This window comes from Cygnus atratus, chromosome 12 (genome assembly GCF_013377495.2).
Source record: "Cygnus atratus isolate AKBS03 ecotype Queensland, Australia chromosome 12, CAtr_DNAZoo_HiC_assembly, whole genome shotgun sequence".
Lineage (NCBI taxonomy): Eukaryota > Metazoa > Chordata > Aves > Anseriformes > Anatidae > Cygnus > Cygnus atratus.
Window position 1 is genome coordinate 1730930 of NC_066373.1, and position 275985 is coordinate 2006914.

The 275985-nt window shown below is 57.8% G+C and overlaps 11 protein-coding genes and 1 long non-coding RNA gene across 30 annotated transcripts; 7 read left to right on the forward strand and 5 right to left on the reverse strand.

The window, feature by feature from the left end:
- Window positions 1–561: 561 nt before the first annotated feature.
- PIEZO1 (piezo type mechanosensitive ion channel component 1) lies at window positions 562–23313 on the forward strand. The gene is made up of 51 exons (XM_035566271.2): window positions 562–741; window positions 6678–6773; window positions 7786–7908; window positions 8164–8206; window positions 8297–8459; window positions 9392–9530; window positions 9676–9889; window positions 10123–10288; window positions 10431–10523; window positions 10660–10744; window positions 10855–10946; window positions 11046–11306; window positions 11384–11495; window positions 11605–11783; window positions 11863–12011; window positions 12173–12352; window positions 12422–12516; window positions 12998–13155; window positions 13235–13411; window positions 13486–13611; window positions 13697–13897; window positions 14472–14676; window positions 14756–14860; window positions 15292–15445; window positions 15869–16112; window positions 16200–16296; window positions 16407–16575; window positions 16654–16743; window positions 16915–16997; window positions 17254–17325; window positions 17700–17809; window positions 17882–17975; window positions 18263–18346; window positions 18446–18618; window positions 18694–18815; window positions 18904–19086; window positions 19176–19434; window positions 19513–19701; window positions 19835–20126; window positions 20257–20368; window positions 20455–20602; window positions 20679–20893; window positions 21062–21220; window positions 21306–21453; window positions 21542–21730; window positions 21823–21915; window positions 22005–22177; window positions 22254–22376; window positions 22467–22546; window positions 22630–22828; window positions 22920–23313. The coding sequence occupies exons 1-51, from the start codon at window positions 678–680 to the stop codon at window positions 23167–23169; spliced, it is 7530 nt and encodes a 2509-aa protein (XP_035422164.1). The 5' UTR covers window positions 562–677; the 3' UTR covers window positions 23170–23313.
- Window positions 23314–23458: 145 nt separating this feature from the next.
- CTU2 (cytosolic thiouridylase subunit 2) lies at window positions 23459–27449 on the reverse strand. 2 transcript variants are annotated; one of them, XM_035566272.2, is made up of 15 exons: window positions 27335–27449; window positions 27142–27216; window positions 26284–26362; window positions 26142–26201; window positions 25999–26059; window positions 25807–25916; window positions 25426–25715; window positions 25219–25354; window positions 24995–25126; window positions 24785–24876; window positions 24618–24709; window positions 24479–24530; window positions 24278–24344; window positions 24134–24192; window positions 23459–24041 (listed from the first exon to the last, which is right to left on the reverse strand). In XM_035566272.2, exons 1-15 carry the CDS (start codon window positions 27418–27420, stop codon window positions 23972–23974), a joined length of 1461 nt encoding a protein of 486 aa, XP_035422165.1. In that variant the 5' UTR covers window positions 27421–27449; the 3' UTR covers window positions 23459–23971. The 2 variants fall into 2 exon arrangements, with proteins under 2 accessions (XP_035422165.1, XP_050569247.1); XM_050713290.1 differs by having other exon boundaries at window positions 27142–27212; window positions 27335–27411.
- Window positions 27450–27500: 51 nt separating this feature from the next.
- Window positions 27501–35186, forward strand: RNF166 (ring finger protein 166). Its single transcript, XM_035566313.1, has 6 exons — window positions 27501–27691; window positions 29362–29518; window positions 30360–30472; window positions 30704–30818; window positions 31254–31361; window positions 32081–35186. Exons 1-6 carry the CDS (start codon window positions 27501–27503, stop codon window positions 32144–32146), a joined length of 750 nt encoding a protein of 249 aa, XP_035422206.1. The 3' UTR covers window positions 32147–35186.
- A 1312-nt stretch (window positions 35187–36498) lies between these two features.
- On the forward strand, window positions 36499–37793 carry SNAI3 (snail family transcriptional repressor 3). The gene is made up of 3 exons (XM_035566229.1): window positions 36499–36571; window positions 36999–37412; window positions 37612–37793. The coding sequence occupies exons 1-3, from the start codon at window positions 36499–36501 to the stop codon at window positions 37791–37793; spliced, it is 669 nt and encodes a 222-aa protein (XP_035422122.1).
- A 2303-nt stretch (window positions 37794–40096) lies between these two features.
- Window positions 40097–43147, forward strand: MVD (mevalonate diphosphate decarboxylase). The gene is made up of 10 exons (XM_035566236.2): window positions 40097–40222; window positions 41068–41138; window positions 41246–41360; window positions 41436–41576; window positions 41669–41868; window positions 41965–42039; window positions 42150–42368; window positions 42478–42593; window positions 42698–42806; window positions 42917–43147. Exons 1-10 carry the CDS (start codon window positions 40153–40155, stop codon window positions 42995–42997), a joined length of 1197 nt encoding a protein of 398 aa, XP_035422129.1. The 5' UTR covers window positions 40097–40152; the 3' UTR covers window positions 42998–43147.
- Window positions 43148–43331: 184 nt separating this feature from the next.
- LOC118257851 (cytochrome b-245 light chain) lies at window positions 43332–45579 on the forward strand. Its single transcript, XM_035566244.2, has 6 exons — window positions 43332–43504; window positions 44198–44267; window positions 44525–44599; window positions 44725–44808; window positions 44887–44968; window positions 45088–45579. Exons 1-6 carry the CDS (start codon window positions 43447–43449, stop codon window positions 45268–45270), a joined length of 552 nt encoding a protein of 183 aa, XP_035422137.1. The 5' UTR covers window positions 43332–43446; the 3' UTR covers window positions 45271–45579.
- Window positions 45580–46729: 1150 nt separating this feature from the next.
- IL17C (interleukin 17C) lies at window positions 46730–47834 on the reverse strand. Its single transcript, XM_035566230.1, has 3 exons — window positions 47802–47834; window positions 47132–47463; window positions 46730–46979 (listed from the first exon to the last, which is right to left on the reverse strand). The coding sequence occupies exons 1-3, from the start codon at window positions 47832–47834 to the stop codon at window positions 46730–46732; spliced, it is 615 nt and encodes a 204-aa protein (XP_035422123.1).
- A 2638-nt stretch (window positions 47835–50472) lies between these two features.
- On the reverse strand, window positions 50473–94483 carry ZC3H18 (zinc finger CCCH-type containing 18). 11 transcript variants are annotated; one of them, XM_035566319.2, is made up of 19 exons: window positions 94416–94483; window positions 87634–88238; window positions 84554–84638; window positions 81584–81732; window positions 81189–81281; window positions 80436–80593; window positions 78787–78819; window positions 77088–77214; window positions 75679–75977; window positions 65104–65304; window positions 64042–64167; window positions 62803–62904; window positions 61017–61160; window positions 59140–59292; window positions 56882–57006; window positions 56094–56290; window positions 54801–54897; window positions 52746–52842; window positions 50473–51328 (listed from the first exon to the last, which is right to left on the reverse strand). In XM_035566319.2, exons 2-19 carry the CDS (start codon window positions 88222–88224, stop codon window positions 51130–51132), a joined length of 2976 nt encoding a protein of 991 aa, XP_035422212.1. In that variant the 5' UTR covers window positions 88225–88238; window positions 94416–94483; the 3' UTR covers window positions 50473–51129. The 11 variants fall into 11 exon arrangements, with proteins under 11 accessions (XP_035422212.1, XP_035422210.1, XP_035422214.1 ...); XM_035566317.2 differs by having other exon boundaries at window positions 50474–51328; window positions 56882–57042; window positions 77097–77214; XM_035566321.2 differs by having other exon boundaries at window positions 50474–51328; window positions 56888–57006.
- Window positions 94484–96422: 1939 nt separating this feature from the next.
- CIDEC (cell death inducing DFFA like effector c) lies at window positions 96423–98836 on the forward strand. The gene is made up of 6 exons (XM_050713281.1): window positions 96423–96521; window positions 96682–96823; window positions 96906–97055; window positions 97219–97403; window positions 97526–97651; window positions 98812–98836. Exons 1-6 carry the CDS (start codon window positions 96472–96474, stop codon window positions 98834–98836), a joined length of 678 nt encoding a protein of 225 aa, XP_050569238.1. The 5' UTR covers window positions 96423–96471.
- Window positions 98837–99441: 605 nt separating this feature from the next.
- On the reverse strand, window positions 99442–131062 carry ZFPM1 (zinc finger protein, FOG family member 1). Its single transcript, XM_035566233.1, is given in 13 exon segments — window positions 99442–99792; window positions 99794–101497; window positions 101499–101650; window positions 101801–101950; window positions 102093–102188; window positions 102433–102657; window positions 102789–102998; window positions 103876–103981; window positions 106283–106447; window positions 113659–113666; window positions 115260–115355; window positions 117070–117201; window positions 131023–131062. Coding segments are annotated over 13 exon segments (3435 nt in total).
- Window positions 131063–134840: 3778 nt separating this feature from the next.
- ZNF469 (zinc finger protein 469) lies at window positions 134841–203186 on the reverse strand. 8 transcript variants are annotated; one of them, XM_050713293.1, is made up of 5 exons: window positions 196938–198943; window positions 195996–196421; window positions 181314–181426; window positions 154606–154676; window positions 134841–151103 (listed from the first exon to the last, which is right to left on the reverse strand). In XM_050713293.1, exon 5 carries the CDS (start codon window positions 150937–150939, stop codon window positions 138295–138297), a length of 12645 nt encoding a protein of 4214 aa, XP_050569250.1. In that variant the 5' UTR covers window positions 150940–151103; window positions 154606–154676; window positions 181314–181426; window positions 195996–196421; window positions 196938–198943; the 3' UTR covers window positions 134841–138294. The 8 variants fall into 8 exon arrangements, 5 of the variants coding, with proteins under 5 accessions (XP_050569250.1, XP_050569251.1, XP_035422099.1 ...); XM_050713294.1 differs by lacking the exons at window positions 195996–196421; window positions 196938–198943 and adding an exon at window positions 199024–203186; XM_035566206.2 differs by lacking the exon at window positions 195996–196421.
- Window positions 180734–185706, forward strand: LOC118257824 (uncharacterized). The gene is made up of 3 exons (XR_004781714.2): window positions 180734–181179; window positions 182556–183191; window positions 183941–185706. It is a non-coding gene; the product is annotated as an uncharacterized LOC118257824 (long non-coding RNA).
- Window positions 203187–275985: the final 72799 nt, after the last annotated feature.

Here is a 275985-nt window from a genome sequence, read left to right on the forward strand (position 1 = left end):
CGAAGCCAAAGAATGCGGAGAATTTTACGGGCTGATGCTTCCTGCTCCGGAGCGCCGGCGGCTTCCAGCACTGCCTGGGTGCTGCGATGCTGCCCTCGTGGCTGGGTGTGATGGTGGGACGCGGGACGGGGCACCCGGCCCCGTGGGGACACGGCTGCTCGGGGGTCCCGGTGGCTGCACGCCGCGTTTCACCGCGCTCCTGCCGCAGCTCCAGGACCCTGCGCGGGCGTTACCAAGCCCTGCACGAGGTGCTCAGCCTCAGTGAGCCCAGATGTGTAATTTTTATGATTGTTACTGCTAGGAGCAAACGGGAACCGCGTCATTTCGCAGTTTTTACCTATTGATTTCTACTTCTCCGCTGCAAACGCCCCTGCCCGGGGGCTGCCTGCGGGGAGCCGTGGGGCTGAGCCCGGCCAACTCGTGGCAGCGGTGGCCGGGGCTGCAGTGCCCGCGGGCGGCGCTAGGCGGAGCGGGCCGAGCCGTGCCGTACCGAGCCGGGCCAGCCCGCCGAGGGGGCCGGGCGGCGCCGCTTATAAAGGCGGCGGGCGCGGGGCGGGGGAAGCGCGTCCGCTCGCTGCGCTCCGGGACCGGCCACCGGGCCCTGCCCAGCCCCGGCGGGGCGGAACGGCTCGGCACGGCTCGGCACGGCATGGGCCGGCCCGCAGCCCTCTGAAGCCATGGAGCGGCGGGCGCTGTGCGCGGGGCTCTACTGGCTGCTGCTGCCGCTCGCCCTGCTCGCCGGTGAGTGCACGTGCTCCGCCCTTAGCGCTTATTTTGGGGGGGGTCCCCAGCTGATGGGGGGGGTGCCCCGATGGGGGGGAGTCCTGGGGGGGGGGGGGTGTTCCCCGTCCAGGCTGGGTGCCGCGGGGGGGCTGCGCTGTGCCTGGAGGTGCGCCCCCCCCCCCCCCCCCCCAGCAAAACGGTGCCCCCCCGAGGGGTGTGCATGGCTGGGGGGGTCCCGGTGGCGGTGCCCCCCCCTCCTTTGCCTTTCGTTTTTCCCCCCCCCCCCCACCGGTGCGGTTCCCACGAGCAGCCCTCGGGTGAACCGGGGCCGGGACGCTCCGGGGTTGGGCTGGGAGGGGGGCAGCACATCGGGGTCTCCTCGGAGCGGGGCGAGCCCAGCGGCAGTCCCGATTCCCTTCCCCGGGGAGGGAGCCGCAACTTCCCCCCCGCCCCCCCGGGACTCCAAGAGCCGCGCTCGGTTCCGCGCAGCCCCGGGGGCGCGCCCGCTGCTGCCGGCCCGGGGCGGGGGGGGGGGGGCGGGCGGGCGGTGGAGGCTGGAGCGGCCTCCGCGGAGGGGGGAGGACGGAGCCGGGCACCGGGGGACCCCCCCCGTGCACCCCACCATGGGTTTGGCAAAAGCCGGGACCCTTTGGCAGGGCGGGGGCCGGGAGCGCCGCCGCCCCCCCCCCCCCCTCCCCGGGCCGGGCAGGGGGCGCGGACCTCGGCTGCAGCCCCCAGCAGTGCGGAGCCGGGAGCCGCCTGGCCGCTGGCCTGGAAAATGCCCGTGTGCCGGCACTCCCCGGACAAGAATCGGCCCTTTGAACCTGGGAAGCGTCTTCGGGACTCTCCGTTTACCTTTACGTAGACGCAAAGGGGAAAAAAAATAACCTCGCTGGGCTCCGTAAACAGGATTGTTCAACGGCCTCCTTGTGCCCGGGCACGGGTTCGTGCCACCCGGGGAGCTGCGGGGGACTTTTCGGGTTTGTCACCCGGTGCTGGGACCCCAGGACGTGTGTCCCACCAGGGCCACCTGCAGCCGAGCAGCTCCCGTCCCGGCTGCGTTTTGGGGCGCACGGAGGCTCGCCGTGCCTCCAGGGGAGGCAGCCCGAGCGGGGCGAGCCTCGCTGGCAGAGGAAGTCGGCGACTGTTGAAAAAAGCTTCTGTATTTGCTCTCCCTCGCGAGTGACTCAGTGCATCGTGCAGGATGTGAGGAGGTTAATTATAACCCTGCCTGCAAACCGGGCTGGGAAGGTGGCCGGGCGCTGCTTGCACAAGGCCCTTCCAGCCGGGCGCATCCCCCGGGGCGGGGGGGGGGGGTGACACGTGTCCTCCTGGGCGCCACCCAGGCGCTGAGGTCCCTCGTGCCACGCTTGTGCTGCTTCTGCCCCGTGCCTCGGTCGCCCTGCTCCGTCGTGGGACGCCGCAGCGGGGACGGCCAGCTCCTGCAGCCACCGCGGGCACGGCGTGCCCTCGGCTGCACGCTCCTCGTGGGCTCGGTTAAATTTGGGGCCTGGCTTGGGCAGCGGCTGTCCTGGGAGATGAAACCCGCCCTGCTCCGGCCGCTCGTCAAAACAGACGCGTGAGTGACTCAGCGGGCGCCGGGGAAGCGGCCGTGTCCCAACGGGTCCTGCACCGGAGGGGAAACTGAGGCACGGGGCCGGGGCTGCGGCTGCTGCCCCCGGGGTGGGAGGAGAGCCCGGAGCCCGACCTGCCCGCGGCCCCGCCGCCTTCCTTCCCCTGCAATTAGGCTCTTCCCCAGCGTCCGGAGGATGTTTGCTGGCGGCTCCCAGCCAGCGCCATGCGGGTGGAGGCGCTGGAGCTGGGCCCCGCGGCACAGCTCGGGGCACCCCCCAGCTTCCCACGGCCCCCACCACGCTCCCAAGCTGTGTCTTGGGCCGGATCCTGCCCAGCATGGGGACAAACCTTGGCTCCATCCTGCCCGGTTGGGGTGCACGGAGCTGGTGGGTGGGGGGCACAGCCTGTTGCCCCCCCCTTACCATTTATCCAGCTGGTACTGCAGTGCTGGCTGTGCTGGTGGGCCCTGAGGCACCTGGGCAGCACGTCCCTGGGGATGTGCCCCCCAAATTGGGGGTGCTGGGCTGGGGTGAGGCGAGGACACGGCCCCACCTGAGACCCCCCCATGCCCAGCACGGGGTGCTGGGGGTCCCGGCCAGCCCTGGTGCTGCAGGGAGCTGGTGCCCAGCTGGGCGCGTGGGCTGCGGCCAGCTGCCTCCTGTGGTCAGGTGCTTTTTTTAAATGAGGGGAAATAAAGGGAAGAGAGGGGAAAAAAAAAAAAAAAAACACAGAAAAAAATGCCACCGATGTCTCCAAGAGCAATAACTCCATTTCCTCCCAAGGGCAGACCAGGGGCTGGGCTGCGCAGGGCTGGCGCGGAGCCTGTGCAGTGCCCGCGCTGTCCTGCGGCTGCGGGGTGCTTCGGGGGGCTCCCAGGGCCCCCCACGCTGCCCCCCGGGGAGCAGCACTGCGGGGCCTGCCGGGGTCCCAGCTGGGCTGGATTTGCAGGGGGTTGGCGGTGCTGGGGAGCTGGGCATGGTGGGGTTAACCCTGGGGGTCCTCAGCCCCCCCCCAACTATGGGGATGCCCCAAACTGTCTGGGATCCCCATCAGGGCTGGGTGAGGATGGGGGGTGTTGTTTTGGCTCCGGCATTGCCCTATGGCACGAGCCATGCATGGAAAATGTTACGGTGGCTCCAGGACCCCCCCGTGCCACACCAGCAGGGATCCGGGGGTCCCCGCTCACAAGTGGGGTGCAACCATGAGAGCAGCGCGGGCGTCCCGGTGCTGAGCACGCAGCTCTGGGGGCCTCAGGACAGCTCCATCCCCATCCCCTGCAGCCCAGGTGCTGCAAGCCATGTGTCTGGGGGGGCTGGGGGCATGTTTTTGGGGGCACCCTGTCTGCGCAGGGCTCGGAGGGCTGGTGCTGGGGGCCAGCCCAGCACCGCAGCTGCCCGTTTAACCTCTCTGCTCTTGCTTCCTCCCGTGCGGATAAGGATTCGGGGCGGGAGGACCGCGCTGTTTGTCCTGAGCCGCCACCGTCAGCGCTGCGGGGACGTCGGGGCTGTCCCCATCCCTGGGCACGGGGCTGGCACCGAGCACCCACCCTGCTGGTGCTGTGCTCCCCGTGCCGGCTGGCAGCGCGGAGCAGGCGCCCGTCCCACTGCCTCCCGGGGCAGCTCCCGCGGCATCCCCGGGGAGCGGGGCCGGCGGCTGCGCTGGCAGGACTGGGATCTGCTTTCCACAAAAACAGGATGCGGCGGGTGAAATGGCGGGGCTGGTCCCTCTTCCCGGAAAGAGGAGCCGGGGTTAGGAGGGATGGGGCTGGGAACGGGATCGTGCCCGCGGCCGGTTCTCACCGGGATGGGGCCGTGGGGCACGGGGAGCCATGCGCCTGGGGTTGTCCCTCACTCTGCAGCTGGTTCGCTGGGTGCCAGGTGACACCCTGGGGACACCGTCCTGACCCCGGGGGTGCCCGTGCCGCGGGATCTGGCTGCGGGACACGGGGCTTGGTGGGGCCAGGCGAGTACAGCAGGGCACGCAGGGAGGTGAAGAGCTCAGCTAATTAATCCTGGGTGGCCGCAGGTCCCCACAGAGAGCTGGCGGCTGCATCCGTGCCGGTAAGAGAGGCTGCATGTGGCCGTAGTGCGTGGTGACGAGGGGGGGTCTCCATCACTGGTGGGGTCCGGGGAGCCCCCCTCACCATGCGGCTGGGGGTGTCTCCATCCCAGCTGAGCCCCGTCTCCCTCCTGCTCTCCTCAAGTGCCTCCCTGCTGCTGAAACCCGGTGCTGCTGCAGCCCCCCCCCCGGAGATCCCCTGCCTGGGGGTCCCCCGGGGCTGATCCAGCCCGGGAGGGCCCCCAGGGAGACCCCTAGGGGAGGCTGAAGGCTGGCGTTAGCGAGCTCCTGCGCATCGCGCCCAGCTCCCCGGAGCTGGGATTTCTCTCCTCCCATCACGTTAGCGCAGTTAATGCTGCGAGTGCTACCGGCTCTGCCAGTAGCCCGTGACGGATGAACAGCGTGGGAGCGGGGCTGGCTGCTCCCGTGTCCCCTGCGGGGGCCTGGGGCCGCGAAGCCAGGGTAACCCAGCTGGGAGGTGCTCGGCCAAGCCAGATCCTGCCCCGCAGAGCCAAAACCCGGTGGGCGATGGGTGCTGGGGAGCAGCGGGTGTCACGGTGCTGCACCCACCCACCCGGCGGGCTCCTCGCAGCGGAGGCGAGCGGCTGCGGGAGGAGCAGGCGCGGTGCAGGAGCGGCCGTCCCGGCGCCGCGGGGCAGCTCGCCCTTGGCTCTCCCTGCTCTGCCGAACTGGTTTTTCCCCCCTCGCCGGCACTTTCCCCCGCACCGTCAGCACCGCAGGGAACCGGTTTCCTCCTCCGAAGGAGCAGGACGGGGCTGGGAGCCACCCTGGTCCCATGGGAGCCACCCCACGGCGCCGGCTGGGTCCTGGGTGCTCCCCTGGCATTTTCTGGGCGCTTTTTTGGGACGCGGCGCCTGCGATGGCACGTGGCTGTGCCAGCCCTTCCCGGTGCTGCAGGTGACCCCAAATCCCTGCCACCGGGATGGCCAGCCCAGGAGGGATGTCCCAAGCCAGGGCTGGGATGGGAACTGGGGGTAGCTCCCCCCCCAGGGACCCTTTGCTGCAGCAGGGTGGGTGGGCAGCGGGCGCAGCCCTGCTCAGGCTCGGTCCCTGGCCCGGGGAGGGGGCTGCCTGCCCCCCACGTCAGCCTGAGCGGCGGCTCGCTCCCCGCCGGGCCAGCTCCTCTCGGCCCCGTTGCCCGCTGGCGCGGGAAGAGGAATATTTGCTCCATGAGATCATGGTTTGCGAGACGGAGCTAGCAACCCTCGGCGTGCGGGGAGGTGACGCGCGCCGGGGTCACCGCTGAGAGGCGGCTGGCGGGATGCGGTGTTCCCCCGGAGCGCGGGGACGTGACCCCACCCTGCGCCCCCCAGCCCCACCCGGGGGCTGCTGGAGCCCCCTGGGGTTGGGGGGGCCGGTGGGGACCCTGCTTCACCCCCTGACAGGGGTGCCGGAGGAGGCTCACGCACCGCTGCAGGATGCGCCGTCCCATTGAAACCTCGTAAACACAGGAAAGGCCGCGCCTGGCTCGAGGTGCGCAGCACGTCCCCTGGCGCCCAGCCCGCCCCCCTGGGGCTGGGGGCTGCTCGCTCTGCCCCCCTGCGTCCCCAAGGGACCCTATACCCACAGCAGGGTCCCCCCCGGGGCTGCTGGTGGGCAAAGCGGGGACGTGTGCCTCGGGTTTGCAGGGGAGGGGACAGAGGGATGCCTTGGGACCCCACAGCCCCCGTAACGTCGTTCCTGGCCAACGGGGACTTGGTGGGTGTCCTGCAGCCACCGTGCCCATCACCGTGGCCTCCTGGCAGCTGGTGGCAGCTCCTGTACCGGGATTGCTGCGTCCCCAGCTCGTGGTGGCAGCTGTCTTGGGGCGCCCACCGCGTGCGCTCCCCGTCCCTGGTGGTGGCAGCTCCGTGGGGCGCTGGCTCGAGTGCGGGGTTGGGGCCGGCCCCGGTCCCTCCCCAGCTCCTCCGATGGCTTCACGCCTACAAGCAGGCTGTAATTTGGGTCTAAAAATAATCGAGGGGGAAGGTGGAGAGCTGCTGGCGTGCCCGGAGCGGGGCTGGGTGCAGGTGAGCGGCTGCGGGTGGGGGTCCCAGCCCCGCTGTGCCACCCCCGCAATGCTCAGCGCCGTCCTGCAGGAGCAGCGTGGAAATGCAGCGGGTTTTCACAAAGTTTTTGTGTCCCCATCACCTTGATCTCTAGGACTGCCCTTTGTTTCAGAGTCCCTGTCCTTTTTGGGGTGTCCCAGGTCGGGGCGATACCACAGAGCATCCCGGGGATGCGGCTGGGGGTCCTCGAGGGGTGCGGAGCCCCAGGTGCCGTCCCCGTGCCTCTAACCCTGCCCGTGCCTCCGTTCCCAGCCTGCCTGTTCCGCTTCAACGTCCTGTCCCTGGTGTACCTGCTCTACCTCCTGCTCCTGCCGTGGTTCCCGGGGCCCACCAACCGCGCCGTCTCAGGTGAGGGCACCACAACCGGGGCTCGGGCAGGGGGTTTGGGGCAGCGCGGGGGCTGTTTTTAGTGGGGGGGCGCGAGCTGCCCTCCAGCAGGTACCTGCCCTCGTTCCTCTGTGGTTTCCCCCGGGCCAGGCAGCTCCGTGCGGCAGCCTCGTCCCGTTAATTATAGCCCGGTGCGGCTATTAATAGGCCTCCCGCTACGGAGCGGCCAATTTTGAGCCCTGGCCCTATTAACCAGAAACCTCAGGGCTGTGCCAGGCATGCAGGGACGCACAGCACCGAGCCCTGAGCCCTATTCCCAGGTGGAAACGAGGGGTGCAGGGGACACGTCCCCCCATGGTGGGCACCCGGAGGTGCTGCGCCCGTGGCCCCGCTGGCTCCCTGCCCTCCGCACCGAAAGGTGGCCCTGGCTAAAAGCTCTGCCCTCTGAATATTTCATGGGCTTCCACGGCCTCGGAGCCCGGGCGCTGCTGAGCAGCAGCGCAATGGTTTACAGGAAAAAAAACAAGCCAAGGGAGAGCTTGGCACGGGGCCGGCACGCGGCTGCGGGGTGGCCGTGGGCTCCGCGCTGCCCTTCCAGCGGCCAGGAAAAGCGCACGGGCTGAGGGCACGGCCACGGCTGGGGGAAGGTCTCATGGAGCTGGTGCCTACTCCCCCTGCGGGATGGGATGGGATGGGATGGGATGGGTGCAGGAGCCCAGGGCGCGCTGCATCCCGGTGCCAGGGAAGCGCCTTGTGCCACTGGGCCAGCTGGGGCAAGGAGAGGGAGCGTGGTCCTGGGGTCCCAGCTCCCTGCATTGCCCCGTGCCTCAGTTTCCCCAGTACTGCAGCAGGAAGGATGCTCCCGGGGAGGCTGTGCGGGATGCACGGTGAGAGCTGGCATCGCTGGCACGGCGGCAGTGCGCCCTTCCCAGCTCTGTGGGCGCTTCCCAGGGGTGCTGGGTCTGCACTGGGGGTGCTGGCACCACCCGGGGCCACCTGGGGTGGTGGATGATGGAGTGCCCATGTCTCACAGGTCACACCGGCCGCCTCCTCAAAGCTCTCCTGGGAACCAGCATCCTCTTCCTCCTCGCCCACTTCGTTTTCCAGATATGCCTCTACACGCTGCCCGTCCTGGACCAGCTGCTGGGGCCCAGCTGTGAGTACCTGTGGGTGCTGGGGGGTGCCCATGCCTGCCCCCCGCTCCTGCCACCTTGTGCTTGCAGGAGAGCCCCCAGGCGGGTGTCAGGGAGCAGGATCCCACCCTGCTGGGTGCTAAGGGGCTGCTGGGACCCCGTGGCACCCTCTCCGTGCCTGGGTGTCTGCGTGCTGTGGGGCAGCATGGCCCCTGATGTGGGGTGGTCTCCCCGTGGTGGGCTGGTGCCAATCTCAACGCCTTTGTGGTTCCCTGCAGGCAGCAGCTGGGAGGTCCTCGCCCGGCACGTCGGGGTCACCAGGTAAGGGTTCCCCCGTGCCGGGGGACCGGTGACGTGGTCACCATTGAGGGGGTCCCCCCTGAACCCTCCCGCGCCCCTCTCTTCCCCCAGGCTGGACTTGGACGACCTCCCCAACTCGGTGCGCCTCGTGGCGCCCGACGTCGGCATCCTGCTGGTCTCGTCCCTCTGCCTCTGCCTGTGCCGCCGCCTCGTCCCCAAGGCCGCCGCTGCCAGCCGCGGCCGGGCACCGGAGTCCCTGGAGCCCCTTGAGCGGGTGAGCGCGACGCCGGTGCCACCGGCAGCATCCCTCCTGCCGCGTCCTGCCAGCCAGTCCCTGGGGACGGCAGTCCCATGGGACACGTGGGATGCGCCTGGGGACCTGGGTTTCGGGTTGGGGTTGCAGCCCGGGAGGGGGGTTTTGGCTGTGAGTGGTCGGGGATGGACCTCAGCGATGGATGGACCGGGTCGGGTCGTCCCCTGCGCCTCCCCCTCCCCGGGGCCGGGGTGACTCAGCGGCGGAGGAGTGCCCGTGTTTGCTCCCGTGTTACCATAGGGATCCTGCAAACAGCCCGGCCCCACGGAGCCGCTTTACGTGGGGTGGCCGAGCCCCGGCTGCCCACGGGTGGGGACGGAGCCAGCGGGGTGCAGGGCTCGGGGCAGAGCTGCTGGGAGCCGTGCTGTGCCGTGCCGTGGTGGTGCCAGCAGGGTACCGGGGCGCTGTGCCCTGTGCGAGCAGCTCCAGTGTCACCCAGGCAGACAGCCCCGTGCCATTGGCACCCCCAGCCCTGCCTGGACCCCACACCAGGGCTCAGCTTCATTTTGGGGTGAATCCCACTGGTTTAGGGCTGTCCGGCCCCGCTCCGGCCGCGGCCACAGGGCCGGGCTGTAACCAGAGCCCGGGCAGCAGCGAATGCCTTTGCTGTGAGCGCGGGGCCAGCGCGGGAGGCAGCCTGGAAAAAAGCTCAGTGCTGGGAACCCGGGTGCCGGTGCCAAGAAAAACAGCCGTGTTTCGGAGGCGCTTTCCAAACAGCTAATGAGATAAACACGGCCAGGTGCAGGGCCGCGCGCCCGCGCTGCACCGGGCAGGGCGCCCCCGCGGCCGTGCTCCCCACGGAGCAGGGAAACTGAGGCACGGCGAGCAGCAGGCTGGAGTCAGAGGGGATCCGGGTCGGGCTGGGGCTCACGCCGTGCCTCCTTGCCTGGCAGGGGGAAGAGGAGGACGTGGAGCGGCACGGTGGCACGGCCGACGGGGACACGCCGCTCAGCGCCCGGCTGCGGGTGACGGCGCACTGGCTGCTGTGGGCAGCCGGGAAGGGGCTGGCCATCCTGCTGCTGGCCTTGGCCGGTGGGTACGGGGCTGGGGGGGGGGGTGCATGACGGATTTGGGGGTGTCTCGGTGGTTCTGCTCGCCGGGGGGGTGCTCGGCTGGAGGACGGAGGCGCGGGGATGCTCGGCCGCGCACTGACCGCCCGCGGGGCGCTGCTCCCCAGGGATCACCCTGCCCTCCGCCTCCTCCAGCGTCTACTACCTGCTCTTCGTGGGGCTGTGCACATGGTGGGCCTGCCACCTCCCGGCCAGCCGCAGGGCCTTCGACACCCTCTGCGTCCTCGTCGGCGTCTACGCTGCCGTCCACCTCCTCTGCCTCTACGCCTACCAAGCTCCCTTCGTCCAGGGGGTCTTCCCGCCCCCCACCATCTGGGCACGGTGAGTGGCACACGGGGCCGTGGTCTCCCCCTGCGTGTCCCTGGCTGCGTGCCCGCGTCCCCGGGGATGTTTCACAGCCAGCACGGCTCCTGCTTGGCGCCTGTCCCGCTCCCGGCTGCGGACGGTCCCTGGGGAGGGCGGCTGGAGGCTGCCCCGGTGCCAGGGCTGTGCGCAGGGACGGGGACAACGCCGTCCGCAGGCGGGAGTTAACGCCACCCACCTCATCCCCGCAGGGTGTTCGGCTTCAAGGACATCATCCTGTACCGCAACTGCTCCCGGCCCAACGCCCTGGTGCTCAACACCAGCCACCCCTGGCCCGTCTACGCCAACCCCGGCATCCTGCTGCTGCTCTACTACACCGTGGCCACGCTGCTGAAGCTGCGCAGGCTGGACGCCCGGGTGAGGGGCTGCACGTGGCCGTACGCACCCTGCTGCTCTGGGCAGGGGGCTTGGGGGGGATATGGGGCTGTGGGACGGGGCACGATCCTGCTCCGGACCCCCCCGCCCCCCGGGTGCTGTAGCTGGCTCCTTCCCCTCGCAGAGAGCGGCGGTGCCGGCACAGCCGCCGTTGAGGGAGCTGGTGGAGCTGGAGAGCTGGCCCAAGGACACCGATGGCGTGGCTGAGGACACCAAGGTGGGTCTGGGGAGGCGGCGGGGGCAGCACCCCGGTGTTCCCGGTGTGGGGTGTGCACCCCATACACCGGGGGGGTGCCCCACGTGGGCGCTTTGGGAGTGCCAGCAGGCACTCAGCCCTCCCTGCCCCCCCCCAGCCCATGCTGTCCCCCAGCACCGGGAAGCCGGGCAGCGGCACCGAGAACTGCACCGTCCACGTCATGGGTGATGTGACGCCGCCGGGTAAGCCTGGCCCCAACGCCGCCCCCTCCCCGAGCCCTGTTCTGCTCCCTCCTGCCTGCAGAGGGGCTGGGGGGGGGCTCACAGCTCCTGCTCCCCCCCCCCCCGGCCAGGCAGGAAGAGTCCGGCAGAGCGGCTGCCCCTGCAGGCGCTGTGGCACGTCATCATGAAGCAGAGCTACGTCTGCGCCCTCATTGCCATGATGGTAAGGGCAGGGGGCACGGGGGCACCCCCCAGGCTCTCACCCCCCCCCGCCTCTCCGGGCAGCCCTGACGAGTGGCTGCATCCTGCCCACCCCCCCCAGGTGTGGAGCATCACCTACCACAGCTGGCTGACCTTCGTGCTGCTGCTCTGGTCCTGCCTCATCTGGATCGTGCGGAGCCGGCACCACTTCGCCATGCTGTGCTCGCCCTTCCTGCTGCTCTACGGCGTGGCGCTCTGCAGCCTGCAGTACGTCTGGGGCATGGACCTGGCCCCCGAGCTGCCCACCCGCGTCGGCCTCATGAGCCTTGAGCAGCTGGGGCTGGTGCGCCCCAAGTACCCCTGCCTGGACCTGGGGGCCAAGGTACCCCCCTCCCCATGCCATCCCCGTCCCCCTCCCCGCGGTGCCCTCCTGTCCCCACTCACCGCCTGTCCCCGCAGCTCCTGCTCACCCTCACCTTCTGGCTGCTGGTGCGGCAGTTCGTCAAGGAGAAGCTGCTAACGAGGACGTGCCCGGCCACCCCGCTGCTGGAGGTGACCGTTTCGGACACGGGTGAGGGGTCCCTTGGGGACGCTGGGGGCAGCAGGGGTGTCCCGTTTTTTTTTCCAACCCCCAACCCCAAGGATGAGCACCCCCAGGACGCGGTGCCCGTGCCTTGCAGAGCCCAGCCGGCAGCGGGACGTGCTGAAGGCGCTGGGCGCCCTGGTGCGGGATTTCTACGCCAAGTACTGGATCTGCGTCTGCGCCGGCATGTTCATCGTGGTGAGCTTCGCCGGGCGCCTCGTGGTCTACAAGATCGTCTACATGTTCCTCTTCCTCCTCTGCCTCACCCTCTTCCAGGTAGGGGGGGGCCACGGGGAGGCTGTCCCCGGCCGGGACGCGTGCCTGGTGGCGCCATGCTCACGTCCCTGTCCCCCAGGTGTACTACAGCCTGTGGCGCAAGGTGCTGAAGGGCTTCTGGTGGCTGGTGGTGGCGTACACCATGCTGGTGCTCATCGCCATCTACACCTTCCAGTTTGAGGACTTCCCCATGTACTGGAGGAACCTGACGGGTCTCACCAACGAGCAGTGAGTGCGCCCAGCCGGGCACCGGGGCACGGCCAAGAGATGGGGAAACCGAGGCACGGGAGGGTCGGGGTTGAAACCCCAAACCCTGCTGAGGGGCTGCCCGTGCAGGGGGGTGGACGGACGTGTCCCCGTGCTGACTGGGACGTCCCCTCCCTGGCCAGGCTGGGTGACCTGGGCCTGGAGCAGTTCAGCGTCTCCGAGCTCTTCTCCAGCACCCTCATCCCGGGCTTCTTCCTGCTGGCCTGCATCCTGCAGCTCCACTACTTCCACCGCCCCTTCATGCACATCACCGACCTCGAGCACGTCCCCGCCACCGAGCCGCGGCCCCGACACATCCCCAGGTAGGGCCCCGCGCACCGGGGCGTCCCCGTGCCCCCCGTGTCCCCCGTGCTGAGCCCTCCTCCCCGCAGACCCGAGGAGCTGCACGGGAGCCGCCTGCTGCGGGGTGCGGCCGTCGCCGAGAGCGCCGGGACTGAGGCGGGCGATTCCGATACCGCCTCGCAGGGTACGGGCAGGATTAGGGTGTCCTCAGGACCAGGAAGGGGCTGGGGGAGGGTGTGGGATGGGCTGGTGCCCTCCAAGCCAAGGAGGGGCCAGGGGATGGGGATGGGGATGGGGATGGGGATGGGGATGGGGATGGGATGGGGCGTCCTCGAGCCAAGGAGGGTATAGGGATGGATTGGGGTGTCCCCCAAGCCAAGGGTGATAGAGGGATGGATTGGGGCGTCCTCGGAACCAAGAGGGAGGATATAGGGATGGATTGGGGTGTCCCCAAAGTCAAGGGGGATATAGGGATAAATTGGGGTGTCCCCTGAGCCAAGGAGGATATAGGGATGTGTTGGGGTGTCCTCAGAGCCTGGGTACAGGGGTGGATTTATGGCATCCTCCAAGGCAGGAAGGGACCAGGTGAGTGCAGGGCTGGGTTGGGGTGTCCTCCCACCCAGGGATGGGTGCGGGGGTGTCCGTGACGGTCCGTGTACCCGCAGTGCCCACCAAGTGGGGGCTGGTGCTGGAGCGCCTCATCGTGCTGGGCTGGACCTTCTCGGACACGCTGACCCGCGGGCAGGTCTTTGTGGGGCGCCTGCTGGAGCTCCACGTCCTCAAGCTGGTGGCTCTCTACACTGTCTGGGTGGCTCTGCAGGAGGTATGGGACCCGGGACCCGGGTTTTGGGGGGGAGCTCGGCTGGGCACCCCAGGGTGCTGACGGCGCCTCTCTGCCCCAGGTGTCGCTGATGAACTTCTTGCTGGTGCTGCTGTGGGCCTTCGCCATGCCCTACTGCCGCTTCCGCCACATGGCCTCCTGCCTCTCCACCGTCTGGACCTGCATCATCATCGTCTGCAAGATGCTCTACCAGCTCAAGATCGTCGATCCCAGCGAGTACTCCAGCAACTGCACCCAGGTACTGGGGGTGTGGGGGGTCCCTTCCCCAGCTCCCCGCGGTGGGTGCTGACCCCCATGCCCCCCCCTTCGCAGCCCCAGCTCAACAGCACCAACCTGAGCCCCGAGGAGCTGGGCAACTCCACGCTGTACCGCGGCCCCGTGGACCCCGCCAACTGGTTCGGCATCCGCAAAGGCTTCCCCAACCTGGGCTACATCCAGGTGGGCTGGGGCGGGGGACGGAGGGCGACGGGGTCCCCCCCTTCCCGAGCACGGCGGAGCTGAGCGCCCCTCGCCCCCTCCCCAGAACCACCTCCTGGTGCTGCTGCTGCTGGTGTTCGAGGCAGTGGTGTACCGGCGCCAGGAGTACTACCGCAAGCAGCACCAGCTGGCGGCCCCCGTCACCGAGACCGTCTTCGAGGACGTGTCCCGCGAGCACCTCGACCAGGGCTTGGGCAGCTGCGCCAAGTACTTTGTCAACTACTTCTACTACAAGTTCGGCTTGGAGGTGGGCAGCGGGCGGGGGCTATGGGATGGATGCGTGGGGTACGTGGGGGTACGGGACGGATGCGTTGGGGCATAAGATGGATGCGTTGGGGTACGGAACACACATGTGGGGGCACGGGATGGATGCGTTGGGGCATGGGACGGACACGTGGGGTGCGTGGGGGTACGGAACGGACACGTGGGGTGTGTGGCAGTATGGGACGGGCACACGGGGTGCATGTAGGGTACGGGATGGACATGTGGGGCGCATGGGGGTACAGGATGGGCATTGGATGGACGTGTCGGGGCATGGGATGGACACATGGGATATAGGATGGATGCATGGGGTGTATCAAGGTGCGGGATGGACACATGGGACATGTGGAAGTATGGGACAGACGCATGGGGTGCATCGGGGTACGGGACGAACATGTGGGGTGCTTGGGGGTACGGCATGGACGTGTGGGGGTATGGGATAGATGGATGCATGGGGTGCATCAGGGTATGGGACAGACACTTGGGGTGCTTGGGGGTACGGGACGGACACGTGGGGTACAGTATGGACACGCGGGGCTGAGCTGCCGCCCGCCCTCCAGATCTGCTTCCTGATGACGGTGAACGTGATCGGGCAGCGCATGAACCTCATGGTGATCCTGCACGGCTGCTGGCTCATCGTCATCCTGACGCGGCGGCGGCGCGCGGCCATCGCCCGCCTCTGGCCCAAGTATTGCCTCTTCCTCGTGCTCTTCCTCCTCTACCAGTACCTGCTGTGCGTGGGCATGCCGCCCGCTCTCTGCGTGGGTAAGGGGCACAGGTGGGGGTCCGGGGGGAGATTTGGGGGTCTTGGGGGGGGCCATCACCCAGTGCCTCCCCTCCGCAGACTACCCGTGGCGCTGGAGCCGGTCGCTGCCCATCAACTCGGCGCTCATCAAGTGGCTCTACCTGCCCGACTTCTTCGTGGCCCCCAAATCCACCAACCTCATCAGTGAGTGACACCCCCCCCCCCAGGAGGGGGCTGTGGGGGGGCTGCCTGGCCACGCCCCCAGGTGGGAGGGGCTAAAATGTGGGCGGGGCTTGGGAGGTGCCACACCCCTCCGATAACGCATGGGTCAAGGGACACACCCAATTGGGGAGGGGCTTGGTTGGGGCCACGCCCATTTTGTGGAACAGGAGGGGCTATGTGCGACCGCACCCATTTTGTGGGAGGGATCTGGTGAAAGCCACACCCATTTTAGGAGGAGGGGCTTTGCATTGACCACACCCCCTTTGGGGAGCAATGCGCCAAAAGCCACATGCATAAAATGGGACCACCACATTTGGGGAGGGGCTTTGCCGTGGCCACGCCCCTTTTTTATATCGAGGGGGTGTGGCCTCTGGAAGCCACGCCCCCCTGTGGCTGAGCCGTGTGCTCTGCAGACGACTTCGTGCTGCTGCTGTGCGCGGCGCAGCAGTGGCGGGTGTTCGCGGCCGAGCGCACCGAGGAGTGGCTGCGGGCGGCCGGCGAGAACGCGGACCGGCTGGACCTGGGGAGGGACCCCCACAACCCCACGCCCAACTTCATCCACTGCCGGTGGGTGCCGCGGGGACGGGACCCCCCGGATGGGGTCCCCAAGGGTGGGGATGGGACCCAGCAGCACTGGGATGGGGAATTCCTCCCTAGGGCTGGGCTGAGACGGGACCCCTGCCACCAGGATGGTGCCCCCACATCTGGGACGGGAGCACCCTGAGGCTGTGGGGGGACCCTCTGGGAAGATCAAGTTGTCCAGGGCATGCTTGATCATGCATGTGTTTTGGGACCCCCATAGGCTGGGACAAGGCACATTGTACCCCAAGACTGGTCTGAGATGGGCACCGGGGTACCCAGGGGCTTTGGGACCCCATAATGTGATAGGGACCTGCTGGTTTGGTTGGGGGTAGCACCCCAAACCCAGGCGGTGCCAATTTTGGTGCTGGGAGAGGATGGGGACCCTGCTCTGAGCGCCCTGTCCCGCAGGTCGTACCTGGACATGGCGAAGGTGGTGGTCTTCCGCTACCTCTTCTGGTTCGTCCTGGTGGTGGTCTTCATCACCGGGGCCACCCGCATCAGCCTCTTCGGCCTCGGCTACCTGCTCGCCTGCTTCTACCTCCTGCTCTTCGGCACCGCCATGCTGCGCAAGCCGGCGCGGGCGCGCCTGGTGCTCTGGGACTGCCTCATCCTCTACAACATCACCGTCATCATCTCCAAAAACATGCTGTCGGTGAGGGCACCAGCCCCGGGGGGTGCTCCTCGGGTCACCTGGGTGTCCCCAGGGGTCCAACCCCATCCTGTACCCCTTTTCCCGCAGCTCCTGTCCTGCGTCTTTGTGCAGCAGATGCAGAGCAACTTCTGCTGGGTGATCCAGCTCTTCAGCCTGGTCTGCACCGTCAAGGGCTACTACGACCGTGAGCGCCGGCACGGGGAGCGGGCTGGGGGCAGCCCTGCCCTGCATTGATGGGGCTGGGGGGGCTGTTTGGGGGTGCTGCCTTACCTGCCCCCCCCTTCTGCCTGCCAGCCAAGGAGATGGGCAAGGACCAGGACTGCTCGCTGCCCGTGGAGGAGGCTGGCATCATCTGGGACAGCATCTGCTTCTTCTTCCTCCTGCTCCAGCGCCGCGTCTTCCTCAGCTACTACTTCTTGCACGTCATGCTGGACCTCCAAGCCTCTGCCCTGCAGGCCTCCAGGTGAGGCTGGGGGACCCCAGGGGTCCCTAGGGGTGCTGGGTGCAGGTGTCCCCCCCCTCACCATCTCCGTCCCCGCAGGGGCGTCGCGCTGTTCAAGGCCAGCATCCTGAAGAGCATGCGCTCCCACCGGCAGGCCGAGAAGAAGTCACTGGCCCAGCTCAAACGGCAGTGAGTGGGTTTTGGGGGGGCACCCGGGAGCCCCCTGCGCCCCCCGAGCGCCCTGCAGCCGTCGGGGCACCCCAGTGCACAGGGTGCCGGGGGGCTGCGGGTGCCCAGCGTCGCTGTGGGGGACCTGGTGGCTCCGGGGAGCTCTGGAGCAGCCTGTGCTGCGCCCCGCAGGATGGAGCGGATCCGAGCCAAGCAGGAGAAATACCACCAGGAGCGGCTGCCCGCCGGCGAGGGCCAGGATGAGGCCAGGCCAGGTGAGAGCCGGGGGGGCATCCCAAGCCCCCAGCCCCTCCTGCCCCCTCTCCCATCGCTGTAGGGGTGGCCTCGACCCATCGCCGACGTTTTGTCCCCCACTTTCCTCGTCCCGCCTCCTCGCTGAGCGGGGACCAGCGGAGCCTGGTGGAGTGCAGCGGTGAACACCCCCCCCCCACGCCCCCTTACCCAAAAACTGGCCCCCGCGCCGGGACGGGTCGCCCCCAGCCCCGCTCAGCCCCCGCTGCCATTCCACAGCGCCCGGTGGCCCGGCGGACCCTTCCCGGCAGAGGGAGCGGTGGTGGCGGCCATGGTTAGACCACGCCACAGGTACTGCCCCGGCACGGGGCACGGGCGGGCGCGCGGTCCCCCCCTGCCAGCATCGCTGACACCAGCGGGGAGCGGCGGTGACGGTGCTTTCGGCGAGGTGACGCCCTGCATGCCCCCCCGTCCCCCACGCTCGGCATTAACCAGGCCGTTCTCTGCTTCTGAGCACTAACGGGGCATGGACCTGGGGTGCCCGGAGGGCTCGGCGCTGGAGGGACCCCTCTTTGGGGACGTTGGACTCTTGGGCGCTGATGTCCCCAGCGGGGATCCTCGGGGGTGTCCTTGGCACTGAGCTGTGCTGGGCAGAGGGGATATGGTGATGGGGACACCCCGTGGCACCCCGTGCCGTGCCGTGACACCCCGTGCCGCCCCGTTAGTGCTGCATTCGGGGGAATACTTCCTCTTCGAGTCGGACAGCGAGGAGGAGGAGGAGGCAGCAGCAGCAGTGCCGGAGGAGCCGCGGCCAGGCAGGCAGAGCGCCTTCCAGGTGAGCGTGGCAGGGGGCCGGGAGGGGGTCGGCTGTGCCCTCTGGGCGCTGATGGCCCCCTCCCCAAATCAGCTCGCCTACCAGGCCTGGATGACCAACACCAGGACAGCGCTGCGGCAGCAGGAGCGGGAGCAGATGGAGCTGCCGGGCGATGAGCTCGGTGCAGGTGGGGCTGGCAGACCCCAAAATGGGGCTGGGGGCACTGGGGGGGGTTTGGTGTTTGATCCTCGGGATCCTGTAACAGGGCATCATCTCAGCAGAGTTCCCAGTGTGTGTCTAGATTCTCTGATGTCTAAGATAGGGTTGGGTGTGAGCTGTGAGGCTCCTTTGTTTTTTAAGTTGGGTGGGAAGGATGGGGGAACGGGTGATGAGCAGGAAAGCCACAAAAAGAGGTCAGAAATAATGTCCCGTCCTGTGCCATGGAGGGGCCCTGACCTGCTGCCTGCCTTGCAGGGGACAGCAGAGGAAGGGAAGAGGCGTTGGAGTCGCCTGGAGAGGCCGAAGGCCAGGAGGAGGAGGAGGAGGAGGAAGGATCTGGTAGGTGGGCAGCAGGACCCTGCCAGCCATGGCAGGGGGGTGTCTGGGGTGTGCTGAGCGGGTGCGAAGCCACGAGCCCCTCTCTCCTCGCCCCGGCAGAGCGGGGCAACGTGCTGCAGCGGGCGCTGAACACCCTGCGCTTCCTGTGGGTGCTGTGCCAGGCCATGGTGGACGGCCTGACCCAGTGGCTGGACACCTGCACGCGGGAGCACGCCGACATGTCCACGGTGCTGCGGCTCGAGAGATACGTCCTCACGCGGCGCCTGGCCAAGGTGACCCCCGGGGAGGGAACGGCGGGCACAGGGGACAGTGGCACCGTGCTGGTGCTGACCCTGTGCCCACCGCAGGGCGAGGACGTGCACCGCGGGGTCCTGGATGAGCTCTACCTGCTGCCCCCCGAGGAGCCCCCCGAGGAGCCGAGCCCGTGGGTGTCTGGGGGTGCGGACCCCCAAAATGGCGTCGCTTCCAGGCAGGTGCATAGATCCCCCGGGGGGTGCCCGCCCGCTGACACGGGGGCTGGCGAGGAGCGCGCTCACCCGGCCCCGTGCCGTCCCCAGCGGGCGCGATGGAGCCGAGCGCGGCCGAGGGGCTGAGCCCCCCCTGGCGGGGGGCTCGCTGCGAGCTGGCAGCCAGGAGCAGGGGACGAGCTGGGGGTCGCAGGAGGATGTGGCTGGGTCTCGGGAGCTCCTGGCCCTGCCGCAGAACCGGACCCGGACGGCCAGCGAGCTGCTGATGAGCAGGTATGGGATGGGGACGGGGATGGGGACAGGGATGGGGATGGGGACACGGTGGGTTTGGGGCACAGGCTCAGCCCCCCGTGCCCCCCTAGGCGGCTGTACTTTGTGGAGCTGGAGGAGTCGGAGCAGTTCTATCAGTCCCACAACCGCTTCCTGAAGCTGCTGCTGGCCATTTACCGCTGCGTGGCTGCCCACTCCGAGCTGCTCTGCTACTTTGTCATCATCCTCAACAACATGGTGACCGCCTCCGTCATCTCCCTCTTCCTGCCCATCCTCGTCTTCCTCTGGGCCATGCTCTCCATCCCCCGGCCCACCAAGCGCTTCTGGATGACCGCCATCATCTTCACCGAGGTGGGCAGGGGGTGGCCGGGGAGGGGATGACAATGCGATGACCCCGGCTGCCACCTTTTGACGCCCACGTCCCCGCAGGTGATGGTGGTGGTAAAATACCTCTTCCAATTCGGTTTCTTCCCCTGGAACGGCTACGCCATGCTGGTGCGCAACGAGGGCAAGCCCTTCTTCCCGCCCCGCATCCTGGGGCTGGAGAAGACCGACCGCTACATCAAGTACGACCTCGTCCAGCTCCTGGTGCTCTTCTTCCACCGCTCGCTGCTGCTGGTGAGCCCCGGGGCACCCATTTCTGGATGGGTCCTCACTGCATTGGGTGCATCCCATAGCCCCGGTGGGGCGTTGGATGGCGTGCATGGGGCTGGGGGGTGGCAGCAGCCACCCTGACCCCTGCCCTCCCCAGTGCTATGGGCTGTGGGACCATGAGGAGGACCCCTTTGCCAAGAAGAAGCCAGAGGCAGAGCGGGCAGAGGAGGAGGAGGAGGAGGAGGAAGAGCGGCAGGAGGAAGCAGAGTCCACGGTGGTGGGCAAGGAGGGGACGGTGCCGCCAGCAGAGCCGGGGGCACCGGGTGCAGCCACGGGGCCGGAGGACGATGCTGGGGGGCCGGAGGAGGGGGCCGGGGATGCGGCCACCCAGCTGCGCTTCAGGAGGAAGAGGCGGCGGAGCAAGGAGACGAAGGCTGCGCTGGAGGAAGGTGAGCACCATGTCCCATCGCTGCACCCCAGGGGTGCTGAGCACCTCGGCACAGAGCAAGGCTCGTGTCCCCCAGGCAGGATGCGGCCCTGCAGGGCCCCGAGGTCACTCGTGCTGCGTCTCACCCACAGAGGATGGCGAGGAGGAGGAAGAGGAGGAGGAGGAGGAAGAGGTGAAACAGAGCCACTCTCAGAAGAAGCTGAAGGCGTTGGGGCTCCGGGTCAAGCTCTTCTTCCTCACCGTGTGAGTGCCCTGCGGTGCTGGTTGGGGTGGGGGCTGTGACTCATAGCCCCCCGGTGACCTGTCCCCAACCCCCTGTCCCCCCCCAGGGCACAGAACACCTACCAGCCCGTGCGTGGCTTCTTCCGGGACATCCTGCACACTCGGTACCGGGCGGCCACTGATGTCTACGCGTTCATGTTCCTGGCCGACGTGGTTGACTTCATCATCATCATCTTCGGCTTCTGGGCCTTTGGGGTGAGCAGGGGGCTCTGCAGGGTGCTGGATGGTGGGGTCAGGCCGGGCTGTGTCCTCACCTCACCGCTGTCACCAGAAACACTCGGCGGCCGCCGACATCACCTCCTCGCTGTCAGACGACCAAGTGCCCGAGGCCTTCCTGGTCATGCTGCTCATCCAGTTCACCACCATGGTGATCGACCGTGCGCTCTACCTCCGCAAGACGGTGCTGGGCAAGCTCATCTTCCAGGTCATCCTGGTCTTCAGCATCCATCTCTGGATGTTCTTCATCCTGCCGGCTGTCACCGAAAGGTACCGGTCCCACCGAGTGTCCCCTGAGGATGTCCCCCAGGGCGCTGTGTGGTCCTTGGGTGGCTGAGGCCGTGGGGTGGTCCCTTTGTGTCCCCAGCCCTGCATGGTGGCCCTGTGTGGCCAGGCAGGGGCTTGGGTGGCCGGAGGGGTGACATCTCCCTCCCACAGGTTGTTCAGCCTCAACACGGTGGCCCAGCTGTGGTACTTCGTCAAGTGCATCTACTTCTCGCTGTCAGCCTACCAGATCCGCTGCGGCTACCCCACACGCATCCTGGGCAACTTCCTCACCAAGAAATACAACCACCTCAACCTCTTCCTCTTCCAGGGGTAGGGGACACGGTGTGGCACGGGGACACGTGGCCCCAGCCGGGCGCACGGAGCTGTAGCAGCCCCCTCTCCCCGTCCCCTGCAGGTTTCGCCTCGTGCCCTTCCTGGTGGAGCTGCGTGCCGTCATGGACTGGGTCTGGACGGACACCACGCTGTCCCTGTCCAACTGGATGTGCGTGGAAGACATCTACGCCAACATCTTCATCATCAAGTGCAGCCGTGAGACGGAGAAGGTAGGACCCCAACGCGCCCGTCCTCATCGGGATGGCCCTGGCTGGGTCCCCCCCCAGTCCCCCGGCACCCTGCGCCGTGTCCCCGCAGAAATACCCGCAGCCCAAAGGGCAGAAGAAGAAGAAGATCGTCAAGTACGGCATGGGGGGCCTCATCATCCTCTTCCTGGTGGCCATCATCTGGTTCCCGCTGCTCTTCATGTCGCTGGTGCGCTCGGTGGTGGGCGTCGTCAACCACCCCATCGATGTCACCGTCACCCTCAAGCTGGGGGGGTACGAGGTGAGGACGGGGGCAGTCTCTGGGCTGGTGCTGGATGCCGGGGTCCCCCCCGATGCCACACGTGTCCCCGCTGATGCCACGTGTCCCCACAGCCACTATTCACCATGAGCGCCCAGCAGCAGTCCATCCAGCCCTTCACCCCCCAGGACTACGAAGCCCTGACGAACCAATTTGAGAGGCAGCCGGTAAAAAATAAATCCCCTAAGCAACCCCCCCTTGATCCCCTCTTTCCATCCCACCCGTGCTGAGCCGCGTGCCCCCGTCCCATCCCCAGGTGGCCATGCAGTTCATCACGCTGTACGGCTACGAGGACATCGTCACGGCGCGCATCGAGGGCAGCTCGGGCTCGCTGTGGAGCATCAGCCCGCCCAGCCGGGAGCAGATGCGGCGGGAGCTGCAGAACGGCTCCTCAGACATCACCCTGCGACTCACCTGGACCTTCCAGAGGTAACACTGGGGTCACTGGGGGGGGGGGGACACAGAAGGTAGCCCCCCCCCCCGGCTGAGCCCTTTCTGCCCGCAGGGACCTGGGGAAGGGCGGCACGGTGGAGCACACCTTCGAGAAGCACACCACAGACCTCCAGCCCGGCGCGCCCGAGCGCATGGAGCTGGCCCAGCTGCTGCAGGGCACCCGCGACGCCCCCGTGTGAGTGTCCCCAGGCACGGGGAGGGGGCTCAGGGATGGGGACGCCACCAGAGGCGGTCACATCCCCCGCTCACCCCCGCTTTGTTGCAGGCAAGTGCCCAAGCTCTTCCCCAAATACATCCGGGCACCCAACGGCCCCGAAGCCAACCCCGTCAAGCAGCTGCTGCCAGGTGGGTCCCCTTTCCGCATTGGGGGGGGGGGTCTCGGCCACCACGCCATGCCCTGACCCCCCCCCCCCCCGTCCACCCCGCAGACGGAGAGGACAGCTACCTGGACGTGGAGGTGCAGCTGAAACGGGAGCGCGTGGGCTCGGGGCAGGGCAGCGACAGCTTCTTGGAGTGGTGGGTGGTGCGGCTGAAGGACGCCCCCCCGCGCGACGGCAACATCCTGCCCATGGTCATCTTCAACGACAAAGTCAGCCCCCCCAGCCTGGGCTTCCTGGCCGGCTACGGGTGCGTAGAGGAGGGGGGAACACAGGAGCCGGGGAGGTGGGCGAAGGGTGGCGGTGGGGACCGCAGGCGGCCTCATCCTGTCCCCTTGCAGGATCATGGGGCTGTACGTCTCCATCGTGCTGGTGATCGGGAAGTTCGTGCGGGGCTTCTTCAGCGAGATCTCGCACTCCATCATGTTCGAGGAGCTGCCCTGCGTGGACCGCATCCTGAAGCTGTGCCAGGACATCTTCCTGGTGCGGGAGACGGGCGAGCTGGAGCTGGAGGAAGAGCTCTACGCCAAGCTCATCTTCCTCTACCGCTCCCCCGAGACCATGATCAAGTGGACGCGGGAGAAAGAGTAAGGGGAAGGGGCTCTGGCCCCCTCCCCGGGGACATCACCGCCAATGCCTTAACCAGCCCTGCGGGGGCCGCATCCTGCCGGGGGGTGCAGGACGGCGCGCTGGGCGAGCCCGGGCTCTCGCTTTTAAAAGGAGGAGCTTTCTGTTTTTTTTGTTTTTTTTTTTTTTCTCCATGATGCTTTGAAGCCGGCTGACTGGCGGAGAGCACCTCGTGCCTTCCTTGGGGGGGAGGGGGGCCTGGCCCCATGGGCACCCCAGTGCCTGGGGGGGGTGGTCCAGGAGCTGGTCCAGCACCCACAGGGCACCCCAGCTTCTGGGGGGGGGGGCAGGAGCCAGCCCCTCCCTGCTCTCCCCAGCCCCACAACCAGGTTGAACTCTAAAGCAATATCCCCCATCCCCAGACCGGGGGGGCACAGGGCCACAGCACACCCTCCCCTGTGGGCGCCCCCCCAACTGGACTGTAAACACTTGTGACTTTTTTTTTTTTTTTTTAATTCAGATGGTTTATTTATACAGATATCTAATAAAAACGAAGCTGAAGCCACCCCAGCTCATGGGGGGGGGGCCTGGGGGGGGGGGGCAGGGATGTGGTGCCCAGGGGGTACCAGCACCCCCATAATAGGCACCCAAGGTCTCCTTGGCCCCCTGCTGTTATAAAAACAGTTAATTTGGGTGTAAAAACAGCTGTTTGGGTGCCAGGTGTCACCATGGCTGGTCGAGTGGCTCCAGTACCCCCCTGACCCCACAGGACCCCCCCAACCCCAGTGGGTCATGGCTCTGCACCCCCCAGCTGCGCCCGGCCCCGTCAGCTCGCCCCGGGCTCCTCCTCATCGTCCTCCAGCAGGAATTCCTGGATCTGTTCCTTCATCCGTGCCCTGCGAGCGACAGACCCGGTGTGGGGGCCCTGCGGGTGCGCTGCCCCCCCCCCCCAGGAAGGGGGGAACCCCCCTCCCCATCCATCCCCTACCTGCAGCTCCTGTGCTGGGCTTCGGCACGCACGTAAGGCGGCAGCGTGGCGGGGGAGCCCTGCGGGACAGCGGGACGGTTGGGACAGGAGCCCCGTCCCCAGTGTGCCCCCCGGTCCCGGGGGGGGTCACCCCCAGTGCCTCACCATTTCCTTGAAGGTGAGGCGGCAGCTGTAGCACAGCAGTGGGATGAAGGCAGCTCTGCTCTCAGGCCTGTGGGGAGAGGGATGGTGAGTGGGGACAGCGTCCCCAGCGCCAGCACCGTGGCCCCAGTGCCAGCACCACGTCCCCAACACCTTCACCCTGTCCCCAGCGCTGCCACAGCATCCCACCACTCGCACGCTCACCCGTTCCCCGTCTCCTCCGTGACCAGCGTGGGCTCCAGGGCCAGCTCCTCCTCTGCAAAAGCCACAGGGGGACATGGTCATACACTCGGGGTGCATGGCCACCCCCCCGCCCCCGTGCCCCCCCACACCCCTCGCTCACCCCCGGCGATGTCCAGGGCGCAGAGGCAGAGCAGGCAGCGCTGGAGCTCGCTGCCTGCCTCGGCGGGAGCCGCGCTCAGCTTCTCACCTGTCCTGCGGCCATGGAGAATGGGTGAGCGGTGGCACCCTGCCTGTCCCAGCCCCCCCCCCCCCCCCAAGGTGCCATACCTGTAGACGGTGCTGATGGTGGATGGGAAATCCACCTGCAGCCCCAGGAGGAAGCTCTCCATCAGGCGGTGGATGCTGGTCTTCTCCCGGCGCTGGGGAAGGGAACGGAGAGCGCACAGGTGGGATGGGGGGGGGGGGGTCCCACAAATCAGCCCCCCTGCCTGCCCTATAGCGTCTGGCTGGGAGCAAGGGAAAGGGGGCCGCCCCTACCTTGGTGCTGAGGGGCGGCGTGATGACGGTGGGGACGCCGAAGAAGTGGTTGTAGAAGGCGATCTCCTTGGCCATGTACTCCCGCATGGGCCGCACCAGCGTCACGTCGCCGTGGCGGCTGTCCACAAACCCCTGCAGGCAGGTGGGTGGCTGGCTGCCGAGGGACTGCCACCGAGCTGGGGACACCCCCCGGATGGCAGAGCAGCCCCCTCGGGTGTGCTCACCGTGTCCACGGCGAGGAAGGCGCCACGGCCCAGCGCCAGGTTGGTGAGGAGCTTGACGGCCACGCGGGTGCAGCTCTCGCCCGTCATCACCTTGGTGTAGCCCCGCGTGCGGGCGGTGTGCAGGATGAGGTGGCTCCTGGGGACACGGTGACACCGGCTCAGACCCGCGGGTGCCACGTGGCCGGCCGGGCAGGAGGAGCCCCTCACCGCAGCATCTGCAGCAGCTCCTCCTTGGCCGTCAGCGTCTCCACCGCCTCGAAGAGCCGCAGCAGCTCCGCTGTGAGGGTGGCATCGGGCAGGCGGGCGCAGGGGGCTGCCAGGTCCCCCCCGGGTCCGTGCTGGGTGCTGAGCCCCGTGGGTGAGGTTTCATCATCCCCGTCAGCCGCCTCCTGCCGCCGCTGCTGGATGAAGCCCTCCACGGCCACCTTGTAGGAGGGACAGGGCTCGCCGGCCGCCCCCGGCCCCCGCCGCAGGACCGAGCCAGGCAGCTCCAAGGCCTGCGGGCAGAGATGGGGTGCTGGGTGAAGGCGGGCATGTCCCCCCCCCGTCCCCATTGTGTGTCACCCCTCGTTCCCAGCACGTCCCTACCTGCTCCAGCGAGGCCAGGTAGTAAGGGAAGCCGGTCTCCTGCAGCAGGGCCTCCATTTGGGCCAGGTTCTGCTCCCGCTGCGCCGGGCTCTGCCCGCACACCGCTCCCTCTGCGGGCACACCAGCTGTGGGTGGGCGAGGGGGGCACGGCCCCGCAGCGGGGACAGGGACGGGGACGGGACCGTGTCTTACCATCGATGTAGACGAGGCCAGGCACGAAGCGCAGCCTCTTGGCCGTCTCGCGGCTCAGCCCCTGGCACAGCAGCGGGGTCAGCGGGCTGCGCTGCGCCCCTGGCCCCCCCTGCCCCGAGCCCACCCCCCGGCCCCGTTCTCACCTCCTGTACCTGCCGCAGCATGGCGCTGGATGCTGGCCCGCCTGACAGCGCCAGCAGCACCTGCGGGGACAACAGGGACAGACAATGGGGACAGTCAGCGGCCTCGGTGCCCCCCCTGCGCCCCTCTGTGTTCCCCCCGTACCTTCTCGCCGGGGAAGATGACGCGGTTCTTGCCCAGCATGGCGCGAAACTTGTGCACGAAGTACTCGCGGAAACAGGCACTGCGGGGACACCGTGGCACGGCCCTGAGCACCCACGCTCCCAAGCCCCAATGTCGTCAGACCCCATGTCCCTGAACCTTGATGTCCCCAGACCCTGATGTCACCATGTCCCCGGACCCCATGTCCCCAAGCCTGATGTCCCCAAACCCCATGTCCGTGAGCCCCGATGTCCCCCAGACCCCATGTCCTCAAGCCTGATGTTCCCAAGCCCGATGTCCCCCAGACCCAATGTCCCCAGACCCCATGTCCCTGAGCCCTGATGTCCCCAGACCCTATGTCCCCAGACTCCACGTCCCCAGTCCCCATGTCTGAGAACCCAATGTCCCCAGACTCCATGTCCCTGAGCCCTGATGTCCCCAAGGCCGACGTCCCCCTGACCCCATGTCCCTACAACCCTATGTCTCTGAGCCCAATGTCCCCAGACCTCACGTCCCTGAGCCCTGATGTCCCCATATCCCCAGACCCCATGTCCCTGAGCTCTGATGTCCCCAGATGCCATGTCCCCCAGATCCCCGGTCCCCATGTCCCCAAACCCGATGTCCCCAGACCCCATATCCCTGAGCCCTGATGTCCCCAGACCCCATGTCCCCGGTCCCCATGTCCCCAAGCCCGGATGTCCCCAGACCCCATGTCCCTGAGCCCCGCTGTCCCCACGTGCCCCAGACTCGACGTCCCCAGACCCGACGCCCCCTGACCCCACGCCCCCGAGCCCCGATGTCCCCGAGCCCCGATGTCCCCGGTCCCCATGTCCCCAGCCCCCCGGTCCCCGGTCCCCTCACCGGCAGAACCCATCCCCGACGCGGATGACGACGGCGGCGGCGCCCTCCCCGCACTTCACGCACGGCCGCGGCTGGCTGCGGGACACGGGGCTGTCAGGAGGGGGGGAGGGGGGGCACGGGGGGCAGCGACCCGGGCCCCCGGCACCGGCACCGGGGCCGGGACCGGGACCGGGTACGGGGGGGGGTCTCCCACCTGCACACCGGGGCAGGACGGCGCCGTGGCGGTCCCGGTGCGGATCCCACCGCGCACCCCCCGCAGCCTCCCGGCGCCTCGCACATGGCGGCCCCGTTCCCGATCCCGGCCCCGTTGCCCGGCCCCGTCCCGGTGACGCGCGGCGCGGTGACGTCACGCCGCCGCCATGTTCCGCAGCCTGCTGGTGGCGGCGGCGCAGCGGCCCCCGGCCCCCCCCGGCCCCCCCCGGGCCCCGCCGCCGCCGCCGCCGCCCCCTCCGGCCCCCGGCGGCCCCGAGGCGCTGGAGGCGCAGTTCAGCTGCCCCATCTGCCTGGAGGTCTTCCACCGCGCCGTCGGCATCGCGGGATGCGGGCATACGTGAGGAGGGGGGCACCGGGGGGATGCGGGGGGATCGGGGGTAACGGGGGGACCGGGGGATCGGGGTCCCCATCTCGGGCTTCAGCCGGGCTTGGGAGCCGTGTCCTGGTTCCCGGCTGGGGATTGGGCTCGTGGCACAGCTCATGGATCGCCTGGTGCTGGGCCCTGCGTCCTAAATCACTGCTGGGACCCCGTTATGCTCCCTGCCTGGAACCGGGGTCCCCGTCCCCATCCCCATCCCCGTCCCCATCCCCATCCCATCCCCATCCCCATCCCCATCCCCATCCCCATCCCCATCCCATCCCCATCCCCTCCCCATCCCCATCCCCTCCCCATCCCCATCCCATCCCGTCCCCGTCCCCATCCCCGTCCCCATCCCCGTCCCCATCCCCGTCCCCATCCCCATCCCATCCCACGTCTCGTACCCCACCAGCGCCCTCAGCCAGTATTGGGGTCCCCCATCCCATCCTACACCCACCCCCCAGGCCTGCTGCTCCCCCCCCTGGAGCAGAGGAGGAGGCAGGGGGTGCCCCGGGGGTGTGCCCCAGGCTCCTTCCTCTCCCCTGCCCCGCTGGTTGGGGGTCTCGGGATGGAAATCCCAACACCCACAGCAGCACGCGGTGGCCAAGCTGCGCCCCAGCTGCTGTGGCCACCAGTGCTGGGGACATGCTGCTGTGGGGCAGGAGGGCTTGGGGCACTGTGGTGGGGAGCTGGGGCCACCCAGCGAGGATCTGGGTGCACCCGACAGGGAGCTGGGGGCACCCATCACCGCAGCACTCCCCTGACACCACCTCTGTGCCCTTCTCCAGCTGCTTTCCGGGCCACCCCGGTCACACATCGAGGACGTGGCTTTGCTTGGTGCCACGGCCCGGCCTCACCCGTCCTCCTCCTCAGCCTTTTTGGGGTTAGGGAGCTGGAGGAGGGGACCCCTCACTGCAATGACCCCCCCAAACACACTGCATGCAGCAGGGGCCCTAAGTGTGTCACGGGGCCACCTGGGAGCCCCGGCGGTGACGTCCATGCCGGGAAGCACTTTGCTGCCGTTCATCAGGGGCCAGGCCAGCCTGTGCCCGCTGCCAGGCTCAGCAGCACCCCGTGCCCTTGTTACGGTGACCTGGGCTGGGGAGGTGACGGGGACACCGTGACAGTTTAGTCTGTGGGGGCCGTGGGACTGCAGGAGATGGAGGGAAGGAGGTGGCACAGGGGGAAGGAGGTGGCACGGCGCTCAGCCCTCCCCTCCGCACGGCTTCGTGCGCTCCCTCCCCGCCGCTCTGATTTCTCATCCGTGCTCCTGCCAGCATCAGGACCTCGGGAGGAGGTGAGCCGGGCTCTAACGCTCCGTCTCCCTCGCCTGCTTTGTTCCTCGCCGCCTGCGTGCTCAGCGCCGTTATTGTTCGGCTCCGCTCAGATCTGTGCCGCTGTGCTCACAGCTCGGCGTCCAAGCGGCTGCTGCACGTGCGGTGCCGGAGGACGAGCAGCAGAACGGCTCCTCTGGAGCCCCCGGGACCCCCGCACCCCCTCCCAAGCTGCCAGCCTGGGCAGTTCCTCCCCACGCAGATACTACTCGCTGGGTTTTGGGGCTGCCCGAGGCGTGCAGGAGTCCCTGGGAGCCCCCCCGTCCTACCCCCCGGCGCTGGGGTCTCACTCCCCGCTCTCTCCGTGCCCCCCAGGTTCTGCGGGGAGTGCCTGCAGCCCTGCCTCCAGGTGCCGTCCCCGCTCTGCCCGCTCTGCCGCATGCCGTTCGACCCCAAGAAGGTGGAGAAGGCCTCCAGCGTGGAGAAGCAGCTCTCGTCCTACAAAGCCCCCTGCAGAGGCTGCAGCAAAAAGGTAAAAGCAGGCGGGGGGGGCTGCCTGTCCCCGTCCCGTGCTCAGCACGTCCCCAAATTGTCCTGCAAGACGCGGTGGCCCCCGGGGGAAGGGCTGCTGCCGCCTGAGGTGAGCGGGGCTGTGCAGGGATGGAGGAGCACCTTCCCGGCTGCAGGCTGGAGGTGTTATTAGTGGGGACCTTCAAACGCACGCTGAGGTTTTCCTGCAGCAAAGGAGAGGCCGAGACAAACCAGCTTTGCTGCTCCCAGCGAGGGTAAGGACTTGGGTCTTGCTCAAGGTGCTGTGATCCCAGCAGCTGGGAACAGACGTGGCCCGGGGCGGTCTGGTCTGGGGCGCTTCTGGGGCCGGCTGTAATGCTGTGATTCATGGTGTGTCTCCACGGGCTGGGTTGTTGCCCTCTCTGTCTTCCGTTAACTTTGGGGATTTTCCTGTAACTGCCTGGCTGGGGCCCAGAAACGTTCCCCTGTGGTGGTGCCGGAGCAGTTTGGGGTTAGCGCCTGTCAGCAGTTACTCTTTCGGGAAGGAAAATGGAGCTAGCGCTGCAGTAACGCAGCCCGGCTGACTTCTTGTGTATGAACCCTGGGGACTCGTGCAGGGAGCGTGCAACCCCAAATCTCCCTGTCCTGCAAGGAAGGAGGGGCTCTGCAGCATTTCCACACCGACGTGGGTCGTCCTCTGCTGACCAGAGTTTGCTCTGATGTTGGTCGGCCAAAGCGTGGCAAAAATGCTCTGGTTCGGGGGAGCAGAGGCTCCGGTGCTGTGTGAGGCTCCGGTGCTGTGCCTGGCAGGGGAAGGTGTTCCTGTAACCTCTGAGAACATTTCTTCTCTCCTTTTTCTCCAGGTGACCCTAGCCAAAATGCGGTCTCACGTCTCGTCCTGTGCGAAGGTGCAGGAGCAGATGGCCAACTGCCCCAAGTTCGTCCCCGTTGTCCCCACGTCCCAGCCTATCCCCAGGTACTGTCGTGTGGTGCGTAGGGAAGTGCAAACGGCGCGGACGTTCCCATCCATCCTCACTAGAAGCCCTAAAATCCAAGCGTGGGCTGGGGTGGGAACGGTCTGGTCTGCCTCCTCCCATGGGCAGGGGGGACAGAGCAGAAAGGGGAGCATCAGGGGTGGCTGGGTGAGGTTGGAAGGAGTCGATCCCGGCCCTTCGCAGGGGTCTGAGCTTGTCCTCGCTCCCTTCAGCAATATTCCCAATCGCTCCACGTTCGTGTGCCCGTACTGCGGGGCCCGGAACCTGGACCAGCAGGAGCTGGTGAAGCACTGCATGGAGAACCACCGCAACGACCCCAACAAAGTGGTGAGCGGGGCTGGGGCGGGTCTGTGTGGGGGGGTAACCCCTGGAAATCCAAATATACTATACTAGATCCTGCATCCTGTGCCACCAGCACGCGGAGCTGCTGCTGCTGGACGGAAAGCACAGCTGGGTTTCGAGTTGGTTTAGTTGATTTTCAATCTTTTTGATGGAACGAGCCACCTCTGTCCCGCTGTGCCTGCGACCTGCTGGCGCTGGGCTTGCTCTCCCCACCCCTGCTGAAGTGGGGGGCTCGCAGCTCTGGGGTCATCGCAGAGGTGCTCATACACGTGCATTTAACTTGTCAGCAAGCTAAAAGCAGCCTGGCCACGCACCGAAGGCTTTGTGCACGTGTTGCACCCGCACAGCAAAGCACCCCGGGGGAGCTGGAGGTGGGGCTGTGCCCACGGGTCACCGTTCCCCTGTCCCTGCCCTCCGCAGGTGTGCCCGGTGTGCTCGGCCATGCCCTGGGGGGACCCCAGCTACAAGAGCGCCAACTTCCTCCAGCACCTCCTCCACAGGCACAAGTTTTCCTACGACACCTTCGTGGTGAGTATGGCTGCGAAGCGGAGCAGTCACCTTCCCCGTGTCCCACGCACCGCACGTAGAGCTTGGGAGAGCTCCTGGGTGTTCAAGCTGCTCGCTGTCAGACACATACCCAGAAAAAATCATCCCAGGAGGAGCAGAGAAATGTTCTCTCTCTCTCCGAAGATGTTTTTTTTTTTTTTTTTTTTCCATGTGCTCCGTTAAATTCTTTCCTGAGGAACTGTAACACAAAAGCCCTTTTCTTTGAGGCTTCACGTGGGGAAACACGGGGAGAGAAGAGGAGTGCAGGGGTCGTCCTCTCGGGGCTGCAGCCCCTCTGTGTGTGGTAGGGGTGCGATCCTGCAGCCTCGCAGGGCCCAGCGGGTGATTTTGTTAGCCTCCTGGATTTGTTAGTTAAGATTTCAGAAAAAGGAACCTCCGACTATTTACGGAGAAGTACCCGCAGCTCAGGAAGTGATTAATGTCGTGTAACCTGCCTGGGGTGCTGGAGGAGCCTGCGGCCCTGCAGAGGGCTTTGCCTTTGGCCCTGGTTTCTCAGATAGCTTCGTTTCATCCCTGCCTGCTGCCAGGTCTGAGGGCAGGGGCGACGTCAGGAGGTTTGACCCAGGCAGGAGAGGGACTGGGGCACAAATACGGGGTACCCCAAAGAGCACGGTGTTCCTGGGACCTTGCAGCCCTGTCTGCCAGCAGGCAGCTCTCCTGACCAACCCTTCTTTTTTTAGGACTACAACATCGACGAGGAGGCAGCACTGCAGGCTGCTCTGGCTCTGTCTCTCTCCGAGAACTGAGGGCTGCTGCGGAGCTTCTCTTCGCTTCGGACCCCCCCTCACACCCCTTTTGCACACTCGACCTCCCTGCTGGGGCGGCACGGAGCTCGTGGCCCCCCCGAGACCCACCGCCTCTCTTCCCTCTTCTCTCCGGGCTGATCCCACCTCCGTGAAGAAGGCGGAGGCGCCTCGGCATCACGGTGGAGCGGTGAGTGAGCAGAGACGTCGCTGCCGGGAGGAGAGAGGCGTCCGTGCCGAAGGGCTGGGATCCTTCCTCGGCTCGGCATCTCGTATCCGTATCCGGAGCATATACCTGTACCCAGATCTATTTATTATTAGATGCTTTTTGGCACCATTCGTCTTCATGCTCTTTGTTGCAGTTTGATAGGCACGTAAAACTGCGATGCGTTTTATGCAGAAACGCCCTAGTTCTAAACTACACCCGTCCACGTCCTTTTCTGAAAAGGAAGAAAACAGCACGGAGCGGTTTTGTTTTTTTTTTTCAAACCCTACGAGGTTATTTCTGGAGCCGCCGGTCTGTCCCGTCCCCCACGCTGCAGGCAGGAGGGAGCTGCCTCCTTTTCCTGCAGGACAGCCCAGGAGCAGGCTGGGCTGCAGCCCGGAGCAAGACTTTTGCCCTCGTGAGCCCCGTGGGAGCAGCGGGTTCGGAGCCGTGGACTGTCTGGACGCCCAGTGAAACTCCCAAAACTCCCACCCTCCTCGTTTTGTACCGGCTCTTGTGATACTGCGTCCTCGCATTTTTCTATACGAACCGGCGCGATGCCTTTTCCACGTTTTGTAGAGCGGGAACAGAAGCTGTTACTCTTTACACTGCAATATCCGTCGCCGGGGACGAGAGTTATTTTTATGGAACATTATTAAGAAAGTATATTTTTAAAAAAAAACAAAAAACAAAAAAGACACTCTTAAAATGAAAACCAAACACGCTGTGGATTTGAAATCGGGTGGGATGGAGGAGCTGGACCCTGGGCCCGCAGGTGGGACTCTGCCTGGGCCACGGCAAGCGTGCACGTTTCCTCCTCCGTCCCCTCCGGGCTGTCTCCGTCTGCTGGCAGCTTCTCTCTGCAGTTGGTGGTCAGCACCTCGTCGCTCAGCACCGCCAGCCCCACGGCTCCTCCACGGGAAGGGGAGCGGGCAGCGGCGTGCCGAGAGCTGCCTCGTGGAGGACAAGCAGCCCCCTTTGTGTTCTCCAAGAGCCGCTTGCTCGGCTGCAGTCCCCGAGCTGCTAACTCGTGGCCAGGCTCTGCGGGTTCTCGCCGGGCTCGGCAGCTGGAGCAGCTCTTCGTAGCTGGCTCCTGGCAGGGCTCTGGGCTCTGAGTGCTGGCGTAACGCTGAGGGCTGGATTTCCTTCCTCTCTCTGCCAGCTGATCTCTCAGACGCTTGTAATTAAACAAGAAGCGCTGCTTGAGAGCCAGGAACAAGGGGCTCAGCCCGCCGGGCTTGCACAAGCTCTGCTGGGAATCACCCAAGTTTGATTTTTTCCTCCAAAACTGCAGCGCTACTGGAAGCCCTTGGCCACAGAGATCGAGCGTGGCAGGAAAGGATTTCACCGAGCGGCTTCCAGCCCCTGGCTCCTGCGGCAGCAGCACCAACCCTTGCAGGCAGGGCTGCTCTGCGATGTCCCTGGATGTGGCCGTGGGCGAGATCCGGAGGGCAGCTGCGGGCTCGGTGCTGCCGGACGGTGCTGTGCCTGTCCCACGGGTGCATGGGGACGCGGGGCTGTGTGGGATGCCTAACGCAGAGCACCTCGTCCCCCGAAATGGGATTGCAGGATTACGTGTTCCTCTCCCCGGGCATGGGGCACATCCGGGCGGATGCTGATCTGAGGGATGTGCCGTAGCCTCCCCGTACCAAACGTGGCAGAAGGCGCCTGCAAAGCACGGTGCCATGTCTGCGCGGTCCCTGCACGGTGCCCAGGCACCCTGCCGCCCTTTGGGGTGGCACCAACAAGGGGACCAGCCCAAGGCTCACGGGGACTTACCCATACGGGGGCAGTGAGGTGACATCTGCACACCTGGGCTGGGCAGTGCTCAGGAGGGCAGCAGTCCCCCACCCCGTGCACTGAAGGGGTGCTTCGGGGGACCCCAAGGTGCCTGTCCGGGGCTGCACCCCAGTGTCCTCCTAAAGGTCGGGGTGCTGCTGGGACGTGCCACTGCTGTGCCCTGGGGCTGCGGGGCGCCTGTGCCTCTGGCGTGCCCCGGGCTCGCCTGCCGTCCTCATCCCCGCTCAGAGAAGCATCCTTTTGTGGTTCATCCGAGTCCTGGCTCCCTCCAGCTCTGCTCTAGCAATACTGTCTTTTTACTATAAGTAGTACTGAGTGTTTTGGGGTCCTCGGGCTCCTGTTTTGGGGTCGTCGGGCTCCCCTGTGCCGCTGGCAGCCCTTTGGGGCAGGCACGGAGACCGTCTGCTCCCCTGGCAGAGGGCAGCACTCACTGCCCCCGGGGAAAGGGCTGGGGCTGCTCTGCTCCCTCTCTGGAGCAGGGAGGAACGGGGTCTTCCCTTACCAGCACCGCGTCCTCAGCACCTGCCCAGCTTGGGGGCTTCCCCTGCTCCCAGTGGGACGGAGCAGGGGAGTCTGGAAGGGACCCAGCTGGGTTTCCCCGTCCCCTCTTTGGCTGGGACTCTCAGGTTAGAGGTCTCTGGTCCGTGCTGCTCTCCATGGAGCTCTTGCTACCTGCCCTGGAGGATTTGGGGCAGCACCCTTAATGCCTCTGTCTCCCTCCTCCTCTTCCTTTTTGCCCCAGAAGCGTCAGAGCAGGGGCAGCAACGGCTGCTTTCGTAAAGCACCTTAAGGCTGTGCAGGCGGCTCCTGCCTCTCGCCCCCTTGGCGTGGGGCTGGGTCTGACCATGCCGGGGCTCCGGGTGCCGCCGGGCTCCTGCTGCGCCGCCGGCTGTGCTCGTTAGTTGCTCCCCCCGACTTTTTGCATAAGGACTAGAACTTTTAATGAGACATACCGGTTTTTTGAAGAAGAAGAAAAAAAGAAAAATCAACGATGTATTTGTAGCAAGCCATTTTTCTCAATAAAGGCGGTTTCATCCACGGGTGGTCTCGGTGTGCAGTCTGTGCCCCGCGGGGGACCCAGGCTCAGCGGGGAGCGCTCGGGTCCGCTGGGACGGGGCTGGGGGTGCGCGCCACCGAGGTCCCTTACCTGGGCTGCTCCGTCCGTTTTTATGGCCCCATCCCCTGCCTCATTAACTGCTGCTGTTAATGGCAGGGTTTGGCAGTGCCGTTACATCGCCCTACCCCACGGGAGCCCCGTGACTGCACACCCGGCGCTGGCAGCGGGTCCTGGCGCCCGCAGGAGCACGCGGGAGGTGCTGTCCCCATCGCTGGCACCGCGCACCGTCCCCGGAGCCCTGCTGGGCGCAGGCCAGGGCAGCGCAGCGGGTGTCCCTGCTCCGGGTGTCCCGGGGAGGGGTCCTGGCTCCGCGCCCCCGCAGCCGGCAGGGGTTCCCCAGGGACGCAGCACGGACGGGCTGCCTCTGCCCAGTCGCTTCCTCCGGCACGGGCACCGGCTGCGTGCAGCCCCGCGAGGGTTCGCCCCGTCCCCTGCTCGGGCCAGACGCGTTGCTGCAGCTTCTGGATGCAGGCGAGACCTCACCGGTGAGCCCCGAGGGTCATTGGGGTGGCCAGGGATGGAGCTGGACCCGAGGGCTGCTCCCTGCTGGGGGTGAGCTTGGGGTCTGCGCCACGCGCTGGGCTGCCTGGGGGTGGTGGGTGTTAAACTGGGGTGAACTGGTCCTCGGAGCGGTGTTTGCGGGGAGCAGAGAGCTCTGCATCGCCCATGTGCTGGGGCTGCCTCTGGCCTCACTGAGCCACAGAGCGTGGCTCCTGCCCCAGCACACGTGTTCCCCCCCCCCCCCAGCTATCACCCCCGGGGTAATAAATGACTGGGGGACACAATGGCCAGGGCTGATAACATTGAGTGTCCACCTTATCTGCTCACTGACCCTTCCCCAAACAGCCCCGGTGAGGTTTTCCATGGAGACCCGTGCAGGGCGAAGGGGCACCCGGGGCTGGGGGGGGGGGGTCCCCACAAACCGAGGCTGTGCCCTAACCCAGGGGCAATGCCCGCTGCGACCCAGGGGGATGCTGTGGGCGGTGGGATCCCATCCGTGGGATGTGTAGGGTGGCCTTGCCAGGGGGACGGGGCTGTCCCCACCACACGGTCCCTTGCACCTGCAGCGGGGCTTGCTGGCGGCCAAGGCCAGCCCTCGGGCAGCGGTTGGCCCCGGGGCTCCCCGGGGGCTGCCCATGCTAATGAGCCCGGGGCCTTATGGCACCTGCTGGCGCCCGCGGGGACACGGCGGGGGACGCAACGGGGACACGGAGCTCGCCTGCTGGCCCTGCCATGCCCCGCTCCTTCCTGGTGAAGAAGCCCTCCAGCACCCGCGCCCCCAACTACGGCCAGCTCGACGCCCGCGGTAAGGCTGCCCTGGGGACCCCGGATCCGAATTGGTGCCTGGGGGGGGGGCAAATTCCCAGGGCTGGGTGTGCAGGACCCTCCCCTCCAACATACCCCGTCCTCCCCACCCGCATGGGGGTCCCCGTGCTAATTTTGGGGGGCTGGAGCTGGTTGCTGGGTGCCCCAGGGGATGCCCAGATTTTTGGTACATCCAGCCCCAGATGTTCTGGGGGTGCCTGTGGCATCCCCATTCCTGTTTTTTTTTTTTTTTTTTGGGGGGGGGGAAGGACCATTTCTGCCCAGTTTTGCAGTGCATAGGGGTGGGCACCAGGGTGGGGGGTAGGGGGGGGACTGGGTGTGGATAAGCCCCAGCCAGGGATAACCCTGGGGGGGGTCTGGTGACCAGGACAGCCCCCATCCTTCACCCCTTGCCTTGCCCCCCCCAGAACTCGATGGCTCGTGCTCCTCCTGCAGGGGGGTGCTCAGCCCCGCACCCCCCTCCACCACCCGCCTGCCAGACCACGGCCGCCTCCTCGCCCGCCTCTCCCTCCCGCTGCCCCACGACACCAAGAGCCCCCCAGACCCTGCAGGCACCCGCAGCCCGGGCACCCCCCTGAAGGACAACCAGACCCTCAACCGGCTCGGGGGGGCGGCCGAGGCGGGGGTCCCCAGGCCCTGCCACCCCTTCCCGGGGTCGCCCCGGCGCTGGTTCAGCTGCGCGCGCTGCGCCAGGGCGTACACCAGCCTGGGCGCCCTGAAGATGCACATCCGCACCCACACCCTGCCCTGCGTCTGCAGCCTCTGTGGCAAAGCCTTCTCCCGGCCCTGGCTGCTGCAGGGCCACCTCCGCACCCACACAGGTAAGGATATTCCTCCCCCACCCCGGGTCCTCGCTGCTTCTGCCATCCCCATCCTAGTCCCCTGCCTCAGTTTCCCCTGGCGCACAAAGCTCCGCGGGTGCAGGCTCCCACCCAGCATCCCCATGGAGCATCCTGGGGCTGTGCACGGGGGTCTGGGGTGGGAGGTGGGACTGTGGGTTCCTGAGCGTGTGTCCCACAGGGGAGAAGCCCTATGCCTGTCCCCACTGCAGCCGCGCCTTCGCCGACCGCTCCAACCTCCGCGCCCACCTCCAGACCCACTCGGGCGTCAAGAAGTACCGGTGCCGCGCCTGCGCCAGGACCTTCTCCCGCATGTCGCTGCTGGCACGGCACGAGGACGGGGGGTGCTGCGGGGCGGCCTGAGCCCCCCCCCTGCACCCGGAGAGGGCAGCGAGCACTGCGCCGTGCCGTGCCACACCGTGTCATACTCCACCGTGCCATGCCATGCTGCACCGTGCCATGCTATGCCCCAAAGAAGGACTGGAGAGCATCATGCAGCGCTGCCTGGATGGCCCCTGCAGGTCACCGAAGCCCCCTGCTGCTCCCCAACTGCTCCACCACGGCCCCCAGGGCTGGAGGAATCTCTTGGTTGTGTCCCCCCCCATGTTGCGGGCACCAGGGAGGGTTGTTGGGCTTTCATCTGCGGAGTCATTAAAAGTGGAGCTGGGCACCGGGGGTGTGAGTGGCGAGGCTGTCCCTTATCGCTGCCGTGCTGCTCGGCTGGCATCGTGTCCCACCGGCACCAGAGCATCTCGTCCTGTCGTGCGTGGCCTCACAGGGCAGGATCCACCCGGGGCTGCCCACCCGAGCACCCTCCTCCCCATCTCGCCTCCCCTGCATGGGTCACGGGGACACCAGTGTCCCCATGGATGTGTCCCCGGCTGGCCTCGTGCCCCAAAACCAGGGACTCGGCGGCTTTTTGGGCTGGGGTCTGTGCTGCGGAGGGGTGTGGGGGCCAAGCCCTGTGCCAACAGCAGCCCCCAGCCACTTTTTGGTTGGAAGCCCTAAAAATAGGAGCAGGGAGATTGTATTTTTCTGATCATGGATGTAACCCAAGCACGGGGGCTCTGTGTGCTCCAGGGTGCCCCTGGGGGCTGTCACCTCCACCCCCTGTGCAGGAGGGGACTTCTGGCCTGGATGCTGCAGTATTTTGGGGAGGGGGGGGGGGGGGACAGGACACACCGCTGGCTTGTGTACCCATGCACCCCCCAGGGACCCCAAAATTGTCCCTGAGCATCCCCAGCAGGGGGATGGCTGGGGTCTGTGGGACCCCCCCCACCCCCACCCCACAGTGTTGGGGACAGCCCAATCACCCTGGTGGACTGGGGAAGGGGAGGGGAGGAGGTGGGGACGGTTTTGGGGGGGTGCCAGCAGGAGGGAGCCGCGCATCCACCCCGTGCTATTTGCAGCCCAGCCCTGCTAAATCAGGCCCCCACCTGTCCCGGTGGCAGGGGAAAGAATCCCACACCCCAAAATAACCGCGTGCCTTCCCCTTGCCCATGGAAAATGCTTATACATCCTGGGGGGGGGCGGGGGCTGTTTGGACCCCGGGATGGCCCCCGCTGTGCCTGCCAGCACCCATGGGTGCCAGCGGGGAGCCCCCGCTGTGACAGCAAAGGGGTTCCCCAAATGTCCCCAATTTTGGGAGGGGGGGATGCTGCCCCCTCAGTCCCCAGTGGTTTTTTTTTGGGGGGGGGACCCCCAGCAGCAGAGCAGTCCCCACGGTGTCACCCATGTGCCAGGCGTGTGCCTGCTGTCACCTCCGGGCACGGGGACATGCGGGATGTTTTCCACTGTGAGCGATCGGCCAGGGGACAAAAATACCCTCGGGAGGGTGGGGGGACACCGGTGGGGCCCAGCTGGGGGATACTGGGGCTCCCGCTGCTTGCCAGCCCCATGGGGTGGGGTGCTGGGGGCACTGGGAGCACTGGGAGCGCTGGAGGAGTTCTAGGATATTGAGGCACTGGTGTATTGGGAGCACTGGGGGCTGTGGAGGTGCTGTAGGAACTGGGGGCACTGGGATACTGGGAGCACTGGGGGCCCTGAAAGCTCTGGGAACATTGGCATGTTGGGTGTACTGGGAGTACTGGGGTGGTGCTGGGGTAAGTAGGAGCACTGGGGGCACTGGGAGCACTGGAATAACTGGGAGTGCTGGTGCACGTAGGTACTGGGCAACGGGGATACTGGGAGCACTGGAGTGTGGATGCACTGGGATCACCTCGAGTAACACTGAAGACGCAGGGTGTAGGAGTACAGGGGGCACAGAGCACACTGGGAGCACTGGGGACTGGTTGAACTGGGAGTACTGGGAGTACAGCAAACTGGGAACACTGGTGGTGATACTGGGATATAGGGATGGGGCACTGGCGGCACTGGGGTATGGCACACTGGGGGCGCTGGGACAGTGTCAGTGGGAGGCACTGGGAGCACTCGGAAATGGTCACTTGTCGCACTGGTGGTACAGGCCGCACGCGCAGCCCCACCCCGCATGCGCGCCGCCCTCCCGGCCCTAAGATGGCGCCGCCCTCTCCCCGTGGCTTCATGCCGTCAGGGGGCGGGGCTGGGCGGGCAGGAGGCGGGGCCTCTCCGTGGTCCGATCGCTGCCATTGGTCGGCCGGGCCCGGCCGCTGCGGCTGCAGCCAATAGCGGGCGGGGCTGCCACGCGCGAGCGGCGGTGGGCGGGGCGGCGCCGTGCCGGGCGCGGGGCTCGGAGCGCGGCGGGATGGCGGAGGAGCGGGGCCCGGCGGTGGTCACCTGCACGGCGCCCGTCAACATCGCCGTCATCAAGTACTGTGAGTGCGGGGCGGGGGGGCCGTGCCGAGCCGTGTTGTGCCGTGCCGAGCCGTGCCGTGCTATATTAGGCAGTATAGCACGCCGTGCCGAGCGGTGCCGAGCCGTGCCGAGCGGTGCCGAGCCGTGCCGTGCTATATCAGGCAGTATAGCACGCTGTGCCGAGCTGTGCCGAGCCGTGCCGTGCTATATTAGGCAGTATAGCACGCCGTGCCGAGCCGTGCCGAGCCGTGCCGTGCTCTATCAGGCAGTATAGCACGCTGTGCCGAGCCGTGCCGAGCCGTGCCATGCCGTGTTGTGCCATACCAGGCAGTATGGCGAGCTGTGCCGAGCCGTGCCGTGCCGTGCCGAGTGGTGCTGAGCCGTGCTGTGCTGTGTTGTGCCATACCAGGCAGTATGGTGTGCCATGCCGTGCCGAGCTGTGCCGTGCTACGCTGTGCAATGCCAAACCAAGCCAAACCAAGCCATACCAAGCCATTGCAAGTAGTGCCATGCCGTGCTGAGCAGTGCCACGCTGTGCAATGCCAAGCTGTACCGTACCAAGCCGTACCATGCCACGCTAAGCAGCGCCATGCTGTGCCGAGCTGTGCCATGCCATGCTGAGCAGTGCCACACTGTGCAATGCCATGCCATGCCATACCAAGCTGTGCCATGCCATGCTAAGTACAGTGCCACGCTGTGCGATGTCAAGCCGTACCATACCAAGCCATACCATACCAAGCCATAGCATACCAAGCCATACCATGCCATACCAAGCTGTACCATACCAAGCCATACCATGCCATGCCAAGCTGAGCGGTACCAAGCTGTGCCGTTCCACACCGTGCCACCTCCACGTCTCTTACAGGGGGCAAGCGCGACACCGACCTGATCCTGCCCATCAACTCCTCCCTCAGCGTCACGCTGCACCAGGACCAGGTTGGTGCGGGGCCGCGTCCCCACCCCCAGCACCGGGGGGCTGCTGCCCCCAAAACCCCCGCAGCGGGGCTGGGCCGGCCCCCCTGGCTCAGCCCCGTCCCGCACAGCTGAGGACCACCACCACGGCCGCCGCCAGCCGGGACTTCACCGAGGACCGGCTGTGGCTGAACGGGGAGGAGGTGGACGCGGCGCAGCCCCGGCTGCAGGCCTGCCTGCGGGAGGGTGAGTATTTGGCGAGGGGGGCACGGAGGGACGTCCTTGTGCCCCCCTCACAGTTCTGACCTTGTCACCTCACAGTGCGGCGCCTGGCCCGCAAACGCCGCGGTGACGAGGACGCGTCCCCGCTGAACCTCTCCTACAAAGTCCACGTCGCCTCCGAGAACAACTTCCCCACCGCCGCCGGGCTGGCGTCCTCGGCCGCCGGCTACGCCTGCCTGGGTGGGTGAGCGGGGACAACGCCACCGCCTCGTCCCCTTGCTGTGCCCGGGGACGGCACGGTGTCCCTGCTGACCCTCCCCACATCCCCGCAGTGTCGGCGCTGGCGCGGCTGTACGGCGTGGAGGGCGAGCTGTCGGAGGTGGCGCGGCGCGGCTCGGGCAGCGCCTGCCGCAGCATGCTGGGGGGCTTCGTGCAGTGGCACCGCGGCGAGCGGCCGGACGGCAGGGACAGCGTGGCGCAGCAGCTGGCCCCCGAGACGCACTGGCCGGAGCTGCGCGTCCTCATCCTGGTGGTGAGGGGGTTGGTTTTGGGGACCGGGGGTGCCGCGCGGGGCTGGCACCTGTCCCCCGTGGGGCGCCCGTGGCTCACGGTCCCCGTCCCCGCGCAGGTCAGCGGGGAGAAGAAGGCGGTGGGCAGCACGGCGGGCATGCAGAGCAGCGTGGACACCAGCCCCTTGCTGAAGGTAGGGGACGGAAGGGCTCAGCCAAGGGGCTCAGGGTTGGGGGATTCGGGTCCCAAGGGGGGCCGCGTGTCCCCGAGGTGACCGCGCTGGCCCCCCCCCCCACCCCCCAGTACCGCGCGGAGGCGGTGGTGCCGGAGCGGCTGTCCCGCATGGCGCGGCACATCCAGGAGCGGGACTTCGAGGGGTTCGGGCAGCTCACCATGCAGGACAGCAACCAGTTCCACGCCACCTGCCTCGACACCTTCCCCCCCATCTTCTACCTCAACGACGTCTCGCGGGCCATCATCGCCCTGGCGCACCGCTACAACTCCCACCACGGCCGCACCAAGGTACGGGGCGGACCCGGGGGTCCCGGCACGGCACGGTGGTGCTGAGCGCGTCCCTACCGGCCCCGAGGGTCCCATCCTGGCCACTGACCTCGTCCCTGCCCCGTGGCAGGTGGCCTACACCTTCGACGCCGGCCCCAACGCCGTCATCTTCGCGCTGGAGGACACGGTGGACGAGTTCGTGGCGGTGGTGAGGCGCAGCTTCCCGCCCGCCTCCAACGGGGACCGGTAAGGTTAACCTCCCCCCCCCCATCCATCACTGGGACCGGGACCGGGCCGGGGGCTGGCGACGAGCCCCCCTGCCGCGGTGCTGAGCGCCAGCCGTGCCGCAGGTTCCTGCGGGGGCTGCCGGTGGGCACGGCGGCGCTGCCGGAGGAGCTGGCGGCGGCCGTGGTGGCGGAGCCGGTGCCGGGAGCCGTGCGGTACATCCTGCACACCAAGGTACGGGCAGGACGGGGCGGGGTGGGGGGGGGGCAGGACCCCAGCCCCGTTGTGGGGACCCCCCCCCGGTGCCTGCCTTGTCCCCTGACGCCCCCCCGTTGTCCCCACAGCCCGGCCCCGGCCCCCAGCTCCTGCGGGACCCCAGCCAGCACCTCCTGGGCGCGGACGGGCTGCCCCGACGCACGGCCTGAGCACCGGCGGGGGGGGGGGGGACGGGACACCGGTGACAACCATGGGGGGCACCCCCGTGGGGACCCCCGCCATTGGGGGGGGGGGGTGTACAGCCCCCCCCGGGACCTGATTTTTACCCTTTTTGAGCAAATAGAGCTTTGTTGGCTGCAGCCGTGTGGGTGTGCGGTGCTGGGGGGCGCTCGGGACGTGACCCCCCCCGTGACCCCAAGGACCCCAGTGGGGTCCTGGGGGGGGGGGACACAAGGGGCGTGGCCTGTTGCAAGGGGGCGGGGCCTATCGGTAAGGGGCGTGGTTTGTAGGAAAGGAGTGTGGTTTATTTGTAAGGGGCGGGGTTTATGGCGGGGGGGCGCGGTTTAGGGCCGGGGCTCGGTCCCATCGCGGTGCCGCTGCCTTCCGCGTCCCGGGGCCGATCGGATCCGAGCCGGGCCGGGCCGTGCCGAGCCGGGCCATGGGGCAGATCGAGTGGGCGATGTGGGCCAACGAGCAGGCGCTGGCGGCCGGGCTCAGTGAGTGCGGGGGGGCTGCGGGGGTGGGCAGGGGGCTGCGGGTGGGGGGGGGGGTGGGGGGGGAGGGGCAGGAGGGGGCTGCGGGGCGCGGATCCCCCACGCAGGGACCCCGGGGACCCCCCCCGCGTTGTCCCCGTGTGTGTGTCCCCACGGTCCCTATCGGGTCGTGACCCCCCCCCGCCCCGTTTTGTCCCAGCCTTGCCTGGGGATGGAGGAAGTGAGAAGCAGCGGGGACGCGGAAGCGCGGGCGGGGAGCGTGGCACCCGTGGGGGCGTCACACGGGGAGGGTGGCACCCAGGGAGCGTGTCACCCGTGGGGGGTGTCACCGTGGGAGTGGGTCACCCGTGGAGCAGCGTGTCACCCCGGGGGGGGGCTCACCCCGCGGTGCCCCCAAGGCTGGGGTCTCGGAGCTGGAGGCGGCAGCGCAGCCCCCAGGGTCCCCAAGCGCTGTCCCCCAGCCCCAGTTCTGCCAGGGTGGGGGCTCCAAAATGTCCCCCCAACCCCAATCCCCTCGTCCCACAGCCCCCCCAGTTCCCTGCCCTGAATCCAGGGGGTCCCACGCACAGCATCACCCCGGCGTCCCACTCCATGGGTCCCCAGGCTGGGGGGGGGGGGGACGGGGACGGGGACACGTATCACCTTGTGGGCTGGGGGGGCCACCAGTGTCCCCACCGTCCCACGGTGTCCCCGCAGTCATGCTGACCGGCGGCATCGTGGCGGTGGCGGGGCAGTTCAAGGGCTGGTACTTCGCCGTGTACGCCATGTATCCTTGCGGGGGGGGGGGGGGGGGGGGGGGGGCGGGGAGAGGGGGGGGTAGCAGCGGGGAGACCCCTGCCCCGATTCGGGACCGGGAGGTAGATGGGGAGGGGGACGTACACACCTTCCCTGCCCCCAGCTTTGGGCCCAAATCTCTCTGTTCCTGCCCCTTTTCCCACGGGGGCTGCGCCCGGGGACTGATCCTGACCCACCAAGCGCCGCTTTTCCTTGACCCCCCCACCCCACCCCCCCCCACCCCACCAGCGCTGCAGGCGTCTTCGTCTGCCTGCTCGAGTACCCCCGCAGCAAGCGCAAGAAGGGCTCCACCATGGAGCGCTGGTAAGTGACGGCCCCCCCCCCCCCACACACAGCCACCCGGGGGATTTGGAGACGGGGGTCCCTTGGGGCTGGGGGGGGGGGGGGGGGTTCCGTCCCTTCTGACCCCCCCAGCATCCCCCCCGCAGCGGCCAGAAGTACATGACGGCGGTGGTGAAGGTGTTCGGGCCCCTCACGAGGAATTATTACGTCCGAGCCGTCCTGCACGCTGCGTAAGTGGGGGGCGCGGGGTCGGGGATGGGGCGTACCCCCCCCTGAGCCCCCCCCGTGAGCCCCCCCTGTGCTTCCAGGCTCGCCGTCCCCGCCGGCTTCCTTCTCTCCACCATCCTGGGCACCGTCTGCCTGGGCATCGCGAGCGGCATCTACCTGCTGGTGAGCGCGGGGCTGCTTCAAGGGGGGGTGGGGGGGGAAATTGGGGGGGCTGAGGGGGCCCGGCTGGAGGAGGGGGCTCCCCCCTGACCCCCCCCCCCACCCCAACCTGGGCTTCGCAGGCGGCGGTGCGCGGCGAGGAGTGGAGACCCATCGAGCAGAAGCCCCGGGAGCGGCCGCACGTGGGGGACACCATCAAGCAGCCCCCCAGCAACCCCCCGCCCCGGCCCCCCGCCGACGCACGCAGGAAGCAGCCGGTGGAAGAGGGGGGCCAGGTGAACCCCATCCCTGTGGAGGCCGAGTAACGCCGGGGGGGGGCTTCTGCTGCTTGTGGCCCCCTTTCCACCTATACCCGCTTCCCTGCTGCGCCCCGGGGGCAACGGGGTGCCAGGGGGTCCCCAAATCCCCGGGGGATGCTCAGGTCCCCGTGGCCCCCCCGGTGCTCCCCGTATCCCCATGGAAGACCCAGCTCCCCCACCCCCCCCCCGGCCATGCAGCCCCCACGGGGGCCGCCCACGGCTCACGCAGCTCCGCTCGCTGCACCGACTCCTGCCTTGGTTTCGTTTTTAACGTTTTTCCGATCGCTTTTTGCAATAAAAGGACCAAAAGGCCCCGGATCCTGCCTGCGTCCGGCTCCCCGGTGCCCTGGGTGTGAGCTTGGGGAGGGGGCTCGGTGCCCAAATCTTCCATGGCTCCAGCTGGGGGGGGGGGGGGGGGGGGGGGGGGGAGTGGCAGGCGTGGGGACACCTTTTCCCCGGGGGGGGCTGTGCATTGCAGCTGCACGTCGTGCCCCAGAGAAGTCCCCAGAGCCCTGTGGGACTGCCCCCGGCAGGGAAATGGGGGCCATGAAGGAGGTCTGGGTGTATCTTGGGGGGGTGGGGTGGGGGGGACACAAGGGCCACCCGTGTCCATCCTCTGCTTGGTGGGGACAAATCCTTCCTGGCTTTGGGCACCAGCGGCTGCTCCGGGGGATCCCCAGCCCTGGCAGCCAGCCCACGGCACCCATGGGTGCTGGCAGGGTGCGTGGGGCGGCCCCAGCAGGTGGCGCTGAGCCCATGGGTGCCCGGGGGGGGGGGCTGAGCCATGGGAAAGGGGTGGGTGGTGGGGTGCTGCGGGTGCCGGGGGGGGGGGGGGTGGGGGGGGTGGTCCCTGCGGTGCTGGGTGCTATGGGGCTGAGAGATGCCCCAAAACTGAGCACCTGCGGGGCAGCTGGCGGTGGGGGGGGGCACCCATGCACGTCCTCCAACCCTGCACCAATAATTTTGTACCCCCCCCCACATCACCCCAGATGGAGACAAAGCAAGCGGCGTGCCACGGAGGGTCAGGATTTATTTTCAGGCTGCACGGTGCCGACGTTAAATAGCACACGGAGGACACAATAAATAGCTCTACGGGGGAATAAATAACCAGCGAGTGCCCGGGGAGCGCTCGCAGGGTCTGCAGCGACAACTCGGGCATCGGGGGGGGGGGGGGGGGTGATGCTGGACCCCGGGGCCACTGCCTTTTTTTGCGGGGGGGGGGGGGGGTCAGCAATAAATACGTTTTTTTTTTTTTTTTAAAAAAAAAAAAAAGCCCCCAGCAGGCATCGGCGGCCCCTGGTCTTGGGGCAGGGCTCATAAATAACTCATAAATAAAAAAGGTGGTGGTTTGGGGTGGGGGGGGCCGGGGGGGGGTGGGAGTGCTCTAGAACAAGCACGGCGGGGGGAGCGGTGACACGGTCACGCTACGGGGCTCCACGGGAGCGGAGTGGGGGGGGGGGGGGGGTCAGCGCCCGGTGCGGGGCAGGACGCACGTGCAGCCCACGGGCACCTTGATGTAGTCCACCTCGAAGGTGACGAGGCCGGGGCCGGAGGGGCGCGGGCAGGGCTTGCGCCGCAGCACCATCATGGTCTGGTGGATGGCCACCGAGTTGAGCGACGTGGTCTCCCGGCCCGTCTTCACGTCCACGCAGCCGTCGCAGAGGCACTCGGCGAAGGCCAGCTTGCGGGGGTAGCGGTTCTCATCCTCGTCGATGCTGCAAGCGCGGGCGCCGTGAGCGTCCCACCACGTCCCCCCCGCCCCAGCACCACACCGCTGACCACCTCGTGGTGGGATTTCCCCCCCCCCCCCCGCCCTTTCCCACCCCATTTTTTTTCTTCCCACCCCCCCCCCCGCCCCAGCACCCACCGGTAGCGCCACGGGGAGATGGAGCGCTCGTTGGGCTCGCTGCGGAGGCCCGCGCGGAGCTGCAGCGCGGGGCAGGCGCGCTCGCGGTGGTGCCGTCGGCGTCGTCGGCGTCGGGCTTCATCCTGCAGGCGCTCCAGCTGCGGCACCAGCTGCACCGGCACGTAGTGGTCCCAGCGCAGGCTGCGGCTGACGAAGTGCGCGGGGGCCTCGCCGTCCTGCAGCTCGCCCGCGCTGTAGCAGTGCACGTGGGGATGGTGCGGGTGGGCGCCGGGGCGCCGCAGGCAGCGGCACAGCGCCAGGGCGCTCAGCAGAGCCAGGGCTCCGAGCCAGCCCTGCCGGAGAGACGGGGTCAGGAGGCAGCCCCGCGCCCACCCGTCAGCACCCCAAAGACACCCTCCCCACCCCCCCCCCCCCCCCGCGTCCTCCCCAAGGGAGGCTTTGGGGTGCTCGCAGCCACACAGCTGCTCTGGGGGGGGGGGGGGGGGGGGGCTCCCATGGGCATGAGTGTGCACAAATACCAGCACAAATACCAGCACACCCCAGTTCCCTCAAAGCGCTGGCACACCGCGTGTGCGCACACCAGCTCACCAAGATGTGGTTATGCTCACACAAAGAACAGCAGCCCATGCGTGTGTGTGTGTGTATGTGCAACCCCAGCTCACATCCGTACCCCAAAATTGCCCTTCCATGTGCACAGACACATGCGGAAGTACCAAGATGTGCACGTGTGTCTGTGTAAGCACATGAACACACACACACACACACACACACACACACACACACAAAAACCAGCTTAAGTGTGTAGAGGCATGCACACCTAATCCTACAGCATAGCCAGCTACATACACAGAGATCCTGCCCCTCTCAGCACCCCCACCAGCACAAAAACCACGTTTTCTATATGTATAAATATGTAAATAAATAAATATATATAATTAAATATGTACATAATTTAAATATTTATATGTGCAGTGTGTGTGTGTGTATATATACACATATGCACATACAGTGGCACCAGCACATGGGGCTCTCAGACACATTTTTTTTTAGTATATTTTATATATACGTGTGTGTATATATATAAAATGTATATGTATTATATGTATATGTGTGGCTCTCATACCCGCACACATCATTTGATATATGTATATACACACAATTATATACAATTTGATATATTATATGTATATTTATATGTACACATACAGAGATATTTTTATACACACACACACAGTGGCACCAGCATGTGTAGCTCACACTGAGGCACTAGTGTGCACTTGCACACACACACACTCTCACACACAAATGCACGCACACACACACTCTCAGCTGGTGCCAGCACATCTATGCAGCGGCGCACACACGTGCACCCAGTGCACGTCCCCTCCACGCATCCAGCACCAGCTGCGCCCTGACCAGCGCACAGTGACACGTGCTAGCCTACATGCACATGTGTGCGCAACACATACACACACACTTATCCCCGGCTACCCCTCCACACACCCCCCTCCCCCCCCCAGTCAATACAGATGAGCAGCAGCACGTCCCCACGCAGCAGCCGCCAGCCCCACGTGTGCACGGGGGCACCCACACCTGCACCCACGCACGCCCACGCACACCCACGCACCTCCCGCTCCCCCCGGGGCGTCCAAGCCCTGCCTCGCACACCTCCGTTACCCCCCCCCCCCCCACGCCGTCCTCAAAGCGCTCCCACGCACACGCACACGCCCGCCCGTGCCCCCTCGCGCGCCCCTGGGGTTACCATGGGTGGGAGCGGGACGGGAGGCGCGGCGGGCACCCTGCGAGCTGCAGCCGAGTGGCGACGCCGCCGCCGCCGCCGCCTTTATATAGGGCTCGGGCAGGTGATGTGCACACACCTGGAAACTCCAGCTCTGGCTGCCTTCCTCCTCCCCGTGGGCCGCCGCACTTCCTTCTCGGCCCGGCGTGTCCCAGCCCTGCTCCTGGGGGCCCGGAAATCGCTTGCCGACAGCCCCCCCCCCCCCCCCAAGGATGGGGTTGGCGTTTGGGGGGATATAGGGGTGCGCGGAGGTGTAGGGATGGGGAGGTAAAAGGGGCGGGGGGGGGGGGGTGGGGAGGCGAAGCCCGGTTTGGGTGGCTTGATGTCATGGTGCTGATGGGCACGACAGCAGCGTGGAGCATCGCAGGGCTGTGACATCCAGGTCCCAGGAGGGTTGGGGCGGCGGTGGCCTGGCCGGGCACCTGGGGGCATCCGCACGGATGGTCCCCAGCCACTGCCACCCCCCCCCCCCCCACTCCCCACGCCCCCCTACGACCCTCCTGGGACCCACGGGGAAGCAGAAGGCACCCTAATGACGGGACAGTCCCCGTGCCCCATGCTGTCACAGCCCTGGCCCCATTGCGTAAGCCCGGCAGTGATATCACTGTCACGTTCCCGGGGCTGCCACAAACCCCGAGCAGAAATCCCGAATTGGGCAACCCTGGAAAGGGCTCAAGGGCTGCGGCTCCCCGGGGCGCCCGGCGGAGAGGGCTCAGGCACAGCGGGGTCAGAAGAGGTGGCTCAGGGATGAGCGGAGGGGGTTTTCCCTGCTCCGTGCGGCTCCCTAGGGGGAGGCAGCAAGGGGAAGCCCCCCGGGGCGCTGCAAGGAGCCCCTCGCACCCCATTTTGCTGCGGAAGCACGGGGAGCAGGGTTGGGGGGGGGGTCCCCGCTCGCCACCGAGGGGCTTCCACAGACCGCGTGTCCTGTTAGAGCAGCATTGCACCAGCCTGAAGCCCTTTGGTGTGCTAAGGACGAGGGTTGGTGCCCAGCCCCTGTCCCCGCAGCACCCCAGGAAGCAGCGTTGTGCCGCTGCAAACCAGACCGAGCGACCTGGCACCAGGCACCGCGGTTTTTTCTCCCAGAGGTGGAATCTGCAGGCGTTCAGCAGCGACGTGCTGGAGGGCCACCAGCCCCGAGGCACACAGGGCCTCAGGGGCAGCGCGACAGCAGGGACCCCCAAAAGCCACCCCCAGAGGGCCTGGATGAGGGGTACCCCCCTTGGCTGGGTGAAACCAGCACCAGCAGGGGACGCAGGGCTTCTCAGCAGGGACTTGGCCTCACTGATGCTGAACACTGGTGGCGGCACGGAGGCTGTGCTGGGGGCCAGGAGGCTCCGTGGCACCGGGAAGGTGCATGGGGGGGTAAAAAGGGCACTGGGGGGTTTACATGGGGAATAAAAACCGCAGAGCCTGGAAGCAGGGATGGGGACAGGTCCCTTAAGGCAAGGGAGAGGGAGGAGAGGGACACGCAGAGGACAGCGGAGAAAGGAAGAACTGGTTATCAAAATACTTTATTTCAGGGAATATCCCTCAAAAAAAAAAAAAGGAAAAAAAAAAAATGAAAAAGGACCCTCCTTGTTAGACAGACATCCCACAACAGCTTCAGGGCTCCTTTTAAATCAACTAAAACAATCCGCTGCTTAAAATAAAAGACAGGTCATTTTCCCAATCAGACTTCAGTCAAGAATATATATATATTTTTGTTCCTGGTGGAGGAGGGCAGGGGAGAAGGTGATGTCGCCAGTAGTTCACAGCAGTTTTCGGCTCTCTCGTTACACAGTATATAGAACTGCATTGCTGAAGACACTCAACACACAGCAGGGCTAACTAGGAGAATACAACTCAAGGCTAGCAAAGAGGAGAAAGTGAAGAGAGAGAAAGAGAGAGAGAGGAAGTAGTGAGAGCATCCGACAGGGCTGGAGTCCTCTGTGCATAATTTACACGGAAAAGAGGGGCGATGGCCCCCGTCCTGGTGCTGGCACGGGCTGCCCGGCCCCACGGGGGAGCCGGAGCGCACGGTCTCAGCTGACAAACTTCGTGGGTTTTTTTTGTTTTTTTTTTTTTTGGGAGGGGGTGTTTTTTTTGTTTTTTTTTTTTAAAAAGAATCGCAGCCAAAATAAGACAGAACTGCAAAATCCCAAAGTGGCCGCTTTTACACTATTTATAAAAACATGAACAGTCACTAAAGGGGCACGGCCCACTATACTTTCCCAGGGATTTTGGCCCGCTTGCGAGCAATGGCATCTTCCACTGCCTTGAGCTGCTTCAGGAGCTCCTCCCGTCGCGACAGGGTGCTGGACTTGCCCGCCTTGGCGCCCGTGGGGCCGGGCTCGGACGCTTTGCCCGGTACGCTCGTGACTTTGCTGGAGCTCTTGGACTGAGGCGAGAGCTGGCGCTTCCTGGCAGGGAGGAAAAAAAGGCACAGGGCGGTGAGGAAGGCTGCAGGCGCGACGGGGACAAACCCAGCCGGGGGCTGCTCCAGTGGAGAGAATCACCCCGAGCACGGGTGGAAGGAACAGGTTTGAGATGAGAGGAGTCACTTTGGTAAACCGTCTGAAGCAGTGGAAGCTCAGCTGCCCCCGGGGGGAACCCTGAAATCTAAGCTCAGCGCCTCGGCCGCTGCGACGGGGTGTGCCAAACCCAGCAGGCGACACTGCCAACCCCGGCAGCAGCAGGCAGGAGAGGGTCAAAAGCAAGGAGGCGGTCAGCACCGTGAGCCTGGGAAGGCTGAGGTTCCTCTTCAGCACTAGAAAACAGGACTTGGGGCCAGCAGAACGGGGCTGTGGTGGCTGGGGCTAGGCTTTGGTTTGGGAAGACACTGACACACAGGAACTGAGGCTCGCTCACGCCCCAGGCTGGGGAGAGGGGGTGAGATGAGTCCTGCCGGCCAGGGAAGGCAGGGGTGCGGGACAGGGCTGCGCCCGTTTGCTCACGTTGATCCTCGGAGCTGACACCAGAGAAATGCAAAGCAGCGCCGGCTGGCTACGGGCAACGAGGCCCGAGGAAGCTTTAGGTGTGCCGCAGAAGGCGCTCCACAACCCTCTAGCCGAAGGGCTCGGAGCGGAGCGCAGCCCAACGCCCCTGGAGCCACACATCCAGTTCTGCAATGGGACATTCCCAGCACCAGCAGCAGGTGCAGGCTGCCAAGAAATGGGCCGTGAGCTGGTCAGCTGTCACCAGAGGGGACGGGAGGCACGAAGCCAGCGCTAGGCACCGCCTAGAGGCACGCAGGGGCCACGTTTCAACGTCAGCAGCACGCCGAGCAGCTCAGGGTACGAAGAAAGGGAACCGGGCACCCGAGGCACGGGGAGCTGGGCAGCAGGGGCCGCAGTTTCCCCCTCCCTAGCACCACACGCTCGCACCTAACCCACTTGGCTCCGCTTGCCGGAACCGACCTCAAGAAACCCCCCCCGGGTGCCGGCTCCTTCCTGAGCAGGAACAGCTCAGCGGTGGCTCCTGCGTGAACCCCTGAGCGCCTCTGGCTCCCGGCCAAGGAGCTTCGCGTCCTTCCTCTCCCTGCGCCTCCATGGCAACTGGAAACTCTCCGGTCAGAGTCTCAAAGCTGCCCCAAGAGGAGGAACCGAACAAAACTGGGGAAACGGGAAGCAGCACGAGCGCTTCTCCGGCAAGTGTAGGTCATCAGAAGCGCTCACCTTCCCCGTGAGAGCCTCAGCCCACCCAGGAAAGGCTGAAGGAGGGCACAGGGCTCTGCTCTTCTCCGCAGGGCTGTTACTTTAAGGAGATGAGGGCCTCCTCTTTGGCTCTGCTGCCCCGGCCTCGTCCCTGAGACCCCCACGAGCACAAGCGCGCACTGACCTGTCTGCCTGCGCAGGAGATGGTTTCGTGTTCTGGCCCCTCTGCCGCTCTTGCTTGGGTGAAGAGGCTCTGCCGGCTGCCTTCCTGTCACGAGAGCCTACCAGGGAAATAAAAGGTGAGATGTTCTTGCTCGTCACCGAGGTCGTTACCTGCCCACCGTGCCACCTCGGCGCGGACCACGTGGGTGCTCCATTATCTGTGGGCAGCTGATCCAGTTTGCGGGCACGAAGGCGCCCAAGGCAGCTACCAGGGTGCACTTTAGCTTAACAAGCGCTGCGTGAGCACAGCTCTGCTGCTTCCGGAGCCGGCATCGCCCCGAGTTTGTTCAGCAGAGGCTGGAGGGAGCTGCCGCATCGGAGCCGTGCAGACTCGTGGGCGGTGAGAAGGCAGCGGGGGTCCTGCTTAGCTGCAACGGGTTTCCAGCCACTGATATCCCGGAGCACGGAGCGGAGCTACACCCGGAAGGCAGCCCGCGTGCCCCCGGGGCTGTCCTGAGCCCCGAGCACTAGCCAAGCCGCACGCCCTGCTACCAGGACAGTAGTTCCCGGGGCTGCTGATCTCGCTTTCATCACCGCTCCGGAGAGCAAAGGTGCTCTACGGCCCAGCGCACCCGCTGCCCGCGTTCGTTAGGTCAGTGCTCTGCTCCCGACACCACGAGACGGGCAGCGCTGCAGATTTGATCACAGCAAGGTTACAGAAGAGGGACGTGAGACTCAGCACAGACACCGACAGCTCTGTGCTGAGGTTCTTGAGCACAGGCTGGTGCCTCTTGCTCAGTCCCAATCCCATCGAGCGTGCTCTCGCCCCTGTGAGGTGAGGCCGAATTGCTGCTGGGGCTCGTGTCCCATTTGCCACTGTTTAGAAGTGTTTTATAGTATACAGACAACAAATCGAGTGCGTAATTACAGCTACATCTATAAAATCAGCACGGTTTGCTAGATCAACCCGTTCAATTGTCTGCAGCCCAGCAGTAGTTGCGAACTAGGTCCCAGTGAACTTCAACCTCACCCAGTTCCTCGCCAATGCTGCAGTGGTTGAACGCAAGCAGAATTTTTTCTGGCGAGCACCCAGAGTCAACAAGATACACCTACAGCCGAGACAACAGGGAAAACAACATCACGTGGCGATGCTGGCACGGGATGCCAAAAACAGAGGCACCTCTGGCCATCGGCTTCCCCCCCTTGTTTTTCAGCAGTGACAGCAGAGGCTGGAGCATCACGTTTAGGGCCCTCTCAGCGCAGCGTGCTGGCTTGGTTTTCCAAGTGCTAATAACTACTGCTGAGGACTCGGACACGGGAGAACACTTGGAAAGCCTGCGTCTTTCTAATCACACAGGGCAGATCAGATTGTGTCACACGCAAGTGGGGAAATCGGCTCATTTCACAGGCTGGATGACCTAGCCAAGTACTGCACCCATCCTGGAGCCTTGGCAGCCCGTGCTCCCTTTCTAAGCACTGCCAGAAGCCTTATCGGGAGCCTGAGATCCCACTGCGATACAGAGAAACACGAGGCGAAGCCCCTGTGAATTCAACAGCCGCATCCAGTGCCACGACAAGAGACGGGGCGGCCTTCCTGGGAAGGACGGATGCGTACCTGAGGTGGAGGTGAGCGCGCCGTGCCTTCAAAGCAAGGCCTTCTCTGTTTCTTTTTCTGTTGTTGTTTTTTTTTTTTTGTTTTGTTTTTTGTTTTTTTTTTGCAGTGGAGGTGCACAGACACGGCGGAGCCGCGGCGCTGGCAAGGCGCACCACAAGACAGCTAGGCACAGCCAGGCTCGGCCTGCCCAGGGCTGACCTCACCTCGCTTACTTCACAGCCAGCCCGCAGCGTCTCGTCGCCACCACGGTTTCGCAGCACGATGGCTGAGACGCCCGTGGATCTGGTGGCAATCGCTCGCTCCAAGGCTTTGCTTGCAGGAAAGCCCTCCAGCAAGGGGGCTCCCGCAGCAGAGACTTTTAGGGGACGTTTGCCACCCGACCCGGGGTGCTCGAGGGCTGCCCCTGGTGGCAGGGCAGGAACCCCGCCGGGGCCAAAACCGCCCCGCCGGCCGATGTCTCACCTCTGTCGGGTGACAGGTTCGCCCGTTTGGCTGCTGGAGAGGTCGGCCTGTCTTTGTCTGCTGGCTCGTATCTCTTCCTGCTTCCTTTGTCAGCTGCCTGAATGGAATTAAGCAGACAACGGAGCTGAGTGGCCATTTCCCTCCGGGGAGGGAAGCGAACAGATTAGTTCCTGCGACGGGTGCCCGCGGGGCGCTGGCTCGCTGATGCAAACGCATCTCCTGTTAAACTCCTGGTGCATTCCAGTCCCCACCGTCCCCGGCACCGCGTAATTCCCCTGCCACCACATAAGTCCCCTGCCACTGCAAGGGAGCAGCAACAGCCTCTGGCAGCCGGGCCGTGCAGCGGGGCCAACGCCGTGGCTGCGTGTCGTGGCTATTTTCGTTCCTGCCAGAAACAGGAGAAGAGCAGCACTTCGGGGAGTCTTTTTCAGCAGCACCAAGGATAGCAAATGTCAACGAGGCTTGGGGAGCTGCGCCTCGGTCCAGCACCGACTGTGCCAGCCCGCAGTTAGGTGTAATTGCACGCTCCTCCCCGCAGAGCACGCTTCACAGACCCGATAAAGGCGCCTGGCGTCACAGCACAGGGAAGTAGGGAAAACCGCGGCCTCAGATAGCAACGGGAAATTCAGTCCATCAGAAAAACAAAAAAAAAACAAAAAAAACCAAAAAAACATTAACACAATAAAACCAGGAACCCAGCCACGTGACGGGAGCCAACGCCCTGCTCCGGCACAGAACCCCATGAGGTCAAACTCTCGCCTGATCTGGATTGAGTCTGCGCTGAAGTTGAGCATCGGGCTCCGTTGTAAGCGCTGGGGAGAGCAGCAGGCTCGCCGCGGGGGGCAGGCTCCTTTACGCCACTTTTACCCCCTGCCTCAGCTAATGACCTGTCAGCAGCTGGCTCTGGATCAGGCCAGGGGGAGGAGAGCTCACTCGGAAGCGTGCGCGGAGCATGCTCTCGGCGGGCAAGGCCCCGCACATGCCTCCGTCTGGCTGCCTGGGATGCGGCCTTCGAGAAAGAAAGCCGGGAACAGCCCTTGAAGCTGCAGCAGGAATGTGCCCCAGGGGAGCCGCCAACACAGTCCCAAGCTGAAGCCACCGCAGGGTGTGTGCTGCCAGACAGGTTCCGTGCGCCGCCTCTCCAGCCCCAGCTGCAGCTACCCGCCCGAGCTCATCCCGACAGCACGGAGCCTGCAGCTCCCCTTCTGCCAGAGCCTGCAGCCCCAGCGCGGCCCCGTCCGCTCCTCGGACCCCCGGGGCAGAGGGAATGGCACCCCCCCCCCCTCCTCTCACCTTATTCAAGAGCGTCAGTTTGATCTCCTTGTGAGCACTGAAGCCCCCCTGCTGAGCCTGGGGGGCTGCGGGCTGCTGGGGCTGCAGGAGCTGCTGGGATTTGCTCCCCTGCGCGGGCTTGGCCGATTTCAGGAGCTGAGCAGACGCGTCCCGTTTCCGCTTCTCCTCTTTAGCGCTGTCTTCTTTTTTTGACTTTCCTGTTGGAAGCAGAGTGCAGACATATGGCTTGCAACCAATTCCTTTCGCCTGCCTGCAGGGCGAGCGGGTGCTCCTCCGAGCGCTGAAAAAGCCCACACCAGCTGGCGTGGCGTGTGGCCCCAAGGTCAGAAGATCCAGGAAACCATAATTTCCGCAAAGAACACTTAACATGAAAGACAAAGAACAAACGGCTCTTGCCGCCACCTCTGGTGCAGTCTAAAAGGGACAGAGGAATTACAACCTGATACCGGAGTCATCCAGGTTTTATATATATTTATTTCTACATATATAAAGCGCCTATATCACCATCACCTTGCAGTGGTGAAAGAGAACAAAAATGAGGGAGCACCAGGCAGAACTCCTGGGCAGGAAAAGGCATCTTTACACCACAGACACGCAGACAAAGGGATGTGAACGTGCGTTTGCTCCACAGCCTCCCTCTTCCGTGGTCTCACCTGACTCTGCCAGACACTTGTGCCCTGCTGACTGATTCTCCTGGCGCCTACAGCATCATCAAGCAAGCTGCATGCAGATCTCTGCTCCCCTCTTTCCCCAGTACCTCTTAGAGACGAAAATACCAAACCAGGTACCTCTACCTTTCTTCTGCTGCGCCGGGGTTGGGGATCGGGAGCTGGCTGAGGACACGGGGCTGGCCAGGTCCGCGTACATGTCTTCGGAGTCAGCGCTGCGCACGGAGCTGCTGCTGGAGGAGGCACTAGAGACAGAAGAAACGCTGCTCACGCTCAGGGACCTGGAAAGAGCCAACAACCCGTTACAGTCGCAAACGCAACAAGAACCAGGCAGCGATGCGACAGACAGCTTGGTTTTAATTCCCCCGGTGTACCGAAAGAGAGTGGCTGGGATGACAGAAAGCTCCTAAGGCAGGCAGGCAACATCCAGGGAAAAGACAAAAGGATGCGCCTCCTGGGGCGCAGACAATATGAAAATCCTGAACGTGTTAAAGTCTAGAAAGTGCTGTTTATTCATAAACAGGATTAAGGCAACACTCAAGCAGGTCACTGTTACCCCAGGTAAACAAAAAGTGAAAGCAGGGTGTGCGCTATCACGTACATGTCAGCGTTACGGCTCAGGTCAAGGGTTTCCTGGCAGTGCTTTTGCTGTACGAGTTTATTCACAGACCTCGAGTCCTACAGCCCAAATCTCCTGCCCGGCTCCTCAGGGTACAGGAGAGCCCAGCTGCCTATTGGGAAGAGGCACACGCTGCCAGGAGTGGTAATGACAGGGAAGGAAGCCTCTAAGATGGCTATCTTCTAATGGATTCACAACATTAAAACTATCAGACAGTCATATTAATCTAAGAAAGGCTTTCTACTTAGGAGCACGCCAGACAGAAAAGCAGGGCTAGGCCAAAAACAGGTGGATTTCCCTTCGGGGGCCCTGTCTCCCCCACAGTCTTGCCCCAAATCCCAGCCAGCTGGGACCCGGCTTGCACGGCTCCCAGCGCCGCGCAGGACCAGCTGTATCCTAACCGTGTGAATATTTACGCAGCCTCTCGAGCAGGTTCTGCAGGCCACACCGACTTCTGCACCCCAGCAGCTGCTGGCGAGATCCAGGCTCGCTCAGTGAAAGCCGGGCTGTGCACGGCTGCAGGGGCTGCAGCAGCTGCAACGCGGACCTGGAGCAAGCTGCCAAGTTGCTACCCACGGGTACCCAAGACAGGGCTAAATCCTGGGAGAAAGTCTCACTGAAGGCCACAGCAGTGACTGGATGAGTCAGAAAATCCTTTGGGAAAGCTCCTGGCTACACAACTGTGACAGCAAACCTGGTTTGGGTACGGGCTAATTCCTAAATTCCCTCCTCGTCCACACGCCCACAACAGCAGCCGGCACGGCCCGGTGCCGCACGAGCAACACCTGCAGTGAAGGTTTTCACATCCTCTCCCCTCAAGCCCTCGCACAGCCGAGCGCTCTCCGAACCTCTTGCATCACCTGCCTGATCTGACGAACGTGCCAAGCACGCGGTAAACAAGCTGGCATTTCTGTAAAATAATGCGGATATTGAATCTGGGAGTTTCACGGGGTTCACACGTGGGAATTAACAATGGTCGGAGCTAAACCCTGTTTCATCCACCGGCTTTAGGTGATAGGTCTGCTTCTAAATCCGTACTTTACCACTGGGAAGCTTTGCGTTTCAAGGCTGCTTGGGAAGTTTTGGGGATTCCAGTCTACGAACAGATGCAAAAAATCTGCAGGAAGGACTTGAAAGGGGTTCACTTCACAACTCCTTACTGGAGGGAATTAGCTGTTTACAAATCTCACAGATTAACAGCCTTATAACTACCCACTTGGGGCTAAATACAAAGGGAACTGGTCGTGCAACTTCACCAGCAAAGTAAAAATATCATTAGCTGGGCCTTTTAGGTCTCTTCTGACCTACCTCTCCGGGCAGGCCAAGCACCTTCCCTAAGGACATTCGGTAACTGGAGGCAGCAGAGGCTTAGAACAGCAAAACTCCTCAGCCCTAAACTGTTACTTGTAAATAAATTAATTTATGGGGTGTTGGCTCCCCCCCAGCAAGACAAAATGTTAAGACTTGGCCATCAGGAGAAGGGGTTTGGCCATAATTTAGGTAAACATGGACAGTTCAGCACCCAGGACCAATTACTTCCTTGGATAAGCCACGGGGCCTCTATCAACGCAGTAGTACCGTGATTTGGTATGTGGGATTCATAACCCCACACGAAGGGACAATCCTGCTCCATGCCCTAGTTACCTACAGCCGCTGATACTTGAAGCTGAGAGCGCTTTCCTTGTGAGAAACCAAACGATTACAATTAGTTATCAGCCCCTGCTGCTTCAGCAAAGGTTACGGAGGGGCAAGGCTGTACCTGGACTTCCTGGACCCAGACGCGGAGTGGGAGACTGAGGCAGACGACGATCTGGAATGAGATCTGGAGAGAGACCGAGACAAGGACCTAGATCGGGAACTGGAACCGCTGTAGCTGCTGGCGCTGCCGCTGATGCTGCCGCTGATAGTCCGCCTGCAACACAGCAAACGACATCCTCACCCCGCTGCGCTCGGCGGCGAAATGGGGTTAGAAGGAACCGTTTAGGGACAGTTCCGGCTGGTGTCCTGACCCGTCTGAAAGAATGGTGCTCTGCAAATGTAATCGGTTCAGATGTTGTTCTCAGCATTGTCTTCCCGATCTCTTTTCTGGAGAGCAGATATTTTATGCAAGACTGAATAATGCTCATCAGAGCCAGACAAAGAGGGAGCTGAAGGCTCCTTAGTCCCCTGGTGACGCCAGGAGCAAATGCTTCCTACAAAGGAAAATTGCTATTTTGGGACTACCTTGTATTTCAGGCTCTGTAAATAACCATACATGTTTTTTGAGTAACACACCAGTACTAGCACAGATAGAGCTGTCTTGTCGTTTGCGCAGCAAGGAGAGCACCGGGCAGTGGAGGTGGTGTGGGTACATGCAAGAAAAAAACAAACCAAGGCTGAAATAAAAATATAAGGGAAAGTCACTTAAGGCATCCACGATGATTAACTGGTTTAAGTGAAACAAAGTAGAACTGAAGGAGTTTCTATGGAAAAGAAATTATAACTGCTCAGCCCCAGGCCTTTCTTTAGCTACCGGGAAGAAAAAGGAGAGGTAATCCCATGCAAAATTAAGAATCTACTCCGGACGCTTCCAAAAACTTGAACAGAAAACAGATTTACAGCTACCTGCAGAATACACTGATAAAAAGTACCATCCAGTGGTCCACGAAAACCAATGTATGCCTTACTGCAGGCACAAAACATCCTCAGACTCCTCACGTGCCCATAATAAGGACATATGTATTAAATTTGGGCTGCATTTTACTTCGTGTCCCCCAAACTGCTCCTTCCACAGACTAGGCAATCAGGCAGCACACTGCTATTTCACACCTTGCGATGTAAGAAGGACGCACGAAGAGTTTCAGCTGTGTTTAGCCGACTCAGAGTCCCTCCAAGAACAGGCAACGCTACCTGCATCTGCTCTGTAACGCTTCTAAATACAGAATAATGGCTGAAGCCCAATAAACACATTTACATCCAGACAAGTGCTCCTTGTCTGCAAACTATCAGCAGACGCTCTCATTTCAAATGCAAAGGAACGAGAAAGAGACAACGAAAACAATCAGAGGACAGACAGAACAAGTCTCTTGAAACGCTCAGACTAGTCGCACAGGATGAAGCCAGGAAGAGAAAACAGGGCAGGGGAGCCAGCAAGCTGCACGCTGGGCTCCGAGCACATCGCGGAGCTCCTCGTCTCCTCCAGCTGCACTGCTGGAGGCTGATGAGCCAGGTCCTGGACCACACAGAAGAAATAAACACCTCCTGCATACTAGCACGTGTAAACAGGGCCCAAATCCTGACCCTCCAGCACGTCCGATCTGTTCTCCGGACCAAACGCGCCTTTGCCTCCTCCCTGCTCAGCCTCCCCAAGCAGCTGCTCCAAAACTGGCCATTTTTTTGCACTGCAGACGCTGCTTTTTGGTACATTTAATGCATTCCACCTACTCCATCACCCAGCCAGCCCTTTAGGGACAGGAGCCATTTGCTGTGGCAAGTCACTGGTGTTCACCCTCCAAACCTCCCCTTCTCTTCCCCCTTCCTTCCTGCCCCAGGAAAAAGACATCTTGAATATCAAGAGTCCTTGGAACTGGTACTCTAGAGAGAAACCCAGGGTTTGCTCCATCTTCCAGACCTCACTCCACCCCACTGCTTTCTTACCTCCTGGGTGGAGTCCTTGTCTGACGTTCCTTCCTTCTTGCCTCTCTATTATCCCCTGGTTTGGCTGGCTCTGGTGCAGCTGTTGTAATTTTAGCGAGCGGCTGAGGGACTGGAAGGGCAGCTAGTTTCTTCACAGATTTTTCACTACAAAGATCAAAATTTTCATGGGCACGATCAAATTCAGCAGATTACAGAAAACAGGCATTTCCAAAAGCGATAAAACACACTCGTACCTGGTGCTGACCAAACAGATACGATTATCGTAGCTACAGACACTCGGAAAAGAAAGCTTATTTCACCAAACCACTCTTAAACAACACAGGTTCACTGAAAGGCATTTGTTTCCACTATTCTAAACCAAGTCACCTTTCCAGAGGCAAGTTCCTATAAAAACAGCCAATTTTTGATGTGTTTTCTACTTGCAAATCAGCTCATGAGGTAGACTGTGCAGAATCACTGTTGTTTCTAAGCCATTTGAGTCTACACTTCTTTATCCAAAACGCATATACCTGCTTAAAATCTGTCAATCGGGCCTCAAAATCAAACTGCACGCCGCTTATGCAAAAAACGACCTCTCCCCTCACTCGGATTTGCAAGGTGCAAAGGAGTACACGTGTGCAGATGTCCCTTTGACCTGTCCCTTGCTTGCCTTACCCTGCAGAATAGTGGATGGGTGACCACTACACAATGTTCTGGTGACTTTATACGGCACCTACCACGTGAGATGGGAATTACTGTGGAGCTGCTCACTTCTGGGCTCAGAGCACTCCAAGCTCTAGTCTCCTGGCCGGTTACTGCTCAGCATTCCCTGCAGTGATGTCACACCTGCTATTAACCGGGGAGGAGGCGGCTGTCTGCATACTAAAATAGAGACTGTTAATTCCGCCTCTCGTATTTAAGAATATCTGGATTCATCCCCTGCAGAGCATGCGATTAAGCACACGCGATGTTACGTGGCTAAACCAATCCCCGTGCTGGTGCAGGCTGCTGGCTGGAGCTGTGTGTTACCAAACCAGCACCGCAATGCACACTGGAAGGGTGTAAAAACATTGCTGCAGGCAGGGAGCGTGTCCTTAAGGGTTGACCCCTTTGAGTTAAGAGGAAAAAAAAAAAAAAGCAGGTCAACAAGGTACAAGAAAGCCTGGCAAGGGCTATTGTCCCATATTCTGGAGAATTCAGGGGGATTCCCGTAGGGTAATTCATTTGCAGGTCACCTTAAAAACGGTGACATCACTACGGTGTTGTGACACCCTCCAACGGATCCATAACTTGCTGTGTATTACACGGGTTTGTGAAACAGCAACTTCAAGTATTTAAAAGAGCAGAGGCATAATCTGCTGAACAAACAGTCTCACAGCTCCAATGCTGTTTTGATTTGTATCCAACATGAAGAGTAGACGAGTCTGAACCACTTTGCTATTCTAAGGCTGTGTATTAACTAAAGCTACGGTAGATGAATGAATTAAACTTTCGCATAGATCCTACACAAGCATATCCACACACACACAATGTTCAAACAGCAAATTGTGCGTGTATTTAAACACGCATGTCTACATACAATTCTTAAGGATACCTGTACAGCTTAACTTGGTTTTAGTAAGTGAGAGTGCCATCATTTAATCAGCCATGCAAAGCTAAACACCATTCTACGGAGGTCACGTTTTGCATCTTCCATTTCTTCCTTAAACTGTCAAGCAGGTCAGAAGGGTCTGACTCAGGTCAGGAATTAGGCTGCCGTTTGGAGGCTTTTCTGGGCTGTGTTATCGAAACAGACACAAAACCTTACCCTTTACCAGCAGGTGGTAATAACTCCCCTTTAGCCTTCAGAAGCGGCTTGTGTGGAGATGGTGTTGGGGAAGGAGATGGTGAAGATGAGAAGGACCGTGACCTAGAAAGGAACGAGAGATCATTCGGCTCAGTCTTTGGGGCTGCAGAAGGCTTTCGGTCTCCTTAGCAGTGTGTTAAGCCCACAACTCCCTCCTTCGGCTGGTGACTGCATTTGAGGAACTAGTCCCAGTGAGTCTGAGCTTATCCTAGTTTCATATCTGGACTCTGCTAAGAACAACAAATTGTGTCACCAGACTGGTGGTAGAAGTAGAAAACAAAAGGAAAAAAATACGGCTGGCTGCAAGGAAGAGCCACCCTCAGATATTCCACACCAATACCTGGAGACTTTCTTCATATTCTTTCCTTGGGGGAAATACGTCTAAAGAATAGTTAGTAGGATTTTGACTTGCAAGTCCAGCATGATTTGTTTCAGCTGAGGCTGGAACGGGGTGGCTGGGGAATGTCAGCCTGCTCCGCTAGAAAAGCTTAGGTGCTTGCGTCTAGAACAATTCCCACCCGAGTCTCTCCTAGAGAAACCACCCCTCCAAACAAAGCCATGCACTCTCATCAGCTGTGTGATCCACTCTGGCTCTCTGCATTTGAGCCCTTAAGAAGTGTCTCCTACCTAGGGAGCCAGTTCTCCTACTATGCATATTCCAGACTTGGGAAACTGTCTGCGGGGGCAAGGAAGTGGCAGAGTTATAAACATGCCTGCGTTTAATCAGCATGGGACACAGGATTGTTACTTTGAAGTGTCGAGTCTATCACAAGACAAAACTGCATGGACTGCTTTATTAAAGAAATGTGATTTGCCTCTTTAAATAGAAATCCCAGTGCAATAGAAAAGAGATGCCAGTAGCTTCTTCCAATCATAAAATGCAAATGACGGAAACGTTAATCTCAGCCAGGCTCCTACAACTGCTCGTTTACCACAAGTATGGGAAACAGCCCAGCCACAGCAGCAGCGTACACGTGGGTGGGAGTGCTGGGGAGAGGAGCGGGTGGCTGACACCTACTTCATTCAGCGACTGAAACAACACGCTGCCTGGCAGTCTATCGTATTCAGCTCACACAGGAAAGTATTTCAAATATTTTCTCTCAAGAGCTGGCTATTTGCTTTTAAATAGCACCAAAAGTAGCTGCTAGCAAGTGCTTGGGACATAGCACACCGTTACTTGCAAATGCAAAGAGCCATTACCTGGACCTGCTGCCTGAGAAAGAGCTGTGTCGCGAAGAGCGGCTGGAGTAAGAGCTGTAGGACGACGATCTGGAACGAGATCGGGAGGAACCTGACCCAGAATAGGTGGACGACCGAGAAGAGGACCTGCAAGAGAAGTATTTAAATTCAGTGCCTCTCGAGAAGTCCTGGGAGACCAAGGTACACTCTTCCCACATTCTCAAATACTGCTCCAAAAATTGCCCACCCTCTCCACAAAGGACTGTCAGGACTAGAGTCTCCCCTCACTCCCCACCCCACCTTTTCTTTTAGACACGATTCTGCTGCTGCTAGAGCCCTTTGTGTCCTTGAACAGACATCCTTCCCTTTAGCTAATGACTTTCCATCCCTTTTTGAGAGCTCCTTCCACACAATTTTACTTCTTTTCACTAGGCAATCCTCCTGCTAGGCTGGGTCACATATGTAGGAGAAAAACAGGAAAATCAAAGGTGCAGCGATTCCAGTGAGAAAAGCTATCTGCTTCAGGAGGGCTTTGCTTTGTAAGATCCGTATCTTCAATTCGCCGTGTTCCTCATTCCTCTCTGATACGTTTTTTCCTCTTTGCAGGAGCTTCAAGCTCAAACATTTAAAGGAAATGGATCCAGCTTATCACGGAATCATAGAACGATTTGGGTTGGAAGTGACCTTAAAGATCCAACCCCCGTCAAGGACAGGGAAAACCTTCCACTAGACTAGGTTCCAACTCGATTCTCCTCCTTCTCCTATAAAGGTCAGTTCTCATCTAGATGAGCTACGTGGACCTACATCTGAGTCGAATTTCCCTTAAGAGCTATTTTTCTAAGGACCTCCCCCTCTTCTTAGTCTTCAGCAGATCACATCTCCTCACAGCACCCACGGTTCCGTGCCCCCTTTGGCTTCCACCTCGCCGCCTCCCGCGTGCCAGTGCCCATACAGTCACTGAGCAGCAAGTCTTCAATCGCTTCCCCAAACACGCTGACACCTCCTGCTAGCAAGAAAGAGGCACGCCACGTTCCCTGATGCACTACAAGGCCTGGATGTGACGTGCTCTTCGCCTTCACTTACCTTGAAGAGCCAGAAGCAGACGCCGACGAAGCGGAGGTTTTTCGGCGCCTGCGCGCGCGGCTGGGAGAGACGGAGAGACCGAGCTTCTTTTTGGGGGACTTGGATCGGCGCCACGGGTCCTTCCACTCATCTGCCCTCTTCGACTGAGCGGCGGTAATCGTGGTCGCCTCCTTCTCCTTCTTTGGTGGCTCAGGCTGGCGGCTGGAAAACAAAAGAGGAGTTGAGATCCTGGGGTCATTTTATACCGTAAGGCCAACAGGAACACAGGGCCAGGAAAAGATCTCAAAAATTTGTCCTGCATACTAGTACCAGCTCTTAAGCTCCACTGCAGGATATACAGCATCATTTTGTGGCAGGTAAGTATTAGAACAGCTATTGTTTTGTAAAACAGTGACCACAAGCCCTTCGAAAAGCAGCACCTGCAGTTTTGTGAACCACTTTGTCAGGCTGACCTGGGACCTGCCAGCTGATTTCAGCTTCGGCTCCGTGCCTCCAAGGAGCGAAGCACTGACAAGAGGGCAGGGAACCCAGAAGCTGCTCCTTCCTTCCTGCTATGCCAGGCGGTGAGAACTGGAGCAACCTAAACCTGCCCCCGGCGCACCGAAAATCCTGAACAGACCCAGGCCGAGGACAGCCTTGGGGTGTGCACCTGAAGCTCCATCTCAACAGAGCAAGGTGCCGGAAACAAGCAGCAGGCCCTAAGAGAAGGGCTGCAGCCTGAATCACTTTGAATCGCTTTCCTACAGCTCCCTTATCAGAGCACCACGTGGGGCTGTGTCACGAGCCTCACCGCGGCCAAGGCACGCTGATCCATTTTTACCCGTACGAAGGGGACGCCTACCTCACCGGCCGAGCTCACGGTGGCTGTTTTATCGCCGCATTATTCTCTAGGTGCTTACAAACACAGCTGAACACGCGCTCTCCTGCTCTTGATAACCATGCAGATTTGACGGGGCAGCCTAGACACCCAGACGTTTCTTCCCTCCCCTTCTTATGGCTCGGGCCGTGTTTAACCTGTTTCTTTAACCTGTTTCTTTAACCTGTTTCTTTCATTCCCAGGGCTTCCACTCTGCCCCACAACCCTCTGAAAAGAACCCAGCGCTAACTTTTCAGCATCCGCACAGGATAGTTCCTTAATGAGTTTCTTCAGGCCAGGCTTTATCGCATCTCTTATCTATGGATGATTTAACGTGGGTTTTTTCCTCACCCTTACTCTAACCTGCATATGACTGGTCAATTACCTGCTCATAACCTTCTTCGTCAGGTTTTAGGCAAAGTTTATGCTTGCTTAAAGGTTTATGAAGTCTATTGCGCTCATCAAATTACCCGTATAATTACGCCTTTATTCCTTTTCTCCAGCTAATGAACCCTCTCACTCTGAGGGTTTGGGGGAGGGACAGCACCTTCCAGCCCCAGGTTCAGCCAGTACCACCCTATTAGTCACAGCACCGTGAAGCAACCACTCCCCACACGACTTCCTCTACCTTTCGAGATAAAAAAGCAACCTCCAAAGTTTTCTAATAATTCCACGGATTACATTTCTTGCCACAATTCTTTCTCAGCAGACAATGGGGTAATTAAAGCCCTTCATCAGCAGCCTCTTCTTCCCTTTGAAGGCTTCACCAGTCCCTAGGGAGCCTCATCACCTCCTGGTTTGGCGCTACCAAAAACCGCCTTAACTCAGTTAAGCTCCTACCACCTCTCACCTCCTGCCAAACCTGCACACGCACAGCACGGCCTCCTACACTTTCCCTATCTTCCCTGATACAACTCCATCAATTTTACGATTTGTCCCACATCTATCCCTGCGCATAGAGAACGTTGGAGGGGGAGAAGCTCTTCTTTCATGCTCGCCGGTCCCACAAATCTCACTCCGGCCCCAGAAGATGCTTCTGAGGGTGACGTAGCAGCACACGAAATTGCTGACTGCCTACTAAGAGAGCCCCAAGCGGGCTTATGGCTCAGCATTATTCACCAGAATCTGCGTTTAGCATCATCACCCTTTCCAGAACTGCTCCAACACACGCTGTTTAACGCATCACTTGCAGTGGGCTGGTCTACTTTGCCGTATTACATCTGCAGCTACATCTGGGTATCTAATCACGGAGGAAGACCATGATTCCAAACACGGGGCTGAGATAGACCTGACCTACTAATTAGACTCTGATAAGGCTAAAGAGCCCTCGCCAGGACTGAGAAAAGAAGCTAAGGTACAGCCCAGTCAGCTGGCATCAAGCGGCAGGATAAACAGCAGCAGCGAGGAGGAGGAGAGCACGACGTGAGGATGCCAGCAAACATCATTAGACTGTGTCCCTCTCCGGTGTCCTCTCCTTGGGGACTCGAGTCCGCAGGTTTTGGGAGATGCAGGGGGAATATTCTGCTGGGACAGAGGCAGTTCCCACCTCGAGATGCAGATAAGAATCCCACAGCAGTTCTCAGAAGGAACAGTCTCCTACAGAATCTCTCTCTCTCTCAAAAAGAGCACAAACCTGCCCACGTTCACAGCCTGGGTGCTGAGCCTCTGCCCAGACCCCGCGTGGGAACAGCTCGCACTTAACTCTAAGGCTTGGAGCAAAGGCGACTACGAGAGCAAGTCTCATTACTCGCACCTATTAGCTGGTTTGATGCAATTCTCTCCCGGTGAAGTCACTTTCTGGAGGAGAGCTTTTTTTCCCCAGGAAAACCACAACAGAAAGCCTCGTTTCTGGATACGCTTTGCCTTTTGACTCAGCAGTAAACACGTCACCTTACTACAGCCGAGAAAGAAAGGCGATGCGCGTGTCAGGACATTTTCAAAGTCTTTCCCCAAGAGTTGCCTGCGTGCCCGGCATGCGGCATCACCCAATAAACTTGTTCAACTTAACACAAGGGACCTGTATCTGATGCCATTTGGCTCGCCTCCTCCGGTGGAATTCGGGAGGCAGAATTGAAAGCAAACCTGAGCAGCTGCCAAGCTCCTCGCCATCTGCCTCGGAGTAACGTCCCAGTGACAGCCTGCACGGGTGTCTCTGAAGAGGCTGTCGCAGGCTAGCAGCCCAAACAGTCAGCGTTTCGATCACGTTCACTGCTGCAGACCGACGGGGTGCAGTTGCTGGGATGAAAGCAGAGGCTGGGAACGGGGCTCCCCAAGGCGAGGAGAGGAGGCAGGCAGCTGGCCCGAGCCCGGGGGGCTGCCCGGCATCACAGCGAGCAGGATCGCTGCTCCCGGTGCTGTGCGGCTGGGTGCCTTTATCCATGGCTCGATCCTGGGGTAGGCTGTCCCACCTTTCACTCTTGCAACTGGGCCATTTCCGCTTCCCGTCCTGTGCTGGATGTGGCACTGGTCAGAGCTCTCCGTGAGCCAATTCACCTCCTTGGTTGAAGAGGGAGGAAAAAAATAAAAAATAAAGACCCAGCTTCTTGCTGGGTCAGCGAGTCCAGCTGGCCCATGGTGGGGACTGAACAGCAGCTGGAGCTGGCACAAGGCTAACGGGGGGGGGGAAGAAGAGAAGCCGTGCTGTTTTGGGGTGCTGAACCACGAGGCCAGGTCCTGTGCTTTACGATCTCAGCCTCGGATGAGCACGCTGCCGAGGTGCAGCAAAGCTGCCGGCAAAGGAGTCGCACGAGACCAAGGCGTGTGTGCGAACCCAGGTCTCCTTTTTCACCAAATTCCAACTTTCGGGACACGGAGGAAGGTCTTTGAGAACGAACGCCCTAATTAGTTGGATGACAACAGGTGAAAACATTACAGAAGGAGTTAAAGGGGCTGACAAAGGCCGAGCGAAAGCAGTGAAAGCAGCTCCGTTTCCTTCCAGCGCCCGGAGCAGCAGCACTGTGCGTCACCGGGGCACGAGCGCGGCTATTTCCGAAGCCCACTTTGACCTTAAAATGACTAAAAGCTTTATTTTCCAGAACGAACACGTTCACCCGGAGTTGGCTGGCGCTCAGTTACAGCAATCGAGCGGAGCGCTGGAGCCGAACGCCGCTTTGGCAGCGAGGAGGAGCAGCTCCCGACCGCCCCGTGCGCGGCACGGCACCGAGGAGCCCGCCAGGAATTCGGAGGGGGAAGTCGAGCCGCGTGGCCGAGCCTTCCTCCTCCTGCATTATGCAAATGACGCCGAAGCCCTTCTAATCTCAGCCGGAAAATAGGCTTCCCAGGGAAAAGTGCTTCCTTCCTTCCCCCGCCCGGGGTGACGCCGCCACCCCGGGTAACGCAAACCTTATCGCTGACGTCGGCCTGGCTCCGGGGCTGCTGTTTTGGCCGGCAGCTACGGCTCGATTTGCTCAGAGAGGAAAGTCCGGCCGTGCTCGCAAGCCCTTTCGTCTCCCGCGGGGAAGCGAGGGCTGTGTCACCGGCGCAAGCCTTCCTTCGGTGCCGGTGGAATTTTCCAGAGGAAGTGAACTCGAGGAACGTTTGGAGGCACGTGCCGAGGCAGCCGGTAAAGGCTCTGTGATTTCTGCAGAATAAACTCCAGCGGAGCACGTGCACGCGGGCAGATTTTCCATCTCAGCACAATAAAGTCACTCATCCCCAGCGCCCTGTGTCCGGAGAAATACAACAACCCCCAGAGCCACCTACAGCAGGAAATCCTGACCCCCGAATCCGGTGCTAATGCTTACAGCACGGCCACTCATCCTGGGGAGGTGTTAGCAAAGGTTTTGCTTCTCGAGATGTTTCCATCTCGAGCAGGGTTATCAGTTGCTTAAAAAAAAAATCAGAAAGAAAAAAAAAGATTTCTTCAAAGCCTGCTGGGGAGAGGCTTTGAAATTAAATAGTGGAGATACAATCTGGAGTATGAAATCATCACAGCGGGCAGATAAACCTATCCGGGATGCGATCTGCCCCGAGGGCTGAGCATTTGACGCCTCGAGAGCCTTCTCCCAGCGGAGGTGCCCGCATGCAGCGATTCTCCCGTCTGCTTTAATAAAATCCAGCGTGTGGGATCTCTCCGGCAGCTCCAACCCCAAAATGCCAACGAAAAACACATTCCTTGAGATCCACATCTGAGTCACTCGATGCCCTTCTTCATCTCGATCTAGGGTTACGAAACCCTTCTCCTTCTACTGTGGCACAACCTCAAGAACCGCGAAGACGAACGAAAACTCCAGGCGACAGCAACGCTCCACGGAGAACTTCGACGAGCTTTGCTGCTTTGGTTTGCAGGGCCATTTTTCTTATCGCCGGCTTCCCAAACGAGCCGGGAGAACAAATCAAAGCCGAGCTGTCTAACCAGGCTCCATCGCTCGGGCTGGAGGCTGCGCCGCAGAAAATGGGGATGTAAACAAGTTATTGCAATCCCTACCTCCGCAGCATTACCTCGCAGGGGCTGCAGATCCCAAGGAGCACACGCAGAAGCACGGACACGTCCTGTAAGCGAGGAGGAGGAGGAGGGAAAGCCTTCCGAGCATCGCAGCGCCGAGGAAGGCACCGCAGGGCTGCAGCGTGCAGAGCAGCAGGAGCCCAGGTCCCGCTGGAGAGGACAAACCTCCCTCCAGCCTGGGAAACCCAACGGCCTGGGGCCGCTCGCTTTGTTCTCTTACTTTGCTGCATCCCAAGAAGCCGCCCAGAGGCCTGGACAGCACATCTGTGCCTGCTGACAAACGCCACCTTTTCCCTTCGGTAACTTCTCGGGGATTTTAGGACTTATTCGGAGAGATCCAGGGATCCAGAGAGAGAGGATGCCTGACCTGAAACCGGGCAGAGCACACATCTGTGCAGTCTGCTCCTCCTCCTGTGGCAGGGCAACAACCACGAGCGAATGAAGGAGTTAACAAGCAACGAGCCAACATTTCTACCGGAAAAACTAAGGACCAAATCCACCAGCCGACCCCCACCATATACACTCAGAGAAGATACTGTGATTAAGCCCTCTAGAGACCTGCACCTACTTGAACAACAGCGGATTAGTCCAAAGTCTCTGCCAACAGAGCCCAAAGAGCAGATCCAGTGGCTCTGGTGCCATGGGGAGACCCCCAGAAGCTATCGGGATAGATGACGACGACCCCGGAACGCCCAGAACTACAAATTCGTCCCTAAAACGAGTTCAGTCGGTTCGCAATCTCTCTCCTCTCTCTCACACACGCTCATGAATCACTCCATTTGCATTCCCTTACTTTTGCCACTCCTTTATCTAATCAGCCTCATTCTAACACTTTCTAACTTGCAAGCCCTGGGTAACCTGCACTCATTGATTTTAGATTCCGGGTTATCCTGTTCATTAACGCGCTCACCCCGGGGACTAATAACGGCCTATTACAAAGGCAACGTGAACTAGCTTGAACAAGAAACCTAAGAGCTCTCTGAAAAGGGACCGCAGCCCTTTTGTGGCAGGGGCTGCAGCATTTTATGGCATCTCAGGGGCTACTTCCACCTCGGGAGAAGCTGGGCAGAAGCACAACGCTCCTTGCTGGAAGGGTTTTCTGAAGGACTCGTGATTTGCTCCCAAAGAGCTGCCCTTTCTGACATTGCTTTTAATTTGACAGCGTCCCTGCTCGCAAGTGTTATTTTTATTTTTTTAATAGCTGCCTAAGTGCACTCCATCGACAGCCTCTAACCCAGCTGAGGACGACTTCCTCCCGAAGGACTCCCGGTGAGTACAGGAGGGCTCAGCAGGACGTGCTCCCAGCGGGACGCTGCTCCCGCCCGGCAGCTTTGCAGCTCCCCTCACCTCCTGTCCGCCCCCCGGGATGTCTCTGAGCGCAACCGCCTCCCCCTCACCCTACCTGGCACTGGCACACGGCAGATTTTGGACCCCATATCACGCGCCCAGCCCGAGCTAGCCCACCTGGAGATGGCTTTCAGGCCAGGCTGTAGGACAAACCTCCTCAAGAGCTGGACATCGCCAAGTTCTCACCTTAACTCAAACGAGGGTGCACTTGGCCAGGCCGCTTTTAAGCCCAGCCCACAGCACCCCAAGCACAGAAAACCCAGTGCTTCTCAGAGGGGAGGAAGAAACCGAGACCTGCCTCACTGCCCCAGAGCACCGGCTGGTCTCCTCTCCCTTCGCTTGGTCGACAACGACCTCGTGCCACCCGCAGCAGGGCACGATCCTGCTGCCCCGGCCGGCGGGTCCGAATCCTCAGTGCCCCTCGGTGCTTTGGCAACAAACCCAAGTCAGACGACACCGAGCGCGTTGCTTCATGCCCTGCTGGAACGCTCAGATCCACTCGGATGATGACGGGATAAAGACCTGTGCGGCAACAGGAGGATTAAAGCAAGCTGCTATTTCTGCGTGCAGGGTCACAGCCCCAAGCCAGAAGCTCCCCGGCCGCATCCAGCGCTCAGGTCAGGACATCCCGTACCGCTCCGAGTCCCCTCCACCAACGCGCTCCGTGCCAGCTCTCTACCCCCCGCCCCGCCGAAACGCTTTGCACAACAGCGAACGACAGCGGCAAGATAAAGATGCAGAGCAGAAGTTTTGCACTCAGCAAAATCAGTCACAGCCCGGGGCATCAGAACTCGTTCTGGGGATGGGGAGCGCGGGGCCAGACAGCCGCCTTATCCCTCGCGCCGATCACAAGGTGTCCCGGCTTGTCTAAGTGTTCGATGCCTCGGGAGGGAGGAGGAGGAGGAGGAGGAGGAGGAGGGGGAGGAACGATTTTATTAGCGCTGCAATCTCAGGTTATAAACTTCATGGAGCGCTCGTCTTAAGCTTGGGAAAAAAACAAAACAACACACACAAACAACGAAGCGTAAAGCAGCGATTGCGTGCTCCTTGCGCCAAAGCCCGATCCTTGAGCGGCAATCCCACTCAAAGCCCCAGATCTGCAGCCTCTTCTCTTAAAGGACCGAATGAAAAACCATTTGCCATTTGTTGGGGTTTACAGTGGGTGTGTGCCGTTAAATTCTAATCCTCCCCACCTGAAGCAAACGGCCATGCAAGACGTCCTGTCCTCTCTGCTGTTCTTAGCCTCAACTCTGCTGCTGTTTAGAGACCAGAGGAAAGTTTCCGGCCTCCAATGCAGCTGAAAGGGAATTTGCTTTCACGTCCCCGGCTATTTGCTCTTCGAGTTTTCTTTCATCCCCTTCGACTCCACGCTGTGCATGTCGCTGTTTGCTCCTTCCTGCAGCCTCTACGAGGGCGAGCTCCTACGCGGACAGACCGGTGATTAGGGCCGTGATTAGGGCCACGCTCAGCCTGGCATCGCTCCGTGATGCCTCCCGGTTGCACAACCCCGTGGGGCAGTGCTCCAGGCTCCTCAGCAGGACACGAGCAGGACAGGAAGCAGTCGGAGGAACGCGAAGGGCGCTGGTGTGTGCCAGCCCCTGGCACCCTGACGGGGGCACCTCGGGGGCTGAACCTGCCAAAAATCGGGATGCGGCAACTGGGGAAAGCACGGAGGCTATGAATAGAGCTGCAGGTGAGCGTTGTGCCACCGCGGTGCATCCTGCTACCTGGGAAACGCGAAAACAATTGCAAACGTTTTACGCACTAAGCAAACTCGGGAGCTGCTGGGTGCCCAGGTGCCAAAAGCGAAGCTCTGCAGCCAGCCCGGCAGGAAGGCGGCTGGAGGAAAGGTGAGGGCGCTCCAGCACCCCGAGCACGGGGAGGTCTGCGGCCCGTCAGAAAGGTCGTGTGGGACAAAAGCACGCTGCCCAGGGAGCACTTACCCTGTAGCTGTGGTAAAAGGCTTTGGGGGAATAGGGAAACACGAAGTGCAGGATGAGGGGATGTCTTCGCCAAGGGAAAAAATCAGCTGAATTATCAGCTCCTTATTCAGCATCCAGAAACACCAGGGCTTCTCGCTGCCAGCTTCTTCAGTGGCACCAAGGAAGCCAAAAGAGAGTCCTGCGTGCTCTGCCTCCCTCCTGGCTCTCTGCCTGGCCCTACAGGCACCTGCTCCAGCCTTACAGCACAGGGCTGAGGACACTTCCAGCAGCAGGTTCTCGACGCTCCGCTTCTGGGAAGACCAGCAGAGTTAACGACTCAAAAAGCAAAGAGGCGTACCGAGGACTTGTTGATTTACCAAGACTTGTCTCGAGAAGGCTGTTCTGGAGACACAAGAGGCACGAGTTCTTCCCCGCAGCCCTCCCCGTGACCCAGGTGTCAGGGGAAGGAGCAGCCCCAGCCTCGCGTGCAGCGATCCCGGGCACGGTGACTGCTCGTGACTAACGCCCCGCGCTGCCAGCCAGCTGACGTCGCCTTCCCCATCATCACCATGTGGGCCTGGGCAGCGAAATCTCTTCCATCGCTGACCCGATGAGAGGATAAACCCACAGTAAATGTGTAATTAAAGCGCACAAATTATGGCTGTAAGTGAAGAGGGTAATTAAATGTAGTTCCCCGTATTACTGTAACCATTCTGCCACTGTTACTGCATCGAAGCGCTCACAAGACACAGTCAAAGCGTTCTGAAACCGCGACTTCCTCTTGGAAAAAAGGGTCACCATCAACCATCGCTTTTCCCATGTAGGGATGGGAACAAAAACCCTGTGTCAGATCCGAGACCAATCCCTTTTCCCACGCGAAACCACGCAGTGCCACGTGGCATCTCGTTCCAGGCCTTCCGAGCCCTGCTCTTCGTTAAAGCAGGCTCTTCGCCACGCTCCCATTTCCCACTCTCCTCCAAGTCCCAGGAAACAAACCACATCACCCAGAAGGAAAACAAAAAGGCATCATCCAGAAGGAAAAGCTCCAGAGTCCCGGGAAACACGCCTTCCCTACACCTCCTCACCCCAACACACACACTTGCGCACACCATCGGAAGGCTCTGTCTGCTTTTGATTTCCAAGGTACTGATGCTGCCGGTCAGCTTTCCCGAAGATGTGTTTTAGCAGGAAATGCGATACTTTTCCCTGATTCTGAATCAAAAGGTGCCCAACATCAGGGCTTCCCATAAGACAAGTTCCATATTCAGCTCTGGTATTTACACGATGCTTTACAAATACGCCTCACGCACAGTACATTAAGTCACTGTACTGAAAGAACCGACAAAGAAAGAAAACATGATTTGTTTTTGAAATTTCTAGGCTTTTAGTCCATCTGGTTCAATTTTCTCTTTCACACAGGCCAGAACAAGAATTTTCAGACAGACTGAACAAATTGAGGCAGTCAGAAGCAAGAAACCTAACTCCATACTCCAATTCCATCCTAACACCCAGCAGGAACTGGTTTCAAGACAAAATCCGTTTACCTCTTCTAGTCCCATTTAGGAGTTTTATTCAATGAACTCCAGATACTTTTGTTATCCACAAACTCCCAAACCAGCCCTGATTCTTGTCAAAGGGCATTTGTCAAGGCTGCAAAGAGTCACCACCATCGGCAGGACTCCCAGCCGGGGCCTCGGCCAGCCTTCCACGATGCCCTAGCCCCAGGGGACCAGGGTCACGCTGAACATCTCCGTACCTCGGGGCCACAGGACCAACACGGCCCTTTCAGCGCCAGGTTACGCTCCCTGCTTCTTATCTGAGGTTTTAGCTCCACTTAGTGGCCAGCAGGGCTCACGTAAAGCATCGCCTTGCTCTCGAAACTACAGCTTGACCGAAGAGCCGCAAATAACTGGGGACTTCCCCAGTGGCGTGCACGAACCTGGGTCACGATCCGCAGCTCGATCAACATCAACTAAAACCAAGTCTGAACTCAAGCCAGCACTTACCTCGGTAGCAGCGGAGACCGGGGCTTTGGTTTGTCTTTCTCCTTTTCACGCTCCCTGTCTCTGTCCCGGTCTCGGTCTCTGTCCCGGTCCCTGTGCTGCCTGTCTTTTTCATCTCTCTTCACTCGTTCCCTCTCGCGTTCCCACTCTTCTTTCCTCCGCTGGCGCTCCTTGTCGCGCTCCCGCTCCCGTTCCCGTTCTCTCTCCCTCTGGCGCCGCTCCCGCTCCCGTTCCCTCTCCCTTTCTCGTTCCCTCTCGCGTTGTCTGTTTTCTCTTTCCCTTTCCCGTTCTCGCTCTCGTTCCTTTAAAAAGAGAAAAGGAGAAATCGTTGCAACGTTGTGGTAACATCTAAAAGGGCAAGGTTTCAAAGTCTCAGACTAAAAGCAATCCCATATGCCCTCCTGCGTTAGGGCAAAGCATCGAGATAAACCTGGAGTCCGTTCCATCGCTGCTTCCTGAGCAGAGAGAAGCTGGGGAGGATCAAAGCACCACATCCCATTCACCATGGTTATAATTTTTGAAGGCAACAAGACTAGTTCTGCTTATTATGCCCATTAAAGGAACGTACTGATGTTGACAAGTATTTACTCGCAGTGTTCATCATGTTTATGACCAGCTAATTAACTTTACAAACACACACTGAAAATAATTGACAGTGCATCACATACAGCAACAGTCAGGACAGGCTTCGGATTCTGCACTGCTTCTGAAAACAGCGAAGCCTTACAGCACAAGGAAAGTCACCTTTTTAGGGACACGATGAGCGCTACCGAAGAGCTTGCCAACGGGCAGGATTTGTTCTTTCTGACACTGCTCTCAAGGCACAACAGTTTGCACGAGGATAAAAGGAAGCGGAGGGGAAGGGTTCCCAGCCCTGTTTCCACGGAGCCCCGCACCTTACAGCAGTGCCACACCAACAGGCTGCACCTGGGATTTCAGAAGGAGGCCGGGTGCTTTCCTCGTCTGACTCAGAGCAACTAACGAGCAACTCCACCGGCAGCGGGCAGATGCGCAGGAGCCTCCGCCTGTCCACGTCTAATCCTTTCCTAGGAACTAGCAAGCAACCCGTTCTCCGGTCCGATCATTTCCTGGAGGCTCCCGCCCTCCCCAAAATTTCCAAGGAAGGCTGCACAACCGCCTCGCGTTCAGAGCAGCAGCCGGGGCACGTGAAGAGGCACCTCCTCGGTGAGGAGAGCACGAAGAGCTACGGGCAGCAGTGCCAGCGACCTGCCAGCCCACGCACCCAGAGCGTGCTCTGCACAGTCATCCAGTAACTCGAGGTTTAGCTACCTGTAGGATTTAGGATCGTGAACGTACGAGAAAAATCCTAGTGAGCTGCACTGGAAACGGGACGAGCACCGTGAGTACCTGGAAGAAAGTTGAAAAGGAAAGCGCGGAAGGGGTGTTATTACCTTACTTACTCTGTAGTTACGGTACGGGTCTGGGTCTGTGTACTGAACCCTGAAATTCTCATACTGCCCACCACGCCAGAACCGTTCTATTTCATAGTCATAATAGGGATCTGCATAGGGGTCAAGCCTACAAGGAAAAAGAGGGAAGGTTAGAAAGGGAAATATCGCCTCGTCAGCACACAAATGCTACATGTTCTAGGTCACTGCACTGACAGGAAAGCCCATGTTCAGTGGAATAGGACCACGGAAAGCGGTGCGTTTCCTACACAGCCCAAACGGACAGAAATGGTCTTTTTTAAACGAAACTTATCAGAGAAAAATCACAAAGCTTTCTTGATAAACACAAAAAGGACACCGCTAGCCAAACCCAGCCTTCAAATCAATGTGGTAAAAACGCAGGAACATCGATTGCTTTTTTACAGCTGCTTCCAACGTAACGGAACACGTTTTGCCCCATTGATTTAGAGCTGCATTTTGTGTCCTCGCGCACAAAGCGACCTCAGGAACCCTCACACGGGAACACCAGGAGCAGAACACCGTCAGCTCCTGCTCCTCTGCCACCGGAGGTGAGGGGCACGTCCCAGCGCTGACCGGAAAGGAAACAAGGTGCTGCTGAGCCTTCTGGTGCAAGAAGCTGGGCTTTGGGGGCAGGCCAGCAATGCTCGGCCCCAAACCCGAGGTTGCTCCATGCACCGAAGGTACCTGCAGCCGATATTCTCCAGTGGAAAACAGGCTCCGGCCCCCAGCATGCACACGAACCGGCAAGCACGCGACACGCCCTAACTGCAAAAACCCTAATCCCTTTTGGGGAGGAACACGATCTAAGACCCACCCCCTAAATGTGCAACGTGTCCTCCATTTAACCATTTCTGTTAAGGTCATTTGAGGTTCTTAATTCACGTACCCGACAATACGCAATCCCTGCCAGCCACCTGGAGTGAAAATATCAGATCTGCTGTAAAGACGGGGAGGTGGGTACAGGGAACAAGAAACTTCCAGGGCCACAGAGGAGGCAGGGGCAGAGCTGAGATTATAAAGTGAGCGCTCCTAACTTGCAGATTATCTGTAATGAGACTCTGACTCGTGAGCATGGGAAATAAACGGCCCACTCTTGCATCCTAGGTGCCAAATAGTCCAAACGAGGCCGAGATGGGAGAGCTGCCCAGCAAGTCAAGCGGCTACCGATATTCCTTTCAACGCTTTTACATGGCTTAAGATTTCTACTTTTCTGTCTGAAATGATAAGCCAAGGGGAGGCACGTCAGGAACTGCGAATACAAACGCCTAATTCAGCAACAAACCCCTGATGCCACCCACGCAGCAATACAGATTCAGCGACATCAGGTGTCCGAAAAGAAAAGTCTCTAGCTACACCAAAAAGGAAGCTTTTCCTTTTCAACCCAGCTCAAATCCAAATCGCCCTATTATTCCCTTCCTCTGACATTTGGGGACTTTTTGTTCATTTAAACGAGCGCCCCTGCTGTGCTTTGCGACAGTTACTGAAAATTCAGTGCTTAAATCCTCAGCTGAATAATTGGTATCAGCCCCAAATCAAATACATCCGTCCGGGCAATACACTGCCAGCCACACCTGATGGGGCAGCTGTCTGTGGCCTAGGAAGTTTTAAGAGGTGCAATGGAGAAAGGAAAGGGAACGCTTTCTTACAGTTGCAGCAGTACCGGAATCAAAGACCTGCTTACCCATAGTTAATGTTTTCTTTGATGTCCACCTCCCTATAGTTTTTCAAAAAAGAAAAAGGGATTTATGAACTATTCAGACATCTGCACAGGTCACAAGACAGTCCTGAAAGCATTTAGTAACATTCCAGCTGAAGCGCCAGCGCTTAGTTTGCTGCAAGGTGTCAACCCACGCACAATGTGCGTGTGAGAAAAATCACTTTTTTTCTACAGTATGCAGCGGAAACAACTTAAAAACTTTTGCCTCTACACACAATTAATATATTTTAACGCCACAGCCTGCTTACGCATAAAGATTCCTTAATTTTCAGAAATTCCATTTGTTTGCTTACTTCTATTTAACGCTGGCTACATGCGGTATAACACTTTTTTCTCGACTGTACGAAAAAACAAAGCCCTGACCCAACACAGCAAATCGTTACATCAGTGAGGCAGTGGCATAAAACAACCAGAACACTGACTGAAGATGCTGGTTTCCACACACAGTTATAAAACAGATAAAACAGTTAATCCACAAGAGCACTGGTGATAATAAAGCCCCAGGTACAACTGAAAGCCTTCTCAGAGGAACAGAAGAACAAGGCAGAGTGATTTCCACGCAGGTAAAGAACATCAGTATGGGGCAACTGCTTTGTTACAGCCTGCAGAAGTGAGGAGGCTGCTTCTTTTTTAAAGCTGGGAGCGGAATTGCACTTGAGAGCAAATCAAAGCCCACTGAACAAAAGCTTAACCTGCTCTTTTGCAGATTTTCCCCCCCCCCCCCCTCAATTCTTTCACTCAAAAAGACGGAGCCAAGCCTTGCAGACACTTTGCTGTGAGTGGAAATATTGCCCAAATCTGTACGTGCAGGAAGAACGGAGGATGTGTGAGCAAGAGAGAAATGTGCATTCACCTAAATTCCTGCAGAACGCAAGCCTCTCTTTTCCATCCCACTTCTTGGCTTGAGAACTACCACGTCAATCTCCCAGAGCTGCCTGATGCCTCCTTGCTCCCGTTTCAGGCCACCTGCCCGCTCTCAATCATGACGGGAGGGTGGCTGAGGTCTCCACCATTTCATCTCCTTCCCCCTACAACTTAAGTTTAGGACGCTTGGTTTTGCCCAGGCGATGCGCTGGCAGCTAACAGCTTTGCTTTCTGACCGGTGTCTTACCGAACAGTTTATCTGGGCCTGGTCGGGGTGTTTGTTAAGACCACCTGCTGTGCCAACACCCTTGCAAATAAACACTCAGCTAGCTGCGACAGCGCCCCTACTGCCCTGAGGCTCTTGGGCACTGAGCAACTTTGCAACCCCAGCTTCAGCATTTAAAAATTCTCAGGGATTGGAATAAAAGCACGAAGAGGAAAAAAAAGCCGGGAGAAGGCGCTGGTGTGAGGTAGGCACTATACAAATAGCGTCCTCGAGCGACCACTATGCCAATGATATTAAAGGTAGAAAGGTGTAAAGAAGACTGCAAAGGGAAGAGAGTGTTTAACTGGTGTGAGTGGAGGCAGCCCCAGTTTGTCACCGTGTGCAGACTGCTTAACAGGTGTTGTTTCCACTTTCTGAGATGGGTGTTCCTCTGATTTAAAGGATCAAGTAACCTGAGGACTGCCACACTGCACTGCACATCCCACCCGTTATCCCATGTAGCAAGAACAAAACTGCCTCTTACGCTGGATCTCTGACATCCCTGGTGATGCGGTAATTCCAGTCACGGAAAAACTCGTTTTCTTTGTCAAATTCACGCTCATCCTCTCCAATAGTCACAGTGAATCTCTTCTCCTCAAAGTCAGGCTCCTGTTCTTTTCTCATGGTTGCCTTTTTTAGTACCTGCCATAACATAAAAATGAAAGAATTAGTAAGAGAGGAGTTTTCTGAGGCACAGAAATGGACGCATTAAAAACCCTTCACTTGGGAGAAGCCTGCTCCAAATTCTTCTGCCCAAGTCCTAGGAACGCGCACGATATTGGAACGTTCTTGATGCAGAAAGCGTAATTCGCTATTCCATCAGCTCAGAGCAGCAGCAGACAGGCACTGAGCTTCAAACATGCAAACCCCACCTTCTGTAACGATCAGACACACGGATCCTATAGGTGCTAGAAAAAAAGGCACTGAGGAAAGGGAAACTGGACCAGCCTAAGCGTTTCGCTTTGCGGAGGGCTCGACTTCAACAACCCTGAACCACCCCGGGCCACGAGCTCTCCCTAGCTCATGCTAACAAAAAAACCAAACCTGGCTGCCAGCTCTGTACAATAACTGCTCCTTGCTGTTTATCACAGTTAATAAGTTAAAAGGCAAAAGGAAGGCTCCTTAAGAAGAGGAAGACACCACGTGCTCCGAAAGAGAGCTCTACTAGCAGTCCGCTCCCAGCGCAACAGGTCAGTGGATTTTGGAGCAAGTCAGCGCACCCGAGGCTGCCGTTTACCTCTTTCGCATGCCGGAGTCCTCTCTCCCAGGCACTTTCTGTTGGAGGATCCGGAGGGGGTGGAGGTAAGATTTCATCAACGACTGGCCCTCCCTGTTAGAAGAGGAAGACGACAGACATTCAACAGTAGCCCTAAGCAAACACACATTTTTCTAAACACTTACCCCCGAGTACCTCTAGATACTTTGGAGATGCATCAGTAGGACAACAGCTAGGAGCTTCTTGGAAAATTATTCCCCTCTACTAGGGACTTCAGGATTACCTTTTAAAAATCACACACCCAACAGATGTATTGAACTTAGCTCAAGTACTAGCTCTAATAAAGCCTTCACCTCCTCCTCAGGAGCCAAAAGCTACGTGCAGAAGCCCGGAATTCACACAAGAGGGGTCCATACCCAAGGGTTGGCCGGCATCAGCGGGTGAGGGCCGATAGGTGGTGCGCCGTTTGGGGAGAAGGGCTCGGGCTTGGAGATCAGGGAGTAGTTTCCTTTGTCATTCACCCCAGGGTGTATAAATCGACAGTTCATGCCCCACGTGCAATGACCTGTGGAAATACACAGTTCTGTTAGACCCCCGTATGCCTGACCACTACAGCAAGCGTTTCTGCAGCCCCACAACCACTTAGAACCCAAGGCATAATGCCGCTTCAGATCCCTGACCCCTCTTCTCTCCAAATTTGTCGAGCGTTACCCACTTGCATGTTCTTGCCACCCCCGCCCTCCCAGAGAGGGCAGATTCAAGAGATCCAGTCGCAAATAGATGAATGCACAAGAACCTTTTTACGGCAGGGAGCAGGGAGCGATGGATGCACACGCACGCCGTTAAGCAGACGCAGTAATAAGCCCGTGAGCTCTTCAGGTCATATTAAAGACAAACACTTCAAGTCAGAACTTCCTCTTTTCCAGAAAACAGTGACTCCAACCTGACAGCAAGGAAAACCTCGCAGCGCGTTCGAAACAAACAGCTCTCTGGTGAGGCACAAAGCACAGCAAAGATTTTCTCTCCAGCTGGTGCTTGCCAGCACAACGCAGGAAAGGAGACGCTGCTAAGGAGGGCAGCAGACAGAAACCTGAAGCTGCTCTGCTCGTTAGCTTCAGTCACCATCATGGTAACACTCGGGGGGCCCCGGCAGGATACAAAGCTAATTCCTGATTTTAATTCAGCTCGCCTTAGAAACAAACCCCGTTTTTTCTTCTGGCAATTCACTCAACGTCAAGCAAGAGACGTTCTGCAGATTTCACAGCGCACAACTGCATCACAAAGTCATCGCTAACTCCCTGCTCTCTCGGGCATTAACACATTGATTTCAGATGGAACAGAGCAGTTAACGCTGCCATGGCCCAAGGAGGAACCTCCCAGATCCCAGCTGGCAGGGCAGCAAGTCAGAAATTCACGCTGCACCTGGGTAAAGAGCGCGCGGCCCCTGGAAACTGCTCCTCAGCAGTCCCAGACGGACCACGAGCTGGGGCTCTCAATCAGAGGCGGAACACCGGCTGCTTTTGTGCTGCCAAATGCAATAAGAGCACAAATCCCTTTGCACGGGAGCTCAGTGACTGCCGCGTCTTTCCTCAGTGACTAGCAAGCGCCTGCCACGGACAGGTCTGAGCGCAGGGGCTGTTAAGACACCTCCACCAACGCCTCTCACTGAAGCGTCAAGGGGAATGACTGCCCTGACAAGCAAGGGGCTCTGCTACGTGTGTCAGGGTGGCTGCACGTCAAGCTGCCTCGCTGGAAGGCTTCCCAGCCGGTCACTCATGCCACGGGACAGACGCGGCCACGCGAGGGCTCCTCAGACACAGCAAGGATGAAAATCTTCCTTCGAGGTCACACGTGAACAGCGTCCGAGCTCCCTGGTGGCACTGAGGCCTTTAGGGTGCAAGCAGAAGCGAGTGTCAACGTTATCTGAACTGATGCCAGCTCAATGAAATCCCATGGCAGGAGATTCCACAGCCTGAACTTTGACTCAGGCGAATACCTCGGTGCAGCGTGTCACGCCGGGGATTGAGGAACAAACAGCTCTCCTCGCAGAGGGACTTCCCTGTTCCCTCATCGTGCTATCACGCTCGTGTCTCGGCACAGGCAGAAAATTCAGTGCCGGAAGACATTCAGGAAGGCAGGTGAGTGCTATCTGACGGTCACATCGCTGGAAACCCCCTGAGCAGCTCCCTACGTTGCACACGCTACTGACGCAAGGAATGAAGGCTCCACCCTGCTCTCCACCCTTCTTTTAATTTCAGATTTCAATAAACCGTTCGAGGATGATTGTAAAGAAAACAAAGTAAATGAGTAAACATCAAGTGAGGTGAAGCTGAAGGAAGAACTGAGCTATAATCAGCTCAAATGAGACAACTTTTATAAAACCTGCTCTCTGCGCTAGAGAACTGCAAGGCATCCAGTCACAGTCGCACAAACTTCAGGGATTGCCTCATTAGGAAGAATCAAAAAAAGTACGAAATAGAATTGGTTAGGTTTAAAAGTCTCAAGTCCTTAGTTAAGTCTCACGTGCAGTAAGAAATAGGTTATGTGACTTCCTGCCCCCATTTCTTCTGAGGCTGACAATCCAAATCCTATTTCAGAAGCTGTAGTACCTGACACAGCACAGTGTGATCTTCTGGCTTGAAAAAAAAAAGATCTTGTTTTCATGAAGAAGTTCTCCCCAGCTGGCCATTTCCTCAGCCCATGGGAAGTTCTGGCCACCAGCACGCATCCCCATCAGGTCCAACAGCATCCCTCAAACACGCCGTCCCGTTGGGGTTTCTGGATTGCTTGTGCAAGGAGCTACGCTTGGGTTGCCAACACCTGACACCGCTACCCAGGCCACGCAGGAACCTGGTCAACAGACGCTTTTCAAAGCACACCTGCAGGGGCTCACCAGGAGCCAGCATGATGCCACATTGTTTCTCGCAGGGAAACTATTTTCTATTTCCAATTAAAAAAAAGAAAAATCAGCAAATGCCTTTTAGTAACTGGGAAGTAAGCTGGACTGCTAGAATTGCAGAAAACAGTTACATTTTGGCAAGGCGTCCGCTTGCTAAGAAATAACGAGGCTTGCCCTTTTGGTTTTCCAGGGAATAACACCACAGAACCTCTTTAAGCAATAGCAGGTTATTAAATCAGCCCGAGCAGTTTTATTCCACGCTGTTTCCTTTATTTACCTCTACCGGGCTCACCATACCTGGGCCTGAGGATTTTTTGCATATTGGCTCTATGTAAATTCGGCATCTGGCCACCAAGGAACGGAACGGTGATACTGAGGATGCCTGGGGCAGAGATTATCGTGGAGACAGCAGCTTAGCAGCCGCAAAACCAAATGAAAAAACCTACGGCACCTCTGGCCTGCTTCCACCGCTACAGCGCGTCGTTACCTTTCATGAAGAACCGGCAGGTGGGACGCGGCCTCACTTTTCTGTCGCTGGGATCTTTAACTTCGCCTTCTTCCAGGTCGTCATCCTGGAACAGACAGACAGGCAGGCTGACATTTCACGCGCTGCACCTTCCGCGGTGACTTGACATTTCACAATATGGTCAAACACCCGTCGCTGAAAACGCACCCCGAGGCGCAGCACAGTGGGAATTCAATAAAAGGTTGGGACAAACACCCCGAACGCGCTGCTACGACCAGGAAAACGGATCAAGCTCAGTGTTTCCAAGCTGACTGCACGACCAGCAGGCGTTACGAACATCTCGGTGCCACATACGGGACCAAGGAGCACCATCTTCCCCAGTACGTGCTTCGAGGCTCAAAAACGGCGTGGTGGATTAAGATATTAGCAGCCTTCAGCTGAGTACGGCTGGCTGGCTGGGGCGCTTCCAGCCGACGGCACGTGGAAGGCAGTTAGGGGCAGCTTCACACAAACGAGCTAAATTGCGTTACCTTTCCTTCCCGCAGGCTTGGAGCGTGCACGCCGACAGCCAGAGCAGCTCAGCTGGGCGACGCTGCTGCCCTTCTGAGCCTTTTAACTGCTCCGTGCCCTGCTCAGCGCCGGGGCGTAGCTGTTTAGCCCAAACCGATTCCTTAATTGATTCAAAATACAGAGCAGAATTCCTGCATACAGGCACTTAATGCAACGGGATAATACAGGCACGATGCGCTTATACGCTAAGTTCTGCTGTCACGGCAGTGAAACACAAAATGCTTCAATGTTGAGCATCAATCCCCACCCCAAGCTCGTCAGGAACGAAGTGGGATCTATTTCTTCCAGCCCTCTGTGGCAGCAGCTCGACTCCCTCCCTCCTGCTCAGCTCCACGCAGCTACGAAATCGGCCCTAGCGAAACTCGGCGTCATCCCCACGCGCAACACGGGACCGAATTCTGGAAGCCGGAGGTTTCTTCAGAGACGAAGAACCACCGGGGATGAGCGTGGAATAACAGCCACGGAGCTCCTCAAGGGGCAAGAAGCTGAAGCTGGAAAGCACCAGCCTTCGCCTTTGTTCTCCGGGAAAAAAAAAAAAAAAAACAAAAAGGGGGAAAAAAAAAAAAGCCTTTGCTGCCTTCATGAGGCCACACCTGAAAAATCCAAAGGGATAAAAAGAGGCAACAATGCCAAAAGGCCCAAGTGACCAGAGAGCTGTCAGGGGTGGCTGGCGTACCCCCAAGGAAATTGGTGATTTCTCCTAAAAGGCAGCATGAAATAAGGGCCGGGGGTCTCCTTTTTCACCCCCCCCCCCCCCCGAGGTTTCCAGCTATCAAACACCTGACCAGCCACCGGGGGAGGCCTTCCCACCGCACGGCCATCGGAAGGACGCCGCGGCAAGGAGAAGATTAAGAAAGTTGTGCGCTTGGGTCACTTTCACAGCTGGAAACGGGGAAAAAAACATCGTTTGTCTCTAAAGGGCGTACAGAGAGCGGGGTTAACAGCCTCTCGTGGGGCAGCCCTTTTGGGGCAAGGCAAGGAGCGCTCTCCTGAGCAGGAACCGACCTTAAAGACACGTGGATTCACATTAAAACTTGTATTAATATCCCCCCCCCTCCGAAGGGGGAAAGTCTGGAAGCAGAAGGAAGTGCAGAGAGCGAGGAGTTTCCCCCAAAGCCGGGCTGGCATTCAAGGGCGCGTGAGTGGCATCACCGGCTCGGCTCCCTTCACACGGGCCGGGCGAAGGCTGCGCGGGAACAAAAGGGCCAGTATTTATTTCTGGGGGGTCTCCCTGGAATCAGGCAGCTGGGAACCCCGTTATGAGTTAACGTATGAAAACCAGACCACGGCTTCATCTCGGGCTTTGTAAGGAGAGCGCTCCTAAGAATGCCTCGCATTCTAAAGGAACGCATTCATATTTTAATCAAGAAGCAGGCACAGAATCAGAACGCCGGGATTTTCTTTTTCCTGCTTGGACTCTCCCACAGCACGCAGAAATTCCTTCTAACTGAATGAGAAATACAGCGACTTCCAGAAACTTTCCGAAAATACCCCAGGTGTCTAACAAAACCGCCTGCAGAGCGGGTACGGTGCAGAAAACCGACATCGCCTTTAAAAAAAGGCAAAACAAACGACACAGAACTTGCCAAAGGACCATTGAAGTTAGAAAAAAAAATAAATAAAACGACAGAAAAATTTTTTGGGGGGTCAAAGAACAGCTGATTATGGAGCAAATGGTTACCTTCTGGTCCTAAGGTAACCAGGTAAGCAGCCATGTGTACGTGTCCACAGAACAGCACGCGGCCCCAAGCTGGTCTACCTGCACGGGGGCATTTTTGGCAGGGACAGGGAGGAGCAGAGCCAGCTGATGCTCTGGGCTATCTCAGTGAGGGACCCACCACCACCAGCCACTTCTCTGCGTGGTGCCCTACAGTCCTGCCGTTCCGATATAGGCACGGTGTTTGCCACCAGGAAGCTACAGGAGGGTTTCAACTCTCCTGCTAGAGCCGTTTTGTCCTGTTTGCAAGAGGGACCTGGTATTAGGCTACGTTAAATCCAACTGCTGTCCTGCAGCGCTTCTTACCCAAAGACAAACGGGGGAAAAGCACTTCATTTTTTTATTTTATTTTTTTTTAAATAGCCTCACACCTCGAGTACGGAGCCACCCTACAGCTCCAGCCTCTCAAACGAAGCTGCTGAGGCAGCTTGTGATCCTCTAATCCACTGCTAAGCAATTTGCTGTCAGCATCATCCTGAAGTCCTCCGAGAGCCAGAGCAGAATAGTTTCTTAAAGCACTGGAGGAGCTGTTCCATACTGGGCAGGAAAAAGCTCGTTTGCAGCTGCTCCAACACCACGTGGCACAAAATTTTGCTACAGTACGTGGCAATGGGCGCCCTAACCTCCGAGTTCAGGACTTGGCACCCAGCGCGGTTTTACCTCCAACGAAAAAAGCGCGTTACTTTGGGACACAGCTAGCACGCTCGGGTCACAGAAGAGAAAAAGGCACGGCACTCCAAGAGGCAAACATTCAAGCACAAGGACAGGCCTCTCCCAGCAGGGCTCTGCCCCCCTCGGACCAGCTCCTACTTACATCAATTTCACCGTCATCAATCTCTCCGTCGTCTTCTTCTTTCTTCTTCTCCTTGACGGGATCCTGGCCATCCTTCTCATCGTCGCTTTTACCGCCGGATTTCTTCTCGTCTTCGTGGGCATCGTCTCCTTTCTCCTCTTCCTCGTCATCCTCGCCAGCAGCTTTCTCACCATCCTCCTCTGCAGCAGCAGCACTTGGCTCCTCGGGAACTTCCTCGTCATAGTCCAACTCGTGCTCATCCAGCTCGCGGGTGACGGAGGACGCCTCATCTCCGAGGTCGTTCGTGCGGTCTTCCTCCTCTCCCTTGCGAGGCGGAGGGCTCTTCGGCTCCCCGCTCTGCTCGTTGTTCTCAGAGTCCTGAGACTTGGCTTCGCTCAAGCGGTCCTCCTCATCCGAGTGGTTCTCCTCTTCACCCTGACTCAGTCCCCGCGCCGCGTCCTCCTCCTCCTCTCCCAGGACGCTGCCTCGCCCGCCCTCTCCATCGAGCTCCCGCTCCGAACCGCTCTCCTTCAGGACTTCGTCATCGGAAAGCTGCTGGTCCTCCTCGCCAGGAGAGCAGGGGTTTCGCTCAGGGCTGTCGGAAACTTCCATCAGTACCCAATTGTCTGCGGAGGGTAAAGAAAAAAAAAAAAAACAACAAAAAAACACAAACTTGTTATGGGGAACAAGCTGGGAAATCAAGAACGGTTCACCTTGTCTTGCGTCTCCTAAAGAAAAAAACAAACAACAGCTGAATTAACGAACACGGTTTACCTTACTGTCTTCAAGAAGAAAACAGAGTTTAAATTGCATCAAGAATTTATTCCAGACTAGGTAAGAGACCCTTAACATACAAGGGTAGAGCACGAGGCTGGGATTTCACCTACAGGCTCTAATGGGTGAGCTGCACCAGCTCTCCCATCAAATAATCGTTAGGAATCCCACGCTGGCCTTCTCACCCCAGGCACATTCAGCAGTGGCAGTTCTTTGGGGAGCGAAGCGAGCGAGCTCCAGAACACAGGGTCAGGTTTTCAGGCGTTTTTACAACCATAAGCACACGGCGCTGCAGACAGCGCAGACTCCCCGGGAGGCAGTGACACCATTTGCAATGATTCTGGCAAAAAGAGCCCATATTCCGTGATATACTTGCACCGTTTTTTACACTGCTTCCAGAATAGATACGAAAACGAGGACAGGACGCATTCATGAAAAATCCTGGACTCCTCATTAGGCTTAATTTAGACAGCGCATGTATTGCCATCCAACCTCCACCTGCTTTATACACTAAAGAACCAAAACTCCTTCAGAGCAGCAGAAAACTTCGTAACCTTCTCCAGCACGCGCTTTTTCTGGAAGTTCAATAGGAACACGTGCGCGGTACGAATACGGGTTAAAAATCCGAACCTCTGCTTAGTGCAAGCATAATAAAGGCAATGGAAATGCACGAGACGTAAAGCAGGGAAAGCGAAAACCAAACCCCACACATTTATTTCTTTTACTCCAGAACACAAACCCGGGATTTTTAGCAGGACTGTGCGACCCAAGAAGTGCTTGAGCCCCGTCTCTTAGCAGTAAGACTGCTGGTCCACAGCTAGACAAAAGCTCACGGTGACAAAACCCCCTCGCCCTCTGGCTGTGGGCTGTTGCTGTAGCACGTCCTTAGCCCTACAAACAAGACACGACCACAGTTCCTTCCTCCCCCCGCTCAGCAACAACCAACAGCACTCGGCTGCCTCAAAAACCAAACCGGAGCGGCCAGAAGCGAAAAGCTGGAGACCAACCGAGGATAACGGAAGCGGAGTTAGGGCTAAAGAAAAGACCTGGGATTACGAACCGACAGGGTTTCTTCACCTTATTGTGTGTCACCTTTTATTTCAGCCACTCCCAGCTACAGCCTCCCCATAAGCACATTTAGTGCTGGAGCAACAGACCCACTGGCATCAGTCGCCAGGTTTTTACCTCCTATTTTTACAAGTTTTGGAGCAGAAACGCTACAAACACATGACTCTGGTGGCTCCTTTAAACAATTCTTTGTGAAATGCTACCACCAGCCAGCCCTGCGCTCTATAGCGCTTATCCTGCCCCCCTTCCACCGCCGTTCTCTGCTGTGCTCCTCTGGTTCAGCACAGGAAGCTCGCTCGTGCTGTCATTCACGGCAAACGACAGGCAGGCAGAAGGCACGCCACGCCGCAGCATCCAAACAGGCTGCCACGCAACATGAACACGACCACAGCAAACCCAAAAGCCTTCCCAGAGCCTGAAACCCAAAACATTTTGGTGATTACAGCCGGAGAGCTCAGGGCTGGAACGAGGCAGGAGGAGAGGTGTAGGAACACGCGGCACCGCTTCCGTGTGTTAGCAGGAAGGCATCACACCTTTATTACCCACACTCACCTCTTCTCTCCTAAGCCTTCGCAGGACTGAGGACTGCTGTATTTATGCCCTGGGCACTGCCAGATGCACTGTCATCGCTGCGATAACATCGCTCGCCTTCACCACAGCGAGGGCATCATTAGCTGGTATTTGCAGCAAACTCCCGAGATGAAAGCCACTCTCGAGAAAATCCTGCTCCTTACGCCCTGGGAGCTTTGCAGAGGGACTAAGAATGCTCCTCAAAAAATAAAAGCTCACAAACTCTCCCAGGAGCAGGACAAGTACGCACAAATATTAGCCCCCAGTATCTGCGCTCTCCTTCAAGTTGTCTCAAAGCCCTGCACAAACATCAGCCAGTTAATAAACGCGCCGACGACCTACACGACCGACGGAGCCCTGGGGAGCAGCAGGGGCACGTTCGGAGCTGCCTGCGAGCTACTCCTGTTTCTCTGCACTCCGGAGCGAGCTGGGTCTTCCTCGCAGCCGAAGTTGTGCTTTCACTGAAAAGTTACGAGCCAAAATTAAAAGACAGCAATCGCCTCTCGCTGATAGCGGCGCTGGGCGGTTAAACAGGACGGAATCTGAAACAAATTACATTCTTACCGAGCGCAGCAAGGTTGCTGCTGAGCTCACAACCGCCTGCCTAAATTGGTACTGGCTTCGAGAGCAATTCTGTGACAGCAATTTTAATTGCCTAAGTGCCTGTAGAAGTTACACTTCGCGTGCGCGCAGAACGACTTCGCGCACTACGCGTGAAAGGTCAGCCTGGAGAGGCCAGCAGGACGGTAAAAGCTGTCCAGCAGGGACGTGCTCAGGAAATTTGCTTTCTGATTTCTTACAAACAAGCAGCGCCAAAGCAAAAGCTTTTAGGCAAACCCGATGCCTCTCTGCACTCGACACCGAGCCCCTCAGAGGGCTGGGAAAAAAAAAACGAATATGAATGTTCACCCCCAGCTGAGCTGATGAGCATCAAGCATTCACCTCCTCCGGCAGCTATTAAGGGTATTATTGTAACCAACTGGTGCACTGAGGTGTTGGGTTTTTTTTTTTCATAATTTCCTATTAATTTCCATCAGCAGAAACGATAAGAAACACAATGAACGACAGCCAGTTGAGAAGGGCTCACAAAATCCAGGCAGCCTGCAAGGCGCTCGACGCAGCAGCCCCGCAGAAGTTAGAGCAGCCCCCGGCAGGTCACCGCCGCTGCAAGGAGCGAGACGGGGACGATAACGTGTCCTCCAGCCATTCCCCATCCTCTGCAGACCCCCAGGACGCCAGCCAGGGCTGCAAGTGAAGGTTCAGTACCACAGTAACATGCTTACCTGCATTAATTAAGTGATTAATTAAGAACGCCTCATCCCTGACCCGATCGGGATTACTTGCAGCCACCCATTCGTCGAGGAAAAACAAATAAATTAAGAGTTAGGAAAGGCAGGGCACCAAAGTAAGAATTTTGTGAAATGCTACAGTACTCGCCAGTCACTCAAGCCTTCTTTCAAGCTCCAGCGGATTTTATTCTTTTCAGGGCAGCAAATCTCACCGCGATATAAAGTGCACGTCCCAAATCTTGTCTGAGAATAATCTGTCAATACCGGTTATCCCCAGTCTCTGGAATCCTGCAGGTTACCTTTTTTTTTTTTTTTTTTTTAAGTTTTTCTTTTCATCCTCCTTTAATGATGAACCCTTTACAGATGAATACCAGGAAAATTTGGCTCCACGGAAGTCTCTTAAACTGAATACTACTGACAAAAGCGGTAGAGCAGCAACCCACAACCTTCATAATTCACAAGTTTGGAATTTTTGTGTCTTAGAACTAAAGCAGTTTCCTACTGTCTTCAAAACCGGCTACAGAAGCAAAAGAAATTAATTGCTAAGCTACAGATAAGATTGTTTGACTTGTAACTGAAGAGCGACCGGGTAACAAACCAGGTATATGACAACACTTCTCACTTAGCAGTGTTTTATCTCAGAGGCACCTTTAAAATCACAGGTAGTTCAGGCAAAGACGACTTTGGTCCAAGCTGCTTTTATTGCGATACTGACTTCATCTGCTCAAACTTTAATGCTCCTCGCGTCTGAGCCAGACTAGTTCAGAACAGTGCCACTGAAGCGTTTTTTGAACAAAGTTTCCAGAACCCCCACTTTGCCAGGCTGCAGAAGTTGGAACAGCCTTTCCACTGGGAGGTTTTGGAGCAAATCTAACGGGGGGGGGAGGGGCACTTTGGGCCAAAATTGTGTCTTTTACCATCTCTAGAAGCACTCGCGGATGCCTTATTGAGTTGAAAGCCCCTTAAAAGCAGCTCACGTGCCCTCTCAATAGAAAAATCGCGGACTTTGCAGCTGTCCCACGTGCAGTAAGCACACGCCAGCCTCCCAGCTCCCAGGTACGAGCTAGGCAACGCTCGCTGTCCCCACAAAAGCCCCTCAGGGCGAGCAAGACTTTCCCTCCAGTTGCTCCCCCGGGATCTTCGTGCCCCCATCCAGCTCCCGTCAGCCCGCAGCGGCCTGACCGCAGGGCCTATTTGTGGCAGAAAGCTGAAATTCTGTTTCTTATTGCTCTGTTTCCAACTAGAACGCGCAGAAGGTTCGAGCCATACCTTTAATTAAGCTGGCAAAGCTACGCTCTGCTCGCAGCTGACTGCCCAGCTGCTGCAGGCAGCATCCTGCGGGCAGGCTGAGCAGAGCCAGCACCGAAAGGACCGACCTGCTGCCCTGCAGCTCCCTCTAACTCAGCACAGCACCTGTAAGATCCAGCTGTCAGTTAAGGCGGGACCTGAAACCAACGAAAAAACCTCCCGGGAAGCGTTATTTTCATTCAGCACATTTCCCCCGGCAAGGCTCAGCCACGAACAGCTTTTTCCCAATGAACAAGGAACGCACCACGAACACGGCGCAGGAACCCGCAGCTCAGGCATTTCCGAGGGCACTAGGTACGCTACAGAAACCCGGATCTTGGCAGATCCATCAGCTTCAGTCTTTAAATATTATAAATTGCCAGCCAGGTGGCAAGAACCACGCTCAAACCAAACTTCCACAGCCCCGAGGAGCTACCTCACAGCTCCCGGGGGGGCCACAGGACCTCTCAAAGCTGCTGGTGAGACAGAGCGAAGGCCTCTTCGTTTCAGGAAGAGCTCTTTGGAACAGTAGGAAGATTTTTTTTTCTCCCCTCTTTTGTAGCCAAGCAGCCTGACGCAAAATTAAAATATTTCCATTAATCAGATGCATGAAAGCCCGTGGTTAACGCAGGCCAGAGAAGTTGTGGAGCCCGGGCTAAGTCTAGCCACAAGGATGGGTGAAAAACGATGAGCGAGCTGAGGAGAGTGAACGGGAAACAGCGCCGACAGGCCAGAAGGGAAACACAGCAAAAAAAGGCTTTGGGGACAAAGACTTAAAAAACAGAAGCAAAACAGAAATGAAGGGCCGAAACCGCAACGGGTGGAAATATGGAAAAGCACCGCAAATAGGAAGAGAAGGAGATAAAACGCCTTGAGAGCTGGGAAAGGAGCGTCACATAAAATCAAGAAGACACACAGAAAAAAAAGCAAAGCACCCAGGGCTCTGCTTTGAATGAACCCCTGGTTGCTAACAGAGTAAGCCAGCTGAAACACGCACTTCTCTGACGTCCTCGGGGAAGCTCTGACTTTGAAGATTCATAGCAGCGCACCTCAATTACCTGGCAGCTGTCAGGAAAGCTTTTAATGCAGAAAACTGAGCCGCCTTTTGCCGTTAATTTAAGAGGACTACTTGGCGACAGCCATTTTCAGCGAGCTGAGTTTTAAAGGCGAGCGCAGAGAGCTCTGATCGAGAACGTTAACTGGCGCCACTCGCTGCTTTGTCAGGCGGGCTCGGGGCTGAAACCCGAAGAGAAGCGGAGCTGGAAGCAGCTGGAGTTTGTTTTGGAGCGCAACTGATTTTCCTACAGCTGGAGCACACGGAGCTCTTCCTGCAGCTCTGTGTTAGCAACCGCTAATTGTGGATGAGTGGAGCTTTGGTCCCTTGACAAAAACCAAGTACAACCGCTCCTACTTTCTGCGGGATTTGTGAATAATCACAAAATCTAGCTCTGCTTGGAAAAGCGGATCAGATGTCTTGCAGGCAGCGAGCGGGATTAAATCTCCACCCTTTTCCTTCATCTGGACAAACCTTAGGAGGCAGAATTCACACCTTGGAGGTGTTCCTACAGCCAAAGCGGCAGTCGTTCCAGGAGAGCCGAGTTATTGACAGCAGCAAAGGGAGAAAACATCAGTGGGGGTGGCGAGAAGAGGGCTCTGAGAAGGAGATTTCCCTGCTGGGACGCCTCACAGGAGGGGTTTAGAGCCCCTGCAGCGGCTCCGTGTCGCAGCCGCCGTGCGCCCACCACGAAGCCGTCCCCGGGGGCTGCTCCCACCTTGGGAGGGGGGGGGGGGGGGGGTTGGACCCCAACGCCTTACCTGGGGGGGGGGCTCCTGCCAGGCCGGGCTGCGAGCGCTGCGCCCCGGGGCCGAGGCTCCTGCGGCAGTGCCTGCGCCCGGGGGACAGACAGACGGACAGACACAGACAGACAGAGACAGACACACAGACACGGTCAGCGCCTCCTGCGGCCCCCCCCGCCCCGCAGAGCCCCCCTAGGGCCGCCCCTCCCCCCCATCCCCTCACCCCAGGCCCCCCCCCGACCCCCCCCGGGGCCGACCCCCCCCGGGGCCTCCCCCCCCGAGCCGGGGCCTCCCCCCCCCGACCCGGGGCCTCCCCCCTCAGCCCCCCCTCAGCCCCCTCCCCTCCCCCTCTCCTCACAGGCCGCCCACCCCCGGCACTAGGCCGCAGCCGGCGCCCGGGCGGGAGGCGCTGACCTGGGCGGGCCGGGCCGGGCCGGAGGGGCCGGGCGGAGCCGGGTGGAGCCGGGCGGAGCGGGACCGGAGCCGGGAAGCTGGGGGAGGGGGGGGGGGGGGAAGGCGGCGGCAGCGGGGGGGCGGCGGCGGCGGCGGCGGCTGCGGCGCGGTCGGGCCGGGGCCTCTACTCGCGGCGGCGCAGGGCGGCCATGGCGTGACGTCATCAAGACGCGCCGGGCCGCGCGCAAGGGGGGAGGGGAGGGGGGAGCGGGAGAGCGGCGCCCCGCCTGGCCGCGCCCCCGCCCCGCCTGGCCACGCCCCCGCCTCGCCTGACCACGCCCCCGCCTCGCCTGACCACGCCCCCGCCCCGACTGGCCACGCCCCCGCCCCGACCGGCCACGCCCCTCCAGCACGACCACGCCCCACTCCGATCTGGCCTCGCCCCCGTTCAGTCTGGCCACGCCCCCTCTCCGTCTGGCCCCGCCCCCGCCCCGGCCTGGCCCCGCCCCGCCTTAAAGGGGCCGCGCACAGCCAGGGGCGTGCAAGCACGTGGAGGAGTGAGCACGGGGGTGGGGGGGGGTTTGGGGGGGGGGCACACTGGCACACGCACATGGAGGTGTCCGTGCGTGCACACGCACGCATAGACCTTGAAGGGCTCACGCGTGGAGGTGGCCCAATGGGCACGTGGCGGTGCACGAGTGTGCGCGCAGGGGGCACACGCGTGTGCGCGTGGCGGCGGGTGCCTGCAGCTGGAGCTGTGCGTGCACACGGCTGTGCTCGGGGAGCTGCTGCTGGCACGCTGCTTATCACACCCAAGTGCGCTGGGGGTGTGCACACTTACGTGTGCTGGAGGGGGGGCACTGGGGGCATGGGGACGGGGCTTACTGGGAGCACTGGGGCGGTGCTTGGGGGCACTGGGATGGTGCCTGGGGGCATGGGGAGGGGGCAGCCTGGGGGGGGGGGGGGGAGGAGCTGCAGGCTGGCCCCGCCCCCCCAAAAACTGGTCCCGCCCCCCTCCCCAACTGGTCCCGCCCCCACTATTTCCATCAGCTATATAGGGTGAGTGGGGCGGGGGGGGGGGCACGGCTGGGGGCCTGGGGTGGAGGTTTGGGGACGGGGACGGGGACGGGACGGGACGGGATGGGGATGGGGATGGGGATGGGGATGGGGATGGGGATGGGGATGGGGATGGGGATGGGGGATGGGAACGGGGATGGGATGGGATGGGGATGGGGACGGGGACGGGGACGGGGACGGAATGGGGATGGGGACAGGGATGGAATGGGGATGGGGACAGGGATGGGGACGGCTGTAGCCCTGTCCCTGGAGCATTGGGGTTACGTTTGCCTGGTGGGTGCCCCTAAATCCGCGCCCCAAGCCCTGGTGGCCCCAGCCCGGGTCGGGGTGAGGCCGTTGCTGCGTGTCTCCGTCTCACCTTCGCCCCGGCGCTGACTCAGCCCCAGGCGCCGCTTTGCGTAAGAGCCGCGCTGGCGGGGACACGGGGACGCTCTGCCCGCCGCCTCCAGCCTGGCCCCGGCCAAAGGGCGGGCGCAGCCCCCGCGGGAACGCTGCTGGGACGGGGGCCGGTGGGACGGGGGCTGCTCGGGGCACGAGGAGCCGGAGACCGCCGCTGCCCGGGGCTGAAGCCCTTGCTCCCCGCCAGGTCCGGCTCGGTGCCGCGATGGATTACGCCAAGGCCCTGAGCTCGCGCCTGGCCGCCCCCGTCTCCAAGTAAGTGATGGGACGGCGCCGTCCCGCGGGTAGGGGACACCGGCGTCGTCCCCGCCGTGGCGTCTCCCGAGGGGGCGCGCTGGTCCCCAGGGGGAATTTGGGGGTGCTGGGGGGTGTCGGGGACCCCCCCCGTGATGGCTCCGTCCCCCCTCCCCCCGAGGTGCGTCTCCGCCAGCGCCTCCATGACCCAGCAGCTGCTGCTGAGCCCGGCCCCACGGCCCCGACCCTTTCGGGTGTGCAACTGGGACCGCAGCCTGCGCAAGGGCATCATGGCCCAGAGCCTCGCCGAGCTGCTGCGCCAGGTGAGCTGTCCGTCCGTCCGTCCGTCCGTCCCGGGGGGGGGGGGGGGGGGGGGCTGTCCCCTCACCGAAGCCCCCTCGCCAGGCTCAGAGCGCCCTGCTGGCCCCCGGCGCCGTCTCCCTGGTCCTGGACGAGGACGGCACGGCGGTGGAGACGGAGGCTTTCTTCCGCACGCTGGAGGAGGGCGCGGTGCTGATGGCGCTGAGCAAGGGGCAGGCCTGGTCTGCCCCCAAGGTGAGCCCCCGGGGGAGGGCGGCGGGGGCCCCAATTATCCCCCCCCCCCCCCCACACCCCACACGGGGATCCGGTGCGATGCTGCGCCAGGAGGTGCCCGGGGATGCTGGGGCGGGGGGGGGGGGGGGACCCGCTGGGAACTTGGGGTCCTGCTGTGCCCTAGACCCCCGGCTACCAGCTGAGCCTGTCCCGCAAGCCCCCCCGGAGGATCGACGTGGCCTGCATCACTTTCGACCTCTACAAAACCAGCCCGCGGGACCTGGGCTGCCTCAACGTCAAAGCCACGCTCTACGGCACCTACAGCATGTCCTACGACCTGCGCTGCCACGGGGCCAAGCGCCTCGTCAAGTGAGTGCCGGGGGGGACGCATCCTGCTGGTGGGGGGGGGGGGGGGGGGGGGGGCAGCGAGGGGACCCCAAGGGGACCCCAAGCCACCAGCGGGTGCTCACCCACCTCCCCCCTTCGCCCAGGGAAGCCCTGCGCTGGGTGCTCTTCGCCATGCAGGCCACGGGCCACGTGCTGCTGGGCACCTCCTGCTACATGGAGCAGCTCCTGGACGCCACCGAGGAGCACAAGGAGGAGGAGGAGAGGAGCCCGGCGCTGCCCCGCGCCCTCCCCCGCAGCCTCCCCCCGCCGCCCCCCAAGAAGACCCCGCAGTGAGGGCCGGGGCGGGGGGGGGGGGGGGGGGGGGGGGGGGGGGTTCCCTGTGCCGCGCCGGCTGGATGCGGCCACGTCTCCGCGGTAGCCGTTACTCTGTAAATATATTTATTTAAGTAAAAGCTGCGCTTCTCCCAGCGCCGCTCCGCGTCCTTTCCCCTCCCTGGATGGAGGAATGGGGCGGGGGGGGGGGGGGGGCTGTTGGCCGTCCCCCCCGCTTGGCACGGAGCTGGGCCAGGCGGTGGTGCAAGAGGGCACGGGGTGGGGGGATGCTGGTGCAAGAAGCCCCCCAGGGAGCTGCTGCTGTAGGATTGCCCCAGGCTGGGCTCCCACGAGGGATCCTTGCATCACCCCTTTTTTGGGGGGGGGGGAGGTGGCATTTTGCCCTTCCCCCCCCCCCCCCCCCCGCAGGGCTTGGGGGGCAGCTGAAGCCTTGGGATGCCCTGTGAGGGCTCCTGGCCCCACGGGGACCCCACGTGCCCGGTGGCTCCGGGGCCGCCCCATTCAACTACAAAACTGGGTATGGGGTTACATCAACCTGGGGGGCAGGATCAGGCCCCCTCCCTGCAGGGGTGTAAGCCATCCTGTGCTGGGGAGGGGAAAGAAGCTGCGCATGGCGGGGTGGGGGTACGGGCATCCCCCCCCCCCCCCCAGGTCCTCCCAAACCTCACCGTGGATGGAGGAGAACCCCATTAACCCCTCCAGGCTCCTCTTGCGATGGTTCGATGTAATTAGGATTTAATCGTGGACGGTGGCTCAGCTGCTTGAGTGTCCCCAGCCCCTTGGCCAGGGGTGGCCCCGAGCGGGCTGCCCGGTGCCCCCCCAGCCCCAAGGGAGCGGGGACGCGGCCACCTCCTCCTCGTGCCACCACGGACACCGACCCCAAGCACACCAGACCCCAAAAACGCTCACCTGGGGAGCCCAGCCCAGCTCTGGGGCTCCGGCACAGGAACCCACGGCAGAGCCCTCCTTCCACGGCAGCTCCTCCCCTTCATTAACCAGCTAATTAACGAGCCGCCAGCCTCCATCCCCGCACCTGCTGCCCCACCAGGGGTGGGGGCTGCACCCCATGCCCCCAGCCCTTACTCCCCCCCCGCAGGGAGGCGGCAGCGTGGTGGTGTTAGAGGGATTTATTTCTGTACACACGTATACACACAGCTCGCAGGGCGGCTTCGCTCTCGCCTTCAGTGCTCTCCTGGCCCGGGGGCCGGTTGTGCCCCCCCCCCCCCCCCCAATCCCTGTAGTGTCTGCCCAGGGCAGAGCCACCCCCCGCCTCAGTTTCCCTGCAGCACGGGGTGGAGGAGGGCGATGGGGCTGAGGTAGGGGGCTTTGTAGGGCCGGGGGGTCCGGCCCCCCCTGCCCGCACCCCGATGTCTTCAGGTCCTCACGCCTTGGATGTGCGTGAACCCCTCTGGCTGCTTGTCCCCACTTCAGAGGGATTCGGGGAAGAGGTCTGGGGGCACCCAAGGGTCCGTGGGCCCCCCCCCTTAATCCTCCACCCGCCCCCCCCCCCCAAGGGTCCGCACGCCCCCATCACCCCAAATGGACCCCTGCAATGGGCACGGCGCCAGGCACCGCGGTGCTGGGCGCACCTCTACAACCATCCCTCGGTCCGCGGGGTCACCCGGCACGGTGGGCGCACCCCCCACCCCGGCCGCTCCTTCTCCCACAACCCCCCCCCCCCCCGAAACGAGGCTGGGGGGGGGGTGGGGGGGGAGGGCACCCGACTTTACTTGACGTGCTCGGCCGCGTGGGACGAGCAGTAGTACTTCTTGTGCGCGATGAAGGTGGAGAGGCTGCTGAACTTGATGTTGCAGAGGCGACAGTACCTGTGGTTGCCGTTGGGCACGGGGCTGGCCACCGCCTTGGCCGGGGGGGTCTGCACCCCCCTGTCCGTGTAGGCGGGGGGCGTGGGGGGCTCGCGGGGGCCCTCCCGCAGCGCCTCGGGGGCGGCGGGCGAGGCGGGGGGCCGGGGCGAGGCGGGGGGCCGGGGGCTGCCGTTGGCGGGGGGGTCCCGGTCCCGAGCCTCCTTGCCGTTGAAGCTGTCCCGGCGGAGGCGGGGGGCGGGCGGGCGGGGGGGGCGAAGCGGCGGGGGGCTCGGGCGTCCTGCCGCCGCCGCCCCCCCCGCCGGGCGTTGGGGTATCGGGGAGCCCGTGCCCGGCCGCCGCCACCGGTTTGGCCACGAAGAGCCCGTGGGCGTTTCGGAAGTGCTCGATGAGGTCTCCCTTGACGGCCCCGTTGAGCGGGCAGTAGGGGCAGACGGAGAGGGGCACCTTGGCACCCTTGGGGTACCGCTGCAGCGAGTCCCCCCCCGATGCCCCGGGGTAGGCGGGCGGCAGAGCCAGCGCCTTGGGGGGACCCCCGGGGCTCCCCGTCGGCGCCGTCTTCTCCCCTTCGCCGGCGCCGTCGGGGCTGCGGCCACCCTTGAGCACGGCGGGCACGGCCCCCTTGATCTTCTGCAGGTGCTCCAGGGCGCCGGGCTGCAGCGGGGTGGCGGGGCACGAGTACTTCTTGTGGGCCAGGTAGCTGTCGAGGCTGTTGAAGCTGATGCGGCAGGCGGTGCACTCGTGGTAGTCGGCCAGCGGCAGCAGCGGGGCCGGCGCGGGCTCGCCTCGCCGCCGCGGCTTCTTGCTCAGGTCGATGGGGCCGTCGGGGCTGGAGCTGGGCGACGGGGCGGCCCCCGGTGCCTTGGGCTCGGGCGCTGCGGGAGGCGCCGGCTCGGCCCCGTGGATCTCGTAGAGCTTGCGGCGTTTGCGGGTGCGGGGGGGCTGGGGCAGGAAGGGGACCTTGGTGAGGCCGGGGCGGCGCAGCGGCGGGTCGTGGCGCGAGGCGCAGTAGAAGCGCTTGTGCACCACGTAGGTCTCGTGGCGGCTGAAGCGGATGTTGCACGCCTCGCACAGCGTCTTGCTGGGGTCCTCGTCCCCCTCGTCCCCCGCCGAGCTGCCGGGGCTCTGGCTGTCCTCGCTGCACCGCCCCGACGCCGCCTCCGCCTCGGGGGACCCCGCTTTGCCCTCCTCCGGGGGGGCTGCCGGCGGCGGCGTGGCGGCATGGCCGCTGTCCCCGTCCCCCGCGGGCGGCCCCTGCCCCTCGCCGGGCGGAGGGGCCAGCAGCGTCCCCGGGGCTGCGGGACCCTTGGGTGCCCCGGGGGGAGCTTTGAGCTTGCGCACGCCGGGGGGGCTGTCCTCGGCCAGGTGCCGGCTGGAGCAGTAGAGGCGCTTGTGCACGTAGTAGTTGTTGATGTTGTTGAAGGTGATCTCGCACTCGAAGCACGTGGCGCCTTTGGGCACCGGCGTGCCGGTGAAGAGGGCGGGCGGCACCGCGCCGTGGCCCTGCTTCAGCCGGCTGTGCACCAGCTCCGACATCTTCGCCAGGATCTCCGACGCCTGCGGCACCACCGCGGCGGCCTCGTGGCCGAAGAGATACTGGGGCAGGAAGACGGTGCCGCCCGCCGTGCCCGTCCCCGGCTCGCTGGGCACGGGGCTGGAGCCCGGCGTGGGGCTGGCGAGCTCCGACTTCACCTTCCCCGCGGGGAGGCTGCGGGGGGACGAGGCTCGGGAGCCGGCTTCTGGCTCCGAGCCGGGGCTGCCGGCCCCCTCCCCGCTTTTCGGCGCCTCCGCCTCGCTCAGCGGGCTGTCGGCGGGCTCCTCCTTGATGCGGACGGGCTCGCCGGAGGAGGAAGAGGAGGAAGAGGAGGAGGAGGAGGAGGACGGTCCTTCACCAGCAGGGGCTCTGACCTCGCCGTTCTGCACCTCGGAGGCCGGGGGCCCCGTTGCGGCGTCGGGGGGGCGATGCGGGCTGCGGGGGGGCGTCGGGGCCGGGCAGGACGGCGGGCAGGGGGCCGTGCAGCACCACGTGCTGCGGGAGGGCCGGCAGCCCCTCGGGCAGGAAGGCTGGCAGGCTGCACTTCAGCACGGGCGGGTTGTTCGGCTGGCTCAGCCCTGCCGGGGGGAGAGAGGTGTTAGAGGAGCTGGGGGGGGGAGTCCGAGCATCCCACCCCATGGCCGGAGCCGTGCGGGGACGCAGCCCTCACTGGGGCGATGCCAGGCTTCGGCGGGGGTGCTGGCACACGTCCCCCGTCCCGTACTCACCGGGGGCGAGGGGTTTGGCGTTGGGTAGCGCCGGTGCTGGCGAGTACACCTCTCCCTTGGAGCCTGGCTGGCAAATCATGTGGTTGGTGACCAGGTGGCTGTAGAGGATGTCCCGCGTGGTGGAGATGAAGCCGCAGCTGTGGCAGACGCCTGCAAGGGATTGCAGGGGCATGGAGGGGATGGGGGGGGGGGGGGGGGGCCGTCCCCATCAGTGCCATCCCCTGGTGCTGCCGTCCCCAGGACCCACAGGGGATGGATGGCCCCACGAGGACGCCAGGCGGCCCTAACTCACCGTTGAGGGTGTCGGTGTGCACCTTCAGGTGCCGCTCGCAGTTGGCTTTGGTGGTGAACGCGGACAGGCAGATCAGGCAGACGAACGGCCTCTCCCCTGCAAGACAGACGGGCGGACACCTCAGCGGCGAGGGACGGGGACCGCGGGGACACCCCCTGTGCCACAGCCAGCATGCAGCATGCCCGCCCCGTGTTTATGCTTTGCAAGCGAGCACCAGCTGCAGGGCGCTGCCCCAAACCAGTGCCCTAACTGGGGGGGGGGGGGGACCCTCATCTAACCGGTGACCGTGCAACCTCCCCGTCCCCTTCATCCTGGGACCCTCGGCGTCCCCGTGCCGTACCGCTGTGGCTCCGCATGTGGATTTCCAGGGAGCTGGCGCTGGGGCAGCTCTTCTTGCACTGCGGGAAGGGGCAGACGCGCTCGTTGGGGTACGTCTCCTTGGGCTTCTCGTCCACGGCGGGCGAGCCCGAGCTCTGCCGGCTGGCGCAGTAGTACATCAGGTGGGCTTGCAGGTTGCGCTCGCTCCGGTACCAGATCCCGCAGTCCTTGCACGGGAAGACGTCTTCTGCGGAGGGAAGGGACGGGCGGGAGGGGATGGGGCGAGCGCGGGGATGCTGCACCCTGCCGGGTGGCCGGGGACCCCTCGGCCAGCGTCGCCCCGAGCCCCCGCCGTGCCCCCCAGCCCCGGGGACTCACTGTTGACCACGGCGGTGGCCAGGATGGCGGCCATGCCGGCCTGCTGGGGCAGCAGCTGGATGTCGGAGTGCAGCGCGGCCGGGTAGGGCGAGTCGCCGGGCTCCGCTTTCAGCGCCTGGCTGGGGATGGCCGGCGGCTCGGCCACCACGAAGGCGCACACGGGCTCGTCCTCCCGCACGGCGCGCGTGGTCCTGCACCACACGGCTTCATCTGGGGGAGCAAGGGCGAGCAGTTAGCGTGACCCACCCCGCACCCTGGTCCCCATCAGCAGCTCGGCGCGCTCCCCCAGCCGCGGCTAAGCCCCGGCTTGCCTGGAGGTGGCGGTGTCAGCCTGCGCCTGAGCCGCGCTGCCTGGCACAGCCCTGCTGCTGCCAAGGGTGCTTGCGCTCAGTCCTGCACCAGCACGTGCAGTACGGCCTGCACCGAGTGAGTATTGCACGGAATCTTGCACCAGTGCTTGCACTGAGCCTTGCAGCCGCGCTTGCACACCTGCTCGCACGGAGTGGTGCACCAGTACTTGCACTGATTGCTGGCAGTAATGCGTGCACTGAGTCCTGCACCAACGCTTGCAGTACTGCTTGCACCGAGTGAGTGTTGCACGGAATCTTGCACCAATGCTTGCACTAAGTCTTGCAGCAACGCTTGCAGAACTGCTCGCACTGGGTAGTGCACCAATACTTGCGCTGACTTGCGCCAATGCTGGCAGTAATGCGTGCATTCAGCCCTGCCCCACTGCTTGCAGTACTGCTTGCACTGAGCATTGCACTGAATCTTGCACCAACGCTTGCAGTACGCTTGCACTGGGTCTTGCACCAACGCTTGCGTTAATCCTTGCACTAAGTCTTGCACCAGTGCCTGCAGTATTACTTGCACTGACTCGCAGCACTGCTGGCAGCGATGCTCGCACTGAGCGTTGCACCAACACCTGCACATCTTTGCACCACCGCTGGCAGTAATGCTTGCGCCGAGGCTTGCAAGGTGCATGCACCAGGGCTGGCAGTACTCCCTGCGCTGCGTATCGCGCTGCATCTTGCACCACCACCCCTTGCAGCAGCCGTGGCTGTGCCCCCCCCCGGCAGGTACCAACCTTTCCTGTAGATGACGGCGTTGGCGTCGGGCTCTCCGGGCACGAGGGGCAGGCGGGACAGCCAGCAGCTCTCGTCCCCCAGCACCAGTGTCACGGGTGGGCTCTGCTGCGGGCAGGGAGAGACGTGGGTGAGCGTGGGGACAGCGTGGGGACAGCGGGGCTGGGGGGCACGGCAGCGTGCCCCGCTCTGCCCGTGCCAGCGTTGCGCCCGGCTCTGCCTTCCTGCATCTCTAATGAATATTAATGCGCGAGGAAGGGGGGGGACGGGGGGGGGGTTGGAAATTAATCTGCCTGATCCTCCGATGGCTGCCGCGGTAACGATATGAAATCTAATTATTCGTCCCAATATTTCTAAACCCTCAAACTCAGACTGACAGTCTCAGCCGGTTTGGGCCTTATCGCTGCGAGGAGCCGAGTGCTCGCAGCGTGATAAAGCGCACGCGCGCACACACACACACACACACGGGCTCGCACGCACGCGTGCACGCCGCGCCGGTGCACACGCAGCGCCCGCCTGCAGCTGCTGATGCTGCAGAAAGCAGCTCTGGAGAGCTGGGGGGGGGGCACAGCATAGGGCCCCCCCCTGCAAGGCTTCAGCTGTTGCTTTGCAGATTTGCTGCGCGCACGGAGGAGCTGCGGTGCCCCCGTGCAGGTGCTGCTCCCCACGGAGCCCCGCAGCACCCCAGGGTGCTCCCAGCACCCCGGTGCACCCTCCCCGTCTCCCCTTCGTGGCCGCGGAGTGAGCTGCCCATCCCGGCCACGGCCCCCCAGCCAGCGCTGAGAAACCTCCCTTGTTTTCCCTCGAACAAAGGGGTCAGTGTCTCCGCGCTGAACCGGCACCGATAACCATCGGAAACCCTATCTGCGCCGCATCCGCCCGGGCTGGTGTTATCGGGGCAGCCCCGCGCTGCCCACCATCGCCCCCCCAGCCCCGAGCCATTCCCCCCACTCCATAGGGCCAGGTGGGCTGGGGGGACGTGGGACAGGCACCGAGCGCTGCCCCTTTACAGCTGGCACTGCCAGAGGGGTTGTGCACCCTCCTGAATGAGGGCATTTTGGGGAGCCCCGTGGGACCTGCAGGCATCCTGCTCCTCCATCACCTCCACCCCGATCCCTACCACGATGGGCGCAAGCCACGTTCCTGGCCAAAGATGCACAGAAGCCACCCGATGTCCCCAAGTCCCCACTAAATCTCCAGCCGCGAGCTGGCACTTGGGGACACCCCCTTTGCCTCCCCCCCCCTCCTGCCGCCAGCAACAAAGGCGAAGGGACCCAAGGGCGACAGCCCCTATCAGGGATGGGGCTGCGATCCCTTCCTCGCTTCCCCCAAGCAGAGATAGGGAGGGAGGCGAGCGGTGGAGGAAAGCAGGGCTGGGAATCATCAGCCCGGCTCGATAAGGGAGCTGCTGAAATGGGAGCAAAAATATTTAGACAATAAATGAAGTATCAGAGAAAAGCCGCGCATATCTTTAAGAAATCAATCATCCTGTACCGGGTGTCTGGACACACGGCGCCAACCGGGAGATAGGGAGCCAAACTGGGCAGATAAGGGTTAATCAAGGATTTAATTCGGCAAAGATAAACGGGCCTGAGCGAAAAAAAAAAAAAATATATAGAGAAAAAAAGGAGTGAGGGAGCGAGGAGGAGGAGGAGGAGGTGGGGATGGAGCCAAGATGAGAGCCCCGGCTGCGAGGACCCTGCGCTGGAGCTGCCCTTGCACGGCTCCGGGGAGGGGGCAGAGGGGAAGGATGCGGCCGTGAGGGGCCCCAGGGCCTACAGCACACCCCCACACCCCCACACCGATGTTCACCCTCGGAGCAGGCACGAGGCACCGGCAGCGTGGCTCCAGCACAACACCAAACCGCGAGGCTCAGGCACTAGACCGGCTGAAATCCCAAAGGGTGCCACCCCGCTCCTTGCCACCTCTCTCCGCTTGTCCCCGTGGCCACCGGGCTCCCCTCTGAGCCCCAAATCACCCCGAGCCCCATCTCCCCCGCAAGCACGCACGTGCCGGTGAGCAGCCTGCTCGTGCACGGGTGACACCAGGGGGGACGGGATGGGACCGCCAGCGCCCCGCTGGGTGCTGCCGGCCCCAGTCCTCGGGGATGCTCCGAGCTCAGACGGGCAGCACCAGGAGCTGTGCCTGGAGGGGAAGGGACCCCGGCAGCCTGGGGGTGTCGACGTGGGCACACGTCAGGCCGGTGTTTTAACAGCCGCGTGTTGCAGCCATGGTGCAAAGTGGACGTGTGAGGGCGAGGGGAGCGCCCCGGGTACCCAAAAGCAGCCGGGTGATTCCCATGGGGTCAGGGAGCTCAGTGCAGGTGCAGGGAAAATCCCCCCCCAGTGATTCCTCTCCCCAAACCGCTCATTGCTGTGGGTTTCCCCCTTCCCCGTCAGCGCCCCTTACCGTCTCGCCGTGCCCTGGCGATGCCGGCTCGCTGTGGATGCTGCCCTGGAAAGGGCCCCAGGAGAAGCCCTCGGGGAGGCTCCGGCAGGCTCGCACCCGCTGCTCCCCATCCTGCACCACCAGCTCCAGCTCATCTGCGGAGGGAAACACGACATCAGCCGGGCCCTGGCACCGAGGGCAGCCCCGTCCCCATTCCGATCCCGATCCCTTTCCCAAAGGGTGCCTGGGAGGCGTTAAGCACAGGAAGGTTTCTTTCAGGCTGGTTTTGGGGGGAAAACCGAAGCAGGGCTGGAGTGCCCAACCGGCCGAAACCACAGCCCCAAAGCCGGGAGAGCCCCGAGGGCACCACTCGGTCCCTGCATGCCCGCGCCGGGGGTCCGGGCTCGGTGCCGTGGCGGAGCGGAAGGAGCGCTTCCCATCCCCGCACCCAAAGTCGCAGCAGCTTCAGGGCTTAATGGCTTTGATTATCTGATAAGGCTCTGGTTTAATGGGTTAGATAACACGTTAATACACTATGAAGGCTGCTCTAAAATGTTTTAACTGTGCCTTTGTCTTTCGGGGCGCAGATAAGATGGCAGGTAACCAATACTCGGATGGAGGGGCTGGCTGCCCCTCGCCACGCAGCGCCGCGGGAAGGGGCCGGTCGCTGCACCCCAGGACAAAGGATGCTCCCCGAGGACAGGGAGCCACTCATGGGTGCCACCAGCAGTGTGAGGCTCCCGGGGCCGCTCTGGGGTCCCCCAAAAGCCACCCATGTGTCCGTGGGGACACTGGCGCCCAGCTCCTGCGCTCACTGCATCCTCCGAGGGCACTGCTGCAACGCGCGGGTCCCGTGGGCGGGGAGGAGGCTGCGCTCGTTTGGAGGCAAATTGCTTTCAGGGCTAGGAACGCGGGGAGGATAAAACGATCCCGTGGCTGCAGAGATTGGAATCTGATGCGTTTATTAGCCGGGCTGACATCTGGATCCTCTCTGCGCCGGGGTTATTTCAGGTAAGCCACCGGGAGCGCTGGGTGCTGAGCGCGGGGCGGAGGTGCCTGCGAGCGCCCAGCCCCACGGTGTCACCTCGAGTCCCCTCCATCCGGGGGGTGGGTGAGGAAGCCCTGTGCTGCCCTGGCTCCGAGCACATCCCAAGGGCGCAGCTGATGCCCCTTGGGGAAAAAAAACCACCATCTGGCAGGGATGGATGGGAGAAAAGCTCTGCAAAGTTGCTGAAGGTCCCAAAGGTCTGAGGCATGCCAACGGGTACGTCCCTCTCCACGACCCCACGGGGGCTGCTCCTCCCCGGCACCTTGCTGCCCACCAATTTGCACTTCCAGCACCCAGTTATTGCCAGCAGCCGGCTCTTGCTGGCTCCCAAAGGCGCTGCTGTGGGCTTGGGGGTCCCTTGAGCCGCCTCCATCACCAGCCCGGCCCCGGGACAGCACCCCTGGCCTGCATCGGCCCCCCTCCGGCGCTCCCCCTGGGCTCTGTGTGGATTTAGCTCACCTCTGGCTTTTGCCTGGGTGCCCCTGGGGAACGGGTCCCTGTCCCAGCCCAACTGCCACCCCCCACCCCCATTGCCCCCCCCCCCCCCCTTTTTGCCCCCCTCCCCCCGTCTCAGTGCTAATCAGCGGCGTTTGGGTCAGGAGACCACGTCTCCGCGATAAGCGTGTTCGCCTGACACTTCCCATGTCAGAGCACTTCATCTTCTGTGTATCAATCCCCAGCAGAGAAAACACACAGGCGCTGATAAAGAGAAAACCGTTCCAGACGGGGGGACAAAAATAGAGCCGACCCCGCCACCGGGCACGCCGCAGCGGGGCGCATCCGCCCGCGGCCCCCAAAAATTCAGCATGGGGCTGGGCCAAAGCGGGGCTCCTGGCGGTGCTGAGCCCGGTGCTGGTGGATGGATTTGTGCCCGCACCCTGTGCACGATTTGGGATGCTGCTGGAACCGGCTGTGCCCCCATTTGCGGGGTAACCCACTGCTGTAGGGACACGGGGTGACAGGGGGGCGCCCAGCTGGGTGCCTGTCCCCATGCTCCTCACCGAGGCGGCCAACAACACCCGGAGAGAGGAGGAAAAAAAAAAAAAAAGTTCTTCCCAAAACAAACACGCAGCATCGTTGCGCTTTGCATCGCCTGGCACAGGGGAAATAACGGGAAAAAAATGGAAAGCAGGTGGCCTTGGGGATGCCACCCAAGCCGAGCACACACGCGGCGTCCCCAGACGGGGACAGCCACCCACAGGTGGCCCTGTCCACGCAGGAAGCCAGCCCCGACAGCCCCAAATTCAGCCAAATCACCCTGTCCTCAAAGCGCCGCGGCAGGGACCGGGGACGTGCCGGGACCCCGGCGGTGCCACCCCACGGGGCCGCTGGAGGTGACCGGTGCGCAGAGCCCGGCAGCCCCAGGGAGCAAAGTGCGGGTGCCCTGTGCTGCCCTCGCCACCGGCGCTCGGTGTCACCACCCCGCGGGGTAACACAACCGACCCCGTTATCTAATCTCGCCATCGGTTCCCGGCGAGGCGGTACCCCGCGGGCGGCCCCGCCGTTATCGCAGGAATTCTCATCTCCGAGATGATTAACCACCTCGGGCAGGGATGGGGCTGCTGGCTTCGGGTCAGGAAAAGCAGCAAAAAGGAAGGAAGGAGGGGAAAAAAATAACACCGGGGGGGTTTGGTCCCAATGGGGGCACCTGCTGGGCACAGCATGGGGTCCCCACGGCAAGCGGACAGCGGTGCCGCTCAGGGAGAATCCATCCCCTGAGGCTGGCACAAAAGCGGGGCTGGTCCCCTCGCCCCGGTGCTTGCCCAGGGGCCAGCAGCTCCTGCTCACCCGGGCCCTTCGCCTTGCCTTATCTCCTCATCGAGAGATTTCAGAGAAACAGCCTGAGCTCTGCTGGGGAGCAAAGATTAATCCCGTCATCGCGCCGCTGCCGTCTATCGGCCGGTAAATGAAAGAGAAAGCTCCTGGGGCACCCGGGGCAGGCTGGGGCTGGGGTCCCAGGGGGGGGCAGGACGCGAGGCGACACACAGCGGTGTCCCCATGGCCATGGCACGGTCTGCAACGGCCCGCCTGCAAGAGGAAAACCACGGGCATCCTTGTGGCAAGGGACATCCATGGCGCAAGGGCAGCAGGCGGGTGAGGAGGCAGCGCCGTGACCCACGCTGGCTCCTGGGTGCTCAGGAGGTGCAAACGCACACCCACACCCACACGTGTGCGCGCACACACACACACGTCCGATTTTCCTCCAGGAGCGAGCAGGAGAGAAGGGCTGGTCCCACCCCAAAAGGCTCCCACGTCCTGGGGCCTCCGTCCCCTCGCCCCGAACATATCCGCGATGCTTTAACCAAACCCTAAAGGATCAGATCTGCCCCGGGACGGGATCTCCGATGCGAGGACTCCGCAGTGTTTGCAGCTGCCTGGATACTATCTGGATAAATACAGCTATCAGGGAGTCATGAGACCGCTTCCCAGCACCAGCAGCACCACGCAGCAGTCCTATTAATACTGCGTCCCGGCCCCCGGGGGGCTGCCAGGCCTGGGGGCCCCAATGCCAGCCCCCACCCCAAATGAGACACCCCTAGTTCCAGAAAAACAGAGCAGGGGGACAAAGGGGTCCCACGCCTGCCCGTTTGCTGTCCTCGGGGCTCGGGGACCCCCGGGGAGGAGGGTGAGTCTGTCCGTCTGTCCACCCACCGCTTGGTACCCGGCCTCCCAGGAGCATCCCAGCCGGGAAAATCGAGGCGGGGGGGGAAAAGAGGAGCCCCCCGAGCCCCCAGCCCCGGCGCCGCACGCCCCCGGCTGCTGTTTTTCGAAGGCTGGAAGGCGCCGGAAGGAATAAATCCTGACAACTCAACTAGCGCAATGATGTGATGGCACCGCGCCGATAAGATGGAGGGAGCCGATTGGGAAGAGTCTTAAGCCGCGAACACGCAGCATCTCCACTCTTCACCTCCGCTCACAAAGGGAAATCTCTCCAAAGGGGCTAAGGAGATTATCCCGGCTTTGCCATCCCGGGTGCTCGAGTAATCAGGGCAGCCTTGGGAACAACAAAGGAGCGAGCGGGGCTTAAATTAGAGCGGGCGAGGACGGGCGGCTCGGGATGCTCTCGCCCCTCTCCCGCTGATCCCGGGGCCACCGTGGGACAGCCCCGAGCCGCGGGGGGATGCTGAGCAGCCCCCCAGCTTTGGGGTCTGGGCCTCACGCGCCTCCCCTTCCCCCTGCTGCTGGGGTGGCGGGGGGGGGGGTGGGTGAGGATTTCTGCCCTTATCGCCCCGCACCATCGCTCGCCGTGTATTGATTTTTCGCCGCGGAACACCGGCGAGCCCTTATCGCGCCGAACCCTGACCCCGCTTAATGGAGGAGCTGTTACCTGCCCCGAGCAGCGCAGCGGGTGCTTTACGGGGTGTGTGTGTGGGGGGGGGGGGGGGGGGTGGTGAAGGAAGGGTGCTGAGCCCCGCTCGCCAGCTGGCCCGCAGCTGGCAGGCGCCGCGGCGGTGCCACGCGGTGCCCGGGTACCCCCCGCAGCCGGGGCGCCCTGCCCCAGCAGGATGCGGCCCGATAAGGCTCCCCGAGACGTTTGCTTTCGGGGTGTTGCTGCGTCCCGCAAACGCACGGGGACGCGGGGACAAGGGGTCCCCGTCCCTCGGGAGGGGGTGGCACGAGGGAGAGCTGGAGGAGAGGGCCGGCGACACAAAGGCAGAGAGCGGGCCCCCAGCCCCCCCCTTTTTTTCCCCCCCCGCAGACAATAGCGGCTGCCCTGGCGTGAGATGCTATCGCGGCTCATTTCAGAGCTGAATGGGTGCCCTCCCAGCCAGGATATGATCGGCCCCGCAGCCCCCCCTGGCTCTTTGTTGCACCGAGCTGGGCTCTGGGGGGCGGGGGGGGGGCAGAAATAATCATAGGGACACAGAAAGCGCTCACAGAGGGCCGGGAGGAGGGAAACTTTCAGGGTCCCCCCAGCGAGGGGCGGCCAGAGCCCTGTGCCAGGGTTTGGCACCTCTGGGGGCCCCTTGTCCCTGCTCCGTCCCCCACTCGGGGCTAACTGGGACCCCCCCAGTGCTGCCCAGACAGGGCAGAGGGGAACAAGGGGGTGCCGTGGGGAGCTGGGGGGAGGAAGGAAGCCAATGTGGGATGGAAATGGGGAGCAGAGGGACGTGGGCCAGTGTACGGGGCAGACCTACGTCCCTCCACCCAGAGGTGTCCCCAAACCGTCCTCAGCATCCCTCCGCCCTGCAGCGTCCCCAACCCTGGCAGGGTGCTGCACCCTGCAGGTCCCCCTCCGTGTCCCCAAACCAGGACAAGTGTCCCCAGCATCGCTGGGACCATCCCCAGCCCTGCCACCAATCGTCCCGCTGCCTTCGGTGCCGGCACGGGGCTTGGCTTTGCTTCCAGCAGGCACAGGCTGGGAGGGGGGGGGGGGGGGGGTCCCCAGGACCCCAACTTCTCCCCTGCGCCCCTTCTCTCCCCGGCAATCTACCACAAACACGCCTATCTGCCGCTCGGCCCGGCTCGGGATGATAAAGAGAAATAGCTGGAATAATTTTTCCCACCCACACATACCAGCGCGGAGGGGAAGGGGGAGCGCGGCGGGGCGCGGGGCTGTCCGTCAGGACGAGCCGTCCCTCCTCGCCGTGCCCTGCTCGCCCCGATAATAAACCTTGAGGTTTGCACACAAGCTCCAGGCTGCGAGAGATTATTCAGACAGGAGTCAGGGTGCAGATAAACACAACCGAACAAGGGAGGGAGGCGAACGGGAAAGGGGAGGGGAGGGGGGGGGGGGGGAGGAAAGGGGGAAAGAAAAAAAAAAAAAAAAAAGTTTGCAGTTTTAATTAGATGGGGCGCAAAATAATAATAATAAAAATTCCCCCACCCTGTGCTGGAGCTGGTACTGCACGGGGTGGGTGTGCGAGGTGGGATTTGGGGCGCGTGGGGGAGGCAGTCCTGAGCGTTGCTCTGTAAGGAACCCGAAATCATCGTCACAGCTCGGGGACAGCGAAATAAACCCCAAAGAGCCGAGGCAGCAGCGGGATGCTGGGGCCCGGCGAAACATCGATGGGGTCCCGCGTGCCCCGACACCGGGACGGGGCAAAGCGTCCCCCGGGGCTCCCCGAGCGCTGGCACCGCGGAGGGGGCAGCGGGCACCGTACCTGGGCGCCGTGGCAGCGCCGGGGGGATGTGGGCAGGCGATAAGGCCCCTTTGGTGTGGTGGCTGATCGCTATCGGCGGCGTGCCAGGGAGGAGGCGGGGGCGGCTGCCCCGGGGTCGTGGTTTTTTTGGCGGGGGGGGGGGGGGACAAGACACCGGTGCCGTGAGGTTGAGGCTGTGCCACTGTGGGGTTCCCCCCGGCTCCTCCAGCAAAAAGCTTCGTTCTACCTGGCGTCCCAGTGGGGATTCTCCAGCGGCTAATATTGAGGTTGAGCTGCCTGGCCCCCACTCGCGGCTCTGCTCTCCCCTGCTCCCCGCCCCGCGCCGATACCAAGTTCGCGGCGTTTCTCAGAGCATCTCGCCGTACCCCTCCGGGATGCGCAGCTGGGCATGGCCAGGCTGGCTCGGGACAGGAGGGGACAGTCCCACGCCCCCAGCTCTCCCTGCTGGAGAGGAGCCGAGGCCGCAGGTGCTCCCAAAGTCCTCATCACGGGCCCAGCTCCAAGGCAAACAATGACGAGTGGGCGAGATGGAAAGCCGGGGCAGGGGAGAGCGCCGATAACGGGACGGTTTTGGGGGATGTGAGTGGGCGCCAAGTCCCCCCCTCTGACCCCGCTCGCTGCCGGTGGGCACGGGCACCAGCGTTCCCCTCCCAGCACCTCTTCAGAAAGCATCCAAAAGTGAGATGAAGCCACCAAAACCGTGGCCGGGGAGCAGCCCCCCTCCGGCACGGCCACCGAAACAGCCCCGCACATCTGTAAACGCTCCCAAGTTGAGGATTATAGATTATGGTATCAGCTATTTGCATATCAGAGCTGCGAGCAGCCAGCCCACCCTGGCGAACAAGGTCATTTCAAAGATTAAAAAAAAAAAAAAAATACTCAAAAAAAAATACTCCTCCTGCCCCACGGGGCCAAGGAGACCCAGGGAGAGTCCCCACACGGGTGCTGCAGCACGGAGGGACAGCAGCGAGGGGACGGGGGTGACATCTCCACGCTGCTGTGCCACCCTGGGGACTCATGAGCCCCTCGGAAAAATATCCCAAGCTGGGAGCACCCGCAGGGCAGCGTGCCCACCGAGCACCCATTACACGCGCCCGGAGGGCAGGGGGTTTGCAGACCCTAAGGACAAAGCCCCCCGGCCCCCCGAGACCCCACGGGGCGCGAACAAAGGCACCCGGGAGCGGCCTTGCGCCTGCCCCCCCCTTCCCCCGGCCGCATCTTCGCGGCTGCCATTGCTGACATACGGCGGATCCTGCCAGATAAAAAGAAAATTCAGGCTGCTCAGAGTTTCCCTTTTTGCCAGCTCCATCCCTGATAAGTGCAGAGCCTGCAGAGCGCCTGATAGACGGGCTATCGCGGCGGTTGGTGCGAAAGGAACACCCTATCGCTGCAGCATCGCCGGACCGCCATCAACTCCCAGCCACACAGAAATTAATACCACTCCAATTACCAGAATAGAGATGGGCTGGGAGAAGGCGATAATAAAATCTCTTTTACATAAAGAATGCAAATAACCCGCGCTGGTTGAGGGGGAAGGGGAGGCAGGGCCGGAGCGGAGGCTTCGCACCGCGCGCCGCTCGTTTTGGGGAGCCCGCGGCGAGGGGTCCGGCCGGGCAGCATCCTCCTGAGCACCCCGGTACGACCCCGCACGGTCCCACTTATAGGAAACCCTGCGGTGGGCCAAGGGGATGGAGCTGGAGCTCGCTTTGGCCACACAGATGGGATGGGAAGGTTTGCTTTTAGGAGAGGAAGAAGGTCCCCAGCAAGGCATCGCGACCACGGGGATGGCAGCGCAGGAGCGGGGAGCCCTGCGGTCACGGGGACAAAGGGCCGGGGAGCAGATAAAGAGGAGCTGGAGCCTCGCAGCTCCTTCCTGCTGGCCGTGCAGGAAGGGACGGGGATATCAGCGGGGCCGGCGCGCGCTTCCCCTCGGCTGGCACGGGATGGGGAGCAGGGCCGGGCGCTCCATCGCTCTCCCCCGTGCCGTGGGGATTTCGGCAGCTGCCGGCACACGTGTGCTGGCTGCCGGCCCTTCCCAGGGCTCTCCGTCGCCCAGCCCGCCTGGGTGCCGACGGGGACGCAGTGTGTGCCCTGCCCCAGCCGTCCCCATCACCAGGCTGGGATCAGCGGCGAAGGGCGATCGCTATCCAGCACCGAGGTCACCCCTTCCCGTCATGTGCGGCGGGGAGGAAACGCGCTGCTGCCAAAACGGCCCCCGGGGCTGCCGAGGGGACACGGGGGCTGCTCAGCACCCGCAGCGTGCCCGGAGCACATCCACCCGGCAGGCTCACCGTGCCGCTGCCAGCCCCGGCGGGCACGTGCCCGCAGACCCAATCTGTGGAGAAGCCCCGACCCTAAACCCATCGGCGTGGAGGTTTGGAGATAGCGGCGCGATAGGGCGCGGGGCACCCACACGGCTAGCCGGCCCCTGTGGCTCCGCGCAGCCCGGCACGGAGATGCCAGCAGGGAGATAGTTGGCTCTATTCGCTGCTTGGGGTTTTGATAAGCATCGCGAAACCACTCGAGCTTCGCTCTTGTGGTTGCCAGGATGTTTGCGAAGTGGCCTCGCCAGCGCGTGGCAGTGCAGGACAGAGCCCTCCCTGCGCCAGGGTGCGCGATGCCCGCGCTGCCTCCAGCCCGGCCGCTCCTGGCATGGCTTTTACAGACCCGAGGGATGTGGGAGAAGGTGACCATCACCTCCTGCATCTCCTGTCCCAGCAGAAGTCTCGGTGCTCGCAGCGTGCCCAAGTCTCAGCCCCACCACCCTCCCTGGAGGAGAGCACCCCGATGCCTCCAGCCGCAGCCCGCTCCCAGGACGCAGCACGGTGACCGGCCGGGCACTCACCTGGCCCATTCCAAGAGTTCGGCTCCTGTGGATTTTCTCCAGGATCCGGTTTCTCGGGCTCCTTCGGACTCTCCGGGACGTCTTTCGACTCTGCCTCTGCAGCAGGAGAGGGGAAGCACAAGGTCACACGCAGGGAACTTCAGAGGCAGTCGCCCGCAGAGGGCAGGAGCGCCGCAGCCACGATGCACCGGGGCGAGGACGCACACGGGGCTCGCGCCCCAAAACGCCCCATCGCCAAGCTATGGCCACAGCCAGGCCCACATGGGGTCCCCCTGGGCAGCCTGGGGCACCCAAAGCCCCCGGTGCCCCCCATCCCACACCAAAGGGGCCACCAAAACACCCTGCCGGCCCCGGGGGACACCCGGCTCTGCCGCCACCCCCTCGGCACCGAGGGCCCCGCGTCACCCGGTTCGGTCCCGCTCCCGTCACGGCTCTATTTGTGGCGTACTCATAGCAACTTGATAACAGTTATTTTCTCCATTAACTGCTGTTGGAGATGCAGCAGATAAGGCCTATCTGCATATGACAGTGTGGAAGATTAGCGCCCAAAGTACATGTTTGCCTTCGCGTCCCGGGCGGATAACCAGCGCGGAGCCCAATCGATAGGCGCCAGAGCGAACACCCAGGGGTGACGTCACCGGCATTGGAGATTATTAATACAGGTGATAAGCGGGATGATTAACATCAAATAAATCAATCACCGGGTATAAAAGTCCTATTATTTTTGGCTATAAATCAAAGTGCCTGGCATATTGATTTTTATCCATCTCGCTGAAAGCTTTAGTGGCCGTTATTGCTGCTCGGCGTTATCTCTGCTATCACCTCTTTATCAAGCCAGGCTAGTGCCAGGTGCAGCTCCGCGCCCGGGCTCCCAGCTCCCTCGCCCCCAGCCCCGCTCCCCATCAGATAACGCCGCTCGCTCCCCGTGCTGCCGAGCAAAGTTTGCCTCTGGCCACTCCTGCCCTCCTGCCCCGACCCTGGTCCCGTTGGGGCCCCGTTGGCCGGGCCGACCCCGCGCTTTTGGGGTTCGGGCGCTTCCCGGGAGCCCCGGCTCCTTCCCGGCCGGCTCCATTAGCCTTGCCCCGCCGCCGTTATCTCGCAGGGCGCTGCAAACATTAACTGATTAGGATTTGCCCCCACCTCCACAGGAAGGAACTTAAAGGATATCTGGGGACCGCGGCAGCCCGGCCCTGAAACGCGGCCGCCCCGGGGTGGGGCACGGAGCGGCGGCAGGCAGGCGGCGGCGGCGCGGGCAGGAAGCAGGCAGCAACGGCACAGCGGGGGCTCCGGCCCCGGCCCCACCGATGTCACGTCGGATGGCAGCCTCGAGGGTCCCTCCGTGTCCCCCCGTCCCTCCCACGCAGCCATCGGGGGGAGGTGAAAGGCGCTGGAATGGATTTGGGGGTGATGGTGCTCGCCGGCAGCCAGCAACCCAGCCCACCTCTGGTTTCCAGCAGCCTGGTGTGCGACCCCCCCCAGCACCTTCCTGCCCCAGGGAGAGCCGAAATTGCTCCTGCCTGTCCCCAGCTCTGGCTGCTGGGGTCCCCTCCGTGCCAGGGAAGGGCCACAGGAACCCACCAAAGAGCATCCTTGCTCCTGGCCATCATCCCGGGGACACGCCGGGCAGGGGGATGGAGCACCCAAGGCCCACCTGGGTCTTACTTAACACTCCCCCCCCCCCCCCCCCCCCCCCCCCCCCCCCCCCGCTAATGATGGGGCGGGGAATGCTTCATTAGCTAATTAACACCAAGCACCAGCAGCTGAGCCCACGCTACGGGGAGCAAACGGAAGGCCCTGACGTGCTTCTCACCTTCGCTGCTGGGGGGACTGGAGGCGTCGCGCTCGGCAGAGCCCTCCCGATCCGAGGTGGCCCCTTCCCTCTCCGAGGGGCTCTTCTGCCCCGCCGGGGCGTCCTCGCCTTCCTCCATTGCTCCCAGGGAACCTGCGAAACACAGGGGGGGGGGGGGGGGGGTCAGTGGGGGGCAGAGCCCCGGAGCCCTCCCCAGCTTGCTTTGAGGGATGCTCGGGGGCGCAGAAGATGCAGGGTGGGATAGGGGTGCTGTCCCGGTGGCACGGACAGGGACACCCTACGGCTCCGCATGGCACAGGATGGGTAACCCCCCACATTGGCCAGCATGTCACTGGTGTCCCTTGTCCCCTCACAAATGGGGTTTACAGAGCCACTGCCTTGGTCCAGGGTGTCCCCTGGGGGATGCCTGGTTTCCCCCCCAGACATGGGGCTGGGGCAACGAGCCCCAGAAGCGAGCGGGGTCCCCACTGTGCATCCCCCAGGGCTCCCCGCACCGGGAAACGGGGAGCACGGGGCGGGTGGGTGCGGGATGCGCCACGGGTACCCCGCAGCCCTCGGCACGCTGCCATTGCCATGGCAACTCAGCATCCCACGGGGCCAAAAGGAGGAAGGGAGGGAGGGAGGGAGGCGGCCGGCAGGCGGCTCGTGCCGGCACGCTCCCCGGCACGCGGCGGGCACCGGGCGGCCAAGCCCCCGGCATCGCCCCGGCACCCGGGGCAGGGGGAAGCGCGGCGGGCGGCTGCGCGCAGACCTCAGCCGCTCTCCGTGACTCCAGGCAGGGATATTTACACCGGGAGAACAAAGGGCCCATAATCTATACAAAGCAGACAACAATGAGCGTGAATAAAGAGGCTGCCGGAGAAGGGAAGGCAATTTATTCTAATTCTGCTAATTTCAGTTCCAGCACAATTAAAAAGACTCTGATAATATTCAGAAACAATCGCCGGCTAACAAAATCGTTTCTCTCGCTGTAAATGAAACATTGTTAGGCTAATTTTTTCCTTCACGCCTTCGCAGCTCTCGGGCTCCTGATAAAGTTAACCCGACTCGTGCCTGCACTGCCGGGGTGGGACGGGACGGGGCCGCGCGTGCCACTCGCCCCAGGGTGCCCAACGGGGTGCCCCGTGGCACCCACCACCCACCCCGAGAGGTGTTGTAGAGGGAACCGATCCTATAAAACCTCGTTGTTGGGTAACGCACTGGCACAGGGTGCCTATGGGGATGGGGACACAGGGGGACAAGTGGCACCCGTGCCGGCCACGTGCACCCAAGTCACCAAGGACGCCTTCCCGCATCCAGCGTGCCCCTGTGAGCAGCCCTGCCCCAGCCCACCCATCCCCAGGGGAATAAAGCACCACAGCCAGGTGGGTTAAAGGAAATACTGGCTAGTTTTTTTTTTTTTTTTTTTAAAAAAAAAGGAAAAAAAAAAAGACGAGAGAGGGAGAGCGAGCGACGGAGCAGGGAGCAGAGCGTCATTTCTCCGGGATTGCTGGAAGCCCTGCACAGTTATCACCGCACACAGCCTCCCTCGGCTTGCCTGATCTGTCTATTCTTCATTAAGCAAATACGCTGAAATGGAAATGAAAACATAATAGCTATTTGATTTTCGGCGAGATATTTTGCATATTGGTTCAGTGCTGATAGTGGAATTTCATCAACTCCCTTTTTTCATGCTTTAAAACTGAATTACTGAGGCTGGCTTTACAGAGAGGGGAAGAGCCAAAAAATGCTCCGGTCCAAGATACTCCGCTTGGCGATTAACTCTTCTTCCTCCTCCCTCCTTCTCTCTCTCTCTCTCTTTTTTTTTCCTGATAACAAGGAGGGATTATTTTTTTTTAAAATTACAGCAATTGTAAGAACTCGCATTAACCCAAGTCACTCGGGTGCCAGCGCCTGGCCTGTCCCTGCTCCACCACCACTCCCCTCCCGGGATGGGGGCCAGGACCCCCCCCATCCCACCACCAAACCTGCACCCACAGGGCCACATCCGGGCGCTGAGCCCCAAAACTGGTCCCCAGCAAAGAGGGGAGCAAGCGGCCGTGCGCCCCGGCAAGCGGGATGGCTCCGAGGGGCTTCTCCAGCATCGGGAAAATCACCATTACTCAGGTAATGATTTGATCATTCCACTCCAATTAAGGTTCTCCCAGCACAGGAACAATAAACCTTTTCTCAATGCCTTGCACTTATCTGGTAAATTAAATAAAAGGGAAAAAAAAAAAGAAAAAAAAGAAAAAAAAAGGAGGGGGACTTTTCCAGGCTGCCAAGACAGAGACCCTGGACGCTCCAAAAGCAGGCACGCAGACAAGAGCAAAGCGATAAGAGGCCTCGATAACAGATAGAAAATAGCAACAGATCCAGACTTTCCCACCAGCTCTGTAAGCGGGGAGGAGGAGGAGGAGGAAGAGGAGGAGGAGGAGTCCCGTGGAAGTGGGCCCTGGCCACCGCCTGCGAGCTGCCAGCGCCGCTGTGACCGCGCGCACGTGCGAGCTGGGGGCGACCCGCGCTTGCTTCTGGTTTTCTTTTTTTTTTTTTTTAATTTTATCAGCACACATCAAAGTCCAGAAGCTTATTTTATTTATTTTCTTAAAATAAAACGTATCTGCCACTGTCGGGCTGAACGACGGCGCTCGGTGAGCTGGGGACTGAGGGTTGGCCACGTCCCCATGCCTCGCTGATAATCGCCCAACAGCTCGCGGTGACGGCAGAGCCCTGGGGTGGGGGAGCACCGCGGTGTCCCCAAGCTGTCCCCCCCGTGCCCACGCAGCCCGGGGACCCCCCCCGGTGTCCCCAGCTCCCTGGTGCCAACGCTTGGCATGGCAGGGCCACGGGTGCAGCCGTGGGGTGAGCCGCTGGAGAGCAGAGTGCAGCCCTGTTCTCCGTTTCCACCGCGTCCTTCAAGCTCCTCCTCATCCCTACGCTGACCCCAAAAGTCATCCCCAAATTAAAACCGAAACAAAAAAAAAATCCCAAATCGGCCAGCTGAGGCTTGCCACCAGGACTACGCGGGCCCAAAGCAGCGCTCCTGGTGTGCGAAACCTCACCGGGACGCTCGCTGATCACATCGCAAGCAGGGAGATGAACTTTGGGTATTGCTTCTTTGGGGGTGGCGCAGCTGCCTTGAAATCCCAAAGCTCCCTCTTTGCCCCCAAACCAGCCCAAAATTCACAGACGAGAGGCAAAGGGCTGCACGGTGAGCAGGTGTGCCCTGGGAAACCCACCCCCAAGGAGCGCCGCATCCACTCCCGACTATGGCATCGCCAACTGGGGGTGCCCAAACCATATGTTGGAGGTGCCCAAACCATACATCGTGGTTGTGCCCCCCCCCCCCCCAGCAAAGCCGCCCCCCAGTTCTGCAGCAATTCAGCCAGGTCCGGCACAGCCCGGGGATTCCCCAGGGTCTCGTAGCAAGGTTGGGCTGCGTCCGCCCCGCAGCGAGCAACGCCTGGGGAGCAACCTGGGCTGCAGGGCGATCCAAAAACCGCCGCTATCTGATGGGCCAGCGGCCCGTGCTTCTCACCCAATTTTTCCTGGTACTTGTTAAGGTTTCTCTTCCAGCAGCCCCGATGCTCTGCATGGCCTCGGGTGCCCCAGGCAGCGCCGGAGCGGGGATGCCAAGAGCCACGGCCGAGGGCAAACGAGGTTTTGGTGGCTGGGAAATGACACGGGTCCCCATAGGTCGCGTTATCCAGCGGGTTATTTTTGGCTCCCTTTGGCTGATCTTTCCCATCTTAACCTTACCAAAATTACAACGTATTCCGTGGGGAAGCCAGGGATGGAAGCAGCGGGAGGGACCTTCCCGCCCCAGGGACCCTGTTTTGGAGGAAAAACGAGCCTTTCTGAGCACACAGCAAAACTCTCCCCCCTATCAGCCCCGGCGCAGGTTTGGAGCAGCATCCCCCCTCCGAGATATCAGCATTTTTAATATCAACCCCATGCACGGAGCTGATAATGTTGGGGCCAGCCCCAGCCATACCTATCTCGAATTAGGAGCCCTTTTCTATCGCACCCAGATAAACTCGCCCCGCGGCTCTTCTGTGTTAAAAGGGTAAGGAGAAGAAAAAATATTCGGGGAGCTGTTAGGCGGGGGATTTTTATAGTTTGCGATAATTTTTTAATTATAAATTATTATTTTGGCTTAATTTACCTGCAGGGACGGACGCTGTAACGGCTCCTGCCTGCACCCCGGGGACCACGGGTGCCTGGCAGTGGCACCCCCATCCCAAGCATCCCTCCCCAAAAACGAGCAGCCCCCCGTCGGTGGGGGGGGGGGGGTAAAAGCCAAGCGGAGAGGCAGAGCCTGAGAAAAACCAGCCCTGCTGATAGGGGAGAGATTGGTTTCAGCCGGAGCTGCTCCCCCTGCCAAGTCCACATCCTATCTGCGCGGGGTGCAGTTACTTAACATTCATCACCGGCTGAACTCTGTAACTTTATCAGCGCCCGAGCATGGCGCCATCGCCGGGCCCAGCCATTCCCGGCGCTCAGATAGGTCCGATAAACTGCTGATAGATTACAGGAGATTGTTTCACTTCAGGGGACGCGATTACTAATACTAATAGCGAGAGAGCCCGCATCATATCAAACAGCCGCCGAGGGGAGGGGGAGCGGGCCGCGGGGGGCACGGGAAAATAATGAGAAAGAAAATACAGGAACAATGACAATGAAGTGACTTTACGTTTCAGATGGGGCCGATAGCGCCCTGATAGATTTTGAGAGAGGAGAGCTTCTAATAGAGCCGGCCCCGGCGCATCAGATGGATAGGAGCAGATTGCTGCGCGGAACAGGGACATGGCTCAGCACAGCCCCGCCTGGCTGGTGGAGGGGCTGGGGGGGGTAAAAAGGGGGGGGTCCCTGCGTGGGGACGGTGCCCCGGTGGCTTGTGTACAGCGGGGAAACTGAGGCAGCACCCAGCAGGGAGCAGGAGGGGATGTGCGACAGGGGGGTGCCCGGCACGAGCGGATCGGAGGGCGCAGCATTGGCAGCCCCCCCGCTCCGGGGGCTAACAGGGAAGGATCCAACAGGATCCTTGGGAAGGACCCAAAAAATCAGGATCCAGGTGGGTGTGCACGAAGCAAACTGCTCCTGCTGCTCCCGTACCACGTGCCTCGGCTGCTGGTGGCCAAAGGGACTTTTTCTGGGTGAAAAGCCTCAATTCCCGTATTTTCCCTCCAACATGGAATAATGCTGTTCCATGGGGAATAGGGACTTCTTCCAGGTGAAAAGCCTCACTTCCCATATTTTCCCTCCAACATGGAATAACGCCGTTCCACGGGCAGCCTGCGCAGGGCCCCGGCAGGACGGGATGCTCGCCCGCCGGCACGGCCCCGCGGACACAAGGTGAGGGCGAGGCCAGAGGTCAGGCTCTGTGCTAATCCAGCGACAAATTACCCCGGAATTACCCCGGAGATCCTCACCGGAGCTGGCCCCCACCTCTCGCTGCTGCGCTTTGGGTCACCGACTGGCGGAGCCACTACAGCCCCGTGAGCCCATCCCGAAGCAAAAACCACCAGCAATGGACAGGATTTCGGACGAATTTTGCCCAGTCCTGAAGTTTCCATCCTCAGCAGCACCCAGCGAGGACACGGATGGAGGGACAGGGACAAGGGCAGTGCTGGATCCATCAGGCCACCAGCGGTGATGCTCGAGCTGGGGCTCCCTGCTGGCTCCCAGTTCCCCCAGTGCCAGCTTCCAGCACCACCCAGGACCGGTGCTGGGTCTCCGGCCACTGACACAGGGACGAGCAGGGGTGGGGGGGCTCCAGGAGCAGAAAACACCCCTAGCAGGGTACAAGGCAGTCTATCTGCAAGCAGCAGGGCAGGCTGCCAGCACCGAGCCCCGGGACGAAGGTCACAGGAGCTGCTGGCCCCAAAAACCCATCACTGGGGCTCCTGCATCCCGCTGGCAGCCCGAGCACCTGCGGGTGCACAGCCCCCCCAGCACCCTTCACAACCCTCCTGCTCCCTAGGGGCAGAGCTTTGTGCCCAGCTCCACCGATGCTGGGTTTGTGCCTGTGCAAACGCGCGCGCCTGGGCTGCCTTTTTTTTTTTTTTTTTTTCCTGTTCTTGGCATTTTGGTGGAGCGAGATAAGAGTAAAAAACAACAGAGCTGCTCGGAGAGTGAAAAAGGGAGATAGATAACGCAGATACCGACTCCTACACAAAACAGTCCTGGCTTTATCGCTGCTTTTTATCACAGTTCCTCTAAAAAAAATAAAGAGAACAGCCCAACTGGAATGGGGCAGCACATTAAAAAATGAACTTTATACTGTTGGCTCTTTAGTTTTATATTTAGATGAAACAAACTTAGATTCTTGCGGTCGATACCTTCCCGAGCGCGAGGAACCCAGAGGTCTGGGAGCCCCATTTGCTCTGCCAGGGCTGACTGAAGAACCTCAAGGAAAATTTAGGAAAGCGCCCGATAACGGGTGATTTTCAGGGTCCTTGCCTGCCCTGCCTGCTCCCATCACCCAGCCCTGTTTGAGGCCACCGGGCACAACGGCTGGAGCCTCTGTAAGCTGGAATGGGACGGTTGGGATGGTCTAATGCAGCACAGCTCGTGCCAGCAGGATGAGGCCGGTCCCAAAGCATCCCTGCTGGGCTGGGTGTCATCACCCTCGGGGCTGAACCTGTCCGCTGCGCTCAGAGCCACAGCGTGACCAGCAGTCGCAGAAAAGAGCTTGGAGAAGCACCCTGGGGAGCAGAGCCAGCAGGCCTGAGGCTACAAAAGCAGGTTGAGAAATACAAACACCTCCCCGAGCATCCCCGTGCCCTGCAAACCAGCTGTGAGTCCACGGGGGACAAGTGGGGGACAGGAGGAGGGTGCCTGGGTGGTGCTGCCAGCATCGCGGTGGCACCGCCACCATCGGTTGGGGCACCACCACGTGCCACAGCCCCACGGCATCACCACGGCCGGTGACACCGAACACCCCCAGGAGGTGCAGCGAAGCATGGCACGAGCAGGTCCCAGGTGGCCGAGGGTCCCCGTCCCACCGCGGGGACGTGACCGCCTGTGGCTGGGGACCTGGCGCAGGTGGCCCGGCTGCACCGAGCGGCTGCGGTATTTCGGGAGCAGGAGGCATGGAGTGGCAGCAGGACTGGTGGCAGCACCGGGAGGTGCATGGCCCCGCATGCTTCCAGCAAACCCAGCTCGCATGAGCCCAGGCAGCCTGGCCCTGCAGCCCCCAAAAGCCACGACACCCCTCCGAGCCCCTCTTTCTGGTCCGGCCCTGAGAAAGAGGGAAGGGGAAAAAATAATAATAAAAATGGACTGGAGGTTTTTCCCTCCCCTTGCACTCCCTTCCCTACCTTCTTTTTGAAAAACATAATTTATCTGTGTATTATCAAGAAATCCAGACACTTTAATCAGTGAGCTATGAAGTCAGTATTTCCATTCTTATCTAGCGGAGGAGTGGAAATGGAGAGCAGATAGGCAGCTCCGAGCCGGGCCGTGGTGGGGAATGTTAATGGGAGGAGCGGCAGAGCCATTGGCTACCGAGCTGCTGCTATCGCTGCCATTATCGGGGTGTTATCGAGGCAACCATCGCAGCGCAGTAATGGGGCCAGTTCAACTTTCCGCATTATCATAGGAGCTGGAAGTAGCACGAGAGGCCTCGCCTGGGAGACGGAGCAGCGTGCGAGCGGCCCAACTTCCCGGTGGAGAAGGCGAGGGGAAGGCACCGAAAGAAAAAAAAAAATTAAAAAAAAAAAAAAATAGCTCCGGGTCTGGGTGATGCCGGCGGCACCGAATGTGCCACGGGGATGCCGCCACCGCCGTCCCCATCCCACGCGTCCCCGAAATCGCCGCCCGACCCCGCTGCCGCTCGGAAGGCAAAGACAATGCGTCTATATTTCATCAGATGAACAAATTGGAGAGGCGCGTTTCCTCCGCGCGCCGTTGAATGGGAGATGTCAAGAAATATGTTGATGTGAGAAAGAGGAGATAAAGAATTATTTTGGAGGAAAAAAAGCCGTGGAAGGCTCTTATCGCGAGTGACTCATAGGCGCACACTCCTTAACCCTACTGCGGCCCAAGGTCAGCAGTTACATTCCTTTCGGCATTTCATCCTTTCCAAAAAAACATGTTGCGACAGGAACAATGAGGAGCCATCACTGCCGCGGCAATCGGAAGAGGGAACTTTATTACCCCCGAAACACTTGAACTTTTCTGATAAAACGTGAAGCAGGACACCGGCCTCGCCAAGCCGAAGCGTCCAAAACTCCTGAGTCAGGCAGCAAAAACGGTCACGGGACGTGTCACAGAAAAAAAAAAAGAGAGCTGGGCCTTCTGCTTCCATCCGTGCTCCTCTCCACGGGGAGGGAGGAAACCTCCTCTTCCCCCTCCTAGGGATCAAACCCAAGGTCCTGGGTGTCCGCAGGATGCACAGAGCCGGCCAGCAAGAGCCGCTCCTGGGTGCCAGAGGCATTTTTCACTTTTTCTTCCCAAATACAGAAAGCCAGAAGGTTTCTCTGCTCCTGCCATCCCCTTGCAGTGCCCTGACCCGTGCTTAGGGCTTTCCCTTCTCACCACATGGGCACAGGGGAAAAATCCGGGCTGGTTTTGTTCCACGGCACCGCCACAGCCTGCGTTTTCTGAGGCTGCAGCGGGAACAGCAGCAGGCAGGGCAAACATCCTCCTCCCTTGCTCAGAAAGGGTGTATTTGACCCCAAATCCACCAACACCAAGAAAAACACAGCAGTTCTGTCCCCAGGCTTCGCCAGCCCCGCTGCTCCCAGCTTGGGCACCTCAGGAGCATCACTGTTGCCACGGATGGGGGTGGCATCGACCCCATGGATGGCACAGGGTTGGGAGCGCTGCGGGATGCCCCGGGGATGCCCCCACCACCATCAGGCACCAGAGGCGGACAAGGCCACGGTGATTCCGGCTCCCGGATGCCTTCGGGATGCCACCATCACACGGTGTCCCCGGGGCTGCCCCGGCGCGGGGAGCCCACCTGCAGCACGGCGCTATCTCCTGGCGCAATCTGCTGCAGCGCTCCCGGGGGAAAGCGCTGCTCCCTTCCCTGCCCCGAGCTGGCCGCCTCGCAACTCGGCGAAAGGGGAAGCTGCAGCTTGCTAGGTGGCCTTGTGATTCACGAAGGGAAAACAGAGACCTTGCCCAACTGCGTGAGTCCGGAGCCAGAGCCTTCAGCCCCAGCCGGAGGCTCCCTGTGCCTCCCTGCAGCCCTTTGCCCGCTCCGGCCGCTGGTGCTGGGGACGTCCCCGTGGGGGTGGAAGAGCAGCGGGCACAAAGGGCAGCGCCCGTCTCCCCACGGGCCCTGCAAGCGGGCGCTTGCCAAGCCCATCGCCGCCGGGATGCTCTTGGCAAACAGATTTTGCTGCGCTGCCAACCGGACAGCATCCTGCGTGCAGCCAGACCCGCTGGTGGGGGCTTTTGGGGGAAAGCCAGCCCAGGGATAAACCCCTCAACAGGGTCAGAAAATGGGCGCGCTGCGAGGGGAGCACCCACGGGGCATCCATCCCCTGGCTGGCAGGGCACGGCACAGCCCAGAGCCTTCGCAGCAGATTGGTAACGTTGCCCTGGAGGGACGCAGGGACGAGCCGTCCCCTCTGCCACCAGCCGTGGGGACAGCTCCTCTCCCAGACCTGGGGGTCCACTGGGACACACGCACCCGGACCCCTGGCAGAGCGGTGACCCCACGGCGGCTCCGTGGGACACCACAGCCCTCTCCCACCCGGAATATCTTCCAGCATCACCCACGGCTCATTGAACCCCTCCGCCCAGCACCGAACAGGGGCTGGGGCCCTGCTGGATGTGTCCCACCCCTACAGTGACGGCCACGTCCCACCCCCATCGGAGCATCGCCACCCCAGCCCGGACCCCCCCCGCACGCCACGGGGACACCCCAAGGGACCACGACGGGTCCTCACCCCCCAAAAGCTGCTCCCAGCGCATCCCAAGGAGCCGGCAGCAGCGGCTGCGGGGGCAGAGGTGCCACGGGGCTTGGCGCCCGTGCCAGCACGGCTGGCACTGAGTCACGGCTGGCAAGCGCCTCCGAGGGGCTTGCACAAGAGGGGAGGGGCTGGCACGCAGGGTGGCAGCGCCCGTGGGAGCAGGACAGACACGGGGGCCGGCCCCGGCAGCGGTCCCCCGGCATCACAGAAAATACCGGTTTTGGGAGGCCGCCCCTGTCCTCGGGTCCTCCCTGCAGACGAGGCGGGGAACCCTCCCCAGCCAGCAGAGCAGCCCGGCGGGGGGGGAAAAAATACGCCACCCCAGCCATCCCAACGCCCACCCGTCCCGGAGCATCCTTCCCCGGCGGGTGCCCATGGGGGAAACCGAGGCACGGAGCAGCGGAGGCTGACGGCGGACGGAAAAGTGCAGCAGCAAGGGGAAAAATAAAATAAATCAGAAAGCGGAGGTAGTTAGTCACCTGCGCGCTACCGAAAGGAAAGGACCGCTCAGAGAGCAAACTGCAGGAGAAGAGGGCAGGAGGCGTGCCGGGAGGATCAAAAGGCACGGGGTTACCACGCCGGCACTAAAAATAGGCTCTGGGCCGGCTACTGTAATCTTTACAAGAAATTCACTCCGGCTTTCCACAAGCGCCCCGCTCCCGGGAAGGATGGCTCCCACGGCCCCGGCACGCAGCGCCCCAGGCAGAGCTGAGCGAGGGAGGGAGGGAAATAAAATAAAAATAAAAAAAAAAAAACACCCCATCGAGAAGGAGGCATGGCTTTACCAGCACAGATGATGCTCGCTATCTAACACCATCTAATAGCAATTAAAAAAATATCCCCACGCAAAAATGTGACTGCGCTCCCCCCCCCCCCCCCCAAAAAAAAAAAACAAAACCACCGCCGTGTGTTTGCTGCGCGGAACAGAACGGGGCGATAGCGATCGGAAAAGAAAGTCAGCCCTCGTCGAACTAATGCAACATCTGTAGGTGATAAAAGGCGCTGAGGAGAGCTCGCCTTCTACACGAGGCTTGTTTCAGAGTGCGAGCATGTGGGGGGAGAAAAAAAAAACAAAAAACAAAAAACAACACACCCTGCGAAATGAAAACACACATGCAGCTGCCCCCCATCAGATAATTAGAGCGCCTGCATTAATCACATTTGCAGTGGAACAAATTGTTGGAGCCCTTTTGCCCCTCTTTTCAATGTTTGTTATTGTAGCGAATCCTGCTCCAGTCTGGTCGGGAGAGATAAGTGGCCCTTATCTCCCCTGGCAATCTTTATCAGGATGGAGATCGGGCCTCCGCGCTTATCGGGAGCTCAGATCTACTCTAGCTGAAAGCAGAATAGAAAGGGAAAAGAAAAAAAAAGAAAAAAAAAAGAAAAAAAAAAACCACAGGCAGGCTCCTGCAAACTACTACAAAAAATGTTCGCTTCCAGTTAATTTAGGAAGGGGGAAGAAAAAAAAAAACCCAAAAGAACACATATATATTAAAACAACAGCACCCGGAGAGAGGCACATCGGCAGCACGAGATCAATCTGCGGCTTATCAGTTCCCCCATCTGAGGACCCGGCGCTGTGAGCGCACGCACACGCAGCTGCCAGGAGCCTCGCTCCTCAGCTGTGTGCCCGCGCTCCCCTGTTTGAAGTTAATAAATATAACAGGCTATCTGGGCGAGAGATCAGCTCCTGCTCTCTATCAGCCCCTCGCATCTATCTACCAGCAGAACAAAAGGCAGAAGGAAAAAAAAAATAAAATAAAATTAAAATAAAGCAGCAGCAGCTGCAGGGAGGCTGCTGCATTTTCAGCGCTGCTGAGGGAGCGGGGGGCTGAGCCACAACCGCCCCCCCCCAGGCACGGGCAGGTATCAGGCAGGAGGGCCCCTGCAAAATGAAAAAGCTTTTGCCACAAGCTGAAAAGCCTCCACGGAGCTGCCATCGGCTGGCAGAGCCTTCCTGCTGCCGGGGGGCTCCGGGCAGCACCCTGCCTCCAGGAGGGGGCTCAGGACCCCCCCCCCACCCAGCACCCATCCCCGGGGAAAGTCGCTGCGTCAGAAAGGCTTCGGCACAGAAAGCTGAAGGAGAAGGTTAAAGCAGCTGGTTAAATATAGTCCAGTGTCTGATCTTTGTCTTATCGCTCTTGGCGATCGCCCGCTCTCCCTGCGATCTCCCCTCCGAGCCTTATCTGCGCTGCTCATCGGGCTTCAGAAAAAAATGCAAAAAAAAAAAATGAAAAAAAATATAATAAAAAAAAAAAAAGAGATGAAGACAGAGAGAGAACATAGCGTCACTGAGGAAAATAAAATAAGCAGATATGAATCTGGAGGAGGTTTTAATGCTCCAGCCGAGATGATAAAAAGGATAGACTTTGTGGAAACAGGTCCGGTCTGTACATTAGAGGAGTCTGGTTACCAGAGCCCTGATTCATGCATACTTTCCCTCCTCAGGAGAGAGCAGTCGGAGGCAGCCGAAACGCGCTCTCGCGGCGCTCCACGTCTCTAATGACTGTTTTCATGTTGACACATACAGGAAGGGTTCCAAGCTTTCAGCTTTTAATCAGTTTTGGCCATCGCTGGCGGCCTGAGATCAGCCTCCCACTTTATCATTTCTTCACATCTCGGCAGAAAGCAGCCGGGGAAGGGAGAGCCGAGCCGCCCGCGCCCCGCCAGCGCGCCCGCGGAGGCTGAGCGCCCCGGCGGCCCCCTCTGCCCCCCTACCCCCCCCCACTCCGTGGGCTCCCCGTGGCCGTGGCGCGGAGCCCACGGGCCGGCAGGATGCTATCGCCCCGATCGGTGTTGTTACTGGGGCTACCGGAGAGGCTTCTCCCGTTTTCCCCCAGCTGGAGCTCGCGTGCTCCATCGCCACCGGGGATGGAGCCGCCCGCAAGAGGGGCTTCGCTGCCCAGGCCCGGGGAAGGAAACCCGCGGAAGTCGGATAAAACAGAATTACCCGAAAGGAAAAAATAAAATTGAAAAAAATAATAAAATCAAGGAGGCAGCCGGGACTATTTTTAACTCTACCCGGGTAAAAGTCTAGCTGCGCTTTATCACCAGAACAATCACCCCAGGCAGGGAAACAGGTAGGTGCAACTCAGCCTTGCAATTATTTCAAGAGAAAGATAAAGCTGTATTATCACATGGTGGCCAGCCTTCCCTATCCTCGCATCTCGGCCTTATCACCGGCTTCGATCGACTCAAGGGGAAGAAAAAAAAAAAAAAAAAAAAAGGAGAAAAGAAAACCAACAGAGAGGAAGGAGGAAAAGAAAAAAAAAAAAAAGCAGCCAACCAAGCCCGGCACCGAAAAAACTTCCAGCACTTCGCCCAATTTCTTGGGAGACGCGGCGGCACATCGCGGCATCGCGCCGGTGGGCACCGATAACGGGGCTCGGGGGGGGGGGGGGGGGATCCTGGAGCGACACCCCCAGGATCCCAACCTCCTCCCTGCCCTAAGGGGCCTTTGGGTGCCGGGGGAGCCCCCCCGGAGCCGGGGGTGTCCCATGGGGGACGGAACCCCCGTGGGCGGCCCGGGGAGCCCCTGCCCCGCTGCGGCTGAGCGGCGGGCAGGGGAGATAAGATCCCAATTTGAGGCCGTCCCGACAGAGCGATCTTTATCGGGCCGGGACTCGCAGAGCGGAATATTTTCGAGCCTTATCGGGGGCCCCCATCGGGAGCCGGTACCGGAGGAGCCACCGAGCTGGCAGCGCCGCCGGGGAGGGGAAAGGAGGGGGGGGGGCGCGGCGGGGACGAGCTGGGGAACGGGGAATGGGGAAGGGGGCCGGGATGAGCTGGGGAATGGGGACGGGGAATGGGGCTGGGGAACGGGGACGGGGAACGGAGCCGGGGAAAGGGGCTGGGGAAACGGGGCGGGGGGGGGGGCAGCGGGCACCGGGCGCAGCCAGGCACGGGGCTCCCGTGGGGAGACTGGGGCAGAAGGGAAGGAACCGGGGGGGGGGGGGGGGGGTGTGTGTGCAAAAAATTAAAAATAAATTAAAGAAAAAAAAAAAAGCGAGGTGAGATAGCACCGGGGGGAGGAACCGGGACTCACGTTTGATCTGCCGGGGGTTGCTCTGTTTCCTCCTGGACATCGCTCGGCGGGGGGCGAGCCCGGCGCCCCGGCTGGCTGCTGGGCGGGCGGCGGCGGCGGCGGCGGGTGGGTGGCGGGGGCGGCGGCGGCGGCGGCGGCGGCGGCGGCGGCGGCGGCGGCGGCGGCGGCGGCGGCGGGCGGGCCCCCCCCCCCCGGGGCTGCTCGCATCGCCCGCCCGCCCCTCGCTGCCGGGGCCGGGGCCGGGGCCGTGCGCGGCGGAGCGGAGCCGCCGCCGCCGCGGGATTTTTCTCAATGGGGCGCGAGGCCGCCTCGAGCCCGCCCCAGCCCTCCGAGGGGGCGGGGCCGGCCGCCGCCGCGGCCGCTCATAGGCTGTTGCCCGCTCTCCCCGCCCCCTCCCCTCCTCCCCTCCTCCCCCCCCCTCCCCTCCCCGCCGGCCACGCCCACCGGATGGCGTAGCCGGCGCGCGCGGCGCGGGGCGGGGCGCGCGGCGCGGAGGGGGCGGGGGCGGCGGCGGGGGGCGGGGGGAGCGGGCAGGGGGGGGTTCGGCCCCTCCCCTCGGGGGTTCGCCCCCCCCCCCCCGGCATGGCCTGCACCCCCCCTGTAGGGGTCCCCTTTTTGGTGTCCTCACCCCCCCCCCCCCCCCGCAGGGTCCCCACGGCCCTGCTGTGGGATCCCAGCCCCCCCCCCCAATTTGGGGTCCCCCCCCCCCAATTTGGGGTCCCGACCTTCTTTTGGGGTCCTCAGAGCATCCTCTGGGATCCCAGTCCCCCCAGTTTGGGGTCCTGACCTCCTTTTTAGGCCCTCAGAGCATCTTGTGGGACCCCAGCCCCCCAATTTGGGGTACCGACCTCATTTTTGGCTCCTCAGAGCATCCTCTGTGACCCCCAGCCCCCTCAATTTGGGGTCCTGACCTCATTTTGGGGTCCTCAGAGCATCCTCTGGGACCCCGGTGCCCCCATGGGATCCCAGCCCCTCCCCGGTTACCCCTTTTGGGGTGCACCAGGGGTCCTGACCCCCCCACCCCCACACACACTTTGGGGTCTCCAGCTCCCCTTTGGAGCCACTGAGCTCCGCAAGGGACCCCAAGCCCACCCAGGACCCCCCACCTAGGGGTGCACAGAGGGGACCTAGTACACAGGGGGCCCCATCCTGCTCTGCCCCATCCCCTTTTGCGTTGGGACCCTTGGGGTGCCTGCGGGGTGCTGCTCTGCAGGGTGCTGCCCCCCGAAATTCGGCGCCCCCACAGTTCCCCATCTGCCTCTCCCACCTTCAGATCCAGCTTTGCGAGGGTGGAGGAGCCAAAACCCACGGCCAACGGGAGCTGCTCGGGGTTGGGGCCGCGACCCGAACGTTTTTGCTCTCAGGGGTAACCAAAAAATGGGGCCAAACCCAACCCTCGGCATGGGGGGGGCTTTGCTGGGACCGCTGCTCCCGGGTTAGTGCCTCTTGGGACTCTGCGGGAGCCCTTGATGGCACGGCACGGCATGGCACGGCACGGCATGGCACAGCAGCTTGGCCATGTTCCCTCTCTGTACACCACTGAACGCTGGGTGTGCTTTTTTTTTTTTCCTTCTCATTTTTTTCCTCTATCATTTTTTTCCCCTCTTTTTTTAAAGGGTTTTTAATTAGCTTCCTGTTTCAATGGTGGGATAATGAGTTTTAAGCGGCACATGATTCCAGTAAAGAGGTCAAGCCGGCAATGAGGATGTCAAAAGAAATTAAGTTAGGAATTAAGAAGAGTTCCAGGGGTAAGAGAGAAACCGGCGAGGGCGGGCGGTGCGGCGGAAGAGAAGGGCTCGCTCTGCGCCCGTTGTCTGCCCACCCCCAAAAGTCCCAGCGAGGCGTGCGGGGTGGTTTCACCTCGTTTGGGCCCGAGCTGCAGACCTGGAGACCGCCAGAGCTCGGGGCCGGTGGCTCTGCTTCCAGTGCCTTGCTATTCCTTGCCATGTGCGTAATGCCGCCGAGCGCCTGCGCACGTCCTTGCGGGGCCGTGACACCGGGCGCTGCCCGTCCTCTGCTTCGGCTCTGCTTGGAGGTGAAACCCCTGCGGTATTGGGGGTTCTGCTCCCCAAAGCCATCTTGAGGGGGTTTCATTTGTTGTTTTGGGGTCAGGGCGCTGGGGCTGGCACCCTTGGGTGCGCCCCTGAGGCTCAGCACTGATGCCGGGTAGCCGAGGGCTCTGGCTCGCGCCGCATCCTCCTGGGGAGACCTTTGGGCAAACCCTTCAGTTCATGGGTTTGTCATAGGATCATAGAATATCCGAGTTGGAAGGGACCCACAAGGATCATTGAGTCCAACTCCTGGGTCCCCAAAGGACTACCAAAAATAATAAAAAAATCAGACCAGGTGTTAAACGCACGCCAACAAACACACGGATCCGAGGGGCTGTGGTGGGGGACGAGCGTGCGCAAATGGGGTTGGGCACCAAGTGGCTGCCTCTCGCTCTACAACGAGTGGCTAAAACCCCCTGAAACCAGCCAAAAACCCCTCAAACCAGCCAAAAACCCCTCCAACTGGCCAAAAAAAAAACGTGCCAGAGGCTGCCTGCAGCACCAGCCCTGCCCCAGGGACAAACAGGTTGCAGTCAGTCCTCACCCTTGCGCATTCCTCGCCAGTGTCCTTTTAATTAGCTCCTTGGCACCCTCCCAAGCCCTCCGAGATCCCCCCGAGGCCCGAGACTTTGCAATCGCTTCAGAAAATGTAGGACTGAGGGCTGGATCCACGCTGCTGGACCATCCCCGAGCATCTCCCTGCCCCATCGCCCCGCGTGGGGACCCACGGCTGCCCCTGCGTGGGTGCCACCCGCCGTGGCGCGGGGCTGGGTGCCGGTGACAGCACCACATCTCCTCGTGGGTGGCTCGTTTTGTTTTTTTTTTTTTTTTTTCCTCCCCCCCATCCCGTTGTGTTTGCAGAGAGATTGTTATAGGGTAACAGAATAAATAGCGTGTTTTCCCGAGGAGTGAATTACATGCCTGCAGAGCAGAGATAATGCGCCGGCAGCCGTTTCCCCCATTGTGCGCGAGGTGACATCTTTTTATGGAGCTGTGTACATTTGTATTAGTGCCAATTAATCTGGGGCGATATTATTAGAGACGCGGGGAGAGGATGTGTCGGCGGAGGAATGTAAATGGAAAAAGCCGAGGCGCTGCCTCGGCCATATTTTAGGGCCGAGGGGCGGGCGGCTGCGGCGCTGGGTGCTGCGCTGGGCACCCTGAGAGGTGCAGGGCACCCATGGGAGCTGCGCCGGCCGGTGGCACAGCAGGGCTGTGCTTGGGGCTGCAGGAACAGCTGCAAAAAGTCATATTTTAGGCTTTTTTGTTTTGTCCTAAAAGGGAGGAATTGCATCCGGGGTGCCCCCGCAGGGCTGGGTGCCGGGCGGGCCCTGCCACCTACCGGTGCGCGCAGCTGGCCCTGCTGCCACTCGTCACCTGCTGCCGGGTGGTGGCAGGGCGCAAAGAAATAGTGCCCGTTGCTCCTGGGGGGTGTCGAAGCCCAGGGGAAGTGTGCAGACAAACTCTCCCACCCCTGATGCTGCAAGGCCCAGATTCAAGGCTGGGGTTTGGGTTGGGCTCGATGATCCTTGTGCATCCCTTCCAACTCAGATATGTTAGGGCTCCATGATTTCTTGATGCTGTTTTTTTTTGTGTGTGTGTTTTTTTTTTTTTAATTTTTTATTTTTCCTATTGGTTTCATCCCCAGGAAAATTCCCTTTGAAACCCTCCCCAGTTTCCCTGGCCCTTAAAGCCACATCTCCAGAGCTGGCACATGGGGAGCATCGCGCCCCCATCCCGCTCGCTTCCACATTTTCAATTTGCACCCTTCAGCCGGTGCAGGAGGCAGCGGGTGCACGTGTCCCCTGCAAGAGGAGTGTGGGGGCCGGGATTTAAATTACTGCTGTGCAAGGAACGGCCAGATTTGACTCAAGAGCAACGCAAAAAATCTCCAGCCCCTGCTAGCAGCGTGACAACCATGGTGGATCCCATTATCTGCCCGGCATGGCGGAGAGGCTTAAAGCACTTACAGCTCGGAAACTTGGGCGTGGGGCTTAGAAGAAAGGGCAGCTGGGTTTGGGGGGGCTTTAAGAACAAACAGCAGCTGGAAAAAAGCCACAGCAGCGAGGACCAGCAGGGCTCGTCCTTCCTTGCTGGCATTACGCTGGTGGGGGCCTTGCAGTCCTCCAAGTGTCAACGGCGACGTGCGCGGATAAATGCAAGACTCAGCAAACTCTGGGGCTTTAGGAGCTGATGGAAGCGGGGGGGATTTTTTTCCACCTCCCAGCTTGGAAGGCAAAAAGAAGAATTAAATATTCCGGCTGTGGCTTTAGCAGCATGGGGAGCTGCAGGGAGGATGCTGGGCTGGCGCTGGGGCTTGCGGCAGCGTTCGGGGGGAGCGGTGCCTGGGGTGGGCATTGCTCAGGGCATGCAGGGGGAAGGTTGGGGCTGCTTCCAAATGGCATCCCCGCACCCTGCCCACCGCAAACCTGTTACTCCCGGTGGGATTTTGTCCTCCAGGTGCCCACGTTATGGAGCTGGGGGTGTGGGAGAGCTGCAGCAGCAAACCGGAGTGAAATACTCCTCTCCCCGGTAGGGCTGCAGCCCTGGTGAAATATAGGAGAGAGAAAACATAAAAGTCCCATTTCCAACTCCATAATATTTCCTGCCAAAACAAAGTAAAATGTGCTGCTTTAAATTTTCTGCAAAATTCTTTTGAGGTTATTTTTTTCCCTAAATTAAGCCATACTAATTATTTTCAGCCGCTTTATCTCCACTCTGCAACACACCAGGAGGGTGCAGGCGGCAAGCATTTTAAGCCTCCATAAACAAAAGAGTAGTTTGGAAAATAATTCTATCAATTAATCAAATTAATCCTGCAGTTTTAGTTACAAGCCCCAAGTGGCAAGGATTCTAGCCCGCGGTTATGAGCTATCTCTCATTGACAGCGTTTAAATGTTATGATTGCAACAGTAATTAAAGAATATAATATGCCCGGCTTTGTGTCAGCCTCCTACCTCCAGACCTCAGCGTGGCGCGGCAGAGGTCAGCTCGAGGACAAATTGGGGCTGACCAAGCTGGGCCCCCCCCGGATAAGGCACCCACGGGGCTGTATCACAGCCGAGGTGTGAAATGCAATGGGGTGCTTGTATAGGAGGAAGGGAAATGTCAGCGGGGTCTGCTGGCCACGGTGCAGATGTCCCCGTGGTGGCGACCAGGGTGTGAGGGCGCTGGGGACGGGCACCGTGAGGTCATGTCCATGGGCGATGGAAAATGGGAACGAGTTTCTGCTGGGGCTAAATAAATGACAGACGGAGCGCGCACCTGCAGCGTGTGCTGTTGGGAAGAGCTTTAAAATCCAAGCTGCAGCTGAGGGCCCTGCTGCAGAGCTGCTTGGAGATTCACGCTTCCAGTTGCATCTCTGCAGATTATTGCAATCTGATGGCGGGGGCACCAAGCCCTCCTCTTCCCACGGGACACCACAAAAATGTGCAAAGCGTCCGCCTGCTGCACTGGCAGCATCATGGTCGGGTCAGGAAAGGGGCCAAGAACAGGGCTGCGGGGCCGGGGTCAGGCTCTGCCAGCACAGCCGGGGAGAAGGAGCCCACAAACGCCACACAAGACAGGGAATTTCTGTGAAAATATTGGAATATATTTGAAAAGATTAATCATGTATGATTTTACAGTACCACCCCATATTTTCATCTCATACTTTATTTAACAATATTAAAGAGGCACTTTAAAAGCACACATACAACATCATAAAATGGCGTTTCCTGCTCTCTCTCTGCTTCTCTGACAAAATATCAAAATAAAAACTTTTGACATAACACATTGCACCCAAGGTAAATTACCTACAATATTTTTATACAATACAAAGAATCGTAAAGGTACATATTAACAGAATAAAGCCTCTTTTTTTTTTTTTCCTTTTAAATCTGAAACAAAACAAAACAAAAAAAAATTGCAGGACAGACGCAAAGTACTCTGACTGTTCATATCACATCAGTGCATTACTTCACCTCCTTGACTTGGGAGTATTTCAATAGTATTTAGTTATCTTCCATGTCCTCGTTTGCACCTGAGATTACTTTCCGGTTCAGAAGTTCGGTTGTATAACGTGCTTGTCCGGCGTGACGTAACCTTCGCGACACTACGGAGTACCAGCATACAGGATTTTCCCTAACCTTTGATTTTCCTGCTTTGTTTTCTCTTACAGGTAACGGCTACTTCCTAACGGTTCCCTTTTATTTATTTATTTATTTATTTATTTTCGATCAAGGAAGTCTGTATTCACATTACAAAATAAGAATAGCACCAGTAACTGCATAGTAAAAAGCGGATACCTATATAGCCACTAACTCAATACAGTAAGATAGTTTTAGAAGTTATACCGTTGAGGGCACTCGGACAGTACCGTTGCGGTGCGGTAAGTTGGCACAGTTTTGTCGTTGCGCAAAAAAAAAATAAAATAAACAACCCCACACGAACAAAAACAACAACAAAAAAAACACCCCCCCCCCAAAAAAAAAAAAACACAACTAAAAAACAAGAGTTTGTCACAAGTGTCAAGGTGCAGTTTGCTAGCGGTGGCAGCTCTCCTCCGTGCACATCACCTACAGTGGTCAAAGGATGGCAGCGACGGCGGCAGCGCTCGGACAGCCCGCCGGCTGCTTCGGTATTCTCCTGACGACGTAGAAACAAATTCTTAGGGATGGCTGTCAAAATATGGGACACTTGATGCTTAATTTAATTTTTATTATTATTTTTTAATTGTATCATCTCTTAGGCCAGCTCCCAATTAAATGAATTGTACGGGATTATTTGTGCAAAATCTTCAAAAAAAAAAATTTGCTTTCTACAGTGTACTGCACCTTATGAATAAGACGTCTACGGAATGAAGTTCATCTCTTCAAGTACTTTGTACAAAGATAACACAGACACAGTCTCAAAAGGGTCTGAGATTTGCAAGTATCCTTATAACCTCAGCACTTCTGCAATAAAGCATTTGCTCTTGACGATTCAGTCTGCCCAAAGCGATTACAATTTCAGTTCATGAAAATCATCAGCAACATCAAAGTTCTAGCATTTGCATGATAAATCAGGTGAATTAAAGTAGATTAGTAGACACAAAGCAAACTATTTCACAGAGGCTGCAGTGCAAGTTCATTTAAGCTAGACAGAAAAATCATGCTACACAAACGAATTTAATGCTTTGATAATTTTCCCCTTGCAAACCCCGTGAAAGCAGCTGCGGATCACTGTAAGTCACTTCCATAAATTACTCTGAAGTATCTCTTCTTAAAGGAATCTTAAAGCTGGTTAATTTCTGCCCGAAGAGTTGGCTGAGCAGGTTGTTCTGGGACTCGGCGGTGCGGTAGCTGGCCGAGCCGGTGGGCTTGGTGCCGCGCGCGGGGCGCGGGCCGTGCAAGGAGCCGCGCGGGGCCGGCGCCGTGCCCTTGGCCAGCACCTGGTGCAGGCTCTTCCCCAGAATGGCCTTCCTGCGCCGCACGTCGCCGTTGGCGTGCCGCAGCTCCCCTTTCTTCTGGTTGCAAGTGTCCAGGACCACCTTCTTCAGTTGGGTGCCCATCTTGGGCCTGGGCAGCAGCCTGTTGCCGTGAGCATCCCTCCTCCCCGGGGACAGGGCAGGAGTTTCGGCGATGCTCCAGTCGGCGCGCTTCAGCTCGCCGCTGCTCTCGCTCCTGCCCGGGCCCGGCGCCCGGCCTTTCTTCTTCTTCCCGTCTCCCTCCATGTTCTCCCGGGAGCCGGCGCTGCCCCGGTGGCTCAGGGACTTGTGCTCTTTCCTCCTCTTGGGGTGAAGCTTGCCCGCGTGGCCGGCAGAATCTCCTCGGAGCTGGTGGCCGGAGGATCTGCTTGGGTTGCCACCGTGGTCCCTGGTGCCAGCGCTGCTCTCCTTGGTGCTGGCATCAGGCACTGATTTGTCCTTCACCGCACCACCTTGCTGGCCCTCCTCGGGAGCAGCCTCACCACCAGACTGGTTCCCTGTGGTTTTCTTCTGCGGGGCTGAATCTTTGGCAGCCCTATTCAGTGCAGGTGATGCTGTCTTGTCCTTCAGGGGCAGGGGCTGTTGGGCAGCCTCCGGAGAAGTGGCTTTGGATGCGCCTTCCCAAGAAGAGGCCTCGCTGGCACTGGGGGTGCCCCACTGCGTCCTGTGGGTCTCCTTGGCCGGTGGAGCCTCTGCCCCTTGGGAAGGAAGCTCCGAGACCTTCTTGGCAAGCTGGAGAAATGGGATCCCATCCACGGCATCGGTGGCTGCATCAGGGTTTCCCAACCCCCCCGCTGTATATTCGTCTTTGTTGCTTACACTTGTTCTTTTATGGGCATCGGCGTAGCCGCATTTCTCGGTGAGGTGTGGAGGAGACAGCTTTTGGTCTGTGGCTTGGTTGCACGCTAATCCAGCAAGGTCCATGCTAAACCCGGGCGAGTCCAGGAAAGGAAGTGGTTTCCCATCAAACGCTCCTTTCTCCAGCTCCTCAATGGAGAGGGCAGCGATGTGGCCGAGCTCGGCACCGCTGGCCGCAGCCTGCGGCAAAGACGGGGAGAGGCAGGGTGGAGGCGGCAGGGTGTCAAACTGGGATTTCTCCATCTCCGCCAGGAGGTCGGAGAAGTCACCCACCAGGTCTTCGGTTTTCACGGGGGGTTGGGGCAGAGGTGCCGCCTGGTCCCGGGGTGCTACAGGGAAGGGGTCAGAAGGAGGCTGGAGGCTGGGGCTCGCAGCCTCCACCAGCTGCAGGTCACCAGCGTGGGCCAGGCGGACTGGCGAGGTGCCGTGGGGAGCAACCTTCCTCTTCTTGCTCGGTGGCACGCCGTCCTCCCTCACCTTCTCCCTGCCCTCCCTGGAGGCAGCGCCGGGCCTCATGACCCCTCTGAATTTGAAAGTCCTGTTGCTGCCCGCAAGGTGCTTCTCCATGTGCCGGTCGTACTGCTCTTTCTTGGAGAAGGTGTAGTTGCACATGCTGCAGATGAAGGACTTCTTGATAACGTGCATGACGTCCGCGCAGAGCTCGCAGGCGTACAGCGTGGTGTGCTTGATCTCCTGCTCCTCCACTATCCCGTGCTCCTGGCTGAGGTGGTTTCGAAGCTCTTTGGTCTCCTGGTAGAACATCGGGCACTTGTGGCACAGGTAAATCTTCTGCAGACTGTGCACCACTAAGTGCCGCTGCAGCTTGAAGGGCTTGGGAAACTGCTTGCCGCAGTGATGACAGTCCCTGGAAGGATCCTTGCAGTCTGGGTGCATGGGGACAGATTTCGGGGTGCCTTCGCTTTTTGCTGGGTGCTCCGGAGACGGACTGGCAGATGCTTTGGAGGAGCTGGGTGCAGGAGGCTTCACCTTGACGCTGCTCTCTGAAGGCTCTTTCACTGCCTTGGCCTCCTGCTCCGGAGGCAGCTCCCTGGGGCTCCTGCTCTCCCTGCTAGGTGTGTGCTTGCTGCTGGGCTCGGCGTGCCGGGAGGACCTGCTGGGCTTCCGACACATGATGGTGTTGAGGAATTGGGTGACGGCATCGTTGTCCTCACTGAAGCAGGCCGGCAGGCCCATCACGGACTTCTGCGCTTGCCCCTTGCGAGCGAACTGGGTGGCGTGCTCGCGGAGGTGCTCGTTGTACATCCAGACATCGGAAATCTCCTTCAGGCACATCCCGCAGGCCCACAGGCCGGCCTTGTTCTTGGCGTGCTTCTCCTTCAGGTGGTCCCTCAGCTGCTCCCGGGAGCTGAACTTGCGCTGGACGCACATGTAGCAGGTGGGCGGCGGGGAGGGGTTGTGGGTGAGCTTGTGGAAGTCCAGCTCCCCCAACGTCAGGAACCACTGGAAGCAGACTTTGCACTTGTACTGCTTGTCCTTGGCCTTGACGGTGATGTCGCCGCGGTTTTTACCCAGCTTCCCATCTTCTAGCTTACTTCTGCCGTGCTTGCTGTGCTGCCCCGGCTTTGGCTTGAAGCTTGAAGCATCATCGTCCCTGCTGCCAGGAAGCTCTTCGCAAGAACCGAAGAAGCACATGTCCCTCATTTTCAGCTTGGCATTCAGCATCTCGATGTCGATCGTGTGGAATTCGGGGGAGTCTGAATCCTCGCTGCTCTTGCCGTCGTAGGGCTCCTCTGCCAGGTCGGGGGGTTCGGAGCTCGTTTCTCCGAGCGAGTGCTCATTCTCCAGGCCCACCGAAGCCTCAAACATCTCCTCAGTGGACAGGCTCTCTCTCTCCTTCTCCAGACCCGCCCAGATGCTCAAGCTGGGGCCGTTGTCCATGTGGCTGTTCTGGCACAAGAAAGTTAGCACGTTGTCCTCCAGGTCAGTGACATCTCTCCCAGGGCTGGCCTTCTCGCCGTCTGACCGCAGTGCTGTGCTTGTGGATCCACCGGGACCTGCTTCCCCACTCTTCGCCTTGCTGCCGTGACACATGTTCAGCATCAAGGCGTCGTCGACGGAGATGGTTTCATACTCGCAGGGGTCCTCCCTGGTGACACAGAAGGAGCCGGTGTCGCTGAGGTCGGACGCCAGTCGGATGGAGAAGAGGTCGATGGCACCCGCCGGCCGGAGGCTCACCTCAGTGACAGGCTTGGGCTTCTTGCTGCGCTTCCCATACACCCGCGTGCACTTCCTCCGGATGAGCTGGTCGTCCCGGGGGAACAGCTGGGAGAACGTGGGATCGTCGTCAAACAAGCCCTGGAGGTCGGAGGTGGCCGCATTGTCCCCGTGGTGCTCCCTGCTCGGCGGCAGCTCTGCCTTCGCCCAGCGCTTCGGCTCCGTGGGAGCAGGGCTGGCCACCGGTGGGGGCTGCAGAGCCCCATGCGTGGGAGCCTTTTGGGGGGTTTCCAAATCATTTGTGTCCACCGGTGGTACCCCTGGCGAAGGTGATGTGAGACCCCCTGGGACACCGCTCCATTTCCCAGCGCCGCTGCCTCCCGAACTACCTCCTGTCTCAGCCTCCATCTCCTCCGTGCCATCGGCACCGCAGTGCTGCTCCTCGCCTACGTCACCCAGTCCCTCCTCCACTTGCTTCACAAACCCGCTAACCCACGCTCTGCAAGCCTGTGTGCTTTCTGCTTCACTTGGATCTTTCTTCCCCTCGGGACAGGGAGCTGTGCCCGGTACTGGCTCCTTCATGACCTCCTCTGAAGGCACCATCCCGTCGCCTGGGTCCTCTGCGAGCTCGGCTGCGCACGGGGACTGCTTCACTTTTGGAGGGGATGAGTTGGGTTCCTCTGTTGAAATGCACCTGCCTGGCTCATGCAGGCCCTCCGTGACAGTGGGCAGGCTGGGGCTGAGGGCAGCAGGGGCAGGACCTGAATTCTTCCCCAGCTCACGCGGACCATCGGGCTCATGTCTGTTGGGAAATGCCTTTGCTTTCCTTCGCCTCACTTTCCTGTTCAGCTTCTTCTCAGAATTGCCGTTTACCCCTCCGGGATCTTTGCTTTGGCTCCTCCTGCCCTTCTCTCCCTTCCTGCCTTGCCTGCCTGGGTCCGGCGTCCCCGCTGCCATCTCGCCTGCCCCTGTCTCTGCGTGCTGCCCTTTGGCCTTCACCTCCCTGTGCGCAACACGTGTGCGGTGCAGCTCCTGGGACACCTCGAGGGATATCACGCTGAGGTCGCTGAGCACTCTGCTCACCACCTCCTGCATCTGCGTGCTGGGCTCCTTCTCCAGGCCTGTGCATATTTTCTTGGACGCTTGTTCAGCAGCGGGTGGCACCTGGGAGCTGCAGGTTTTCTCTTTGACAGCCTTCAGGCTCCTTCTGGAGACCTTCTGGGCTGCCCTCGATGTCTCATCCGCAGGAATTAAGGTGGACCTGGAAGTCTTGCCGGGCTTCACCTGGTGCTTGACAGCTTTGTGCCGGGTCAGGCCGGGCTTGGAGCGGAAGGAGGCTGAACAAATGTCGCAGGTGACCTGGACCCCGTTGGGCTTCTTTTCTTTCTGCATTTCATTTTGGGAAGGGCTTGGAGTGCTGTGACGTGTGTTGCCCTCTCCTTGGCCCATGTTATTTAACACGCAACTCACAGCTTCTCCACTGTGCTCAGCCCTGTGGTTCCTGGGTTTCTCCCCTTCTAAACTCTTTTCTCCGATCTCTGTGGTTTTGGAAAGATCACCAGTTCTCACCTCTGCTGCCTCTGAAGGCTGGTGGCCATTTGATTCATCAGGACCAAGATCTCCCGTCCTTTTAAGCCCTCTACAGACAGCAGCTGGCACCTGCTGAACAACAAAACCATTGGACAAAGCCTCTGGTTCATTCTGATACTTATTTCCATCATCACAGCAGTTCTCAAGCTTTTTCTCCTGATTTAGGTTCACCTCTCTTTCTGTGAACAGCAGAAGATCTGTCGTGGGTTGGGTTGGGTAATTTTGGGTTTCTGGAGGAATGGAGTTAATGACCATGTCGGTGACAGCGCACGCTTGGTTTTCTCTAAAATGAGATCCTGGCAGCACGGCACCGGCGGTTTCGGGTCCCTCCTTCCCACCCCCTTTGTGGCTGAAAGGCGAGCAGGGAGGCGAACCATCCTTCCTGCATGGCTCCTGGGCACCATCCACAGCAGAGCCCACTAGGGCATCAGCGCGCAGAGGAGCGCAGGCTCTTGCCATCCCTTCTCTTTCAGGCGGTCCGTAGCTCCCCAAAACACCTTCAGGGGAGCGGTGGTGACCGTCCCCACCTGCCTCTGTCGGCGTGGCCCCACAGTGATGCAGGGGGGAAGGAAAAGCAGGGGTCCTGTTCCATGTCCCTTGCTCTGTTAGGCTTGGGGTGGGGTGGTGGGTGTGATTGCCATCGGCCTCAGGAGGAAATCTCGCCGCGAGGAATGAGCTTGAGGCATTCAGTGGGGACGTGCTGAATTTATTTTCTTCCGAGAGCTGACTGCTGAAGCTGGGGGATTCTCCTCCCTCGGTCCCACCACTCTGCAAGTATTTGGGGTGAGAAAAACCCATCGGCGAGGGCAGGCTGGCCAGAGATTCACTTGCATAATGACAGCCGTTGAGGGACTTTTTCTTACCATTTCCTTCTCTGGGAACCTTTGCATTTACTTTTGTGTCCTGCAACAAACGGGGACGCATGTGGGGCTCGTTGGAGGGACTGAGTATGCTGGTGGGGCTGGTGGGGGCACTGCCTGTGCCCACAGATCCTGGTGCCTGCACGTCTCGGTCAGCTCCCCGGCACCACGCTCTGCGTTCAGCCTCATTTGTTCCCAGCCCCGCTGATGTTGCACTGCCCAGCGTTTCTTTCTCCATCAAACCACAGCTTAAATGGGATTGCTCATGTGTTTTAAATGCCAAGGCCGCTTTGTTTTTATCTTTATGCTCCTGCTCTTCCACGAGCTGATCAGCTTTCTTTCCTTGCCCTGGCGGTGGGGTCACCGCTGTGTTTTTGAGTGGCGAGAGGTCATTTTGCTCTTGGGAAGCACCATCTGCACGGATATTAATGTCATTTGGCTCCTCATCTTCATTTGCTAAGTGCTGCAGCTCCGCCACATTATTTTGCAGCTCCGGGCCAGCAAACGTGGATAGTCTTGCACCGTAGGAGCCCATTGCACTGAACGGCTCCAGTTGCCTGCAGGCACTGGGGAATGGCACAGCCTCTTTAGCTGGGGCAGCGATGCTTTCTGCATTGCCCATGACGGGGACATCCCCTTCCCCTGGGGCAGGGCGATACGCCTGACTTTCACCATCACCACTCTCCTCTTTCTGCTCTGGCTGGCCCTTGCTGGTGGCAGGGGGGTGGCCGGGGGCCAGCAGCACGGGGAAGCAGGGCATCAACAGCTCCTCTTCGTTGCTCTTCACCGTCCGTGCCACGAAGAGCTGGAGCTGCTGCAGGGGGTTGGCATCCTGGGTGGCTGATGTCCTCTGGGAGCTGCAGCTGCTCTCCTTGGGCAGGCTCAGCATGTGGAAGAGCAGAGCTTTGTGCTTGCTGGCTTTGTCGCCGTGCCCGGGGGCCGGCAAGGCTGTGGGGCTCTTCCTCTCCTCTGCTTCTTCCAGTAACGCAGATCCACCGCCATCCCCCTTGAAGTCCACGACATTTTTCACCATTTGGGGTTCCTTGGACTTGCCGAAGGGTCTTTCTTCTGCATCCGGGACCTCTTTGACGTGAGGTGAAAAGGCAAGGTCCATGGCTGTGGCCGGACCAGGCCGGAAGCCGAGCTCAGGTTTATGGTTTGGAAGATGGGCGTTGAACTTCTCCAGCTCTGCAGCATCACCAAAGCGCTCACCTGGTTTCCCTGGCACAGGGAAGCTCTCTGCACCGTGTTTGCATGGCAGGGATGGCAGGGTGTCCTTGTTGGCTTCGGTTGCCTCCACCATCCTGGCATTGGTGACAGCAGGAGGGCTTTTTGCAGGGGGGTCTCTGTAGATGGGCACCTCAGCTGGGTCTGGCGCACAGGAGTTGGGTGGGCTATTGGAGGAAGACTCATTTTCCATCTTTCTGGGGCTACTTCCCTCGGTGACTGCAACTCCCTGCAGCTGCTCCCTGCTGTCTTTGGGGCAAAACCCATCCGAGGGGGCTGGCGTGCACATCCCAGCATCCAGCGAGCCAAACGCTGCTGCGGGTCCATGCCAGGGCTCCCTGCCTCCCTCGTAGCCACCACGGGCACCTGCGACCACCGGCTTCTCACCCCCCAGGCTCTCCCCGGCACAGACTTTGGTGGCCAGGAGGCTCGAGCTGCCCAGGTCATCTGCCATGAACAGCCCCTTCTGGTGGCCCGTCCCCTGGTCAGCAGGCAGGAGTGGGAAAGGTTCGGCTGCTGGTCCCCGCAGGGGTGCAGCAGCGTGATGCTCTCCCTTTGGCGGGGCGGCGGGAGCCTCGCCGCTCAGCTTGCTGGTCTGCAGCTGGCTCTCCAGTTCCGTCACTAGCCACTTGATCTCCAGCTCGTCGTCGGACATGTTGTTCATAAAAGCCACGTTGTAATCCGTTATCCTGTCCGGCAGTGGCAGAGACAGCTGGGCAGGGGGCACGGGTGCCTCCTCGGGGAATTTCTTGGCGAGTGGCTTGTCCACCGCCAGGCCGTGGAAGTGAGCCATGTCTTCTGGCAGCATTGGAGCCACCTCCTCCATCAGGGACCAGTCCTTCTCCGGCATGAATGGTGGGTACGGCTGCTCAAAGGGCAGCGGCTTGCTGGGGGCACTGCTGGGGCAGGCAAACGCTGCCACATAGCCATCCTTGCCAGCAGACACGCTCTCGTACAGTGGTGAATCGAACTCAGTCACAGGAAGCTCTCCAAAAATCGAGGAGGAATCAAAGCTGAGAGGGGAGGAGACCTTGGTCTGTGGGGTTTCTGCAGTGTAGGGGGAGATGCTGGCGTGCTTCTGCTCAAAGGAGCCGGTGCTGATGTCCTCCCGGCACAAGTACATGTCATCCATGTGTGAGGACCCCAAGGCTGGGGGCTTTGAGAAGAGGTTGGCATCATAGTGAGCAGGAAGACCTTTGGGATCGAAAAAGGCGTTGTCACTGCTGACGTACGGATCGGGCGCCTTGGCAGCCAGCATCATCCCCACCGCATCGCCCCCAAACGGGGCAGCCGGTGTGGCAAAGCCCTTCCCACCATCAGTGAGCCCCTGTGCCTTCCCGTACTTGCTGCTCGCTCCCGAGAAGGCAGCGGTGGCACTGCTGGGGCTGGGCTCGCTCCGGGATGGAGCCATCAGCTCTTCCACGTGGTACTTCACTGTGTCACCCGTGTAGGGGGCAAACTGCTGCCTCTGGCCAACCATCACCAGCCCCACCGAGTCCTGAGCCTCTGGGCTGCCTTCTCCTGCCTGGTTTGCTGCTCCTTTTGGCTCTTCTGCCTCCTTCTTATGGGGAAGCCTGATGGGGCTCCTGCCCGAGGTGGCCGTGCTGGGGAGCTGCCCCTCCTGGCTTGGCGGTAGTGGCTCCTCCTTTACATCGTCCCCTGCAGAAGCATCAGGTTCAGTACTTGAATGGGACCTGGGGCCTGCTAGCAAAGGTTTGGCTGAGCCAACCTGTCTGGTTCCCCGGGAGAAGTTCTCCTTGCTTTTCTGGCTCTTCTTCGGGCTCCTGTCCTTGGGATGGCCGAGTGCAGCCCGTGGTGTCCGTGCTGGGCTGCCCGAGCGCCTCCTCCCCAGTACGGCTGCATTCTCCCCCACCAGATCGGTGGGACCGGCCTCGGTGGCCACACTCGCACTGGGATTGCTGCCCATAGACGACTGGCTGCTCCTCCTGCGGGCTCTGCTGGCACAATCCCCCTTCTTGGCAGCCTCCGGACTGGCGACCCTCCTGTGCCCCGGTGCCTCCCTTTTCTGACGGTCTCTTCTCCGGCTGTAGCTCCAGGCTGGATCTTTCTCTTTGGCTCTCTCGCCTCTTCCCGGGCGTTTCTTGCTGAAGCTGTATTTGGCTCTCCCGATAAACGCTGCCCCCCGCTTCCTCCTCCCGCGGAGCTTGCTGCACGCTGCCCCTTCGTCCTCTGAGTCGGAGACGTAGTCGTACTCCTGGAGCCGGCCCTCCTGGGTGGGGGTCTCCAGCCTCTCGTTGTGCAGGGGGAGCTGCGCCTGCTTGCTGCTCTTCGCGTGCAGCTGGTGGAGCTTGTTCTTCTGCTGCACGATCTTGTGGATGAGCTCCTTGCTCCACGTCCCGCTCCGGGGTTTCCGCTTCTTCCCCTCCTTCATGGAGAACCGAGGTGGCTTGGAGCTCTTGGTGGCAGCGCCCGGCCCGGCCTCGCTTTTTGTCTGAGGCTCCTGGTTGAGTTTCTTTGGCTGCTTTTGGCCAGAGGCTGACCTGGAGGACACCGGTGGGACACTGTTCTTCCTGCCCACCCGCAGCCTGGCCGTCCTCTCCTCCGCTGCCGGCTCTGTCCGCTCGGCCTCGCGGGCCACCAGCCTCCGTGCCACCCTCCCCTTGTGTCCGTGCTGCTTTCCTGCTCGTCTCTTCGCCCTCTCCCCCCCTGGGTGGCTGTCCTCATAACAGTAACCTTCCTTCTCCTCCGCTGCTGCGTGCCTGGGTTTGCTCTCCGAGGCCAGGCCTTCCTTCGCCTTGTGGGACGCCCCGCTGCCGGCGGCCTTCATGCCCGTCAGCTCCTCGTCGGCAAACACGTCTATGAAGCTGCTGTCGATCTCTGGGTTGTCCGACTGGTAGCCCAGGCCGTTGAGGGCTTCGGTGATCAGGCTGTCCAGCTTGGCGTCGTCAATGTCCAGGTCAGAGGCCGTGAGAGGCAAGGAGCTGGCGGCGAGGCCGTTGAAGAGGCCACCCTTCAGAGCATCCTCCTTGCCGTCGCTCTTGCTTTCCCCATCCAGCAGAAACTCCTCGCCCTTGTTCAGCGCCAGCAAATGTGCCTGGGGGTCTGGAGACAGCGGCAGGCTGGCCCCGCTGGTGGCGGGGGGCTTGGGGGGCTCGGGAGGCAGCCCTCGCCGCCCCTCGGCTGCCCGGGGGGCTTCCTTGGCCTCGGCGTGGGGCGCAGGGTGGGATGCGCAGAACTGGCGGTGCTCCAGGAAGGAGGCCAGGTTGCTGTAGTTCTGGTCGCACTGCTTGCAGGTCAGCAGCACGTCCAGCTGGTCCAGGCTGGCGCTGCTGAGTGAGCCGGCCAGCAGGTGATGGGACGCGTACGGCGGCGGCGGCGGCTCCCCGTCCAAGCCATCCAGGCAGCTTTTGGCCACCTCCGCGCCAGGTTTGTGGAACGGGCTCTCTGGGGAGCATTTCAGGAGGTGGTCGTCCTTCAGGGTGTCAGGAGGGAAGTGGAAGGGCTTGATGGAGTCCTGGGGGTGGTAGTGGAGCGAGCCCGAGGTCAGCACCTCGGAGGGGTGGAAGGTTTTGCCGCCCTCCTTGGGATGGCAGGGGTGGTGGAAGAAGGGCGAGGGGGTGAGCGCCCCGGACAGCTGGCCGTCTTCGAAGCTGGGGTTGAGCGGGCTGCTGGACATGGGGGAGAGCGAGGAGCAGGTGCTGCCGCAGGTGGGGTTGGGGACAGGGGATGGCAGCGGGGACTCGCAGGGCGAGGCAGCCACCAAGGCTGACGGCGGCAGGACCAACGCTGAGCCCGACGAGCTCCTGGAGGGAGGAGGAGGTGGCCCTGCCTGGCCCATGCTGTAGAAGAGGGCTTTGCTTCTCGAGTCGCAGGCGGGAGAGGCCGGGTCCTTGCCATTTTCAAAAGAAAAAGCGCCTGTCAAGCCAGGGTCCCCATGCTGCACCCCGAGGCTCTCTCCCGACAGGAGCTTTTTGCTGTGATACCCTGGGGAGCTGCTTAGGGGGGGGCCTTTGTGGGCTTTGCCGCTGCCCGGCCACTCCGGCGTGCCGAGGGGGAAAGGGAGCTTCTGGCTGCTCATCTGCCTCGACAACTCGATCCTGTTCTGGCCGGGCACCGCAGAAGTGAGGTGTATTTGCTGCCAAGGCATCCTGGCATTTTTCTGCCTGTGCTGCCTCTGCTCGGGGCCAGGCTGGCACTCGAATGAGAACTGGCTTCCAACAGGGTTTGAATAAGGTGCTGAGTTCTGGTCCATGGGAGAAAACGCCTTCGCGGCGCCCTCCCAGGCTTGCACGAGCCGGGGGTGGGTGGGCGCCGTAGTGGGAACGCTTGTCTCGAAAGGCACAGGTCCTGCGCTCGCGCTGCCCGCGGGGGAGCTGCAATAGGCTTTGCTCTGAAAGTGCACTTGGGAGAGGGAGTTTGGTGGCATATTCCTTCTGAGAGGGCTGCTCGGGAGCAGCAGCCGCGGGCTGGGCACACTGTCTTTGGCTGAGGCTTGCCCCTTACCAACTGGCTTTGGCACACTAGGCGAGTGTAAACTAGACGGAAAAACAGCTTGGTTTTCTTGGAAAGTGCTTGGGTTTTGGTCGATAGCACCAGAGGACGAGAGAGCACCGCTGGGGTCGGCGGGATGCTCGCTCCTGCCCTTGTAGCACGGCAGAGGGCCGCGGTGCGGGGCGGGCGGCGGGGCCAGGAGCGGGGTGGGCACGCCGTACAGCCGGCCTGGGGGGCACGCGCCCTCGAAAGAGCCGATGCCTGGCACCTCCTCCTGCCACTCTCGGGGGGACGTGTGGAAGCCGAAGGCGCCGTGAGCCGCCTGGCCGGCGGCGAGGGCCACATCCAGGTACTCGGCATCGCCGCGGTACGGCTCCTTCCCCGAGTCGTGCAGCAGCTGGAAGGGGAACTGGAAGGGCAAAGCGCCCAGAGCGTGGCCGCCCGCCTTGCTGCCCTCGGGGAAAGAGCTGGGCTTGACCCCGTAGCTAGCACCTGCAAAGCTCTTCTCCGGAGAGGGCCACGAGGTCGCCCCGTTCGCCTGAAACTCTAAGTAATGTAGCTGCCCATTGCTGCCGGGGCTCTTGAGGGGGATGCCGGCGGGGGGCTGCCCTTTGGGGCCGTGGGGCGGGCGCGGGGGGCCGGCGGGTGGTGAGGTATAGTTGGTGGAGGTACGGCCGGCGGCGGCCTCGGGAAAGCAGCGGCCGAAGCTCAGCTCTTCCTCCTCGGGGACGCCGGGCACGTGGAAGCGGTAGCTGCCGGCCGCGGGAGCCCGGCTGGCTTCGGGCGCCTTTGGGGGGGTCACTTTTTGCTGGGGGTAGGCGATGCCGATGGTGGGGCTGGGGCGGGCGCTGGCGATGCTGAGCCGGTAGAGCTGGTGCTGGCCCCGCTCGCCCTTCCCTGCCCGCCGGCTGCGCTCGCGGGCTCTGCCCTTCCCCGGGGGGGACTGGGGGCTGCCCTTGATGCCACCCCAGCCGCTCTCGCCCGCGAACTTGGGCTTGTTGTGGAGGGACTTGAAGTCGATCTTGCCCGCCTGCTGCGGCCGGATCACGGCTTCCCGCTGGCTGTGGGGCTCCTTGTCCTTGGTGGCGGGGAAGGGGGACGTCCCCTCGCCCCCGCTGGGCGTGCAGGGCTGCGAGCCGCCGCCGAGCGCCCTGCCATCCTTCTCGCCGCAGCCTTCGAAGCCAAAGTCCTTGTCCTGCTCTTTGGGGCCGGCCTCAGCGTCGCTGATGGTGTAAACATGCTGGGTCTCTCCGGTCATGGTAGCCGGGGAGGGGGGCTACGCAGCCCCGCTTGCCCGTCCTGCTGCTGGCTCCTGCCCGCCCGTCATGGCACGGTCCTGCAGGGCCGGGCACGGGGATGGGGACAGGGTGGTGTGGGGTCCCGGGTGGCAGCGGGGCTCTGATACATCCTTTCAGCCCAGACCTGGAGAAAGGAAGAGAGAAACGGCAGGGAGTGAGCAGTGCTGCCTTGTGCTGGGGGGCAGAGGGGGTGTGTGGTGGGGGGAGACTCTGGGACCCCTTCCCTTCGTGCTGCAATGGGCAGGGAGCAGCGAAACCCAGCCGGCAGCCCCGGGGCGAAGCTTTTGGTGCTTCAGAGGGTGCTGGGAACATCACACCTTCACCACAAGCTGCTGAGCCAGGCACTTTTTCCTCCCCGGGAGGCTATTTCTGGGGACTTCCCAGCAACATAAGCAGAAAAAGATGACAGAAGAGCTCCACCTACGGATTACCGGGAAGGGCTGTCGGCCGAGTTGGGAGCCGTGTCCCCAGGGGGGCCCCCACGTCCCGGCTCCGGCAGCCAAGGCCGGAGGGATGGCGAGGTGGTGGGTGCGGCCCCTCTCGGCACCCCAAAAACCAACCCCGGACCCTCGGGGCTGGGCTCCAGCAGCAGTTCTGCTCTCTGCCCGTCACCGTCTCCTGCTGGAGGATGGGGTTGTTTCCCAGCAGTGCTCCCCACGGCCACAAATTATCCCTGCTCCGGATTTTAGGTGCTGCTAAGTAGCTGAGAGTGTTAAAAAATAAGTCCAGAATTTACCAGCTGATTTTATAAGAGAGGATCTGCGGGCATTAGGCATGAAGCAAATGTCAAGAGCAGCTTTTAAAAGCCTTTAAATTTTAGCCCCAGACATAGGTTATATTAAAGAAAAAAAAAAGGGAAAAAAAAAAGCAAAAAAAAAGCAATTCCCCTTTTTGAAGATTCTCTTTTTAAGAAAGTGAAGGTTTTTTTTTCTCCTTCCCCACTAAAAATGCCTCTTCAGTGTCCACAAACCTCATGCTGCAGGGGTCGAAGCCATGTTACTGCCCTGAGCTTGGGAGGGGGCAGCAGACTGCAAATAGGGGCCAGCCACAGCTCATTAGCGTTCTGCTGATTGCAGTTGTGTTAATTACCCAGCCCCATTTCCATGCATGCCGGGCTCTACGTGGTGCTGCACAGCCTTGTCGTTCCTGCCCAGGGAAGATCGGGGCAGAAAATGAGATTTTTGAGAAATTGAGAAAAATGAGAAATTTTCTTTCCGCAAGAAAAAGTGAGTGATGTTCTCCTGCAGCTCGTGGTGTGCCAACCCCTTCCGTGAGGATGCTGCAGGAGCTCGCAGGAAGGTGACAGCAAGCAGGAGGACGTTTTTGTCACTCGGCGAAGTGAAACGAATCCCGGCGTGATGCGGGATATCACACTGGCCAAAGCCAACAGAGCCCTTCGGCACGCGGGGCTTCGGCTGGCAAAACAACGTGCCACTTATGCGCTGCAAGCTGCAACTGTAAAGCTTGTTTGCTGCTGCTTAAATTTGCAAAGGCTCCTGGCCAAGATAAAATAACCAAGGCCAGGGCTAGCTACCTTATCACAGTCGCGCTCTTTCAGCCGCATAAAGGAGCCATTTTTCGAAGGAAAAGCTCATTTGTGTATCCTAAAAGCTGCAGCGTGGGCATGGTGAGGGCTGGGGTTCGCAGTTGTGATGGTGCTGAGCGCCAGGAGAAACAAACCCCGCGCTGGCAGAGGCGTTTGGAGGTGGTTTTGGAGCTGGGGAAAGCGGAGCAGGCGGCACGCAGGAGCTGCTGGAGAGCTGTGGGTGCTGACTGCTGTGCCGTGCTGCACTGTGGTGGTGGCAAAGCCTTGGCAGGGCATGGGGCGAGCTCACCCCATACACGGTGTCTGGGATAAGGGCAAGGTGTAAATTAAGGTTTTGTGCCTCAAAACTGTGGCTGAAGCATCCCTGCAGCAGGGCTCGGGGAACCCATCCCCACTGGCGGTGGCCCTGGTGTCCCACTGTGCCCGCAGGACCAGCACTGGCTGCATTCCTCTGTTTCCTCTTATATTTATATTTATATTTATATTATTTGTATATGCTCAGCCTGCTCCTCTGCCTGTCTCTCAGCTGGGCCCAGGCTCCTCTTTAGGTTTTAATGCTTCAGCTCCTGGAAGAGGAGGTGGGAAGCGACAAGACGGGGGCAAAGGAAGTTTGTGTTTCCAAAATAAATAAATAAAAAGTGATATTTCTTAAAAGACACCTGGCTACTGGGGAGCAGGCTCCTCACCTGCTGTTGTGTGGGCTGCCAGTGTGGGCTTTTGCTAAGCGTGGTAGAGATGTGGCCATGACGGCACAGAGCAGCTCTTCATCACGAGAGCATCCATCCTACCGCCCCTGCATCGTCCTGGTGGCCCATGTCACTGCCAACTCTGGTAGCCCCTTTCCTGGAGAAAAGACCTGTGAGTCCCAGCGGCAGGCTATGGGCTCTGATCTCAGCCAGGCCACCACGAGGGGACCACAGCGTGAGGACCGAGGTGGCCACCACGTCCCCAGCAGCTCCTTGGGGCTCACCTGCCCCGCTCCAGGAAACGGCGGCGAGGGAGCAAACGGTTGTGTGAACACCCCCCCGCCCCAAAAAAAAAACAAAAAACAAAAAGGAAAAAACAACCTCCCACAAAAGCTGCTGAAACAAAGCAGGAAGAGAGGGCTGAAACCGCAACGCTGCCTCTGCAGAACCCCGCTGCGGCTCCAGCCTTGGGCCAGCAGGGCAGGGAAGGAAAATCTCGTGCCCTGCAGCGGGAGAGGAGGACGGAGCCGCTCAGGGCTCTTGGGCAGCCCCGGGTTCAGCTCTTGGCTCGGCGTCTCCCCTGTGTGACCTTGGGGAAGTCATTTAATCGCGGTGACTCAGCTCTCCATCTGCACATCAGCCCGATAACGCTCCCCCTCGCCTATCTGCCGCTTGTATCGTCTGGTCAGATTATCGAGGCAGGAACTGTTCTTGCCATTTCTATGGACACTGCCCGGCACCGCGAAGCCCTGATAGGGCTGGGAGGTGTGTGGGGCTCGGCGCAGGGGGTCCTGGTTAGGGTGGGGGGTCCTGGTTGGGGTTCGCCCCCCGGTGGGCAAGCAGCAAGCCCAGAATAGGGGGGCTGCTACCTGGGGGGTATCGGGGTCAGAGGTGCTGTGCTTCCTGCAGCCACAGCTCCAAGCAGATGGAGGTGGGTGTAGGAGCAGGTGGAAAGAAAAACTGCAAACCCAAATGGGTTGCATCCTCAGGGAAAAGCCATGAGGCAGGGCAGGGGGACACAAAGAGCCCATGTGTGCCATGCATGTGCACTTCACCGCCGCATAAAGGGCGTCCATCCCATCCGCACGGCTCAGGCAGCTGCCTCTGACAGCGAGGCTTTGGCTGGGGCTGTGAAAAATCCCTTCCTCTTGTGAACTGGCCCCTTCTCAAAGCCGGGGCTGTTTAAACTTTCTGTCTCTTGTGGCCGGGCTGCAGTGGGGCCGCGTGGCCAGAAAAGCAGCTGGGGAGGTCACAGCCTCGGGGGCTGAGCCCCGGCATCACCGCAAGCAGGGGTTGGGGGGGGCCGTGGCATCCCCCGAGCCCATCGGGGATGAGGAGCCGAGCGCCTGACTCCCAAAAATAGCATCGGATCCTGCGCCGTCAGCTGGCCGTACCTTGGCACCCCTCCGCCGCTCCGCTACTGCCGGGACTCACTTCCACCTCCCATGAAATATGAATTTCTTGGCTGCAAAGGAAAGGGAGAACTATGTCAGGAATCTGTGTTTGGCTTGGCTGCCGGCACCGTGGCTCCGAGCGCCTGGGCTGGGCTCTGGCAGGCGGCTGTGAAAAGGAGGGGTTCCCTCCCCAAAAACGCCCTGCCACGGCCACACCGAGCTGGGTGCCCGCAGAGCCAGAAAACCAAAGTGGGGATGGAAAACCAAAGGGGTCTGCTTCCCCCTCTCCTGTATCCCACCCCATCCCCTGCATCCCACCCCATCCCCTGCATCCCAGCCTGTAGGGTCCTCGCCCACATTCCTGCTTGGGAATGGGGGCAAAGAGCACTTTCAGGAAGCTCAGGGGGGTTTCAGGGGTTGTTGTCTCCCTGCCAGCTCCTGGTCCAGCCCAGAGTTCAGGAGCTCTGCAGCAAAGCGCTGGGTGATGCTCACAGCACCCCGGGAGTGTGCCTGCTGCTTGGCCAAAGCCAGCAGCAGCTCATCCCTCAGATATTAACCCGTCAATTAAAGAGGAAATCACAAGCCAGCTCCTGCATGGCACAGCAGGTGGGAGCATCTCCTCGGGAGGGACACGATGGGTCCCTCATCCCTGCTTGTCCCCAGGGAGGGAGACTGGGGCTGGGGACCGGGGTCGGCACCATGCTGGGGAGCGAAGGAGAAGGTTTGGTGATGGACACGTGCTTTTTCTGAGAAAGGCTGGGGTGTCCCTTGAGGAGAAGCCACGGGATGCTCACAGCGTGGGGGTGCTGAGCACTGGTGCAGAGGCTTGAAAAGGACATGGAGGGGCTGGAAGCGATGCTGGTGAGCACACACACATGGATGGTTTGGTCTGGCTCTGTCAGGGCGAGGAGCACCGCAAGAGGCTGTTTCCAGCAGATTTTTTTTTTCTGGCCAGATGAGGAGTTGGAAGGTTATTTATAAAGTTAGCTTCTTGCTCACGATGGTCAAAAATTGATTTTCTGGATCCGAACAGCTTTGAATTTCCAAGCTGGTGAGAGTCCAGCTTTCAATCTGGATCCAGATTTTGCGGAGTCCTACTCCTTCCTCGGCCTGCTGTAACACAGGCTAGTTTCAAACGAGCGGCGGGCATGTCCCTGCGCCGAGCCGAGCCGCTGCCCGGGCACCCTGCGGGATGTAGGGGTGCTGCATGCCAGGGTCTCGGCGCTGTGCCCAGGCTCCCTCCCAAATATCCACGCCGCCTGAGCTGGAGGTGCTGGCAGGTCTGGAAAATGCCCCCCAGGGCACCTTTGAGGCGTCCCACGCATGGAGAGGGTGGTGGAACGAGAGGAGGCAGGGGAAAGGGCTCAGCCCTGGCTGGAGGTCACCCCAGCATGCTGCCAGCATAAGAAGGGACGGGTGGATCGAGGCAACCCAGCAAAGCAAATCCCGTAAGGCCCAACCCAGCACCCACAGGAGCCCGGAGCGGGGTGTAAACCAGCTGCAGTCACTCACGCTGGTCCCATCACAAGGCTCAGCCAGCAGCTGCTGAGTCCTTCCCAAAGGCAATAGGAAGGCTGATGGTAAATAAATGGTTCGGGTTTGTTTTGGTATGGGCAAGCAGAGCCCTCCAAAGGGCCTGATCTCCTCAAGAATCCCATGGAGGAGGCACCTGAGCACCTCCTCTCGCCTTGCTCGCCAGCCCCCAGGACTGCGTGGGTTTAATCTCCTCTGGGGATCAGCAGAGGGGCTGGGACTGACAGCAACATCTTTGTGGGGCTGTAATAAAGAATGACTATTTTGACATTTGTTTAAGAAATATTAATCTTTCATTTTCCTTCTAAATGCTCCTGTTTGCTAAGGAACTATCTGTTACCTAAGTGCTCCGATAAATCTTCTAAGGTAAAATTACATGTTAGATGCTGCCAGAAGGGTACATTTAAGAATGCTTCCCAAATTATCAGCTGCATTAATCTTAATTACTTCGGTAAAAGTAGAGTCTGGCATTAGGGTGAACTAAATTGAACGGGTGTTTGTTTGTCTTTATCATATCACATATTTGAGATCATTTAACAGGACGCAGATAAGAGGCGCGGGGCAGCGCGGGGCAGGGCAGCTGCCTGCTGAAACCGATGGCTCCGGGTGACAAAGAGCAGCCAGGAGGGGACCGCAGGAGCCCTGGGTCCCTGCCGCAGCAGGACCTGTCTGGGGCAGGGCAGAGGAGCAGGAAAAAAGAGATTTAATACAAATTAACTCTGCTTGGAGTGATTCAGGAAGATCAGGAGGGTCAAAGCAGGCTGGTGCCCTGCAGAGCACGGTGTGGGGGCTGCCAGAGAGCACCGGGGCACGGGGTTGTTTCTGCCTAAATCCATCTCGTTTGGATGGGACCAGGCTCTTGCTTAGCACATTGCTAAGTACTCTGAGGCACAGACATGGAACTAAGCACGGGATTAAGCGCTCTCGTTAGCCAGGGCCTTGGAGAGGTATCGAGTGCTGTGGCTGCGCAATCGCTGCATCTCCCCAGGTCTGCGTGACCCGGGCAGATTCGCTATCAGTGCAGAGTGAGCTTGCATAAGCCAAAAGGGGCTGGGGAGGATTTTCCTCTCCCTTTTTTTTAATATTTTACAAGACCTTCTCCATCCACACCCCTGTGTAAATCATGACGAGCGCGCAGCTGCTTAAGGGGAGCTGGGGGAAGATGGTGAGCGGTGACGGTGCGCGCTTGCGGAGGTGCTGGTGGGGGACCAGGTTTTGGGGAGCCCCTCTGCAGCACCCGGGTGCCCCCAGCCCTCGTGGGACAAGGAATGAGGCCGATGTCATCAGGCATGAGCTGGGCTATTGGCGCGGCACGCCGGCTGCATCCCCCGTCCTGCTTTCCCGAGCTAGGGCCCTGCTCTGCACTTCCCGCCCAGCCTGTTGTGACCCAAAAAAAGGGAAAAAAAAAAAAAAGAAAAAAAAAAGAAAAAAAAAAAAAAAGAAAAGGCAATGACACCATTCCCAGGCCAATATCACGTTTCCTTCCTCCCGGCAGAGCCTGGGTCTGCTCCAAGCTGCCTTCCCCTCTGCTCCTGCTCACAGCCCTGGTCAAACAGGGACAGGAAACCCGAGAGCAGATGAGAACATCACCCTTATTTTCACCCAAGCCTCATTTATCTTTCTGTCCTTTTGGCATCCTTTTTGTCCCCTTCGCTCTGCGGCACGTCTGCCGCAGAGGCTGTGCTGGGACGGGGGGGCCACGGCCACGGTGCCAGCGTCACCCTGTGTCCCCTCCTGCTGTGCCCCAGCCTCTCTGCAGTGCCAACAGTGTCCCTCTTTGTGCCGGTCCCTTTCTCACCACTGCCCACATGCGACGAATGTGGTGCTGGCACGCACCTGGGTGCACCCGATGAGCTAAAATCAAGCCCCCAGAACTCTCCAAAACCCAGCCAAGATGCCCTAAACCCATCGGCATGTTCCTGCAGCACCAGCAGCGCCAGCTCTTCCAGCCCCTCGCCATCGGCATCGTCGCGCCTGAGCCGTGCTGGAGCCAGGTTCGCCGCGGGAGCGGGCGAGCTCCGATGGAGCAGAGATCGGAATCTGCCCCGCGCTCATCCGGCCTGCTCTGCCTTTGCATAGACACACACACATCCATTGCTCCGAGGGAAATGAATTGGCTCGTGGCGATTAGCGCAGCCACAGACTTCAAATGAGGTGGGTGCCGTCACCGAGCTCCTGGTTCAGCCCTCGCTGGCTGCTGCGGCTCCTCAGGTACTGGAAGTCCCCCTTCCTTAGGCAAGCGGCTGGGGACAGCACTGGTCCCATCCTTCCCACATCTATTCTGCTGTCCTGTGCAGGACCGGTGACATCGGGTGGCGGTGGCCACCCTGGCTGCGTCCCCCCCAGCAGGGTCGCTCCCGTCCAGCCCGAACTCGTTACCGCAGGATCTGATAGGAGGAGACTTCGGCAAGATTTGGGGAGCTTTTAAGCTGTCAACTTTCCTGTAATTGTTAGCAATGTTTTAAATAAGCTCTCCTCTGAAATTCTGCTTCTGAAAGACAAGATTAATGAGCGTTTCCTTTGGGGATTTATTGCGCTGTTAATTATTCTCTTCCAGAAATTCGGTTCGGAATATTATCAGCTTTTTTTTTTTTTTTCAATTAAAAGTGATAATAATTTGCCCCGTATAAAAGAAAAGTGGATTTTAAATATATACATATATATATAACCCCTTCCTGATTAAGTCTAATAGCCGAGAGAGCGAGCTGAAGGCGGCGGGGGCGCGCTGCAGTGCGCACCCGAGCCCTGCAGAGGGAAGCAGAAGCCGGCCGCAAACTGCAGCGGGGCCCCGGGCTGCTCCGAGGGGCCGGGAGTGGTGCTGAGACCCGGCCCGGGCCTCCGGTGCGAATTCGGTGCGAATTCGGTGTGATTTCGGTGCGACTTCCAGGCACCGAGCTCGCCAGGAGGTGGCCGGTGGGAGGTGGATGCCGGTGGGGAGCGTGCAGCGGGAGATGTCTGCGGAGCTGGTGCTTTGCAAACAGTGCTTGATCACCAAAAAGCCAGGATTTCACCCCAAAAAAGCCTTTCTGCACCGGGAAAGTTGTGGGGCTCGCACCGGGACAGCCCTGGAGAAGGGGCTGAGGTCTCCGAAGCGCAGCCTGGGCCGGGTTCGCACGCTGCTTGCGCTCCCCAGCAGACATTCCTCGTGTGTCTCCCAAATGCAAAACATTCAGAAAATGCTCCGAATACAAATGCTTGCTTGGTGGGGGACGGATCCGATTACACCCAGGGCACAGGGGGGGAGCAGGCCCACGCATGGCTTTGCTGGAAAACACCCTGCAGACCGAACGAGAGCCCCAGACCACGTCCACTGCAAGGTTTGCTTTAACCCCAGGCTGTCCCCGCTGAAGTCGGGCAGAAAAATAGAAAGCAAACGAGATGTTGAGCTAAACGCAAAGCTGGCTGAAATGCAAAGCTGGCCGGAGATGCCGCATCCTGGCACGTATCTCACAGGGATGGGCACTTTGGGCAGACCCCCGGTGGAGCACCCATGGGTGCGCTCCCATGCGCTCCCCTGGGGATGATGGAGCCGTGCTTTGGAAGCCACCAGAGTGAAAAGCCCTTCAGCTGGGCCCTGGGTGGCTCTGAGCAGCAGCCTGCATCGTGTGCCCAGACACCCAGGTGAGAGGCACATCGCGGGTCAGGTGTGCTCTGAGTCTCGGGAGGGCAGGGGCTGTGCTCCTGGAAAGGAGCAGGGCTGCACCGCCCTCTCCCCGTGCTCCATCCCTCTGCCCACCCACGCTCGCCCGGCACACGGGGACCTCAAACAGCCACAAACGCGCACACACTCCCCCTCCCCACGCCCCACGTCGGCTCACGCCCACGCCCGCCCGTGCCACACCGCGGTGTCACACTGTCGCTGGCGCAGCAGCGGGGACAACCCCCAGCACGCGCCTCGCCTTACCCACGTGCCGGCGCCGTCCCCGCGCTCCTGCCAAACCCCGAGCGGTTTTTGCTGACCCGATAAGCCCGGAACAGAAAGCCCCACTGCGCGCACTGCATACCGAAAGCCTCCTGCTCGGGAAGCTGCTATCAGCGCTGCCGGGAAAGGCGAAGCAGGGCTGTGGGGCAGGGCAGAGCACTACCGGAGAGGCCGGTGCCTGTCCCCACGCCCCGATGCTGCCCCGCCGGATGCTCGCAGCCCCCCTCGGCTGCCCGGACCTGCAGCTGCGGCGCAGACCCCGAGACGAAACCCACGCACGCAGCCGTCCCCATCCCCGTCCCCGCCAGCCTCCAGCGCTCGCGGCGAGCGAGGGTTTTAACGCGGCTGCTGCCTGCCTGCTTAATTTACTGCCTATTTACTCCTTTTCTTAACCGATGTCCTCTGGAAAAACCGAATGCGACCAGGTCCGCGCTGCCCAGCCCCTTGATTTATGTCTGCTCCAGAACATTTCCCCATTGTTCGGCCAACGGTGTGCGTCAGCGCCTTGCAATCCTCCGCGCGGCGAAGGAGAAGCAGATGGCTCCTGGCCTGGGGGAAGGGGAGCGCCTGCGCAAGGCAGCAGTGGCCGGGCAGTGCGTGTGTGCAGGGGGGCTTTTTGGGGTGTCCCCTCCCCAAATCCGGGTGGATGGAGGTACTGAGGGGGCCTCCAAGCTCCCACCTGCCCTTGGGGCTGGAGCAACCGCATCGGCGCAGGGAGTTGCACCTGATGGAGGGCACGAAGCAGGATGGGTGCCGTGGCAATTCGTTGTCTTTTGGTGGAGAAAATCCATTTTGGCTTCCTCCACAGCTGTTGCTGAAAGACCGGCTTGCCATCACCTCCAGCATGTCGCACGATATTTCTGCAGGACGGGAGCAAATCCGCCTTCAGGCAGGAGGATTCCCTTCCCTCTCGCATTTGGGGCTTTGCAGCAAACAGCAAGCACCAGAGGACGGAGCCTGGACTGAGACACCGGGGGGACAAAATACGCTGCTATCAATTTTTGCAGCTCAGCGCGGTGACAGCGCTGACGGCGCAAACACTGCGTGCCACGAGCTGCCGAGGTCTCTGCCGGGCTCCCAGCGCACCACGGCACGATGCTGCCTTCACATCTGAGCTGCAAAACGCATCGGTGGAGCAGTGCCGAGCTTTCAGCCTGCACCGGGGCATCGGTGAGATGCGAGCGTCGCATTTTGGGCAGCACGGCCCCCCCCCCCCCGAAACACGAGCTGCCTGGCATCCACCGAGCCCCCTCCTGCCTGCCTGCCCCGTCTCGCGGCGGACGCCGAGGCTGAGAAATGCCCTCTGTTCTCCCCGGGAGCAGAAAAGGCTCGGGGGCCAAAAAAAACGTGCGGAGCTATAAAAAGGCTGATGAACAGAGGCGCATTCATGGCGCACTTCAATCGGCTGCTTCGTAAAGATGCTGCGAACGCTCGGGAGCTTTACAGGAGCCGGCAGCCCCAGCTGGGGAGCAGCAGGACGGCAGCACCCGGCCGCCTCTGCCTGCACCAGGGGCTGGGACGGGCTTGGGGAGGGTTTGGGGGCTGACATTAAAGCCCTGATGCCTGCACGGAAGGACCCAAGGCAGGCGCGCTCTGCCACGGTGCTTCGTGAGGTTTCCTCTCCCTTTTTTCCAGGTGAGACCAAGGTATTGATGCGGTCATCTCATGCCCACCTATCTCCAAATCGGTGCCTGGCAGCGCAATGAAACCAGAGAGGATTTGCACATCCTGCGCCATAAAATGCCCGAGTTGGGCTGCTCGGACCAGGCTTATTGATGACATGAGCCCTGCACAAGCCCCCACTTCAGGGGGTGACCTGCAAAAAGCGTTCTGCCAAAGCGGGGCACCCGCAGCCCCCCCCCGGGTGGCACATGGGGAGGGGGCACAGCACCAGAGGTCCTTGTGGCTCTCATACCCTCGCCCAAACCTCAGGAAACAGGTCCTGCCCTCTGACAAAGCCAAGGCATCACGGGATGCTGCAGTGAGCCCACCATCATCGAGGCGATGGGAGGCACACATTTTGGTCCCAAAAGCTTTTCTAAAGTCCCTGTGCCCCCAGCGCAGCAGGAGAGGACACAAAGCACGAAATAGCAAGGTGGGAAAACTTGCTGAGTCCCCACGCATTTCTTCTGCTTTTTTTCTTTTCTTTCCCTTAATTTCCTTTTCTTTTTAAGCAGGCACCATCCGTGTGCAAGCGTGGCTGAATAATGCCAATATTCATCGGCGGGACAAGCCCAGGCTCTGTTTCCTTGGGAGGGAGGTTTTCTCCAGAGAACCGCCGAGCGACAAAATCCCCTTCCTCACACTTGTGTATTTTTCTTTCATCAGCTGAGAAATTAGCACGGGGGATCGCGGAGGGCTGGAGAAAGGCATCGTGCAAATATTTTCCTTTTGCTGGAGGTGAAAAAGCTGCGGGTACAGCGCCGTGCTGCAAGGGGGGACAGCGTCCCTCCTCGACATGTGCTCGCAAGATGCGAAGCGAGGACGGGGAATTTCCCTTCTGCTTCGGGGCATCACTTTCAGGCCGAGCAGGAAGATGTGTAAAGCACATCGGCTAAGGAAGAGCCGGTCTGAGGGAAGGATGCTGTTGCCCTTCCTGCAGAGAAAACACAGATGCAGCTGCTCCGGGGGCTGAATCACAACGTGGAGGTGATGCTGCAAACAAAAGGGAGCTGAAAAGCACAGAAATAGCCCCAAAATAGGGCCTCAACCCAAGCATGGTGGCTCACTGTCCCCCACTAAAGCTCACGCACCCAGAGGGCACCTGCATCGCCTGCAGGGAGCTGAAGGGCGCTGGGAAGGAGACGGGGATGGCTCCGAGCATCCTTCAGGTTGGCCAGTCCTGCTGCAGAACTGGGGGGAACTGGGGAAACTGGGGCCAGCACCCTCAGCCCGGGGCACGTTGCGGTATCAGGGAGCGGGCTCCAAGCTTTCCAGCGTGTCTCAGCTCTTTCCTCATCTTCAGCCTCTGGAGGATTAATGAAAAAGAACAAAACGAACCCAACCCTCTGGGAGTCTGGATAAAGGAAAAAATGTGTATTTTTACCTCCTGGCTGGAAAACTGAATTCTTCCAAAGAGTGACAATTTTTCACACACACACACACAAAAAAAAACCCCACAAATAAATCTCACTTCTGAAAAAAGGGAGAATTCCCCTCATTAGGGGTTTTCTCCAGCTTTCCAGCAGCGGGAAGGGGCAGGAGCAGGGTCAGTGCCCCCGCTCCCAGAGCAGGCTCATCCCACGATCGTTTTCCTTCCCGGCACAAACCACCCCAGACAATACCTAATGCCATGGCCACCGGAAACTATTCATTTCCCTCTGCTATTTAGCAACGACCGACGCGGTGCTGCTGCAGCCTTAGCACAGCCCGCATAGCTGCGCAGTGAATTCACAGGCCGGCTGGATTTTTCCTTCACCTGGAGATTCAATCCGGGTGGGAGCACGCGGGAGCCGGTTGCAGGAGGATGTGCAAGGGTTTTGTGCATGCAACGGGACGAGGATGGGGCATGCGAGCTCTTATTCTCTTGCCTGTTCCTTGGGGTCATGTGCACCCTCCAAAAAGCAGCACGAATTCGGAGGTGAAGGGGGAATCTTGTGAAAGCCACCACGGGGCTGCGGAGCAAATAAACGCATGCACCTCTCGCCGCCGTGCTCTTTTTTCCTCCCTTTTCCAACAAAACGGTGCGAGTAATAATTTTCGCACATGGTGCCGGGCGCGAGAGCTGCCGTAAAGTGGCTGTTTATTTCATTACCAGCCACCGGCTGCTATCGGGTTCGGGGAGAGGGGGTGTTGGAGCAGGGCCCCCGTGCCCCGTGGGGTATCGCTTTACTCCGCCGCTTCCTGCCCAGGTGAACCCACACAAACCCGCCTGTGTGATGGAAAAACGTTCGGCACCCCAGACACGTTTCCCCCGAAAACACAGCCTGCGATTCAGCTTCCCTCCCCCGGCCTTCCAAGGCGCCCTCCTTTTAACACAGAAAGTGGCATTTATCTCAGGGATTCCTCAAACCCGCAGTCCAAAAAGAAAAAAAAAAAAAAAAAAAAAAAAAAAAGAATTAAATATCCGTCTGCGCTTCCGTCTGCGCGCCCGTCTGTGTGTCTGTCTCCACCCGCACCCAAACGGGGCTTTTCCAGGGGTTTGGGTGGCCCAGGCTGGGAGCAGCCTCAGCGGAGACGTGTTTTTAGCCTGGATTCCCCCAAAAGGGAGCGTGGGTGCAGGGGCTGGCTCGCGGGGTGGTGGCGGAGGAATGCTGGAAGTGGCAGAGAGGCGTCACCAAAGGGAAACCAGCAGCGGCCAGCCCCAGCCTGCCCCATATGTAGTAGGGTAAAAAAACCCTCCTGCACGAGTGACCCTACAATAACAAGTGGGGATTGACAAGAAGAAAGGGGTTTGTGGTGCTGAGTCCCCCAAAACTGAGCCGAGGCGGGGAGATGGAGGCACAGCGGGAGGACAACTCCCTCGCACCCGCGTCTGTCCCAGCGTCCTGACACCCAGCCTCCTTCCGCTGGCCACCCTTTAATCTTCCTTGCCGCGGGTTTCTAAACTGGGAATTACAGTAGTCAACTAGAGCAGGACTTGTGCGTGTTTTTTTTAAAGCTGTTTCTCAAAAACGCGTTACGAGGACAGCAAAACCCGCTGCCTGCCTCCGTGCCATCCGCAAGCACGGCGGGGTCTGCAGGGGGCGCGGAGGACTTTGCCCGTGGTGCCAAACCCAGGAGAGCCGGGGGGGGTTGCTCGTCCCTTTTATCCGCTGCCAGGCTTTAGACGGTCAAATCCAAAAATCCCTGGAAGGCAGGGCTTGGCACGGTGGGAGCCCAGATGCTGCCTCTGCCCTGCTGCTGTAATTATGCCACCAAACTTAGAAAGCAGCGGAAGAGCCGCGTGTAGTGCTGCAATTAGGAGGCTGTTTAATTGCGGTGCGCTTGTGTATTGTTTTCCTCTCCGTGGCTACAGCTGCCAACAACCAGCCGAGCATCAGCACTGCAAACCCAGGCACCGGGGCTCCTCAGCTCATGTCCCTGAGCACTGGCACTGCGGTGCTGCACGGGGACAAGGGGGACATGGGGCTTGGCACCCCAAATCTGAGCCGTCACACGTCTATGGCAGCAACAGAGCTGGCCGGTTCATCCATCCAGAGAAGGAGCCTCGAGAATGCGTATCTGCTGATGGAAGGTGCTTTCTTGGAGCAGCAAACATCGCTCTCTCTCTGGGACTCCCCTTCTCCTGCCCACGGCATGCTGCCTGTCCCCAGAAGCGGCGAGGAATGATTTCTCCCTGTCAGCCTTGAGATTAAAATGGATATATGCGTGGGAACCGGCGGCGGCAATGGAGATGACACAGGAGAGCAGCTGATTTATATCACGCTGCCCCTGCGCGCGCGGCGCATAAATCTGCTGCTTTTCATGGAAAAGCGTGAGTCGGAGCAGCTCCTCGCGCCGCCGCTTATCTGCTCGCCGGGTGACTCAGCCCCAAGCTGGGCTCCGTGCGAGGCGAGCGCGGTGGGCAGCCCCGGGCTTGGCTGCAGGGGCTCAAAGAACCCGGCCAGAGCACTGTCACCTCCTTCTCCCACATTGTATATGTGGAAAATAAGGGTATAAGGGACAAAAAAAAAAAGGTTTTTAGGCTTGGCTCTTTAAAGCGAGCAGTCACAATGACTTAACTCTCACATTTCATTATTTTCATCTCAGAAGCAGCTACGCGATGTGAGTCTGAATGATGAGAAGCACCTGAGGATGCCTGCTGGCAGGGGGAAATCCCTTCTTTTTCTCCATCCTGCTCCCAACACCTTCCCCATGAACCACCTTCTCCCATTTGGGTCTTTTAGAGGGGTTTGTGCGCAATTGCGGACCACAGCTCGATGCCCATTTAAACTTTATTCTCCGCTCTGCCAGAGAAACCCTGGAAGCTGCTGCTGGCACCGGGCGTGCCGGGCTGCACCGACCTATTCCAGCTTTCACGGGGCCGGGCGCCCTCCTGCTGCTCAGCCCCAGCTGCCCACGCAGCACCGCTCGCCCTTCGCCGTCGCCTTGCTTTGCCTCCCCGTGGGCGCAGGGGCTTTGCCGGAGGAGCCGGCCGCATCTCCCTGCCCCGTGCTCCTGCTCCTCTTGTTTTCACAGCTGACGGCGGGGCTGGGAGGCTGCGCGTGGGGACGGCGAGAGGAAGCGCGCCCGAGGGGCGGGAGGCAGCTGCGGCCACCGCTGCCTGCACCTGGGCTGCTCGGGGACCCACCGCGATGGTGGCGCGTGGCCAGCCCGGCTGGATGGGCAGCGCGGGGCGCTTCGAAGCCCAGCATCGGCAGGTGATGGGCAACCAAACCCATCTGGGTCTTGCAGAGCATTGAAGAAGCTGCTGCTGCTTGACCCGAGGTGTCCCAGGGTGTCCCAACCACCCCGGGCACTTGGTGGGAACAAGGATGCTGCTGGGGGAAAAGTCCTGGCTGAGCCACGCTGCGGGGAAAAGGCGAGAGAGCCCTTCCTTTAGTGAGCTGCCCTCTGCTCAATAATGTCCTGGGCAAAAGGGAGCATACATGTATGAGCAGACCTTCTGGGAGTTCCCTCGTTGCACCCTGCTGTCGGATGCTTCCCACCAGGCTGCGGAGAGCTTGGCTGCATCCAATGCGTCCAGAGCATCCAGCCAGCGTCACCGCGCAACGACTGCCACCAGCGTGTCCCCCTCTGCGAAAACAACAGGCGAAGAAAGAGCACTTTTGTTTCTTCCTCCTCTATTGACACAGCTGGGAGGGCTGGGGCCAGGACAGGGTTCCTCCTCCGCCAAAACGCTCGGGTGGTGCGGGGAGAGGCCGAGCTCCTTCCCCCGGCTCACTGCGGCTCGCGGGGCACAACCAGAGCATCCCTCGGCCGCCCTCGTCCCGTGCTGGGGCTGGGGCCTTGCAGTGGAAGAAAAACGTTCAGCTGCTCCCCACGGGCACCCCCTGGGCTCTCGGCCCCAGGAAGGACTTGTCCTGGGAAGACGGCTGTGTGCAGAACACGAGCTGTGGATGTCGGTGCAAAAACCAACCCGGAGGAGTCGCTGAACCCACCCTGGGGCTTTGCACCTTGCCGTGCCGCACTGGTGAGCCCGCAGCCAGCCGGCCCCTCGTGGCCCCGTGCCATGCTGCTTTTACCATTAAGGCACAGCCCCTCTGCCTCCGCTTTCTGCAGAAGAATTCACTGTGCTGGCTTTCGATGATGTCTAACCCAGCTATTTCAGTGTCATTTCTTCGAAGCACCCCGACCAGCGCTGTGACGGCATGTGGAGGAGATTCACCAATAAACCACGGAGAGGAGCTGCATATCCCCCAGGGAATGAAGCCCCCGGCGCTGCTGTGCGGGCTGGAGGCAGCGCAGCTCCTGCATCCGCTCAGGGGAACGGAGCAGCCTCGAGCATCACCTCCGGGCCGTGGGGATCGGGGATCCGGGCACTGGTACGGGGCCGGATCCGGCTGCCCAGCGGTTGCGTGATCGGTGGGTTTGCTCCTCTTCGCCTCCAGCCTCCGAGACGAGAGACAAATGCAAAGCATTCCTTTATCTCCCTGCCTCTCCGGAATGACAGGCAAAGCAATAAAATGCTTTTTTTTTTTTATAGAGCTGTAAATTTAATTTCCTTTTAAACCATTTGCTTCCACTTAGAACTCAATGGAAATCCTGCGCTGCTGGCAAAGCTGCAGCTTCCCTGTCCTGCGATCAATGTATGGAAGCAGAAGACTGCAGCTTTTGGATGAGCTTGAAAGTTTATGGAAGGGAAGATGGGGTGGGGGAAAGAGAAGAAAATTCTTGGGGCATTAAGGGCCTAGTTTCCATCTTCCTCATGAACCTTTCTCAAGGGAAGAGCTTGAACTGCTTTGTGGTGGCCTCAGCAGCACAGTCAAAACAGTTTCTGCCTGCGGCACACAAGTTCAGGGCACGGCTTGCAAGGGGGAGAAAAATCACCATTTTCTGCCCTAAAAACACCCGTGGGGTAGTAGGCTCGGTGCAAACCTAGGGGGAGCTCATCAGGTCAAGGCGTCCAGCTGCCAGAAGCAGCATGGGCTGATGCATGTGTCCAGCATCCTTATGCCATCGGGAAACCAGAGTGGATTTTCCCTGCTTAAAACCAGCCGGCGAGGGAGGGAACGGCGCTGGGACAAGCACCCAGGGCACGGGGAGAGGAACATCTTGCTGCACGGAGCGGCGGTGTTATCCTGCAGAGCAGAGCAGGACGTTGTCATGAGACAACCCACTGCTCTGGCCATCCCTCCCGGCAGCTAGCGCATCCTCGACGGAGCTGACGGGCGCTGCGGCGGGGGCTGACAGCCCCCAACAAGAGCAGGCATTGGGCAGACCGGACTGGATTTGGAGCATTTGCACAGGAGTTTGCATCACACACCCACAGCAGCTGCTGTCCCATGAGGAGCAGGATGGATGGACAGACAGACGGACGGTGCTCCGGCACCGTACAGGGGGTGCCCGACGCATTTGGAGCCCACACCTCGCCCCCCAGGGCTGGGCACCTCGAGCCACGGGACGTATTCTGAGCACCCGCTCTGCATCTCCTGCCCAAGGACGGCGGCCGTGTCCCCGCCACCCACCTGGCACCCCAGGACGGCTCTGTCCTACTTGGGTTCCCCGCAAGCCCCGGCTGCGCGGAGCTCCCCGTAGCAGCGGCTCCCGGAGGATGGAGAGGCCATTCCCCTCGGTCCCGGGGGAATCCTCCTCAGCTCGTGGTAGCAGCGCTTGCCCCGTGGTGCTGGGAGGGAGCGGTGCTCAGCGGGCGGCACAGGCACCGGGGCTGTGGGAGAAGGGAGCAGGCAGGGTCAGGGGGAAAGGTCTGCATGGGGGGTGCTGGAGATGGGAGCCATCCCCGTCCACTCCGACCCTCTCCAGGTGTGCTGAGCCCCCAGACGGGGCTGCCGGGACCGTTCCCATTCCCGGGGCACTTTCTGTGGAATTTGGGAAGCCTCGTGCTGTGCTCCCAGCTGGATCCGTGGCACCTATTCGGAGACAAGGTGTGAGGAGCAGGGGGCGTTTTGGGGGTGAAGTTTTGGACAGGGGCTGGCCACCCGGCCTGGAATCCAGGCAAATTGCAGAAGCCAAGCAGAAAGTTAGCTTCATTTTCCAACGACCCAGACAAGCACAATCCTGCAAGCACCACGGCGCTGCGCAGCAATTCAGGACTCAGGACTTGACCCATTTCCACCGCCCCGGGTCCCAGCAGCACGGCTGGACGCTGAAAACCACAACCACGACTGGCAGCCGAGTGCCCGAACCCCACGGGCTCCTTGAAGCAGCAAATCTCCCGGAGCAGCCTGCTGCTGTTAGGGAGCGGGGACGGGGCAGATTTGTGCCACGGGATGCTGCTTCTGCGAGCTCCTAACCCTGATGCTGAGCCGGCGCGCATCCTTTGCAGCCCCAGCCCTGGGACGCGCGGCCGGGGCGATCTGTACAAAAGATGTCCCTGGTGCTGGAGGCTTCAAAACCCCAGAAGTTTAAAGCGCAACATGAAGCCCACTTCAAAGAGCTGCAGCTTCCTACTTGATAACATCAGGAGTCTGGATCAAAGGCTGCGTCCTAGGAAATCCAGCACGGGACGGGAAAATAAAATTGCTTCCTCCAGAGCATTCCTTGCTGCTGAAAATAAGCTGCTGGCTTAGGAAAGTTAGATCGTCACGTTAAAATTACAGATGATGTCAGAGCGTGCTTCTCTAATGGCCTTATGGGGCATGGGGGTGGCTTGCCTGCGGGGTCAAGGGTCTCAGGACGCAGGTCCCAGTTCGGGAGCCCTGGGGAGCAGGAGGGGAGCATCTCGTGGGCTGCACGACGGAGAGGACGGTGGTGATGAACGCAGGGCAGTGGCTGAGACCCAAACGCCAGCCCTGCCCCGGGGGTGCACGGGGACGATCCTGCTCACCAGCAGCCCAGAATCACCCGCCGCACGTGGCGACCCCATCTGACATTGCGCTGGGATTTGGGCAGCCTTGTCACAGCCCACAGAAGCAGCTCTTCGCTGCTGCCTCAAAGCAAATCACACAAATCACTCCACAGGCAGGGGACGGGCTCGTCCCTGAGAAGCCACCAGCAGGGCTGGTGTCCCGGCACTGGCTCCATCTCAGGTTTCCTCCCGGCTTTGTGGATGCCAGCACCAAGACACAGGGGAAAAGCAAAGCATCTGATCCACAACGCTGACCCTGATCACACCGCGTTGAAACAATCCCAATTCATCCCCTGGAAAAATCACCAAGACCCTACAAGAGCACGCAAACACCACGCTGGCACTGCCCGAGCCTCGTGGGAGCAGACCCCCTTGCACCGGCAACCGCGTGTGATAGCATTCGGGATGCTCAGCTGCACCCCGTGCCAAACGATGCTGCCGAGAGCACGGGGAAATGATGCTGGGGACAAACCAGAGGGGAGGTGTCCTACATGCACGTGCCACCAGTTATTTGTGGAGCCCTCCTGCAAGCCTGTCCCCGTCTCCATCCCAACGCGCCGGGATGCGTTTGGGAGGTCCCCATCCTGCAGGTGGGTGATGGTTCCTCTCCTCCTCCTCCTCCTTCTCCTCCTCCTCCTTCACCTCCTTCTCCGCCTGCTCCCGGCTCCGCATCCTGCCCTGCTCCAGCGTGGGGACAGCGGCCCCTTTCTCTGCCAGCCGCCTCCGCGATGATTAGTGCCTTTCAGGAGCGGGCTGTTTTTTTTTTTTTTTCGCTAGCCGGCCCCAGATGAATAGCTCTGGGCAGAAGCGAGCAGACAGCATCCCCTGTATTCCACGCTTCATATGAAAACCAGATGCCGCGAGTATGGTTACAAATCAAAGCTGACAGGGGGACGAGAGGTTTACTTAGGAATTGAGAGAGGGCACGAAACCTTGCAAACGGGGCTACCGTTTGCCCCCCCCCCCCCCCCCCCCCCCCGGCACACAAACCCATAACTGCACCCCCCCGCGCCGCGAGGGGCTCGACACAGCCTGAAAAACGCCACCAAGCAGCCCCTCCGCCTTACCCTTGCTTTCCGCTGGACTTTATAAAAATGATAACTGGGATAAGAAGCCGTTACCTGGGGAGCCCTTTATTTTTGTTAGTTTTAACTTATCGCTGCCTGCATTTGGACAGCTGGTTCCGATTGCGCGAGGCGCGACCGAGCCGCGTGCGGGGCTGCTCCGGCAAAGCCACGAGGAAAAGCCTCTCCCAGCCGAGGTGGTGGCAGGATCCCGACGGGCACAGCGCCCTAATGAACCGTCAGCTCTCAGGGGGAGCGCTGAGGAAACAGCCGGGCTAACGGTTAGTGACAGCCGCAATTTCCTAATCCGCCCGAGAAATAAATAGGAGCCGCGTGGAATAAAAGCGTGGAGTTCAAGCCCGGCCCTCGCCGGGGCACGAGCAATGAAACGAAACGTCAGGGTTTATAAATGAGCCCTGGAGGTAAGTCCCCATCGGGGTGTGGGAAGACGCAGGGGGAGGCTTCCCGGGAAATGGTTTTGGAAGCTGTAGGGTCGGGGTGCTGGGGATGGCGCAGGGGTGCTCTGCAGCCTGCCCGGCACAGCACGCACCGGGGCGCACGGCCCGCTTAGCCAAGGAAAGCTGCAGACCTTGATTTTTGACACCAAGCAATACTGAAACAAGTTGCTGCTGGCCTTCAGGATTGATCCAGTGAAGGTCTCCTGGCCTGGACACATGGCTGAGTGGAAATCTCTGCGCGCTGAAGCCTTCGTGGTGCTGGTGCCGCCGTCCCAGGACGCTCGTGCAGTCGGTGCCGCGAGATTTCCCGGCCGCAGGCGAGGACACCCAGCAGACACGGGCGGCACGTCGGATTGCAAAACCCACCAGGACGCAGACCAGATCCGCACCGCGCAAGCCCCGGATCCATCCCCGGGACCTTGCTGCGAACCCAGGGTTGTGAAACCCTCCCTGGCCAACTTTCCCGTCGGGGAGCTCCGTTTGGAGGAAGGATTCCTCTCTCCTGGGAGCAGAGGCTCTGCGGAGCAACCTGGCCCTGCCTCCCGGCAGCCCCCGCTGCCGTCCCAGCCCAGGAAACGTTTCAGCCCGGGTGGTTGAAGCGAGCGCTGCGAGCAGTTGGCAGCGGAGATGGCTCGGCCTGGGGAAGTGCTCTGGGATGAGAAGTATGTGATAAATTAAGATTACTACTATTCCCCGCGATCAGCCAGTCGCTGGCTTCCAGCGCGCCGCTGGCCAGAAACGTCTCACCGAGGGATTCTGGCCTCGCCCCGAGAGCCTGCGGTTGAATGAAAGCAGATATTTTGCACCAGCGTCCAGAGGCTGATGCAGGCTCTCTCAGTGACAGAGAATTCACCACGGCTTTCGTAATCTCTTCCAAAGTTAATTATCCCCACTTCTAAAAGCCTTCCCGTTTGAATTGCCCAGCCTGCAGCCTCGGCAACCCAGACAGCTCAACCGGGAGCCTCTGCCACCAGGTGCCTTCCATCCCTGCTGCTCTTTCCAGCCTGAAATCAAACCTCCCTGCTCTTCAACAGGCTTAGGAGATTCAATTCCTGGATTCTCCCATATTTTTTTATGCACTGAAGCTGTATTAAAGCTTGTCCCTAGGCCCTCTGCAGCATCACACACTGCTCACACCTGGGATCACAGCCCCGACCCGGTCACTTTGCAGTTGGAGATTTGCTTCTCCAACCTCCACAGCACCTACAGGCTCCTGCAATCTCCCCTTGTGCTCCCTCCAAATTAACAAACAAACACAAAAACATCTAAAGAGCGCTCACAGCCCACCCACCAGCACACCCTGCGCGCGCGCGGTGCTCGGCTGTGCACACCCACAGCTCGCCCAGCCTGCAGCGCCGCAGCCAGATTACAAACTCCTCAGAAATGATATCACAGTCAACTTGGCACGAAAACCTGCTGATTTCGTGCAAAACGCAGAGCAGCTGATAGTTGCAGGCGGTGGGGCTGGCAGGAAGGGGGGCGCAGATGGAATTAAAATGGGGAGCGGAGGCAGGGGGCACCCATCCTGGCACAGCTCAGCCACGCTCCGGAGCACGGCTTCACCTGCTCCCACCTGCAGCGGCCTTCAAGGGAACAAGCCCACGTTTAACCCCGCCACTCAGGGTGATAGCCAGGGTGGGTTTTCATTAAAATCATCACCAGTCATCTGCACCAGTCATCTGCACAATCATTACCACCACTGCACCATCACCACGCTGCAATGTCACCGCGCTGCGATGTCACCAGCCAGGAGGAGCCGGTCCGCTCTGCTGGGGTCGGATAAATGGCAATGAAATGCTTCTCGCCCTGGAGAGAGAAGAGGCCACCAAAACGCACTCGGAAGGACTTTGCATGAAATAAACCCCCAGCCTGGGTGGAAATGCTACCGGGAAGCACGGCACTTGCAGCACTGCTGGAGCTGGGTGAAGCATTGTGGAGGAAAAATTACCCAAAAACACAGGTTGGAGCCACTGGAGATTAATGTCCAATGAAAAAAAAAAAAAGAGATGCACAAAAAAAAGCCCAAACTTCCCATTTCAGGAACAATACTGGACCAGGAAATACCTTTTTTTTTAAATTTCTAAGTGGCCGCCGATCACCGTGGCGCCGCAGCAGGTCCTGCACACGCGGCCACCCCCTGCGCAGCCGTGCAGCACCGCGGTGCTGGGCAGCTTCTCCGGCAGCACGGGGGAACCCTGCTGGCCGTGACACCCCGCCACCAGCTCCCTCGCGTGCCTCTGCACGCCGGCCAAGGCAAACACCATTGTGTCAGGAGCAGACAAGGGGCCGGTGCCAGCGAGGGCCGAACAGGCGGCTCTTTGTGCGCCCCGGCTGCCGGTTTAGCTCGGGGTTAGGGCAGCCGAAGCGTGCAGCTTTTCGCTCCGAGCCCTCGTTAATGGGTAGAGGAAATGAGCAGCGTTAGGCGGCAGGGCTGGGTTGCACGGGGAGGGAACGGGGAGGAAAGCGACCCTGCGACACGGGGATCCGGCAGCGGCTCGGCGGGTCCTTGCACCCAGCCAGCACATCCCCTGCATCCCGTCCCCTGCGTCCCGTCCCCTGACACCCAGGGACACGAGAACCGTGATGGGTAAGGACAGGGACGGTTTCCGATGGGCCCCCCAGGCTGCACAAGGTGCACGAGTCCTTCTGGGCTCGTTTCACGAATGGACTGAAATGATTTCAGTTCAGCTCAGCCGCTGAAACCTCCTCCAGCAGCTCCTTAAGCTCTCCAAGCCCAGGCTGCCTCCTGGGTATTTCCTGCCCATTTTAAAAGGACTTTTGGAGAGAGAAGAGCGAGATGCGTCCTTGGCATCCTCACGCCTCTCTGCTTTCAGGTTAGACACAGGGATTTTAGTGAAACCCTTGGCCCAGAGTGCCATCTCTCCCTGCCTGTGCTCGTGGAGCTGTGGGGACTCTCCGGTGGCTGCCACGAGGTGCCCGAGTCCCCAGCCCGGCTGGGAGCAGCTCGTCCTTGCAGCCCGGCCACGCACCCCATGCTCAGCACCCCAAATCTGGCACAGGGAATCCGGCGGTTTCACAGGCACATGAAGCATCCCGCGTGCCACTGCCACGCTGCGAATAACAGCCATCGCTCCCCGTGGCCCAGGAGCTTCACGGGCCCTTGTTTTGTTTTCAGCAGAGATAAAATGTCAACATTTTTAGGCACAGAGGGACGGCCAGAGAGCCTGACCTGTCAACATCTAGAATGGAAAACACGCTCGTCAAGTGCTTGGGATGAGGTTCTAATTACTCCCCACATACCAGCCTGCATAAATACAGCAGAGCAGTCCAAGAAAAGCACGCTTCAAGTACGAAGAGCTTTTCCCGGAGTTAAATGCGGTCTCCTTTTCCTTGGGAACCAGGTTTCCTCTCCTGCAGATAACAATCTGCTTCTGCTGGGGTTGCAGTGCTTTATCCCGGCCCTACAAGGCGCTGGCTCCCTGGACATTTCTCCCTGGAGGAAAAGAGCAGCACCCTTGGAGGCGATGGGAGTGGCGATGCCGCAGGACACAAGCTGGGCAGGCATGACGGAATGGTGCTGGGGTGGCCCCGTGGGTTTTGGGGACATCAGCTGCACCGACCCCAAAGGATGCTGCAGGCGAAGCGGGATGCTGCTGGCATCTCAGCCAGCTCTTGTCGTGCCCTGCGCCTTCACAATGCGGGGTTCTGCACTGTTGGCGCAATCCTGGAAAGGGGGATGTCTTTTTAAGGTGCTTGAAGAGGATGAGGAGGTTCTATAAAGTAATACTCTGCCCCCAAAGCTCGCGTTGCTCCTCGTCTGAAGCGCCGGATTTCCTCCTCCACGACTTCACCTCCTGGGAGGCCTCGGAAAGAGGGAAGGGGAAGAGACCTGAGCCTTGTTTCGTGGCACAGGTCAAAGCTCTTCATCTTCATCAGCAGCTTCCCGGCTCCCAGGTGCCCGCCAGGCATCGCACACAAACGGACACGTCCCCTGAGAAATGCAAACCCGGCCACCAGCCCTGGGGTGGCGACCACAAGCAGCAGCAAGGCCGGGCTGTCGGGATGGGAGAGCCCTCAGAAGCTGGGGAGAACACCGGCTCTGGGCCAGCGCTGCCTCAGTTTCCCCTCCAGCCTTTTCCCTGCCATGGGCATTTCGGTTTTGACTTGCCAGGCGGCCAGTTGCTGCCTCCAAGCAACGGGGTCTGAGCCGGGGTGGGTGCTGCTCCCTAACGCTCTCCAAGCGCCACCCCGCCACCTCCCCAGCGCTTTGCAAGGAAGTTTCTCGAAAATCCCCAGGGAAGGAGAGCAGAGGTGTGGCTCCGTGCATCCCTCGGGGCCGCCCCGTGGTGCTCGCTGGGCTCTTTGCAGCCCCACGTGGGGGCCCTGCCCTCTGCAATCCATTCACTGCTTGGCACCGCGCGCGGAGGGCTATTCTTAAAAGGTATGCAACTGTCCCAGAAACCCCACTTTGAAGTGTGCTTCAAGGCTTTGTTGTCGTGAAAAGAAAGGGCTTTTTTACATTTGTAATTAAATGCAAACACGAGCGAGTTACTGGACCGGGGCCGGCCAAGCAGGTCAGCTCTGCTCCAGCAGCTGGCTCTGGAAGCCGTCCACAGCTTGATGGACCTTCTCTCGGCACTGCAAAATGCTGCGTTTGGCTGTCAGCTGCAAAAATTTGCTTCCTGGACACTGATAAGTACCAGGAGAGCACGGGGGGTTCATTCTCATTCTCTGCAGCCCGGCGCTGGTGTACGAAAACCGTTCCCGAAGCTGCCCGGGGTCTAGGCAGCTTTCACCACCGTGCCCCCCCTTGCTCCCAGTCTGCCTCCCCCTCCTCTTCCTCCACGAACCCCGACTTTGCAGCATCCCCACGCTGGGCTGATGAGGGCTGCGAAGGCAGGGTCAGGCTACGAGGAAAAATGAATGAATTTGGCAGTGCTGGGAGAAGAGGGGGTCCCTCTGTGCTGCCTTCGCCCGGCGGTGATCCCAAGGTGTTCCTGTGCCCCGGGCTCGCTGTTATTGCAGCCTGGGTTTAACCCGGGCTGGGGCAGGAGGGTGCTAATTAAACACGACAGCTTGACAGGAAGGGGCGTTCGATAATTCCTGAGGTCTGGGCAGCGCTGCCCAGCGCTGGGGAGGGGGCCGGCGCTTACCCGTAATTAAAAAGCAGCAGATCCCAAACGAAAATGGATGAGGCTCTTCTTTTAAAGGGACACCGATGCCTGCCTGCGGCTGCATTTTTCACATGCCTTCCTAAGGAGATCTCTATCGAGGCAGGGTGAGGATGGGAGGTTTGAGGCCTGTGGTTTGCAAGCTGCTGTGCATCGCCCTGGGTGCCGGGAGCTGTCCCCGTGCGAGGGACACGGGGCAACCCGCAGGCAAAGCCACGGGCTGGGGAGAAACGCGGTGCCCGGCAGGCTTCAGAGCGCTGCCTGGAAAGCAGGTGGGCAGGCAGCAAGGGCTGCTGGCACGGGGGAGGACGGCCTTGCAAGGAGGCCAAAACGCAGAGCAAATACCTGCTGGCCTCCCTGCCAGAGCCCGGCACACGTGTGCTGCGCTCCCGGCCCCGCTCTGCGCCTGCCAGCCCAGCAACGTCGGGAGCAGGTGCCCATTAAACGTGTCCATAAATCAGATGGTGAGAATGCAAACCAAAAAAAAACCAACAAAACCACAGGAACAGCATGAGCGCTGCTCCATCTTTCCTGCTGCATTTCGTTCCTGCATTTGCAGGATGCCGGGGGAAGGAAGGGGTGAGCATCCTCGCGGAGCACAGCGTCCCGCCACGCGCAGTGGAGGGGACGGATGTCAGAGACCCCACGAGCATGGGAACGGGGAGGAAGCATCAGACCTCAGCCCATTTTGTCTGTCACTGCCTCTGAGAGCCTCATCCGCAGGCTCTTTGTGGGGCAGCCCCCGGGGGGAGCGCAGGGTAGCAGGGGGGAGGCAGCTCAGGACCCTTTCGGTTGTCAGAGCTGTCAGCACTGCCCACGAGTGACGCCGACGAGCATCACACTCTCACTGCTAGCAGATCTTGCTGGTGTGGAGCTTGGGGAAGCTTGGAGGACCGTGAAGGCCAAGAGATGCTGCATCGCAGCACCCCATGGGGACATCCCAGCTCTCGCACGCCTGCTGGGTTTTACCCCAGGAAACCCACGCTGTGCGGGCAGAGAGCTCCAATTCACCAAACCTGGGCTTGGAAATTACTTCTTCCAGCTCCTTTGGGATGCGGAGAGCCCAGGACAGCAGTGGCTTTGGGATTCCTGGTGTCGGGACGCTGCTAAGTGGCTTTTGGACCTGGTGTCACACATCACCTGGCTGGGCCACGACGTGGTGCTGAGGCCTTAAAGGAAGCAGCTCCCCAGCTGCGGTCGCTGTGGGGGCTCCAGCCAGCGAGCAGCAGGGATCTGGAGGGACACAGACAAACCCCAAACAGCCTCCCGGAGCCTCCCGGGGTGCACAGCCACCATCCCATGTCCTCGCCTGGCTGGAAGCTGCAGGAGCAGCCTTTGCTTGTGATAACAAGGCAAGAGCGGGGTGAGACTGCCCGGGAAGCTGCATCCATGCGAGTGGGTGTTCGGCCACCAGGAGCACGGCCAGCCGTCCCCTCCAGGAGTCCTCTGCCTTGCTCCCTCCCATTTCACAGAAGAGGCACGAGAGCATTGAGGTGCTGGTCCAGCAGCCAGCAGCAACAGGGGCGTGCTCGCGGGGGGAGGATTCATTAATCACGGGTCCCTGGACGAACAGCCACGGTGACAAACGAGCCGGCGGAGCGCGGCGCACAGAGGAAACCCAACCGTGGCAAACCCGCAGGGCTCCCTGCCCAAAATGTGCAGGAGAGGCCGATAACGAGGAGAAGTCCAGCTTCCAAGTCCGAGCAGACAGCAGTGCTGAAGGAGATAATGGTTTTTGACTCTGCAGGCAGGCAGGCAGACAGTCGATCCTTTTTAATAAAACTTTTACGGTGAGGTATCGCAATTTCTTGGCAAGCCACGACCACGCTCCCTGCAAACCATTCGTTGGAAGCCCAGCCCTGATTTCACTTTCCCCACGTGTAAACGAGGCCTAACCCCACTTGGTCCGCTGCTGTTCCTCCTCGGACGTCGTTATATCTGGGTTCAGGGATTAAAAGCTGGCCTGCAGCCGGAGGTGAGCCTGTGCAACGTGAATGCCCAGCAGCCAGCCGGCAGATACGTGCAGGGGCTGATTCCCAGCTGCATTAAGGCCCCTTTATGCTCCTCGAGCCACGTAAAGAGGCCTCTAAGTGAGTGTAAATTAAATTTAAGTTACTTTTGCTTCCTTTTTAAGGCCCCTTTACAGTTCCAGCGCGGGGGAAAGGAGCCGTGGCGTGCTGGTGGAGGCGGGCGGGCTGCCCTCCAGGCGCAGCGCGGGGCGCAATGGGGACCACGGGGCAAAGGCACGGCGGGTCTGCAAGAACCACGTCACGACATCCCACGTCCACGCACGGCCAAAGCCTCCTTTGCAAGGGTTCTGCATGTCCAGGAGGATTTTTTTCCCCGACAGGTGAAGGCGCTCCCCCACGTGCCCTCACCGACCTGTACACAGGTGACTGCGCCCTGCCGGGGAGCACCTCCCTGCAGCGGCCCCGTTGGGGGGTCCTACAGAGCTCCCCATCCGAAGGTGTTTGCTGGCGGTGCTGTGCAGCCAATTCTCGCTTTTTTTTTTTTCCAAAACCGTGACCATGTTTTCGCGGCGCCCAAACCAATTCCTGCCGTTGCTGGTTGCATGGCTGCTGGCTGCGGGAGCGGTGCCGTAGGGCCCCAAATGGCACAGCCCAGGTGGGCTGCGATGCTGGTGCCTCACCGCAGCAAAACGCATCCTCAGCCTCTCCTCCGGGGCACGAGGACCCCGCTCCGACCCACCACCACCTCCCACGCAGCTGCACCAGGGGCTCTTTGCCTTCCCCAGAGCCCCGTGAGCCACTCGTTGAGGATGAGGACGAGCATCCCGGCTCCGCCACAGGGTGTCTCGGCACTCTCGGGGTGCCGGCATCTCTCCTCCAGCACACCTTGCAGGGGGTCCCGACGGGCAGCCCCCTCCCCAAAGCTCCCGGGTGCCCAACGCTTCCTCCTCGGCTGCCGGCGCTTCGGGCACGCGCCTCCAACAGCGCTCAGCCCCGAAGGAGTTAACGGAGCAGAGCGCGCCTCGGATTCCTCCAGCGAACCCTCCCAAGTCCCCGTATAACCAGACTTGGCACTTGGAGAAAGCTCCACAAATCCAGAGGCTAAAACGCGCTGCCTTCCGTTCGTCAAGAGAAGGCAAGTCCCAGCTAATTGAGGAAACAGAGCCTCCCCCCAGCCCCCTTCCAGCCTGCTTATTTATTTAGGGTCTTTTCTCTCTCTCTCTCTCCCTTTTTTTTTTTTTTTTTGTTCGTACTTCTTCGGCGCAAACATTAGGAAAAGAAAGTGCGAATTAATTTGGTGGGGCACGGCTGCAAATTTATGATGCTCCCCAGCTGGCGAGCGCCGTTAACCCCATCGGTGCCCGGTGCAGCCTGTGCCGGGGGGGGGGGCAACTTGGGGCCGGGGGGGTCAGGGGGTTCCCTCTCTACCACTGCCCAATTCCACCGCTCCCCACGCAGGGAAGAGGCAATGGGACTGGAAAAGCAAAGGAAAATTGTAGCAGGCGACTTTTTTTAAAAAAAAAAAAACTCATTTTTTCCCTTTCTCCCTGCATCTTGCTGCTGCTGCAGAAGGTTTCCCGAGCGTACAGTAGTTGTGTTTTTTTTTTCTTTTTTTTTTTTTTTTTTTATTTAAACTCCCTCTAACTACTGCACACAATTCAAAGGAAATCTGGGAAACCAAATTCTCAGCTCTCCAAAGCAGCAAATGGAAAGTCGCTTAAAGGGACTGCTGCCTTAAAGCGGCCGCGGCGATTTTCCTTCAGCCACGAAGAAAAGGGGTTAACTCCCCCCCAATACCCCCCCCCCAAAAAAAAAAGAAAGAAAGCAAAAGGCACCGGGAACTGGCTCAGGGCCAGCCCTGGGGACAGGCGAGGTGGGGGGGATTTGGGATTTTTGGGTGGGGGGCAGTTTGCCCGGGGGGGGCGCCTGGGGGGGCCGCTGCTCCTTGGGGGACGCCCCCCCCCCAAGCCCAAGACCGTGGCTCTGCAGGGAGAGGTTTTGGCCCTCCGAGCCCCGCCAGGGAGGTGGCCGGCACGGCAAGAAGGGTTAAAAAGGGGAAAAAATGGGAAAAAAAAAAAAAAAAGAGAAAAAAATAGAAAAAGGGAGAAAAAAAAAAAAGGGAGAAAAAAAAGGAGGAGAAGGAGGAAAGGAAGGGCGGACATCAAAGGCAACTTCTCTGCTCAGCAGATGAGCAGATCCTTCCTCACTTCATATTTTTTGCAGATGAACTCGGGGCGGGGGGAGCGGGATTAACCCTTCGCCTGCCGGGCAGCCGCGGTGCCCCCGCCGGTGACAGGGACGGGCTGAGGCCGGCGGCAGAGCGGGGCAGTTTGCAGCCGGGGGGTGGCAAGGGGAACGGCCAGGCTTTTTTTCCTTTTTAAAGGTCCGGGATGACACGAATAGCCCGAATACTTTGCAGCGGAGCGGCATCATTTTTTAGCGCTGACAAGCCTCGTTGAGTCATTGAATGAGCGAGAAACGGGGAGAAAAGTTGCAGAAAGGGGACTTTGCAGGGCGAAACGCGGGACCCGTCGGCGAGGCAGACCACGCAGGAGAGCAAACCCTAGGAAATCGCCGGGGCTGAGGTACTAAAACCCGAACACTGACATGTGGCAAGCAGCACATTCGCCTTTCCTCCCCGTCCTTCGCCCCGAACAAAAAATAATATTTACGTTCCATCAGGGAGCGAGCCCCCAGATGACAAAGGGTGTTTACTCACCTCATTATAAGCCGGCCGGAGGGGAGGGCTGCATTCTCCTCGGCGACGGCTGGAGATTCAAAAAGTCGGGGAATTAAGAGCTGCCGTCTCAGCCCGTGCAGTTCCTCCGTAATCTGTGTATAAAAAGAGAAGTCTTCATTACTGACCACAGGCACGGAGCCGCGCTGCTCACGCCCCCTCCGAGCCGCACCAGCCAGTAGCGCACAGAAGTTGGGCTACGGGAGAAGGAGACGAGCTGAGCGGAGGCTCTAATGATTTATCTGCACCTCTGGCAGGGGAAAAAAAAAATAAATAAATAATAAAAAAAAAAGGAAAAAAAAAATAAAAAGGCTTTGCTCCGAATACGACACGGGAGGAAAAGTGACTCTGTAGTTTCGGGAGGGTGACAGACGCGAGGATGTGCCAAGTCCCTAAGGACAAGAAAAACACACCTCTCGAATCAGCCCTTTAGCCAGAGCCTTAATTAAAAAAGCTGCTTCAAAATATCAGATAATGGATTGCATTTTCAGGCCCCTCTGGAAAACCAGCTCATATGGCAATGTTTCTAAACTCCTGCCAGAGCAGGGAAAGCTGCCAGTTTTAGGTTACAATATCAAAGGCACACATCCTCCGCACCAGCAGCCCGCTCCCAGTTACACCGGAGTAAATCCAGAGCCACCCCGCTGCCCTCCCGGCAGCCGGGGCCGATTTGCGGCCGTCCCGGGGCGAGCAGGATCAGGCCCTGCCCGCCTGCGGCGCCGCGAGCCCCGGGGGGATTTTGGCCCCTGCGATCGGGGCCGCTCGTGTGAAGAGTAACAATCAAAAAGCGCTCTGCCAATTTGTAAGGATAAGAGGCCGAGGGGGTTGTCTGCCTTGCTTTCCTCCGACAGGAGCGGGTGTAAAGCCTGAAAGCTGGGCTGAGGTCGGCACAACTTGGCGGGGACCGGTCGACGCGTCCACGTTGCGACGATTATTTCCGTAGCGCCGCGAAGCGTAGAGAATCTGTTGTCATCTTCATCTCGGCCATCAAGCGGAGTTTCAGCACAAACCCTCGCCTGGCCCGTGTCCAGGCAGCCCCCGGACGAGCCCGAGCTTATTTACAGCAACCTCCGCGAGCGGCCTTTGAAAAGTCGGGCTGGCTCCTGCGGACGGGAATAGCGGGGCTCCAGCAACTTTTGGACATCGTTTGCGATAAAGCGCGCACGGTTTTGAATTACTCGTATTTAACAGCTTTCTCTCACTCTATTTTTTTCTCTTCCCTAGAAGCAAACAGGCATTTTTCATCGCTGTAGTGAAATCTCGGCCGTGCCCTCGGACATCTTCCCGTCCACGCTGCCCGCACGAGGCTTTCGCTCCCGTTACGCCCCACGTCCTACGGAAACCTGCTCTAGGATAATACACACCGGTCTGGATCAAAAGCTCTCCAAAGGCCTGCACAATTTCAGCAAAGGCCTGTTTTGATGAAAACCAGAAGGAAGGGGCTGAAAAAGGCTGCCTTCGCCCGGCTCGCCTCCAGCCCGTAAGCAGCTCCGAATATGATGGGGGCGATGGGGATGGGCTCGTGCCACCACCGTGCCACCATCCCGGCTCCCCCAGCACCCCCCAGGCTTCGGCACCACCTTGGCTATTGCCTTCTGAAAGTAAGCCTGTGCACAGCTTTTTGCAGGTTTGGCTGACGTAGTGCACCACTTTTTGGGGAAAACCCCCTAAAACAGCCCTTCTGTAGCCTCCATGCATCCATAGGATGCCATGTTCCGGGAGGAAGAGTAGCACGACGCCAGCCTCTAACATCTATTCGGCGAGTGTCACCACGAAACACTGCACGGATGCGGTCCCCAGCACAACACCACATCCAGCAGGAGGGATGAAGGCAGAAAAAAGCTCATTTTAGCACATGAGGTAAGTCCCGAGGAACTTCCCCAAAGCCAGCGGAGCTACTTGGGGCTGAAACCAGTCTAGCAGCGAGCTGGCTCCGGATCCATGGCGGGGACTTTTTTAGGAGACTCATTCAGAGGCAAAACAATGAATTTGAAAATACATGCTGTATTCATAGATTTGTTTTGAATCCGCTAACATGAAACCACTTATATAATTGTCACAGAGCAAACGTCTCATTATGCACCATAAAAGAAAAAGTTCGTGTCCCCCTCCTCTCTAAGCTCTGTGCTTTTTGCTTTGGCCAAGACGTTTCTCGTGTAACATAAATCAAAGCCAGGTGCATCTTTCTACACGAAATAAATCACTAATAAACGTTGCTTAAAATACATATAGGGCTGTATCAAAATAAAACCCAGCCCATCATTTGCAGGACCTGGGCTTCACTTCTTACCCAGGAGCTGTGATTTCCCCCCAGGGGGTGACGACCCCAACTTATCTTATACAAAAGAAAATGATGTTTGCACAAATGATGGGATGAAAAAAGGCTTTGGTCTGACCATAGCATGTATCATGGGTGCCTGATGCTGGTCTGAATCCACAGCCCACGCTCGCACAGCATCGGAGAGCACGGGCTGGCCAAGCAGTCCTGAGATTGCCCCGGGGCAGGTGCTGAGGACCAAAGCTCAGAGCGGAGCCAGAGGCTGATTCATGGCTGGGAACTGCGCAGGCAGCACCACTCATCTTTGCCATTTGCTTGTTCTTTATTTCAGGCTTCTCGAAACCACAAGCCGAGTGACTACGGGCTCGAAGTCAGAGAGCAGGGTAAGGCAGATTGTGCCTGCGCCAAGGACATGGGGAGTGGCACCCCAGGTCCTGCTGCGAGGATCTGGGGGACGTTTCTGGACGATGGCTCCAGACCAGGAGATGCAGCCAGGTAGCAGCGAAGCGTGCGGGCAGTCTGATCAGTGGGACGAGCAGGTTTAATAGCCAGCAACTCTATTTATTTCAAGTCCAACAGTGTCTGCAAGGGAGATTTTGAAGCCTTGGCACACAGCAGTTGCCGCCCTTGTGGGCACTTGTGGGGACACATCCCTGGGGGACAGAAGGAGCCCACGCCGTTCCCACCACAGCGGAGGCTGCAGGAGCCCAGCCAAGCCGCGGGGAGCACCCGTGGGGTCCTGGCACCAGGCGTCACCGCTGCTGAGGAAGGGACGGAGCCTTCCCAAAGCCCCTTTCCCACCTGGGTGCTCATCACCGGGGGTCCCCACCACCGCCCATCCACGCCTCGTTTTTGCACCCTTCCATGGGGAGAGGACAACCACCTCCGTCAGACGAAGGGACAGAGCAATGGAAAAGCAGCAGCCCCACAAAGCTGGCTGCTGAGCAGGAGAGCAGGGCCAGGAAGGCTGCTTTCACCTGTGGGGGGGCAGAGGGGGCGGCAAAAGCTGCGGCTCCTCTGCATGTCACTGCTCGGCGCTGATCACCGCCCTTTGCAACCCGCCGTGCCCGAGCATGGATCCCTCAGAAACTCATTTCCTTGCTCTCATCTCATCTTGCTCCAGTAAAGGCTTTGCTGACTAGCTTGAAGGGAAGCCGACATAACCCAAACCGCGGGCTGCTGGGGCATGGCCATGCCCCGATCCCACTCCTGCAGGGGGCTTCTTCCAGCCACCCTACAAGGGACTTGGGGTGGCACCAGGCTGTGGGCCAGCATCCGCTGCTCGTCCCACATCTGCACACACACACGGGGCAAAGGCTAGTGCAAAAAACATCCCAGCACATCTGGGTTATCAGTGATGCTCCTGGCTGCGCCCGTGTCCCACGCCAAGGGCCCCAAAACCATCGCTGCCGTGGGTGAAAGCAGGGGGGTGCGGGAACGGGGCACCCGCAGGCTGCGCGTGGGGAAACTGAGGCACGGAGCAGCGCTGTGAGTCGCTTTTTTAGGTAAATTTTTGAGGGAAAAAAAAAACAAAAAACAAACCTATGACTACAGCGAGCATTTCTGATGGCAAACGGCAGGAGCGCAGGGCAGCTCTGCGCAGAGCCCCGATGCCAAGCCGGTCGCAGCATCCCTCCCCAGCCCTTCGCAGACATTCAAGCTGGGAATCCTGCTAATGAAAGGAAAACAGAGAGACGCTGCGGAGCGGAGGCCCAGGGTGTGGTAACTCTAGAAGGCAGCGAGGAGGCATGAATGAACCCTTTCACTGGGGTCCAGGGAAGCCGGTGGCACATGGGCCGGAGGAATGCGAGCGCCCGGCGCACCGAGGCGCGCGCCGCGGGCCGGGGAGAGGCGGCCGTCGTTAATCAGCGGGATTAATTCGGGGCCGGGGCCGCGGCGAGGAGCGGGACGCTGCGGATCAGCAGCTCGGGGAGGGGAGCAGGAGGCCTGCTTCCCAAAGGCTGACAAGCTGTCCTTATTTTTTCCTGTAATTATGTCTCTGAGGGATCCCTAACATTTACATTTTTGTGCGAGCTGTATAGTTTATTCACGGGCCCGCTTCGCGAAGGGCTCCGCTAATAAATGGGCGTATTGAGGCTTGCGCTTCTATACATTACGCTCCGTCCCCGCTCAGACAACCAGCCCATTTTACCCGGCCTATATCGTGAACAAATGATCCTCCTCCCGGCCCGAGCGTGCCCGCTGTGAATGGCCGCAGTGTGCGGGGCCGCTGCCTCCTGCCTCGCCCAGCTCTTGCAGGGGGAAAAGTCCCCCCGAAAGTAAAGGCAAGAGGGTATGAGGATCCCTCCATGCTCTGCCCTGGATTATTTCACCCCCCTCCAGCCCCTCTTCCCACTTCAAAAATAAATACATCTGTAGAAAGTGGAGGAAATTATTCCTTAATGCTCCTGCCCAGAAAGCCTCCAGCCTCGCTCCCCTCCGTCCTCCCCCTGCGGCCAGAACAAACCCTTTTCTCCTGCCTCTCGCTGGGGGATGTTACCACAGGGAAATGTTTACCCTCCCACACGCTCAGCTGGCTCGAGATTCTTTATCTGGAACCTCTCGGGAAGCCTCTTCCCAGCCTGAGCAGGGGGAAAGCCCGAGCGAGCTTGGGAATGGCCGTAAATTGCCCTTACAGGATCCACGGCACACAGGAGAGGAGTTTGAGTCTCCGTGCTCTCTGCTGTGCCATGCACCCATCTCCAAAAAACACCTCGTGCACAGGGGGGTTTCAGGGAGCAGGGCTCATCCCTGCGATGTGCCATCCCCTGGCTCTGAATACAGGAGCTAGCCCCATCTGCTCGTCCACTTTTTTTTGCTTTTTCTTAGAGCCACGATCTTCTCCTGATCTCCTTTTCCTCTTTGCCCCGTGTGTCCCCGCCCCGGGCACGGGGACGCACCCAGCACGAGCAGCACCCGGTGCAAAGTCCCAGACCAGAGCCAAGAGCTGCCCATGCCCCTCATCCCTCAGGGGGATAAACCCTCGGGGGGGGTGAAAGCATTTCTTGCAGACAGGAGCATCCCGGCAGCGCTGCTCACAGCGCAGCCCCGCGCTCCGACCACAAATAGTACCCCTCTGTGCCTCCGGCTCGCCGCGCCACGGACACATAGATGGCATTATATTTAGCTGGCCCCAGATCTCGGGCATAATATTTTTTTTAGCAGCGGACTAAATATTTTTAACATATGCAAACACGCATGGCTGAGGCAGCTACAGAGCCGGGACGCTGAGGGCAGAACAATGTCACCTTTCTACTGCCCGTCCCCGAGCCGACGGCTGGGCAGCCTAAAGGATGGGGGGCAAAGAAAAACGTGGGAGCGTTTGGGGGTGAATTTTGCAATGGCACTGCAGCAGAAGGGGCCGAATTCCTCGGAGGCGGAGGAGCGGGGATGCACAGAGCAGCAGTCTGTCTCTCGGGCACGGGCGCCCGTGCAAACATACCTGCGTGCGCGCCAGGCTTGGCCGAGAGGAAACGTTCCCGGCTCTAAGCAAACAGAAAGGTGCCGGGTCAAACAAGTGGAGCAGAAAGTTCTGCTGTAGGTAAATAGGTCACTGTCAGCTCTCAGCACGGCCGGGGACGTGCCAGATATCCCGGGCATGTACCCGAGCACTCCTACCCTCCTTGCAATGGGGAAACCGAGGCACGAGTCCCCCCAAGAGCCATGTGTGTTTGGCTGCAAGGATGCTGTGCTGGTGCCTACCCCAGCACGATGCCCCAGAAGCACCCCTGGAAGCACTGCGCCCCCCACGGCCACCCCTGGGAGCTCAGGGAGACCCCAGGGAGGCGGCTGGTGGTGAAGGGGTTGCAGGAGCAGAGCGAGAACTCCCCACCGAGCTGTTACGTTGCACCACAAGCAGCAGCTTCAGGCTGTACCAAGCACCACACACATCCCTGCTTCACCAGCTCAGCCCAGGAGAAATCCCCCATCTCTGTTCCTTAACTCTTCTTTTTCATTTTTTTCACCATCGCTATTGCAGGATACCCCTGTGCTAAAGCGGGGCAGGAGCAGGGAAACTGAGGCAGGGAGTGGAATCGGTGGCCGGTGGCTGCTGTCCTGCCACTGCCACCCTTCCCATGCCATCATTCTGGCTCCTTATCTCAGAGCGTCCCAGACATTTCTCCTCGCTGAGAAACGTGGGTGCGAGGCGCTCAGCTCGGCTGCACAGCATCGTTTTCAGGGGCCCAGATGTGAGCAGGATGCACGCCTGCCCCTGGCACCCCGCATCCTCCTCTTCCCTTGCCAACAGGCACGTTTGCAGTGCCAAAAAGTACCAGATTGTCAAAAGTAGGGCCAGAATGTTCCCCACCGAAATGCCCCCTGTGCCTGGGATGGGGCAGACATGAACCTGGGGCACCCGAAGCCCCGAGGACCCCTGTCTCCAGCTGCAGCAGGCGCAGACCTAGCTGAGCACACAGAAGTGCACGACAAGGGAGCTCTAAGGGGCTGCCACATCCAAAAGCAAGAGCCAGATTAAACAGGAGCGTGTGCGTATTCCTGTCGCTCCTTCCATGTCCCCGGACATTTGGCACAGCCTGCAGTGACCGAAATCAGCTACCCAGGGCAGTCCTGGGACCAGAATAATAGTTTTTCAGCCCAGAATGGTGCTGGGAGCAAAGGGGGAACCCCAAGGCCAGACCAGCTGGAAGTGCTAAGCTAGGGGGGATGCCCCGCGACCAGCACAAGCCCCCAGCAAGGGGACAGGGTTTGGCTGCTGGGTGACACCAGCTTTCTGCAGCTGGGAGCCGAACAGCCGACGTGAGGATTTTGCTACTTGGCTGTGCTGGCACGGCTGCGACGTGCGGACTGGGCTCAGAACTCGTAGGAACGTCTGCTTTAAAGCTTCCTTTTTAAGTCTAATAAAAACAACCAAAGCTCGCCTTGCCTTTTTCCCCCGCTGAGCCAGAAAACTACATCCTTGTGCCCAGCGGGAAAAAAACCCAGCAAAACCTGGCAGTGGACAGGAGCGAAATGTCCCCGCGCAGCAGCGGTGGCACCGGCTGCGCCGAAGGGGACCGCTGCGGGGTGGCACCAGGCTGGCATGTGTCCCGCCGCCCTGCCTCGCCCGCTGCCAGCTCTGCTGCTCTGCACGGCGGTCAGACTTTTATTTGGCTTGGAAATACGTGCCATGCCTGCTAGAAGCACGATGTTCCCTCGCAATTGCAATCCGGGAGGCAAGTGCCAGCGCGGTGCCGGGGGAGCGGCGGTGGCGGCAGGGCGCACAACGCATCCTCCCGGGCTGCCTCCCCTCCCCTGCGCAAACACACACTTGATCCAGGCCTCAGCACCTCGCAGGTGTGAAACTCAAAGGCTCGATTTTCTGGCTGTTTAGATGCTGAAAGATTGCGGTCGTGCCGAGATAGGCATCTCGGAGGTGGCTGCGCTTTGCTCAAGGCTTTCCTGTACCCGCGGAGGAGAGCGGGGCATGCGGAGCACCCGGCCAGCCCCACGCTCCCTGCTCCTGGGCCATGGCTTCATGCATCACGAGGGGCTGCCGGGGTGCAGCATCCCATGCCGGAGGTAGGATGTGGGATTTTTCTCCTCCAGCATCGCTGCTGCGGGCAGGAACCCGGCAAAGAGCAGGCGAGCGGTGCAGAAAGCAGTTGGGTCGAAGGGCCGTGGGAGGGGGTGGAAAGCTGCTTGGTTTGCATCCACAGGAGGAGGATTCACACTTCCTATGGCTTTAGCATTGCCTCGTGGCCATGGGGCTCCCGGTGCAGACCTCGGCTTTAGGGTGTCCTCAGAGAATAAGAGCTGGAAGGGGACCACGGGTACCACTGCGTCCCAGCTGCGGCCACCTTCCCCCTGCCACCCCCGGCTCCTGCCACCACGGGGCCACCTGCCGAGAGGTGTCACCACATCGGCTTCTCCCACTTCTTGCTCTTTCACGGACCAGGCTCAATGCTGAGACAGGACTGAGTAATTCTCATTTTCCATTTGCAACCAAGTTGCCGTTGGGTTTTCCAGTTTCACAGCCTCGAAGTGAAACTGGTGGGTGCCACCTCTGAGGGCGAGGGGAATCGCTGAGCCTGCCTCCAGCAGGTCACCAACCCAGATGGAATTTAATCCTTTTTTTTTTCTTTTCTTTTTTTCATTTTGAACTCAATTCCTCCTAACCTCACTTGGGCTTTCCCCCCTGCCCTTCTCCATCCCGGCTCCCTTCCGCACCAAGCAGCGCACAGACCCTCTTCAACGTGTTGTTGCAGACGGAGCAGTTCTGCCCGGATTTTTGCACAAGTGTGTGAATAAAAAGAAGCTTTTCCCAGAGTTTCAAGCGCCACGTGCATCAAGGACATCACACCCACAGGAGGAGGACACGCCGCGGGTGCTCCCCCTTGCCAGGCAGCTCCCCTGCACGGGAGATGAGAGGACACCTCGCAACCGTTGCCAAATGGCAGGTAATTGTTTAATTGTTTTTTTCCCTCTAAATTACGAGAGAGGAAATCCGATATTTTTTTAGGACTTGCCTTTGCATAATAAGGCATGGCACGGGGAGAACAATTCCGTATTCATGCGCAGCACAAACAGGCTCACTCCAAAAGCCTCGCACCCCCGACCCGAGCCCAGACACAGGTCAGGCATTGACCTGTCCCCAGCTGTCACCCTTGGGGCTGGTACATGCTCCTGAGGCTGCCCATTCCCCTTGGGGACAGAAGGGTGGCAGCTTTGTGCTGCGTCCCACCTACAGCTGCAGACCCAAGGCTCGGAGGTGCAGGATGCAGAAATATTTATACGTATTTAATGCTGCATCGGGTGGGGAAAGAAAGAGGATGTCCTCAGGGAAGAGGAGAACGGTCCCTCACCTTCGTGGTGGGAAACTGGAGAGGAAGGGGCATGGCAGGAGAGTGTCAGGTTTGCCCAGAAATGTCAGATTTCTGCCGGCACAGAGACCAAACCCTAGCAGGAATGTCAGGAGAGACGTCCAGAACATGATGTTGGCTCCTGAACCATCGGTTCAGGGCTCCTGAGAGGTTTCAAAACCAAGGAGAGCAAACCTAAGTCACACCAAGTGAAGGTGGCTTCAGCCCCACGAAAGCCACGTGGGCAGCTGAAGGTGGGGACCGGAGCCACGTTCCCCCACACCACACCAGACCCTATTTTTGGACCTTTCTCCCCAAACACGTCTCACCTCCGCAGTGCCCATGCCCGTGCACGAACCCAGCCTGCTCAAATCCTCCACCACTGCATCACCCAGCCTGGGCCAGCCCCAAAACCTGCCCGCGGAGGTGAGACCCTCCCGCCACGTGTTTCTGAGCATCAGCAGCAAAGCCCAGCGCCTCTCCACCTCGCGGTGCTGCGGGACCTCCGCCGCTCCGCAGCTGGACCCGCTGCGACGTTCTCCCTCCTCCGGGGAAGCCAGGGCATGGAGTAGTATTTACGTTCGGATAAACACTGACACATCTTCTGGAGCGGAAGGCAGCTTTCAAAATACACAGCAAAAAGGGGGAAAATGAGAACCGAGCTCACCAACCTAAACTTTTAGGGGAAAAACGTGCTCAATGGAGTGGGCTGGAGGCCGTGCCCCTGATCTCATTCCTTCCTCCCTCAAATCCTGCCTCTTCTTGTCTCCATCTTCTGCTGTTTATTCCCTCCTGCTCCCCTGCAGCCTTTTCTGAGCAGCTGCCCTTTGCTAGTAAACAGCACGCTGCCCTGGGGCCAGCTTTCCCAGCACTAAAAGCCCACTTATTTCTGTTTGTCTTGACAAAACAGTAGCAGATTTGTGCTATAAATCCCCATTAATGGAACAATCTATGTTGGCTTGTTCCCATTAGCACTTTCCAAAAGAGAAAACCCCTGTGTGCGTGCACATGCGTGTGAGTGTGCACACATCTCCCTCTCGCAGCCAGCAGCCAGGGCTTTAAACTCAAGATCTCCCCATTAAATGCCAAAATCCATAAGCGGAATCTAAATATTTCAAATCCCCGCAAATTTAAACATGCAAATGCTTCGTTGCATCATTTTCTAGAAGGTTTCTTTCAAACAAAAGCCTGATGCTTAATCCGTGCACACGCTGATCATGGAAACGGGGAGCATAGGAGCATTTGTCCAAAATACTCGGATACCCAATAGGTGTTGCACAGGCACAAATCAGCTTTTAGCATCGAGGTGAAGGAAGATAAACCCACCATGTGTGTAGGTTCTCAGTCCATTGCCAGATATCCAAAATATCCACTGAAAACCAGCGAAATGAATGAAGTGAGTTGGGTGAGCCCAGTGCCCTGATGCCCAGTCCCAGCCTTGCTCCACGCAGCACAACCCCACAGCCTGGTCTTCTCCAGGGCATCTTCCCTGAGCAGAGACTTTTCCAGCAGGAGCAGTGGGTTTTGGGGTGCAGATCCTGCATTTCACATCAGAATGACTCCAGTATGATGAGAGCCGTGGATCCCCAATACGACGCAGCGTGCACCGAGTGCACCTCAGCTCGATTCAACCAGTCCCTAGAAGATCCGTGAGCATTTGGGAAAAGTGAAGCCCATGAAGGGGTTTTGCTTGAGGAAGAGAGATGAGCAGGGGGGATCCGATTGCTACGGCCCCCTGCGTTTTCTAGCTGCCACTGCAGAGCAGATCTTCCAGCAGCCTCCCAGGGGATGCTGCAGCAGCATCCATCACATGGGTACCACGCAGCTCACCCGCAGCCTGCCATGTCCCACTCTCACTGACTTGGTCTCGCCCGTGTCGAGCTCCAGAGACCTGCTTAAACCTCTTGATGAAAAAAACGCATTAAGAACCTGGTGGTGAAGGGCTCCAGGCGAGCACGGAAGGGTGTGGAAGCAGGAGAAGCGGTACCAGCACCGCAGCGTCCGTGCCAGCACGGGACCAGCAGAGCCTCCTGTCTCCATCCCCTCCTCCTCCCTCCTGCCCTGCCTTCGGCTGTGCAGGGGCTGACTGATGGGACTCATTCTGGTGGGATTATCCTGATGGGATTACCCTTCGGGTGTTCATCCTGATGGGACTCATCCTGATGGGACTGGCCTTACGGGGTGCATCCTGGCGGGATTTATCCTGCTGTATGTTCGCATGTGGCAAACAGGTGGCGATGTTGTACTCCAGGATTTCAGCTTCCAGCCCCAAAAGCCGGGCTGCCGGCAGAAAGCCGCTCTCGGAGGCTCCCTGGCCGTGTCCCCCCAGGGGGATGCCCTGGGGAAGGTGTCCCCTGCCTGGGCTGCTGCCACAGGAGCTGCGCCTGGGAAGCACGGACCTAAATCATTACAAAGTTTGGAGCAGAGAGAAAAACCTCTGCAGCAGAGCAGGGGTGTGCCCTGTGCAATGACTTCTGTGCACGGCAGCCAGCACTGTGCCGGAGCATGGGGCTGTGGGGACTTTTGTGCACTGAAGACAAGGGCACAGGAGAGCAGAAAATCGAGTTCTGGGTTTTCTTGCACCCAGAGCCACTTGCAGGTGCAGCACAGCCAGCGGCAGTCATGTCCCTGCCAGCAACAGAGCCGGTGTCCTGGTGTCCTGGTGTCCCCTGTGCTGGAGCTCGTCCCTGACACTCCTCACCCTCCGGAAGAAAAGGAGGTGGAAGCTCGTGGAGAAATTCTGAACCTTGCCTTCATCGTGCCTCCAGGAGACGTCCCTGGTGTAGGACATGCTGAGCAGGTCACAGGGCAGTGCCAAGTTCCTGCAGATTGGTGGCATTTCTTGAGCAAAGCCCTTTTGGCCGCAGAGTCCTCATCCTGATGCCAGATGATGGAGAGCAATGGGAGAAGGGGCTCCAGGTGGTACCAGGCTGAAGGGCTCCATCCTGTCCCCAAGCACCATCTGTGCAGAAAAAGGCGAGTGTGCCGTGGAGGTGACAGCCCAAAATTCGGGGTGAACCTCAGCAGGGGAGGCTGAGGCTGCAGCAGGAGGGCTGGGAAACGCGAGGCAGCATCCAGAGGCACAGCAAGGACCAGCAGGATGAAAACTGATGGTGACGTGCAGGGTAAGGAAATGATTCCCAGGGTGAGGTGAGATGGGCTCTGGGCTGTGGGCTGTGTTTAAACACAGATTGAAAAAAAAAAATCTTTTCCTGGAGGAATTCTCTTCTTCTGCTTTTCCGTGTGTTTTTAGTGCCTCTTGTGCAAGGACCTCTGCATTTTGCTGGCCGACCCACAGCACACATGCCCAAAGGGCCATCTTGCAGAGAGGACACGAGTCATCTGAGGTCACAGCCAAACCTCTGCAGAGCTCAGGACAGAGGCAGACACCTTGCAGGTCCCCTCCACCACCCCCAAATCCCATCCTCGTCTTACCACAGCGACCAGTATCACGGGAAAATCAAAGACACGGCCTACAGGATGGCAAACACCGACACTTTTCCTTGCAGAAACCAAGGCAAGCAGGTGGAAACGCTGCAGGTGGCAGCCTGGCCACCCTCACTGGGCTGTCACACAGGGCAGAGCTATAAGCTCTGGCTGCTGCAGAAGGAAAAGTCTCCCAAACCCTCTAAATTATGGGAGCACACCTTGCCAGAAGAGCAGGGAATGTCCCAGCAGTTGAGCTGGGACAGACGGACCTCTGCCACGGACACAGGCTGCTGATGTGGCTACTTACACAGAGCTCAGAGCAGCAACAAGTCCACCCGCACGTGGAAGCGCCTCTGCTCGCGCGATGCCTTCCAGCCTCTCCACCAACAGCATGGCAATCCTGGGAAAGCCTCCTTGGACACCATGCATGCAATAAAACCACTTTTTTTTTTTTTTTTCCCAGAGGTTTGCAGAACACAGGCCAGCTTTGCTCTTGCTTGATACTCCCTCGAGCCCTGGCAGTGGGACGGGCATGCCCGAAAGCCAGACGGGGCTCCTGGGACCGCTCATCCAGCGCCTGCAGCGGGAAAGCCGCAGCTGAAATCCCCCCTGAGCCACCCAGACCTCGAGTTTCTGCACAAAACCCAGCACCGAGCACCGCCGGGCTAAGGCCCTCCTTGCTCCTAGCTCAGCAGCTGAATTCTTTTCAAGCTGGCACGTGGTCAAGGGTCGAGGACCTGACCTGCAGTGGGGTGGCACAAGCTGGCCGGGGGTGGCAGCTGCGGTCCAAAAAGCACACAGGAACAGCTCAAGGCACTTGAACCACTCAGTAACTAAGCTATTAAAAAAAAAAAAAAAAGCCCTAAGAACAGAAACACGTAAATCCCAGTTCTTGCCCGTGTTATCTAGCAGCCAGAGCAACGCGCGTTATTCGAAACCGTCATAAATATTAAGGGATGTCTAATCTCCAAGGGCCAGCAGATTTGATGTGTGGATGCTGTCATCTAGGAACGAGCAGGGAGCAGCAGCCATGCACTACTGACTCACACGGCAGAGATGCTGGGAATCAGCTGCAGTTCCCCTGTTTTCATAAGCTCACACATTTTATTTGCTTAAGGTTGTTGGTAACTGTTGCTTAGTAGTGGGCCACTGGCCCTTTAACACCTTTCTCCTCCAAAGACAGGCAGCCAAAGTGGCCGGCGGACAATCCGAGGGTGTTTAAGGGCCGTGGGATCGGGGGCAGCTCCTGCTAAGGGACTTTCGGGTCCCTGGGTGCCTCGGTCCCGAGTGCGGTGCAGAGAAACCGCAGCGAAAATCACAGCAGCGGAACCGTTCCTGGCACGTCTGCTGGCTGCAGCACAACGCAAGACCCTGCTTTAAACAACACATGCTTTGGGGTGTATTCAGCAAATATCCCCCCTAGAGCGCAGGGCAGCCCGGGGGGGCCATGCACGAGCGGGTCCCAGCACCCAGGAGACCCCCCCAGGGGTCACCGGGGACTGTCCGCACCCAGGGTCCTTCCGTGGGATGCCGGCTCGCACCCACCAGGGCAGGACGAGGGAGAGAAGAAGGGAGGAAATCCTCCCTCACTTTTCTTGTATTTAATTTAAGCCGCGATTGCAGCAGAAAATCTCAGCCTGTGCAACGTCCCCAGGTGCCGAGCTGGGCGCGAAGATGCTGTCCTGCAGCATGCGGGGACGGAGCTGCACTTCCCACGTGCAAGGGCAAATCCTGCCGGGACGCCGGTGCCACCGCACGGTGCACAGCCAGGGTCGGGGCCGGGCTGCAGCGAACGGAGAGGTGTCAATTTTAGCGTAACCCTCATTAAGATTTCTTTCCAGACAGAACTGGATACAAGGAAGCACGACGCTTCGGACAGAAGATTAAAAAGTAATTGTGTCGCCGATCTCGCCGGAGGTCCCCGGGCCCCAAAGATTGGGTTCTGACATTATAATGCTGCGATAGCGTGGATAAACTCGAGGGATGTTATTTAAAGCAGCATTATTAGAAATGCAGCGCATCGCAGGAATTCACAGAAGCCCAGAAGCTGGGCGTCCGTCTTCCTTGACAGCTCTCAGTGTCACAAGCTGGGATGTCTCTGCAAAAACAAAAATTAAAACTACTTTGGGGCAGAAAACACCAAATTTGGGGACCGACCTGGAGACCGGCGGAGAATCCGTCCGTGCGCTAAGCTCGCGGCTGGGTCGTCGGCTCGCTCCGACCGCGGCACGGCGATACGTTCGTCGCCGGCGTTACCCGAGCACGTCGCACGAGCTCGTCGTCACCTCGAAGGGGTTAATCACATCTGGCGAGGAGCGAAAGCTCTTCTGCATATTTTTCTTTCGTTTACCATAAACACAAATGCATGTTTTCACGGTGCGCCTTTTTGTAAATTAAACAACATTGCCGAGTCATCAGCTCCAGCGTGGAGTTGTCTGCGTAAGAACTGCTGGATTTACCCTTAAGGCAACTGGGTAACTAAAACTCCTCTCTGCCCTAGGTTTCGGATTTATTCCACGAAAGCCGTTTTTACAGAAAAGGTAGGACCTGAGCCTGCGAGCCGCCGATGCTAACGTGCACACGCTTTAGGAAAAAAGGATGAGAAAAGTTTCGCACAATTTCTCCACCAAGCCCCAAAACAGGAGGACAACATTATTTAACGTTATTAAAATCGCCGACGTATTTTCAAAGAGGGGCTGCAGATCCCCAGAGGGACTGAGTGAAGGCAGCTGGGTTTCGGTGTTCCTCGTGGGATTTGGTGTTCCCTGTGGGATTTGGTGTTCCCAGGGGGCAGGATCTGCCCCTGCTCTGCCAGCTCTGGTGCCCGGCGCAGGGCTCGGGGCATCGCTGGTGCCACGGGGACATCTCCGGCCCCATGGGGACTTCTCCAGCCCCACAGAGACATCTCCAGCCCCGAGATCCTGGTACCGGAGGAAACTTTCTGGATGCAGAGGCAGAGCGAGCGCGCAACGCCGCCGATTCCAACCACCGCTGCCACCGAAAAAGCCCAAATCGTCCCCCTCACCCCACCCCCAGCATTTCCCCAATCCAGCGGCGACACAGAGAAACCAAAGGGATTTTCCAAGAGCGTTCCCTCACCTTTCCCTCGGAGACGGGAGCTGCCCTTTGCTGTCTTTCTAGTCTCCCTCTGCACTATCTCCAGTCTTCCCGCAGCTCCCGTGGAGCTGGAAATATCATCAGGCTCCGGCGAGGCGCAAAGCCGGAGCGAAGGAGCGCGACATCCAGGGGAGCGCCGCACGCCGGGCAGCCCAGCTCCGACCGCTGCCGTCGCCTCGCTGCGAGCCCCCGTCCACCTGCACGGCCGTTCGTGCAGCCCAGCGGTATGACACGGCGTGGAGCAGGCATGAATCCTTCGCTGGTGTCTGCTGATGACTTCACTTCATTAGCATGCTCCTGATAGTTCTCTCTGACCGTCTTTTACTGACTTTAAGGCTCTGCTAATCAAAATACTGTAGCGCTTAACTATTTCCTGGCTCCGGGGTTTTGAAAGGCGAAGCCCCGCGGGGTAAGGAAAAGCCAACGGGGGCAGAAACTCGAACCGCCTCGTGCCCCAACCTCAGCCCCGGTCTGAGACTGATGTGTGCCGGGGAGGTTTGCAGCTAAAGGGCTGCGCCGTGCGCCCTGCACGCACCCGCAGCGCTCCTCTGCCGCGCGGGACCTTTTAGCACGGGCGGACGCGGCGAGGAAAGAGCCCTTCCACTTTCGGGGACGAGATTTCCCCCCGCGGAGCCGGGATGGTTTTATTTAAAGGCAGCTCGGGCAGAGGGTGCCCGGGGCACGCTCGCGAAGCCGTCACGGTGTGTGTCCCCGCGGGACGGGGTGGTGGCACCCAGGCAGGTCCCAGGCGGTGCCACCCTCCGGCAGTGCCACCGCTGCGTGCTGGCGTGCAGGGGGAGCAGAGCAAAGCTCACTCTCTGAGAAAAGCTGGGCGAGAGGAGGGGCGAGCAAGGCACAGACACACGAAGCAGCTCTGGCACGTGGGGCAGTGCCGAGGACGGTGCCCGGGGCTCCCAGGTGCCAGCCCACGCTTTCACACCATGGTTTCTTGCTGCTTTGGAGTCCATGTCAGGTTTTACTTGAACTAAGAAAAACGGGAGTGGATTTTGCAATGGCAGGATAGAAAAAAAGAAAAGAGAGACTGGATAAGGCTGTGTGCAGCTTTCCCTGGGTGCCTGGTGGGCACCTGGCCGCACGTACTGGTTGTGCACCCCACGATGACGGACAACGGAGTTTCCATGCGTGCACACACCCGTGCCCAGCAGTGTTTGCGCACACACATCTGTGTCCATGCTCACTCTGTGCATGCAAGCACCCATGTCCCTGCACACATGGATGCCCCAGCCGTGCACACGCGCAAACCCGTGCTGGTGCGTGGCTGTGCACACGTGTGTGCGCGCACGCGGGGCGGGAACGCCGGGTTTAACCTTTTCGGTGTCTGCCCCGAGCACCCTGCCTATCCCCAGCTCCGCTCCCCAGAAAACGGGAATAAAACCCCCACGCCTGCGCTCTCACCCCATTAACGCCCTTTGGTTATAACGAGAAAACCGGCCCCCAAAAGCTTTTAATAAAGGGCTGACGTGCGGCCGGGTAACCCAGCGCGGAACCGCCGGCGCAGGAGCAGCTGTGGGGTCCGTCGGGCTGGGGCCTGATTCATACCCAGCGAAATGAGGTCAGGAGCGGATGAGTCTCTGAACGTTCATTTCTTCACACAGGAGGTGACCCACATTTTTTACCACTGATTCACGGCTCAGCTGCAGACACGGCTATCTTTAGCCCCGGAGAGAGACACGGAGAGGCCGCACACCACTGCCAGCCCCAGGCCCCTCCGCAGAAGCCTTCTGGGGGCGATTATTTTTATGATTATATACCTTCCCCTGCTTCCTACGGCTTCTCCTGGAGGAGAGCGAGACCAGCTCCAAGCGCACGCTTTCTGCTCCAGCTAAAAGGAGAAATCCCGCCCCGGCTCCCGGGAGAAGGGCGCATCCCCGTGTGCCGCGAGCCAGGGAGCACCCAGCGGGTGCCCACCCCATGCAGCCTTTTTTTGGGACCCGCTGGACCCGGGTCCAGCCACAAAGGGTCAGGAAATGGGGAGAGGGGGGTTCCAGCACCCCCTTGCTGGTGGTGCCACGTGGGTCGATGGGACCAAGGAGCTGCCAGCACCCACCTTGCAATTGTCCCCGAGATGAGGACCAGCAGCTGTCTGGTCAACGCCCCGGTCACCCCCCCAGAAGACGGGGGCTCTGTTTATGCTGATAAGGGCAGAGGATGCTAAACAAATCTCCTTGCTGCTCCAGCTGGTCCCAGCAAAGCTCCCAGGCACTTTCCCGTGCAAGAGAAGAAGCTCTTGGGGTTGTGGCCACATCCAGCACCCAGAGCGCAGTTGCACAAACGATAACATTTTAGCAATGTTTATCCTTCTCCTTCAGGGCGGGATATTTTTTATCTGTTTTCAGAGCCCTAGAGCACATGTTTACTTTTTTGCGATGAGCAAAGTCTCCAGCGCTGGCGTGGGGGAGCCTCCAGCACGGGTGTGAGGGTAAGCCTATGCTTAAAGGGCTGCGACTAAAAATGGCTCGGCTTTTTTAATTTTTTTTATTTTTTTTTATTTTTTTAAAGCCAGGCCGCAACACAGCAAACAACCAGTCCCTGGCCCGGTTACACGACAGCAATGCACACAGAGCCTTGCTGCCTGCAACCACCAACCTCCCCGGGCAGAGGCTGGCAGAGAGGAGCGGGCTTTAAGGCTGCCCCTGGATGGCCCAATCCTGACCACTGCAGACACGTCCTCGGCATAAACTTGGCTTCTCTCGCTGCTTTTGGTGGCCTCCCTTTGAAGGCAAGTGGTTCCCAACAATTCTTTTATGGATGTCAGGAGGCAGCGGCTTCAAAGCCATAAACCCTAAGCGAAGGTGCTCCAACAGGAGGAAGCCCAGGCACGCATCCTGCTTGCACCTGTGGCGTAACCACAAGAAATTCAGCTTTTGCTCTGCTCGAGAGCTAGCGTGGATTAGCAGGGGGGGATTTTAGGCTCTTCCTGACTTTTTCTGTGCGTGGACAACAGCCCCACAGCCCCATGCCCTGCCAGGTGGGGATGGTTGGTGCTCCCTGTCCGTCCCACGCTCCATCTGCCCCTTCCCTCCTGTCTATATGGAGCATGACTCAACTGTTTCACAACGAGCATGAGTTGGGGAAAACCGAAAAAAAAACATCCCCAAACCAGCAGCATGTGCTCTCTTAAATAATAAACATATAAAAATGTTAATTAAATCATGCTTTTCAACGGAGAGCGGTGGGAAAATGCTTTCACACGCTGCCGAAACCAATGCAGCCTGCTTTTCTGTGCCTCCTCACAGCCAAAAGGATGCAAAGACCAAGCTGGATGCGGGGTGCACACTGCACGGGGCTGCGAATCGAAGAGGGACACACTTTTCTTCCGCAGGAAAGCATCTTCTGCTCCGAGGGGGGATGAGGACGCCAAACGACTTAACGTGCCATGAACATCGCTCTGAACGAGGCTGCGGTAAACTGAGATATGAGGCCCAGATGTTTGATACTGGCCTCTGATTCCGTGCGTCCACAGCCTCACGGTTGTGCTCACGAAGCTCAGGGAAGTTGCAGGCTCTGGGGACTCTCTCTTGGGAGCATCACCCCTCCAAAGGGGTCACGAGTGCAAACCCAGCCTTGCAATTTGCAAGAGTAACTGCGCTGCTTGAAGCACTAAGTGGCTTTCTGGTTGCCTCAGCTCCTCTCCTTGCTTGGTCCCCTCTCTGCTTCCCCAGAGCACGCCCCATCTCCCCCAGAGCTCTGTAACGATGCCACCAGCAGCAATTAAAAAGCGGTTTCTGTTACATGAACATTTCCGGAACAAATCCCAGCGGCAGCACGGCCCCCTAGGAGGGCTCTCCAGCACAGCTGCGGGAGATTGCCACTCGGAGTGACTTTACTGCCTGGTCATTCCCAGGGCTCTCCCCTTCTTGTGGCGTTGCTCATACTGCTGCAAGCTTCTCGGGAGGGTGTCGGCGTGAAGCGTCCCCGGCTGTCCTGCTCGGTGCCATGCAGGCACAGGACCAAAACCCTGCACCTCCTCCAGAACCCGTGAACATCAGCCGTGCTTCTCCTGGACACCACAAGGGGTGAAGGCCAAGCGTGGATGCTCGGTGCCCACCAAGCTTTCCCACCCTACGTAATCTTGACCAGGGAGGGGACAGGGAGGTGGGTGACAAGTGGCTCGAGGCCACAGGGTGCCACCCGTCTCCTTGCTGGCTCCCCTGGCAGCTCCGCCGACGCTGCAGTGCTGCGGGTGGCCGGGTGCCAGGGACACCCAGGGAGCGCACGGCCGTGGCTTGACTATCGGTAGGGAGCTCCTCGCCAGCTGCTGCCTGGCACGGCGTCTGCTCCACCGCTGCTATTTAAAGCTCTGAGCACTCAGGGAAAAAAAAACAAAAAACAAAAAAACAAAAAAACAGAGAGAGGGAAATCACAAGGGAGACGGAGGTAAGCGGCAGCGAGAGCGGCACGCCTGCCGGGGCGATGCACGCTGGCACTTTTCCTGGGATGCTTCCAGCTGTTTTCCTGGGACTCTCTGAACGCTTCCTGGCCTCTCTGCTGTCCTGAAACTGGGTGCACGAGCTCCCAGGGGGCTTCTGCAAGTGTGACTGTGTTCACCTTCCTGTGCTCTGCAGCCTTTGGAACCTGCTCGTGAAGCTGCCGGTAGGAGAATAGCTGAGCACGAGCCCCTGGACGGGCTCCAGCCTGCGCCAACGGTGATGAGAAGCCGGAGGAGAAAGGACGTGGTAGCTTCCTAGAAACCCAACAGCCACTGTGCACATGGTTTCTGAAGAAGGGAGGAGGCGTTCAGTGGCCTCTGTGTTGTGGGGAGACGCTCCGGGACAGCATTGAAGTGGGATGAGCCAGACAAAAGCATCCCAACAATACTGCTCTGAGACCAGACGTGAAATCCGAACAAACAGTTGGAAGTCACCCAGCAGGAATAATAAGGCATGTGCGAGAGCTCACGGACTCCCAGCTGCTTGGAGAAACCCATCCGGGGCGCCATCCCCAGCGCTTTTTCCTGCACCCTGCTGCAGACAGCTCATCCCACCCTCACCCCCTCAGCCCCAGCACCCAATGCTGGCCTTGCAGAGCCGGTGGAGCCCGGCCCTGCTGCCTCCAGCCCTCTGCTGGTCCTCCTGGCCTTTGGCAGAGGGCGAGATCCTCCTGTGCAATGCCATGGAGAACCCCTGCAATAAAATCCCACCTTCCAGAGCATGGCTATGGTGGTTACAGTGATCTAAAGCTTCTCAAGGAGCATTTCTGGCAGTGAGTCCCTCCCCACCGTGCACAACAGCCCCAGTACGGGGGTGCAGCCCGAGCCGCCGGCCCCAGGTTCCCACTAGCATGATGGTTTTTTGGAAAAAACCCCAACCAAACACCACAAAGGGACGGATCCAGCCCCTCATCATCGTGCTGCCGCTGCCCCCAGCTTCTCCAAATGCCTCAAGGTGGCTGAGAAAGGGAAGCGATTTAACAGCACCCAGCCAGCTGTCCCCATCCTGGGATGCGCACGTGTTTCAGCAGCCCCAGAACAATTCCCTGCACGTTGTCCTCACCCTTCGGGAGCTGCACAAACCTTTCTCCCTGACCCTTTTGCCAGGGTTTGTTGTCTCCCATCGCTTCAGACAGTGGCCGCTGATGAGGGTTGGCAGGAAGAAGTTTTTTGATGGAGGAAAGCTTGGAAAAGCTGCAAACTTTGTTTTGCATGGGACTGGACTGATATTGCTGATGATTTGCAGAGGGGGACTGAAGAAACTTTTTTTTTGGTCATCTAAGACAGAAGCAAAGGGAGCTTGCAAACACCTGCTGCCCAGTTGCTTCCTACCCAGCAAAATGGACATGATCCCCTCTCCTCTCCTCCTTACATGACCCCACACCGCTGCTGGGGATGTGTTTGTGGAGACAGAGCCGAGGTTTTCACAGCTGGCCTCCAAGATGCATTTTCTTTGAAGAAAAGGGCCCCTGATGCCGCAGGGTCCGAGCTTTGTGATCTCCTGGAGCCCAGCCCAGCACCGACCCCATGCGAGCTCCGTCCCGGTGTCACCAGAGCCAGCGTTGGAAGTGAGCACGAGCCAAGGCTCCAGCACCAGGGCGCTGGGAAAAGCCACCTCTTCTGCTCCTGCTCCCCGGCACACACCCGGCTCTCCTCGGTGTCATTCCCACATCTCAGAGCATCACCATCTGACAGAGCCTGTATAGGGCCAGGCCTTGGAGAAGAGCCACCTCTAAGCATTTTCAAAAATCAAGAGCTGTGCTAGTCCTTGCCTTCCTCTTTTTTTCTTTTTTTTTTTTCTTTCTTTTTTTTTCTTTCTTTTTTTTTTTCTTTCTTTTTTTTTTCTTTCCTTTTTTTGGGCAGCTTTTTAGTGACACCTACCACTAAAAACAAAGGAAATTGCATTAAAAGGCACCGTGTTAAAATAGCTTTAAAGGCTTGACTCTCACTGACACCTAGAGCTCTAGCACGTTTTGCCAGAGCGTGAATCATGCACAGATTATCGGCCAACATTGGTGATTTCCATTATGCAGCCCAAAGAAGCTCAAACCTTCTGCTCTGTTTGCACAGGGCTTGGCACAACCTGCTCGGCTCCTGTCCCGCTGCTGGTATAATTTCGTTTAAAAGCCTTTGTCTGTTGTGGCCCTCCAAAGCAACTGAGTCAAAGGTGGAGGGGGGGTGGGCACAAAAGGGGGAAAAAAAGGCGTTTTGTGTGGCTGGCCCAAGACGTGAAACAGAAATCTTCCAGCACGGAGCAGAGAAATCATGTCTTTCACAAACATACGTGGTCGTGGACAGGGAGAGGGGTTTGTTTCTTGCCTTATTAACCTCAGAGGCAAAGAAAATTTGGTGAATTTTATAGAAGTGGCATCTTGGTCCGTTTTTAGGAGATTTCGGAGCAATTCAGTTCATCCATCCCTCCGTGCCTGGCCCCAAAAAGCTGCTTCCCCCCGAGCACACCGGACTTTTCAGCGCTCACCCACATCCACGCTTCCCAAGCAGACCCTCCCCGCCATCCCGCCAGATGGGACAGAGAAAGTCAGCCAAAAATACAGCCATTTCTGGGATATTTTATAAAGGGTTGGTTTGTAATTTTCGCTCCTCGACACATACAAGAGCAACAACAGGGGAAAAGTCGGTGCTTGAAACCAGTGCTACGTCAGAACGGTTGATTTCTAATAAAAACGCAGTTATTGCCTGATTTTGGAAGGGAAATGAAAATGTTAAGCCTGGTCAGATGAGGTGTTTTCCCTTCCAGATCCCACCTAGGGTGGCAGGCAGAAGCATGCAGGCAAGGTCCCTGCCCCAAGCACCAGCCGCAGGAGGGCTCCGTGTCCTGGGGCAAGCTGGGGCCAATTCCGCACCCCCTGCTGCCGGGTTGTTTTCCTCTAGTGAAACCTTCCCAACCCCTTCTGAAGCAAGAAGCACCGCTCAACAGGGACCTGCAGACCTCAGCGTTACAAGGCAGCAGTCAAATCCCAGGGTGCTGCCCTGATCTGCGTTATTTTTTCCAGGTGTAAAGATCCCAGCCACGCAGAGAGAAGATATTTGTGCCGCCCGAGCACCTGCCTGCTGCCAGGTCACCGTCTCATTTGGGGCACTGCTGCTGCTGACCCTCTGGAAAACCTCTCCCCGGGAGCAGAGCAGCCCCCAGCACCCCCAGAAATCTCACCTGGGGAATAATTAATTGGAAAATCTTTGTCTGCTCGGACCCCCGCCTGCCCCACGCGTGGAGCAGCCCGGCGAAGAGGCAGCGCGAGCTCCGGGCACGCCGCCCGGAAAAGCAGCGCTGGCTTTTCGTCGAAAAACTTTTTTTTTTTTTTTTTTTTCGGGGGAAAACCTGCGAAAGCCGGGCTCGAAGGGCAGGTTACCTGCAGCAAGCACGCGGCGGTGGCCGGCTGCCAAACCGCTCCTTCGCAGCCTGCTCCTGCTGAACTTTCCAACAGCCCGCGGCCCCGCACGAGCATCTCCTGCCCCGGCCGCTCTTCCCCGTCCCACCTGCGCCAGCTCCCCCTGCCCCGAGGGGCCCGGCGGCGAGTTGCGGCACGTGGGGCTTTGGAGCGGTTCCGAGACGCTTGCCAAGCCCGAGAGAGAGCAACCCCAGCAAGGTCAGGGAGGAATTTTTAACTCGGCTAATTGCCGGGAGGCAATTCGGAGCCGGAGCGCACCGACGCAGGCAACGCGCAGGGATGAGACGGAGCACGCGGGAGCAGAGCAGTAAAAGCTACAGAAAATGTAAGGAGATTAGCTCAGGTTATTATTATTATTATTTCTGGGAAATCACACGCTCTGCCAGGCTTTCTTGGAGTCCAACATTTTTGTACCGCGTCCAGCCCTGCCAGCCTCAAGCATGCAGAAGTCATGAGCCAGGGTTTGAACGGCGAAGTGATACTGACTCAAAAATAATTAGAGCGAAAAAAAAAATTAAATATAGTTGCATCACTTGACTTTTTACCCTACTCTCCATCCCTTTGGCACGGTCTTGGTTCACCTTTTGACGTTTCCACTCACACCATTTTTATTCGAAATGAATGGGTGCTCGTCCCCAGCCTTGCCTCCTTGATAAATCCCTTCCCTTGGCTTCCTCGGTCCCCGCCTCGCGCTGCCCTCCCTTCCAAGAATAATGGAAAGAGGAGACGGAGGAACTTTCCAGCGCCGCATCCAGCTTTGCCCGCTGCCAGATTATCATAATGATATTATATTAACGTGCAAATCATGATTGCTCGCAATAAAAAAACATGAAAGGAACAGAACACACGCGTGAGCGGGGAGCCGAGCAGAAAGCGCGCGAGCTCCAGCTCTGCCTTTGGCAGGATCCGTGGCAGGGGAGGCAGCAGGGCTGGCCGGGCACAGCTCAGCCCCGGGCAGGATTTGGCCCTGTAGCCGCAGCCCCGATCCCTGGGGTCGCTGCCCAGTGCCGCTGTTTGCTTGCAGGGCTCTGAAAGCTGCCAGGGTTGGTTGGATTTGGGGGGATCGGGACTGAGTCAAATCAAATTCTTGCTGGTTTGCTTTCAAAGGCACGGTAGTCTCCAAAATGATCCCCTTTAGCAAAGCAAGCAGAGCCTCAGGAGGCAGGATTTCCACCCCTAAGCTGTTCATTTAAAGTGCTTATAGGTTCAGCCCTCTGACTTCTAGGTTTCCGCCTGAAAAAACCCTGAAAACAGCAAATGTTAAATAACCGCTTGCATTTATACAGGGCTTTCTATCCTCTGACAATCCCAAAGCTCCAGAGATTGATGCTACTTTATAAACTATCAACTGCACACACACACACACGAACGCGCCGCTAACGTTATTAAAGGAACATTAAAGCTGCAAAAGCAAACACGCCGAAGTTAGGAAATTCCAGAATTGCCGTTTCCTGGGCAACCTCAGAAAGCCGCCTTTGTGCGTTCGCATTTCGATACCTGCTCTCCCGGCCGGCCCCCGCCTGCCCCTGCAACAAGCCCGCTCCTGCCTGTGCTCGCCCCTCGTCTGCCCCGTGCCCAGCGCTCCCAGCAGGAAGCCGGCGCCGCGACGGATGGGTCCCCGCTGAGGGACAAAGAAGATGCTGGGTGGATTGTGCTGGGTTTGGGAGCTCTGCGCCCTGGCCGAGCGTGGGCAGGCGTGGATGGGTTGTGCCATGTCCCCCACCCCCAGCACCATCAAGATTTGAGCACAAGAGGATGGAGACCAGGTCCCAGGCTGAGGTTGCAGAGTTTAGCTCAGTAGGGCTGTTTCCAACCCATCTTCCATCCATCTTTTCCCAAATCCCTGCACCCCCAGCTTGTCGAAAATGCCAGCTTTCATCCTACATGCATCTGCACGGTGCCATCACATGTAGGCTGGGTGAAGAACAGAGGGGATGAGACCGGCTGAAGATTGGATAAAACTGGACACAGCCCCACCAGGGCTGTTCGGGACAAACGCTGCTGAATCTGTCCCTGCGTTGCCCTTCTATTCTTGCACCCACATCACCACTGGACCTGCAGAGCTGCTACTGGGAAAGACCAGAGAAGACGAAGAGAGAGGCAAAGGAATTGCTTTAAGGAGCCATCGCAGGGCCTGGGAGAAGAACGGAGGCAAAGCAGAGCTTGGGTGCACCCTGTGCCCCAGTGGGCTGCACACACGTGTGTGCACAGAGCGCCCGTGCGCCCTCGGAGGTGTGCAAGGGGCAGCGACGCACAGAGTGCCTGCTGCCTTCGGCTCTGCAAGTCGCAGCCTAAATTAGCTCCAGGAAAATCAAAACAAGGTAATGAAGAGCAGATTTGGCCCTTTGTGTATACAAAAAAAAAAAAAAAAAACGTTTTGGAAACTAATTAAAGGCCCATCCAACGCAATGCCGTTCCGCATCCAGACTGCCACGAATGTGCTGGCGAGAGCCGCTGCTTGGGGACGGGGAGGCAGCCCCAGCATCTCCCACCAGCCTCCGGAGGCAGACGCCGGATTTACGAGGTGTCAGGGAGAGGAGAGAAGGGAGCTCGTGAAGGATCGTCCCCTTCCCACGCGGGAAGCCCGCCGCGTTTTCAACCGGGCTGGAGCCGATGGGAGACCTGGATTTGTGCTCGCGGGGAGCTGGCCTGGTGGGAAGTGGTGCATGATGCTGCTGATGAAAAAGCAAGGCTGTATCAAGGCTTTGGAGCATGGTTTCATGCCTCTGCTGCACAAATAACACCAAATATTCGGGTATATTACCAAACTAACCAGCACCTGCATCGCTTCTGCAGGAGGGGTTGGAGTGGGCTGGAGCTGGGGACCACCCCGGGGCACCTCCGGCTTTTCGGCCACCCTCACCCTCATTCGTGTTTCTCTTTTAAACAGAAAAACGCTCATTTCCTGAAAAGCTCAGCAAAGCTAGCCTCGAATGTGCCATGCGTTAAAAGCAGCAGAAACTGAGGGAACAGGGAGTCAGGAAAAGCACCGTGAAAGGGTCAAAGCGAGGAGTCACGGCCCTGAGGGCTGAGGAGAGTGGGTGCAGCCCCATGCAGGTGTTTCGTGGGTGCTCCCTGGGTTGGGTTTTGCCAAAACCAACATGTCTGGATGGAAGGAAACACATTTTTATGCCGCAATGTGGATTTTGTTACTGATTTCCCCATGTCTTGAGATCGGCCCAAATCACGGCGGAATTACAGGAAAGGAACTTGGCCGTAGCCACTTGCCGGCATCCCCATGTCACAGCTGAACAAAACCCGTGCTTCAGCTTCTATCTCCAGACAATAACAGATAAAAATAATAAAATTGCAGGAAATTAAAAATGCATAATGTTTGTCACCACTTCTACACTACAGCTCTGATATATTTTTTTTCCCTTGCAAAACCAGACAAAAGCCATTTTCTCTGCCTGTTTATTCTTGGTCAACCTTTTGAATTTCAGACCTTCTTAGGAGGAAACCCAGTAAGAAATGACCTTTCCTGAAACAACGATAAACCTTGTCTAACTTCTTTTTCCCATTTGTCTTAATGTTCTGTGTACTCGTTGGGATGTAGAGTTATTCTCCCTTTTTTATTTTCTTCCCCTTTTTTTACTGCCTCTGACAGAGCAGCCTTCACGGAGGAGGCTGAGTTTTCCATCATTTCTGGTAGCAAATTCTTTATGTTTCAGTTCGGTCTTTTGTGGCTTTGAAGCAGCAGCTCAAACTCCAGAAAGGGTACAGTTGGGCCAAGGAAATATGAAACATCGTAATATTTCTAATGTTAGAAGAATTTTTAAAAGGTTACATAGTGGAAAAACAAAATATGAAAAGCTTGTGGAAGGAAGAAGGTTCCTCGAATACTCCTGCCAGCCCCCCTGCTACTGCAAAGAAGGGCAAAAGAGGGGGAAAATGTCAAAAATGCCCCCTAAAAGAAAGTTTCACCAAACAGAAGGAAAAGGATTTTAAAGCCTGCAAAACAGAAAAGGATCCAAAGTGCCAAGGAGGTTTTTCCCAACGTTTTTCCCATAGCTGACCTACTCTAATAATCATTTTCACTCTCTTCTTCTGGCACAGCAGCCCAAAGCCGATGTGTTTATGTCACAAAGCCGCCTATGTACTTTTAAAAACTATTTTAATGGAAATGAAGCAGTAATGGAAACATTTCTATTTCCTATTAGCTTTCCTAAAGCCCTTTTACTACAAAAACCTAAACTTTGGGCTTTGGCCGTGCTGACAGATGTCTCGCTTTAGCTCTGTGTGCCGTTAGTTTGCAGGGCTGGCCTCCCGGTGTCCCCCTTCCCATGTCCCCAAGGGCCACAGGGGGGCACGCTGGCAGGTCCCTGAATGCTGCCGAGAAGGGGACAGCCCTTGGTGGCACTGGTGGAGCAGCTTGACAGATGTCCTCTGCTCTACTCACGGGGATTTGCAAGCTTTACAAAGCACTCTTACTCAGCACCAGCACGATGCTCAGCAAACGACAGCTCCCTGTGGCTCCTGCAAGCCTCGGCACCAAAGGTGTTCCCTTTGGGTTTAGGGCACGGCATTTCAGGAAATATTTCATTTCTGCAGGCTGAAACAAAGCCAACGAGGAGCTGAGGCATCCGTGCTGCCCATCAGCCCCGCCTGCCCCGAGGAAGAGGAGCCGGCAGCATTGGGCGACCCGCGCCAGCGCTTTTGGGCATGTGGTCCCTAAGGAGCTCTAATCAAAACCAGGCCCTGGCTCGTTCCCTTCTCCTCCTGGCTTATCAAATGAGCAGGATGTTGCCACTCCGTTCACAAGCCAAGAAAAGCTCCCTTTCTCTCTCTTTTTTTTTCAGCTGTTCTTTCGCTTGAAGAATGAGGTGGTTTATGAGGATTTTCTTCACAAGGGAAAAAATGCTTCAAAATATCAGACCGTGAAGGCAGAGAATAAGCTGATTTTTCAACACTTCAAAATTATGTCATGAAGGCCCAGAAAGAGGCTTTGGCTAATACATAAACACAGAATCCAATACAAGTTACAGAGTGATTAACTAAAACCAGCATTTCCAGAGAAATAATATCTACACAAACAGCCACATGCTCTGCTAACTAAATGAGTAACAGCACTCCGGGCTCTGCCAAGTGTCCTTTTTGTTTTAATAAAGAAAAAAAAAAGATTTGAGCGATTGTCTCTTTCATATAAAACGCAGCAACGACTGTCGCACCCTTCGTGCCCATCCTGGAGAGGTTTTGCATTTTCGGGGTTGAACCTTGCCCCCCTCTTTGCTTTTGCTTTGGGGTCTCTGCGCCTGCGAGCACGGGAGCAGAAGCAAGGATTCGGGCCCGGAGGCCGGCAGATGTGGTCCGACCGTAAGTGCTGCTAGGAGGAAGGGGAAGCTCCTCTTTATAAGCCCATTAATCATAAGTGTGGTCTCACTGGGAGAGCGCCAGGACGCGATGTTTGCTACCTGCTTCTGCAGCTGCAGGCAGCGCTGCAATAGCAGCTCCTGCTGCACCGCACGCGGAGTCGGCCAAACCTGCACCCTGCACAAGCCAACCCCTCCAAAAATGATGCTCCCCCCTCCTCTGAAAGTGATTTTCCCCCCCTGACAGTGATGCAGCCACCCAAGGATGCTCGTGCTGGCTTCCAGCAGCATCTCCCGTGCACCGCCGGTGATGGCGGCACCGCCGAATCCGCGTAGTTAAAAGTGGGGGGGGGGGGAGGGGGGGAGAGAAATCCTCCCTTATCCTAAGCTGAGGAGCAACCCCTGGGTTGTGCAATCGCTTCAAATTCAGAGCAAAAGCTGGGCCCCGGAGGGAAGTTTCCTATGGAAAGATGTAAAGTGCAGCCCCTCCGCCCCCCCAGCCCGGCAAGGTGCCGTAAGCAGAGCCCGCCAGCCGCGGGAATGGCTTTAGCAGGGCACGTTCCTCCGTACAGCCTGTGCCTCCAGCCCCGAGTTGCCATGGAAAAGGGTGAATCTTTGAAATAAATAGTCTGCGCAGTGACATCCCAGGTCGGGTTATAGGCTTGCATCATCTGATTTGCATGTTGCTCTCATTCCCCCTGCTTTTTTTTTTTTTTTTCTCCTTTAAGTAGAGACGAGCACAACCCCCGGCCGTGGCAAGGACCCGTCTATGGCTCGGCTGCACCAGCTGAGCCTTCAGTTAGAAAGTTTTCCTGGAACAAAAAGCAAGGCAGAAACGGGAAAGGAAGGCAGGCGCACCAGATTAAAGGTTAGAAAATGCGCTTTTAGCTTCAGCAGCCTCCGAATTCATAACCTAAATCCTCGCCCAGGAGAATAGTTAAGCAAGCAGCTGAAGTGAAGCAGACGTTTAGGCTCTCTCTCATCCCGACGCACGTAAACGCATCCCACGGGGTCACTGCCCCGACTGCTCAGGCGTGGGGGGGCTGCAGAGGGACAGGGGCAGATTTTGGATGGGGCCGGGCAGGCGAGCAGTGGCCGCCAGCAGATTTTGGGGCAGGGGCTGCCCAGGTCCAAAGCTCAGCAACTGGAAGCCGTATCCCACCCCCCGGCGAGGGCAGCAAACCAACCATAAATGATACTCCAAAACTCACCCAGAACGAAACGCATCCATTTTGCACACCCATCACCCTCTGTAACTCAGTTGCATGTCTCTTGCTCCCCTGCTTGCTTTCCTGCCTGGAGCTGGGGGTGCAAAACGGGGACAGGAGTAAGGAAGTGGTCGTGGACCAGGTGGGGGACTCACAGGCTGGAAACCATCCCTGTAAAAGCGTGCCCAGAGGCAGCAAGGACCGCGTGAGAGAAGAGGCAGAAGCTTCCCTCGGAAGATGTTGAGAGGCAGGAAAGCTCCAGAGGAAACGTGCTCACTGCCAGCAGCGCAGAGGTGTGGAAATACAAAGCAATTAAGACAAATGGCAACTGCGAAACAAGAGCCTGCTGGACAGCGAGACGCTGCTTACAACAAATAAATAAAACCAGAGCCTGATTGCAAAGACAGATATTCACAGGAGCCGCTGCTGCACCGAGAACTGGAGCGTTTCGTTTCCGCAGACAGCGAGCGCTCAGCGCTGCGCGCGGTGCCAGGCAGGCACGGACAGGGGCTGGAAGCTGTATGGGGACAGCACAGGGACATCAGCGGTCACACAGGGACATTGCGAGGACACCAGTGGCCCCAGCCTTTCTGCTGTCCCCTTGCAAAGCTCTGTCCGTGCCGCGCACGGATGCCAGCACCTAGAGGGGCATCGTGGTGGAATATCCCATAAGCAATTAGCTGCTGCTCTGGTTTAATTGACTGCCACCTTTAATCGCAGTACAGCGGGCTATTGCCTCCACTTCCCCTTCTGGCACAGATTTCGTCCCTCCTAAATTAGCTGTGTGGGAACGGCTCATTAACACACCCATAAGCGGAGGTGGCTTAGGCCAGAAATAATTGGGTGCTATCTGTTCTGCTCATGTCCTTCTGGCCGTCTCAAAGACTCAGCCCTGAGCTCCAGGAGAAGTCCTGGACAGCCGGGGTTGGAGGAAGCCCTCAGCCGTGCTGGTCCCCAAAACCTGGCCCTTGCACGAGGCAGCAGCTGGTCCCGCACCATCTCCCATCACAGCCCGAGCACCGAGATAAGTGCCCTTTTTTTCATGGAAAGAGGATCGGAGATAAAGCTCACAATGAGAAGCGGTGCCAAAAACCGATTAAGCAGCAAGGACGGAGAGGTTTAGCATAAGAAGCATTATTTAGATTAGAACAGGTACCGTAGCTGGATTAGGTTCGAAACAGACAGATTTGTTCAAGCAGCAAAATCTTTAAAGGCAAGATCTGCATAGGATAATAGAGTGTAAAAATGTAACACACGCGAGCAAATTCCTAATAACTTCCTAGATTCCTAGAATTTTGGGATTACTTCTCGTCTTGGCAGAAGAATAATCCCTAGGATAATGGCAGAAAGGCTTTGACGGTAAAAGCCAAGCAAATGGGCTGGCTAAAGAGCCCCGTGCGAGATAGATGTGCTGATAAGCCGGGGTAGATATTATCTTTTCAGCACTAGCTCTGAGAAATCACTGTCTGTGCTCTTCACTTTCTAACAAACTTAATCGCTTCATGATGAACCGATGGCATTTCCCCTTCCATATGCTTTTGATATTACTTAATAAACTTAATTAGAAAGCAGCCATCCTACTGGAAAAATAACATTTCAGAGGGTTCCCTTTCTCTGGTTAGGAGCAGGCCATGTTACATAACCGGATTGCTTTGCTGTTCCGTATTACCACAATTAGGTTAAATTCCACTATTCATTTTTACAGTGCACAGTGAAGCTAATAACAGGAATCACTTTGCAGGTAGGTAATAAAATGCCTGGCTGCCCGAGCTTGCAGGTAATGCCTTAAAAGATATTGGGAATTACTAAAAAAGGATGTCCTGAGCCTGGATCTCTTCCTGCACGACCGAGGCATTAAAGCCACGTCCGTCCTGTGCGCAGGAAGGAGAAAAAGAGAAAAAAACCTCAGGATAATTTGCAAAGTGGAGAGCAACGTTATTCTGCGGGATGCTGACACAAAACCTGCCCCGATAAACTCTTCTGGTGTAATACAGAGGGGGTGGCAGCCAGGAGAGCCCTCCTGATGGTGACCCCAAACGGACCCAATGTTGGGGTGCATTTTGGCTCCTACCTGCTGGTCTCCCCCAGCCGCATACCCCGGCGGCAGGCACGCGCGCGCCCTTTCCAGACGATTGCAGGGGAAAGCAAAACCATCTGTACGGGTTTGCGGGAGGATGACAACAACTAATACACATTTCAGCCTTAATGCGAGGCACATTGCCGGCGTTGGGACGGGGGCTGCCTGCAGATACCTCCTGCCACGTGGTCGGGGCGAGCCCGGTGCACGGAGCCGCAGAGCTTGCTGCTTCGGCTTCCTTCGCCTGCTGCCTGGGGCCAAGGAAAGCTGACGGACCTGGGCCAGCACCATCATCCTGGTACAGCCCCCTGGTGTCACTGGAGTGACAGGATCCAACCTGGCAAACCCCAGGGCTTGAATAGCTGATGTCCCTTGCTCCTGGTGGGCTGCGTCCCCAAGGGCTGTGCTTGTACGCATCCTTCGCACCATTGTGTTCTGGTCTTTCCTCTTCCTCTTCCCTGCAGTGGCCTGGAAGCATCTCAGAGTTTTTTTATTTTTATTTTTTTAAATTTATGGCACATTATCCAATGGGATGCACTTATTAGTCACAACCGACCTCCTCGTGCAGATTACAGTCGACGATAAAGATGCTGGCGTGCTCAGCCATCCATTAAGGGTTTTGTTCTCTTTCAGAGCAATTTGTTTCAACAGACAAAAAGCTGGACCGGCTTTAGCAGCTCCTCCCTGATTTGGAAGAGATTGGGTTTCACAGCCAATATCAATTTTGAGGCCTTTTTTTACAATGTGTAGGAACAGTCCCCAAGCCTGCAGGGTTTGAAGTGCCCCACATCAGCCAGGCCTTCCCAGCTGCAGGGGAAGTCACCCCACACGAGCAGTGGGATGCCTGGAAGGGGCTCGGGGCTACAAATGGGAGAAAACCTCAAAGGGAGCAAAGATGAGCTTGGTTTTCAGCCCTCAGCTGATTTTTAAGGCTGAAGATTTTCTTCCACCTTTGCTTTTGTACAACAAATTTCCAAGCTTATCACCACATTCCTTGAAAAACGAGATGAGCTTATGAGAAATGTGATCACCTCGTGATGATTTCGGGAGCACGCAGCCGGTGAATTCTGTTTTGTCGCTGAGGATATTTTATGTCTATGTTTCACGACTGAAAACTTCATCCTGAACGTGGAGCTTATCTGTTTTTCCCATTGCCTTTTTCCACTGATGATCCTCAGTTCCTCTAGAAGCTCGGCAGCCAGAAATGCAGGCACCTTTTTAGGCAAACCAGCTTTAAAATCTGAATTCCAGTGCTGAAATAACTAAGTAACAGACCTGGTGGGATGCCTGGATCGTATGCGGGGCTGAGCAAGAATCGTCTGGAAAAGGATGGGATGATTACGAAAGAGAAGGTCTCTCACTGGTCATTTTTAGCAACCAGATATAAAAGCAAGAAGGGCTGGAGGAGAGCTCAGGTGCATCAAAACAGGATGAGGGAGGATTTGGGACTATTTAGAGGGCTTGGACTTGTGTTCAAAGACCTTTCGAGAGCCATTAAGAAAAAGAGGCAGGAAAAGAGACTTGGACATTTATTATTTTGTCTAGTTCCTGGGTTAGCTGAAATGAAACGCCTGGGTTTATCTGGAATCCTCGCAACGTTTGGATCTCTGTGTACTTTATCTGTCACGTTTCCTTGAAGAGGTGAATTGCAAAATCACCACGATTTCCCCTGTTCGCGTAGGATGAGCTTCAGCTGCTCACTTCTCCCAGGGAGTCGGCCCTGGCCACGTGGGCCTGCAGAAGCTGGGCCATGTGATGGCGAGAAGACCTTTGGTTTGTGCCCAAGGAATGGTGCTGTGACCGAATCGGAATAAAAGCAGCTTTAAACACCGAGCTCAGCCTAGCGGGACCCAGCCCGACAGGGGAGTTTCGCCGCAGCTCTGTGACATCCATTAAGTGACATAACCTTTCAAGAAATGCATACCAAGGACATTACCAGCAAAAAACCCTCTGCTTGAGCAGAACTGCAAACGAGCAGTGAAGATGATTTACGCCCGCCTGCAGTTCCCGTGCGGCTCAGCGCATTCCTTCGGTCGCATCTGCGCGGGACGGCGTGCGGCACCAGTTCTAGTAAGGGATCGCGATCACATTCCTCAGCACGGAGCAGGTTGGAAGGAGGATAAGTAACAAGGCATTGCCCACAAAACTCGCCATGGCCACCTGGGGATGCAAAATGAGAGCCGTCCTCGAGGTGGCAGGTCCTCCCTGCGACCGCAGACATCTTCTACACGCCGTGCTCTGCCAAGGTGCTGGGGTGGTATGTGCCTGTCCCCTTCTCTGCTGTCCTTCATGAGCTCGAGAGCTTGGGCCAGCAGAAAGGAGAAGGGAGCAGACATCACACTGCCAGCATCCGATGGAGACTTCACACGTGGTGAGGGGGTAACTCTCATTCCCAGCCCGCAAATCCCTTTTTGGCCTCTGGTCTGTCTTGGAAAGTGGGAGGTGGCAAACGATGTTTTAGGCACGACGTGGGGTCAAGGGGTACAAGGCAGGGTCAGGTTGACACCAGACTCTCCTGCATTACCAGGCTGGCTGCAGTGGATCAGCCAGGGCTGGTGTTGTACTGAAATATGGTACGCCAGCAGCTCAGCGTGCTCATCAGGCATGAAATTAAACCCAAGCAGTGCTTCGGCCACAGGCAAAGACTTTCTGTTCTCACTGCAGAGCACCTGGGTGACCGTGGGGGGATCCCTCAGTCCATTCCCATCCTTGGAATTGCCTCTGCCATGGACTAAGAGCTCATAGCCACGGCTCTGCTCTCTTGGGGTGACTCTTGGTCCTCCCACGGCACCACGACAGCCAGCAGAGCTGGGAGGAGGAAGAGGGGGCTGAGGGATAAATGCTACACACAGATGGGGGGCACCGTAATACCTGGTGACATCACCAGCAATCAAAAGCAGCCTTTCGCTCTGAATTTTCTGGCTACAGCAATAACTGTGGTGTTGTTTTAATGTAACATCGAGTGTCTCACTGGGGATTGCTGGCGGGCTCGCACAAGGCTATGACGGGGAGACAGGATGCACTAATATTTGCCAGTGAGACAGAACAGAGGACAAGAGATAAAGAGCAGGATTACACATGGCGCACTACATGTTCACACAATAAAGAGCATTATTTCATTGCTCTTGGGACCGTCGTGCAAACTAATTAAAATGGTATTTCAGCATATTGAATTAATGACTCCACTGAGGGCAAGAAAGATCTTATCAGCAGGCGTTTTGAAACCTCATTTGCTTTCAAAAATGTACCGGATCGGTAATAATCTCCACGGCGAAGTGGCAGAGTCAAGTAGGAACACACGTTTTGTCAAGGTCGGCGCAGAGCAAGGCACAGCAGGATGAGCGGCTCGTGCCGCCCTCTGCGTCGGGCACGGGTACTGCTCTCCTCATGGGTATTTCTACTGTCTCTTTAGGCTATGAAAAGGACTGCTGGCTGCAGATCGGGGTATTTTTCCCAATTTGCCTCTCCTGAAGGCAATGCTGTGCTGCTCTCCTCCAGCCACATACATGTCCCACACAACACCCGGCTCAGGACCAGGGCTCTGCTTCAGGATCCTATTTACCCGCTCCAGTTCCTAGGCTGGAGATACATCCCATACAACTGACATCACCTGCTAACACCAAAGCCCACGGCAGGTAATTCTCACAGACACATCCAGCTCCAGCCCAGGACCAGCGGGGTTTTTACCCCCACACCTCCCACAAGAAGGATGTGCGGGACTCACTGCCATGTACGACATCAAAATGAGGTCTTGTGTGTCTGAGGAATAAAAAAAATGATGTAAAACTCCTTGCCTCCTGCCGGCAGCCTGGGTTGGACCCTGGCAAGTTGCAGCCCACCGTAGGTGATGCCATGGGCTTCCTCGCCTGGGTGAGCGGTGCCTCTGCGCAGACATCTCGCTGCCCCATCGCAGCCGTAAAGCCTTTCCCATGGTCCCAAAGTCAGTCTCAGAGCGAGAATCAGTGCAAAACCAACAAAGATACACAGAGCGCGAACCAATGCCAAAAGATAGATGGGAAAAACTCGCATTTCCAAGTGCCAGAGAAGACAATGAGACATAACAAACCTCTTTGTTTGGGAGAGGGTTTTCTTTAGGGAAGAGGGGAGAAGACTGGGAAAGGAATGGGGGGAATAGTAGTCCCTCTCACACCCACTCCAACAGTTGAAGAATTACATCGAAGCCAACAGTTTTTCATATCCAGCCATCACATTTTGGTGCCAGAGAACTCCCCGTCCAGATAACCTCCCCCAGAAGGACACATCCTGCTCTAGCCAGCTTTCCATTTGTGATATGAAGCCCATCACCCATCGTTCTGCACACACAGAGCTGAGCTGGCAGCAGGGATGTGCCGAGGCCTTTGTGCCCACGCAGACCACCTGCAGTGCCTGCACACAACGTGCGGACACTTTCCCAAACTGCCCCAATTGCACGGATGCTTGTTGGATCCCCAAACCCCAACTGGGGATGCACAGCCCCGTGACAAATAAGTCTGCATTTCTAGGCACACCGCGGTGGGGTCAGAGGTGCTGCACACACCTGACAAGGTCTGGCTTGCTAGGGCTGGTGGACTTTGAAAATTTTTGGACGAACATATAAGACCTCATAGGTGGAAGAAGAAACACGCAGGTGTATCCTAACATTGCTTTAGCGCAGCCTTGCCCATGTACAATTTATTGCTCGCCACCTTGTCCAGGCACTGCTATTAAATTGCTGTTGTCCCACCTGGTCGTGGCCATGGTGTTGTCACCTTGTCACCTGTCCTCTCCCAGTGAGGAGCAGCTACACACAGTGCTCGGCCACCAGCATTGGCACCGCTGGCACCAGTACCTCATTGGAGAGAGGATGGGGACCCCAAGAGAGCTCAGGGACCCCACAAAGCAGCAGAGACCCCACAAAGCAGCAGGGACCCCACCAAGCACCGACTCCCAGTGCTGGTTTTTGAGGTAGCTGCAGCAGCAGCTCACTTTGGGACGTGCAATGCCACAGAAGGGGCCGAGCCGGTCCCTCAGCCCCCAAAATGCCACCGGGCTCTGCGCAGGGCAGGGCAGCTCCCTTGGGATGCAGAGAGCATCCTTCCCCTTCCCGACCATAAAAGCTGCGGTCGTTGCTCTCCAGTGCTCCCTATTGACTTGCTCTTGTTTTGGCACCTTCTCCTGCTAGAACAAGCTCTCAGGGCTCTAAAATTACCCGGCTGGAGCTGCACCGTCCCCCTCCCTGGATGGATGGACCAGGACCTGAAGGTGCATTTATGTGCTCAGTCTCCTGATGTCTGCTCCTTGCCCAAGCCCAATTAAGGCAGCACCACTGTTTGTCCGACTGAACTCTGCGCTCCCCACATAGTGGTAGGAATTTCCTGCTTCCTGAGACAGCAGCGAATGCTTCGCTGTGCTGAATGCTGACCTCGGCGAGAGGTGCTGGGTTTTGTTCACATTTTGGGGAACGGATCCTTGGCTTCTGCAAGAGGGACCCGGCGGTGCTCAGCCCAGTCCTCACCCCAGTTCGGTGCAGGTTTGGCTGGGGCCGAAGGAGAGCCAGGTCCCTTCTCCCTCCTGCCTGGCTGAACACAAGGTTATGGGGCCAAAAATAAAAGATGTTTGTGATGCACCAGTGCTGGGATTGCTGGGGATAGGAAAGAAATGCTTGCAGAGAGAGCACCCCGGGAGGGAAAACATGAAGGCTTTCTGAAAAGCAGAAAATACTGCAGCGTTTGAGAGAATTCCCAATTCAGCAGGATTTCATGGAGCTTGAGAACAAAGTCACTTTTTTTTTTTTTAATAGAAATCTTTCTCCCTGTTGCTGCTCTACTTCTAATTCTTAATTGAACGAGGCAGGTTCTTTCCTATTTCCAATAGGGCCGTGCAAAATTATGAGATCCATTAGCTTTGCAAAAAAAAAAAAAAAAAAAAAAACAAAAAACCTTCTCGAATGATTTTCAAGTTCTTCCTCAGACCACATGTGCTCTATGGCAGGGTAATTTTGTTTAGTGTAATTCACTTGTGCTAATTTCCTGTAATTCTTGCAAGATATATGACTATAGTTTTTGGTTATTTTCCACATATATTCAACGTTAATTTCCCTTGGAGCAATATTTACGTGCAGAACGTCCCCAGAGACACGGGAAGGTTTTTGTTTGCAGGAACAGTGGAAATGCCCGGTGGATCAGATCACCAGCTCGCTCACTGCAGCATTCAGCTGAGCTAGCAAAGGGCTCTTATTCCAAAACCCAGAGATGCTGCCTCTAACGCAGCCCCAGCTTTCCCCAGGGTCCTGAGGCTCTCCGAATTAGCCTCCTAATTAGCCTGGGTGACTTCATTTCAGTAAATTGCTCATAGCTGAAAAATGCTGTTTCTGTAAACCACAAGCTGCTGGTGAGCAGGTTGAATGGGGAATGCTTGTAGTTCAGTGGGATGTTCGGGGTCTGTGTTTGAAGTGGGTACGGCGGGGTTTCAACGAGCATCCAGGAAAGCAGAGGCATGCCCGGATGCATGGACAGAGAACTCAAAACCTCACTTTTGGCCTCAAAATCTGAGCGAGCTCATGGCGGTAGATCTTTCTTCCCCATCACAGCTCCTTTCCCTTAACAGAGCTCCATTTTCAGGTCGACACAACGTGCATATCTGCCCTTCGTGGTTTTTTGTATGGTCCAGCTTCTGATCTAAAAATACCAGCTGGCCACATAGCCCCCGTTATAATTTGCTTTCACCTCCAGGTGGAGCGTTTCGGTTGCTGTTGCAGGGACGAGCCCCGCTCTCCCTCGCCGGCTGCTGCGGGGCCCCAACTGGACACGGCACTGCAAAAAAAAACCCCATGCACAAACCCAAAGCACAAGAAATCACAGCCCTCTGAGTCACAGGTTTGCTGAGACACACGGATGGCAGCCAAGAGGTCTGCGCTCCCCCCGGGGTAAATGAATGAGCAAGGAGACCCACCACCACCATCCTGGACGGTGGCAGCGAAAAAAATGGGCAAAAGATGGGATTTTTGGGGATGGCACAGCGCAGGGCACGCAGGCGGGGGGCGCAGCACCGTCCCCACAGCAGTGGCATCAGCTCCCGGCTCGACGGCAGCAGAAAGTTTCCTTTTTTTTGCTGGAGCAAGCATGCTGTTCCAGGGTGGATTTTCACGCTCCGAGAGGCAGAACTGGAAAGCCGGTCGCAAGCCAGAAAGGAAAAATTGCAAAACAGGAGTTTGGAGGAGGGGAGACCTGGATCAAAATCCACCCTCCTCACTTACAGGAAGGCAACTGGGAGAAAGCACGGTGTGGAAATGAACTTCCCAAAATAAAGGGAATTTAATGCTAACCAAAACACCCAGACACAGATGAACTTAATCATCCCAAAGTGAGTGAAGGTCATTAAATAAACAGCGCAAGTCAACGTGTTGAGGTGGGGAATACAGTCAGCCATCGGCTCTTAGGGAGGAAAAACAAACAGCGAGAATGGTGAGGCAAAAAGTTATCTGAAGCACCGAGACAAAGAGAAAAAAAAACAAATTTGAGGCTGTGTTGACACACACAAACAGGATATAAGGCTTTATGCTGCTGCACCTCCGGCTCTCCTTTATATCAGGCTGGCAGGAGCCTGCATTTCTTATATAGATGACCCAGGGTTCAGCTCTCACTAATGATTTTCACCTTCCTTTTGCCGTCGCAGGAAAATCCGCGCAAAAAGTGCAAATAACTCTGCAGCCTTTGCGTAAATCCATCCTGGAAAGCATTTGTGAGCATTTTCCCAACAAGGTCCTCGTGCTTGTGATGGGACAAGGCCGTGCCTGGCAGCCCCTGTGAGCAGAGGTGTCCCTGCCACCCGCAGGATGCGCGGTTCCGCCCGGCCCCGTGCTCACCGGAGCTCCTGACCTAGAGCCACCAAGGAGGAGAAGGCTCCTGAGCTGCTCCAGGAAGGAAATCAGATTTTGGGAGTCTGCTCTGCGCTCGGCATATCCATTTTCCACCTCCTAGATGCAGAGTTTACTGGTTTGAATGGGACACATTAAATGAGACATCTGAGCCAATCTTTTCTGTTACACCTGCACTACAGAAACCTCTTTGTAATTACCAAGTGGGCGACCAGACGAGTGGTTTTCCTGATAGGAACAAGGAAGGGCCCCTCTGCACAGCCAAAGACAGCGCTCAGTAGGGATGACGGGCTGCGTGACTGCTGCAGGGCCCCTCTCTGAAGGATTAGTTGTGGAGCTATCATTTTGAAACACGAGGGAATAAATCATCCTTCCCGAACTAGCAAAGAGGTATCTGGACTGCAAATGCACGCGAACGGCAAAAATGAATAAATAGAGATCAGGGCTAAAATCGCCCCCGAGGGTCAATGGGGATGTGCACCTGACTCCTTCAGCTGCTTGTGGGAGCACCAGCTCCAGCCCTTGGTGCCAGCACAGCCGCTGCTGGGCCCTAACAGCTTATACTGAGTCAAGAAATCAGCAGGCCACTGGATGCCTCACAAATCCCGTAGAAGAAACCGATAAAGGCAGCTATGCTATACAGGAATCAAAACCAGCGCCTACAAATTTCTGCTCCCAAAAACATTTCGATGATTAGCTTTGATTAATGGGGCTGCCAGAGGATCATTCATCAGTATTAACAAACAACATCTTTTTCCACATAATTTCCAACTCCCGAGAAGCTGGAAAGTGAAACGTGTTTCTGTTTTACGATATTCTTTTTACTCTGTTTGCCATTTACGCACTAGTTTGGTGTTTTTTGTAGTTTTATTTTTCCCTTCAGGAGGGAATTGCCGTGAAGTTCTGGGTCTGGAAACAAGGCACAACCTCGATGCTGGAAACAAAAAGGCTAGGTCGCACACGCACAGCCTCGATGGCCGAGATCTCCGTGCTGCTCGAGGGATGCCCCAGCTCTGACAGCAGGTCTGGGTGCTGCCTTTCACAGCCTGAGCACTTGGGTTTCTCCCAGATTCTCAGGAATTTCTCTGAAGGTGCAGCGTAACTGCAGCTCGCCCTGCAAGCAGCATCGCAGCACGGATACACGCAGCGAGGTTCTCATCTCTCAGCACTACTGTGCTTTTATTCATACAAGCCTTGCCCTGAAAACCACTTTGAATAACTCCAGGTTTAGGCCATTATAGAGCCTTTGGATGGTAAATCTTTCAGCCTAAGATACTCTAACCCAAGTTGACCAATAAAAGAAAAAATCAGACAGCTACCTGCATAGAAGAGGCCTGCCGCCTTGTGACCTGCAAAAGTTGCCATAGCTTTCTGCCACAAAGACACCCCATTTCCTAGCTCCTGGCTGATAAAGCTGATTAAAGTCTTATAAACCACCATCATTTCATTTTACAGCTCAGTCCTTAACAAAAAGGCGGGGGCTCAACTGTTCAGTCTCAACAAGTCATAAGACGTCCAAGCAACACGCTACAGAACCTATTTTAGAAGATGAGTTCCCCAGTAAAGTAAAGAAAGTGTGTATTTCACCTTTCCCTTTTAAAAACGGTATTTTGTTTGTGTGATTCATATCGGAATTTTAAATAAGAAAATACTATGGGGATACAATCTACATTTCATTTTCATTTAAGTATGCATATTTAGAGAATACAAAACCACGCATGTGCGCACACACATACAGATATAGGCGTGTGTAAAACCTCAGAGCATCTACTCAGCCATTTTCCCAACCTTACTCTGATCCTAACTCATAGGCTCAGTAGAACTGAGATTTTCAAACAAGCGTGCCCCACATGAATACGAGGGCATTTCCCATCCCCAGGGAGTGCTTGGCACAGGACCATGTCCGCCCAGGAGACGCTGGGAGCAGATGCCAAGCAGACAGACGCACTGGGAAGGGATGGGGTGACCTTTGCAAAATCCTGCCTCTGGTCCCGGGCACAAGAGAATCGCAGGGAAAATGTTCAACGCTTTGTGGGGTGATTTACCCATGTGGCAGAAATCAGAGGTGGTTTTCTTACCTCTGTCTGATGAGGTCCCCGCTCTGGCGTAGCTTAGAACAGATCTGGTGTTACGCCGCGCCGCCCGCCCCGATGCAGCTCTGGCCCGTCATCTGCTGCCAGACACCTTTAGGAGAGAAAGAAACCATTAAGAGATTTTTCCTTTAGCAAACTAAAAACAAAGAAACAAAAAAAAAATGGGGACAGCGCCTACAAAATTTTAGAGCAAAAAGCTGAAAGGCCCAGCAAACATCCCTTGTGGCAGCAGTGCTTGTGTCTGCCCTGCAGGTACGAGGCTGGAAAGGGCTCTCCATCAAACCACATGGCTTCCTCCAGTTGGGGCAATGCTGGGAATTGAGTTAGGGTCCCATGTAGTACCCCAGAAGTTTGTTTTTTTCCCCAGACAGCTGCCAGCTGTCCCAGTTGCCATCACCCCCAGGAGAAGCAGTCCCTCTAGGGCTGGGGACATGAAGCGGTGGGGACCCGAGCTGCAGGAGCAGGGGAGGCCGCTCCTCTCCGGCTCCTCTCCAGCACCACCTTCCCTGTGCTGAAATTCTGTGCCCAGAAGGAGAGAGGAGACGACAATAAAGCTTAGGGAAAGGCAAAGCCCCTGCCCCTGCTTTCTGCTCTTCCCCCCTTCCTCCCCAAAGCTAAAGCCGTGCGGTGCAGTCACCCATTGAAGCACCTCCTGGGTACAGACGTGCCCTGTCCCCAGCCTCCCCCTGCCACCAGCATGCTGGCCGGTGGGCAAACAGCACTCCATGCCCTTGCCACAGCGGGGTCAGCTCCCCCCGAGCTGCAGAAAGCAAAGCTGCCTTCCCCTGCCAGCTCGGGGTACGTTTCCAGACCACTGGGCTTGCTTCCTGTCACTGCGAATAGGAAAAATTCTCCAGTCATCCACGAACGGGCTCCAGCAGCCCCTCCAGGTAATTCCTCGTGCCTGAGACAGCCCGGGAGAGCCATCGCTTGCCTCTTAATCCCCTGAAAACATCCCCGGGCACAGTGAGCAGGTTTCCCCACGCCTGCTCCTTCCCCGGAGCCCCAGCTCCCCGTGTCTGCGGTCAGACAAAGGCTGCCTCCAGCCCCGGCTTTCCACAGAGTTTACGTTCAAGTCAACGGGCCCATGAAGAATAACGACAGCAGAGGCATGGCACATGCCATGGCCATGACGGGACGTGGCTGGGAGGGTTTTCCCCTGCCAACCATGTTATTCCAACCCCTGGGTGCTGCCGCATCCTGAAAACACCTCACCCAGGCATGGGAAGCCCCAGAGATGTGCTCAGCTGGTGGCTCGCCACTCATTTCCACCACCACGCTGTTGCTGAACTGGTGTTTGTACTTATTTATACGCTGCGTTAAGCAAAAATTAACGCAGGTATCTGAACTGCCCAGCATGTAGATAGAGATCCCAAGGGTAAGAAAAATTAAGCCAACTGCCTGCTCCTCCAGCAGACACACACAGACAGGCTCGTGTATGCTTCAGGGACAATTTTCAGCACAAACATAGAGCAGCCCTTCCCAAAAAGCAGACAAAAACAGACAAAAACAGACAAAAACCCCTCCTGCCAGGGCACCTCCAACTTCATTTGGCAGTGTTCTCCACCGAGGTCACGAGCACACCCTCCCAGGGTACATTCACCTGCAAAAACTGCTGGAAATAAACCAAACCCAAGGCACGGAGCACGCTGCAGTAAGGCACGAACCAGAGTGACTGTGAGAGATGGACGAAACAATGAGTGGCTTTTTGTGCACGTGATTTTTTTTTTTTGGCTAGGAAACACCAGAAAACGAGGCCTTCTGGATCTAAACAGCCTCGCTCTGCTTCAAGTAGTTTCCACTTTTAAAGCCTGTCCGCAGTTGTGTATATATTGCTCTATAAATATTTCATTGACTCAGGAAAGGGGGAGTCCCCGGCGCAATGCCTTCCTTTCGCCTTCCTCCTTCCTTGCGTCCCATACGATGCTCAGGCACGAGCTGCCTCGGGCTGACCCCAAGCCCTCAAACCGCCTCCAGCTCCCCGTGACAGCAGTGACAACACCTGAAGGGATCACACATTATAATTTCTAGGGCTGGGATCATCAGGATGCACTTTATTTTTTTTTTTTCAGCCCCCCCGCAGAGAGGCTGGAAACAGAACTGTAAAAGATTTTTTCCCCCCTCTTCTAATCATCAGCTCGCTTGAATAATGGGCAAAAAGCGTGATATCCAACCACCTCCCTCCAAAAACGGATCCAGCAGCGTTCCTGCCGCATCAAAAATGAGGATCAGAAGGTGCGAGGAAAGAGAAATGGGGCAGCACCCTTCTCGGGCACCTCCAGCTCTGCAGACAGCTTGCTGCAGCACATGCAGGTGCCAGGTGAAATGCCCCTTTTCCCAGTGCATCCACTAATATCCACAGACGGAAGAGCAAAGGTTAACAAATTAAGGTTTCATGCTGCTTGGGGCTGGTCAGGTGAGAGAGGCAGCAACACAGCGAAACCCTGGGCAGCCGGGATGAGAAGCACAACCCCTGAGGTTTCTCCTCTGAAAGCCTTTTGGTGGCCACCACCCAGGTCCTGCTGGCACTGCTGGGGGTCCCCAGCTTTGCAAAGGGACTTCACAGAATGGTTTTTTCTCTCCCCTTTTCCTCTCCCCCTTGGGGACCTCGCTCTTCCTTCATGGTAATGTCACTACCCAGCTCATCTGCGCCCAGCCCTGAGGCAAAAAAAAAAGCAGGTCCTACGCAAAAGATGGAAAGGGAAGGAGGAGAGGGAGAGAGAAAGCATGACGCCAGCAGTTTTCGTGGTATTTGGCAGGGCTGGGAGCAGTGATGGCAATAATTTGACCGTAGTCTCCTGAAAACTGCTTGTCACAGATTTTCCGAAGGCTGAAAAATACAGAGATATATATTTGCAAGTAACCACCAGACCCAGTCAGCTCATCTTGACCAGCTACTCCACAATGACATTATTCCACAATGGCATAATCCTTAGAGAAAAACCACAGCATTCTTGGAGCTCAAACAGAAACTCGACACATGCAATACCTAATACTAGAGTGCTTTATGCCCTGCTTTCCTATGAGTCATTTTCCATCCCACTGTCTGTCGAGAATGCTTTTTGTTTATTTGTTAAAGATCCTCTCAGTGGCTTTATTAATGACAGAAAAAGGGGGTGAGCGGGGCAGACATGGGGCATCCCTGAGACCTGTCACCGAACCTGGCCGAGGCAAAGGCAGCCGCTTGGGATGGCCGCCGCAGCCAGATGTTAAAGGGACGGGGCTAGAAGGGGCAGGGTCTGAGTTTTTAAAAGAAAGTTTTAAGATGAAACCAGCCCCAAAAAGTGAAACCTCTGCTCCAGAATCCAAAGCAAAGGCTCGGCTCAGCCCTCGTCTGTGTTAGCATTCACGGGAGGCAGCTCAGCATCAGTCCCTGGGGTGCACAGCAGAAGGGAGGTAAACCACCCATTTGTTTAATAAATATATTGAATTGTGCTGTTTGATCAAGCTGCACAGTCTCTGCAGCTCAGGCATTGTTTTCCAATTTGTTTTCCAATTTAATCTTGGCAAGACCCATTTAAACGTTAGGAAGTGAGCAGCATCTTGCACGGATGCTGCAGGGAGCTGAGGGATGCTGGATGGAGCTGGGGCTGCCGTGAGCCCGTACCAAGCCAGGTGAAGGCAGGGTGGGTGCTGCTCAACCTACAGCTCCCATCTCCACTAGATATTTGACCACTCGTACCCCTCCATCTTGAGGTAGGGCACTTGGGTCTGCAGCCCCGGTCTGTCTTGGTGGCAAGGCTGCTTGACAAACAGAAGGCTGACCTTTCCTTCCCCTCCACCAAAGAGCTCTGAGGCTGTTCACAGACATTACACTGGATTTTTTTGCTGGGTTTCAGGACTTTCTAAAGGGAAACAAGCAGAAGGACGTGTAGGCAGGAGGCTTTCTGACAGAGTCCAGCTGTGGTTAGGCAGGGGCTATGGACAGGCAGACATCCTGGCTTGCTCCATCGTGCTCAAGCTACGCAAGACTGGCAGTCAGCAGCCCGCGGGTGGCGGGGCAGCCCGAATACCAGGGAGCAGCAAACAACGTGACCGCAGCCTGTCTGCGCTAACAACCACCCAAACAACGTCTGCACGGTCTGCAGGAGGCGAGGTGAACCGATGGTTGTGATCCATGCCATGAACCCAAGGGCCCCAGCAGACGCGCTCGCCTCCCGACGACGCGCGTGCCACCGCCGTGAAGGGGCGCTTTGTGTGGGGCTCTCCCCATATGGCGGGACTCGCTTTTCCCGTTAAAACTAATAATCACCCATCCGAAATGACAACGTCAGGAACGCCCTCGCTTCCAATAGGGGTTCTGTCTTCCCCAGCTTCAGCCCAAGACAAAGAATAAACCTAAATCTCTGCATTTATACACAGGCCTCGGGAATGCACGGTGCAGCGAGACAGCCGAGGCGGCCCTCCTGCCCTACCTGCGGTGCTGACAGCAGATCCCCAGTGCAAACGCTACGTGTTTGCCTTACAGTCATTCTTAAACAAAATGAGCAAAGGTCAAAACGGAGTTCCCGTAGCAGGGCACATTTGCTGTCCAGATGGTGACAAAATATGAAGGCCTTTTCTGTGAGCGGAATGGGCAAGGAGACGTTCTGCAGCCCGAATGTCGCTCTGACCCTGATGCTGTACAGAACACATCTGCTTTCTCCCTTGGGCTTACGCATCAGAAACGTGGTTTCCTTATCCATACGGTGCTTGGGCTCACATCACACCAAGCCCAGCGATGGTCAGGCTCCAGCCCCGATAGCTGGAGTGCCGTGACCGAGTCCTGGTGCAAAGCTCAGCCTGGGGTCGGGAGCCCTGCCTGCAGCACAAGGGGGCTCGTTTCCAGTGCTTGGCACAAACCCTGCATGGCCGAGAGCAGTCCCACAAAACAGGGGAAGCTCTGGTGGGGGAAGAAGGGAAAATAGACCCAAGGCTGAGATCAACGCCAGTTTACCGATGGTTTTCAGGACGCTGGGATTAGCTCGTTGGTTTTTAACACGCACAAATAAATTTGTTGTCTTCTTGTCTTTGAGTAGAATGAGATGAGATGCTTTGGAAGAGGTTATCTTCAGCAGCAATAGCTGCCCACCCTCTAGCAAGATACTTCAGCTGGGGATTTCTGGTGTAGCCGTGCTGCACAGAGATTAGAGAGCTGGTGAAGAGCTGCAAGAGGAGGATCAGGGATCTGGGGAACGGTACTGCCATGACTTTTGCCATTTAGCACTGGAAATCCAGCTGTGCCTAAGCCGTACCTGGCACTACAGGGCAAGTCAGCCAGCTTGGTGACTGTGCCCCAGGTCCCGCAATGGGAAGATGCACGTCACCGCTTCATCCAGACCTCAGCACAGAGCTCGACACCCCTGTGGAAAGCACAGTGTGAAATCTCAAAGGAAAAAAAAAAAAACAACAAAAAACAACAAACAAAAAAAAACCAGGTCCATAGCCCCAAGTCAAAGCACTCGGTCCTATGTCCTGGAAGCAATGCTGCAGACCGAGTGCTGCAACCAGTCCCAGTTGTTTCTGTTTTGTTTTCTTGGCCTAATTTCTTTCAGGCTGTCAATAGCTGCATGTCCTCTGCAGAGCCAAGTATAAATCTAGTCAAGTCCTGACTTATCCTAGAGCAAAGAAATGTCCTTAGTATTATTCTAGCCAGGAATGCATGTGTTTATATTGGCCTTGAGAAGTGCAATCAACAGCCTTGGAACAAACGTGCCGTCCACCTGCCACCTCCTCTTTCTCTGTCCCATGGTGATCAAGCTTCTTACAATCAGTTTTAACGAGTCTGCACTACCAGGTGAGAACAAATGGCTCTGATGGCAGGGGAACTGATGCTCTTCAAGCAGCAATTTTTATATCTCACTCCAAAGGCTGAAGCTAATGCAATGTGAAAACTATTACTCAATCACAGAGGAAAGCTAATTCTCCAGGACAGTCTGAAACATGCAAATATAACAATGATCTTTGCCATTTGCAACACAATGGAAAATTGCTAATAAAAGTTCCTATTGTGTCGGGGATGTAATACTAACCGCATGGTATTTCTCTTTCCCTCCTCCCTCCCTTCCCCTTTTCAGCCAGGCAGCTAAAAATGGCTTAAAACTTCCCAGCTCAAATGCTCTCGAGGTCAAACAGTGAGGCTGAAGCATGAGAAGGAGAAGACTGAGGACTGGCTGCTGCACCATGTGCTGCTTGCCCCAGGCTCAGGGCGATGCAGCGCTCCCACCCCATGCTCCCAGCGGCACTGCTGGCTTGAGGATGGACTTACCCCAAGTGCAGGGGGCTGGAGCATCCCCCTCTAGTCCCTTGTCACGCTCCCAGCCCCATGCCACGGGGTCAGGGCTGTGAAGTCCAGCTGGCCTCCCCTGTCCCCAACATCTCCAAAATGCACCCTCCTTCCCACACCACCGCTGAGCTTGTACACCTGGGCCCCACGCAGTGTAATAAGGGTCCTTTCCCCATCCTCGTGGCCAGGGAAAGCTGTATGCACGTCCATATGCTGCACTGACTCCTGCCTACACCCTTGTCCCAGCCCCAGGAAAGGAAGCACAGCCTCAGGGATTTCAACCTGGGCCAGCACTTTCGCAGCTGGATGCCTACAGCCGGGCTCCTTGCTCCATCTTTCGGCACGGAGACAGACCTGATTGCTTTACAACCCACTCGAGCACCTGCAGCTCCGTCAGCTTCCTCCTTACGCGGGGTCGGCGCTTGCAGGGATGCCAAAGGAGGGGCTGAAACCCCGACCCCGAGCTCCCAGCTTTTGAGCTTTCCCACGGGCCCTTCCGACTCTGACTCACTTCCTTCCTCCCCAGGTTTTTCGGCTCATTCAAGGAGGTTGCAGCAGCAGGACGGGGGTCAAGCGGGCGAACAGAGGCAAGCACAGCTCACACCTCTGCCCTGCTTCCTCGCAGGGCGTTTGCCTCTTCCACTTCACACATTTCCCCGCAGCCCCTCTAATCCTGCCAACCTCCGTGCCCCAGAGCATCAGCACCTCCGTCCTGCCCCAGCCTCTCCTCGAGCCCTTCCACACGAGGGGAGTTTGGGATCAAACACACATGGGGGTGCAGGACCCCAGATCTTGACAGGCTGCAGGAAATTTACCCATTAAAGGGCAAGCGGGGGCAATTAAAAGATTCCAGCTGAAACCAGTGGCTTCAGCGCTTCACCGAGGCAGCCAAAGGGCTTAATTTCTGTGTGTTCGTTAATAATCTCATTATTTACTGGACCCATGTGTTCTCTATTACCTTCCATATTCCGATATTGAAGGGACATCTGAGGCTGGTTAGCCTGTTTGTAACGGGTCCATCTTCAGCTTTTTGGTATTTCCTGGTTGGCACGGGACCAAATCAACACACCACTCTTTCCATTTAAAAAGAGTCCCTCCAAGGAACCGCGTTAAGCAATTACCTCCTTCAGCAATTCCTAGCACACGAGCCGCCCTGGGACTTCATAGATTTTTAGGGGGGGGGGGGAAAATATCAAACAAGTAAATTCAAAACTGAAAAACAACAACAAAAATCAAAACTCTTTGACCCATGCAGTTGTCCACTGGTGAGCTCATGCAAGAAAAACAGTTTGGGAACTGGGAACACTTCACATGAAGAGGTATTCCAGGGTTTAGCTCTGTCTGGAAGGGGGTATTGATTTTTAAGAGGATCTGAGAGCTGCCTGCAGATGTCAGCTGTACGTCTGCAAGCACAGGATGCGCTGCCAGCACCTGAATCTCTTCTACTGGTTTCCCCTTTAGCTTGCAGCTGTTGGAGGCTCAGGTGGAAGAAGCCACATGAGGCAGCAGCATCCCTTCCTGGACTCTGAAGGCGTCTGCTCCAGCTGATTTAAGGGGCAGAGGTCGAAACCAAATCCCGTTTGCAGCTCTCTGTCCCGTGCCTCGGGAGCATTACTGCTCCACGAGGCGTAGGTTTGCTTTCCCTGCTGCCATTCCTACATTTTGTGGTGCTGGTGTTTAGCAAACCCGTGCTTACGGTACGTTTCTTTTGCCCTGGGAATCTCAGCCTGGCTTCCACATCTGGTGTTCAAGGAGATGAAGTCTGGGGAGGGCTTCCAAGTTCAGGCAGAGCAAGTGACTCACCCGTGGCTTCAGCACGAGCTGGTGACCCATCTGCAGCCCCAGACAGGCTTCCCCCAGCCAGCACAAGCCCTGGGCAGCAAATGTGCTCCGTCCCCAGCTGCACCACCCCTGAAGCTGGTCCCACCAAGCACCCTTCCATCACACCAGGTGGAAACACCTCGAACACCACACAGATGGCTCAGAAGACCTCTGCAAACCACACCTGGGGACCAACAGGCTGATTTCTGTCCCGAACACATGCCCACGCACCCGTGTGAAGAAGAGAGACGTTTCTGGGCAGTTCGTGTACCACAGCCACAGCCAAAACTAGTAGCGTGTAGTGAGTCAGATCAAATTCTTCTCTAGGGCAGCCAAAGACGCTCACAGCTGGGATCCAGCAGTTGACACGCAGGGTCTGAAGCTCTGTTAGAAGGCCTGCTGTCCCGCACCCTTGAGGGATCGACCCACACTTGTTGTTTTTTGCAGGGAAGGGCACGCCAGGGGGCTGGCAGAGCCTGCGAGGAAGGCTCAGATGCCCTCACCATGCTGGGCAGAAGGGAGCTGTGCTCCCAGGTGGGTGCGATGGGCATTTGCAGAGATGCTCCTGGAGATTGCACCTTCCTCCACCCCACCGTGTTCTCCCAAGCTACGAGCCATGAAAACCTTGACATGTCTGCCTCTGTCCTTGCAAGGAGCCACCTTCCTCATCAGGACCTTACCCACGGTGCAGGCTGCGATTGCCAGCAAGGATCCAGCGTGGCACGAGCCCCTTGGCCGCGGGCAGGGGGACCACCACAAGCTGCTGCAGCTCGTGACCACCTTCATCGCTGCCAGATCCCGCCGGCACGGCTCGATAGGCAGATTTGCTGGCGTTTCTAACCTCTCCAAGGTTCACGGGTGGCCCAGAACATGACAAAATAGCGAGTTGTTAGCAAAGCAGAGAGATTTGGGCTGCAGTTCCTGGGTAGGACTGCCAGATGTGTCACTTTTACTCAGAGCCGCGCGGGGTGGAATTGGCAGATCATCGCCGCTGGGGAAAAAGCTGGAGGGGAAGGAAAGGAAGTCAAACAATTTCCCAAGTCACCTGTTTTCTTTATGCCAGTGCTGCCAGCTTCAGATCAAAAAGTGCAGCCTGCAGATTTATCTTGTGTTAACCGGGATCCCTCTTCCACTCCATTCTTTCACCCGCTCCCTCTGCGTCCCTTGACTTGAGCCGCTCGTAGGCATTTCACACTTAATTATTTATTATCCTTAATGAACGCTCTCATGCATCCAGCCCTTCTCCTCCTCTGTAGCTGGTTTTAATTGGGCAGCTCCGTCCTCGGCGGCGAGGAGTTGTGCAATCTTCTGCACACATCTGCCACCAGCCCTGCTCCATCTCTCCTGCTATTTGTTTTAATCCCCCAAAATGAGCACTGGGGCCTTTCTCCAGCCTGCCTGTTCGGGGAGAAGTGTCAGCCACTGCAGAGGGAGAGAGACCTCTCCAAGATAAAAGTTCCAGTTCGAGGCTTAATCAACACGACGGCCTCATTAACAGCACAGCCCAGATAACGCAATCCTTGCAGCGCTGGCATTCCTCCGTGCTGAGCAGGCACATCATAAATCAGGGAGAGATTCGGTGGGAAGGAAAAGCCCTGCGCTGTTCCCACGTGCCCCAGTGGTACAGCTTACTGCCCCAAAAGCCCCAAACTTCTGCTGGGGTGGAGTATGTCCTGCAGAAACCCCCGAGGGCCAAGGCACCGGTCCTGGCTGGCTGCTTGGCTCCCACCGATGGAGGCAGCAGCATCGCCTGGAGCTCTGTAGCAGAGATGCTACAACTAATTTGCCCTGAGTAAAATCAGCCCCCGAAATCCCCACAGCATCAGACGTCTGCTTTGGAAAGCTGTGCTTAGAGCCTCAAACCTGATACGGGGTAAGGGGGATTTGGGCTTGTTTTCCTCGCCTTCTAGGGGCTCTTTCTGCCTGTCTGCAAATGTAACCTGAGCTCCTGCCTGACCGTCGGAGGCAGATAAATAAACAGGGCAAAACCACGGTGTCCTCACCCCAAAGAAGCCGTGCTGTAGATCCAGCTCCCAGGAGCACAAAGTCCAGGCACTTGAAGGCCTACGGGGAAACGCTCCGAAAGCAGGCGGAACAACAGGGGATCAGTCCTCGGTCCTTCAGAGAGGAGCTCTGCCCGGCAGCTGCCTATGCCACAGCGGGAAAAACTATTCCACAATGTCTGTTTATTTTCCATTCCTCCTTTCTAGGTAGCCTGTGATGTGTGCTCGCCTTGTGTGCACTCTCAGTCCTGGTACAGAGACACGTTGGCCTCTATGGACGGGCTAAAGCACCATTAAATAAACTCTGGTCTCTAAGAGGAAGATTTCAGGGATGTTCTGGAGAACTCTCCTCATTCCCCAAATGCCCACAGCCTTCTGATGCTGCCAGCGTCCACTGGGGGCTGAGAGATGAAGAAGAAGGCAGGGAGGGAATTGTCTTCTCCTTGTAGCCCCCATCTGGAAGTGTCACCAGGAGGGTTCATCTCAGGAGTGTCCCAGCAGAGGCTGCACGTTGGAGAGGTTCAGGGCAGAGGGATGGAGGGGAACGCCAAAGCAATCCAACAGCACAGCCAGTTTTCATTAAGACTGACTGCAGATTTGGCTTTTGTTCCCTTCTCATATGCAGGCTGCTTTACGTAAAAGAATGGTTTTTACCCCAGCAAACATCATGGTTTAGATTTACATCGAGGCTTTGGGTTTGAGTCTGTTCTGCCTGCTGCGGGAACTTACAGGTAACAATTTTTCCCCTGGGAGCTCCGGAGATGATGGAGACCTTTCCCAAAAAAGCCTACTGCATACTTCTCGGCATCTCACCTTGCACTTGGCAGCTGGGGGAATGCGGCTGCATCTACCTGACATCAGGAAAAAATCCGTGTGGTTTGGATTCAGGGGAACAGGCAAGAATTTTGAAAAAGGAGGACACAAAGAGTCCCACAGACAAAAACCACTAACATCCAAACAGCCTCGCGTCGAATGCCTCGGTGCTGCTCTCATGTTCCCCCAGCACAAGGCTCTGTTGAGTCTCCTGAGCTGTCTGAAGGCAGGCGGTGGCTCACGCAGCCCAGCCAACGCGGCTGCCTCGGCAGACCTCTTTGTTCACGGCCCTATAATCAGAGACAGGCCTGAGCAAAGCCCCGGATCCGAGGACTTCTAAACCTGGTGGAGGCAGGAAGAATCCCAACCCAACCCCTCGGTTTTGTGAGACACCCTGAACTTCTCGTGGGGCTCACGTACGGAGTCACTTATGGATTTTTAAGGTGCTTGCCGTCTGAACCAAAATGACACGTCAGGGCCTAGACCCATCTCTTCGGTTCATTTTGCAGCTCCTCTTTCACTTGAGAAGCAGTCGTCTCTCTCCTGACTTGAGTGTACTGATTTTTTCCACTTATCCCAGAGTAACAGCGTTTCTTCTTCAAGCATTACCCTACGGGGTACCTTGCAGAGAACATCTCGGCAGCCTGTAAAACGAAACTCTTCCCTGCAGCTCCAGCTGTGTGGTCTGCAGCTCTGCCTGCGAACAGGCAGACAGCGACTGAGGCAGATCTTCTGGAAACCCAGGCCTGACTGTCAGTGAGCTTCACCTCCATTTCCTCCAGGACTCTGGGACCTTCGTCATTCCAAAGCCCTTTTAAAATGTCATCACTTCAGGAGAGGCAGCCGGTGCTTGAGCCAAGGCGGGCCTGCTGGGTGGTGGAGTGATGAGACGAAAGCTTTGAACTTTAAACAGCCTGGAAAGCCAGGAGAAGCCAGAGCAGGAGCTTACATCACCCTATCTCAGAGACGAGCAAGCACGGATTCTCCCCAGGCTCGTGCGTCGCAGCCACTGTCGGTCCGTTACAGGAAGCCAGGATGATGAGCCTCTGAGTCACCGCGGCTAGATGCTCTCCTGGGAGGAAGGAGCAAGAGTTTCCTCGCAAGAAGTAGTTGTTTTTTTGTTGTTTTTTTTTTTTTCCACCGTAAATCTCCCAAGCACAGTGATGAGTCTGAAAGGTCACTGGGGCTTGGCACCGGTTTGGCAACTGAGCGCCAGATGGCTTTGATAGGGAGGAGAGCACTGTCTGCTGCTGAGCTGCTCTCTGCTAGCAGCCTTCACCTACAGCTGGACCTGCCTTCCTCACCTCCTGCTCTAAGACAGGCAGAAGCCAAACACGGGCTCTTTCAGGGTTGGAAATCCCGGTCCTGCCTTAGGGAAGGGGAGTTTTGTCTTTGCATCTTTGTTGCACGTTGCATGTCTTTGCTTTGTCTTTTCCCTTCAAGAAGGGAAGGATTTCAACCAAGATCCCTATTTGTGTTTCGAGAGGGGATCTCAAGTGAGCAGTGAACTCAACCTGCATGTATTCCCGGTGTCCTCAGTGCACCCAGAGCTTCTGAATTTGTGGCAAAGGTCCTGAGCACATACAGCACCTGCACTTAGCCCCCATGCAGAGCTCAGCTTTGCCATTCACATCAGTGGGGTTCCTGGTAAGAGTCAGAGTTCCTTCCGTATGTGAATAATTGCTGTTAATTGAAGTCCCTTTACAGGGATTTGGAAGAAGAGCATCAGCATTAGAGGAAACCCTTCATCTGGAAATCTGGAGGAGATTTGCAGCACCCCATGACGGTGCTCACACTGCTCTGGCGGCGCGGTACCCAAGTGGAAAGCACTCCAAAGCTGGAGCTCTGAGCATCCTCAGGAGTGCTCGGGAGGGTGGGAGACAAAGCCCCAGGAAAGCAGCTGTGCACAGCTTTAGCCCATCCTAGACTGACCTCTTCAGAACGGGTAGTGCTACCACAGCCAGAGAAAAAGCACGTTAAGAGCAGGGTGGCTTCAGAAAAAGGGAGAGAAGAAAAGCAGGATGAAGTCAACAAAAAAAAACCTTGCTGCAATTGTCTGTTATTACTTCTAATAGTAATTAAAAGACATGGGAACAACCTGATGATACCGAGATTAAGGCTGTAATAAAGTATTTCCAAGGTTTCCAATGTCTTTCCTAGCTCGGTATTTTGTCACTAGAAGTGCCTGAAAGCAGATGCCTAGCGAAGGGTTTAAGAACACAATAAACATGCAGTCATTTTTTCCCCAGAATATTCTCCCAGCCTCAAAAAAAAAATAAAAATAATTGCAGCTCAGAGATTTCCTGCGCTGAAGGAGGTGTTGTCTTTGTATCAAACAGGACCCAGGGGAATTCTCTTCTACAAACCTCTCCATTGTCCCCTGCTTAATAACAGAAGAGGAGAAAGAAACATTTCAAACTATACCAATGATTAGGTGTCAGCCTGACACGCAGGGAAAGAAATCTAAATGAATTCACCTGCGCCTAAAAGGGAGGTCAGAGAAAGCCCCGTTTCTTCCTTTGACAACAAAATCTTGGTTCATTAACAAAAGTTCTCCAATAAAATCTTTCCCCTGACTTAATGTGACTGCGCTCCAACATCCTTGGAAGGATTATTTCAACACTACAGGCTGAATGAGTTGGTTCATTAAGCAGCAAAGGTTGACAAAATCCACGAGGGGTTTCTTCATTGACCATTATTATTACTTCTACAAAATGTCTCCCTTGATTTTTCAACCAGCTGCGAGTGAGTTTTTGCTTTTAAAGCAAATGGATGGGGGACCCATCAGCACCCAAACACATCTGTGTGGAAGTGTTAACAGGCCTTCGGGGGTGAGCCTTAGGGCTGGAGAACGGCATTTAAAGGCGCTCCGTGAGGAGGGACAGCAGGGGAGATAACTCATTCCCCTTCTCACAGCTGGAAGCGGCCGCAGCTGGACGCTTCACCCCTCCACATGGCCACTTTTATAGGGATTTTGCCATCTGCTCTGCATTGTTCCCAGTGACACGCAACCTGGGCGAACGCAGAATCTCTTGGGTTATGCAGGAAATAACGTCCCTCTCGCACATCCCGCCCTGGATGGCATCCAAGGAATGCTGCTAGGGCTTTCTGCTCCACTGGAGAACCCGGGGAGCGCGTTCAGCGGGACGTGCCTGTGCAGAAGACTTGGCCTAGGGGACCTGCCTTAACCTAATTTCAGAATCAGGAATTTCAGCCTGGTTTAAGTAATTTTCTTTGCCACTCGGTAATCTTTACAGAAAATTCATCGCTCTGAGATTTTTTTGTTCCATACTCCGCCTCTCTTCGCCTGGCTTGGCACTGCTTTGTGTTATCTTCACTGCACGTCTCGGCCAGGCGCTAGCAGAAATGTAAACTCCAGGCTGGTTGCAACATCTTCATGGCATCTGCCAAATACAAGCTTCTAATTTGAGGTAGGAAACAGATTCTGTCATGCGATGAACCTCCAGCTCGCTTTAGTACCCACCAAATTTTTTTCGGAGATCATGTTGAAATTGGGCAGAAAAGGATCTAGAAGAAAATTACACAGCCTTGCAGCCCTCGGCTGGCGGTTCACATACCACCAGCATCATGCAAAACAACCGAGAGAGAAACACACACACAGACACGATCCTGCTCCTGCACACAGGGCAAACACAGCATAGGAAAAAAATTCTAACACTGGATGAATGTTCACATTTTAGCTTAATTTTTGATGGTTCTAAAAGGCAGCTGCTTGCACATGCACTACCTTTTGGCAATGGCTGCTAGGCAAGGCAGATCTTGGATTTTCATTTTTAGATGTTATAATAGTCCTTCAACTAAAAACTCTGAGATGATCTGGTCTTCCCCAGCCTCAAGGTGGGACCAACTGCATATCCCAGCATATCTGAGGGCTGCCTGCCTGAACGACTGGGTCCAGACCTGGTGTTCCTGATTTCCCAGCTGCTATTACCTGATCACACCAGAACTCGCTTACAACCTCAGGGCAGAAAAAGCTACCAGTTTCAGCTCTGCTTTAGCAATATGGAAAAGGGTATTTGTCTATGAGATATTTCCCTGTTTACTTATACGTAGACCCATGTTCACAGGCACCTCTAGATAGAGCAATGATGCCACCAGGTGTAAGAAACTTATGGAAAACAGCAGAATGGGAGTGACTGGAGGGGAATGCCCACCCAGCTCTGGTGTCCACCCAAACCCTTTAAAACAACCCAGAAGCACAGAGGCCTTCAAGAACAGTGCGGTGTATGGGGAAGAGCACCTAACCAAAAAGAGTGATGGGAAGAGGATTTTGGAACAAAGGAGGAGAACGGCACCAAGTCAACGCATTGGCAGGGCAGATGAAGAGAAGAAGAGGGAAAGAAGTTCTGCATCACACCAAACTGCCAAATCCTTGTTTCAGTGGCACAGACAAATACATCCGGCCATCTCCGTGCCTTGCCTTTGCTGCCCGTAAGCCCGAGGCTCCCACATGGTATCAGAGCAGCTAATTGCCATTTAAACCACTAGCAGAGCACCAAATTAGCGTCAGGGCCTCCTGCACCCTTGGGCCGCTGGCTTGTTTGTGTAGCCCACGTCCCGGAGAGGAGGCCCTGCTCTTTGTTAACGAGGCATTTCAGCACCTACTCCGGATCATTATTGGTCTCTAATGAGGGCAAAGGTGTTTGTGGTATTTGACCACTCACCTAATTAGTTTATAGCACAAATGATCCCTGCCGAGTAGGAGATTTATGAGACTGAGTTTGTCCCAGAGAGCAGTGCCGGGAAGGGAGCTGGGGGCTGCAGACTCCTCGTTTCTCAAAGCAGAGCTCCCACCTACCTGCTGCCCCCAGCACGAGAACCCAAAAACCCAACCGGGGAGCGATCTGCACCCATCAGGCAGCAGCAGCACCCCCAGAACAGAGCTTGCTGCCCCTGCACCCACCCCATGTGGGTCTTTCCCCTGCACATCTCTGGGGACACCAGCGGGGCTGAAGACTTGCCAGTGTTCAATGATCCCAAAGAGCCTCAGGAGAAGTATTTTTCCCCTTGACACATCCAGTGCTCAGCAAAACAAGGTCAATTGCTAATGCCAGAGCTCTTTTGGCTCATTCCCTGGCTATCAGTCCCCTTGGTGACTGTGGCCCTTCCTACAGAACTGCTGGCAGGTAGGAACAACCCCCTCCTGGCATTGCACAGCGGGCAAGAACAAAATCCTGTCCCTGCATTTGTAGGAGCACGTTCTCGCTGCTGGGAATGGGCCTTGGGGTGATGACACCATGCGTTGGCTCGTCCTAGAGATGGAGGCGACACTCCCAGGTCTTCATTCCCCTCCCTGAACCACAAACTGGGTTTGCCTCAGTTCTGCAGCAGCAGGTCCCAAGAGAGCATCCCTGGCATCACACGAGGTGGGAACAAACTCGATTCAACCTGTGCTTGCACGGCTTCTCCCCACCCACGGCCAGCACTGACGGACACTGAGGCTAATTCCACATCCTGAATTTTGTTTGTTCCAGAGAGCACGCTGGGCTTCATCCTTAATGGAAGAACAATTGTGGTGGAGCTTCAGAAACTGCTCACATTAAGCACTTCAGAAAAAGCATCAGAAATTCAGAGCCTTGACTGAATTGCGTCTGAAACCTTTGGGATTGGAAATCCCTAATGCAACCGTGGTATGGAGGGGAGTGCTACTATTTGTTGACAACCTCATGAAATTACACACACAAAAATGCCCAGTTGACTGGAAATTATTTCCCTCAAAATTTTCAGCTAATTAGAAAAACGTTACGAATGCATCTTGGATTGCTAAAAATGGTTTTTTCTTGCTTTCAAGCATTAGATTCTTTCGCATTCATTTTTGAAGAAGATTTAGGAGAACGTCCAATAAAGAAGCGGTTTCATCCTCCCTAAGAAGGCTTCCCTTGAAAGCTCCCAAAGCCCTAACATCTAAAAAATGTGCTCCAAATGAAAAAAAAAGAAACAAACCCAGTGTGCACATGCAATCAGCCTCAAACACATCCAGGTCTCCCATGCGGGACGCCGAGAACATTTAATGCAAGACACGTTGGAGCTGCTCGGCTCTGCCGCGGATGAGCCCGGTGACCCCGGGACTGTCCCAGGGCTGCACAGCTCCCCGAGGCACGAGCCCCACCATGCAGCCCCCTTCCAACCACCTCTTTTCTGTTTGCCTCAGCGGGAAGAGATGTTTGTTTGGTTTTGTAAGTCGCGGCAAACAGCTTAATGCAAAGCAGGAGCAAACGAGCGGCAGCACTTGCCAGACGCATAGCATCTTTCCTGCCCTTCGCCGGCGGCTGTACTGATTCCCTTGGCAGTTTTTTTTTTGTTCCTGCGAGCGTTTGGGCTGAGTTCATAAATCATTTCTGACAGTCCCAGTTGGTAAATTTGATGCCAGCCTATGCAGGAGACTGGAAAGCAGCATCGCTGCTGCGAAGATGAGGCTTAGCTTGGCCCCCTCCAGCCAGCCAGTTGCCTCCTTTCCTCTCGGTGCCCATTCCTCAGCTCCCAAAGGATATTTGTCATCATAAAGGGCACATGGTGTCAGCAACCCCCAGCTCCTCTCCACAATCCCATGTTACAGAAATAATCAATGCCAATACAGAAATAATCAATGCTAATCCTTTAGCCCCATTTTCGTTTTCTCCTGTATGGCCTGTTTGTCCACAGCATCAGCTTACAGAGGCTGTGAAATAGCTGGAGGACAAATGGAGAAATCACACTTGCAAGGCAAAGCAGGAGGTAACGAGATGCAATTCCGTCTGTACAGGACCATAAATCAACTCTTAGACTCTTCTAGCTTTGAAATATGTAGAGCAGAGGGCCAAGATGCGGCCGACAAAGGAAGACTGAAAGGACTGAGGTTGGTTTTGCCAGAAGGAGAAGATGACAGCTGAAGAAAGATGCAACAGCGGTCTTCAGATATGCAAAAGGCTGTGGCAAAAAGGAAAGGAATAAAACATGCTGTACATCCACTGAGTGTACGACAAGACGTGCTTGAAGATATTCACCACCACAGCCTAACAATGATTCGTGCTTTGCAGACCATGTCCTATTCCTGAAAAGTCTCACTAAAGGCACATTTTGGACAACAAAGTAAAACTAAGCGATGTGTGCATGTTTCCCCATCACCCAAGGCCAACGCATCCCACCAAACCTTCTCAGCACCCTCAGGGGTGTTTTAGCTGTGATTTTATTCATTAGCTAAAGAAACTGCCCAAACAAGATTATACAAGAGTGTGGTAGAGAGGAAGTAAGCAAAATACCATGTGCATCTGAAAATGCAGGGGTGGTTGGACAGAAGGGAGACCTGACCTGGAGTCAGCCTGGTGTCTGAGCCGTGCCTCCAGCTCTGCCTCCGGTTCGTTAGGTGAGCTCGGTGGAGTCTGTTCTCCTCTCCCTGCCTCACCTTTCCTCACCTGTATAATGGGCAAAATTGCCTCACATATGCAATGCACAGGGACACAGGAAACATGCACGGAGAAATATGACATAAAACCCATGTGGCATTACTCTGTTTTCAGTTTACCCGACACGGACAGCCCCGTCTTCCTGATCCCTGGTTCACCGAGTCTTAGGAGAAAGTCTACTCGAGTTGCTTAAATGGCAAGGGGTTCAGCATCCCTCTCCTATCGGGCTTTCAATTTAAAAAGCATTACGCAGATGTAATTGGATTCAATTGCTACTACACATGCCATCTAGGGCAGCAGCCACTGAGTAATATTCAATATCAAAAAGATTGCGTTTGGCACAGCCCCTAATGAGGGCAGCTGCAGCAAGCCCCAGCCAAGAAACTGTCAGAAAATGGCAATCAAAAATAATTACATAAAAAAATAAAAGAAAAAAAGAAAAAGTGTAATTGCCACAAAGACAAACGAGCGATACGTTTACCTCATGTGCCCACAGAGGCTGTGTGCTTTATACCGTCTGCTTTAAATCAGGAAGACAATAACTGATGGCAGGGGAGTGACGCAGAGCAGCTGCTGACAGAGGAGACCCAAAGGTGCAAATTCGACTTGTCCTTTGCCACCAAGGCTAGAAAGATGCCAACTGCTGCCACAGCCCCACTGGCAGCTCCTCCAGATGAGACCCATCCCCTGCTTTAACCACCGTGGGGAGGATCGCCAACACATAGTGCAGCACATGCTCGGGAGGAGGACTTTCTCCAAAAAGTCTGGAGTTGTCTACACAAAACTGGCTGCACACCTGCTGCTGGCTCCTCTCCATTTCCAGCTGCTAAATAATCGCTTAAGCTGTGGCTATGTTTATATCACACATTATCCTCCTCTTCTCTTGCCAGGTAAGCGCTTGCTGCAGCTTCCCAGGGAAGCTCTTCGATCCCTCGCACCGAGGAACCCGAGCCACGGCTGCTTGTCAAAGCACACTTCTTGTCCAAAGGAATGAGGCTGGATGGAGGTGACAGCTTTCTTCCTAAAGTTTCAAAATAAAACATGCTAAAAATCCCGAACTAGAGTCATTCACTAACTAAAGCAAATCTGAACCGAGCTCCAGACTCACGGTGCCATTGCACACATCCTCTCCAATCCCCGTTCCTGGAGAAACCACTGCAGAAACGTGGGTCGGGTTTCTGTCCCTCCATGGAGGCTTTGCTGGATCTTTTCTCCACGTCAATAACTGAGCTCCACCGCCCCGGTTTCCAGAAGTTACCGTACCTTTACCAGATGCCTGGGCTCTTTTGGTCACTGTTTGGATGCTAACCAGAAGTGGAAAGCTCCTTACAGTGCATCGTCAACCTCCTGAGCTGCTCAATGCTCCCTGACCCTGGGTGTTAATTCTTCTCCTCTACATCACCTTGCGGTGCTCTCAAACCAGCTGAGCTGTGACATCCCCGTGTGTGATCAGACATGGGGGGAGTGGATAAAGCAACAGCTTCCCATAGCCATGAGGCTATTATTCAGAGAAATTATACAAAGGGATTTTAAAATTAGTCCATAAAAACGCAAAACAGGCACGATCTGGGTACAGCCTGCATTCAGCCACAGGGCTCTTCATTAATGTTCTCTACAGCGGGGCCAAAAGTGCACGCAGGGTAATTTATGCACTGTTATGGACTGAAACCTTGGCTATGTATTCATGTCACCATTTCAAAATCTGCAACCAAAACATCCTACACCCCACTGGGAATGCATAATTTAGAGGTAGGAGTCTCTGCTACAGACACAACTTGCGCTGACCACAGGGAAAGTTGCGGGGCATTATGCAGAGGAAAGAAGAGACCCGGAAAATAAATTCAAACTCTCCACTGCTTTGCAAGTCAGATTCTGGTTTTGTTTTCAGTGGCTCAGAAGGTAAGCCTTCAAAATGGGTCCAAACCACAACATTCAGCTCCAAATCTGCTCTTTCCCAAAGTTCAGGGGTGTGAGAAGCCAAGGTTTTGGTTTCTCTCAAGTTCAGGGAGGTGTGGATCGAAACATGGTTTCTGGTCCATCTCTAGGAAACACCGTACCTGCTTGGAGCGAGCAGGGGAGGCCGGGAGTGGGAGGCCAGCCTTCCTGACCCAGCAAGCCACGCACCAAGACCTTCACGCAGATGAGAGGCGAGACAGGCACTGGGTACCCCAGGGGAACCCCAGGAAGGGTCCACAGGGGGTCCAGGAAGTAAGAAGGTGACATGGGACTTGGAACCCCTCCTCACCTTATTTTTAATTTGCCACGTCTCTGCTTTCTGTCAGTAAAACAGCAGCATATATCCCGGCCTCAGACGGGTGTCAAGAAGGTAAATAACAAAAGAGGCTGAAGAGCCTGGATACTCATGTGTGGCAGCAGCCACAGCTCATCATGTGAGGAGCTGAAGATGTTAGAACAAGTAGCACTCCACATACTTGATCTTTTTATTCCCCCTCGTTTCCATTTCCTTATAATGGCTCAAAAGCCACCGGACGATGATGTTTCTCATACTTTGTCTAAACTTAGAGAAGAAAAAAACACAAACATTCAAGAAACATCTACTGAGCTGTTTTACTAATTGGCAAATGAGGCGAAAAAACTCCACCATACTTTCTCCATATGTTCCTAAGCGCATCGAGTGTTTATGATACCAACCACAATGTTGCATTAACTGTGCTCCTCGCAAGATCGCTGCACTTAGCTGGAAACCATGATCCTGTCCTCAGACTGGGAAAGTAGACAAAACAACAGTGATTTAAATAATAAAAAATTAATAACAGCATCTAGCACTAGTGAGCCTTTCCCGAACGTTTTACATCTCCCAAGTATTACACAAATTAAGGATTCCCACAAGCAACATGAATGTCACTCGATGCGCAGCTCCAGAAGGACCGCGGGCGATGCTGAAGCATGAGGAATGATTTTGCAAACCATTTGTCACCCCAGTCTGCCCACGTCCCCCCTGGGAAGGTGGGAGCCCACCAGGGATGAGACTCAAAGCCACGCATGCCCATGTATATCAGGACAGCCAGGAGCACCAGGGCCACGAGAGAATCATCCAAAGAGAGACAGAGCGGTGCCAACGCTCCTTCATGACAAAAGGGAACTCTAATTGCATCTGAAATAGGGTTTTTAACAGCTAAAGCCAGATCCATAAATAACCCAAGATTAGGGATCGCAATTTATTTTGCTTTGTATAATAATATCCAGACCCGACCATGAGAAGGAAATTCTGCACTGCATTAGTATCCTGTGCAGGGCCAGCAGTGCTGGGCTCTGGCTGCGGCGCGAGGATGCGCAGAGAGGGTGCTCCTTGCAGAAACATCAGCCCGCTGCCCAAACCATGCTGGTGGCACCGCCAGCATGCATCGTGCTGGGTGATGGTCACCATCATGGCAAGGATGTGGGCTGAGCCCACAAACAGCCCTACACCAGCTATAGCGGTAACAACGAGTAGGAAAACCGCCTTGAACCAACTTTATGTGAGCCTGGACATAGGAAAATGAGGGCTTAGAAGGGTTTCCAAGCAAAAGCACACGTGCACTAACCTCTACGGGGAGGTGGGTGCCCTGCCTGCTTGCACAGAAGGGCTCTGCCTTGTGTCAAGAGCACCCATGAGAAGAGCTTGCACGCTGCAACTCTGTGCCGTCTGTGCGAGTTTCTTCACGTGGCTACATCCAACACGCTCCTTTTCAAGCACTCCAAAAGCGGCTTTGTTTTCAAAGCAGCCAAAAGTTTTGTAAAAGTCGTTGTGGACTGCAGGCACTCATCACCTCTGAAAATCAGTCCGCTTATCTGCCCCAACGCCCAGTTCAGCAAACACACGACAAGCGCTCGAGCAGCTCCGCTGAGCAGAGATGGCTTCGACACACGGGCTGCATTTTGGATCAGTTGCTTGCAGATAGCCTGGAGAAAAAGGTTTTCTTCTCCCTCCACCAAGCTTTAGGACAGTCAAGCCCATGGGATCCAAAACACGCCGTGAGCTGCTGTTTGCTCGGCTGCAACCTGACGGAGGAGGCTTGGCAGAAGGCGGGTTAATCCCCGTGCCGGCCCATCTCGAAGCCAGCGATCACAACAATGCTTATTTAATATTTCTGCTACGGCGGTACCCAGAAGCTCCAGCACGGAGCAGGATGCTGTCCTGCTCCGCTCTACACAAACCAAACGCTTTGAAGGCAGCAAACCCTGCTCTGAGATGCTGCAGGAGCTGCACCAGCAGCTTCCCAGGCGCTCTTTGAGCACAGACAAAAGCCATAAAAACCGGGCTGCAAGAAAGAACCAGGAAACGGGTAATGCGATAGAAGGAATTTCTCCATCTATAACCATCACAACTCCATACGGTTGTTTAAAATAAGGAATAGAGACTGTTTTCTTTGTGGAAATCCTATGTTTATTATTAGTTATGCCTCTGAGTATAAATAAATATGTAATGGATTGCATATTGGTTAATTCCCTTCATTGTGCACTTAATTGCTTCCTTGTTTGCTTTATACTTTCCACTCTGCTATATCCTCATATTTCAGCATAAGCTCATCCCTTCCACATTTGTTTATTGTGTCTACGTTTCCAGAAACTGAAAGGTCAAGAGAAAATATGATTTGTTACGGAACTTGCTAACACTAACATAGCTCCGACGTACAGCCCAGCTCCCTGCCCTGCCTTGGCACCGGCTTCCACCAGGGAAGCAGCTCCTTGCTCAGACACCCACTGGCCTCAATACCGGGCAAACCAGGTCGCTGACAGCAAGGAGGCAACTTCCCTGAAAAGTCCTCCCCCTTTTTTTTTTTTTTTTTTTTACTTTCCTGGTACAGGAGGCTTGTGTTCGAGTGCTCTGCTCTCCTCCCCAAAGAGAACATTCTCCGAACCCGCAGGCCAGAGGCTCCTTGGGCAAGGGATGCAGCCAAAGCTGATGGCCCCCTGCCAGGCAGCACCTCCTCACCCCGCTCTGGTGGGGCTACCACAGGCTGAGAAATGAGTCAGCAGCTCCGCTGGCACGGCCGAGGGCGCTTCCCAGCAGGACCGGTGGGTCTGGGGACGTGGATGCCCTCATGCACAAGGCAGAGCCGAGATGCTGCGTGCTGCAGAGCGCAGCGAGCACCGCAAGGAGACCCCCGGGGACAGGGACAGGGACAGGGCCTCTCCGGACCCGTAGCAGCGACGTGCTTTGCGTGGTTTTGGATGGTGAAAGTGTCCTCTAGCGCTGACAGCCTCTCTATCTGCTCGCCAAGCCCCAGCAGCACGAAGCCCCCACCCCGGCTGTGCAAACCTAATCACACAGCCTCTGCAACCCCGTGCATACACCCTGATCTTCATCTCCAACAGGAGAGGGGAGGAAGCAGCAATTCTGACTACGCACACCACATGCCTTAATGCTGAAATCTTCGCAGACACCTCCGGGCCGCATGGGAACGGGTTTCCATTTGGGTTTGTTCTGGGGGCAAAGCACTGCTGCTGCTTCACGGCAGAAGCAGGGGTGGGAAGCGTGCGTCCCCACTGAGAGCATATTTCGAAGGTGAATGCATGAGGGAAGTTGCTCTGAGTTCATTATTGGAAGTACAGAGAAAGACACGCTTTTTCCAAACGAATATTAGATCAAGCTGACGTTTGCGCGCAGCGTACAGACGCATCAGCCGCGGGCAGGGAGAAATGTGTCCTGTAGGATACAACCACACGAGAAGGTGTGCTGGGGAGGGTGGCCGAGTTCCCCTAAAGCATCCAGGAGCAGGCAGACTCGGGATGGCACAGAGGTCCTCCTGATCCTCCAGGAACAAACTCCAGAGACAAGCATCATCTTTCCCACTGGGCTGCGATCCTTCCCCAACAAGCAGACCTCCCGCAGGTACCTCCTTGGGCAAGAAGAAGGTGTTGCTGCTCTCAGCACCATCAGGCAGTGCCATGTGCAATGTTTTCCTACCCCATCCCTGAGGATGAAGGCTGTCACCACCACCAGTGCCTGACTAGCACCGTTATTTATTTTTTTCAGACCTGTCCTCAGACTATAAAGCCACCCAGAATTTCCAATAGGCAACCGTCTGTTAGGATTCCCGCCCTCGGCCCGGTTAATCCTTGTGCTTCTCCAAAACCAGGGCCAATTTTTGGTAAGCAATCAGAGGCTTAAAATTCCTAACTCAACCTTATTAGAGGTAAGGAGAAAAAATATTCAGAGACATGAAGCGAATTCCTGGCTAATTCCTCGGGAGACCCAATCAATGGAAGGCTTCTCCTCTCTGTTTATTTTCTTCCCAGCAGAAGTTCTGGTCTGTCATCTTCTGATTCCAAAAACCTATTGCGCTCCACACCCAGGAGCCATGACATCAGAGGATATTTTAGGAAGACAAATTCGTCCCCAACCCAGGTTTGGTCTCGTTCCCTTTCCCTCACACAACCCCACAGCTTGCCGCGGAGTAAAGTCAAAGCTGGCTACTGGGTGCCAAACCTGGAGGTGAAGTGGGAATCTAAAAAAGAAGGAATTGTCTTTTCCAGTAATTTCCCTCTGAAGAAATAATATGCTTGGCTTGTCTCTGTGTTGATACAAGGGTGACTCATTAATCCAACAATGTGAGACTGTTTTAAGGTTAATGGCAGGCATCTAGAACTGGCACTGTGTCAGTTGGCAGCTCCCGAGCTCAGCTAAAAAATGCACTTTTATCGCTGTAATATATCCGGAATGCAGCCGTACCTAAAGATTTAATTCTCAGACTCATTTTTTAAGGGAAGGCTATTCTCAGAGTCCATTTGTTCCTGGCTCTGAGCTTTGCTAGAAGATTACTCTCGCAAACCACTTGTGCCCATTCTTTGTGTCTTTGGGGAACACCAGGGCTCAGTCACACCTTTGCATTTCCTCTTTTTACCTCGGTTCGGTCTGACCCCAGCCTTTGGGGAAGATGTTGGACTTGCTCAGCTTGCTGCAGGAGACCACGAAACCTCCTCAGTGGGAGCAGGAGTTTTATAACTCTCCCAGCGCCATCCCTTAGAGCATATCTGGGAGCAAGCTCTGCGAGAGGAAAGCCCAAAACGTCTACAGCCCTTCACCTGGGAGCTGAAAAACGCTGTTCTCTCTCCCCACAGTTTACTAGTTTTTCAAGGAGACCTCCAACAAAAACAACAACCAACAGCGGAATTTCTGCTATGAAGAAAAAAACAGAGGAGCTAAAATAAGTACTTCCACCCTTCCATCATAAAAAGAAGAGGGAAAAAAAAAAAAAAAGAAGCAAGAATATTCTCCTCTTGCACGTCACCTCTGAATTTTCCTTTAACTTTTAAAAGATGTTTGCTTGGTTGGTTACAGCCATCCTGTGGACAAATGCCTACATCCTTACTCACAAACTGCTCCGGCAGAATTCCCAGGGAAAACAGCTGGCCAAGTCTTCAAACGCTTCATCCAGCCCTACCCAAGCCAGGGCCATGCTGAGAGCTGCAAACTCAGCCCCCTCAAAGACAGCCAGGCTGCCATGACAAGAGAGGAGAATGGGGAAATTTATTTTTCAGCATCAAAGGCTTCTGCTCCCTTCTAAGACAGACGCTCACAGGCTTTGAAGTGCTCTCCTGCAGCACCGCTGCCGAGCAGAAGGGTAAGTCAAGCTCCACGCACCGAGCACCACAACGGCCATCCTGGGACCCGAGACCCATCCAGGCTTGGATTTGCTTCCAGCAGTGGCTAAGAGCCATGGGAAGAGTATAAAAACCAGGAGCATAAAGTGATACTCCCCTATTAGAGTCTATCAGCCTCCAGCTTTTTTGCATCACAGAGATGGACCAAGCCAGGTGCTCTGTCTTCGCAGTTATTAGTCCCGGGCTTGTGCTCCAGCCAAGGTCCATATGGGGCTGGCCCGCTGGTTCTCTGCGAGGCTTCCAAGTCCCATAACCCCGTGTAGCTTTGAGGTGCAGCATAACAGCGCTTGTGAAAGTGGCCCGATGAGTTTCATATTAGGTTAGGCCTCATTACACATCTGCTTAGCGTTTGTAGGACCATGCCTCAAAGCTTAGGGTTGTTTTTTTCCAAAGATAATGATCCTTTTTCTGTAAGATTCCCAGTGACAGCACAATACATCATTCTAACCATGGGCAAAGCTCTCAAAATGCAAACCTGCTGCTGCAACTCTCTCAGAAACGTATGTAATATTTTAATCAGTCCTGTAATACCAGACTTACACACCTATAAGCTGAACAGACAACTCCCAGAGATCCGGGATTAGAAAACACATCTGCTGGAAGGCTTTGGAAAAAAGTGGCCTCTGTTTATTAAGTACAGGGAAGTTACAAAATGTAAATAAGCCCAGTAAGTTCTCTCTGCTTTTCATCTGATGAGATCTTCTAGCTTTGTACTGAGGAACAGACCATGGCATACTCCTGAACTTGTCACACAGTGACATTTGTTCACAGGCTGCAAACCTTTATCTTCCTCTCCTGTACCTGCACCTGTTTTGCTGAATGTCCCATGAAAAGGTCACTCATCAACTGCCCTGCCCCACAGATCTCCATCCACTGGCAGCGACCTGAGGACCCTGTTGCACGGAAACATCCGCTGCAGGCTGAGCACAGCCCTTGCTTTCCAGAGGAATGCCATTGTGACAAACGGAGAAAGACACTTGCTCCCAGCTGGACATCGTGCACCTGAAGATGTTCAATTCTTGAGGCTCCAGCACCCTCCTTCTTTCTCTTACATCTGCTCAACACCTAAAACACCGGTGCACAACCAGAACTCCTGGGCATATTTGAAGTAACATAAAGCATTAACAACTCTGGACTTGCTCCAAAGTGGATAACAGCATCCTCATGAATAAACGACCAACTCTGTGGGGCAGAACAGGACAACTTCAATAATACTTCCATCATATTTTTAATCACACAAGCAGCCCATTTGCTGCTTCCCTATTCACCATTTGTCACGCTAAAGAAGCTCTCGCAATAACCACAGCTTCACATGCAGTAGGAACTGGACCAGCATCAGCAGCCACCACGTTACCAACCTGACACCAGTGCCACGAATTTGCAAATCTCTGCCACAGTGGGAATCTGTCCTTGACTGGGCACGATGGGTGCTGTCATTTGTTAAATGAATCATCCATGAAGTAGGCAACAGCGCTGAATTTCCTGGGCAGAGCCATACTAGTGTGCAAACACCTCACCTGCACGAATCGCATGCAAAGGGCACCTCAGGTTTGCTGTGATATTCCATTAGGCAGCAACATTTTCTGCTCCAGAAGCCCCAGGCTCTGGTGCAGGCAGGAGCAGAGCGGGCTGACGGCAGCAGAGGGAAGTGGTAGATTCACACTGGCCAATTTGTCAGGATGAAAACACAGGCACATGTTCCTAATAACTCGCCCCGTGAACTGCAGGCGTGCACAGCCACAGCTGAAGGGTTAAGCCTAGACATCTAGGAGAACAGGTGAAATTAAGGAGAGCACAGAAACCATGCCATGGCTCAGGGCCCCAGTGTGGCAGCAATGCAGAAACCAGTAAGCACCAGCAGATACTGACTGCTTTGGCCCATACAGGCAGAGATTGCTGCTTAGCGCTGCCTTTGTCCCCATGAAGGTGAGGAGTACCCTAGGGACAGCACTTTGCTCCAAGGGGAGGAAAAAAAAAAAAAAAAAAAAGCATGCTGAGCTCCAGTAATAAGAATTTGGAGGGGGCCAGGCTGAGCTCCAGTAATAAGAATTTGGAGGGGGCCAGGCTGGGTGGTGGAGGAGCCGGGGCAGTGCAGCCAGGCCAGCACAACCTGGTCTGCTCCTGCAGCACACAAACACTTCCCATTAACAGCCCCGCTCCTCTCACTTGTACAGGACTGAAATTATACAGCTCTTCTAGCTTGCTTTATGAATAGCTTTAATTTTTAATGCGACTTCTCCCCAGGCCAGAGAGTTCTGTGAAGAACAGCAGCAGCAAAAAGGACAATTAAAGGCTTTTAACAGCTCCAGAAAGCCAGGCCACCGACCACGCTAATCACTAGCAGCTTTCCTTGCTCCTCTCCCCGCGTTTCGCTGCACGTGAAGCCGGTGTGCTTACAGCACAGAGCTGACAGCACGAGCGAGAGGCGGGCCGAGCAGGACCAGCTGCTCCTGCCAGAGCGACGTGCTCTATCCAGCTCCGTCATCCTCATGCTCCCCCAGCCCTGAGGGGGAGAGCCCTCATCATGCTGCCCGATCCCAGCCTCGGCAGGGCCCAGGCCTCCCCACGTGCAGCCCCCCCGCCACGTCTGGTGCCCCCCAGCCTCACGGTTCCCCCTCACGCCAGCCCTGACCCAGCTGTCCTCCCGCGTGCGCTCCTCAGCGTGTCACCCTGACATTTCGCCGTTTCGGCTCCTAACCAGACATCTCGGCCTTGGCCTGTGGCACCCAGCGAACAGAGAACAGCTGCGGAGTGCTTCAGGCCAGACAGCAAGCCATTTTCTAGAATTTTAAAGGTCGGGAACTAAATTCATCTCACCACAGCGACGGGCCTGTGTTCCACCACAGCAACAGGCCCGACCCTTCCACTGCTGGTGTCTCCAGCGCGTTACCGGAGCCCTGCTGAGCATGACGCTGCTCTTGACAGACACTCGAGACCTTTCGGCGGACATTAACTCAAGTACCACACATCCTACTTTCTGCGAGTTCATTTCAGTGTGTGCTAAGGCTTTCCCTTTCACGATTTGGCCCCCTTCCTCGCTGGCCGCGTGCCTGTAGCTGGCAGTTCCAGCATCCCAGCAGATCCATAAATAATTCAACAGCTTGCTAAAAAAAGTGATCAATCATGTTTATGGTTCTGAAACATGTCGAAAACGTAGGCAGAGACCCAGAGTACCAGGAAGAAGTCAGGAGAAAGCAGAGGGGCTAACATAAGGCAAAGCACCAGAGGGGCCAACTGCAATAGGACTGAGCTGCTCAAAAAAGGAGAAGAAGAAAAAAAACACCCAACTTTTAATTAAATCTTCAACAAAGTAATAAAAAACTTTTCCTTTCGAGATGAGAATATTTCAGGGCCCTAAACAGCCGTGTGAGAAGTTCCAGCTCAAGTAAAGCTTTTACACATCTTCCAGTAGCATATGCTTTAAAAATCACACAAGAGAAAAGCGTGCATTTCTTTGGCTATTTGTGCCTATTTATTTCCCAGCTCTGGCAGCAAAGTATGCCACAGAGACAAATTTCATCTACCCTTATGGCTACTGCTCCTCCACTGATATGCAAATACCAGCATTCATTCATGCTCTTTTTGAAGTTTATTAGTCCATTTTCTACACCGCTGTTATTTTAGTAACGCCATCCGAACCAGAAATCATAATTCCATGTCCTGTACCACGCAGATATGGGTGTAAAATTAAAAGCCTGTTTTCTCCTACAGAGATCTCCAGATCTTTCTGGCAGGGAGACTTTTTGACAACTGCCTGGGCTCCAGCCCATGCTGCTGAGTGCTGTTTTCTTTTCAGTTTTCCTTGCTTTGGCTGTTGTGTGTAGTGAAAAGAGGCAGAGGCTTCTATTTATTTATTTATTTACATACAAACTATATGTAAAAGCAGAGGCTTACGTTAGCAGGGGAGCGTGCCAGCATTCCAGACCCTGCTTGTCATGCATGCTGGGGAGGTCCCCTCCAGCGCTGCTAGCAGGACACTGCCCCCATTTTCCACAACTCTCTCTAGAAAGAGGACCACACCAAAACTCTGGGGTTGAGGCAAACATTCCTTTTCTTCCTTATTCAGCAAGAAAAATGGGACACGGAGATGAGCTTACAGCTGGAATAGGCCTTCAGCTGCCCGTCCACCTGTGACGCTAACAACAGGGTTTGGAGCAGGATCATTGGTCAGGCTTTAGTGTCATATGCAGCATCTCCCATCACGGATTAAATGGCATTAGAGGAGGATAAAGGCAACAAAGGAATTTGGGATGGAAAAGACCCCTTTATTCCTAATCTGCCCAGGTGCATGTATGTTCACAGTGAAGCATGCCGCTCAGTTTGCAGTGGCTGAAGCAGAAGAATTCCTTCTGCTCTGTTGGAGACACTATGTTAGACCTTGAGAAAACTCCCCCTGTAGTAAAACATGACATTGAACCCCCTAGCAGAGGTTTTCAATGCTGGAGTTCCTGATACAACCCCGCTTCTCATCTAAACTGCAAAGCAGAGGCGGTTCCTGGTCCTTTTCTGTCCTGTCCTCATGGTACCATGCTCCACGTAGCTACGGACAGAGTAAGATAAGCTGAAAGCAGTAAGAAGACTGAGAACATACTGAGTTCCTTATGTAAACTCTCCTCCCTCTGAAGCAAATAATCCTATTCCAAAGTAAAAATAGCAAGGAGAAGTGCAGCTGCTTGCTAACAACTGGACTTACTTATTCTCATGGAAGCAGGCGGACAGCTGAGGGGAGCAGGACGAACGCTGTGGACATTTTGGATGACTTGCCTAAGGAAAGAGAGGTCCTGACAGATCTCCTAAACATTGCAAAATGCTGAATTACTCACCCTATTGACACAGCATGCTCCACGCCATTTATCTTTCTGTGAAGCACTAATATCCACCTTTTTTCAAAGCCACAGATGCACACGCATTTTGGAAAGCCTTGCAGATGCGGTGGCACTTCAGGATGACCAGCTGGAGGGGACACCTCCGTTCCCATCTCCGTGTGTTCCCCACGGAGCCTGCGGCCAGGCGGGGAAGGCAGACGGCTGCTGTGTCCTTCCCACCTTCCTCCCTGCATACTCGCCCTGGCTCTCTTGCAAACAGCTTCACTCCACCCCTCCGCAGAGATGCTGGTCTCGAGCATCAGACGTTTCCCGGTTTAATCACAGATTTGACAAACTGCCCGGCAAGAGCCCACTGACAGCCTCCCACTGCCCAAGGTACACAGCTTTACAGGACACATTCAGGCACAGGAAAAAGTTGGCACAAAGATGCAGTTGCCTCTCAGCACACTGGTTTGCCACGGCCTCAAGCATCACCCTGCAGCACACATGATACAGGAGCAGGGACTGGCTGGATTTGTGGCCAGCCAGGGTGAGGTTGGTGCTCCATGGCAGCATTACACACGACACCGGGGCAGCTAAAGTCCCAGAGTTATCTCACAGCAATAATATAATTCAACAGGTTTGATACATGTAAGTAGAAAATCTCAGCCACCTTTATTAGCACTAGGAAGATAAATGCAAAGGAGGAAAAATGAGAAAGTGCAAATTGGGTGCGTGTTGGGCAGCCCCTGCAGGCTCCATGCACCATCTTCCTTAGGCTCTTCAGACTGAAGGCTTTTGGGGCACTACTTCACTGCTTGCAGAGCTTTCCTATGGTGCCAGAAGCAGGTAAATGGGGTTAGAGGCAAACTCAGTTCCTCTTGCACCCAGTCCTTCCTGGACTCCCCTTCCATCAGCAGGGAGGCACGAAGCACCAACCCCCGGGGTGGCAGCGCATCCTCCTCCCAGCCAGCAAGCAGGGGCCACATCTCTCCTGGGGACACCGGCGGGGACAACGGCGCAAGATTGGCACCAAGGTTATGTTGTGCAATGCTCAAGGAGCGGGACCGGCTTTATAGGACTGGCAAAAACAGATGAAAAAAGAAAAGAAAAGAATAAAGGAGAGAAACAGCGGTGTGGGTGGAGATGCGGTGGCTGCACCCAGTGCCTTGCGCCTGGGAGCTGCACGTCGGGTGAAGCAACAAAGACACTTAGCAGGAGGTGGTGTCAAACCCATCTGCAACACGTCTCCCGGGCTGTAAGGACGGGGCTGGCTGCAAGCCTTAGAGTGAAAAGCTGTTTCCAAGATGTAATTGCCTCTGGCACCTTCTGTAGGGTGGGTGGGTTTAGAGGGTGCCTGTAATTCAATTGCCTCCAAAGGATGAAAGAGACTTGTTTCCTTTCCCCAAAGAAATAAACATTAAAAAAAAAAAAAGGAAAGAAACAAGGGGCAAAAAGGGGAAAAGGGAAAAAATTGGAAAAAGGAAAACATCCAGGTAAGAATTTCCTTTGGGAACAGAGTCCTCCAAAATGTAGGTGGTAGGACAAATAAGTTTCTGGAGAAGCTATACTGAGAACTTGGCCATGGGGAGCTTCCATCCCAAACATGCCTTATTGCTGTTGGGCTAGGAGGCTAACTGCAAGTCCAAAGGAAAGCAAAAAAAAAATCAATGGAACTAAGCCTTAAAGACACTAACATCCAAATGCTACTTGGACACTGGCAAGCACACGCTCCCTTTCAAACTTGAGGAGAAGCAAAAACAAACACGCTGCTACTGGGAACACACTGGAGGTCCTGAGCAGGGGACAGGGAGAGGAAGCTCCTCGCCAGCACACACAAACACCCGCCCCAGCCTGCACGCATGGATGGGTCGCTCAAAACAGAAGAGGAGGAAACACAAAATACCCTGGGATGCTGACACCGGCCTTATGTCCCCACCGCCTGCCCGCCGCTGTTTCAGGGTGGAGGAATTGCCAGCCAGCAGCTGCCTGCCGGGAGGAGCTGCAGCACACCCCTGCCACCTCTACAGCATCTTCATGGGGTCCATTTCTTGCAACGTGCATCTGCTCCATAGGTGGTGGCAAGCACCCAAGGAATAGCACATTTCAGGTATTGTTAAGGAAGCTGCACTTCACCTACCCATAGAGTAAATGAGGGATTAATGTAATTTAACGTTTTATGAAGCCAAGAAGGGCTCAAAAACAAAGAAAAAGACAACCAACCAAACCAAAACCAGGGACCTACGGGACCAACATTGCCACCCATTCCCCACAACCAACAGCCGGTATGTTCCTAACTCTGTGCCGGCCGTCGGCCCCAGGCAGAGCTCTGCAGACCTCTTCCAGCCTCCTGCCGGCTCCAGCACCACCACCGCATCCTCCTCTGCAAAGGGCACAATTGGACCATCCTGACAGCCCTTTGCTCTCTTCCGAGGGGGGCTTTTGGGTGAAGAAAGGTGAGTTGGGGGCTGCACTCGAGGTGGCACACAGGGCAACAGCTCCCCAAAAGGGTTTACGCTTATTAATCCTCCAGCAGGGTTTGGTAGGAGGCTGAGTGCCTCTGCTGGCCGCCTGCACGTAATTAAAGACCTGCGAGTGCACCTCTGGCAGGTAATTTTACCACTCTCCTTCTCATATGTTTTTTATAGCCCCACTGGCAAAGCATTTGACAGCTTCACGACCTTGAACGTGTTCAGCTGTGCGAGGGAGGGCAGAGCTGGTGTTTCCATTTCCCAGCAGGGGCAGAGGAAAACAAGGCAAGTCGCTGGGGAAACACAGGACAAAACAGAAAGGGGACTTGGATTCCCCTAAACCGAAAGCCACTCTGCTAGAACAAGGGAAAATCTCCCTCGAGGAGGCCAGCTACCATCAGAACAGCAATTAAACATTTCGAGTCTGTTTGCAAGGCTCTGGCACAGAGGCAGCCGTGGGAATGCAGCGCGGGGCGGTGGGAGCGCGGTGGTCACCAGCGCCCTGACCCTGCCAGCAGTCATTCCTTCCAGGCCCAATTTCATCTTTGGCTCTTCTCGGCATTTTTGGGTTTGTTTTCCGCAAGCATTGCGACACTGCTAATAAAAATCGGCGGGGCTTTGCAGGGTGCCTCGGGCAGGGCCTTTGTGAAGGCCCGCAAGCATCCATGGACACACAGGGGGAGGCCGCACGGTGTCAACAGAGAAAGAAAAGGAAATAGTGGGATTTATGGATGCTTTGCTCCTATAGATGGGTTGGTTCCCAGCATTTCCTTAAAGGAACTAACTTCCTTTGCTTCTTTTGGCAGTGAGAGATGTGGAAAGCCAGCACTCCCTCTGCTGAGAGGAGTAAGGTGAAAGGAGGGAGCATCAGGTCCTGAGAGCCAGGAGCACCGCAAACCTCTTTTTAGGTCACGTAAAGGTGTCCAGTAGGGTACTTCCAGGGGCACAGGGATGGCTGGAGGGCGGATTCAAAGGATGGAAAGGTAGAAAAAATTAAGAAACGGTCATTGAGCGTTGCCACGTGCAACACATGCCCTCATGACTTGTTCAACAGCAGCGTCCTCCCTGCCCAGCACCGCTCACATCAGCGCCAGCTCCTGCGTACGGGGCACGTCCCGCTCGTGTGCTCGAGGGGGACACAGGCGTGAAGCTGCCATCATAAAACAACGTGAGATGGTAGGCGACTGGCTGATCCGGCCTGCAATACAAATGACTTGCCAGAGACCGGCAAGAGGTTGTATTTCCTGAAAACATTCGCAGCCATCCTAGGAAGGGTAATTCCCATTTGTCAACTTGAGGTTTTCCTGGCAGTACCTTCTAATCTCTTGGCACTGGTTTGCGAGTTAAAGCAAACAGATGTGTACGGTCGCAGATCTAACTCGTGCATGCACGTCAGGTGTGCGAGCTGATCAAAAGCCTCCTACCAAATGTCAGGACTGCATTTTGATGACAAATTAAGTTTTGACTAATTCTTCCAAGCGACCCGTTTCCCCAGAAATTATCAACCATTCATCAAAAATTTGGGAACAAATTTGTCTGGGTTTCGGTCTGTAGCGTTTTGTTCTCTCCAGGAGGAAAAATCCCAATTTTCCCTCGGGCAAACCCCTTTTCCTTTTAGCTCCAGCACAGCACGACTTGCATATGCCATCAGTGGAACTGTGCTCTCTTAAGTTGGAGGAATCGTAACAAATGGAAGAGAATCAGCAGCATAAAGTTAAAACCACTTCTTTTTTTTTAGCACCTCATTTCCCTGAGCACTTCCACGCACACATACATTTGTAGTATATATAAATAAATAAACAGTAGATGTATGATCCTTATGACAGTATATCCACCTTAGGAGCAGAGTGGAGCCCAGCCAAGCTGACTGCCCACCTGAGCAGCTGGACAAGACCCAGGGCTCCCCGCACCAGCACGGGCAGCATCGCTCTGCCCGCTCACACTCACGCCCCCTCGGAAGGTGCTGAGCTGCAGGTTTCACGCCAAGCAACACCTCTGCTATCAGCCGAGCCCCGCGCCATGGGCACGAAGTGATCTGAATTCATGCTTTTACCACCACGTCCAGCCCATTCACACCAACACCGCTGAATTTCTGCGAGGGTGGCTGCTATGGCATTTCCCTTACGCTGCTGATGGGATGGAGCCCAAGTCAGACGTGGATGTTCAGAGGTGCCTGAAGAGCACAGGTTTCACACGGGTTTCGTTTGTTCACAGGGGCTGGATGGGATGTAGCACTCCGACACATCCTGCTGCCAACAGCAGCCACGCAAGATCCTGCGCAAAGCCCTTCTCCTTGCCGACTTCACTGTTTTCGCCTCCTTACAACCCGGCCAGCAGCAGTTGTCTGTGGCGGGGGAGGAGGGTGTTGTGCAAAGCCTGTAGCCCCTGGGGAGCCTCCGAATTCCCTATCAGCAGCCAAGTCCTTTGGACAAGCTCCTCTGCACGCAAAGCTGCTGGGACAACCGAGGGCGTTTGTCAGCAGGATTTCCCTCACCGTAATTTAAGGCAGGCGTGTGCTCAGCGAGGCTGCAGCCTGCCTTCCTACAACAAAAATACCATCCCTGCTCTCTAACCGCTGGCTGCCTTGCTAACAGCCAGGTACACCGTGGTTTAGGGACGACAAAACAAACCCTAAACTGTCACCTCGCTGTCACCATCAGCTGCTGCCCAACGCCACCGCTGCAGCCCTGGGTTGGGGCGCAGGCTCGGTGGTGATTCTGGAGATGCCTTCATTTGCCCACAGGCTTTATCAGCACGTGGGGGGGACCATGCTTGAATCTGTGCTGTCCAAATATTGCAAAAAAAAAAAAAAAAAAGGGCTCAAAAATGTCATCCTGATGGCCTTCATCTCCATGCTCTGGAAACCCCTCCAGGACTTCAGAAATATTTGAAAGGGCCAACCCTCTGCGACACGCTCTTGGGTTGTGCATGTGTGACATGCTAGGGCTATTCCTTCTGCCCCATAACCCAACTTAATAGCTCTTTTACTCAAGTTATTTTTTTTTCTTAACTTAAAGAAATCAAAAAGTGTTAAGTTTTTGATCTGGCACCACCTGGCGAAGCAGCAAGCTGCATTACCCACGCCTGCTCACTGCCACCTCCGAGCACCTTCTGGACCTCAACCTCCCTTCCTACATTTGATACCACCAAAAGAACACGGGATGGTGCAAAACTTAAATGTAAAAAGCAACAGGAGCACTTCAGAAATAGTAACAGGCAGTCGCTTCCCTTCACCCCAAAGCTAATCTACAGAGCCGTCTCATGGGGGCTTCAGAGCCAGAGGGGCAACAGTGAAAAATGGAAGAGCAAGACAGGTCTATATTTCAAACACGTAACATTGAACAAATCTGAATGCCTGAGAAGATACAAGTTTTTGCCTGATTAAGGGACTTAAGGATTTGGCCCACACTGCTTTTTTGAGTGAGAATACCAGAGGAATTGAGTCTTTAGGAAAGCTGGGCAGTTCCCCCCTTAAATCAGTTATCACTGCTATCCACAAACAGCTGAGACATACGAGCCTTGTCACAACTGACATCCTAATGAGTCAACACATAATAAAAAAAAAAAAAAAAAAGTTGGCTAAGTTTTACCAGGCCAGGTGATGGAAATAGTTTAGTCACTTAAAAAAAAAGAAAAAAAAGGGAAAAGCCTTCTGATCAGCTACAAATCTGAGCAGGCAGCATCGCACGTCCCCGTACCAAAAAAGGAAGGCAAGGTTGGAAAAATGAGTCTGGAAGGCCCAGAGACCAAATGTATTGATAGGACAAATCGAGTTCTTGCTGCTAGGGGAGGAACACACCAATAGTCACCATGGTTTTGGAGGCAGGGACTCATCTAAACCAGAATCAAAGGAGCCTCTAGAAAGACAGTTTCCCTTCCCTCTCCCTTGCTATCATTTAAAATACTGGAGACCAGATAACAACACATAACTGCTGGCCCGTAGGCTCCAGCTTTATAGCATTTCTTTTCAGTGCTGTTACAGCCCGGAAGGGTTTGCTTCTACTAAAAAGACCGGGGATACATCAAACATTTAATGTGGGATCTCAAAGGCAGCAGTCCTGGAAGGACCAGCACGAGGAAAATCCTCCTGTGACATCCAAAATAGCCCTGCCTTTCCTCCCGGAGACCCGGGCGATCAGCTGTGCCCACTGAACCACCACTGGAGTCCCACCAGCCCCACGTGTGCCCAGCAGCAGCGGGCACGGACCCGAGGGGCACTCAGAGCCATCACCCAGAAAGCCAGCGCTGGGTCTTGGCTCTGCCGCGTGCTGTCTGTGCACCGTGGGCCAGCCCTGGAAGGATTACAAACTGGGAGACCTCGGCGCAGGACCGCTATAGCACCAGGTACGTGAGCATTTGCAATGTAGGAGCACCCCTGGCTTTCAGCCGGACATTTATCATAAACCCTACAGACAAATCTAGTCGTGCACTCACCCAGTTGCAACCAGTAACTAGTGAGGGCAGGGCAGAGGTCCACCAGGCATTTTTCCAACAGTTATACTGTTTGGATGGGAGGCAATCAGAAATTCTCCCCAGAGATTTGCAGGATTGCTCATAGGACTGCTAAGATTTATTGCACACATACGACACAACTGGGATGCTTAAAAAGAAACATATTTTTTGTGTAATTAGCCAAAGAAGGTAGGAGGAAAATATTAATTATAGGAAGGGACCACGTTCTGCTTTAATTCCAGTAAGAGTGAAATCCGGGAACTGATGTACTTCATTTTTTCTTTACTCTTCACAAGCACACGGCTTGGCAGGAGCACTCCCCGACCTCAAGGCGAGGAGAGGCTGCTCGGGCACATCTGAGGCCAGAGCCTCAGCACTGCAACTGGTGTCAGGGCAGGAGGCTTTGCTCTTCTGATGAAGGGGACAAAGCATGATGCAGAGCTGAGCACAGCTCAGCACCCAGGGCAATGAGTACGAAAGCCCAGTTTCCTAGTCTTTTTTTTTTTTTTTTTAAAGACTCATTCCAATTATGAGCAGCCCAGAAAAGCCCATCCCAGGGAACAGGCTCTGCTCAGCGCCTGCCCCGCAAACCTGCCCCTTTCCAAGCATCCTCACCAGACCCTTCTTGGAGTGGGAAAGTCTTTTCCAACCTGGCAGCTAGAAATCCACGGACCAATTCCCAGCGTTTATAGGTAAATTTGTGACGGGGCCAGCTGCTTTGCAAGGTGCTAAGAGGTCGGTGTGAGCCCTCACACCTTGCCAGCACACACACTGTGGCTCAGCTCCTACCAGGGGACCCTGTAGGAAGCAGGTACAGCAGACAGCACTGGTGGCCATTCAAACGCAGACCACCTCAGGACATCCCAGAATACAGCTGCTTCTGGCCTCTACAGCAAGCTCCCAGAAGAGGAAACACCACGAATTTTGGCACTTCCTGACCTGTGCAAGAATCATCCCACGGGGACTCGGTAAGGGTTTGCCATGAGCAGCCCCAAGTGTTGCAAGAAGCCACGGAAGAGGTGACGGCTTTGCTGGGAGAACAAGCACGTCCCGGCTGCTGCCAGCTGCGGCTGTCTAGCCAGCATCTCCCTCTCCCAGGCCTTGCTGTCTCACCCCCACGTATTTCAAATTCTTTTAAAGGTCTCGACTTCTGAGCCAGCTTTCTGAGATGCTGGGAATCTCCATCACTGAGTCAGGAAGTACCACAGATGGGTAATACCTCAAAAACCCAGATCCGACTCACTCCTGAAGCATTCCTCCAGCATGAGCACGGATTGTCGTCCGACCGCAATCAAGAGGACAGAGAGGCAGTGAGAAAAAAAGGGCACAGGGGCACGAAGCAGTCATTCCATGGAGGCAGGAGCAGGCTCGGGAATCACCATCCCCTGTCCCTTTGCCGAGCGCCTCCCCGTGCGCTCTGCCAGCGAACTCCGAAGCACGCGCGCACGGAGGACGGAGATCTGAGGAACGCAGCAACGGCTTGTTTGTGTTCCTGCCTGCCTGCAGCTGGATGTTGCTCAGAGGCAAAGCTGATGGGGACTTGATTTATTTAGTGGATGATGTACGCAGTTCTAAAATATGGCACCGAACCCAGAGCTCCGGAGAGCCTGTTTAAAGGCGGACATAAATCAAAAAGCACGGCAGAAAGCACAAGGGCCACACGGGCTCCTGCTGCACACCTCCTCCACCTGTCACCTCTGCGTGTACCCCAGCCCATGGGGGCTGTGACCACCCCCCTTTGCAAACCGCTGCCGCCTCGAGCTGCTGCACGGGCACAGCCCCGCGCCGCGGGACGCTGGCCCCCCTCCTGCAGCGCTTGCACAAGCCCCAGTTCACACAGTGCCGTGCGTGAAACCCGCTCTGACTCATCCCTCACAGCGACTGCAAGCATCAAGGAAAACCGTTACCAATGTGCTCGGTCTTTTTTTTTTTTTTTTTATAATATACATATATATTTTTTCTTCTAAGGATGATTTCCCACGTTGGCTTTCAGCTCCTGCGTACGGTTCTGCTGAGGCTCACCCCACCACCTGCCTTAGACCAGGGAAAGGCACCTCAGAGGATTTAGGGCTCTCTTCTATTTACGCTTTGTATCAACAAATCTTTTCAGTTTTAATAACGTTGTCATCTCACCTATGTAAAATATGTATTAAAATTAAAACCCATAGAGTTTGGGTCTGTCACTGTAGGTTAGGTAAACATCACTTCAATTTGCTGTTAGTCCTATGGTGAATGCTCAAATTTTTCACATTATTCAGCCAAACCATTTTTATTAAAAAAAAAAAAAAAAAAAAAAGAGAGAGAATCTACAGCAGAACAATACAATTCATTCTCAGAATATGCGACTAGGCCATGAGCTCTCCTCGCTCCCAAGGGACAAGACACAGGATCGCATGCCTCTCCCAGCAAAGCCCTGCCACGGGTTCAAAGCCTGGAGGGGGGGGCTTGGTGCTGGACATCTGCTGCTTAATTGCCAAGAGCTGGAAGTAACCCAAAGCCAAAGAAGCAAGCTTGTCCTAGAAGGCACAACCCTATAAAACACCCACACAGCCAGATCGGGGGCTGACACAGGTGAAGGATGCTCTAGAAGATAAAACTCACCTCTTCCCCTTGGTCATGCAAGTTGCCCATCCTCTGACGCTATTAAGGTCTATGACAGCACCTCGCCACACCACCACAAGCACTCCCCGGCTCATTTACACCAGCCACCTCTCCTCCCCATCCTGAAATCCCCGCCACCTCAGCAAGGTGGATCTGGGGACAGGATTATGGAGGCTTTACGTGGAAAGGGTATTAGGAAGTTTATAAGACTAAATACCTTCTAAGCACAACACACACGTGACCAGGAATCTCTCCAAGGGAAAACTTTACTTCCAACTTCTCACCTACAACGGAGGGAGAGCCCCTTTGCTCCCGCCAAGGCTGAAATTTAAGACTAAACATGGATTAAGCCACAGAAAGAAATTCTTTGTCTCTGCAAGGTTTAAATCTGCGCAAACCTACAGCGGTTCCACGACAGCATAAAAGCAAGCCTCGTCCATCATTTCCTCCCGGAGAAAGCCCAACAAAGCAAGTCAAGTCTTGCTTCCCATAAATGAACTGTAAACATAATAAATATTATTAAATTCCATTAGACACTAAAAACTTGAAAGCCTTTCAGGGGGAGGGGGTAACTCCTGACATGCGGATGATTGATTTCCAGTAGAGTCAGGAATGTGACGCTTGCTCAACAGAAGGAAAGTACGAGCATTTAGGCTTTTGTCCCCAGCCACGAACTGCAACACGCGTGGCTCTGTCCAGTGTGGTAAGCGGTGATGATGGGCTCCTCAGCAGCAAGGTGGGTCCTGGCCAGCACCACTCACAGCTCAGCCAACACCGCTGCAAGGTGATGGATGAACCCTGGTGACTGCATATCTCCAAAACAGGGAGCAGAAAAAAAAACGCACAATGCATACTGATGTTAACATGCCAAAGGACCTCGCCTTGTGTAACTCCTGTGTTTGAGCTGAAAAACAGCCATGTGTGCACACAGAGGCAGGTTTTAAATCCGTTTGGATATCCTGTAGTGCTTTCCCACCTGGATCCTCAGGCAGAGAGATCTGCCAGCAAAGTCCAGGTTGAGCGCCGCGCTACACGGTGTGCTTATCTCACTGCTCCTTGGCCGCTTCTCCCCAGGCAGCGCCGAAAGCTCAGATCCCTCTTGGAGGACGAAGCTGGTGAGGCGCCATAACCGAACATAACACCAGGACTCCCACGCACTCCCCGGAGGCTGGCCGAGCCCAGCCCTTCCACCCCGGCCACGTCCACGCACCGCTTCCACGAGTCTAAGGTTTCTCAGAACCGGCCCCAGATGCTTGGAAGCTCGGGACAGCTCAAACAGCTCACGTGGCCTTCAGCCTGGAAGGGCAGGAGAAACCACGCTGGGGTTGGATAACAGCAACCCACGAGCCTCCCACTCCGGCCGAGCTCGGGGAACGCAGCTGCGGGAAGCCACGCGGGGGTGACCACCCCTGCCCTGCTTTGCAGCGGAGAGCTGGGGAGGGAGATGCTAATGTGGAAAACCCAGCGGCGTGAGCTCCAAGATCCCAGTTCCGTGGCCAGAGGTGAAGAGCTGGGGACGAAGTCTCCAAGGTCTTGTTTTCTACTTGGCCAAGGATCTGTTGTGCATCCTTGGCCAACAAAGTGCTCTGCTGCACCCGAGGAATGGAGATAATGGAGATGGAAGATGCTGCATGCGTGCAAAGAGCTTATTATTAGCACTGCTCACGTGTTGGCAGGCAGACGTGTGGGTCCTGCCCTGGGCAGGGCAGAGGGTAGCACATACAGAGCCTGTTCTGCCTATTTTTTTGGTCTGTAATCATACTCTGTTGTCATTAGCGCTGCATATTCAATAAGAGGCTTTCCTGATGTTTGGAGCCCAGCCACAGCCTCCTCCTTTGCTGCATACACAAGGTTTTCCCCACTGTGTTTTTCCCCGCTCTTCTCGATGGCTTGGTGACCTGAGCTGCCTGTCCTGGGAGGACGCGACTCCTGGGGAGAGATTCAGCTGGAAGTGGCTTGCAAACTGAAGGCCCCATCGAATTTGCAGCCTTGGATGTTGGGGCAGTAACTGGAGGCTGCTCCAAAGGCTTCTGGAGAGGTGTTTGCAGAGAAAAGGAGAAAGGATTGGGTGTGGAATCAAGCAAGAGCAGGTGATAACAAGGGCCAGGTGGTGGTGAGGTGCAAACTACACGTTCATGACCTGCCTTCACAGCAGTTTTAAGCATCATGTCTCAGACAGAGAACACAGGAGGCGTTAACTGAGTTAACTACGTTGGGAACCTTCTGTTTTCCCTGGACTACAACTGGCCAAATGTGGCTACATGCCATTACTCCTGCTTCTGGGTGACACATGGGTGACACGTTTCACCTTTTCAGGGTGCAGAGCTCACTCGCAAGCACAGAAGTCACCCACATTCATCAACAGCATCTTTGCCTACATGGGTAAATCCATTCCCACACAATGAAAAAGGTCAAAATAATACTGGAACTAAAACATCTGCTTAAAACTCACAAACGCTCCCCATCAAGCTCTATCACATGGACCCTGGGAGCTCCTTTTGCCAGGGCTGGCCGCAGGGCAGCATCCGACAGGATGAGCCCCACTGCCCTCTGTGGTCAGGTGGCAGCTGGGGCTGAAGCTTCCTCCGAACCTCGCTATTTTCAGTCTTTTACCAGAAAATGCAATGTGCAAAGAGATTTGTGAGACGAACACCTCTCAGGCACCCTAAGCTGTGGTACATTTGTTGGCACAGACAAATACACCAGGGTTAAAGGCACCGTGAGAACCACGCTGGGCTTGGTGGAAGATCCAAACAGTGCAGGAAGGAGCAGGAAAGAGGAGGGGAACAGAATTGATCCAGAAAGAGTTTTTCTGCATTTTTCCAGGAACGGGTCTACCTCACAACTCTCCTTAGCCCGTGTTTTCTAGGGACACGCAGACATGTTGTTCTTCAGAAGCGTTATCTAGGCCTTGACTAAGCTAATCCCAGTTAACAGCAGCATTTCAGCTACCACCTCCCTCAAAGCGCAGTGATCTTTCTTTCTAGATTTCCTCTGCTGGCCCAGCAGCAGGTTGCTGTTAGCTTGTCCTGGGCTACATCAGTGGAGGCTAAAAATAATTATCCTTAAAGGAAATCCAAACACTGCAATCTCCTCTTTCACTCACTACCTAATTAATAGTTTCCAGGTCACCCTGGCTTTCCGAGAACATCTGTTTGTTTTCACTTTGCTCAAGGAAAGTCAAAGCTGGCCTGAAAGGGGAATATGAAAACGTGTTTAATGTTTGCAGTCTCCCCTCCACGGACGTATCTGGACGCGGGGGCCTTCAAGGAGAAAGGCACATCCACAGAGGCAGACCCACGCTTGCAAACCTAACGTGCACGCGTCCGTAGTTCAGACAGATGTCAGTCACTGGAGTGCATGGACTACCTGCAGCTATTTTCAGGAACAGTTTTGCAAAAATAAGTGAATAAAATACAGTTGTGTAGAACTACCCATGAGTTACCTTGAAGTCTTCTGGTGGCATCATCTGAGAAAGGTGCACTCGGGCAGGTTTTTGGTTCTGCAGACCTGAGACTTGGGTCAGCACATGAGCACATCCACGACAGGAAAGGTCTTTTTTTTTTTTTTTTTTTCCCCCGCCAAGTTATTCGTGCATATTTCTGGCTGGTAGCATTGCTCCTCTGCGGAAACACCGCTGGAGGTAGTACTCCAGCTGGATATGCACAAACCACCCAATGCCAGGAGATCCACGCCCAGCAAGGGTACCGGAGGCGCACGGCAAGGAAGAGACACCAGAATGGACAGCAGATGTGCCATCGACAGAGATGGAAAATCATAAAGAGACAGACAACCTACTCTAGACAGCCGAGGCTGCAGACACCAGGCAAGCGAGGAGAAGTCAATAGCACGAGATGAGCAGAGGAAAGCGCAGGAAGATGCAGCCTGCAGAGGGAGTTCCTAAACGAAGAGCAATGGGTAATAAAGCGAATGGTGGCAGGGAGCGGGCTGGAAGATGAAGGCGATACGACTGTTCTGGCGTTCCATACGTTCAGGGACAGAGCCCGGCACCAGGAGCTCCCCCGGAGTCTGTCATCGCTTTCAGTGCAGTCATCACTTCACAGCGCGGCCCCGAGGCAACTCCCAGGCTGTAACACAAACAACACGGCGCTGCGGTTCGCGTCCCAGCTCATCTCCGGCCGTGGCCAAGGACGAACATTCCTGCACACTGCCTGCCAGGAGGCAGCGCACTGGCTGGGCCAGGAGGCGCTGACAGAAATTAAGCAATCACTCATTATTCTTCGTTGTCAGAGTGCTGTTCCTCCCAAGAACACCAAGTTCTTGGGTGACAGGCACTGGAAGGACCTTTAGCGGCTTCCCAAGTGACATCAGCTGTGCAAGCGCTGGCAGGCGAGCAGACACAAGGCAGCGCTGCGCGTCCCACCACACCTTGCCCCGCACTCTGGGTCGCTGTGCCCTACGTGCCCGTATCCTCCCCACGTTCGGGTATCAAACCAGCATCCCTGTCCGGTCGGTGACCAGCACCCACCTGGGCTATGTCATTCCCTGCAGGAACTTCTCCAGGCCCCAGGACAAAACCAAGACACGAGGCCAGCCGTGCAGCTTGGCTCTTTCTCCAAAGCTACCTATAGTTGTTACACTGGCCACCCCATCCTCCCCTGCCCCACAATTTCCCCTGTGCTGGGACAGCCTCAAGAATACACCTGGGGTTGCAAGAATAAATCTGCTCGAGCTCTGAGCTCATGGGACGTGATGGTGTTGCAAGGGGGTGGGTGCATCTCAGGAGTAATTACCAGGTTACCTTCCACAAGGCTGAATATCAGTTATAATTATCTTCATACACTATTAAACGAGCAGACAGCACAACCAGGACTTATATTTCACCTCTTTTATCCTTGATTTTATGCTTTAACATCACTCCGCAGGCTCCCCAGCACCTGGCTCTGATGTTTCTGCCCTGGCTGCTCAGAACATGGGAGAAACAAGCAGAGTGCCACACAGAGCAGTGTCACGGCTTTTTGTTCCGCTTTCAGAGGAGCCACATCTGAAAGCCAAGCCCCACGCGCCCTTCTGTTTACCATGGACAGATGGAACAACACACGGTGCCTGCAGATGCCCGGGCTGCGGGACAGCACGTGTGCTGGATGTGGTTTTCCACGACGGGTGGAACATCACGGCAGCGCAGCTCAGACTCATCTCCCACAGATTTTCTCAGGCACTGGCTATTAACATTAACCGAGCAACCCACCAACATCGCAAAACCTTCACTTAACAGTTTTCTCTGGCACTGGGGAGACCACGGCTGAGCCTTGTGCTTTCAATTCCAGACCAGCACAAACATTTCGCATCAGTGTCATCGAGCAAGAGCCCTCGCATCCTAACCACACTGCCCGAACCGCAGCAGGGATCCTCTTCGACCACAAGAAATACTTTATCTTGGAAAATAAGGAAATGTGGAGGCATTCAAACAGTTTACACTGCTGTCCTAATGTGCAATGAATTGTACAGTCCACAAAAGCACATCCTGATTTTCCTATATGCACTGCTGGCTTGCACCACAGTTAAGGGCGATCTGGATCTGGCCACCTTGCATTTTAGGAGTGCCAGACCTGCGTGCACTGGAGTCAAGAGCAAAGTTACCATTGACCTCAATCAGCAGAGGAGCAGATCTTGTCTGGGGACAACTGCTCTTGAGAACAGGCACACAAGGGAATGAGCGTCCGGGAGATGTCAGTGCCACTTCCCCAGATCAAAGCATTAATAAAATCCTAATTCATTCCCATGATGAGAAACTGTGGCAGAGAAAGCACCCATGATGTGGAGATTAGCACTGAGACTCGCAACCGGGCAAATAATAAATGCAATGATTCACTGGCTGATTCAAGGGGAGGGAGGAAGTTATATTTTCATTGGGATGGTTATCCCCCCCACAGCCAAAGGAAAATAAAACAAAAATGCTCCGTTAAGTTCAGGTTGACCAAAACGCATGACAAATCCCTTCGTTTTGGTTTGGTGCTCCGGATAATTTTTCTCTTTTGCAAAAGAAGATTGAAATGTAGCAAGTTACAAAATGAAATGTTACTTCAGAATGGAAGAACATGAATACCTACTTCTGAAAATGTTGAAACAAAACATAGCTGCCCTTTACCAAAAGATTAGCTGCTAGTGCCAATTCAGTAAACAGTTTCAGTCAACCCCCAAATTGCATTTCTCGGCAACTGAACTATTCATCCTGAGAAAGGTTGCCCAGATCTACTCAGATTCCAAAACCCAAAGTGCTCCGCTACTTGAGCTAAGAGTAAAATCTCCATCACCGCAACCAAACTAACAACTTGGATCCTCTCTGAGCATTCCCAAGCCATTGGGGAGAAAGATACATTTAAGAATAACTTTAACAAAAGCTATTCTTTGGTGTTTTAGGAGAAAAGCAAGGGATGTGATGGTGGTTTGTTTCCTCTTCAGGACAAAAAGGGTGTGGGAGATGGGAATTTCACCAGACACACAGGTTGAAGGACCCTGGTAAGATCACCGGTTCCAAAACCACACAACTCCGTTAACCAGCTGTAAATGTTTCTACATCGCCCTCTGCCTCGCCAGCCCATTCTGTGGGCATCTGCAGTGGAAGGGACGGAGGGATTTTGTTGCAGTGGCTTTACGGAAAAACATCTTGGCAGATAATAGTGGCAGAACCGTAGTCCCACTTGAGTTGGGTTTATGTTTTTTTTTTGTTTGTTTGTTTTTTTTTTTTTTTTTTTCCTTTTCTCTTTTTAATAGCGTTAACAACAAAATCCTTTCATCTTCTGGGAAAACAGCAAATGGTCCCTAGTGGAAGGGCAGGACTATGACCTTGCCAATTAAAGTCCTCCAAACCAGGCATCTCGGCACCCCGCATGTTGAGGCTTTTGCTCTGTTCCCAGCATTGCTTCCGCCCCAGCAGAGTCCAAAACCAGAGAAAAAAGCACCCAGACTTCACTGATTGTACAGCAAACAAACATCCGTACCTGGTACAGGCCTGCTTCTGCATGGAGGCAGCTCTCAAGAGCTGGACATCAGTGATACCAGCAAGTCTGGACCCTTCATTAGGAACATCAAAATATCAAACCCAAAACAAGCACGACCCTGAGCTCATGCCACTGGAAGCTGGACTTGATCAGAACAGATTCAGCAAGTTTGTTGTCATTGTTTTAAATGAAAATACCACCCAGAAGAAACAGAAGAAAAGCAAACAAACAAAGCCACCGGAACTACTCACCAAAAAACTAAGGTTTGAAAAATTAATGGTTCAGCCGGAGCTGTAAGAGGTTATACCTATGGCTTAGGTGTCATGTCTGACAAGGAAACATGACTGAATATGACTGTTTCAGGTATGAAAATTTGCACGGTGAAATTTAATATATGTATACATTTATATCAAACAAGCCTAGGGCCATGGCTTGCTTTACAAGCAACGCTTTGTCACTGAGGAGGGGTCCCCACACTTGGCTGCCCACGAGGCTCAGACCTCCCTCTCTCCTTCCCCACTCCACTTCTCCCTCCGCAGATTTTTTCTACTCTCCATCGCTAGTATCAGCTTTCCCAACAAACTGAGAAGAGGGCCGAGCCTGGAACAAAAATAGCCGTCATTTGACATCACATGCCCCAACAATGTGTCTTGGTAATCAGGACAAATCCAGTCTCAGCTCCTGGCAGAGCTCCTCCTGGAGGAAGATGACCTCTCCGACTAGGTCAGCATGGGATGGGAGTTTGCTTGTTCCTCAAAACAGAACTGTCAAAAAATACTTAGGGCCTTATTCTGTTCACATTTACAACTGGCTGCGTGCTGGGGAAATCCAGCTGATTTCCTTGGAGTTGCTCACAGTTTACATCACCACGAGCACAAGAAGAGTCGGGCCATTTACTGTGCGTGCTTCACAGCGCTGGCTCAGAGCCATAATGATCTGATCTCAATCTACATTTTCATTAGGCTTGTGGGTGGTTCAGAGAGAGGGTTTTATTGGGCTCAGAGACAATAGGGTGCAGCTGTGAAGTTTGCATCCGGATCTGAACTTGCAAAGAGTTCAAGTCCAGGTTTTTGGGTCAGATCCATCTCAAGCATTAATTTTCTAGATATCAAAATACCACCCTTGGGACTTGCAAAACCAAGGCCAATTCTGGCTTACAACGGTGTAACAGCATTGCCCTCCACGGAGTCTGTCCTGATTTACACTAGAGGGAGATCAAAATTCATGCCAGGGCAGCAGGGAAGTTGTGCTTTACGCTTGCTGCCACGATTTCAGTGGACACAATAACATCTGTTTGCTCCAACCCGGGGAAAATATACTAATGCGCTTCCCATCCATTGCTTAGCATTGCCAGAAGAACTCTGAGTGCATTCTGAGCTACTATTTTTGTTTTGGGAAGATGTGCACAACTCCTCTGCGTTCGCATCCAAGTGGCCTTTTTCATCCTCCTCTCGCTGGCAGCCGCTCGCGCTGCATCTGTGCCTGCGGTGTGACCCGCGCGAGCTCAGAGCTGGGGGCTGGCACCCGTGGCCTCCGTACCTGCTGTGCTCTGGCTGCTGCTCCTGGCAGCTCCTCGTGGGTTTAACTAAAGCCTCCCGGGACTCCGACGCTCCCCACTTTACAGAGGTTTCGCAGAAGGCGTTGCAAAAGCGACGTATGCAGGGTTTGAGCACGAGGAGCTCTTATGCTCACCGTGAGCTACGCCGGACAGTGACCAACAAGCAAGGGATGGACAGTAAGTGGCCGCCTTGCCAGTCAGGCTTTCAAAGGTTTAGGCACTGTAAGACACAGTGGAGCTCTACAGGCACTGTAAGACACAGACCAAACTAGTTTTTTTACATTAGGAAACTTTGCAGAAGTATTTGACTCCATTCACAAACCTTTTGCAAGCCTGAGGCCCCGGGTCCAATGCTGTGCATCGCTTCCTTCTCTTTTGGGAAAGGTCCCCAGCTAACAAGTCTGTGTCACCTGGGACAACTTCGATATTTGCCAACTGGAAAATCTCTTTTTCAATAACAGATTGCCTCCTCCTCCTAATATCATACCTCAACAAAATGTTTGCTTCAGATTCATACCCTTTGAGAACCTGCAACCCTCGGAGCATTCAGGTTTTGGTTTCCAAAGAGCCAAATGTTGGAAGAAAACCGCAGATCAGAAACCTGCCCGTTGGTCGGTGCTTGAGGCAGAGCTATGAGAAGCAGCTGCAAAGCCTGCCCTGAAGCTACGAGAGATTGCTCTCATCTCAGGAAGCCATAAGCAAAACAAAAACTCTTTGCAGTGTACCAACTTTAAAGGTCAGACTCCTCTAGCAGCAGCGTACATAGCTTCGGTCGGTTCCAAAGGGGATGATTACGCCGGGATTTTCACTCCAAGACATGCTACTGTTTTTCAGTGAATTTACCAAAAATACACAAAGTCCCTCTCTCAAGCAGGACGAGGAGGTGCAGCAAGGGGTTGCCACAGCAGGTCTCGGCCTGCCTGGTTTTCCAGGCCTGGAGAGGCTGGGGGATGCTACAAATGGGCTCCCCACGCAGGAGGAAAGGGCGCTCTGAACAAACACTTGCACAAAGCCATTAATAATTTCCCCTTGAGCACCGAAGCATCTGCTCTCTTCGAGAGCGACCTCCCAGCAGAAACTGCTGATGCTTATTGCCTTTGTCACACGGTGGGATCAGTGACACCTTTTGGCACGTGCCAGCCACGCTCTCCGGCTCGGTGACCCCCCGGGGAGCTCCAGCACCGTGGCTGCCCGGGGAATTTGGCCCGGTGCGGTTGAGCACATTCGGTTTAAAAGGTCAGGCTGAGATGGGCTCAGCACGCTCTTCATGTATGGAAACAGGAGGTGAGCGCAGCCATTAAACATGGCAAAAATACATCTTAGTAAGAGATTCTTGGACAGTCTCCTGGTCTCAAGGGTCTTCACCTTTGGCCAAGAGCAAAGAAAGGCTCGCTCCTGCTTACTCCATCTCAATCACTACCAGGGGCCCTTCTCCAGCTGCATAGAACTGATGCTGGTGGGAATTAACACACACAAAAATTCCTGTGGATAGCCAGTCCATCCCCTCCTTACTACAGGGAAAACTTAAAAAAAAAAAAAAACAAAAACAAAAACAACAACAAAAAAAAAAAAAACAAGAAAAAAAAAAAGCACACAGGTTCAGGAGGTGGTGAAGCCGTCACATTGCTGCCCCTGCCACCAAGCCACCAGAGACAAATCCCTGCCTGCACCTCCAACCCCGCTCAGCCTGAGCTCCTTGGTCTGGCTCTTCCCCCTTTGGCACATCGCTGAGGACAGCGGCACCCCGGCTGAGATGAGGATTTCTGCTGCTGCTTGATCACCACTGCACAACCAAGCATCAGGGAAACATGAGAACGTGCCAGACGAGATGATGCACCTCATCTGCGCCATGTAACCCCACGGTGATTTGTAATCAGGTCACTGGGGAGCTGCGTAAAGGACAGTGATGTACGGAAAATACTTGTCATTATCCTGACAACTTAGGAAAATATTCATTCTCCAAATAGATTACACTACAACAGATCCATTAATGTCTGATTTGTTTTAGGTGAGGCTTGTGGGCAATGATGGCAATGAGACTCCTAAAAGAAACCTTCACAGAGCCCAAGAATAGGAGAATTTAAAACATTTCTTCACAAATCTAACAAAACCAACAGCCCTCACTGCTACAAGATCTCACAGAGGCCAAGAGGCAGGGGGATTCAAAAAGATTTTATAAAGAAACAACTTAGGGAGTTCTAACGTGGAATAGTGAGAAAGACCTTGGAGTTTGGAAAAGCTGTACAGCCCCTCCTGCTTCACTTGGGTAAAGTTTAACTACTGAGGGTTAAATCCAACCCCTTCCTTGAGCAGGGAACCCCTCCCGGTTCTTTTGGAGCACGGGGGTAGCAGGTGGGAAGCCCCAGCTCCGCTGGGTTGGCGCCTGCACACCTGAAGGGGACATGAATCAGAGAAATAAAAGGAGAAAAGTCACCCGAGTGGAAACAGCAGCAGCAAGCCGGGAGGAGTTCCTTCCCCTCATTCATCCTGAAGGAAGAGCAGCTGGCCCAGAGCTGCACAAAGTGCAAGCAAATCACTTTGGCCCCCCTGACCCTGGCAATCTCCCTCCCCTGTGCCCAGAACCCTAAATCCCACCGCGGGGCTGTCGTGCCAGCTGCGAGGAGCGGGGCAGGAAACGGAGCCGGCAGCTGCTCCAGCACAGCCCCAGGTAGGCAGAAAGGGAACAGCGCACAGCCGGAGCCGAGCCAGCACGGCCAACATCTGGCTTCACTTTGTAGTTTCTGTTGATGCTGTGCACGGGGATGCAGAGCACCCACATCTTCCTCTGCATTTATCTCCTCTTCGGATCCTCGCTGCAGCCCCTTGCTTTCGGCTGGTGTATTTTATTGGGTTTGCACTAAAAAGTGGTCTTTAATTAAACAGTCATTTTGTCTCGAACAACTGGGAATGTTTCTGATTGTATCGCATTTAAAACCAGACCCCTGAGTCCAGATGTATTTTTCTGACACAAAGCAGAAAGCTCTCCATAGAACAGTCTCCTAAACCTTTAATGACTTTTCTTCGTGTTATTGCTTTTTCTGCTTTAGGGGCCAATACGAGGTCTTTGACACAGGGCTTGAAGCTGCAGCCCTGTTTGCCCACAAAGCAAGGACAACGGCAATACCAGGTTCCTGCCCGCTGCTTTGCCAGCCCTGTCTTTTAGCCAGGTGCTGTTAAGAAAACCCCAATATTTCACATCCAGTTCAGTCCCAGACTCTCCAGACAGGGGGGGGCACAAGCTCAAACCTTTTCACAACGTGGCTAAACACTCAGATCCATCCGGTACAGTAACCACACAGGTCGCTCTTTCTCCCCTCACTTGTTTTCACCCTTAGGTCACCAGCTCCCCTCAAATCTTCAAGCTGACACAGAACCTTTCTGCGGGATGGCTAACAGGTGCAAAGTTCGGGGATTTTACAGTCTGGCTTTTGGAAACTCTAGCTGGAAAACCCATCAGCCTGGAGCACGCTGCTGTGCTTGCCTCGAGGTGTTTCTAAGAGAAACGGCCACCAGAAGGTGCAGAGGCACCGCGGCCCCAGAAGCAGCTGTGCAGCGGAAGCCAGCCGCGCGCTTCAATTAAACAGACGACCTTTCACAGCCTTTGCTAATTGTCTGCAGGCAAAGGGAAGCACTGTCCAGTTAAGGAAGTTGGAAGGATCAGTGAAAAGCTCAGGGAGTTCAGAAGGCTGCTGATGAGCGGCTTATGTTACTGCTAGTTCTCAGACTTCCTTCCATAGGGACACTTACATATATTGAAGCCTGCACGGAAAAGCCACGCGCTCGTCAGACTGGCCAGCGTTTAGACCATAGATCTACAACTCAGAAAAAGGGATAGAAAGGCTGAGGCAAAGTCCCTTACAGCGTCA

Coding starts and splice junctions, on each gene's coding strand:
- RNF166 (XM_035566313.1), top strand. CDS start 27,501: ATGTTCCGCAGCCTGCTGGTGGCGGCGGCGCAGCGGCCCCCGGCCCCC. Junction 27,692..29,361: donor ATCGCGGGATGCGGGCATAC/GTGAGGAGGGGG, acceptor CGTGCCCCCCAG/GTTCTGCGGGGAGTGCCTGC. Junction 30,473..30,703: donor ACGTCCCAGCCTATCCCCAG/GTACTGTCGTGT, acceptor CGCTCCCTTCAG/CAATATTCCCAATCGCTCCA.
- PIEZO1 (XM_035566271.2), top strand. CDS start 678: ATGGAGCGGCGGGCGCTGTGCGCGGGGCTCTACTGGCTGCTGCTGCCG. Junction 13,898..14,471: donor ACTACAAGTTCGGCTTGGAG/GTGGGCAGCGGG, acceptor CCCGCCCTCCAG/ATCTGCTTCCTGATGACGGT. Junction 21,454..21,541: donor GCAGCCGTGAGACGGAGAAG/GTAGGACCCCAA, acceptor GTGTCCCCGCAG/AAATACCCGCAGCCCAAAGG.
- ZC3H18 (XM_035566314.2), bottom strand. CDS start 88,224: ATGGAAGTTTCCGACAGCCCTGAGCGAAACCCCTGCTCTCCTGGCGAG. Junction 77,215..78,786: donor AAAGAAAACATTAACTATGG/GTAAGCAGGTCT, acceptor TTTTCCTTGTAG/GCTTGACCCCTATGCAGATC. Junction 62,905..64,041: donor TTCTCAGGCAGCAGGTCCAG/GTAATGGCTCTT, acceptor GTTCCTTTCTAG/GTCACGGTCCTTCTCATCTT.
- LOC118257851 (XM_035566244.2), top strand. CDS start 43,447: ATGGGGCAGATCGAGTGGGCGATGTGGGCCAACGAGCAGGCGCTGGCG. Junction 43,505..44,197: donor GGCGCTGGCGGCCGGGCTCA/GTGAGTGCGGGG, acceptor GTGTCCCCGCAG/TCATGCTGACCGGCGGCATC. Junction 44,969..45,087: donor CGAGCGGCATCTACCTGCTG/GTGAGCGCGGGG, acceptor TGGGCTTCGCAG/GCGGCGGTGCGCGGCGAGGA.
- CIDEC (XM_050713281.1), top strand. CDS start 96,472: ATGGATTACGCCAAGGCCCTGAGCTCGCGCCTGGCCGCCCCCGTCTCC. Junction 97,056..97,218: donor AGGCCTGGTCTGCCCCCAAG/GTGAGCCCCCGG, acceptor GCTGTGCCCTAG/ACCCCCGGCTACCAGCTGAG. Junction 97,404..97,525: donor GGGGCCAAGCGCCTCGTCAA/GTGAGTGCCGGG, acceptor CCCTTCGCCCAG/GGAAGCCCTGCGCTGGGTGC.
- ZNF469 (XM_050713294.1), bottom strand. CDS start 150,939: ATGACCGGAGAGACCCAGCATGTTTACACCATCAGCGACGCTGAGGCC.
- CTU2 (XM_035566272.2), bottom strand. CDS start 27,420: ATGTGCGAGGCGCCGGGAGGCTGCGGGGGGTGCGCGGTGGGATCCGCA. Junction 26,060..26,141: donor TGCTGCGGCAGGTACAGGAG/GTGAGAACGGGG, acceptor CTGCTGTGCCAG/GGGCTGAGCCGCGAGACGGC. Junction 24,345..24,478: donor ACGGAGGAGACGGGGAACGG/GTGAGCGTGCGA, acceptor CTCTCCCCACAG/GCCTGAGAGCAGAGCTGCCT.
- MVD (XM_035566236.2), top strand. CDS start 40,153: ATGGCGGAGGAGCGGGGCCCGGCGGTGGTCACCTGCACGGCGCCCGTC. Junction 40,223..41,067: donor CATCGCCGTCATCAAGTACT/GTGAGTGCGGGG, acceptor CGTCTCTTACAG/GGGGCAAGCGCGACACCGAC. Junction 41,869..41,964: donor TGCGCGTCCTCATCCTGGTG/GTGAGGGGGTTG, acceptor GTCCCCGCGCAG/GTCAGCGGGGAGAAGAAGGC.
- SNAI3 (XM_035566229.1), top strand. CDS start 36,499: ATGCCCCGCTCCTTCCTGGTGAAGAAGCCCTCCAGCACCCGCGCCCCC. Junction 36,572..36,998: donor CGGCCAGCTCGACGCCCGCG/GTAAGGCTGCCC, acceptor TGCCCCCCCCAG/AACTCGATGGCTCGTGCTCC. Junction 37,413..37,611: donor CCACCTCCGCACCCACACAG/GTAAGGATATTC, acceptor TGTGTCCCACAG/GGGAGAAGCCCTATGCCTGT.
- IL17C (XM_035566230.1), bottom strand. CDS start 47,834: ATGTGTCTGTGCACATGGAAGGGCAATTTTGGG. Junction 47,464..47,801: donor CATGGAAGGGCAATTTTGGG/GTACGGATGTGA, acceptor TCTCTCCGGCAG/GGCTGGCTCGGAGCCCTGGC. Junction 46,980..47,131: donor ATCTCCCCGTGGCGCTACCG/GTGGGTGCTGGG, acceptor CCGCGCTTGCAG/CATCGACGAGGATGAGAACC.